The sequence below is a fragment of the Leucopleurus acutus genome (assembly GCF_964270905.1).
Source record: "Leucopleurus acutus genome assembly, chromosome: 1".
Lineage (NCBI taxonomy): Eukaryota > Metazoa > Chordata > Mammalia > Artiodactyla > Delphinidae > Leucopleurus > Leucopleurus acutus.
The window spans coordinates 88,113,800-88,402,157 of NC_139142.1; positions in this window are offsets into that span (position 1 = coordinate 88,113,800).

Genomic DNA, 288,358 nt, shown 5'->3' on the forward strand with positions numbered 1-288,358 from the left:
AAAAACGTCATGGAAAAATGCTCAACGTCACAAATTAATCAAGACGTGCAAATCCAAAGTATAAAAACGTTCACCTCACAACAGTCAGAATGATCATCAGCAAAACAGTCCACAAACAATACATGCTGAAGGGCTTTTAGAGAACGGTGGACCCTCTAGCTGCTGGTGGGATGTCAACTGGTAACAGCCAGTAGTGAGAACAGAGAGGAAGTGCGTTTAAAGGTAAAAATTGAGCTACCGTATGATCCGGTAGGCCCACTACTGGCCCCATCACCTGACAAGACCAGAATCAAAAAGACACAGGCTGACAGTCCTACACTGCAGCAACATTTACCCTAGCCAGGACTTGGAACCACCAACATGTCCATCCACGGATGAGTCCGAAAAGAAGAAGCTGTCCATGTACAGAAAGGAATACTACTCCGATAAAAAACATAAATTAAATATGAAAAACAGACAAAAGTAAGGAGACATATACTTTGGGGGTGTATCCGCCCACAATCCCCTCTAATTTACAAGCAAGGAACACTACTTCCAGGAAGGTAATGTTTCCCTTGTAACCTGAGGGGGAATGTAGAAATGCTGCCGCCCTGGGGCCGTTTGCCGAAACAGCAGCTTTAAAACCTGGGCTAAGGTCGCAACTTCATATTCACAAGGACCGAAGGGCTATAAATGACACCTGCCAACAAAATGTGTTGAGGGAGGTAATGGTGAAAAACATTCAAAATATGGCACATACTCCAAGAAACCATTTTCACCGGTTAGCTGTACTCTTCAAATAACAAACCAAAGTACACGGCTATAAGCTCCATATCAGGAATTACGAGACACACGCAAATCCAACCACAGAATGGGATCAGCTGACAGCGGTCACAATGACCATCAGCAAAAAAATAGAAACAATAAATGCTGAAGATGTTGCGAAGAAATGGATACCCTCAACTTTAAGTGGCTCCTATACTGCTAAGTGCCACTAATGAAAACAAAACGGAGCTCCCTTTAAAAGGGAAACATGGAGATACCATACGATCAAGCAGGCCCACTCCTTGGCCTGTAACCTAGGAAGACAGAAATGGAAACACACAGGCAGGCAAAACTGCACTGCAGCAGTATTACAGTACCCAAGACAAGGAAGCAGCCAAAACGTCCATCAAGAGACGAATGGACAAAGAAGAACTGGTACGTGTCCGGACGGAATACTAGCCACGGAAACAAAAATGAAACAATGCCCTTTGCAGAACCATAGATGACTCTGGAGGTAATCACGCAACCTGAAGTCAGTCAGAAAGCGAAAGACACGTATGCCATGGGATCAATTACAGGTGTTACCTACAAATTGAAACCAATGAAGACATTTCCACAGAGAGAGGCGGTCACAGATTTATTAAACAAACTGATGGTTAGCCAACTGGAAAGTTGTGAAGACTGGATACATTAGGATCTTGCGGTTAAACACAGATATATAAACACAGGTGAAATATGTAACCACCAAAGAGCTATGGAATTCCAAGAGAAGACTACTCAACACTGTGCCATAACCTCCAAGCCAAATGGATCCAAAGATGAATACATATATGTATAGGTGTAAAAGAAACACATCTTGCACACCTAGAACAAGCAAAACATTATAATCAAATTTGTTGTCATAAGAAATTAAAATTATACTAAAAAAATGAACAGGAATTAATGAGGCATAAAATTATGGGGGTTCTTCCTGGCTCATTCCATTCTAACTTACAAGCTTGGAACACAGCTACTAGGAAGGCTCAGTTGAGCTAGTAGCCACATTTGAGAATGGAGAAATCCTGTAGCATTTTGGCCTTCCTGCAAGAGCAATTTTAAACCCAGGGCTAATGGTCAGTTAAAAGTCACCTCCATTGCAGGCTTGTAAGTGACACCTACCCTCAGAAAAACGTTGGGGGTCGAAAAGTGACCAAAAAATTAAAAAGAGGGCAATCTTTCAAGAAGACAATTTCAAGAGGCATATTTTCCACACATTTTTTCTTTTGTTTCTCTTTTTTTTAACCAAAAAAAGGGCATGGAAAAATTCTCAACATCAGAAATTAATAAAAACATGCAAATCCAATCTATAGAAATGGTCACCTCACAACTCTCAGAATGATCATCAGCACAACAGTCCTCAAACAATACATGCTGAAGGGGTTTTAGAGAACTTGGACCCTCTAGCTGCTGTTGGGATGGAAACTGGTAACAGCCAGTAGTGAGAACAGAATGACCGTGCATCTCCAGCTAAAAATTGAGCTGCCATATTATCTGGTAGGCCCACCTCTGGGCCTTGCACCTGAGAAGACCTGAATCGAAAAGACACAGGCTGACAATCCTACATTGCAGTAATATTTACCACAGCCAAGACTTGGAAACAACCAAAACGTGCATCAAGAAATGAATGCACCGAGAAGAACTGGTCCATGTGCACAATGGAATATTAGCCATGTTAAAGCATGACACAGTGCTGTTTGCACCACCATAGAAGGACCTAGAAATAATCACACAACTTGATGTAAGAAAGAAACGGAAAGAAAGATATCCTATGATATCACTTATAGGTGTTACCTAAAAATTGATACCCATGAACTTATGTCCTAGAGAAGGATACTCGTAGATTAAGAAAACAAAATTAAGTTTAACCAAATAGAAAGGTGTGAGGAATGGATAAATTAGGATATGAGGGTGACAGACCTATACTAATACATATGAAACATATAATCACCAAAGACCTATGGAAGAGCAAGAGAGGTCTACTCAACACTGTGTAATAACCTACATGGGAAAGGATCCAAAAATGAATAGATAGATACATAGATATGATGAACCAGATTCTGTACACCCAGAAATAACACAACATTCTATCAAATTTGCTCTGATAAAAAATAAAAATTAAATTAAAAAAACAAACAAGAAGCAAGGAGATATAAGCTGTTGGGGTTTGACTTGGCACATTCCATTCTAATTTGCAGCCTACTAACATGATTTCCAGGAAGGCTCTGTTACCCATGTGCCCAGAGTTGTAAATGTAGAAATGCTGCCAAGTTGTGGCCGTTTCCCGCAAGAGCGGCTTTAAACCCACAGCTAAGGGTTACTTAATATTCCCAAGGACACAGGGCTGTAAAGGACACTTGCCTTCAAAAAATGTCCTGAGGGAGGGAATGGCCAAAAAAACTGAGAACAGTGCAAAATTTTCAAGAAAATCATATGAAAAATTAAGTTTTACTCACTATTTTTAAATTAAAAAAATGGAAAACGGGGCTTCCCTGGTGGCACTGTGGTTGAGAGTCCTCATGCCGATGCAGGGGACATGGGTTAGTGCCCCGGTCTGGGAGGATCCCACATGCCATGGAGCGGCTGGGCTCACGAGCCATGGCCACTGAGGCTGCATGTCCAGAACCTGTGCTCTGCAACAAGAGAGGCCACAGCGGTAAGAGGCCCGCGTACCGCAAAAAAAAAAAAGCAAAAAAAAAAAAAAAAAAGGAAAATGGCTAAAAGCTCAATATCAGGAATTATCAGACTCACGAAAATCTAATCTAGAAAAAGGTTTCAACACACACCAGTCGAATGAACATCAGCAAAAAGTTTATAAAAAAATATGCTGAAGAGGTTTTAGAGAACTGTTTACCTTCTAGCTGCTGGTGAGATGTAAAGTGGTAAGAGCCAAAATGAGAATAGAAAGGAGCTGCGTTTCAAAGTAAAAATTGAATTACCATTCGATCCATCAGGCCCACTGCTGGGCCTATCATCTGAGAACACCAGAATTGACAAGACACAGGCTGGCAAAGTTGCACTGCAGCCATATTCACAAAAGCCAAGAAATGGAAGCAACCAAAATGTCCTTCAACAGATGAATGCACAAGAAGTGATCCATGTACACAATGGAATATTAACCACTGAAAACAGTGAAACACTGCTCTTTGCAGCACCATACATGGGCCTAGAGATAATCCCAGAACATGAGGTAAGTCGGAAAGCAAAAGACACATATCTTATCATATCACTTATAGGTCTTATCTAACAACTGACACAAATGAACTTATTTCCACAGAGAAGACACTCACAGACTTAGAAATAAAACTCCAGTTATCTAAAAGGAAAGGTGGGAGGAATGGATAAATTAAGATTAGGGTTACCATACCTATAGCAATACATATTAAATACATATACCAAAAAGACCAACCATATACCAAGGCAAGGCTACTGAACACTCTGTATTAATTTACGTTAGAAGAGGATTTTTACATGAAGATATATATAATGTACAAATAAACCAGACTGTGTAAAATTAGAACAAATAATATTCTAATCATTACCCTGATTAGAAAAAATACATTAAAACAACGAACAAGAAGTACTGAGACATAAGCTTATGGGGGTTTTTCCTGACACATTCCATTCTAATTTACAACCTACAACATGACTTCCAGGAAAGATCTACTGCTGTAGTAACCAGATTTGGGAATGGAGAAACGCTGCCACCTTGTGGCCGTTTCCCACAACAGCAGCTTTAAACCCAGTGCTAATGCTCACTTAATATTAACAATAATTGCAGACCCCTAAATGACACCTGCCTCAAAAAAAATCCAGAGGTCGAAAGTCAACCAAAAAGTTCAAAAGAGGGAAACCTTTCAGAATTCAGAACAACAATACTGACAATGATCCAGGGCCTTGGAAAAAGAATGAGGGCAAAGATCGAGAAGATACAAGAAATGCTTAACAAACACCTCGAAGAATTAAAAAAGAAACACCTAGAAGATTTAAACAACAAACGAACAGTGAGGAAAAATACAATAACTGAAATGAAATATACACTAGACGGAATCAATAGCAGAATAACTGAGGCAGAAGAACGGATAAGTGACCTGGAGACAGAATGGTGGAATTCACTCCCACGGAACAGAAAGAAGAAAACAGAATGAAAAGAAATGAAGACAGCCTAAGAGACCTCTGGGACAACATTAAATGCAACAACATTCGCATTATAGGGGTCCCAGGAGAAGAGAGAGAGAAAGGACCAGAGAAAACATTTGAAGAGATTACAGTCAAAAAGTTCTCTAAATGGGAAAGGAAATAGCCACCCAAGTCCAGGAAGTGCAGTGAGTCCCATACAGGATAAACCCAAGGAGAAACATGCCGAGACACATAGTAATCAAATTGACAAAAAATAAAGACAATGAAAAATTATCGAAAGCAACAAGGGAAAAACGACAAGTAAAAGACAAGGGAACAGCTGGTTTCTCAGCAGAAACTCTACAGGCCAGAAGGGACTGGCACGATATATTTAAAGTGACGAAAGGGAAGTAACTACACCAAGAGTACTCTACCCAGCAAGGATCTTATTCAGATTCGACAGAGAAATCAAAAGCTTCACAGACAAGCAAAAGCTAAGAGTGTTCAGCACCACCAAACCAGCTCTACAACAAATGCTAAAAGAACTTCTCTAAGTGGGAAGCACAAGAGAGAAAAAGGACATAAAAAAACAAACCCATAACAATTAAGAAAATGGTAATAGGAACATACATACTGATATTACCTTAAATGTGAATGGATTACATGCTCCAACCAAAAGACACAGGCTTGCTGAATGGATACAAAAACAAGACCCATATATATGCTATCTGTAAGAGACTCACTTCAGACGAAGGGACACATACAGACGGAAAGTGAGGGGATGGAAAAAGATATTCTATGCAAATGGAAATCAAAAGAAAGCTGGTGTAGCAATACTCATCAGATTTTAACCCCTGGTGGCGCAGTGGTTAAGAATCTGCCTGCCAATACAGGAGACACAGGTTCGAGCCCTAGTCCAAGAAGATCCCACATGACGCGGAGCAACTAAGCCCGTGTGCCACAACTACTGAGCCCACATGCCCCAACTGCTGAAGCCCGTGAGCCTAGAGCCTGTGCTCCGCAACAAGAGAAGCCACCACAATAAGCATGCACACCGCAACGAAGAGTAGCCCACAATCTCCACAACTAGGGAAGGCCTGCATGCACCAATGAAGACCCAACGCAGCCAAAAATAAATAAATTATTTTAAAAAAATAGACTTAGATTTAAATAGATAGATTTTAATAGATTTAAATAGATTTTAAAATAAAGAATGTTACAATAGACAAGGAAGGACACTAAATAATGATCAAGGGATCAATCCAAGAAGAAGATATAACAATTATAAATATATATGCACCCAACATAGGAGCCCCTCAATACATAAGGCAACTGCTATCATCAATAAACGAAGAAATCGACAATAACACAATAAGAGGGGGAAGTTAACACCTCACTTACACCAATGGATGGACCATTCAAAATGAAAAATAAATAAGGAAACAGAAGCTTTAAAAGACACAACAGACCAGATAGAGTTAATTGATATTTATAGGACATTCCATCCAAAAACAGCAGATTACATTTCTTCTCAAGTGCGCATGGAACATTCTACAGTATAGACCACATCTTGGCTCAAAAATCAAGCCTCAGTAAATTTAAGAAAGTTGACATTATATCAAGCATCTTTTCTGACCACAATGCTAAGAGATTAGAAATTAATTACAGGGAAAAAAATGTAAAAAACACAAACACATGGAGGCTAAACAATACGTTGCTAAATAACCAAGAGGTCACTGAAGAAATCAAAGAGGAAATCAAAAAATAACTAGAGACAAATGACAATGAAAACACAACGATCCAAAACCTATGGGGTGCAGCAAAAGCAGTTCTAAGAGGGAAGTTTATAGCTCTAGAAGCCTACCTCAAGAAAAAATTAAAATCTCAAATAAACAATCTAACCTAACACCTAAAGGAACTAGAGAAAAAAGAACCAAAAAACCCCCAGAGTTAGCAAAAGGAAAGAAATCATGAAAATCAGAGCAAAAATAAATGAAATAGAAACAAAGAAAACAATAGCAAAGGTCAATAAAACTAAAAGCTGCTTCTTTGAGAAGATAAACAATATTGATAAACCATTACTCAGACTCATCAAGGAAAAGAGAGGGAGGATACAAATCAATAAAGTTAAAAATGAAAAAGGAGAGGTTACAACAGGCACTGCAAAAATACAAAGCATCCTAAGAGACTACTACAAGCAACTCTATGCCAATGAAATGGACAACCTGGAAGAAATGGACAAATTCCTAGAAAGGTATAACCTTCCAAGAGTGAACCAGAAAGAAATAGAAAATATGAACAGACCAATCACAAGTAATGAAATGGAAAGTGTGATTAAAAATCTTCCAACAAACAAGAGTCCAGGACCAAAGAGCTTCACAGGTGAATTCTATCAAACATTTAGAGAAAAGCTAAGACCCATTCTTCTCAAACTCTTCCAAAAAATTGCAGAGGAAGGATCACTCCCAAACTCATTCTAAGAGGCCACAATCAACCTGATACCAAAACTAGAAAAACATAAAAAGAAAATTACAGACCAATATCACTGATGAATATAGATGCAAAAATTCTCAACAAAATACTAGCAAACAGAATCCAACAACACATTAAAAGGATCATTCACCATGATCAAGTGATATTTATCCCAGGGATGCAAGGATTCCTCAATATACGCAAATCAAACAATGTGATACACCATATTAACAAATTGAAGAAGAAAAACCATATGATCATCTCAATAGATGCAGAAAAAGCTTCTGACAAAATTCAACAACCATTTATGATAAAAACTCTCCAGAAAGTGAGCACAGAGGGAACCTACCTCAACATCATAAAGGCCATATACGACAAACCCACAGCAAACAACATACTCAAAGGTGAGAAACTGAAAGCATTTCCTCTAAGATCAGGAACAAGACAAGGATGTCCACTCTTACCTCTATATTCAAGATAGTTTTGGAAGTTCTAGCCGAAGCAATCAGAGAATAAAAAGAAATAAAAGGAATACAAACTGGAAAAGAAGAAGTAAAACTATCACTGTTTGCAGATAACTGATACGATACATAGAGAATCCTAAAGATGCTACCGGAAAACTACTAGAGGTAATCAATGAATTTGGTAAAGTTGCAGGATACAAAATTAATGCACAGAAATCTACTGCATTCCTATATACTAATTATGAAAAATCTGAAAGAAAAATTAAGGAAACTCTCCCATTTACCACTGCAACAAAAAGAATAAAATACCTTAAATAAACCTACCTAGGGAGACAAAAGCCCTGTATGCAGAAAACTATAAGACACTGATGAAAGAAATTAAAAATGATACCAACAGGTGGAGAGATACATCATGTTCTTGGATTGGAAGAATAAATATTGTGAAAATGACTGTATTACCCAAAGCAATCTACAGATTCAGTGTAATCCGTATCAAATTAACAATGGCATTTTTTACAGAACTAGAACAAAAAACCTTAAAATTTGTATGGAGACACAAAAGACCCTGAATAGCCAAAGCAGTCTTGGGGGAAAAAAGCTGAGCTGGAGGAATCAGATTCCCTGACTTCAGAGTATACTACAAAGCTATAGTAATCAAGACAATATGGTACTGGCAGAAAAACAGAAGATCAATGGAACAAGATAGAAAGCCCAGATATAAACCCATGCACCTATGGTCAGCTAATCTATGACAAAAGAGGCAAGGATATACAATGGAGAAATGACAGTCTCTCCAATAAGTGGTGCTGGTAAAACTGGACAGCTACATGTTAAAGGATGAAATTAGAACACTCCCTAATACCATACACAAAAATAAACTCAAAATAGATTGGAGACCTAAATGTAACACTGGAGTCTATAAAACTGTTAGAGGAAAACATAGGAAGAACACTCTTTGACATAAATCACAGCAAGATCTTTTTTGATCCACCTCATAGAGTAATGGAAATAAAAACAAAAATAAACAAATGGGACCTAATGAAACATCAAAGCTTCTGCACAGCAAAGGAAAAGTTTAAAAAGATGAAAAGGCAACCCTCAGAATGGGAGAAAATATTTGCAAATGAATCAATGGACAAAGGATTAATATCCAAAATATATAAACAGCTCATGCAGCTCAATATTAAAAAATGAAAAACCCCATACAAAAAAGGGCAGAAAACCTTAAAAGACATATGTCCAAAGAAGACAAACAGATGGCGAAGAAGCACATGAAAAGCTGCTCAACATCACTAATTATTAGAGAAATGCAAATCAAAACTACAATGAGGTATCACCTCACACCAGTTAGAATACGCATCATCAGAAAATCTACAAACAACAAATGCTGGAGAGGGTGTGGAGAAAAGTGAACCCTCTTGCACTGTTGGTGGGAATGTAAATTGATACAGTCACTATGGGGAACAGTATGGAAGGTCCTTAAAAAACTAAAAATAGTATTACGATATGACCCAGCAATCCCACATATAACCAAAAAACACCATAATTCAGAAAGACACATGGACCACAATATTCACTGCAGCACTATTCACAACAGCCAGGTCATGGAAGCAACCTAAACGCCCATCGACGGATGAATGGATAAAGAAGTTGTGAACATATATACAAATTGAATATTACTCAGCCATCAAAAGGAGCAAAATTGGGTCATTTCTAGAGACGTGTATGTATCTAGAGACTGTCATACAGAGTGAAGTAATTCAGGAAGAGAAAAACAAATATCGTATATTAACGCATATATGAAGAACCGAGAAAAAATGGTATAGACGAACCAGTTTGCAAGGCAGAAATAGAGACACACATGTAGAGAACAAACATATGGACACCAAGGGGGGAAAGTGGCTGGGGGTGTGGGATGAATTGGGAGACTGGGATTGACATATATACACTAATATGTATAAAATAGATAACTAATAAGAACCTGCTGTATAAAAAAATAAAGTTCAAAAGTTAAAAAACAATAAAACAGAAAGAAAAAGTTCTTCCCTTCCCATAGACGTATTTATATGAATGAATTATTTCTATGCTTATATCCATACATACAAAAAAAAAGGAATAAAACTACCTTGAACCATAAAAGAAAAAAAAGGAGAAAAAAAAACAGAACCCAGCGGTTGTAAAGATGAAAACCCTATCAGGACACTTGCTCCAGTGGTAAACAATTCTGAAGTTGGTCAGAGGTGGGGAACCTCTCCCATGCAGCCAGCAGCAACCCCAAAGGAGGGTCCTCATTGCAAAGCTGGTGGATGGTGCCAAGGCGTCTCTGAGTAAACGTGAGCTGAACCCCAGGCCAGCTGCTGCTGAACTTTTCCCACCCTCCCCAGGTAAAACACCTGAATATGTGCAAAGACTTTAAAGCCTAGAGGAGGGGGCCTGGAGCCACACCAGCGACAGCACGCAGGCCCGAGTTGGCTCCTGCAGGCCAGCCAGGATGGTCGTGGCCCTGGGCACTCTTCTGGAAGCTTTCCATTTCCCTACCTGAGTTACCGCTCCTGTCCTGGTCTCCACTCCTTTTTTGCTTCCTCACCTCTGCCCGGGGAGAAATTCCAGTGGCAGGTATTGGTGACACATCCTCATCTTTAGCAGGTGGCAGGCTGGCAACACCCACATAAAGTCCAGCAGAGCCCCACTCACACCAGGCCACCCACAGAGCCTAGGCTCCTCACTCCCTCCCACCAGCCCAGCCCCGAGACTGCTGAATGGGGCAGAGAATATGGCGTCAGGCACAGCTGCAGGCACTCTTGCAGCCTGGAGGGGTACACTTGGGGAGGGCTGGCCAGCCGAGTCAGGCTGCGCAGGTCAGCCAATCCCTGCCCATCAGGGGCACAGAGTTGCAGAAAATGGGCCCTGCTGCACTGGCCAGGTCCAAGGAACAGGTGTGGCGTCCTGAGGGTCAGGATAGACAAGGGGCTGCAGCTCTGGCTTGTTTTCTAATCATTTTATCTGGTCCATGAGTGAGAGAAAACTTCAAGAAGACCCTCTCCTAATGAGAAGGCCAGAAGTCAGGGAGAGGAGGGGTGGTGGGTGGAGACAGAGGGCTGGTGCCCCGGCTGCAGTGGAAGCCTCTAGAAGTCCAGGCAGAGTGAGGCTGCACAGAGTGAAGCCCAGTGTCACAGACCTTTCGGAGCTGCTGTTTGTTAGTTCAAGTCCTGCTCTGAGGTGCTCCGGGTCAGCTCTGACCAACAGGTGAGCTGGGGGTGCTCTACGATGAGGGCTACATGCACGGATCCTGTGGGCCCAGGCTGCCGGGGTACCTGCCCATGTGAGCTCCGTATACTGGGAGGGTCCTGCCCATGAGAGCCCCGTGGGCCGCTGGGTGCCAGGCCAGGTGAGCTCCATATCCTGGGAGGGGCATGACCACGAGAGACCCGTGGGCTGCTGGGTACTTGTACAGGTGAGCTCCATATCTGGGGGGGGGTCTGACCACGAGAGCCCTGTGGGCTGGTGGGTACCTGGTAAAGGACGTCAGGACAGTCAGTGAACCCACCGAGGATATACATCCAGTAGTTCCTAATTCCTACACACTGTTCGTCATTCTACTCTCCACCAGCACCCGGTATTCTGTATTAGACTTAAAAGATGACATCTTCTGTATTCCATTAGTCCCAGAGGCACAAGAAAGTTTAGCTTTTCACTGGCAGGACTCAACATACAACAGAAAGAATACTGCTGGGCCGTCCTACCACAAGGGTTCAAAAATTCCCCCACCATCTTTGGGAAAACGTTAGCTAAACAACTAAAAGATCTACCTCTGGAGAAGTGAACCCTCCTTCAATATGCAGACGACATTCTGATCGCCAGCCCTACTAAGGAGGTCTCTGAACTACCCAGGCAATAAAGGATAGAAGGTGTCCAAGCAAAAGGCTCAAATATCACAGACTAAGGTGACTTCCCTGGCCTTCATTCTCACAGAAGGTCGGAGAAGCCCATCCCAGGAAAGGGAAGAAGCCATTTGCAGCCTTACCCTTCCTAAAACGAGAAGACAGCTTAAGGGTTCCTGGGGAGGCCGGGGTTTCCTGCAACTGGATCCCTAACTACAGTCTAATAGCTGGGCCTCAATATGAAACATTGAAAGGAAAAGATGATTCTTTTGAATAGAATCCGGAAGCGGCCTTTCAAGAACTGAAAGAGCAGTTAATTCAGGCCCTTGCCCTGGACCTCCCAAATTTGGCGAAACCCTTTGACCTTTACCTTCCCAGAAGAAAGTGAATCGCCCTTGCAGTATTAGTGCAAAAACTGGGACCACTTGAAATGGAACAACTCAAGAATACCCTCCAGGTAGGAGAAATTACGGTAACCAAGGGGTGGGCACGCTGCCCCATCCAACCAGGATACCGGGGTATCTATAAACCTATAAATCAGCAGCCTGCAAGGCCAGCTGCCTCCTAAGGGAAAAGGACCTCACCTGGTGACCCTAACCACCCACCTTGCCCAGAAGTTGCAGGGATCGCTCCGTGGACACACTGACCTCGAGTGAGGAGGCCCTCAAGCTCCAACCTCCAGTGAGACAACCTGGGGCAACGGGCCCCCATGACGACTCGTGTGACCATCACTTAACCTGGAGCTTCTCTCAGAAAACAACAAGCGTGTGCCCCAAAAGAGCACACTACTGCTTGCAGGAATTACTGCACCCAGAGGGGAGCTAATAAGCTTGGCGGGGGAAGTGTACATAACGCTGTCACCACAGAAAAGCCAACATGAACGGCGGTGACGGCGGCCAATGAGACCAGCTGGACTCCTGGCTACTTCAAAAGTCCGTTGAGTCGGTGGCCGTCATGGTCCTGGATCACCACTGGCCCTGGACTCTCTGGGAGTTGACCAGGCACGGCTCTGACACCTGGTGCTGTTTTTAAGGTAATTCAGTGGCTTAATTGAAGAAAGTGCAGACTACTAGTCAGCGCGTCTTGGCTGGCAGAAACCGTCAGCCTAAGGTAGCCGAACAAATATCGGGCCGGGGTAAAACCGGCCACCCTAGCGTCTCTGGGCATCTCTTTCCTGGACCCTTAAAAGTCAATAGAATCTATAAAACTTCAAATGTTGGTGCTCAGGCACATGAGTAGTGAGGGAGGAGCCCTGGGGACAATCAAACTCACCTGGAGGCTGCTGGGGAGAACTTCTGCCCCTTCGCCCCCCGGGTATGAGGATTCCCAACTCAGCACAAAGCAGTTACAGAAGAGGGGTCTGAACCCTCAGACCCCAAGAATGAGTAACGAAAAAAAGACACAGGAGAGCTTTGTCACCCACAAAGCCCATTAAAAATTCCTGGGAGATAAACAGAATCTGGGCAATAAAGTCTAACCTTTTTTTCCTTCGTGCTTTGTCTAATTTCACTTGCTCGTAGGTTCTGCAGAGAGAAGCCTCACGCCCGGCACTTCAGACCCGATTTCCTAGTGCAAAATGGCTGGGCCGACACCTCAGCTCGCCGGGCCCAGTGCACACTCCCTGACAAACAGCCAGAGCTCCAGCCAACCGGCCCTTGGAGAGCTCCGCCCCCTCCCTCCCGCTGATGCTGATGGGATCCCTACACAGCGCGGGACCCACAGCCCGCGGGGCAGCGCACGCTCTCACCTCTCCATTCTCTCATCAAATTATAAAGTTTTCCTTTGCTTCTCAACCAAACTTAGTCTCGTTCTCTTGGCTCCAGTGACACTGGGCAGGAGGACCCTTGTTGGGGCCCAGTCTGGAGGATCAGCAACAGAATTTGAGAACATTGTAACTTCAATGAACAGATGTGTGAGCCAAACTGTTATTAACATAGAGCAGTGTATAAGGCTTTTGTAAAATAAGATGTTTCTAACACTTCCATTTGATATTTCCATCATTTTATTATAAGCAGTTCAGTGGAGGGGTTGGTCTTATTTTTCAGGTCAACATTAGAGAAATGAAGGGATTTCTTTCCAAGGATGTACATCTAATAATCTTGGCTGAAGCGTCAATCTTGTTTTCAATGCTTTTCCACTGAAAATGATACCTCTCTTTCAGCTCCATTTCTGAGAAGTATAAAATCTTATACCTTATTATTACCAAAGGGGGAATGCAGGAGGAGGCATAAATTAAAGAGTTTGGGATTCACACATACACACTGCTATGTATAAAATAGATCATCAACAAGGAACTACTGTATAGCACAGGGAACTACACTCAATATTTTGTAATAACATATAAGGGGAAATAGTCTGAAAAAGCATACATATCTATAACTACCTCATCAATCAACGACAGATAAAATGTAACCTAAAGGAGAGCGATGGTGAGCGCTTCTGACCCTGAAGAATTCAATCATTTACTGCTCGGACTCTGCCTACTGCCCAAGACCCTAAAAGAACAAACATGTACCCATAGCTTAAAAATATCCCAGTTTAGGGTTTGGGGAGACACTGAGTTGGAAAAATCCCTGGTGTTCCCTTATATGCAGGGGACTCTTCTTACAGCTAAAACATGCCTGTGACACACAGAAGATGGTACAGTTTCAACGAGAAGAGTTAGGAAAAGACACGTCAACTCCACATCTCCCAGTGCTCGGGTTCAGCCTTCCAGCCGTTATACTAACAGGTACACGACTTGGAGAATCACCACCTTTAACCTCCTATTTCGTACAGTTAGCAATTTGTCCGGAGGACGAACGGGAAGAGGGGAAACCAAAGAGAGACTAGCTCTAGGTGTTTGAACAGACAAATGTTACTCTAATTTCTAATCAGGAAGAAGAATTAACCAATGGATCAGCCTGACCCCCGGAACCAGAAATAGGGCCTGAAGCAATCCTGCGGTTTTGCGGCCAGCTCCCAAAAAAGCGAGTTGAAAAATGGAGCTCAGGGGCACTGCAATTCACAAAGCTGCAGGGTTATAAATGGTAACTATCGTCCAAAAATATATTGAGGTTAAGGCACCGAAGAGGATTTGAAAGCAACGCAAAATTTCAGGAAACAGTTTTCAAGAGGTAGATTGGAGACACCTTTAAGGCACATGAAAAGCGGCAGAATTTCGACAATGATGCAGTTGGACAGAAAGGGCGTAGGCGTTTTTTCTTGAATCTATTCAGGAAAAAACCCCTACGCCCTTTCTGGCCAACCAAACAAGCGGGCAATGCAAATCAGCACTACAAAGAAGTCTCACTTCGCATCGGTCAAAAGGGCCATCCTGAAAATGTGTAAAAACAAGAAATGCAGCACAGGCCACGGAGAAAAGAGAGCCTTGTTACGCTGATGGGCGGGATGTAAATAGCCAACGGTCATTCTGCAGAAGTGGATGGTGTTTCCTGAAACATCTGGAAAACAGAGCTACAGAGAATAGGGCACTTCCACACATGGGTGTATATCTTGGGAAAACCAAATATCGACAGGGCACAGGAACACCAAAGTTTAGGGCTGCTCTGTTTACAAGAACCTCGACTTCAGTAAACCATAAATATCTCACGAAAGAGAAAAATGGATAAAGAAATTGTGGTACATATATACAAATGGAATATTACTCAGCCATCAAAAGGAGCAAAAGTGGGTCATTTCTAGAGACGTGTATGTATCTAGAGACTGTCATACAGAGTGAAGTAATTCAGGAAGAGAAAAACAAATATCATATATTAACGCATATATGCGGAACCGAGAAAAAATGGTAGAGACGAACCAGTTTGCAGGGCAGAAATAGAGACACACATGTAGAGAACAAACGTATGGACACCAAGGGGAGAAAGCGGCTGGGGGTGTGGGATGAATTGGGAGACTGGGATTGACATATATACACTAATATGTATAAAGTAGATAACTAATAAGAACCTGCTGTATAAAAAAATAAAATTCAAAAGTTAAAAAACAATAAAACAGAAAGAAAAAGTTCTTCCCTTCCCATAGACGTATTTATATGAATGAATTATTTCTATGCTTATATCCATACATACAAAAAAAAAGGAATAAAACTACCTTGAACCATAAAAGAAAAAAAAGGAGAAAAAAAAACAGAACCCAGCGGTTGTAAAGATGAAAACCCTATCAGGACACTTGCTCCAGTGGTAAACAATTCTGAAGTTGGTCAGAGGTGGGGAACCTCTCCCATGCAGCCAGCAGCAACCCCAAAGGAGGGTCCTCATTGCAAAGCTGGTGGATGGTGCCAAGGCGTCTCTGAGTAAACGTGAGCTGAACCCCAGGCCAGCTGCTGCTGAACTTTTCCCACCCTCCCCAGGTAAAACACCTGAATATGTGCAAGGACTTGAAAGCCTAGAGGAAGGGCCGTGGAGCCACACCAGCGACAGCACGCAGGCCGACTTGGTGCCTACAGGCCAACCAGGATGGTCCTAGCCCCGGGCCCTCTTCTGGAAGCTTTCCATTTCCCTACCTGAGTTACCGCTCCTGTCCTGGTCTCCACTCCTTTTTTGCTTCCTCACCTCTGCCCGGGGAGAAATTCCAATGGCAGGTATTGGTGACACATCCTCTTCTTTAGCAGGTGGCAGGCTGGCAACACCCGCAGAAAGTCCAGCAGAGCCCCCCTCACACCGGGCACCCACAGAGCCGTGGCCCCTCACTCCCTCCCACCAGCCCAGCCCCAGACTGCTGACGGGGCAGAGAATATAGGGTCAGGCACAGTTGCAGGCACTCTTGCTGCCTGGAGGGGTACACCTGGGGAGGGCTATTCAGCCAATCCCTGCCCATCAGGGGCGCAGAGTTGCAGAAAATGGGCCCTGCTGCACTGGCCAGGTCCAAGGAACAGGTGTGGCGTCCTGAGGGTCAGGATAGACAAGGGGCTGCAGCTCTGGCTTGTTTTCTAATCATTTTATCTGGCCCATGAGTGGGAGAAAACTTCAAGAAGACCCTCCCCGAATGTGAAGGCCAGAAGTCAGGGAGAGGAGGGGTGGTGGGTGGAGACAGAGGCCTGGTGCCCCGGCTGCAGTGGAAGCCTCTGGAAGTCCAGGTGGAGTGAGGCTGCAGAGTGAAGCCCAGTGTCACAGACCTGTCGGAGCTGCTGTTTGTTAGTTCAACTCCTGCTCTGAGGTGCTCCAGGTAGCTCTGACCAACAGGTGAGCTGGGGGTGCTCTGCGATGAGGTTTACGTGCACGGTTCCTGTGGGCCCAGGCTGCCGGGGTACCTGCCCATGTGAGCTCCGTATACTGGGAGGTCCCTGCCCATGAGAGCCCCGTGGGCTGCTGGGTGCCAGCCCAGGTGAGCTCCATATCCTGGGAGGGGCCTGACAACGAGAGCCCCGTGGGCTGCTGGGTACTTGTACAGGTGAGCTCCATATCTGGGGGGGTCTGACCACGAGAGCCCCGTGGGCTGCTGGGTACCTGGTAAAGGACGTCAGGACAGTCAGTGAACCCACCGAGGATATACATCCAGTAGTTCCTAATTCCTACACACTGTTCGTCATTCTACCCTCCACCAGCACCCGGTATTCTGTATTAGACTTAAAAGATGACATCTTCTGTATTCCATTAGTCCCAGAGGCACAAGAAAGTTTAGCTTTTCACTGGCAGGACTCAACATACAACAGAAAGAATACTGCTGGGCCGTCCTACCACAAGGGTTCAAAAATTCCCCCACCATCTTTGGGGAAACTTTAGCTAAACACCTAAAAGATCTGCGCCTGGAGAAGTGAACCCTCCTTCAATATGCAGACGACATTCTGATCGCCAGCCCTACTAAGGAGGTCTCTGAACTACCCAGGCAATAAAGGATAAGAAGTGTCCAAGAAAAAGGCTCAAATATCACAGACTAAGGTGACTTGCCTGGCCTTCATTCTCATAGAAGGTCGGAGAAGCCCATCCCAGGAAAGGGAAGAAGCCATTTGCAGCCTTACCCTTCCTAAAACAAGAAGACAACATAAGGGTTCCTGAGGGAGGCCGGGGTTTCCTGCAACTGGATCCCTAACTACAGTCTAATAGCTGGGCCTCTATATGAAACACTGAAAGGAAAAGGTGATTCTTTTGAATAGAATCCGGAACCGGCCTTTCAAGAACTGAAAGAGCAGTTAACAGGCCCTTGCCCTGGACCTCCCAAATTTAGCGAAACCCTTTGACCTTTACCTTCCCAGAAGAAGGTGAATCGCCCTTGGAGTATTAGTGCAAAAACTGGGACCACTTGAAATGGAACAACTCAAGAATACCCTCCAGGTAGGAGAAATTACGGTCACCAAGGGGTGGGCCCGTCGCCCCATCCAACCAGGATACCGGGGTATCTATAAACCTATAAATCAGCAGCCTGCAAGGCCAGCTGCCTCCTAAGGGAAAAGGACCTCACCTGGTGACCCTAACCACCCACCTTGCCCAGAAGTTGCAGGGATCGCTCCGTGGACACACTGACCTCGAGTGAGGAGGCCCTCAAGCTCCAACCTCCAGTGAGACAACCTGGGGCAACGGGCCCCCATGACGACTCGTGTGACCATCACCTAACCTGGAGCTTCTCTCAGAAAACAACAAGAGTGTGCCCCAAAAAAGCACACTACTGCTTGCAGGAATTACTGCACCCAGAGGGGAGCTAATAAGCTTAGCGGGGGAAATGAAGGGATTTCTTTCTAAGAATGTACATGTAATAATCTTGGCTGAAGCGTCAATCTTGTTGTGAATGCTTTTCCAATAAAAATGATACCTCTCTTTCAGCTCCACCGTTTCTGAGAAGTATAAAATCTTAAAACTTATTATTACCAAAGGGGAAACACAAGAGGAGGGATAAATTAAGAGTTTGGGATTAACACATACACACTGTTATGTATAAAACTGATCATCAACAGGGAACTACTGTATAGCACAGGGAACTACACTCAATATTTTGTAATAACATATACGGGGAAATAGTCTGAAAAAGCGTACATATCTATATCTACCTCATCTATCAACGACAGATAAAATGTAACCTAAAGGAGAGCGATGGTGAGCGCTTCAGACCCTGAAGAATTCAATCATCTACTGCTCGGACTCTGCCTACTGCCCAAGGCCCTTAACGAACAGGTACCCGTAGCTTAAAAATTTTCCAGTTTAGGGTTCCGGGACACACTGATTTGTAAAAATCCCTGGTGTTCTCCTTATATGCAGGGGACTCTTCCTGCAGCTAAAACATGCCTGTGACACCCAGAAGATGGAACACAGTTTCAACGAGCAGAGTTAGGAAAAGACACGTCAACTCCACATCTCCCAGTGCTCGGGTTCACCCTTCCAGCCTCTATACTAACAGGCACCCCACTTGGAAAATCACCACCTTTAACCTCCTATTTCGTACAGTTTGCAATTTGTCCGAAGGACGAACAGGAAGAGGGGGAACCAAAGAGAGAATCGCGGGCTTCCCCGGTGGCGCAGTGGTTGAGAGTCCGCCTGCCGATGCAGGGGACACGGGTTCGTGCCCCGATGTAGGAGGATCCCACATGCCGCGGAGCGGCTGAGCCCTTGAGCCATGGCCGCTGAGCCTGCACGTCCGGAGCCTGTGTTCTGCAACGTGAGAGGCCACAACAGTGAGAGGACCGCGTACTGCAAAAAAATAATAATATATAAATAAAAACAAGAGAGACTAATTCTAAGTGTTTGGCGGGCAGATGTTACTCTAATTTCTACTCAGGAAGAACAATTAACCAATGGCTCAGCCTGCCCCCCAGAACCAGAATAGGGCCTGCAGCAATCCTGCGGTTTTGCGGCCAGCTCACAAAAAAGCGAGTTGAAAAATGGAGCTCAGGGGCACTGCAATTCACAGAGCTGCGGGGTTATAAATGATAATCGTCCAAAAATATATTGAGGTTAGGCAACGAAGAGGATTTGAAAGCAAGGCAGAATCACAGGAAACAGTTTTCATCAGGTAGATGGGAGTCACCTTTAAAGCACATGAAAAGTGGCATAACTTCGACAATGATGCAGTTGGCCAGAAAGGGCGTAGGTGTTTTTTCCTGATTATATTCAGGAAGAAAATGCCTACGCCCTTTCTGGCCAACCAAACAAGCAGGCAATGCAAATCAGCACTACAGAGAGGTCTCACTTCGCATCAGTCAAAAGGGCCATCCTGGAAAAGTGTAAAAACCAGAAATGCAGGACAGGCCATGGAGAAAAGGGAGCCTTGTTACACTGAAGGGCAGGATGTAAATGGCCAACGGCCACTCTGCAGAAGTGTATGGTATTTCCTAAAACATCTAAAAAACAGAGCTGTAGACCATAGGGCACTTCCACTCATGGGCGTATATCTCGGGAACACCAAAAATTGACAGGAAACAGGCCCCCAAAGTTTAGGGCTCTCTGTTTACAAGAACCTTGACTTCGGTACACAGTAAATATCCCAGGAAAGGGAAAAATGGATAAAGAAGTTGTGGTACTTGTGTACAATGGAATATCACTCAGCTACAAGTCAATGTCATAAGGCTCCTAGAAGCATAATGAGCGGATTTAGGTATGATAATTCTAAGTGAAATAAGTCACACAGAAAAAGAAACTGATCATAAGATATCACTTATAGAGGGAATGTAAAAATCGCTACACATGAACTGAATTACAAAAGAGAACAGAGACACATATTTAGAAAACACACTTATGGCTAGTTAAGGGGAAAGGTGAGTTGGGGTGCATCAAAAAAGAGTTTGAAATTAGCATAGATACCGTTCCATAAACCAAATATGTAATAGACAAGACCTACTCATTGGTCTGTGAACTGGACTCAAAACACCCTATTCACCGCAGAAGACTTCATCTGACTAGTAAGAATATTAAAAACTATTTACTCATATCTCTCCATAAGTGAATCAAGTGGGTGTAAAGCGGCATAAACACAGCAGTGAAAATCAGCTAAACCCCATTATAAAAATAAATTACAAAACAAAACAAAACAATGACTGTGAAAAGGGAGAAGTTCTTACAGAATTCGTTCAGGGGCCTAGATGCAACCTGGATTGACCACATTTACACCCACAGCTGGATGAGACATAAGGCTGGACACTCTTGGGGCTGAGAGGATTGGTGAGGGTGGGTGAGAAAATGCAGACCCTTTAAAGTAATACTGCGTGGTACCCATTCCATGGGTCCCGAATCTCCAGATTCAAGGGAATCCTCCTACAGTTAAAACATGCATGGGAAACCAGAGGATGGTATTCCTGTGACCGGGAAAGGTTTCTAAAATGCACCTCATTTTTCATCTCCTGGCGCTCGGGTTCGCCATTCCAGCCGCTTCGCTAACAATCTGCCCACTTGGAGAATCAGCACCTTTAACCTCCTGTTTCGTACAGTTTGCAATTTGTCCAGAGGATGAACGGGAAGAGGGGGAATCAATGAGAGACTAGCTCTAGGTGTTTGCACAAGCACATGTCACTCTAATTTCCAATCAGGAAGAAGAATTAACCTAAGGCTCAGCCCGACCCCCGCAACAAGAATAGGGCCTGCAGCAATCCTGCGGTTTTGCGGCCATCTCCCAAAAAAGCGACATGAAAAATGGAGCTCAGGGGCACTGCAATTCACAAACCTGCATATTTATAAATGGTAACTATCGTCCAAAAATATATTGAGGTTAGGCAACAAAGAGGATTTCAAAGCAAGGCAGAATTGCAGGAAACACTTTTCAAGAGGTAGATTGGAGTTGCCTTTAAAGCACAGGAAAAGCGGCAGAACTTCAACAATGATGCAGTTGGCCAAAAAGGGCGTAGGCGTTTATTCCTGAATATATTCAGGAAAAAACCCATACACCCTTTCTGGCCAACCAAACAAGCGGGCAATGCAAATCAGCACTACAAAGAAGTCTCACTTCGCATCGGTCAAAAGGGCCATCCTGAAAAAGTGTAAAATCCAGAAATGCAGGACAGGCCACGGAGAAAAGGGAGGCTTGTTACGCTGATGGGCGGGATGTAAATGGCCAAAGGCCACTCGGGAGAAGTGTATGTTGTTTCCTAAAACATCTAGAAAACAGAGCTACACAGCATAGCGCACTTCCACTTGTGGGTGTATATTTTGAGAAAATCAAAAATCGAAATGACACGGGCAGCCGAACATTTAAGGTGTCTCTGTTTACAGGAACCTCGACTTTGGTACACCTTAAATATCCCGGGAAAGAGAAAAATGGATAAAGAAGTTGTGGTACTTATGTACAATGGAATAACACTCAGCCATGAAATCAATGTCATAAGGCTAGTAGCAGCATAATGAGTGGATTTAGGTACAATGATTCTAAGTGAAATATGTCAGACAGAAAGAGAAACTTGTCATAAGATATCACTTATAGGGGGAATGTAAAAATCGCTACACATGAACTGAATTATAAAACAGAACAGAGGGCTTCCCTGGTGGCACAGTGGTTGAGAGTCCGCCTGCCGATGCAGGTGACGCGGGTTCGTGCCCTGGTCTGGGAAGATCACACATGGCTGCTTAAGGGGAAAGGTGAGGTGGGATGATGCATAAAACAAGAGTCTGACATTAGCACACATACCGTTCCATAAACCAAATATGTAATAGACAAGACCTACTTATTCCTCAATGAACTGGAGTCAACGCACCCTATTCATTGCAGAACAATATATCTGACTAGTAAGAATCTTAAAAAGTATTTATTGATACCTCTCTGTAAGTGAGTCAAGTGGGTGTAAAGTGGCATAAACACAGCATTGAATATCAGCTAAACCGCATTATAAAAATAAATTACAAAAAAAAAAAAACCAAGATAGTGAAATTCTTACAAAATTCCTTCAGGGGCTCTGATGCAACCTGGATTCACCACATCTAGACCCAGGATGGATGACACCTAAGACTGGACACTCGTGGGGCTGAGAGGATTAGTGAGGATGGGTCAGCATATGCAGCCCCCAGAGTAATACTCCCTGGTCTCCATTCCATGGGACTAAAATCTCCACGTGCAGAGGAACCTTCCTACAGCTAAAACATGCATGAGACACCCAGAGGATGGTACAGAATGTGATCGGGAAGAGTCTGGAGAAGGCACCTCATCTCCTCATCTCTTGGTGCTCAGGTTGCCTCCACCAGCCTCTTTCCTAAAAATCTCCCCACGTGGGGAATCATCACCTTCAACATCCTTTTTCGAACAGTGTGGAAATTGTCCAGAGGATGAAGGGGAATGGGTGGAACCAATGAGAGATAAGCCCTAGGTGTTTGGACAGGCACATATCACTCTAATTTCTAATCAGGAAGACAAATTGACCAAAACCTCATCTTCACCCCGGAACCAGAATAGGGCTTGAAGAAATCCTGCTGTTTTGTGGCCAGCTCCCAAGAAAGCAAGTTGAATAATGGAGCTCAGGGGCACGGCAATTCACAAAGTGGCAGGGTTGTTAATGATACCTATCGTCGAAAAATGTCTTGAGGTAAATCATCGAAAAGGACTTGAAAGCAAGGCAGAATTGCAGGAAAGGGATTTCAAGAAGTAGATTGGACTTGGCATTGAATCACATGAAAAGCGGCTGAACTTCGCCAATGATGAATTTGGCCAAAAAGGGCATATGCATTTTTCCTGAATATATTCAGGAAAAATGCATACGCCCTTTTTTTCCCAGCCAAAGAAGCAGACACTTCTAATCAACACCTCAGAGTTATCCATTCACGTGTCAGAAGGGCCATCCTCAAAAAGTGTAAAAACCACATGCAGGAGAGTGCGTGGAGAAAAGTGAGCCCTGTTATGCTGTTGGGGGGAATGTAAATTACAAACGGCTACTCTGGAGAAGTGTACTGTGTTTCCTGAAACATCTAAAAAACAGAGCTACAGAGCATAGGGCACTTCCACTCACTGGCTTATATCTTGGGAAAACCAAAAATCGACAGGACACAGGCACCCCTACGTTTAGCGCTGCTCTGTTTAGAAATGCCTCAACTTGGGTACAACTTACATGTCCTTGGAAGGAAAAAATGGATTAAGAAGATGTGGTACTTATGTACAGTGGAATATTACTCAGCCATTAAATCAATGAAATAAGGCCCATTGCAGCAACTCATGGAGACTTAGGTATGATCATTCTAAGTGACATAAGTCAGACATAAAAAGAGACTTATCATAAGGTATCACTTATAGATGGTATCTAAAAATGGCTACACATGAACTAAATTACAAAACAGAAACAGAGTCACACATTTAGAAAACACACTTATGGCTGCTAAAGGAGAAAGGTGGGGTGGGGTGATGCATAAACCAGGAGGTTGAAATTAGCATAGATACGGTTCCATAAGCAAAATAGGTAATCAACAGGACCTACTGTATAGCTCAAAGAACTGGCAGTACACTGTTGTCACCGGAAAAGAATATATAAGACTGTTGAGAATCTGTAAAAGAATTTATTGATGTGTCTCTTGAAGTGAGTCAAGTGCATAGATGTAGAGCAGCAAGAAACACAGCATTAAAAATCAGCTATACCCCATTATAAAATTAAATAACAGAACAAAAAAAAACAGTGTGAGAGAGAGAAATTCTTACAAAATTTGTTCAGGGGCTGTGATGCAACCTGGACTGACCACATGTAGACACACAGCTGGATGGGACCTAAGGCTCTACACTCGTGGGTCTGAGAGGCTTGGTGAGGATGGGACAGCAAATGTAGCCCTTTTAGAGTAATACTGCGTGGTACCCATTCCATGGGCCCCATATCTCCTGGTGCAGGGGACCCTTCCTACAGCTAAAACATGCATGGGACATCCAGAGGATGGTACACCGTGTGTTCGGGAAGAGTTTGGAAAAGTCACCTCATCTCCACATCTCCTGGTATTCGGGTTCCCCCTTCCAGCTCCTTTCCTTAGAGTCTCCTCACTTTGCGAAGGCAGCACACTCAACAGCCCGTTTTGCACAGCTTGGAATTTTCCGGGTGAAGAGGGGAATTGGGGTTGGAATGAGACACAAGCCCTAGATGTTTGGACAGGTATATGCCACTCTAGTTTCCTAATCTGGAAGAAGAATTTCCCTATCCTTCAGGTGCCCCAGTAACCAGAATGGGTCTGTAGAAATCCTGCCCCTTTGTGGCTGCTTCTTCCCTAAACAACAAGTTGAAAACTGGTGCTCAGGGGCACTGCAATTCAGACATGCAGGGTTGTAAGTGACACCTCTAATGGAGTCATTTCTTTAGCCAAGTATTCGTAAAGGCCTTGTAAGCAAGGCAGAATTGCAGAAAAGGGATTTCAAGAGGTAGTTTGCACTCACCATTAAAGCACATGCAAAGCTGCTGAACATCGCCAATGATACAGTTGGCCAAAAAGGCCATATGCGTTATTCCTTAATATATTCAGGAAAAACCCTTACTCCCTTTTTGGCCAACAACACAGGCGGGCAATGCATATCAATACTACAAGGAGGTATCACTTCTCACCAGTCAGAATGGCCAACCTCAACAAGTGTAAAACCTGAAATGCAGGACAGGGTGTGGAGAAGAGGGAACCTGACAAGCTGATGGTGGGAATGTAAATTGCTAACAGCCACTGTGGAGAAGTGATGGTGATTCCTTAAAAATCTAAAAAACAGAGCTTCAGAGCACATGGCGCTTCCACTCCTGGGCCTGTATCTTGGAAAAAACATAAATCGACAGGACCCAGGCACTCCAACCTTTATGCAGCCCTGTTTACAAGAGCCTCTACTTGGAAGCTACCTAAAAGTCCTTGGAAGGAAGAATGGATAAAGAAATTATGGTGCATATGTACAATGGAATATTACTCAGCCATGAAATGAATGAAATAAGGCCATTTGCAGCCCCTCGGAAGGACCTAGATACATTCATACTAAGTGTCATAAATCAGACAATGATAAATATCATATGGTATTACTTATCGGGTGGAATCTAAAAATTGATACAAAGGTACTACCTGGGCTTCCCTGGTGGCACAGTGGTTGAGAGTCCGCCTGCCGACGCAGGGGACGCAGGTTCGTGCCCCGGTCCGGGAAGATCCCACATGCCGCAGAGCGGCTGGGCCCGTGAGCCATGGCCACTGGGCCTGCGCATCCGGAGCCTGTGCTCCGCAACGGGAGAGGCCACAACAGTGAGAGGCCCACGTACTGCAAAAAAAAAAAAGAAAAAAAAAGAAAAGGTACTATCTTACAACACAGAAAAAGAGTTCCAGACTTAGAACACAAACTTATGGTTACCAAACTGGAAAGGTGTGTTGGAGGCATAAATCATGAGGTTGGAGTTGGTATATACATATTTACAGAGGGAAAACTTGTAATCAACATGGACCTGCTGTAGAGCACTTGGAACTCTTCTCAACACCCTGTAGTAACCTCAATGGGAAAATAATTCTAAAAAGAATATATAGTTATCTCTGTATAAATGATTCATGTTGGTGTATAGCAAAAATGAACACAACATGGTGAATCAACTATATTCCATTATAAATTTAAAATTAAATTATAGAAAAGAAAAATGATCACTAAATTCATTTAGTCATGGTGAACGTGCTGGTGTCACATCCCTGGACACAGATCCCATTTGGTCCCAAGGCTGGACTGTTGTGAGCCTGAGGACCCTGGGAGGATATGTCAGCGACTTCGCCCCCCTTGAACATGTAGTACCTGGTCCCCTGTGCATGGGATCACAATCTCCAGATCAAAGTGTGCCCTTATACTACTAATTCAATCCTCTGACACCCAAAGGATGGTGGACTCTCTGGGCTGGATGACATTTGGAAAATCACCTGGTCTCAACACCCTGGTGTTTGGGTTCCGACCTCCAGACTCCTTCATTAGGGTCATCCCACTCTGCAAGACAGCACCCTCAACAGGTGATTTTGCAGGGGGTTGTATTTGTTCGGGGGATGAAGGGTAAGGGGGAAGAAGGAATGGGACAGAAACCCTTACATGTTTGGTCAGGCACATTCCACTCTAATTTAAAACCCAGGAACAGGACTTTCCCTACATCTAAGGTTGTGTCAGTAACCAGAGAGGGACAGTAGAAATCCTGCCGCCTTCTGTTTCCCATAACAACAATTCTAAAACTGGACCTTATAGGCACTTCATATTCACAATGCCTGGGGAGCTGTAAATGACAACAGCCCTCAAGAAATACCTTGGGGTAGGTAATCGAAATAGACTTCAAAACAAGGCAAACTTTCAATAATCCTTTTTCAAGGGGTAAATTTTACTCACACTGTTCAAAAAAAAAAAAAAGCACATATGAAGATGCTCACCATTGCTTTATGTTAGACAAATGCAAATCAGATGTACAAAGAAGTATCACCTGGAACCACTCAGAATAGCCATCATCACAATGTCTACAGCACGAAATGCTTCAGATGGTGTGGAAAAAAGAGAAACCTACTACTTATTATTATTTTTTTAAATCTGCGTTGGGTCTTCGTTGCTGCGTGCGGCTTTTCTATAGTTGCAGCAAGCGGGGGCTACTCATCGTTGTGGTACGCAGCCTTCTCTTTGCGGTGGCTTCTCTTATAGTGGAGCACAGGCTCTAGGTACACAGGCTTCAGTAGTTGTGGCTCGTGGGCTCTAGAGTGCAAACTCAGTAGTTGTGGCACACGGGCTTAGTTGCTCTGCGGCGTGTGGGATCTTCCCGGGCCAGGGCTCGAACCTGTGTCCCCTGCACTGGCAGGTGGATTCTTAACCACTGTGCCACCAATACTATGCTATTGGTGGCAATGCCAATTGGTAACCGCCACTATGGAGCACAGAATGGAGGTTACCAGAGTAAGGGGAGGCGGGAGGGATAAATTGGAAATTGGGATTGACATATACACACCACTATATATAAAACAGATAAGAAATAAGGGCCTACTGTATAGCACAGGGAACTTTAGTCAATACTCTGTAATGACCTGTATGGGAAAGGAATCCAAAAAGGATTGGATATATGTATAACTGATTCACTCTGCTGTGCAGCAGAAAGTAACACAACATCGTAAATCAACTATACTCCAAAAAAATTGAAATTGAAATGAAATGAAATAAAATAAAATAAAATAGAGCTACCAGATGATCCAGCAAGTTCACTCCTGTGCACATATCTGGAGGAAAGCATAAATCGAAAAGACACATCTTCCCCAATGTTCACTGCAACACTATTTACAATAGTGAAGACATGGAAGCAACCAAAATGTCCATCAACATATGAATATAGGTAAAGAATATGTGGTACATATATATAATGGAACATGACTCAGCCATAAAATAGAAGAAAATAATGCCAATTGCAGTAACATGGATGGACCTAGAGATGACTGTACTAAGTGAAGTAAGTCAGACACAGTAAGACAAATATTGTATGGTATCACTTCTAGGTGGAACCTAAAAATTGATACAAATGAACTAATTTACAAAACAGAGGCTGACTCACAGACTTGGAAAACAAACTTATGGTTACCAAAGGGGAAAGGTGGGGGGTAGGGATAAATCAGGAACTTGGGGTAAACATACGAATACTACTCTATATAACATAGATAAGCAACAAGGACCTACTGTATAGCACAGGGAACTCTACTCAATATTCTGGGAATACCTTTATCAGAAAAGAATCTGAAAAAGAATGAATATATGCATATATGTAACTGAATCACTTGCTGTGCAGCTGAAACGAACACAACATTGTAAATCAACTATACTCCAAGAAAATTTAAATTACAAAATAAAGAAAATCACCTATATTTCAAAAGAAGAAAAGAATTTCCACATATTTTTATGGCTTGATAGCTTACTTTTTTAGTGCTCAATATTATCCCATTCCCAGAATATATTAATACTATATCATTTCATTCACCTATTGGAGAACACCTTAGTTTCATTCACATTAGTTTCATTCACATTTTGGCAATATTGAACTAGGTGCTATAAATATCCATATGTACGTTTTCATCTGGAAGTATGTTTTAAACTACTTTCAGTAAATATCCATGAGAACACTTGCTGGATTGTACAGTAAGGGAATGTTCAATATTATAGCAAGTGTCAATCAGACAACCAAAGTAGCTGTATTATTTTTCATTTCCACCAATAACAAATGACATTTCCTATTGTTCCACATCCCCTACAGAATTTGTTCTTGTCACTGTTCACATTTTAGCCATTCTAATGGCTAAAATCGTATGTAAATGTATTGTTAATTTGCTTTTTGATGGCAGCATGTAATCTGAATTATTCTTCTGTATACTTATATGCATAGTGTCTATTTTCTTTGGTGAGGTGTCCGTAAAGTATATTGGTCCACATTTTATTTAGGCTGCTTTCATTTTTTTCTACCCAATCTGTATTTGTTTTATTTATTTTCGTGCCTTATTGCATTAGCAAGGACTTGGAGTAAAATATGGAAAAGGAGTCATGAAAGGGAACATCCTTGCTTTTACCTGAACTTAGTGGAAAAGCTTCATGTTTTTGACCATTAATCATGATGTAAGATAAACGTTTCCTGTAGATCTTTGTTATCAACTTGAGAACGCTCCAGTCTATTTCTCTAACTGAGAGTTTTTATGAAGAATGGGTGTTAGATTTTTTTCAAAGGTCTTCTGAATCTATTGATATGCTAATGATTGTCTTTAGGGTTTGATATGATGGATATAATTATTTGATTTTAGAATGTTGAACCAGCCTTGCATACCTGGGATTATTCCCTCTCATTCATGATATAAAATTCTTTCAAAATATTGTTGGATTCAATTAGTTAATATTTTGTTGAGGATTTTTGCATTGATGTTCCCGAGAGATATTGGTCAGTTTTCTTTACTATTCATATGTTCCTCTAAGTTTGGATGTGTGGTTTTAGTGTCAGACATTCATTTGGGGAGACTCTCAGTCATTTTAAAAAAATATTTTCTGGGCTTCCCTGGTGGCGCAGTGGTTGACAGTCCGCCTGCCGATGCAGGGGACACGGGTTTGTGCCCCGGTCCGGGAAGATCCCACATGCCGCGGAGCGGCTGGGCCCATGAGCCATGGCCGCTGAGCCTGCATGTCCGGAGCCTGTGCTCTGCAACAGGAGAGGCCACAACAGTGAGAGGCCCGCATACCGCAAAAAAAAAAAAAAAAAAAAAAATTCTGTTCTTTGTTATCTTTATTCTCCTCCTGCTATACCCATTACATATAGGTCACAGCATTTTTCATTGTTCCACAATTATTGATTACTCTGTTCTGTTGATTTCTTTCCTGTCCATTTTCTCTTTTCTTTTGAGATTTAAAGGATTCTCTTGATATGTCTTCAAGCTCACAGATATTTCTCCTCAGCCAGCTCTTTGACTGCTAAAACAAAATACGAGACTTGGTATTTTATAAACAACATAATATTTTTGTTTTCTCATAATTGCTGAGGCTGAAAAGTTCAAGAACAAGTTACCAGGGGCTTCCCTGGTGGCGCAGTGGTTAAGATTCCGCCTACCAATGCAGGGGACACGGGTTCGAGCCCTGGTCCGGGAAGATCCCTCATGCCATGGAACAACTAAGCCCGTGCACCACAAATACTGAGCCTGTGCTCTAGAGCCCACAGACCACAACTACTGAGCCCGTGTGCCACAACTACTGAAACCCACACACCTAGAGCCTATGCTCCGCAACAAGAGAAGCCACCCAATGAGAAGCCTGCGCACCACAACAAAGACCCAATGCAGCCAAAAAATTAATTAATTAATTAATTAATTTAAAAAAAAGAACAAGTTGCCAGCTGACTTAGTGTCTGGTGAGGGACAAATTTCTGGTTCATAATGTGGGTCTTCTGGCTCGGCAATGAAATCATGTAATGGGCATAAGATCTTCTCTGTGTTACATTTATTAGGTCACTAATCCCATGTTTGAGGTCTCTGGCCTCATACCCTAATCACCTCCCAAAAGCCCCACCTCCTAATACCATCAACATGGGAGCTGGGTTTCAAAATTTTAAAATTAGAGGTACAAAATGTTTACACCATGACAGGGACCACAGAGTTAATTGATTTTTCCTATCATGTTAAAGGTTTGCACATTTATATTTATTATATAATCCCCAAACCCTTGGGTTTTTTTAAGATTCTTTTCCCGTATAGGACACTACAGACCACTGAGTAGTGTTCCCTGTGCTATAAAGCAGGTCCTTATCAATACTTAACTATTTTATAGTAGTGTGTATATGTCAGTCCCACTATCCCAATTTATCCCTTCCTCACTTACCCCATGGTAACAATAAGTTTGTTTTCTATATCCATAACTCTATTTCTGTTGTGTAAATAAGTTCATTTGTATCTTTTTTTTTAGATTCCTCACATAAGCAATATCATATGATATCTGTCTCTCTGTGTCTGACTTGCTTCACTCAGTTTAACAATCTCTAGGTCCATCCGTCTTGCTACAAAACCCTTAATTGTTCAGGATAACTCTCAATTTTTTCCAGTATCATCAGCAATTCCTTCTGGCAGACATGTGATAACACTTTTTAAACAGGGATATTGAGACTAAGGCTCCTGACTTGCAAACAAACAAAACATCATTCATATAGTGAAAACTTTGCACATCAAAGGATGAAAGCACTTGGTCTAAATCCCTTTGCACCCACTGCTGACAGAGGGCAGAGGAGTTTGACTCACTAATCTTCCTTACATGCACTTCTTCCTAATGGGGTATTCCATCTAAAACTTATAAGAAGTGGGAATGCATCATGGAACACACCAAACTCTACTACAGATTCTGAGGCAGCAAAAAAAAAACCCACAAAAACATGATGAATCCATCCAAAGGGTTCTGTCCACATTGTTATAGTAGTTTCCTTCGCACTGGGAACCCTTTTCAAACCCTATCACTTGAACCTATTTTTTTTTAACAAAAATAATGTTAATCTGCAGTCACACGCTCCAGTAGTATTACACTATCTGTTGTGCAAGGATGTAGGGATTTGACGAGCTATGGGAGGCTATCATGAGAGGTTGCCTAGAGTAATTAGGACATTTCATTTAATGTTGGCTCTTCTCCCTAAGATGTCTGCTGCCCTCTTCTTTCTGTAGCTACTAGCATTGGGAAAGTGACCAAGATAAGGCCGTTCTCTTTTACTGTCCATGAATGCAGCTGTGATTAACCCCACAGACCTTGGTGCTTCCAGAATCCCCTGAACCTACTGACCCTCCATGCATGGCATCACACAGATAAGGATGGTGACGTGTATACTTGTATAAAGCATGCTATAAAATTTTTGACTTTGGCTTCCCTGGTGGCACAGTGGTTGACAGTCCGCCTGCCAATGCAGGGGACATGGGTTAGTGCCCTGGTCCAGGAAGATCCCACATGCCGCGCAGCGGCTAGGCCCGTGAGCCATGGCCGCTGAGCCTACGCGTCCGGAGCCTGTGTTCTGCAACGGGAGAGGCCACAACAGTGAGAGGCCCGCGTACCAAAAAAAAAAAAAAAAGAATTTCGACTCTTCCCTTCCTCATAATTCCAAAGAATAGATTTCTTTGGATTTCTGCTTAATGCTGCTGGTGTTGGTACATAACGTGAGGGAGGTATCAGGGCACACCAAAAGAGAGGGTAACTGCACAGAAAATACAAGCAGGTACGTTTCTGTGTAGTTTCAAGCAGCTTATTTGCTATATCAACCATGGTGACATGTTGACCCTTCCTCTTTCTACTAGTAGTACAACAAACAAACATAAAGGATATTTAGGCTGCTTGTTTTATCCCCACCTCTCACAATTGATCTGCATTCACATATAGGACAATGAAGGGCCCTTACTACCATCTTAACCAATACTGGAGAACGAGAGAATGTCCAGATTTTTCCAGGGATTATTTTCATATTCCCCAATCAGGCCTATGAAGGAATCTTAGCTACTGTGTTTAATGAAGTCGTATCTCTGATGGCATCCCATCATCACCAAAACTGGAAAGAAATTTGAAGGGTCTTAGATTTTACCATATTTGAAATTCCAGTATTTTAGCCTGACACGTTTTTGGATTTTAGAAAAAAATATTTTAAATGAGACAAAAAATCATTTTTATGACACAAAAAGACAGCAGTAGTTTTATATTATCTGTTCCACTTGCACACCAATGTCTCATGGGGTTATGTAGAGCAGTCCCGTTGGGTGCTGGGCTTGGTGCAAGTATGGATTAAAGCTTAGGAATCTTAAGCTTCAGTCACCTGAAACTTTTAAATTAGGATGCAAGCAATCCTGTCCAACATTTGAACAGAGCAAGACACTGTCTTTATTTTATTTGTCAGGTAATTAATCTGTCTTTTGCCCCAATGAGAGAAACTGGCATCTTCCATCAATGTGTTGTACAAAAATCTTTGAACAGAGAGTGCAAGCAGAGGCTGATACAGGATGTGAAAAAAAAATGAGAGACCCTTGTGGTATTTTCTCCTAACTTATTTCAATCTCCCATTTAAAATGTGAGAATAATCAATCTTCTGAGGAAAAAGGCCCAAGGAAGGTTTTTGCTTTTGTGGAATAATGGGATTGTTAAAGATTTCAGGAGGCAAGAAGAATTAGTGGGAATGATCATGAGACATCAGAGAAAAGTCAGATCCATGGATGAAGTGATATTTACCTCTGTGAATCAATGAGAAGTAGGAGAAAATGAAAAGAAAGCTGAATACAACATTTTCTGAATGAATGTAACCTTTCAGCTGTCATAGAAAAATTAATACTCACTATGATACAACATATTTAGTTTAGAAAGTTAACTTAAATTTAAAGCTTAATAATTAGATTTATTGAAGAAACAAAAACATTTTTGTGGTTTATAATAAATAATGTGTTCTGCTACAGATAAGACTACATAAGTAAATAGAAATAAGACTAAATAAAGAGGAAAATAACAAATTAGATGTTATGAACATTAAAAACTGACACTCATCTAAAGAAAGAGAAGGACAGAAAGAGAGAAGAACTCATATCAAGCATATATAAAAAACTCATAAATAAGAAGTCTTCAGATGTTAAAAAAAGAAGTCTTCAATAAGAAGATAATGTAATAGCAAAAATGGGGAAAATATACCAAAAGATATTTCAAAAAAGAGAGTACAGAATGTTAAGTAAACATGTCAAAAGATGCTTTGCTTCTTAGTCAATTAAATGCAAAAAAGTGATATCTGGAATTATCACTCACCAACCAGAAAGTTCAAATGAAAATGACAGGTATTATCAAGTTTGACAAGAATGTGTATAACCCTTGAATCTCATTCACTGCTGATGAGGATGAAAAATCATACAAATGTTTTGAAAATAGTTAGAAATATCTAAAAAGATAAACACATGAAAGCTATGACTCGAAAATTTTACTACTGCATGTATACTGATTTATACACACCCCACCAAAGCTCAAGTTCTAGAATTTATATACCAGTGCTATTCTCAATAGACACAAACTGAAAATCACTCATATTGTAATACACATTGGAATAAATTAATTAATAGTTAAATATTTACACTATGGAATCCTATGCAACAGTGGCAATGCATGATCACAACAACAGGCAACCATATAGGCATATTCACAAACAACATAAAATAAAAAAGCCCAATCCAAAAGTGATTTTACTATGCCATTACATTTATACAAAATATAAAATACAGGTAAAGTGATCTTTTTGTTATTTACCAGAACAATATTAAACCTTAAGGGGAGCCACTAGAATGGGACCAGGGGGCTTCTGAGTATCTGGCAATTTTCTGTGTCTTTATCTATAAGCTCTGTATGGAGTGTATTCAGATTCTGAATTTTCTGAAATTTGTCATTTCCTTACAAACCATGCATGTTTTTAGTTTTTTATACATAACAAAAAGTAAAAAAGATAGACTAGGGAAGGTAATTATAGTAGCACTTTAATATCCATGCTTTTCAAGGTGGAACTGAAAGGTATTAAATACTTGACATTGTGATTAGTTCTTAAAAGGTGAAAATTTGAGATTAATAAATAAGACATACTTCTTCATATATAATCCTCAAAGAGGAGGGGTAGAAAGGAGAATTTTTTTTTATTTAATACAGAATCGTTAAGATAGAAAATAATGAAAACAGACTAGGTTTAAAAAAGAGCACACTGGACTTCCCTGGTGGCACAGTGGGTAAGAATTTGCCTGCCAATGCGGGGGACAGGGGTTCAATCCCTGGTCTGGGAAGATCCCACATTCCACAGAGCAACTAAGCACGTGTACCACAACTACTGAGCCTGCGCTCTACAGCCTGCAAGCAACAACTATTGAGCCTGCATGACACAACTACTGAAGGCCATGCACCTAGAGCCCATACTCCACAACAAGAGAAATGAAAGCAAGGAGAAGCCCGTGCACCACAACGATGAGTAACCCCTGCTTGACACAACTAGAGAAAACCTGTGCAGCAACAAAGACCCAACACAACCAAAAACAAATAAAATTAAATCTTTTGGCTTCTGAGATGACTTACTCACGTGGCTGTAGGTAAGAGGTCTCAGTTCCTCGCCACATGGATCTCTCCTTAGGGCTGCTTGAGTGTCCTCATGACACGGCAGCTGGCTTACCCCAGGATGAGTGATCTAGGAGAAACCAAAGCAGAAGCTGCAATGACTTTTATACCTTTGGAAGCTGCACTTTGTCATTTCTGCAATGTCTTATTAGTTAAACAGTCAGCCCTTTTCAAATGTGAGGAGCCACATAGGTGCATGCAGACTGGGAGATAATTAGGGGATGATTAGGGCCATCTTAGAGGCTGGCTACCAAACTGGCTGACTCGCCAAAGACTGACTTTTGTTTTCTTCACTTCTGGAGACAAAATGGTCAATGAATCCCATTGGTGCTCTTTGAGATGTAGCAAAGCTACCTCTTGCTCTCATCCCCAGCCATGTGGCTGATAGGGTCTTGGTGCTCCGGCCGGGTGTCAAGCCTGTGCCTCTGAGGTGGGAGAGCTGAGTTCAGGACATTGGTCTACCAGAGACCTCCGGAACCTTGTAATATCAAACGGCAAAAGCTATCCCATAGATATATGTCTCAACACTAAGACCGAGCTCCACTCAAAGACAAGCAAGATCCAGTGCTGGACACCGCATGCCAAACAACTAGCAAGACAGGAATGCAGGCCCGCCCATTAGCAGAGAGGCTGCATAAAATCATAATAAGGTCACACACATCCCAAAACACACCACCGGATGCGGACCTGCACAACAGAAAGACAAGATCCAGACACACCCACCAGAACACAGGCACCAGTGCCCTCCACCAGAAAGCCTACACAACCCACTGAACCAACCTTAGCCACTGGGGGCAGACAGCAAAAACAATGGGAACTATGAATCTGCAGCCTGTGAAAAGGAGAACCCAAACACAGTCCCGAAAGCCAAATAAGACAGAGAAACACACAACAGATGAAGGAGCAAGGTAAGATCCCAGCAGAACAAACAAATGTAGAGGAAATAGGCAGTCTACCTGAAAAAGAATTCAGAGTAATGATAGCAAAGATGATCCCAAATCCTGGAACTGGAATGGAGAATATACAAGAAACATTTAACAAGGACCTAGAAGAACTAAAGAGCAAACAAACAATGATGAGTAACACAATAAATGGAACTAAAAATTCTCTAGAAGGAAACAATAGCAGAATAACTGAGGCAGAAGAATGGATGAATGACCTGGAAGATAAAATAGTGGAAATAACTACTGCAGAGCAGAATAAAAAAAAAAGAATGAAGAGAATTGAGGACAATCTGAGACACCTCTGGGACAACATTAACCACACCAACATTCGAATATAGGGGTCCCAGAAGTAGAAGAGAAAAAGAAAGAGACTGAGAAGATATTTGAAGAGATTATAATTGAAAACTTCCCTAATATGGGAAAGGAAATTGTTAATCAAGTCCAGGAAGCACAGAATCCCATACAAGATAAACCCAAGGAGAAACACGCCAAAACATATATTAATCAAACTATCAAAAATTAAATACAAAGAAAAAATATTAAAAGCAGCAAGGGACAAATAACACACAAGGGAATTGCCATGAGGTTTCAGCTGACCTTTCAGCAGAAACTCTGCAAGGCAGAAGGGACTGGCAGGACATATTTAAAGTGATGAAAGGGAAAAAGCTACAACCAAGATTAATCGACCCAGCAAGGATCTCATTCAGATTCAACAGAGAAGTTAAAACCTTTACAGACAAGCAAAAGCTAAGAGAATTCAGCACCACCAAACCAGCTTTACAACAAATGCTAAAGGAACTTCTCTAGGCAGGAAACACAAGAGAAGGAAAAGACCTACAATAACAAACCCAAAACAATTAAGAAAATGGTAATAAGAACATACATATCAATAATTAGCTTAAATGTAAATGGAGTAAATGCTCCAACCAAAAGACATAGACTGGCTGGATAGATCCGAAAACACAGCTGGTATATATGGGGTCTATAAGAGACCCACTTCAGACCTAGGGACACATACAGACTGAAAGTGAGGGAATGGAATAAGATACTCCATGCAAATGCAAATCAAAAGAAAGCTAGATTAGCATTCTCATATCAGACAAAAAAGACTTTAAAATAAAGACTACTGCAGGAGACAAAGAAGGTCACTACATAATGATCAAGGGATCAACCCAAGAAGAAGATATGCACCAACATAGAAGCACCTCAATACATAAGGCAAATGCTTACAGCCATAAAAGGGAAAATCAACAGTAACAGAATCATAGATGGGGACTTTAGCACCTCTCTTTCACCAATTAGCAGATCATCCAAAATAAAAATAAATAAGGAAACACAAGCTTTAAATGATACATTAAACAAGATGGACTTAATTGATATTTATAGGACATTCCATCCAAAAACAACACAATACACTTTTTCTCAAGTGCCCGTGGAACATTCTCCAGGATAGATCATATCTTGGGTCACAAATCAAGCCTTTGTAAATTTAAGAAAATTGAAATCATATCAAGTATCTTTTCCAACCACAATGCTATCAGACTAGATATCAATTACAGGAAAAAATCTGTAAAAAAAATACAAACACATGGATGCTAAACAATACACTACTTAATAACCAAGAGCTCAATGAAGAAATCAAAGAAGAAATTAAAGAATACCTAGAAACAACTGACAATGAAAACATGACGAACCAATACCTATGGGATGCAGCAAAAGCAGTTCTAAGAGCGAAGGTTATAGAAATACAATCCTACCTCAAGATACAAGAAACATCTCAAATAAACAACCTGGACTTACACCTAAAGCAATTAGAGAAAGAAAAAAAAACCCAAAGTCAGCAGAGGAAACAAATCATAAAGATCAGATCAGAAATAAATGAAAAAGAAATGAAGGAAACAACAGCAAAGATGAAAAAAAACAAAAAGCTGGTTCTTTGAGAAGATAAACAAAATTGATAAACCATTAGCCAGACTCATAAAGAAAAAAAGGCAGAAGACTCAAATCAATAGAATTAGAAATGAAGAAGGAGCAGTAACAACTGACACTGCAGAAATACAAAGGATCATGAGAGATTACTGCAAGCAACTCTATGCCAATAAAATGGACAACCTGGAAGAAATGGACAAATTCTTAGAAAAGCACAACCTTCCAAGACTGAACCAGGAAGAAATAGAAACTATAAACAGACCAATCACAAGCACTGAAATTGAGACTGTGATTTAAAATCTTCCAATAAACAAAAGCCCAGGACCAGATGGCTTCATAGGCAAATTCTATCAAACATTTAGAGAAGAGCTAACACCTATCCTTCTCAAACTCTTACAAAATATAGCAGAGGGAAGAACTCTCCCAAACTTATTCTATGAGACCACCATCTCCCTGACACCAAAACCAGACAAAGATGTCACAAAGAAAGAAAACTACAGGCCAATATCACTGATGAACATAGATGCAAAAATCCTAAACAAAATACTAGCAAACAGAATCCAACAGCACATTAAAAGGATCATACACCATGATCAAGTGGGGTTTATCTCAGGGATGCAAGGTTTCTTCAATACATGCAAATCAATGTGATACACCATATTAAAAAACTGAAGGATAAAAACCATATGATCATCTCAATAGATGCAGAAAATTCTTTCAACAATATTAAACACCCATTTATGACAAAAACCCTCCAGGAAGTAGGCGCAGAGGGAACTTTCCTCAACATAATAACGGCCATATATGACAAACCCAGAGCCAACATCGCTCTCAATGGTGAAAAAGTGAAAACATTTCCACCAAGATCAGGAACAATACAAGGTTGTCCACTCTCACCACTATTATTCAACACACTTTTGGAAGTTTTAGCTACAGCAATCAGAGAAGAAAAAGAAATAAAAGGAATCCAAATCAGAAAATAAGAAGTTAAGCTGTCACTGTTTGCAGATGACATGATACAATACATAGAGAATCCTAAAGATGCTACCAAAAACCTACCAGAGTTAATCAATGAATTTGGTAAGGTTGCAGTATACAAAATTAATGTACAGGTATCTCTTTCATTCCTATATACTAAACATGAAAAATCTGAAACAGAAATTAGGGAAACACTCCCATTTACCACTGCAACAAAAAGAATAAAATACCTAGGAATAAACCTACCTAAGGAGACAAAAGACATTTACTCAGAAAATTATAAGACACTGATGAAAGAAATCAAAGATGACACAAACAGATAGAGAGATATACCATGTTCTTGGGTTGGAAGAATCAACATTGTGAAAATGACTATATAACCCCAAGCAATCTACAGATTCAATGCAATCCCTATCAAACTACCAATGGCATTTTTCAGAGAACTAGAACAAAAAATTTCACAATTTGTATGGAAACAAAAAAACCCAAACAGCCAAAGCAATCTTGAGAAGAAAAACAGAGCTGGAGGAATCAGGCTCCCTGACTCAGACTATACTACAAAGCTACAGTAATCAAAACAGTATGGTACTGGCACAAAAAACAGAAATATAGATTGATGGAACAGGAGAGAAAGCCCAGAGATAAACCCATACACATATGGTCACCTTATTTTTTAATAAAGGAGGCAAGAATATACAATGGAGAAATCACAGCCTCTTCAATAAGTGGTGCTGGGAAAACTGGACAGCTACAGGTAAAAGAATGAAGTTAGAAGACTCCCTAACACCATACACAAAAATAAACTCAAAATGGATTAAAGACCTAAATGTAAGGCCAGACACTGTAAAACTCTTAGAGGAAAACATAGGCAGAACACTCTATGACATCAATCACAGCAAGATCCTTTTTGACCCACCTCCTAGAAAATGGAAATAAAAAGAAAAATAAACAAATGGGACCTAATGCGACTTAAAAGCTTTTACACAGCAAAGGAAAATGTAAACAAGACGAAAAGACAAGCCCCAGAATGGGAGGACATATTTGTCAACGAAGCAACTGACAAAGGATTAATCTCCAAACTTTACAAGCAGCCCAAGCAACTCAATATCAAAAAAAAAAACAACCCAATCCATAAATGGACAGAAGACCTAAAGAGACATTTCTCCAAAGAAGATATACAGATTGCCAACAAACACATGAAAGAATTCTCAACATCACTGATCATTACAGAAATGCAAATCAAAATTACAATGAGGTATCACCACACACAGGTAAGAATGGCCATGATCAAAAAAATCTACAAACAGTAAATTCTGCAGAGGTGTGGAGAAAAGGGAACCCTCTGGAACGGTTGGTGGGAATATACATTGATACAGCCACTATGGAGAACAGTATGGAGGTTCCTTAAAAAACTAAAAATAGAACTACCATAAGACACGGCAATCCCACTACTGGGCATATACCTGGAGAAAACCATAATTCAAAAACAGTCATATTCCACAATGTTCATTGCAGCTCTATTTGCAATAGCCAGGACATGGAAGCAACCTAAGTGTCCATCAACAGACGAATGGATAAAAGAGGAAGTTGCACATCTTCAATATACAATGGAATATTACTCAGCCATAAAAAGAAACGAAATTGAGTTATTTGTAGTGAGGTGGATGGACCTAGAGTCTGTCATACAGAGTGAAGTAAGTCAGAGAGAGAAAAACAAATACTGTATGATAACACATATATAAGGAATCTAAAAAAAAGAAAAACAATGGTTGGGAAGAACCTAGGAGCAGGACAGGAATAAAGATGCAGACAGAGAGAATGGACTTGAGGACATGCGGATGGGGAAGGGTAAGCTGGGATGAAGTGAGAGAGTGGCATGGACTTATATATACTACCAAATGTAAAATAGCTAGTAGGAAACAGCTGCATAGCACAGGGAGATCAGCTCAGTGCTTTGTGATCACTTAGGGGGTGGCAGGGAGACGCAAGAGGAAGGAGATATGGGGATATATGTATATGTATAGCTGATTCACTTTGTTATAAAGCAGAAACTAACACACCATTGTAAAGCAGTTATAGTCCAATAAAGATGTTAAAAATAAATAATTTATGCCCCCCCCAAATTAAAGCTTTTTTAAAAATAAATAAATAAAAGAGCACTCACTAACATGGTAACTCTAAACGTAAGTATTTTCAGTACTATAGTAAATGTAAATGGATTAATATCTCCTATTAAAGTGTAAGTTTTTATATTATGTGCAACTAAATTTTTTCCACAATATACACATAAAATAAAAGAATTACATTAGAAAGGAGAAAACATTCCATGTATTGAAAAACAATAAAACAATATGCATGTTATATGCATCTTAGATAAAGTAGTCTTTAAGTTCAGAACAATTTGTCATTATTGTAATTAGTATTATTATTCCAATTTCTTAAAAATATTTCAATACTTTTTCTATTTGAAATAATATTTTAATATTTTTTTCTTTGCTCTTTTGTGGTCTAATACATGGTAAGTATTTAGGTGCTAACATAACCTAAAAATATATGTTGTTTTTTTTTTACAGCCGAACAAAACTGAATCAAGAAGAAATAGATAACTTGAAAAGACTGATCACTAAAAGCAAAATAGAATCTGTCATTTAAAAAAACTCCCTACCAACAAAAGTCCAGGATCAGATGGTTTCACAGGCAAATTCTACCAAATATACAAAGCAGAACTTACACTGATTCTTCTCAAACTCTTCGAAAAGACTGAAGAGTAAGGAATACTTCCAAAGATATTCTATGAAGCCACCATCACCCTGATATCAAAACCAGATGCTGTAGGGGGGACTTCCCTAGTGGCACAGTGGTTAAGAATCCATCTGCCAATTCAGGGGACATAGGTTCGAGCCCTGGTCCAGGAAGATCCCACATGCCATGGAGCAACTAAGCCTGTGTGCCACAACTACTGAGCCTGCGCTCTACAGCCCACGAACCACAACTACTGAAGCATGGGCACCTAGAGCCCATGCTCTGCAACAATAGAAGCCACCGCAATGAACAGCCTGCACACCACAACTAAGAGTAACCCCCACTCACCACAACAAGAAAGAGCCCGTGCACAGCAACGAAGACCCAATGCATCCAAAAATAAAGAAGGAAATAAATTTACTAAAACAAAAAAAAAAAACAGAAGGGGACTTTTCTGGTGGTCCTGTAGTTAAGATTTCGCCTTCCAGGGCAGGGGGTGTGGAGCTGGTCGTGGAGCTAAGATCCCACATGCCTCACAAACAAGAAACCAAAACATAAAACAGAAGCAATATTGTAACAAATTCAATGAAGACTTAAAACACACACACACACACACACACACACACACACAGAGAAAGACACTGCCAAAAAAGAAAATTGCAGGCCAATATCTTTGATGAATATAGATGCAAAAATTCTCAACTGAATATTAGAAAACCGAATCTGACAACACATAAGAGGATCATACACCATGACGAAATTTGATTCACCCCAGTGTCACAAAGTTGTTTCAACATATGTAAATCAATCAACATGATACACCCCATCAACAAAGGAAAAACACAAAACAAATGATCATCTCAATAGATGCTGAAAAAGCCTTTGAAAAACTTCAACATCCATTCATGATAAAAACGCTTACCAAAGTGGGTATAGAGGAAACATATCTCAACATAATAAAAGCTATTTATGAAAAACCCACAGTCAATATAATACTCAATGTTCACAAGCTGAAAGCCTTCCCGCTAAAATCTGGAACAAGACAAGGATGCCCACTCTCACCTCTTCTCTTCAACATAGTATTGGAAGTCCTAGCCACAACAATCAGACAAGAAAAAGAAATAAAATCTAACCAAATTGAAAAGAGGTAAAGTTGTCATTATATGCAGATAACATGATAATATATATAAAGGAAACCCTAAAAATTCCACAGAAAAACTACTAGAACTGATAAACAAGTTCAACAAAGTAGCAGGATACAAGATTAACATACATAAATTGGTTGTATTTCTTTTTCTTTTTTTAATTTATTTTGGCTGTATTAGGTCTTCATTGCTGTGCACGGGCTTTCTCTAGTTGTGGCCAGTGGGGGTTAGCCTTCGTTGTGGTGCGCAGGGTTCTCATTGCAGTGGCTTCTCTTGTTGCGGAGCACAGGCTCTAGGCATGCGGGCTTAAGTAGTTGTGGCACACGGGCTCAGTAGTTCTGGCTCACGGGCTCTAGAGTGCAGGCTAAGTAGTTGTGGAGCACAGGTTTAGTTGCTCCACGGCATGTGAGATCTTCCTGCACCAGGGCTCAAACCCATGTCCCCTGTATTGGCAGGCGAATTCTCAACCATGGAGCCACCAGGGAAGTCCCTGGTTGCATTTCTTTACACTAACGATGAAATATCAGAAAGGGAATGTAAACAAGCAATACTTTTTAAAATGGCATCAAAAAAATAAAATACTTATGAATAAACCTCACCAAGGAGGTGAAAGACTTATATGCTGAGAACTACAAAACATTAGTAAAGGAAACTGAAGATGATCCAAAGAAATGCAAAGACATCTCATGCTCTTGGACGGGAAGAAGTAATAGTGTTAAAATGGCCATACTACCCAAAGCAATCTACAGATTTAATGTGATCCCTATCAAGTTACCCATGACATTTCGCCCAGAGCTAGAACAAATAATCCTAAAATGTATCTGGAACCATAAAAAGTCAGAACTGTCAACACAATCCTGAGGGAAAAGAACGAAGCAGGAGGCATAACCCTCTTAAACTTCACACAATACTACAAAGTTACAGTAATGAAAACCGCATGGTATTGGCACAGAAAGAGATATACGGATCAATGGAATGGAATAGAGAGCCCAGAAATAAACCCACACACCTATGGTCAATTAACCTTCGACAAAGGAGGCAAGAATATACAATGGGGAAAAGACAGTCTCTTCAGCAAGTGGTGTTTTGAAAGTTGGACAGCCGTATGCAAATCAGTGAAGTCAGAACATACCCTCATACCATACACAAAAATAAACTCAAAACGGCTTGTATGCTTAAATATAAGATATGACACCTTAAAACTCCTAGAAGAGAACATAAGCAAAACATTCTCTGACATAAATCATACCAAAGTTTTCCTAGGTAGTTCTCCCAAGGCAGTACAAATACAGTAAGTCACTTACATATGAACCTTCAAGTTGCAAACTTTCAAAGATGCAAACATCCATTCGCATGTCCAATCATGTAAGTTAGTTCACCTGTCTGGCATACATTGTCACGTGCGTGCATCCTCTATAAGTGGTTGTGCTTTTGTGTTCTTTACAGTACTGTATAGAGTACAGTAGTAGAGTACCTTTATTTCAAGCCCAAGATGTCTGGAAGCAAGCGTAAAGGCAGCGGTGATGTAGCTGGTACTGTTAAGAAGGGCCAAGCGATAATGATGGAAACAAAAGTGAAAGTAATTGAGAGAGTGGAGCGAGGCAAAAAGATGTTAGACATTGCTCATTCTTATAACATGAATCATTCAATCACTGGCACGAATCTAAAGAACCAGGACAAGATCATGGAACATGTGAAGTCTGCTGTGCCAACGATGTTGACAAAATATCGAAGAAGCATGGAAAAGTGATGGAGGAGATGGAGAAACTTCTCAGTGTGCAGATGCAAGATCAACATCAGCGCTGAGTCCTGCTCAGCTTAATGCTGATTCAAGAGAAAGCTAAAAGCCTTTATGAAGACGTGAAGAAGAAACACGGCAAAGAATCAGAGGGCACATCTTTTAATGCCAGCCATGGCTGGTTTCATCGGTTCAAGGCTAGAGCCAACCTTCACAATGTAAAAGTAAGTGGAGAGGCAGCGAGTGCAGATAGGGTAGCTGTCCAGGAACTTCCTGAAACACTTTGAGAAATTATTGATGATGCTGTGTATTTACCCAAGCAGGTTTTTAATGTGGATGAGAAACAACTGTACTGGAAGAGGACACCGGACCGAAGTTAAATCAGTAAGGAGGAAAAGTTGATGCCGGGCTATAAAGCAGCAAGGATAGGCTAACTGTTGTTTGGTGGCAATGCTTCCAGTGATACGAAGCTGAAGCCTCTCTTAGTTTATCATTCAGAGAAGCCAAGAGCCCTTAAAAACATAGCCAAGGGCTCTCTTCCTGTTGTGTGGAAGAGTAACCCCAAAGCCTGGATTACACAGGCCACTTTCCAGGGCTGGTTTTGCCACCACTTTATCCCAGATATAGAGAAATATTGCTTGGAGAATGACGTCCCAGCAAAACACTCTTTTGCTGCTCGACGATGTTCTGGGCCACCCCCCATTCATGGATGACTTTCATCCCAACGTCAAAGTAGTGCATCTGTCACCAAATACTACATTGCTCATCCAACCTGTGGATCAGGGAGTTATAGCAACTTTCAAGAAATATTATTTATGTCACACTTTTTGTCAGGCAGTAAAGGTAAGTGACAAATCAGGAACAACCCAGGAACAATTTTGGAAGGACTATAACATCTACAAGACCTTAAAAAACATTGACTTTTCATGGTGTGAGTGTATGGTGGTCACCACGAATGGGGTTTGGAAGAACATTTACCCACAGTTTGTTCATGACTTTTGTGGATTTGAGAAGGTAGATCAGAAGTGCAAAGAGGTCTTCAGCAACGTAGTGACCCTCAGCGAGAAGCTGGAGCTAGGTCTGCAAGAGGACGATTTCACTGAACTCCTTGCTGTGCAACATGAGGAGCTTACTAATGAAGACCTGATGGAATTGGAGGCCCAGAGAAAGGATGAAGAGGGGCAGGAGGAAGAAGAAGTAAGTGAAGAACTGAAGAGATTCATGACACAGAAAATGGCAAGGGGATCTCCTTTATTTGAGGAAGCACTGTTAGATTTTGAGGCACAGGACCCAAACCTAGAATAGTACCCAAAGGTGGCAGCAGCAGCCATTCAGAATGCAATCCAGGGCTACCTTGTCATCTATGATGAGAAGAAAAGAGCTACTACCCAGACATCAATAGATCATTTTTTCAAGAGGGTAGATAGAATTAAATCCAGCAAGGAACCAGAACCTGTGCCATCAATGTCGGGCATGAGTGAAATTGCATCTTGCCCTCCATCTCCTACTGCTGATAATCCTTCACCTCTACCATCTCCCACCTCCTCTCCCTCCTCCAATCAGTAACTCTTCTTGCCTGTTCACTCGATGCCAGCCTGAGTATACCAGCTGTTGTACTGTACTACTGTACTTTTCAAGTTATTGTACTGTAAGATTAAAATTATTTTCTTTATTTTTGTGTTTGTTTTTTATGTACTGTTTGTGTGAAAAGTATTATAAACCTATTACGGTACAATACCATATAGCCGACTGTGTAAGTTGGGTACCTAGGCTAACTGTGTTGGACTTACAAACAAACTGGACTTACAAACGCACTCTTGGAACAGAACTTGTTCATATGTAGGGGACTTACTGTAAAAGCAAAAAAGAAACAGGAACTAATCAAACTTATAAGCTTTTGCACAGCAAAGGAAACCATAATCAAAATGAAAATACAACCTATGGACTGGGAGAAAATATTAGCAAATGATGAGACTGACAAGGGCTTAATTTCCAAACTATACAAACAGCTCATACAGCTCAATAACAAAATAACAAATAACTCAATGGAAAAATGGGTAGAAGACCTAAATAAACACTTCTCCAAAGAAGACATACAGATAGTCAATAGGCACATGAAAAGATGCTCCTCATCACTAATTATTAGAGAAATGCAAAATCCAAATTACAATGAGGTACCACTTCACACTGATCAGAATGGCCATCATTAAAAAAATCTACAATTAACAAATGCTGGAGGGGGTATGGAGAAAAGGGAACCCTTCTACACTTTTGGTGGCCATGTAAGTTGGTGCAGCCACTATGGAAAACAGTATGGAGGTTCTTCAAAAAAACTATAAAGAGAGTTGCCATATGATCTAGTAATCCCACTTGTGGACATATTTCTAGAAAAAACTATAATTCAAAAAGATACATGCAGAGGTGAACATCTAAGATATGTGCACTTTAAGTTATGTAAATTACTCCTCAGTTAAAAAATAAAAACAATAACAACAATAAAAAAAAAAAAAAAGATACATGCAACCCTATGTTCATAGCAGCACTATTTATAATAGCCAAGACGTGGAAACAACCTAAACGTTCATTGAAAAATGAATGTATAAAGAAGGTGTGGTATACGTATACAATAGATATTACTCAGACATAAAAAAGAATAATGCCATTTGCAGCAACATGGATGGACCTAGAGATGATGATACTAAGTGAAGTAAGTCAGAAAGAGGAAGACAAATACCATATAATATCACTTATAAACAGGACACAAATGAACATGTCAGCGAAAGAGACACAAACACACAGATATAGAAAACAGAGCTATGGTTGCCAAGGAGAGAGTGAAGGAAAGATAGGGAGTTTTGGAACAGCAGAAGCAAACTATTCTACATAGGATGGACAAACCACAAAGACCTACTGTATAGCAGAGGGAACTATATTCAATATCCTGTGATAAACCATATGGAAAAGAATATATATATATATAAAACTGAATCACTTTGCTGCACAGCAGAAATTAATACAACAATGTATAAAGGCTGGAGAGGGTGTGGAGAAAAGGGAACCCTCCTGCACTGTTGGGGGAATGTAAACTGATACAGCCACTATGGAGAACAGTATGGAGGTTCCGTAAAAACTAAAAATAGAACTACCATATGACCCAGCAATCCCACTACTGGGCATATACCCGGAGAAAACCATAATTCAAAAAGAGACATGTACCACAATGTTCACTGTAGCACTATTTACAATAGCCAGGACACAGAAGCAACATAAATGTCCATCAACAGATGAATATATAAAGAAGATGTGGCACATATATACAATGGAGTATTACTCAGCCATAAAAAGAAACAAAATTGAGTTATTTGTAGTGAGGTGGTTGGACGTAGAGTCTGGCATACGGAGTGAGGTAAGTCAGAAAGAGAAAAACAAATACCGTATGCTAACACATATATATGGAATCTAGAAAAATGGTACTGATGAACCTAGTGATAGGGCAGGAATAAAGACACAGATGTAGAGAACAGATTTAAGGACACAGAGGGGAAGGGGAGACAGGGACATAGTGCGAGAGTAGCACTGACATATATACACTACCAAATGTAAAAGAGCTAGTGGTAAGTTGCCGCATAGCACAGGGAGTACAGCTCAGTGCTTTATGTCCCCCAGAGGGGTGGGATAGGGGGTGTGGGAGGGAGGCTCAAGAGGGGGGGATATGAGGAATATATGTATACATATAGCTGATTCACTTTGTTGTAAAGCAGAACCTAATACAATGTTATAAAGCAATTATACTCCAATAAACATGTATTTAAAAAAACCCACAACATTGTAAATCAACTACACTTGAAAATATTTCTTAAGGGCGAAAAATTTTTTGAATGTAAGTTTTATTGTGTGTGTATACCACAGGTTCAATATATATGAATTACGTCAAATTGATTATTGTTTTTCAAAAGAAATAATTTTTGATATTTCACATCAGCTTCATAATATAAAGGCAGAAAAACTATATTATTTTTTTCTAAAGCTCAGAAATAGCCATTTTGCTCATTCAGTATACTATAAACCACTAACTTTATTAAAAAGGGATTCGTGACCTCTCCCTTCCAAAGAACTATTTCTCCACTCACGCAAGTTTAATAGAATGTTCCGCCATGAACTGACTTCCCACCTTAGAGACATGAGATTTGCATCCTGAAATCTCTTTCTTGCAAAAATGTCCAATGAGCATCCTAGCATTACAGAAAAGAAATGCTTTTTTCCAGATCTCAAATTCCATACAACTTTACTCAAGACATCATGTATTTTTTTCACACACACACTGTATTTTATTTTTATAAGAGATAAATAAACTGACACCAAGCATTGTAAATGGATGACCACAACAAAAGCAACAATGATTGCAATTACCAAACATGAAACACACTCATACTGTGTCATAATATTGACTTTCAGTCCAGGAATCCTCCACTGTAACAGCTCCTTTACTTTGCAGTGAAAGACATCATGTATTTTTAAATTATCAACACTCACCTGAGGTATTTAAAGATCAACAGAAACATAATTTTGTGTTCTCTTTCATTTATTCTGGTTCTAAGTGGTCATTTTTAAACGAAAGTATTTAAGTATGTTAATGTCACCTTATAACATCATATTTCAAATGACTACCGTCTCTCCAAAGATGAAATATGAGGAACTATTGAAATATTAGGCTCTCCAAAGTTTTACTCTCTGAATCTGTATTACCCTTCTGCTGAACTCCACACTGTTCATTATTCTCTGAGAATATTCTTTTTCTTGTATGGCCGTCTCACATGCTCTTTCTTTTCATGAAGTTTTTCCTACAATTTTATGCCTAGTTTATTTCTGAGAAAATGCATTATTTCAGATTGATATTTATAGACACAAAGACTTCTCTATAATTCTGAGAGTTTCAAGAACTCCTTCTTTTTTTGTTTAATACCTAGATTCTGAAGCTCTCCACAAAGCATCACTAAAATTGCACTTACATAAGTATCTACACATTAATCACACATTAATGCATTTACAATTGTATCATGATTTATTGCTAATTTTGAAGCATAAACGTAGCTGTCTTATTTACCACCCTCTTGGAAATCACTTTAATATTTGCACTTAGGACTTGAAAGAGAATGGATAAATAAAAACCTGAAGAATATGCAAATACAATTTATATATTTCTCATAAAATTAGGTGATTATCTAACCTTTATCCAGAAAAAAGAAGAGCCCAGGTACTCTGCAGGCATGATACTCGAGAATGTAGGGTCTTCCAGCAGGAAAACAGGCAGTAATCCATGTGGCAGAGTTTACCTGTGACCAGCTGGGGTAAGTGACCTATGCGTTCCTTACATGCAACATATCAGGAGTGGAAAAAGGGAACTTGTCAGTTGTGGCAATAAGTATAATGAAGTTTTGTAGCAGGTCATGCTCATATATTCAACACAGGTACAATCAAAATTTTGCTCAATTCTGGTAAATCTAAGTCTGTATCTGTTACCTTGTCTTTAATGAGGAAATGTCAGAACTGACTTACAAAAAACAAAGTGTTTTGTTTGTTTGTTTGTTTTAATTACAGTCACGGTTAGTAAGACAGCTCAGAACAGCTAATGTGACTTAGTGATTCTCTCATCAGGAAATACAGTTTCTACTTCCTTGTTTATTCTCCACATCCTGTAGTAAGTAAAGTTTCAATGAAAGATAAATCTACAGGGCGAAAAGAAAATTACATGTGTTGATAAGATCATTTTGACAGGTTTTACCACATATGTCAGTGTTTCTGGGGATGGACACAAGCCAGAGCTCCCTACTCTGACATTTTCACTGATGTCATTCCCTTTGATCCTCAATTTGAAAGTGGATAAAAATGTTTTCTATGTTTTCTTCTTTAAGAAATTAAACAAAGAATGCTGTCTAGACATGATCCTCTAATGATGTTCAGTCAGTGGTCATCAGCAGAGGAAAAGCACAGAATCTGAAACCCACAGAAGGATGACATTCAGTCAGATAAGAAAATTCTCCCTGAAATCAGAGCTTCATCTTTAACATGCAATCAAAGGCTTTCACAGGTTCTTCATCACTCTGCACTCAGCCCTATTATATGGGATTGGCTCTGAGAATCTCACCTCAGAGGACTGACAAACATGTCATAGTACACTGATCTGGTACCAGATCCTGCCTCTCTTAATGATCTCCTGCAGGGACATTGGAATATTCTAGGATACTTCCTGGAGCCCTCTACTCCATACAGGTACACTTCCAAGTAGAAACAGAAGCTTTGATTCCCACTGGGAGAAGCTTTGATTCTCACTGGTCCAACCAACCTCTCTAGAAATATGATGTTCTAATCTCTCCTGATTAGAACATTTCAAGGTCTCTCCCTGTGCTAATTTAGTAAAGCTAACAGAGAAACAAGAAAGAGCAAACTATGCAGGGAGCAATATATAAGATTCCTTTACTTAATGTATTTATCTGATATACCCAAATATTGATAAATATAGATTCATTTCATAATGGTCAAGAAAAGAGGAGGAGGAACCTCCATGCCAACAGTATATATAAAATGGAATCAATATTGCATAAGCTCCTGCTTAAGCTTGGCTACAAGGTACTAACTCTTCTCCTAAAGAAGCAGTAACTCTCAATCATTTGAAGCACACTGAGGACTCAGACAGCTGGACACTGAGGGTGTAGTCTCCTCACTCGAATTCTGTAGCTGCATCACAGAACAATGAAATATTCCCAAAGAATTATTAAGGATGAGGTGGGGAACCGAAATAAGAAAGATGAATCCATAGTCTGCCCTACCATCTGTTCTGCTGGATATTACCACCATCTTGGCCCAATATGACCTTCCCACTTTTCTCTGGGCCTCCCTACTTTCCACCTCCATCCTCTCATTATATCTTACCTACACTTGGAAACGATTCTAGTTTTTCCACTGATCTTTATCTACAAGTAATCCAAAGAGCAACTGTGTATATAACTCCTTAGAAACCTCAGGTCTGACTCAGTAATACATGACCTTCGAAGTCCAAAGTTTTCCTAATTCCCTTTATTATTTTTTTTCTAATTTCCATGTACTTAAACTCTCAGGATCTCCACTGTTCTCAGGTTCGTCTTCCCTGCAAAATCTGTCAACCTAGACATAGACTTAAGTACCACCCTCTAATTCTCTCCTAGGGAATCCAGTTTTTAAAAAAGCCTCAACAAACCTTATGGACTTTATTAAAGACTCTTTAAGATAACCCATGGGAGATAGCAGTACACCCATAGATATCTATTTAATACACCCTCAGAGTATTTATTTTTTCTTTTTTATCAAGTCTCTTCTGTCCAATGAAGACTCTCAGCTCTTCTTCTTCAACATATGCAGTGTCTCACCCTTCTGATTACTCTCTGCTCTAGCCCAGGTCCACTCCCTTTCCTGATATTACATTCTTTCCCAATTTTGTATGTTGGTAAAATCAAATAACATAAAATGTAACATGTTAACTATCATAAAGTGCACCGTTCAGTGATATTAAATACATTCATATTATTGGGAAATCAACATCACCATTTATCTAATGCTTTTCTACATTTTAAAACTGTAACTCTATATCCTTTAAACATAACTTTCCTTTTTGTTCCATAACCACCTGAAAAGCATCATTACCCTCCCAATTTCTATGGTTTTGACTACACTAAGTACCCCATATAATTGAAATAAGTAGTTGTTATGACTCACTAAAAGTCACAAAAATGGCATTTTTGGTAGCTAAATTTCCTCAAGATTCATCCATGTTGTAGCATATTCCTAGATCTCTTCCTTCTTAACACTGAATAATATTGTATTATATGGGTATACCACACTTTGCTTATCCAGGAACTAGTGGATGAACACTTAGGTTGCTTTCATATTTTAGCTACTGTGATTATTACTGCTCTAAACACTGGAGTACAAATATTTCTTTAGGACCCTGATTTCAATTCCTTTGGGCATACCTCATAGTGAAATTCCTAGATCATGTAGTAATTCTATTTTTCAATATCTGAAAACTTGCCATACTCTTCTGCAAAGCAGCTGTATCATTCTACATTCCCACTGACACAGCACAATGCTTCCAACTCCCTCACATCCTCACCAATACTTGTTTTCTGCTTGTGTATGTGTCTGTGTGCTTGTGTGTGTATGCATGCACACAAATATATAAACATGCATTTAGTGATATGGAGCATCTATTCAAGTGCTTAGTCATTTGTACATCTTTCTGAAGAACCATCTATTCAAGTCTTTTATCCATTTTTGAATCAGGGTGTTTGCTTTTTGTTGAGTTGTAGGAGTTCTCTGTATATTCTGAATAGAAATCTCTTGTCAGATAGATGGCTTTCAAATATTTTCTCCCATCTGTGGGTTGCCATTTTATTCTGTTTACATTTCTTTGATACACACTTTTTTAAATTATGTACTGCAAATTGTTTATTTTTTTGTCAGCTGTACTTTTGTTGTTCCTTCGTTTCATATTGAGGAAACACTGCCAAATCCAATGTCATGATGCTCTTGTCCGTGTCTTCTTCTAAGACCTTTTATTTTATTAGGTCTTATATTTAGTTTCTTGATACGTTTTCATCAATTTTTGCATATGATGTTAGGTAAGGGTCCATCTTCCTTCTTTTGCATGTTGACAACAAGACTTCTCAGCACCATTTGTTGAAAATACTATACTTTCTACTTTGAAAAATCTTGGCAACTTGTCAAAAACCATTTGGCCATATATCAGGGTTTATTTCTGGGTGTCGTATTCTATTCTGTTGGTCTTGAATAAGGGAGAAAATAGTATAACCTATCCAGGTTGATGAAGAACAGAAAGAAAGACCAGGACTGAGAATTAGGAGGGCAATATAAAACAGCAGGGAGTAAAAGACAGTGTGAGAGAAGATCTTGTATTTCCGAGTTCATGGAAATATGATCATGCTAAAACCAGTAAACGCCTGACTTTGAACAACACAGTAAATGTGCTAACAAGAAACATAACACTTACCCATCTCTGGGAAATACAGTATGGACATAAAGATAAACTACACACAAATATATTAAAAGGGGAAGGGATTTCATGGTGTGAGAATATTGTGGGATTCGAAATACAATTTACTTCTGTTCTACCATTGTCTCTAAAATTTATCAAAGTATATATACAAGCAATTCCAATTCTGGTAATGTGCTTGACAGGTTTATATATGAACTTCAGCAGAGCAGTAAATGTACATTCATAGTAGGACTGTTCCCTAAACCAAAAAACAAAACACAAAAACTGGAAAGACTAGAGTTCACTTTGTCAACACACATACAGATGCAATATGATGGTTAACAGTCCAAAAACAGAAGGTGAGCATTGGTGCAAGAGGTTAATCCCCAGGCCGGGGTGGGGTGCAGAGTTTGAGGGTAACACAGGTAGAAAAGGCTTTTGTCCTATCCTAGATTTCTGAGGTATGGAAATTCACAGGTCACTACCTACATTTCAAAATGAATGAATGCACTATTCAATTTTTTAAAACAGGCGAAGTAAACATGAGTGATAATAAATTTCAAACTGTCGCTAATCAAATAAGATACTAAGAAAAATTAAATAATATGATTTAAGAATGAAGTGGAGAGATTGTCCTAGATGGTAGCATAGAAAGACCCAGAGCTTGATGCCTCTCATGGGCACATCAAAGTCACAAATATTTACAGAACAGCAATTGATGAAAAAGGCCGGGACCTACAATAAAAGATGTTTTACAGCTAAAGACATAAGGAAGGCACCACGACAAGACAGGAAGGAAGGGGAAAATCTCAATATAGTCAAGACCCATACCACCAGGTGGGTGGCCCACAAATGGGAAAATAATTAAAATTTCAGAGGTGCTCCCAGGTAGCAAGGGGTATGAACCCAACATCAGGCTCCCAAACCCAGGGATCCTGTGCTGGAAAGAAGAGTTCCTAGAAAGTTGGGCTCTGAAGACCAGTAGTGCTTATTTTCCAGAGTTCCAGAGGGTTGTGGGAAATAGAGATTCCACTCTTAAAAAATGCTCACAGGGCTTCCCTGGTGGCGCAGTGGTTGAGAGTCCGCCTGCCGATGCAGGGGACGCGGGTTCGTGCCCCGGTCCGGGAAGATCCCACATGCCGCGGAGCAGCTGCGCCCGTGAGCCATGGACGCTGAGCCTGTGCATCTGGAGCCTGGTGCTCCGCAATGGGAGAGGCCACAAGAGTGAGAGGCCCGCGTACCGCAAAAAAAAAAAAAAAAAAAAGGAAAAAGATGCTCACAGGGCTTCCCTGGTGGCGCAGTGGTTGAGAATCTGCCTGCCAATGCAGGGGACATGGGTTCGAGCTCTGGTCTGGGAAGATCCCACATGCCACGGAGCAACTAGGCCCGTGAGTCACAACTACTGAGCCTGCGCGTCTGGAGCCTGTGCTCCGCAACAAGAGAGGCTGCGATGGTGAGAGGCCCGCGCACCGCGATGAAGAGTGGCCCCCGCTCGCCACAACTAGAGAAAGCCCTCGCACAGAAACGAAGACCCAACACAGCCAAAAATAAATTAATTAATTAATTTTAAAAAATAGATGCTCACAAAATCCCACATGATCCGAGAATCAGAACAGAAGCAGTCATGTGAAAGGATCCTGGGTCACACCTACCTCCTGATGTTGGAGAATCTCCCAGAGAGGCAAGGGGCAACTACAGCACAGCCTCAGGGACACAGACACTGGCAGCAGCAGTTTGGGGGAGTTCCTTCTACCTTGTGGCCACTGGTACCAGCAAGCATAATTTCAGAATCCTCCCTCTATCTTTTTAGCCTCAGGACCTAGTCCTACCCATTTCCACCAGACTATAGACACAAGTACTAGGATGCTGCAGGCCAAGCAACTAACTGAGCAGGGGCATAGCCCCATCCACCAGCAAACAGGCTACCTTCAGACCCTCTCAATGCACAGCTGCCCCTGGACATGGGCCCAGCCACCAAAAGCCCCAGGACCAGCCTCCACACCTCAGCGGACAGACACCAGCCCTAGAATCCCTGGCCCCTCTGACAAGTGAGCCTGCTCTGGCCTCGGAATCAGCCTCACCGTTGGCAGGTGTTTACTGCACAGGGACTGGATGGAGCTTGGACTTACCCAACAGCAAACCTGCTCTAGCAGTGCGATCAGCCTCATACACCAACAGGCACGCACCATCTCCAGGAATACCACAGCCCAGCAGCCAGTGTGACCAGAACACTCACTTGCAGGCCAGAAGCAGCCATGGACTCAGCTGGGTCCTGACCCTGCCCATCAGAATGCCAATACAAGATTAGGGATACCGCAGACCCTGCAGATAGTTGTGTCAGGAACAGTGATCCAACACCAACTCTGTGACTCCTGGGTCCTGTAGCCAGAACTCAGGACCTGTGTCTTCCTCCCAGTAGCCAGCATAGCCCCAGGACCAGTGACTGGGCACTAGCCCTGATATCACCTGGACTGCAATTCAACCCATAAATGATCCAGCACTAGATTTGGTGTCCCCCAGAGATGTGCAGCCAGCTGCCTTATGATTTAGCCTCACCAAGCAGCACAGACAGCCTCCATACTAGGCAGAGTCTGGCAAACATGCACTCTGGGGGCAGCCAAGCCTACCAGACCACCCACAGTAGTCAGCCCACCACAACAGAAGAGCCCAAGCAGCCCACATAGGGGGAACACCTAGAACATATAGTTCTAGTGACCAGGGGAGAATGGGCTGCTGGGACACATAGTACATCTCCTACAAAAGGCCACTTCTCCAAGGTCAGGAAATGTAATGAGCCTACTACATACATAGCAATAAAAACAGCAAGTTAAGAAAAATGAGGTGACACAGAAACACGATCCAAATGAAGGAACGAGATAAGAACTCAGAAGAAGATCTAAGTGAAGTGGAGATAGCAAATCTCCTCAACAAAGAGTTCAAGGTAATGACTGTAAAGATGATCAAAGAACTCAGGATAAGAACCGACGACCAGAGCAAGAAGTCAGAATGTTTGAAAAAAGTTAGACCATTAAAGAACAACAAAACAGAGATAAGGAATACAATAACTGAAATGAAAAATACACTAAAAGGAAACTATTGTAGACTAAATGATACAGAGGAATGAATCAGAAAACTGAAGGACAGAGTACTGGCAATCACTGGAGATGAACGGTAAAACAATAGAATAAAATGAAATGAGGAAAGTTGAACAGACCTGTGAACAACATCAAGTATACTAACATTTGCATTATACTGGTCCCAGAAGCAAAAAGGAAAGAGAAAGCAGTGTAGAACATACCTGAAGACATAAGAGCTGAAAACTTCCCTAACCTGGGAAAGAAAAGACAACAAAGTCCAGTACACACAGTAAGGCCAACACAGAATCAACCCAAAGAGGACCACACCAAGACTCATTGTAATTAAAATGGCAAAAAAAAGTAAAGATAAAAAGACACTATTAAACGGACCAAAGGAAAAGCAACAAGTTACAATCATGGGAACTTGCCTAAAGTTATTAGCTGACTTTTCAGGATAACTGCATGCCAGAAGGGAGTGGCATGGTATATTTAAAGTCATGAAAGGGAAAAGCCTATAACCAAAAGTACTCTACCCAGCAAGGCTCTCCTTCAGATTTGATGGTGAGATCTAAAGTTTTACAGAGAAGCAAAAATAAAAGAGCTCAGCATCGCCAAACCAGCTTTATGAGAAATCTTAAAGGGGCTTTTCTAAGTGAAAAAGAAAAGGCCACGACTGAAACATAAAAATTAGGAAAGGAAACTTACTAAAGGAAAAACCTCATTGGTTAAGGCAAATATTAACAAAGGTAGTAAATCAACCATGTACACAGCTAACAGGAAGGATGAAAGAAAACAGTAAAAAAATCATCTATATTCACAACAAGAAGTTAAGGGACACACAAAACAAGTAGATGTAAAACATAAGGTCAAATTCAGTAACTGTGGGGGAGCAGAGTAACAGTGCAGGGTTGTTAGTGTCCATGTGAAATTAAGAGCTCAGCAACTTAAAATAATCACAAACACACACACACACACACACACACACAACTGAAAGAAATCCAAACATAATATTAAAGATAGTCCTCACATCACAGATGAAGGGAATAAAAGGGGAAGAAAGGAACACTGAAGAAATTAAAGAGGGATTCTAAAAATACCCAGAGACAAATGAAAATGAACACACAATGATCCAAAATCTATGGGACACAGCCAATGCAGTTCACAGGGGGGAGTTATAGTGATACAAGCTTATTCTGAGGAAACAAGAAAAATATCAAATAAACAACCTAACATTACACCTGAAGGAATTAGAAAAAGAAGAAAAAGCAAAACTCAAAGCTGCCAGAAAGAAAAGAATTAAGAAAACAATACCATATGCAATCACATCAAAAAGAATAAGATATGTAGGAACAAACACACCTAAGCAGGTAAAAGACACGTACTCAGAAATCTACCAGCCATTGGTGAAAGAAGTTGAAGGCAACAGAAAAAGATGGGAAAATATAGCATGTGCATGGACTGGAAGAATTAATACTGTTAAAATAACCATACTACCAAAGACAATCTAAAGATTTAATGCAATCCCTATCAGAATACCAAAGCATTTTCACAGAACATGAAAAAGTAATTTTAAAATTGGTATAGAAACACAAAGACCCCAAGTAGCCAAACAATCTTGAGAAAGAACAGAGCTGGAGGCATCATGCACCTTGACTTCAGACTATACTGCAAAGTGACAGTAATCAAAGAGAATCGTACCGGAGCAAAAACAGACACAAAGATCACTAGAATAGACTAGAGATCCCAGAAATAAGCCCACACACTTATATTTAATTGATTTATGACAAAGCAGGCAGTATGGAGAAAAAACTGTCTCTTCAATAAGTGGTACTGGGAAAACTGGTCAGCTACATGGAAAAGAATAAAATTAGAGTATTTTAGCACACCATATATAAAATAAACTCAAAAGTGAATAAAGACCTAAATGTAAGACCAGAAACCATGAAGTCCCTAGAGGAAAATATAGAACATTCTTCAACATAAATGACAGCAACAGTTTTACGTTCAGTCTACTAAGGCAAATGAAACAAAAGCAAAAATAAACAAATGGGACTTCACTAAACTTAAAAGATTTTGCACAGCAAAGGAAACCAAAGATGAAAGGAAAAGACAACCTGCTGAAGGAGAGAAAATATTTGCACATAAGAGGTTAACACCAAAAACATGACCAAGCAAGGGTTAATATCTAAAATACAGAAACAGCACATACAACTGAATATCAAAAAAACACCCAAAATCTTTTTTAAAAAAATGAGAAGACCTAAAGAGACATTTTTCCAAGGAAAAAATACAGATAGACAGCCAGAACTCACAAAGATGCTAAACATAGCTAATAGGCAGTAAAATGCAAATCATAACTATGAGATATATCACCTCAGTCTTGTCAGAATGGCTGTCATCAGAAAGTTCACAAATAACAAAGGTTAGTGAGGATGTGGAGAAAGGGAAACTCTTGTACACTCTTGATGTGAATGTGAATTAGTGCAGCTACTGTGGAAAGCAGAATGGAGGTTCCACAAAAAACTAAAAATAGAACTACCATAATATCCTGCAATTTCACTCTTGGGTATATCAGAAGAAAACAAAAACACTATTTCAAAAAAATAACTGCACACCAATGTTCATAACAGTGTTATTTGCCATAGCCAAAATATAGAGTCAAACTAAGTGTTCATCAATAGGTTAGGAGATAAAAAAGATTTTTTATGATGACTTCAACAAAAAATGAAATTTTGCCATTTGCAAGAACATGGATGGACTTGGAGGGTATTATGCTTAGTAAAATAAGCCGCAGAGAAAACAAGCATGGTATGTTATCAATTACACGTGACATCTAAAAAATTGAATAAAACAACAACAAAAAAAAACAGATTCACAGATTAAAGAACAGACTAGTGGTTACCAGCAGGGACAGATAGGGTGGAGGAACAAAAGAGTGGTAGGAGATTTTGAGGTATAATCCACTATGTATAAAATCAATCATCTACAATTATGTAGTGTATAGCATGGGGAATATAGCCACTCTTTTATAATAAGTATAAATAGAGAAGAACCTAAACATGTATGAATCACTATGTTGTACCCCTGAAACTGATATAATAATGTAAATTAACTAAAGATCAATAAGATATAGAGAAACAATAAAGGGGAGACAGATTATTAGATAGAAATTAATTACATAAACACAAGTTTTGGAAATCAAGGAAATAAAAAACAACATGTAAGACATAACATTGGCATTTAAAGTGTACAATCTATTCATTTAAAAGAAATCATTTAAGTGGTAAACAATGTTACCCATTCTCACAATTTTGTATATCTAGGATAAATTATTATGTACAAAAATATGTTACAAATATTCACTCAAAAAGAAAGAGAAAATATGGATTAACCAAGTTTAGTATACAAATTTAATATCAAAGTTTCTATCTAAAACTGATTTGAATAAGTTCTGTTAGACACTTCTAGTTTCTTTGTGATGTAAAACCTTTTAAAGCATAAAAATCAGCCGTTCTACATTATTCCATTAGACATACATAGAAGTTAAAAGAAATGAGAAGACAGAACAATCAACCAGGAAGGTGAATTTACTGAGAAACAGTCATTCATTCTCCCTCCTCCTTTTCTCCTCCTCCTTTCCCAGGTCTCTTTCAGTTCCAATCAAGAGAAGTCTTGAGAATTCTGAAAATATTTCTTGGAGGGCTTCAAATCACCATACCTACATCCTCTGCCACAACTACACACACAGGAACAAAAATAAACCTCTGCTATCTACACGTGTAGGAGGGATTCGTGCAAAATAAACTCCTACATGGAGACCAACAGGTGAGTTTTCTACCTGTTCTTTATAATGTCCTTCCATTATAGTAAATCGCACACATTATGAGGCAGAAATGTTTATGTGGGCTTTTCCTTGAAGTCAGAAAACTTGCATTCATTTCAAGTACCTGGTGATCATAGGGTACAGCCAGGGAAGGTGCCATCCCCCTTGGGGGGAGGGTGGTGAATGGGCTCCCGCAAGCCATGCACCTCCTGATGTACAGATTCTGGAGAAACAAAGGGCGGTCACACCGCAGTCAGCCCGTCAGGCTGTCGGGCCACTGGGCAACCCGACCAGCCTGGAAGTGCTCCGTCAGTTGCTGAAAGCAAAACTTTGTCCCTGCTGTGAAGCCAGGCAATTTGGGCCAGAGAGTCAGAGGAGACCGGTAATCAACTCCTCTCTACTCACCTCCTTGGGGTTACAGCAACCCCATCTCCTAACCCAAATCTGACCCTGGAGTGCCAAACTGGGAGTGGCAGGTGGGCTCTGCCGCTGCTTCAGCGCCCTCTGGAGGTTGTCTGCAATAATGGCAACTCTCAGCCCTTCCTCCTCCTCCTTCCCTAGTCCTGGGGGATGCCTTGGCCTCCTGCAGCTGCTGGCCTGATTTCATTCTTCTTTCTTCTCCAATTACAATTAAGTGTTTTACAGAGGTTTGGAATATTTTGAAGAAGGAAGATCTTTTAGTCAATACACCTTAACCGTGAGAAGTTGGTTTCAAGAATGAACCTGAAATACTGTATTTGTCTCCTGATGATTCCAAGGAGAGACAGCTCAAGTTTTCTAAATCATAAGAAAAACCAAGTTATAAATATGATATTCTGAGCCAGAGATGAAAAAGCAGTTTTTAGCACCCCCTCCTCTTGTCATATGACTGGGATTTAAATCAATCAGCTGCCACTGGGTCTTAAGTCACATGACCCAACTTTAAATCAATCAGCTGCTTCCCTGTTACTCACATGACTTGGTTTTGAAGAGTAAGAAATGCAGAGGTATAAAAATGATGTTCTGAACAATAAATGGAAAAACAACATTTTAGAAAGTTTTTTTCTTTTCGAATGGACCATTCATTGCATACAGAATAAAGGATTCTCTTGTGGATTTCTTGAACTGTAAACACATACAATGTCTCCGTTGGCTTGACTGACTTAGTTTTTTTGGGGTTTTCTTGTTGTTGTTGTTAACATCTTTATTGGAGTATAATTGCTTTACCATGTTGTGTTAGCTTCTGCTGTATAACAAAGTGAATCAGCTATTCTATACATATATCCCCATATCCCCTCCCTCTTGCGTCTCCCTCCCACCCTCCCTATCCCACCCCTCTAGGTGGTCACAAAGCACTGAGCTGATCTCCCTGGGCTATGCGGCTGCTCCCCACTAGCTATCTATTTTACCTTTGCTAGTGTATATACGTCCATGCCACTCTCTCACTTAATCCCAGCTTACCCTTCCCCCTCCCCATGTCCTTAAGTCCATTCTCTACAACTGCACCTTTATTCCTCTGCAGTGACTCCTGCTAGGGATGGATACTACCTTTTATGCTCAGGGGAAATCCCCTAGTTTGAAAATGATTTGAGTTTGGTCCTGTGAAACCACCAGAACTTCCCACCAGAGATAAATGAGGAGATTCTGGCCTTTACTAGTATGCAGGATGAACACGGGTATCCTGGCTGTACTTGCCAACCCTCCTATTTTATCCACCTATTTTTATCCAACTTCCACCCTGTGAGTACTTTTGACCAACCCTGAGCTCAGACTCCTGACCTATTACAGTGACTTTGTCAGTCTTTCTTTTAAAATGGACAGGTAATAAAATGAATTTAACCTAGAAGCAGCAGTTCAGTAAGGGAAATAAAATCACCAGAAGTTATCTAATCACAGCCACAGCCATCCAGGGCTCTGTCTTATCTGCTGGGTCATAAGAATGAGACCTTCCTAAACTTGAAGGTCATCCAATCAAATAAGTAAAGGTGTTGCTCACCTCTGGCTCTTGGAGGGATGGCTAGGCAGTCTACCCAGTGTATACTAATGTCAAAACTCTCATGGTTTTGAAACACTTATGTTCCAGGAAAGCTTTTTGGGGTGCGTGGGGGAAGGTTTTTTTTTTTTGACATCAAGCAAAAAATAAATCACCAAGCTCTTTGAGCACAGGGGTTCTTAAGAGGGCAGTAGAAGGAATTAATGGGCAGAAAAGGCGATCTCCTCCGAAGTGAAGGTCGTTTTTCCAAAAGAGTAGGATTTAATCTCAGTTTAAGGAGAACACTTTTAAATAGCTGGGACAGCTCCAAACTGCAGTTTAGGGAATGAGTGCTTCAAGAGAACAGTGCTTTAAAGGTCCTGGCAAGGCAGCAAGAGGATGAAGAGTTGGTTTTGCGTAGTTTTGAACACAGGAGTAAAGAAACAGAGGCATCTCTGACTAAAAGGCCCTGAGATCCTATGGCATCAATGCGTCAGTTGCAGCGGGCAGGGGATGGGGGTGGGGATATATTCCTCTCAAAGTCTCCCAGGGCCGTCACCCCTCCCTGCCCCACTCCCTACTCCCTTCACCCTTCCTCCCTCCACTGTTGGGTCCCCAGGGACAGCACTTCTTAAGCTGGAGTGCTCAGGCACCATCTCTGCAGTCTGGATTCTGGAGCCTGGCAAGTTCTGGGACAGGAAGGCAGGTCTTCAAGGCCTCTGGGGTGCATTCAGACTGGAGGGCTGGAGGGGAACTGGAGCTCCAAGGCCCCCTCATGTCCTTGAAGCCGAGGGAGGAACACATCCTCCTAACAGTACTTCTCAGGGGTCAGCCTGCTCCCCACCCGACGGTGATCCATACTCACTTGAGGCAGCAAGGACTGCCTCTAACTGGCCCCCTCGATTCCACCTTAAGGGTCCTCACACATGTGTGATAGCGCAGGCCACAGATCTATTCAGTCAGCTGAGCCAAGTGCTGCCGGGGTCCCTCCACTCCCATCCCCCAGCCCCTCCCTCTGGTACTTCATCTAATAGAAGAAAGAGCACAGAAGAATTGGCTGAATCAAGGGACCTGTGAGACTGTGTATGAGTTTGAAGACCGAGAACCTAAGGCACAATTAAATATTATTGGAAACTACTGTAGGGTGTGTGGTGGGAGGTAAGGAGGCTGAGAGGCTGAGTCAATCTGGTGAGTCCAGCCCCAGGACACGACACAGCCCCTGCCCCACCTTCCCTGCCATCAGACAAGGGTTGCTGCAACTCCAGCCAGGACTGTGCATTTCCCCCTCCCTGATTCTCCTCAATAAGAGCAGGTGGCCCCCCTCTGAGGGCAGGGGCAAGACAACGGACCAAGTTCCCGTGGACCAAGGTGCTGCTGGAAGCTCTCCCTGAACAGCAGTGCTGGCTTGGAACGAACCCGTACACCTCCAAAGTTGGTCTCATCCTGCAACTGAGGGACGCAGGCTTCAATTCAGGTGCCCCGGCTTTAAATCAAACAGCCCCCCCTTTAAGTCAGGTGACCCGACTTTAAGTCACTGTGTGCCCCTCAAGCCTGCAACTTCAAAAGTTGGGAACTTCACTTTCATCCCAGCACCTAACATAGCTGAATGCACACTGCAGTCACCCCCAAGCCTGGCTTAGAGGCAGGGTATAAGATAAGGGGATGGGCGTGCACACATAGTGATGAGGATGTACTTCATGTACCAGAAGGGTCTAGGTACTCTGGGGTACAGCAAGCAGTGCACGATACAGCAGCTCCCTGGCAAAGCTGGTGATGCACTGGGAGAGCAGGCACACCCATGCATGCAGAGGGTCCAGGACGGGAGCTGGAGCACAGCCAGCCGGGAGGGTCTGAAAGCGGAGGATCTGAGCCTTCTTGAGAAAGGCAGACACAGAGGATGGATGAGAAACAAAGACCAGATGAAATACAGATTTGAAAAACACACCCTGCTCTTGAAATTGGGGTGGGGGGCACCCCAGATTTGAGTCCTCTTACTCCCCAGTTGCTAGTGCTTTGGCATTTGCCCAATTATTTATAAAATGTGACTGATAATATCTAACCCATAGAATATTGCATTTGTAGTGGTTTTGCGTGTTTATGTTTCTATAGTGGAATAATCTTTTCTACAAGAAAAATGTATACTATCTGAAATAAATCAAAACCCCTTTTTAAAAAGTACTATATCGGACTTCCCTGGTGGCACAGTGGTTAACAATCTGCCAGCCAAGGCAGGGGACATGGGTTCGAGCCCTGGTCCGGGAAGATCCCACATGGCGTGGAGCAGCTAAGCCCATGCACCACAACTACGGAGCCTGCCTGCCAGCTACTGAAGCCCGTGTGCCTAGAGCCGGTGCTCCACAACAAGCGCAGCAAGGGGAAGCCACCACAGTGAGAGGCCCGTGCACTGCAACAAAGAGTAGCCCCCGCTCGCCGCAACTAGAGAAAGCCCGCGCATAGTAACGAAGACCCAACGCAGCCAAAAATAAATAAATAAATTATTTATTTTTTTTTTTTAAAGTACTTCTGTACAACTTCTCTGGGAAGAACAGAGAGATGGTGTGGGAGAGTGAGAAAGACCAATATTTAGTGCACATCTCTGATGCAGGTGCTCTGCTGGCTCAGATAGCTTTATCGCCACTTTACAAAGGAGGAAGTAAGCTCAGAGAGGTTTAGTAATTTTCCCAAAGCCAAACAGCTATTGAGTGGCAGAACCAAGATCTGAATCAAGTCTGTTACCTTCAAAGCCTAAGTCCTCATCACAACAAAACTCAATTAAAAATGACATTTATCGAATTACATTGCAACCTGGTGAGTTCTTGGCAAAATCCTGAATAAGAGTGAGAAAGAAAGAAATAGCATTGTTCCTACAGTCAACCAAAATTTTTGAAGCAGCTGCTAGATGCCTGGCCCTTTTTGGGGTTCAGCAGTGATCAAGACAGGAAGAGTCCTGCTTTCACGAAGTATGTAGTGGGGAAGAGAGACGGGTGCAACTTGGGTGAGGGATTTCACCTTGCTGGGCCTCTGTTTTCTCATCTGGAAAATGGGACAGGTGTTCCTCATTTTCTGGGATTGTCCAGCCCTCACATTATCTGATTCCATGAAAAGCATTTGTTTTCCTATTTCTTTAAAATTCAATCAGGCCATGAGCTGTGATGAATGTTGTTAGCTGCTCCCCAAATCACTCTATTCCACCCTTTTCCTGTGATCAGGTCTTTCCCGAAACATGACTCACAATCAGTCAAGTCCCAGAACCTAAGGGGCACCCAGCAGAAAAATTCCAACCCTGGCTTCTCAGGAGCTCTGTGGTCTACCTGGCCAGGTAAACTTAACTCACTTGGCACAAGGTGGCCATCCCTGGTTTCACATCAACATGATCTCAGGCACAAACCTCCTTGTTTTTCAATTTTGTCTTTAAGTTACTTGTTGAAACAACTGCACAAATATGACAAAGATATAAAATCAGGCATCTTCTGCCCCCAGTGCCTACTAATAAATGATTTTCTGCCACTTTAATGATAAAGATAGAACATTTCAACATTCTGCTGCCCTTATTATCTGTCATTTTTGTTGATATTTCTATTGAATACATCTTTCAATATTTTAACAATGGAACATTATTTAGGTTGATCCAGACCCAGCCTTTAGTGGTAAAGGTTTTGTTGTTATATTTCTATTATGTTTCCTTTAAAAATCATTATCCTATTTAAATGGATTAAGTCGATTCTATAGGCATTTATCTTATGATATTAATGAGATTAATGCATAGAGGGCAGTGGTACAAGTTGATTGGACTTGAGAACCTCTATTAGCACAGTTAAGTATAAACATCATCTATATGTAAGCCAAAGTACATGCTGAGTGAGATTCTCCGACTCTTTTTCACTGTCTGCCCCTCAAGCCTGTGAGAAATGGAATATTTCTTGCCATCTCAGTAAACAAAGGATGTCACAGTCATCAGCACTTGCAGCCCTCCAATGTGAGCCGGTGGGCCCTGAGGAAACTCAGGATATGCAAATACAGAATGCAGGCCCCAGAGAGCTGAGGTGCATATCAAAGGAAGGATTTCAGTGAGCCCAGACTCTCGCATCCTCTCATACAAAGAAAAGCGCTAAATTCCTTAACTGGGCATATCCGGTTTTCCTTAGTTAACAATCATCTTTTGATGTTCCCCATTACCTGCGCCAGTCCCCTGCCCTGTCCCCTCCCCCCTGGTACTTTAATTCTGGGAGGAAGGGGCTCAGAGGAACTTGGTTGAATAAGGGGCCTGCGAGCCTAGGGATGAGTTTTAAGCCGCTTTCCCCGCAGTCAGGAGGAGAGGCGCTGACGCTCCAGCCGGACCCTGCGCCTCCCTTTCCCACATTTCCCCTCAGGACGCTCAGGCCGACCCCCTCCCCACGCCCACCAGGCCCCGCGAGCCAGGCCGACGGCAGGGGCGAGAGGAGGGGCCGAAGTTCCCCAGGACCAGATGCTGGAGGCAGCTCTTTCTAAACAGCAGCGGCGGGTGGCAGCGAACCCCTGCCCCTGAGAAGTTGGTCTTGCTCTGCCGCCCCGGCACCGAACCAGGCAGAGGGTCCGCGTCCACTTACCTGGCGCGCGGTCCCAAGGACTGTCGCGGCTTCGGCTGGTGGGGCCCCTACAGAGCCGGCAGCCTCAGTGAGGCCGCCCTCCTCTCGGGCTCCGGGGCAGTTCAGTGACGGCGGAACGAAGAGACCCCAAGCCAGGAGTTCCAACTCTTCGGAAGCGCGGGCTCCATTCTGGGCGCAGAGGGTGGGACGGCTCTGCCCCGAAGCCTTCCGGGAGGGAGGGGGTGCGGGGGGAGGGAGCCGCCAGGAGCGCGCAGGCTCCTTTGGGGGTCTTGGAGGGGCGGCCCGCACTGGGGGCCCCGCCCACTGTGGCCGCAGCCCAGCCCTTTTTACTGTAATCCTACACAAAAAGTTAGAAAGATACACAGTCTATAGTAAATATTCAAAAATGATTGTTGCTGTTGTGCTTACTATTCTATTAAACGTGTAAAATCCATAAAACACTTTAAGTTCAAAGTTAAATATGAATTTTTACCTTTCCTTATTATCTCTCTGCTATTCACAATTGTGGTTAATGAATTAGAGACTGCAGCATCACTAGTTAAAAGTGAGCTTGTTAAAAAAATGCAATTCAGGCCCACCAGAGCTACTGAATCAGAATCTGCACGTTTACAATCTCCCTAGTGTGCTTGTGTGCCCATGAATAGTTGAAAGGTACATTTCTACCTCGAAATGTCTTTTCTGTCTGAGAAATATACACATTTTATCCAGTTTGACATAAATAAAACACTCAAAAATGCATATGCCTGTGTTGAAACCATCATTTTGTAATTTCTTTTCCAGTTAAGTATAGTCTCTATACTGGTTTTGTGGATCACATGTCATACTCTTTACTTGTAGTTAGAAATAAGGTATAGAATGTTACTTTGTAAATATATATATATATATATTAGTGGATAATTCAAAACACTCTTCTAAATTAAAACCAGTTCTTCTAACTTGTTGTTTTCTTCTTGGGTTACATTATGCACTCTTCCCGTGGCCACATGGCCTGTGTACTTTTAATTTCAGGGACTGCTGACATTCCAGGATGTGGCCATAGATTTCTCTCAAAAGGACTGGGAATGCCTGGACCAAGATCAGTGGGAATTGTACAGGGATGTGATGTTAGAGAACTAGAGGAACCTGCTCTCCTTGGGTGAGGATACCTTCCTTCCAGAATTCCTTATCCAACCACAGGGTTTAGATCTTTCATTTGTAGAATGTCTCCTGGAATTTTCTGCTTCCTACAGTAGGGTTTCAGATTGCAACTTTTCAGGAAAGATTGGGAGTTTGTGGGTATATTTTATTTTATTATTTTAAAATTGCAACCTCCCTTTTAATATACTTTGTAACTGCTTGGCATGTGTCTATATGAACTGTGTACTATATACTTCTGTTATAGTCCTTACAATATTTTATTGTCTTATTTTCTGTAACAATTTTCAATGGATTCTTTGGGTTTAAGGTATATTAAAAGGGAGACTGCGATTCTGGGACTTCCCTGGTGATGCAGTGGTTAAGAATTCGCCTGCCAATGCAGGGGACATGGGTTCGATCCCTGGTCCGGGAAGATCCCACGTGCCACAGAGCAACTAAGCCAGTGGGCTGCAACTACTGAGCCTATGAGCCAGAACTACTGAATCCGGTGCGCTTTGAGCCCGTGCGCCATTTATTTTTTGGAGAATAAAACCACCTCTGAATGATTAAAATTTAGACCAGCTAGTCAAAATGCTTTATCACCTGTTGTTCTAAAACACTGATCAACGGAACAAGTTAGACTAGGGATAACAATGTAATCGTATTCTAGACTTCATATCGACAATATGGTTTATGACCTTCATGCTGGATCAGGACATTTCAATGGTATAACTGCTATTAATGGTCTGTTTGTTCAACGATTAAAGTCCCACGTGATCGGAGTTCAGACTGGGTCATCCTGGTTGGTTTCTGTCTATTATAGACTTCTCCCAGTAGGAAAGGACAAGAGAAATACGGCTTACTTTACAAAATGTCTTCAAACTAAATGATGATATAATCTACATTCAATTAATTTATACATACCCTACTGTAGAACAGGGTTTGATACGGTGGCAGTGCCCGGTAATTATGTAAAACTGAAACCTTTATCTGCAGTGGTTCAAGTCCTCTTCCTAAGAATATGTTTATAATCAACATTTTTTCACAAATTACCCAATTTAATTCACCATAGCATTCCTCATATTAACTAAATAGAGAATCCTAGGCTATATACAAATCCAGAAAGGGCCCAAAATCATCAGCCCCTATGGATTATTACAACCCATTGCTGAGGCTTTCAAATTATTTATTAAAGAACCACCATGACCATCAACATCATCAACTTATATATTATTGCCCCAATGCTAACCTTAACCGTGGCTCTCACAACATTAATTCCTCTTCCCGTATCTTATCCATTAATTAATATAAATGTAGGCATACTATTTATATTAGCCATATCAAGCCTAGCCATTTATTCCATCCTCTGATCTAGATGAGCTTCAGATTCAAAATACTCACTCACTGGAGCTCTACGGACAGTAGCACACACAATCTCATATGAAGTCTTGTTAGCAGGTATTCTATTCTCAGTCCTACTGATAAATGGATCACTTACACTTTCAACAGTATTTATTACACAAGAACACCTATGACTAATTTTCTCCTGACTCCTACCCAGAATTTGATTATCTCTGCAGTAGAAGAAATCCAACAAAGCCCCACTTGATTTAACAGAAGTAGAATCAAAACCTGTATTTGGCTTCAATGAAGAAAATGTAGCAGGCCCATTCACCCCATCCTTCCTAGAGAATATGTCAATTTCCTTATAATAAACATTTCCACAACATTCTATGTTTAGGAGCATTCGACAATCCCTACGTGCCAGAACTATATACAGCCCAAGTCATCATTAAAACACATCTAACAATCTCCTTTCTATGAATTCGAGCATCCTACCCACAATTTTGATATGATCAACATATACATCCCTTATAAAAATATTTTTACTACTCACGTTAGCCCTATGTATATGAGAGTTTTCACTACCTGTCATCATACCAGGCAACCCACCACAAACTTAAGAAATATGTCTGACAAAAGAGTTACTTTGACAGAGTAAATGATAGAGGTTTAAATGCTCTTATTCCTAGAATTGAATTCTTCCTAAGAATTTTACATTCTCCATGCTACCACTTTACACCACATGCTACATAGTAAGGTTCTCTAAGAAAGCTTCAAGGCCCATATCCCAAAAATATTGTTGTATATCCTTCCTGTACTAATAAACTCTCATTGTTTTTACTATCATTCTACTGACCATTATCTCAGGAAATATAATTGTAGTAACAAGCTCACACTGGTTAATGGTATCCCCATTCTAATAAAAAACATGAACCCATAAGCTACAGAAGCATCCAACAAATATTTTCTAAAACAATCCACCACATCAATACTACTTATATGGCTATTATCATTAATCTAATATACTCTGGTCAAAGAACACAATGAATTACAAAAATCTTTAATCTAGCAGCATCCACTATCATAGCAATCGTCCTTGTCACAAAAGTAGGACTTTCCAGGCTTCCCTGGTGGCGCAGTGGTTGAGAGTCCGCCTGCCAATGCAGGAGAAGATCTCACATGCCGCGGAGCGGCTAGGCCCATGAGCCATGGCCACTAAGACTGCGCGTCCGAAGCCTGTGCTCTGCGGTGGGGGAGGCCACAGCAGTGAGAGGCCCGCATAGAGCAAAAAAAAAGTGGGACTTTCCCCATTTCACTTCTTATTGCCCGAAGTAACTCAAGGCATTCCATGAAGAGCAGGCCTGATGCTATCAACATGACAAAATTGCACCCCTATCAGTTTTATACCACGTGTCACCATCCATCAACCGAAACATACTGTTAATCATAGTGATATTATAAATCATAGCTGGAGGCTGAGGCAGACTTAGCCATACTCACCTGCAAAAAATTACACCCTCCTCATCAATTGCCCATATAGGATGAATAACAGCTATTATAATGTATATTCCAATTATAACAATCCTAAACATACTAATTTATATCATAACAACACTATCTTCTTCCTATTTATACCCAGATCATGTACTACAAGAGTATCATTATCACACACATGAGATAAAACACCTCCCATCACAATCCTTATCCTCACCATTATAGTGTCATTAGGAGGTTGCCCACCATTATCAGGATTTGGACCCAAATGAATAATTATCCAAGAGATAACAAAAATGATAACATCATTCTACCAACACTAATGGCCATCACAGTACTCAGAATAGATTTCTACTTGCAGCTAACATACTCCACATCACTAACTATATTCCCTCAATAAACAACACAAAAATACAAACATACAAAACAAATAACCTTCCTATCATTACTAATCATAATAGCTGTAAGGTCGGATCTTAACAAATGAAACAGAGGAGAGCTTCAAGTGAGCTTTATTAGGGAGCGCTCCCGGGCGAGGTTCACTGGTCCGAGAGAAAGGGGCCAGCGAAGTCGCACCGGGGCGGGGGGGGGGGGGGGGGGGGGGGGGGGGGGGGCTGGGCAAGACTTTATAGGGGAAGAAGGGAAAGGGGTGTGGTGAATCTGGGAGGGCGCAGGTTATTCCTTATTTGGTGGTCTTTTCAGGTATCCTGGGGGACCGTTAGTCCCGCCCCTCGAAAGGCGGGAAGGCTGGGCCGGGTGCAAAGTCCCCAGGTCATTTCCTGGAACTGGGTGGTCCGGAAAGTCTCCAGGTCAGTTTCTGGAACTGGGTGGTCCGGAGAGTTTCGATCTGATGCAACCTGTGAATCTGATTGTGTTCCCCTGCCTTGGGCCAGTTGGCCTTACAATAGCCACATGATTACTACCCATAACACCCATTCTAGTGGTGCTGGACTAGGAATTTAGGTTAGTTTAGACCAAGAGCTTTCAAAACCCTAAACGAGTACAATTTGCTTAATTTCTAAAAATAAGGACTGCAGGACTTTATCCTACATCAATTGAATGCAAAGCAAACATTGAATGCATAAGCCAAATCCTTACAAGATTGATGAGTTTTAACCCCAGGAAATTTTAGTTAACAGGCAAATCCTCTAGTCAACTGACTTCAATCCACTTCTCCTGCCTTTGAGAAAGAAAAAAGAAAAAAAAGGCAGGAAAATCACAGGCAGAATTGAAGCTGCTTCTCTGAAGTTACAATTCAATTTGTTGATTCAGCACAGGGTTTGCGAGAAAGAGGGCTCAATCTCTGCCTTTAGATTTACAGTCGAATGCTAGCTCAGTCTTTTTACCTCTGTTCATACACTGCTGATTAGTTTCAACAAATCACAAAGATATCGGCATTTTATATTTACTATTTGGTGCTTGAGCTGGAGTAGCAGGCAGCACCTTAAGTATATTAATCCAGGCTGAGCTATGCTAACCTGGAGCGCTACTTGGAGATGCCCAAATCTGTAAGGCAGTCATAACAGTCCCTGCACATGTAATAATTTTCTTTATAGTTGTACCCATTATGATTGCAGGGTTTGAAAACTGACTTAGGCCACTAATAACTGGGGCACCTGAGGTAGCATTTCCCCAAATAAATCATATAAACTTTTGACTACTTCCCCCATCATTCTTACTCCTACTCATATCACCAATAGTAGAAGCTCGGTCTGGTACAAGTGGAACCATATATTCAGCTCTAGCCAGCAATCTGGCCCACACAGGAGCCTCTGCTGACCTAACCATTTTCTCCTTACATTTAGCAGGTGTCTCTTCAATTCTTGGTGCTATTACTTTTATTATTATAGTCTTTAATACAAAACCAGCAGTCACATCCCAACACCAAACACCAGTATTTGTTTAATCTTCCCCAACTATAGCCATATTACTATAATCACCAGTGTCAGTCCGAGCAGCCAGAATTGCCATACTGTTAAGAGATAGAAGTCTAAACACTACTTTCTTTGACCCTTCAGGAGGAGACCGAATCCTATACCAACACCTATTTTGACTCTTTGGTTACCCTGAAGTCTGCACTCATGGCCTACCAGGGTTTGTTATAAACTCACATATCCTTACATACTATTTAGGACGAAAAGTGCCTTTCAGCTATTTGGGAATAGTATGAGTCATGTCCACTGGCTTTTTAGGATTTCTCTTGTGGGCCCATCATATGTTTACCATAGGGATAGCTGTCGACTCAGGAGCATACTTTGCATCAGCTACCACAATTACTTCTATCCCTGCAGGAGTAAAAGTATCTAGCTGATTAGCAACTCTTTTTTAATTTTTTTTTTTTCTTGGCTGCATTGGGTCTTCGTTGCTGCGCGCAGGCTTTCTCTAGTTCCGGTGAGCGGGGGCTACTCTTCGTTGCGGTGCGCAGCCTTCTCATTGCAGTGGCTTCTCTTGTTGCAGAGCACGGGCTCTGGCACGTGGGCTTCAGTAGTTGAGGCTCTCAGGCACTAGAGAGCAGGTTCAGTAGTTGTGGCGCACGGGCTTTGTTGCTCCGCAGCATGTGGGATCTTCCCAGACGAGGGCTTGAACCCGTGTCCCCTGAATTGGCAGGTGAATTCTTAACCACTGCATCACCAGGGAAGTCCCTGATTAGCAACTCTTCACGGAGGTAATATTATATGACCTCCCACTCTATTATGAGTTTTAGGCTTGATTTTTCTTTTTACAGTAGGTGCTTTGACAGCAATCATCTTAGCCAACTCATCCCCAGACATTGTCCTCCAGGATACACACTATGTAGTAGCACACTTCCATGACGTAATGTCCATGGGAGCAGTCTTCACTATTATAGGAGGCTTCCTACACTGATTCCCACTATTCTCAGGTTATACACTTAACTCAGCATGAGCAAAAATTCACTTCACAAGTATATTTGTAGTAGTAAATATGACGTCCTGCAGCACTTTCTTGGCCTCTCAGGGATGTCACTACGTTATTCTGAGTACCCTGAGGCACACACAACATGAAATATTTTGTCTTTAGACTCATTCATCTCAGTAGCAGCAGTAATGCTGACAACCTTCATACTCTGAAAAGCTTTTGTGTCCAAACGAGAAGTATCAGCAGTGGAAACTGCTACTCCTAACCTAGAATGGTTACACGGGTGCCCTCCACCATATCCTATGTTTGAAGATTCTACCTATGTAAATGTAAAATAAGGAAGTACTCAAGTCCTTTTCAACCAGTTTCAAGCCAACACCAGAAAAATTATGCCTTTCTCAATAAATGAGATAAAAGTAAAAAGTGAGGTCACTTTTTCAAAGTTAAATCATAGGCTAAAATCCTGTATATCTCTAAGGCATATCAACTTCATCTAGGCTCTCAAGATGCAACATCGCCGATTATGGAAGAACGTTTACATTTTCATAATCACACATTAATAGTTATTTTTAAAAGAAGTTCTCTAGTCCTCTATATTATTTCACTAATATTAACAACTAAACTAACTCATATACGTACAATAGATGCACAGGTAGAGAAAATGTGAACAATTTAGCAGCCATTATTTTCATCTTAATTGCCCTATCATCATTGTGAATCCTTCACATAATACATGAAATCAATAACTCTTCCCAAACCATAAAAACTATGGGTCAGTCATGATACTGATGCTACAAATACACAGATTATGAAGATTTAAATGTTGACTCCTCTGTAATCCCCACATCAGAGCTAAAACCAGGAGAATAATGACTAATGGAAGTCAACAACCTAGCAGTATAGAGATAGTCACTGAATATTAGTTTCATCTGAAATTGTTGTACACTCCTGAGCTGTTCCTTCTTAGACCTAAAAAGAGCTGCTATCCCAGGACGGCTAAATTAAAGAATCTTAATACCGACAGGACCAGGCCTATGTTGTGGACAATGATCAGTAGAGGTCATTTTCCTGAGTCCAAAGACAGGACAGAGGGATATGGCTGAGATATGGGGTGAATCTGGAGCCCATGGGGATGCACTGTCCAAGCTCCAGGATAGGAATGGGGCCTCTGGGGTCCCAGGCCACCCACCGCGCCCTCCCGAGCAGGATCTTGGCAACATTCCCTGTCAGTGATGAGGCAGCCCTAGCACTTGTCATACCCCAGTGTTGTGTCCTATGTGGGTCCCATGCTCTTGGGACCACACCCACACTCTGCAGGTCCATGCTGCAGGGTCCTTCGTGCCTCAGGAGTAGAGACCACACAGCAAGCAGTTCCCTCCCCAACCAGCAGGAGGAGGGGAGGAGAGCAGGGGCACCAGGGGAATCTCACTCAGACAACAACACCCCAGGGCTGCCAGCGGGGCCAGTGATGATGCAGATGAGGCCCAGGCCAAGAGATGGAACCAGAGGACCCAAAAGGCAGCTGGTCAGGTCCTGGCTCATCTGCACTCCGGACACCTTTGTCCCTCATACACCCCCTTCCTCATACACCCTCTCCTTAAATGCAGATCCTTCAGATGCAAACAGGCAGAGCTTCAGACTGAAAGTCAGCTCTTCCACAGTGACCCGTCAGCAAACACTGCAGGATTCCACTCCAGTGGGTGCCCTGGAGTCGACAACTCAGGGACTGAAGTGGAGATCGGTGCCAGGGGCAGTGGGAGGGAGTGGGGAGTGAGACTTGCATGGTTGTGGAATTTTGGTTTTGCAAGATGAAAAGTTCTAGGAATGGTGGTGATGGCTCCACGAGAAAGTGAATAGATCTGATGCCTCAGAAACGTGCACTTTAAATGGTAGTGATGGTAAAGGGTATGTGATGTGTGTTTTATTTCACTTAAATTCTTAAAATAATGTCTTGTTAATTGAGATTCCATTTCGACTCCCCTTCATCACAAATGTTGGAGGACCAAACAGTCCCCCACCTAAGGGGACATCATAGTACCCTCACATGGCACACGGGAGGCCATTCTTAGGGGGTGCTAGTCTGTGCTCATCTGACCTCTGTCCAGGGCGACCCAGGCAGTGGTGATCCCCATAGATTAGACATATGATATGCTATGATATTAATATGATACCACCAAGGGTTGTCACTCACCAGAACACAGAGCAGCAATGCAATCAAACATACCTGACCTCATATGAATGTGACGAGATTAAGAGAAGAAAAGGAACCACAGGATAATCAGGGCAACACTCTTCATTCAGATGTTGGAAATCTCAAAAGGGACAAGAAACTCTGCAGGCAAGAGCAGACATGGGGTCTCCCCGTACATGTGATCCCGACCCATGCAGATGTGGTGAGACCCACACAGTCCCCACACCCTATGTGTGTGACCTGGGGTCACATCCACACTCACCACGGTGACCCACCTCCCCAGACCCTGCATCTGAAGTCACACGTTCTCACTCACCAGGGTGACCCCACTTCCCCAGAAACCCCCACACCTGGGTCACATGTCCACAGTCCCAGGGTGACCCCACCTCCCCAGACCCTGCACCTGGGGTCACATGTCCCCTTGGTCAGGACACCATGGCTCTGCTGGGTTGTCCCCTAATGTGGAAAAAAGCTGGGTTCCTGGGACCTCCTGGGATGCGAGAATAAGTGTAAGGTTGCTCTCCTCCCCCAACACTTGTCCCAGAGAAGTCCTCCTCTTCTCACTTTGGTTCTGTGTGATTTTAACTGTTTTTAAAGCTTTCATGCTAGAGTTGAACACACTACCTTGGTTTTGGCAGGCTCAGTCCTTTCTTGTCTCACTTACATGTTGAGAAAACTCACAGGACAGCAGGGCTGAAAGCCGAGGAGCAGCTCTGGACTCTGCTGAGTAGGGACGATTGACTGGAAGGTGAGCTCAGAAGCAGACTCACCTGTTGCCCATCGGCCTTTTGCCCGATCTGCGTGCCCTGCAATCAGTTCACCAGGTAAACCTGCCTCCCTACTCACAATGCAAATTGGAATAATTGGAATAATTTCCCAGTAGCCCTTCTGAGGAGTCTCCATGAGCCTCAAGGAAGGTGAACCTTGTAGGGATAAAGACTAAGGCCCCGACCATAGCACTGACCCTTGGGAGGACCAGGTAACCACACTCAGAAGAGACACTGTTACCTAGACAAGCCCACCTCAGCTCCAGACCCCAGACATCTAAGCACTGACATTCAGAAGCAGACACTGCAGGAGCTTCCCAGTACTGAGGCCAGGCCGTGTCTCTACCCAGGTCCCCATAGTCCTAACGTACACAGAACATGGTCAGGTCTAAATGTTCTTATTATAGACAGCACATGGTCAGCTCTAAACATAATCAGTAGACAGGACATGCAGAGGTCTAAATCTACTGTGTAGACAGAACTTGATCATGTTTAAACTACCTTAGGGCTGATCTCATGGGAGGTACAGGTCACACACATGGGTCTCTCATCTTTGGACACCCACATCAGGAAAGTGAACAAAATCTTTGTCATTAAACACTTCAACAGGCAAAATAAAATGTTACCAATTTCTCTGGCCACCTGATGGTCAGGATCCACGGGTGAGCCAGGAACTTCTTGTAGCGCAGCCCAGTCTCCTGCAAGGACAGACAAGAAGTGGCCTGATTCCAGCCTCCCAGGCTTCCAGAAGGAGGCAGCCACACTGGAAGCCCAGCCAGCACAGTCCTGCATGGTCCGGGGCGGGAGATCCGGTCTGTCCATTCCGCTGGCCGATTCCGGGCGGGACGCTCAGGGCCACTGACAGTCCTGCACTCAGGTCCTGCTTCCCTGCAGCGTGTGTGGGGGGTGGGGGGGATGGAGGGGGGTGGCTGATGGCTCCTATAGCTCCCGGTCAGGTGACCTCACGCCCTGGGGCCGACACCCAGCACGGGCACCGAGCTGTCTTCGATGGGAGACACGGGGAGAGGTTGGGGCACAGAAACCGTTGGAGAGGAGAACCCACCGTGGAAATCCTTGCACACTGGCTCATCCCCACCTGGTGACCCACCTGCCCATCGTGGGCCATGTGCCACCACCCCACCACCCCTGAGTGCAGAGTGCCTGCTCTTTCAAAAGCACAGAGTCTCACATGAAGGAGACCCAGTGGGGACTGTCACCCCTCCCGCCCTCCTGATGCTGTGTTTGGGGAGAATGAGCCCCCTTGACTCGGCAATGGGACCCTGTGAGGAAAGAAGTGACAGCCGCATCCAAGTCGGGACCTGGCTGAGAGACGGGAACACAGGAGCCACGTTCAGGGCCTGGAGGCCATGCCAACAGGAGGGGCACACCCAGCCCCGGCCAGGCTCTTCAACCGTGACATTGTAGCTTACAGGGGACCCGGGGAAGGTGACTGAATGGAATGGGGGCCTAAGGTGGATCCTGAATGGGGCTTAAAGAAGGTGTGAAGGATGTTACTGAGACAGTGACAGTCATTGGAAGACAGACTCTGTGTCAGGACATCCTGCTAAATCCATTTAAATCTCTGAGATCTGTGACCTTTACGTGACTAGGCAGGATTGTTTGAGCAGGTGTGTGCAGACATATCTGGGGCACAGTTCAGTCTGCAACCAACTTGTAAGTGGTTCCAGCAAACACACAGGTGTGGGCACAGGCAGGCACAGCACACACACAAACACATGCATGTGCATAGCACAAATATATTCACACACTAGCATATGAAAACGCATGCATATGCCCATGCACACACTAACGTGTGCAAATACACATACCTAAGCACATGCACAGCACATGTATGCAAACAGGCACATGCACACGCATAGCACACACACAGGGAATAAAGTGAATACCATAAGGCATTAATTCCTGAACACAATTGAAGCTGACATGTGTTCTTCCCTTTTTCTTAGCTTTGATGTTTTTCACAATAAAAAGTTTAAGAAAAAAGTTAATGGCAAATGACTTTTGATTCATAGGACTTTCTGACGTTATTCCACAAATATTATAAGACACGAGAAATGAATGTAGATATTACATGTGTCCATTAACGGATGAATGGAGAAGCAAAACATGGTCCATCCATACAAGGGAATGTTATTCAGCCTAAAAAGAAAGGCAATTCTGACCCAGCCTGCAGCAGGGATGAACCTTGAGGGCATTATGCTCAGTGATGTAAGCCAGACACAAAAAAAACAAATAGTGCTTGATCCACTCATACAAGGCCGCTAGAGCAGTCAGAACCATCGAGACAGAAAGCAGGATGGTGGGTGCAGGGGCTCAGGGAGGGAGAATGGGGAGTGAGTGTTTAATGGGGACTGTTTCAGTTTTGCAAGATGAAAATGTTCTGGAGGAGGATGGCGGTCAGGGTTGTACAACAGTGCGAATTACTTCATGACCCTGAAATGTACACTTAAACATGGTTAAGATAGTAAATTTTATGTTACGTATATTTGATCACAACTTTTAAAACTTTAAAAAAAAACAGCAGGAAATAGTCCATGAATACAACAAGATGCACAACTTCACTAATAACCCAGGGATTAAAACCATAAGAAAAATACTGTGTGTACTCCTACCAGAATGGCAGACGTGAAAGACATAATATCAGCAGGACGTGGAGCAATGGAAAGCCTGGTGCGCAGCAGGGGATGCAGCCACTTCTGAAACAATCGGGCCTCAGAGAGCGAAGTCCGAAGTCCATGCACACAGACTCACAGTGCTCCTCCCAGCTGAACACAAACCCCCTAGCCCTGCACCAGGACACACGGACATGGACTCTGCAGCCACAGGAGCCAAACCTGAAAGAACCTGAAGGCCATCACAAGCGGATGCAGAAATGAACCCTGCACGCTCCTAGGAAGGAATATTCCACAGCAATGGAGTACGTTTTGTTTAAAGGTAGTAAAACTATAAAAATTATTTTAAAAATACTATATTCACAAGATGAAAGAATCTCACGGACACAATGCTGAGCCCTCAAGAGCAATAAAGCAGCATGCACGGTCCACCGACTTACGGACTTTGGAACTAGGCAAAGCTGGGCTGCGTTATTTAGGGATGCGTGCTGGGCGTAAACTATGAGGACAAGTCGCTGATGCAAAATCAAGAGAACAGCGACCTCACGGTGGGGAGGAGGCTGTGACGAGGGAAGGGCACTCCTGGGTGTCCACTCATCAGGTTCTGTTTCTTGATGTTTATGATTATTCTTTACATGTATATAACCTAATCCTTAATATGTACTTACAGCTTATCATTTTCGTTTATTATAAAGGGGGTCTCTCCAACAAAGTAGAAGGAGACCTGCTTCTCCCAGGGAAGAAGAGGAATAGTTTCTACCAGTGAAATCTCGATACCATGAATGCTTCAACCATCAAGCCTGACAGCAGCTCCCGTGAGAGGGGCACCGGGGCCACGACACTCAGAAGGAGGCTCTGGGGCCTCAGTCCTGGGTCACTGCCTCTGAGGAGCCCACGGCACCTGGTCAAAGTTCTCAGTCATTCTGTGCACGACCCTTTTGCCTTGGTTGCTCTGGCACAGCTCGGCCAGCACCATCGCTGGGAGAGAAAGAAGAAACATACAGAAGAGGGAACCAGGCTTCAAGCTGACCCACCTCCTTCTACGGAGACAATGCCACAGTCCCTAAGAGAGGACAGCAAGGCCACAGAATCCAGCCTCTCTGCCTGAGGCCTGGCCACACTAGCGCCCCACGCTTCTGATGCCACAGGGAGAATTTCGCAAGGTGCCCTCAGACCACCTGGTTGGACACAATGGGGCTTTCAGACACGCAGGTCCTGTCCGACCCCGCACCTCTGCTGTCACATTCTGGAGGTGGGCCTGGAAGCCTCCAGGTTTTCGCTTTTGGTAACAGCTTTATTGAGACTGAATTTCTTTACCACACGGTTAGTTAACCCATTTGAAGTATTAAGCTCAGTGGTGTTTTGCACATTCACAGGGTTGTGCACCCACCAGCACAATCCATTTGACAACATTTCCATCATCTCCCCAAACCCCCACTCTTTAGAGGTCACCCCTCATTTCCCACAGCCCCGGCATCCCCGGCCCACGTTCTGTCTCTGTGGACTTGCGTGTTCTGGATGTCTCATGGAAGTGGAATCCACTAATTGTCTTTTTCTGTCTGGCCTCTCTCACTGGGCATCATGTTTTCAAGGTTCATCCACATCATAGCCTGTGTCCGTGCTTCTCTCCTTTTCCATGGCTGAGTCACCCTTACCCTCTCTGCTTTTAACTCTATACTTAATTGTGTCTCCCTGCCCGTGCTGCACAGAGCTGATGAGGATTTCACCTTCCGTCATTCTTTGGGTGTAAGCTGAACTTTGAACCAACACCAAGGGGTCCTGTGAAGAGGCTGAAAGCCCAGCCCCACACGGTGCACAGTTGCCATGTGTGACCAGAGCCCAGGAGGAAGGGTGAGATGGGCCTGCCTGTTTACGGGACCAGCGTCCTACGGTCTCATGGGAAACAAACTCGCTCGTCAGCGTCTCGTGAGAGCTGCTCCCCATCTTGCCAAGTGGGCAAGACAGACTGGTCAGGGATCACGGTGCTGCCTTCAGTTCAGGTCCACTCATACTAACTGTCTAGTTGGAAAGTGCTGAGGCTCCAGGGGAGGGTCCTTCCTGCTTCTTCCAGCTTCTTGAGGCCCCAGGCATCCCTGGGCTTATGGCTGCATCCCTCCCATCTCCACCTTCATCTTCATGGGGCTTCTGCTCTGTGTCTGTGTCTCCACTCATCATATAAGGACGCAGTTACACAGGATTGGGACCACCCTAAGGCCCCTGTCTCACCTAGTTACACGACCAGGCCCTACTTCCAAATGAGGACCTGTCCTGAGCCCCGGGGGTCAGGACATGGATGTCTCTTTCCCTGGGGGGTACACAATCCCCCTTCAGTCTGAGATAACAGATAATGTTGCCCAGGAAACAAGCCAGCCCCTTACCTAAGCCAGCCCCTCGAAGAGGTCTGAGCCTGCCTGGTCTCTTGGAAACTGGCTGGGCAGGAGAGTGTGGCTCAGGACCCCAGTGTGCAGGACACCAGGAAGCACCCGTGTGAGGCTCCCCTTCGCAGTGGCAGCGCTGGACCAGCTGATGAAGCCCAGCAGGGCAACCCCGAGCTCCTTAGAGGACTCGACCCATGTGGACTGGGGGCGACAGGCAGCAGTGAGTGGGTGTGTGATGAAGTGTATGTGACGGGCCTGCAGTGAGCAGGTGAGCACATCTGTGTGTGTGACATCAGGCACATGTGATGGGTCAGCAGTGAGCACACGTGTCTGAGAGATCATGTGCTTGTGACGGGCCAGCAGTACACACACACGTGATCACGTTCACGCGACATCTTAGCGGGTAGGACACCACAGGGCTGCAGTGCTGCCACGGGCTCGAGCCACCGACCCTGCCTGGCGTGGAGCATCCCTCCCCCAACATGTGCCCCAGCAGCTCCCACATCTGCAACTGTGCAGTGGCTGCACCTGTGCAGAGTACTTCCCCTGGGCAAGTACTTCTTGAAGAGGGTCACCTCTGTGGTGACGGCGACCTTCCTCTTCTGCCGCTTCAGCAGGGCCGCCCCCGCCAGTGGCTGCTTGTACCAAGGCATCCGGGCCGCAGAGGGCTGGTCCCTGCACCTGAGACCAAAGACAAGGACTTGAGGGGCTGTGCTTTCTCCCACCAGGAGCCCCATATCCAGGGGGGCCAGCGGGGGCATGTCAGACACACAGGGCCGGACATTCTGGTTCATCTTCCCCCAACACGGTGGGTGAAAGGACAGCCACATGGGACTTCAGACCACATAGGACATGGCGTGTGTCGAGGACCATCTCACCACTGTCGATTGGCCCGTTCAGTTTGCACTCCTGTGAAATGCTGTTCATGACCGCTTTTCTCTACGTGACAGCTGAAAAGAACTCCTTGTGTTTAAAAGGTGACACATTTGTGTGAATTTGACGAAGGGGTGCGTGCAACCAAGCACACAGCTTGCTAGGAGGTTACTGCTATTCAGGAGGGACAGATACCCTAATGGTTTTAGTGCTTTTCTAAATGTGGGCAGAGGCAAGAATCCAGGTTCATAAAAATTCTCTCCTGAAAATATTGATCTCTCTGAGAGTCAGTTCTGCCAGTTTTCCCAGAGTACAAAGTGCCTCATCCTGATCTTCGCCCTGAATTCCTTTCAGTGTGTCCTGTAAGTCAGCGATTGTGGTGGTTGATGACAATTCTTTTTTTTTTTTTTTTGCGGTACGTGGGCCTCTCACTGTTGTGGCCTCTCCCGTTGCGGAGCACAGGCTCCAGACGCGCAGGCTCAGTGGCCATGGCTCATGGGCCCAGCCGCTCCGCGGCACGAGGGATCCTCCCAGACCGGGGCACGAACCCATGTCCCCTGCATCGGCAGGCAGACTCCCAACCACTGCGCCACCAAGGAAGCCCTGATGACAATTCTTGTACAACTGAATGGTGGGCAACACTCTTTATGTTACAATCCCCCCTCTTTTAGTTAAAATTTTGACCAAGATTTAGGAGACCTTTCATGACTGATTTATCCCACGGCACCTGGAGTACTCATTCCCAGTTCAGGCGAGGATTTCCTTGATAGGCCACTCAATGTGTTGTTACTGGACTAGGCCCTGTTAACAGTAGCCCAAAGCCTCTGGGTCGCCTGTCCTACTAGTCTGTCATGGTCCAGGAAATGGTTCCCTCTTGTAGCGTCTTCCCATATCTAGAGTTATACTATTAAGATCACTGATCTTATAGAACTACGTATTTGACAACTGTTTTACACACTGTCCTGTGCCTGCCCGCCCTTCCTGGGAAGGACCTGCTCGTGATTTTCTGAGCTGAGAATCTGACTCTGTTCTACTTTACACACAAGTTATTTCTATATGGCTTTAAGCTAGGCTGAATTTTGCAGGAATAGAACAACGATGTGATTCTAGGAAAGCTTGTTCTCACAGTTATTCAGAACTTTACCAAGAATTCTCTGACATTTTGGAAAGTCAAATCTCCTGGTAAAGTGGCTCAGAGTTTCTGAATCGCCAGTTAATGCACCAGGATTGCTGTCACCACAGTAATTCAAATTATATACAACAATGCCTATTTGTCCTCATTTAAAAACATTAAATATAAAGTTTGAAGCGAGTTGAATGTTACCTGCCTTTTCTTAAATGTAAATTGAAGAAAAATTTAAGCAACCATCTGATTACTTAGTGTAGTTGAAGCCAAGCATTCACCTATTAAATTATGTATTATTTCATTAAAATGTATTTATCTTTAATTCTCCTCTCTATTGTAACTATAGCTGCATACACACATATACGTAATTATACTTAAATTATATGTGTAGAGAGATTATCTTATCTCTGTCTCTGATTTCAGAAAGTGAGGGGAGCGTTACAAAGTACTTGGTATAAAAGGGGTGAGGGTCTGATGGGCTGACAGAACACCCATGACATAGCATTTCATTCCCACTAAGGTACTAGAATCCAAAAGACAGACAATAAAAAGGGGAGAAATTGGAACCTTCAAACAGCGCTAGTGGGAATGTGAAATGGTGCCACTATTTTGGAACAGTCTGGCAGTTCCTCAAAATGTCTAACATGGAGTCACTACAAGACTCAGCAATTCCACTCCTACGTATAAACCCAAGAGAAAGGAAAACACACGTCCACACAAACACTTGTACATGCATGTTCATAACAGCATGAATCACAACAGCCAAAATGTGGAAACCACCCAAATGACCATCAACAGGTAAACAGAGAACAGATACACGCAATGTGCTCCAACCACACAATAGAATATTACTCAGCCATGAAAAGGAGTGAAGCACTGACACTTGCTACAATGCTGACAAAACTCGAGAACACAATGCTCAGTGAGAGAAGCCAGACACAGAAGGACACTGTCTTAGTCAGCTTGGGCTGCCATAGCAAACTACCAGGCTGGGGGCTTCAACAACAGAAATGTATTTCCTACAGTTCTGGAGGACAGAAGTCAGAGATCAGGGTGCCACTACCCTGGTGAGGCTCTCTTCTTGGTTGTATGTGGCATCTTCTCCCTGTGTCCTCACATGGAGAGGATGTGAGGGAGCTGTCTGAGGTCTCTTTTATAAGGACACTAATCCCATAATAGGGGCTCTACCCTCATGACCTAATCACTTCCCAAAGGCACCACCTCCTAATACCATCATCTTGGGGGTAAGGATTTCAACATGTGAATTTTGGAGGGACACAAACCTTCAGCCAAGAACAACCACAAACTGATTCCATTTATATCAAATGTCCAGAACCGGCAAATCCACAGAGACAGGAAGTGGGTTAGTGGTGCCAAGAGCTAGGGGAGGGGGAGGGGGTTCTCCTTTTGGGGGATAAGAAGGTTTCAGAACCAGAGGGAGGTGGTGCTGGCACAACATTGTGAATGTGATAAATACCACTGAGTTGTTCAATTTAATGGTAAATGGTGAATTTTATGTTACATATATTTTAATCACAACTAAAAAAATAATTATTTGTCACGTCAACAACTTGACACTTCAGGGAATTTCCATTTCTGCCAAGAGACACTGTTTTCTTGCCCAGGTGATTCCTGGGACCCCGGATGACCTCGTGGGGGCCGTGGAGTGTAAATGAGGGCATGAACAACCCCTCACAGGGACGATCCAGAGGCAGACCCAGGGCTCGTCCCCAACAGCACAGGACAGAATCCATTTGGATTTATCATCGCACTGTGAACAGCCCCATGGGGCCAGTGGCCGTGTACTGCCTGACTGCAGCCCTGGACACCGGGGCCGTGGCCCGATCCCTCTCGTCCCAAGGCTGGGCCCTTCCGGGTGAAGCAAACGGTGTTGCAGTCAGTCCTCGGGAGCTGCTGGAGCATGGGCACAGCCACAGTAAGGCCAGAGCACTTCCAGCTACCTGAAAACCCGCATATTAGAAACATGATTTTTCCGTAACGCACGGGGAACCAGAAAGTGTGTTTTCTCAGGTAAACTGATAACACCGCCCCCTCCATGTGTGGACGCCGCCCTTACGGCGGCAGAGTTGAACCCTTACCACTCCCCCACCAGAATTGACCTCCAAGGCCTCCTGGGGGTCCTCCCCAAACCCTGAGGATGTGTCCTGCCTGAGGCTCCTGACACAATATACTCCCACTCAGGCCGGCCTGCAGAGGTCACGCAGAGGTCGGGCCCCAAAGCAGCAGGATGTGACCCTGGACACAGGCATGTCCACCCTGCCCAGGTTGGGTCTCTACGAACAAGTGTCAGGTTACTTCTTAGGGCCATGCCCCTGTCCCGCTCCAGGTGCAGGACCCACCCCACTGCCCGGCCCAAGTCCCTTTCTCTGGGGCACCTGCGGGACTCAAGCCCGCACCTTCCCCAGCCCTGCCTCCCCACCATGTAAGGCTGTCAGTATAAATGATGCCATCCTGGACTCGTCCTTCCACTGACCCCACCCAGGACTGTACTGTGTGGTCAATCACTTCTCTGTTCTTAAGACGCTTCTAGTTAATAGAGGCTGTTTAATAATTATCAGGACCAGGTGGCCTCTATGCTTTGTTAGTCCCCAAACAGGGAAGACCTTCGCTGATGTGTTCCCGGCGCCCGTGAGGCCAGTTACCCATTCATGAACCTTGACTTAGGAATGTACGTCCTGTTTCCAAGCACCCCCAGCCCCGTGTCAACCACAAGTTGTCCCGGTGACCCCTTGGCCATGCAGAGCGCGGCGGCACATGCTTCCAATCGCTGTCCACCACATCCTGATCCCACCCTGTGAGTAAACTACCCAATAATAAACTGATCCATTAATTACCTGGAGCTGCCTGCCTCGTTTTTCGGTCTCAGGATGCCCTGTCAGTTCGGTGGGCACTTCTCGTTCCCTCCATCCGCTAACACCTCACCTACTACTGTGGGTTCAATAGTGTCCCCTCCCCCAAATTTATATCCATTCTGACCCCAGAATCAGGCCTTATTTCTGAAACAAGGCGTCTGCAGATGTGGTTAAGATGAGGTCATGCTGGATTAGGGAGAGCCCTAATTCCAACAGCAGGTGTCCGTATAAGAAGAGGGAAATCTGGATACAGACACAGAGGAGAAGCCACGTGACGATAGAGGCAGAGGTGGGGGTGATGCAGCCCCAAGTCCAGGGGTGCCAAGGATTTCTGGAAACCAGAGAAGCCGGGAGAGGCCAGGGCAGATTCCCTGAAGTTCCAGCAGGAACCAACCACACCTTCATTTTGTATTTCCAGCGTCCAGAGCTGCGAGAGAAAAATCTCTGCTGTTGTGACCCCCCCGGCTTGTGGCATGTTGTCACGGTCGCCCCTAGACCCCCACACCTGCCAGATGATGAGACACGAGGCATCGGAGGAAAGAGCCCCTCGGTATCTGGACGAGCATCTCTACACACACGTCTGGGTGCTGAAGATGGAGGACACGCAGCCGCCTCCCCACCCGAGCTGGGCGTTGGGCTGCCTTGCTGTCCCGCTCGCTCCTGTCGTATGTCCAGTGGATGACCAGCCTCTGTTGATGCAGGTGCCCCACCGCTGTCCTGCGACCTCCCCGCGCACCTCCCACCCACAGGCCGTGCTCCGGCCCTGGCCGCTCAGCAGCCTCAGCTTGGCTGCAGTGACGGATCAGGAGACCCGCTGGCCCCGCCCAGCCCAGGGGCGGTGCCCGAAGCAGGAGGCCCTGGGCAGCCGCCCTCCGTCCCTGACCAGGTGAGGCCTGGAGCAGGCACCTCGAGCTCCTCAGGGCCCTGGATGCAGCCCCACGTGCCACCAACTCCACACACTCCCCGGCAGGCTGGAGGCTCTGTGTCCCCAGGCACAAGGCACTTCTCAAAGGCGGCCCTGGGATGTGTCTTCAAACCCCTTCACGTTTGGCCCGACCTGGCTGGGGGCCCACGGCTGGCTGCCTTCATAGGAGCAGACAGAGGGCATCCCTGAGGCCCCCGTGCATCTGCCCCTAAGCGACCCCACCCGTCGCAGACCAGGCCGCCCGCCTCGACCGCCGTGTCCCCCCGCCAGCTCCAGCCCGGCCCTCTAGAGACTCCTCACTCCCCAGAGGGCAGGGCTGACGGCCCCTCGGTCTCCCTCTCACCTCTGCCTGTCCGTCCGTCCTCCCTGAGTTAGGACACCACTTCCTCCATGAGGCTCCTGGATTCTGGCCTGGGGGACCCACACGCCCCCACGAGCTGTGTCGATCACCAGGATTGTCACCTCAAGAGGCCCTGGAAGATGGACTCCCCGGGACATCAGAATGGGACTCTGTGTGCAGATGGGCCACTGCAGAGCTGCCCGGGGTGAGACGAGGTCACTGACCTGTGTGTGGGGAGGTCCTCATGGGGGGAATTTGGACACAGACATACGGGGGAGAAGGCTATGTGACGGCAGAGACAGAGCTGGGGCTGGGAGGGGCCTGGGACAGACTGACCCCAGAACCCGCGGAGGAGCGGGCCCCCAGCACCTTGACCTCGGGCTCCAGGCCTAAGAGGAAGCGTCCCCCGTTCCAATCCCCCCCCTTGGTGTTCTGTGACGGGGCTGCAGGAATCCCACACCCGGCCTGCGGGAGGTGGCGCTGTGCTTGCTGACACCCAGGACTGTCACTGGCCAACCCCCCTCTGGGCATGACCCCCTCTCCTCCTCGGGGAGGGACCCAGGGCCCCGGAACCCTGTCCCACACATCCTTGTCACAGCGACCTCCCCCCCTCACCCAGCCACCCCTGGGGCATCTCAGACCCCAGAAAAGGAGCCAGACCCCAGAAAAAGACCCAGAAAGGAGCCGCAGCGGCGTGGTGACCATGGTGAGTGGCCGCAGGTCACCGCACCCAGCCCGAGACCTGAGTGTGGCCATCTGAGAAGGGACCCACCAGCCCCCCGACCCAGGTGCCCTGTTTCACAGGGCAGGTCCTCTTGCCGAGTCTCTGGAGGGGGCTGTCGAGCAGGGGTGACTGAGGCCTGTGAACATGTGGGCCGGAGAGGTCCTCCCCAGGAGCCCAGGCACAGTGAGCCCAGGACGTGTCCATCCCTCCCCTGCTGTACCCCACGGAGTGAGGATAAAGCCCCAGTGACCCCCAAGAAGAGACATGACACCTGGAGGACTACACCATCCACAGACCGGGGACTGAGTGTCCACGTCATTCCCTCAGAGTGAACAATGTCTTCACCGAGGCTGCCAGACTGGCCCATGTGCCCACAGACACCCAGCTTCAGTGAACCAGACAGACAGAAAACCCCTTTCCAGGGTGCCCTGTGTTAACAGACCCAGCCTTCGGGGGAGGCGGGGCCGGCCTGAGGGAGGATGCACGTGCTCCAGCGCCAGACACTCACCACTGCCCACCCCCCTGCCCATCCCCTGTCCCTCTCCTGCGCCCTGTGGTCTCACCCCCTCAGGAAACCCTCCTCTCCAGGCTCCCAGCACCCACATTTCCAACCTCCACCCCATCACTCTCCACTTCAATTTGCCTGTTTCCCCGCCAGGTGAAGAGGAGGGCAAACGTCCGGCAATGGTGTTTTCAGTAGTGTAGACAGGGCTTCCTTTCTCTTCCTGGCGGGGGTCTGGCTGGACACCAGGTGGCTTCCAGCGGTGCAGGGCTAGGCGCTGCCCTGCAGGGAGCAGCCCTGATCCCCGCGCCTACAGTGCTGCCTGCTGGACACCGGGTGGTTTCCAGCCCTGTGGGGCTTGGGCGCCACCCTGCAGGGAGCAGCCCTGATAACTGCGCCTACAGCGCCACCTGCTGGTCTCTCCGTCCTCCCGTCAGGCACAGTCTTCACCTTTCCCGCTGCCTCGGATGATCCCTCTCCGCACTGTCCGGTGATCAGCCCCTCCTCACCACCGCCATCACCCCCAGCTCCACACCTCTCGCCCAGCCTCAGGGATGACCCAGGAACCTTCCTGGGCTCCCCCGCCTGCCCAGCCTTGGTCGGTGTCCTCAAGCCGCCTGTGCAGACAGGTGAGGATCCCCTCCAGATGCTCCCAAAGGCTTCACCCCAACATCCTCCCCGTGGTCGGCTCCATGACCTGTCAGGATGTTCCACCCTCACCAAGCCCCCAAGTACATGCCAAGGGCAGGCATCAAGCCTGCTGCGTGCACTGCTGTGCGTACTGCTGTATACACAGACATGACCCTGTCCCAGGACGCAGGAAAGGCAGCTCTACCTCTTGATGTGGGGAGATGGACTGACCACAGGGTGCACGTCAGCTCACAGCTTGCCAGGCAAGGGCAGCAGTGTTCTTGCTCCGTGGACCGTTTCTCACCCAGCCTGACCATGACCCGGCTTTGTTCCCACCCCCGTTGTCCCTCCATTGGCCTCGCTCTTGTGAGCAGAGAAGGACAGCGTGGTCAGTGGTCACAGGCTGAAACGCACAGACACTGGCTGACCCGCGTGCACCCATGCTGACCACATGGAATGGGCACTGCACCAGGGCCCGTGCGGTGTGGGTTCACCTGCCCACAGATAGGCCGGGCCTCTGCTCCTGGCCCCAGAGGTCACCTTGAGTCTGATGGGAATGTCCGTGTTCCGTGGACCTCACTCCAGGCTGCCGTGTGCTGACGGCGTTATGCACGGTGGGGCTTCCTGAGTGCCCCCAGGGACTGGAGGCCAAGGTCAGGCACATGGTGGTCCCCATGTTGATGTGACAGACCCCAATAAACCTTGCACTTCAGGACTCAGGTGGGCTTCCCTGGGCTGCCACAGTCGAGGATGCTGGACCCTGCTCGTCCCCTCTGTCCTCACTGATTTTAACTTGCATCCTTCACCATAATATACCCTGAGTATAACAGCTTCAGGGAATTCTGGGAGCCTCCAAGGAAAAAGAAGCCGGGGAGGGGGTCTCTGGGTCCCCGACTCTGCAGTTGGGGTCAGAAGTCGGTGGGGAGGATCTTGGGGCCCTGGAATCTGAAGGGCCCCCTACCAGGGGAGGGGTAGGAGACCCTGGGTGGTTGTTAAGCTGAGTCCAAGGTCCTCCTGGGTGGGAGGCATCTTGGTCCCCATGGATCCCAAAGAAGCCGGCTCCCTCCTTCCCTCAGCCCCCAGGCCTGGTCCCTGCTCTTGAGAAATTCCCTAGGGTGGGGTCCTGGTGCTGGAGACGCGCCGATGCTGTGGCCTCCTGAGCCTCCAGTGGGGATAACGGGAGTGGGGGAAAACTTGTTCACATTAAGGGAGCTTCTGCCAAAACGAAGCTTCGGCCTGCTGCCCCCAACCCCAGGTGCACTGGGGCAGGAACGTGAGAGCGAGGCTCCTTCCCCCCCCCAAGACACACAGGACACATGGGCACTGGTCACTGGACTCCCACACAATATTAAAATCTCCCACGCAGGCCTGTTGGGTGAGAGACACAATTTAAAGACTATTAATGGGGAGTTCCGGGAAGATGGCGGAAGAGTAAGACGTGGAGATCACCTTCCTCTCCACAGATACACCAGAAATACATCTACGCGTGGAACAACTCCTATGGAGCACCTACTGAACGCTGGCAGAAGACCTCAGACCTCCCAAAAGGCAAGGAACCCCCCACGTACCTGGTTAGGGCAAAAGAAAAAACTAAACAGAGACAAAAGAATAGGGACGGGTCCTGCACCAGCGGGAGAGAGCTGTGAAGGAGGAAAAGTGTCCACACACTAGGAGCCCCTTCGCGGGTGGAGACTTCGGGAGGCGGAGTGGGGGAGCTTGGGAGCCGCGGAGGAGAGCACAGCAACAGGGGTGCGGAGGGCAAAGCGGAGAGATTCCAGCGCAGAGGATCGGGCCGACCGGCACTCACCAGCGGAGAGGCTTGTCTGCTCGCCCGCCGGGGCGGGCGGGACTGGGAGCTGAGGCTCCGGCTTTTGTCGGAGCGCCGGGAGAGGACTGAGGTTGGCGGCGTGAACACAGCCTGCAGGGCGTTGGTGCGCCGCGGCTGGCCGGGAGAGAGTCTGGGGAGGGGTCTGGACCTGCCGAAGAGGCAAGAGACTTTTACGTCCCTCTTTGTTTCCTGGTGCACGAGGAGGGGGGATTGGGAACGCTGCTTGGGAGAGCTCCGGAGACGGGCGCGAGCCGCGGCTAAGAGTGCGGAGCCCAGAGACGGACATGGGACGCTAAGGCCGCTGCTGCCGCCGCCAGGAGGCCTGTGTGCGAGCGCAGGTCACTAGCCACACGCCCTTCCGGGGAGCCTGTGCAGCCCGCCGCTGCCGGGGTCCCGGGATCCGGGGACGGCTCCCCCGGGAGAGCGCACGGCACGCCTCAGGCTGCAGCGTCACGCCGGCCTCTGCCGCTGCAGGCCCGCCCTGCACTCCGTGACCCTCCCTACCCCCCGGCCTGGGTGAGCCAGAGCCTCCGAATCAGCGGCTCCTTTAACCCCGTCCTGTCTGAGCAAAGAACAGACGCCCTCCGGGGACCTACACGCACAGGCAGGGCCAAATCCAAAGCTGAGCCCCTGGGAGCTGTGAGAACAAAGAAGAGAAAGGGAAATCTCTTCCAGCAGCCTCAGAAGCAGCGGATTAAAGCTCCACAATCAACTTGATATACCCTGCATCTGTGGAATACCTGAATAGACAACGAATCATCCCAAATTAAGGAGCCCTGTGGATGAAAGGCTCTTGGTGCTGCAGCCAGGACTCAGTGCTGTGCCTCTGAGGTGGGAGAGCCAACTTCAGGACACTGGTCCACAAGAGGCCTCCCAGCTGCACATAATATCAAACAGCAAAAATCTCCGAGAGATCTCCATCTCAACGCCAGCACCCAGCTTCACTCAACGACCAGCAAGCTACAGTGCTGGACATCCTATGCCAAACAACTAGCAAGACAGGAACACAACCCCACCCATTAGCAGAGAGGCTGCCCAAAATCATAATAAGTCTAGAGACACCCCAAAACACACCACCAGACGTGGACCTGCCCACCAGAAAGACAAGATCCAGCCTCATACACCAGAACACAGGCACTAGTACCCTCCACCAGGAAGCCTACACAACCCACTGAACCAACCTTAGCCACTGGGGACAGACACAAAAAACAACAGGAACTACGAACCTTCAGCCTGCAAAAAAAAAAAAGGAGACCCCAAACACAGTAGGATAACCAAAATGAAAAGACAGAAAAACACACAGCAGATGAAGGAGCAAGATAAAAACCCACCAGACCTAACAAATGAAGAGGAAATAGGCAGTCTACCTGAAAAAGAATTCAGAATAATGATAGTAAGGTTGATCCGAAATCTTGGAGATAGAATGGACAATAGAATGGACAAATTGCAAGAATCAGTTAACAAGGACCTAGAAGAACTAAAGATGAAACAAGCAACGATGAACAACACAATAAATGAAATTAAAAGTACTCTAGATGGGATCAATAGCAGAATAACTGAGGCAGAAGAATGGATAAGTGACCTGGAAGATAAAATAGTGGAAATAACTACTGCAGAGCAGAATAAAGAAAAAAGAATGAAAAGAACTGAGGACAGTCTCAGAGACCTCTGGGACAACATTAAACGCACCAACATTCGAATTATAGGGGTTCCAGAAGAAGAAGAGAAAAAGAAAGGGACTGAGAAAATATTTGAAGAGATTATAGTTGAAAACTTCCCTAATATGGGAAAGGAAATAGTTAATCAAGTCCAGGAAGCACAGAGAGTCCCATACAGGATAAATCCAAGGAGAAATACGCCAAGACACATATTAATCAAACTGTCAAAAATTAAATACAAAGAAAGCATATTAAAAGCAGCAAGGGAAAAACAACAAATAACACATAAGGGAATCCCCATAAGGTTAACAGCTGATCTCTCAGCAGAAACCCTACAAGCCAGAAGGGAGTGGCAGGACATACTGAAAGTGATGAAGGAGAAAAACCTGCAGCCAAGACTACTCTACCCAGCAAGGATCTCATTCAGATTTGATGGAGAAATTAAAACCTTTACAGACAAGCAAAAGCTGAGAGAGTTCAGCACCACCAAACCAGCTTTACAACAAATGCTAAAGGATCTTCTCTAGGCAAGAAACACAAGAGAAGGAAAAGACCTATAATAACGAACCCAAAACAATTTAGAAAATGGGAATAGGAACATACATATCGATAATTACCTTAAATGTAAATGGACTAAATGCTCCCACCAAAAGAAACAGATTAGCTGAATGGATACAAAAACAAGACCCTTATATATGCTGTCTACAAGAGACCCACTTCAGACCTAGAGACACATACAGACTGAAAGTAAGGGGATGGAAAAAGATATTCCATGCAAGTGGAAACCAAAAGAAAGCTGGAGTAGCAATTCTCATATCAGACAAAATAGACTTTAAAATAAGGACTATTAAAAGAGACAAAGAAGGACACTACATAATGATCAAGGGATCGATCCAAGAAGAAGATATAACAATTGTAAATATTTATGCACCCAACATAGGTGCACCTCAATACATAAGGCAAATACTAACAGCCATAAAAGGGGAAATCGACAGTAACACATTCATAGTAGGGGACTTTAACACCCCACTTTCACCAATGGACAGATCATCCAAAATGAAAATAAATAAGGAAACACAAGCTTTAAATGATACATTAAACGAGATGGAGTTAATTGATATTTATAGGACATTCCATCCAAAAACAACAGAATACACATTTTTCTCAAGTGCTCATGGAACATTCTCCAGGATAGATCGTATCTTGGGTCACAAATCAAGCCTTGGTAAATTTAAGAAAATTGAAATTGTATCAAGTATCTTTTCTGACCACAACGCCATGAGACTAGATATCAATTACAGGAAAAGATCTGTAAAAAATACAAACACATGGAGGCTAAACAATACACTACTTAATAATGAAGTGATCACTGAAGAAATCAAAGAGGAAATCAAAAAATACCTAGAAACAAATGACAATGGAGACACAACGACCCAAAACCTGTGGGATGCAGCAAAAGCAGTTCTAAGGGGGAAGTTTATAGCAATACAAGCCCACCTTAAGAAGCAGGAAGCATCTCAAATAAACAACCTAACCTTGCACCTCAAGCAATTAGAGAAAGAAGAACAAAAAAACCCCAAAGCTAGCAGAAGGAAAGAAATCATAAAAATCAGATCAGAAATAAATGAAAAAGAAATGAAGGAAACAATAGCAAAGATCAATAAAACTAAAAGCTGGTTCTTTGAGAAGATAAACAAAATAGATAAACCACTAGCCAGACTCATCAAGAAAAAAAGGGAGAAGACCCAAATCAATAGAATTAGAAATGAAAAAGGAGAGGTAACAACTGACACTGCAGAAATAAAAGAGATCATGAGAGATTACTACAAGCAACTCTATGCCAATAAAATGGACAATCTGGAAGAAATGGACAAATTCTTAGAAAGGCACAACCTGCCAAGACTGAATCAGGAAGAAATAGAAAATATGAACAGACCAATCACAAGCACTGAAATTGAAACTGTGATTAAAAATCTTCCAACAAAGAAAAGCCCAGGACCAGATGGCTTCACAGGCGAATTCTATCAAACATTTAGAGAAGAGCTAACACCTATCCTTCTCAAACTCTTCCAAAATATAGCAGAGGGAGGAACACTCCCAAACTCCTTCTACGAGGCCACCATCACCTTGATACCAAAACCAGACAAGGATGTCACAAAGAAAGAAAACTACAGGCCAATATCACTGATGAACATAGATGCAAAAATCCTCAACAAAATACTAGCAAACAGAATCCAACAGCACATTAAAAAGATCATACACCATGATCAAGTGGGGTTTATTCCAGGAATGCAAGGATTCTTCAATATACGCAAATCTATCAATGTGATAAACCATATTAACAAACTGAAGGAGAAAAACCATATGATCATCTCAATAGATGCAGAGAAAGCTTTTGACAAAATTCAACACCCATTTATGATAAAAACCCTGCAGAAAGTAGGCATAGAGGGAACTTTCCTCAACATAATAAAGGCCATATATGACAAGCCCACAGCAAACATCATCCTCAATGGTGAAAAACTGAAAGCATTTCCACTAAGATCAGGAACAAGACAAGGTTGCCCACTCTCACCACTCTTATTCAACATAGTTTTGGAAGTTTTAGCCACAGCAATCAGAGAAGAAAAGGAAATAAAAGGAATCCAAATCGGAAAAGAAGAAGTAAAGCTGTCACTGTTTGCAGATGACATGATCCTATACATAGAGAACCCTAAAGATGCTACCAGAAAACTACTAGAGCTATTCAATGAATTTGGTAAAGTGGCAGGATACAAAATTAATGCACAGAAATCTCTGGCATTCCTATATACTAATGATGAAAAATCTGAAAGTGAAATCAAGAAAACACTCCCATTTAGCATTGCAACAAAAAGAATAAAATATCTAGGAATAAACCTACCTAAGGAGACAAAAGATCTGTATGCAGAAAATTATAAGACACTGATGAAAGAAATTAAAGATGATACAAATAGATGGAGAGATATACCATATTCTTGGATTGGAAGAATCAACATTGTGAAAATGACTCTACTACTGAAAGCAATCTATAGATTCAATGCAATCCCTATCAAACTACCACTGGCATTTTTCACAGAACTAGAACAAAAAATTTTGCAATTTGTATGGAAACACAAAAGACCCCGAATAGCCAAAGCAATCTTGAGAACGAAAGAAGGAACTGGAGGAATCAGGCTCCCTGACTTCAGACTATACTACAAAGCTACAGTTATCAAGACGGTATGGTACTGGCACAAAAACAGAAAGATAGATCAATGGAACAGGATAGAAAGCCCAGAGATAAACCCACGCACATATGGTCACCTTATCTTTGACAAAGGAGGCAGAAATGTACAGTGGAGAAAGGACAGCCTATTCAATAAGTGGTGCTGGGAAAACTGGACAGCTACATGTAAAAGTATGAAATTAGATCACTCCCTAACACCGTACACAAAAATAAGCTCAAAATGGATTAAAGACCTAAATGTAAGGCCAGAAACTATCAAACTCTTAGAGGAAAACATAGGCAGAACACTCTATGACATAAATCACAGCAAGGTCCTTTTTGACCCACCTCCTAGAGAAATGGAAATAAAAATAAGAGTAAACAAATGGGACCTAATGAAACTTCAAAGCTTTTGCACAGCAAAGGAAACCATATACAAGACCAAAAGACAACCCTCAGAATGGGAGAAAATATTTGCAAATGAAGCAACTGACAAAGGATTGATCTCCAAAATTTATAAGCATCTCATGCAGCTTAATAACAAAAAAACAAACAACCCAATCCAAAAATGGGCAGAAGACCTAAATAGACATTTCTCCAAAGAAGATATACAGAGTGCCAACAAACACATGAAAGAATGCTCAACATCACTAATCATGAGAGAAATGCAAATCAAAACTACAATGAGATATCATCTCACACCAGTCAGAATGGCCATCATCAAAAAATCTAGAAACAATAAATGCTGGAGAGGGTGTGGAGAAAAGGGAACCCTCTTACACTGTTGGTGGGAATGTAAATTGATACAGCCACTGTGGAGAACAGTATGGAGGTTCCTTAAAAAGCTACAAATAGAACTACCATATGACCCAGCAATCCCACTACTGGGCATATACCCTGAGAAAACCATAATTCAAAAAGAGTCATGTACCAAAATGTTCATTGCAGCTCTATTTACAATAGCCCAGAGATGGAAACAACCTAAGTGTCCATCATCGGATGAATGGATAAAGAAGATGTGGCACATATATACAATGGAATATTACTCAGCCATAAAAAGAAACGAAATTGAGCTATTTGTAATGAGGTGGATAGACCTAGAGTCTGTCATACAGAGTGAAGTAAGTCAGAAAGAGAGAGACAAATACGTATGCTAACACATATATATGGAATTTAAAAAAAAAAATGTCATGAAAAACCTAGGGGTGAAACAGGAATAAAGACACAGACTTACTAGAGAATGGACTTGAGGCTATGGGGAGGGGGAAGGGTAAACGGTGACAAAGCGATAAAGAGGCATGGACATATATACACTACCAAACGTAAGGTAGATAGCTAGTGGGAAGCAGCCGCATAGCACAGGGAGATCAGCTCGGTGCTTTGTGACCGCCTGGAGGGGTGGGATAGGGAGGGTGGGAGGGAGGGAGACGCAAGCGGGAAGAGATATGGGAATATATGTATATATATAACTGATTCATTTTGTTGTGAAGCTGAAACTAACATACCATTGTAAAGCAATTATACTCCAATAAAGATGTTAAAAAAAAAAAAAGAGTGAATAGAGGGGAGGAATGTGCTCTGACCAGAAGGAATGCAAAAAAAAAAAAAAAAAAAGACTATTAATGGGGCCAGGGGGGCCCAGGGGGTGAAGCTGGGGGTGGGGAGAGTTGGAAAATCACCCAAGGATGTGCTCTCCCTGCAGCGAACCCCCAGGTGAGCCCAGGTGGAGGTGGACCCCTCAAGTCAGAGCCCACATTCTGGGTCTTTGGGGGTCAAATAGCCAAGCACCCCTAGTACTTGCCTTCACCTGCTGCAGTAAGGGCCTGCCCTGTGTTCTTCATGACCAAGTTCTCACCCCTCCCAGAAGGCCTCTTGGGGGTTGAGATGGGGATGTCCATGGCAGAACTTGAGGGTCTGTGGTGGGCTGGAGGCCACGTGGCAGGCAGGAGGGCTCCCACCGATCTTACCGGTCCACACCTCCTGGTTATAGACCTGCACAGAGTCCACCAGACTGTGGATGTGGTAGAAGGTGCCAGGGACCGGTCCAGCCCATGCAGGTGTCTGACCACCGAGCAGTCAGTGCACGGTATTCACAGGGGGCCCTGGCCGTGCTCCCATACTCCCAGGAAGCACACTTCAGCATGGTCCCTGGAATGACCAGGAGGTCTGCCAGCAATGCCCTCGACCCAACCTCACTGTTACCACAAGAAACAAAAGACAACTCCGTGCAGATAGACAGAACATCACCAGCCTGATGCTGTCCTGAGGAAGGTCGGCTGGGAACTGGGTGCTATAGTGGGTTGAATGGGGGGGGTCCCCCCAAAAGTTATGTCCACGTCTTGTCCCCAGAATCTGAGAATGGAACCTTTTTAGGCAGTAGGGTCTTTGCAGGCATAATTAGTTACCGATCTGGAGATGAGGTCATCCGGGATCAGTCTGGCCCTAAATCAGTGACAGTGCCCTTCTAAGAGACCAGAGGAGAGACACAGACACACAGGAGACACCATGTGAAGATGGAGGCAGAGACAGGAGAGACGTGGTCACAAGTCCAGGGACGCCTGCAGGCCCCAGAAGCTGGAAGAGGCAGGCAGGACCCTCCCCTGGAGCCTCCAGAGGGAGCGCAGCCCGGTGACACCTTGACCTCAGACGTCTAGTCTCCAGGACTGAGAGAGGACAGGTTTCTGTTGTTCTGAGCCTCCGTTTGTGGTCGTTTGTCACAGCTGCTCTGGGAAGCTAATGCAGCTGGTGAGCAGCTCCCTGCCCTGATCTAAACCCTCCCGCCTCCCCTTAGGGAGGCTCCCTTAGGGGAGCCCCCTGCGCCTGTGCTGTTGCACAAACCATGTGGTTCATGCTGAACCCCAGCTCCCCTTCTGGGCACTGGCATTTTGGAGGGTGAGGGCAGAGAACATCAAATGACCAGCCCTCAGCCAGGTGCCAAGTCTCTAGTGAGCTTCCCCGGGGGGACGGGGGTGGGGGTAACTGTCATGGTTCTGCCCTTCGTCGCTGGGGGAAGAGACACCCTAGAGACCCTCGAGGGAAGGAGGGGGCATGGAGGGTCATGAGCTGACTGGAACAGGGACCCTCCCTCCCGTGCATCCCTACTGCGTGCTGTGACCCATCTCAGTTGTGAGCACACAAGCCACAAGCATGTGCTGGGTTCTGTGAGCCTCCCAGCCAGTACCTGAAGGTGAGGGCGGCCCTGCAGACCCCACCCCTTTCCTCCACGTCTAATAGGTGGAAGACCCCCTTCTCCTTGCCATTCCAGAAGCGGTTCTGGAGCTGTTCTGGGAGGGGTTCTGGGGTTTTGTGGGCTGACCCCTGTTGCTGTGCCCCCACATCCCCACAAGAACATCCAGAGCAAGCAGTTTGCCCTGTTGCCTGAATGTCCCCCCACAGTTTTCTCAGGAAAGAATCTGGGGTTTCTGTAGCAGCGGCTGCAGGCAGCTGTGCATCTGGACCCACGTTCACATCTTCTGTGTAAACACCGAGAGCCTTCCCTGACACGTGCCCCCTACTGACCACTTCCGCATGCCGACCACAGGCCCCAGTGCGGGCGTCAGACTGACCGCTCATCTCAGCCTCCTTCTCTTGTTGTCAGAGCTGCTCCAGGCCCTTGGTCAAAACCCGTGGACCCACCTTGAACAGGGCTGTCCTCCACCCCACCCTCAGCAGGAGTTCACCTATGTATTCAAGGGTCCAGAGATAAGAAAGGAAGCTACAAACAAAAAAACAGATGGAACCAGCTGGGACCAAGATGGCAACGAATCTGACCTCCAACAGACCCAGCGTCTCATCACAGGTTGAATTTACTATATCAGCATATGAAGTGACACACCTACCTGTGGCCATGACTGGACATGAAGGACCAAAAACGGGTAAAAGGAGGTGGTACCCCACTCCCTTGGAAAAAGCCCTGCCCCTTCCCCGGAAGGCCTCTTCATCCCCATCATTAGCCTCACTCCTCCTCTCTTTAAAATTAAACCACTCTCTCCAGGAGGGCGAGAAGTTGACCTGTGATCTCAGTTACCACTTCTCCATTCTTTGGCCACTGAATGGAGCCTGTGCTGTGGTGGTCTCAGCTTTGGTTTTGTTATTTGCCTACTTGTACGCAAATGGACAAAGGAAACCTTCCCCGCTGAGGCAGAGTGCCTCGCCAGGCTAGGGCCCGAGCAGGGTCCATAGGACTTAGCTTGGTAACAGTCTGTAAGGGGACGGTGCTCTCTGCCCATGGGGTGGGGGGAGGGAACACGTACAGCCACAGCACCGGCTCCGTGGACGGCACGGCCCCTCGTGGGCCTGGACCGTGTGCTCTCGTTCCCCCACGGCAGACACACCCTGACAGTCATGACGTGGTGACACTGGCTGCTGGGCGTCCAGTCAGGAGGGACCAGAGGCAGCACCTGGTGCCAGATCAGATGTGCCTTTTCACGGGCAGGGGACATAGGAGATATTAGGACTTTGTGTGTAGAAAACAAACCAAGCGGCTGGAAGGTGATCTGAGCTGTGGACTTGAAACCCACATGCCAAGTGAGAGCTCCCACTGGACACTGGCTCAGAAGCTTCTGTACAGGTGATGACCACACCAGTGCTTCCCGCCCAGCCCCTCCAGGCCTCCCTGGTGGGCACAGCTGGACCTGCTCCCCTCAGGCTCCCCGACCCAGAGCCTGAAGGTCTGATGCTGCCAGGGCCTAGGGATGAGAGTGGTCCCTCCACAAACGCTGCTCAGCTGCTCCTCCCCAGTGACCAGGACAGGGAAGCCCAGGGGCGTCTGAGGCCCGGCACAGGCAAAGCTTGTTGCAGCCCCTCCTCAGGACTCCCGGCCCCGCCCTGCTTACTCAGGCCCACCATCTGCCCCTCCCAGTGCCTGCGTCCCACCGACCCACATTCCTGGTGTGGACGTCCACATACACAAGCTCCTCCGTGTCCTCTTCCCACATGGGACACCTCCATCCCTGCATCTTCCTAATAACGGCCTGGAGCTCCACCTGTTCTGGGCAGGAAGAGGGCCGAGGAGGACGCCGGCCTGTCCCGTCTGCCTCTTGGGGGCCCAGACACAGGGCTCGGGGCCTGCTGGGCCTTGAGGTGTGGACGGTTCCAGGTGGGATGAACCTGCCACGGCCGACTGGAGCCTGCTCCTTCTGAGATTCCGGAAACAGGGGGACCCATCAAACCGAACCCATCCCCAGGCTCTGCTGCAAGTGAGCTTGGATTTGCTCTCCCGACCCTGAAGCCAGGGAAACAGGGCCTGCGCTTCCCATACTGACGGTGTTCCGTGGAATTTCCACTAGACCCCTTTCTAAGCTGTTCTGAGGAAATTACTAGCCAATCCATGCTACCATCACCCCACAAACAGACCAGGAATCTGAGGCTCTGAGAAGCCCAGTAATCCAGCCAGAAGCACAGATGTGCGGCCACGGAGTGGGGTCTGCACCCACCGCCCGCCCAGTGGGACTGCCCACTCCCAGCAGGTTCCACACCTCTTCCCTTCACCCCCCTCCCAGGGCCAGCTCACAGATCCTCCTCTTGGGGGGATTCACTTACCTTCTTCTAACAGGATCCGTCTCACTATCCTGTTTTGGGATCATCTGGAAGCTTGTCACTCTGAAGCAGGTTCAGCCTCACGTCACCAGGACAGCTTTCCTGGATCACACTCACCACCTGTTCGTCCACTCCCAGCTCAGACCCAGAAAGGCCCCCTTGGCTCGAGCCCCATGGCCCTGCCTGGGCTTCCACGCCCTCCTGCCTGGTCCGTCCCTCTCATGTCCCCTGCAGGGTCACCAGGAGCTTCCACCTGTCCCAGGCAGGCTGTCTGCTCTGTCAGGGGGAGGCCTCCGTGGTGTCAGGTGGAAAAAACAAGAGGTACCTGTGGGGCCTCCCTCACGCAGCACAGTGGCCAGCACCCATCTACTGACCTCATCACTCTGGATGGACAGGGGTTCATGGGGCCCGCGGCATCTCCTGATTCTCATCTTATCCCAGCGCTGCCCACAGAGAAGTCGCTAAGCAACTCTGTGCAGTCTGCAGAGGGAGGACGCCAATACACACACCCCGCTCCCAGCCCACAGGGCTCTCGTAGTCAGGCCCCTCCCAGGATACAGAACTCACCTGGGTAGGCAACCCAGCAGCCCATGGGGCTCTCGTGGTCAGGCCCCTCCCAGGATACAGAACTCACCTGGGTAGGCAACCCAGCAGCCCATGGGGCTCTCGTGGTCAGGCCCCGCCCAGGATACAGAGCTCACCTGTGTAGGCAACCCAGCAGCCCATGGGGCTCTCGTGGTCAGGCCCCTCCCAGGATACAGAGCTCACCTGGGTAGGCAACCCAGCAGCCCATGGGGCTCTCGTGGTCAGGCCCCGCCCAGGATACAGAGCTCCCCTGGGCAGGCACCCAGCAGGGCTGGGCCCACAGGAACCGTGCACGTAGCCCTCGTTACAGAGCACCCCAGCTCACCTGTTGGTCAGAGCTGACCCGGAGCACCTCAGAGCAGGACCTGAACTAACAATCAGCAGCTCCTGGACAGGTCTGTGACCCTGGGTTTCACTCTGTGCGGCCTCCCTCCACCGGGTCTTCCAGAGGCTTGCACTGCAGCTGGAGCACCAGACCTCTGTCTCCACCCACCACCCCTCCCCTCCCTGACTCCTGGGTTCCTCTCATTAGGACAGAGTCTTCTTGAAGTTGTCTCTCACTCGCGGACCAGATAAAATGTTTAGAAAACAAGCCAGGGCTGCAGCCCCTTGTCTATCCTGACCCTCAGGACGCCACACCTGTTCCTTGGACCTGGCCAGTGCATCAGGGCCCATTTTCTGCAACTCTGCGCCCCTGATGGGCAGGGATTGGCTGACCTGCGCAGCCTGACTTGGCCGGCCAGCCCTCCCCAGGTGTACCCCTTCAGGCAGCAAGAGTGCCTGCAGCTGTGCCTGACGCCATATTCTCTGCCCCGTCAGCAGTCTCGGCACTGGGCTGGTGGGAGGGAGCAGGGCCCACGGCTTTGTGGGTGGCCCGGTGTGAGTGGGGCTCTGCTGGACTTTCTGCGGGTGTTGCCAGCCTGCCACCTGCTAAGGAAGACGATGTGTCACCAATACCTGCTGTTGGAATTTCTCCCCGGGCAGAGGTGAGGACGCAGGAAAAAAAGCAGTGGAGACCAGGACAGGAGGGGTAACACAGGTACGGAATCGGAAAACTTCCAGAAGAGCGCCTGGGGCCACGACCATCCTGGCTGGCCTGCAGGCCCCAACTTGGCCCTGCGTGCTGTTGCTGGTGTGGCTCCACGGCCCTTCCTCTAGGCTTTCAAGTCCTTGCACATATTCAGGTGTTTTACCTGGGGAGGGTGGAAAAAGTTCAGCAGCAGCTGACCTGGGGTTCAGCTCACGTTTACTCAGAGACGCCTCGGCACCGTCCACCAGCTTTGCAATGAGGACGCTCCTTGCGGGGAGGGGGGGGGTGCTGCTGGCTGCATGTGCGACAATTCCCCACCTCTGACCAATTTCAAAATTGTTTACCACTGGATCAATTGTCCTGATAGCGTTTTCATCTGTATAACTGGTAGGTTCTGGTTTTTCTTTTCTTTTTTTTTTGGTTCAAGGTAGATTTTATTCCTCTTTTTTGTATTTATAGATATAAGCATGGAAATCATTCATTCATATAAATAAGTGTATGGAAAGGGAAGAGCTTGTCTATTCTGTTTTATTTTTTAAAATTTTATTTAGTTAATTTTTGAATTTTACTTTATGTTTTTATAGAGCAGGTTCTTATTAGTTATCTATTTTATACATATTAGTGTATATATGTCAATCCCAGTCTCCCAATTCATCCCAACTCCCCCCCACTTCCTCTCCCTTGGTGTCCATATGTTTGTTCTCTACATATGTGTCTCTATTTCTGCCTTGCAAGCTGGTTCATCTGTACTATTTCTCTAGGTTCCACATATATGCGTTAATATATGATATTTGTTTTTCTTCTTCTGACTTACTTCACTCTGTATGACAGTCTCTAGATCCATCCACATCTCTAAAAATGACCCAATTTCATTCTTTTTTATGGCTGAGTAATATTCCATTGTATATATGTACCACATCTTCTCTATCCATTCATCTGTCAATGGGCATTAGGTTGCTTCCATGACCTGGCTATTGTAAATAGTGCTGCAGTGAACATTGGGGTGCATCTGTCATTTTGAAGTATGGTTTTCTCTGGGTATATGCCCAGTAGTGGGTTTGCTGGGTGGTATGGTAGTTCTATTTTTAGTTTCTTAAGGAACCTCCATACTGTTCTCCATAGTGGCTGTATCAATTTACATTCCCACCAACGGTTCAAGAGGGTTCCCTTTTCTCCAATTAATGCCTCTCCAGCAATTATTCTTTGTAGATTTTTTGGTGATGGCCATTCTGACTGATGTGAGGTGATACCTCGCTGTAGTCTTGATTTCCATTTCTCTAATGATTAGTGATGTTCAGCATCCTTTCACGTGTTTGTTGGCAATCTGCATGTCTTCTCTGGAGAAATGTCTATGTTGGTCTTCTGCCCATTTTTGGATTGGGTTGTTCGTTTTTTTGATATTGAGCTACATGAGCTGCTTGTAAATCTTGGGGATCAATCCTTTGTCAGTTTCTTCATTTGAAAATGTTTTCTCCCATTCTGAGTGTTGTCTTTTTGTCTTCTTTATGTTTTCCTTTGCTTTTCAAAAGCTTTTAAGTTTCATTAGGTCTCATTTGTTTATTTTTGTTTTTATTTCCATTTCTCTAGGAGGTGGGTCAAAAAGATCTTGCTGTGATTTATGTCATTGAGTGTTCTGCCTATGTTTTCCTCTTAGAGTTTTATAGTGTCTGGTCTTACATTTAGGTCTCTAATCCATTTTGTGTTTATTTTTGTGTATGATGTTAAGGAGTGTTCTAATTTCATTATTTTACATGTAGCTGTCCAGTTTTCCCAGCACCACTTATTGAAGAGACTGTCTTTTCTCCGTTGTATATCCTTGCCTCCTTTGTCATAGATTAGTTGACCATAGATAGGTGGGTTTATCTCTGGGCTTTCTATCCTCTTCCATTGATCAATATTTCTGTTTTTGTGCCAGTACCATATTGTCTTGATTACTGTAGATTTGTAGTATAGTTTCAAGCCTGGGAGTCTGATTCCTCCAGCTCCGTTTTTTTCCCTCAAGACTGCTTTGGTGATTCAGGGTCTTTTGTGTCTCCACACAAATTTTAAGATTTTTTGTTCTAGTTCTGTAAAAAATGCCACTGGTAATTAGATAGGGATTGCGTTGAATCTGTAGATTGCTTTGGGTAGTATGGTCATTTTCACCATATTGATTCTTCTAATCCAAGAACATGGTATATCTCTCCATCTGTTTAAATCATCTTTGATTTCTTTCATCAGTGTCTTATAGTTTTCTGAGTACAGGTCTTTTACCTCCTTAGGTAGGTTTATTCCTAGGTATTTTATTCTTTTTGTTGCAATTGTGAATGGGACTGTTTCCTTCATTTCTCTTTTTTTTTTTTTTTTTTTTTTTGCGGTACGTGGGCCTCTCACTGTTGTGGCCTCTCCCGTTGCAGAACACAGGCTCCGGACGTGCAGGCTCAGTGGCCATGGCTCACGGGTCTAGCCGCTCCGTGGCATGTGGGATCTTCCCGGACCGGGGCATGAACCCGTGTCCCCTGCATCGGCAGGTGGACTCTCAACCACTGTGCCACCAGGGATGCCCCATTTCTCTTTCTGATCTTTCATTGTTAGTGTATAGGAATGAAAGAGATTTCTGTGCATTAATTTTGTATCCTGCAACATTACCAAATTCATTGATTAGCTCTAGTAGTTTTCTGCTGGCATCTTTAGGATTCTCTATGTATGATATCATGTCATCTGCAAACAGTGACAGTTTTACTTCTTCTTTTCCAATTTGTATTCCTTTTATTTCTATTTCTTCTCTGGTTTCTGTGGCTAGGACTTCCAAAACCATGTTGAATAATAGTGGCAAGAGTGGACATCCTTGTCTTATTTCTGATCTTAGATAAAATTCTTTCAGTTTTTCACCATTGAGAATGATGCTTGCTGGGGGTTTGTCATATATGGCCTTTATTATGTTGAGGTAGGTTCCCTCTGTGCCCACTTTCTGGAGAGTTTTTACTATAAATGGGTGTTGAATTTTGTCAAAAGCTTTTCCTGCATCTATTGAGATGATCATATGGTTTCTATTTACAGCTTGTTAATATGGTGTATCACATTGATTGATTCGTGTATTTTGAAGAATACTTGCATGTCTGGGATAAACCCCACTTGATAATGGTGTATGATCCTTTTAATGTGTTGTTGGATTCTCTTTGCTAGTATTTTGTTGAGGATTTTTACATCTATATTCACCAGTGATATTGGTCTGTAATTTTCTTTTTTTGTTATATCTTTGTCTGGTTTTGGTATCAGGGTGATGGGGGCCTCATAGAACAAGTTTGGGCGTGTTCCTTCCCCTGCAATTTTTTGGAAGAGTTTGAGAAGGATAGGTGTTAGCTCTTCTCTAATTGTTTGATAGAATTCGCCTGTGAAGCCATCTGGTCCTGGACTTTTGTTTGTAGTAAGATTTTTAATCACTGTTTCAGTTTCATTACTTGTGATTGGTCTGTTCATATTTTCTATTTCTTCCTGGTTCAGTCTTGGAAGGTTGTACCTTTCTAAGAATTTGTCCATTTCTTACAGTTTGTCCATTTTAATGGCATAGAGCTGCTTGTAATAGTCTCTTAGGATGTTTTGTATTTCTGTGGTGTCCCTTGTAACTTCTATTTCATTTCTAATTTTATTGATTTGAGTCCTCTCCCTCTTTTTCTTTATGAGTCTGGCTAAAGGTTTATCATTTTTGTTTATCTTCTCAAAGAGCCAGATTTTAGTTTTATTGATCTTTCCTATTGTTTTCTTTGTTTCTATTTCATTTATTTCTGCTCTGATCTTTATGATTTATTTCCTTCTACTAACTTTGGGTTTTGTTTGTTCTTCTTTCTCTAGTTCCTTTAGGTGTAAGGTCAGATTGTTTATTTGAGATTTTTTCTTGTTTCTTCAGGTAGGCTTGTATTGTTATAAACTTCCCTCTTAGAACTCCTTTTGCTGCATCCCATAGGTTTGGGATCGTCGTGTCTTTGCTGTTATTTGTCTCTAGGTATTTTTTGATTTCCTCTTAGATTTCTTCAGTGATCTCTTGGTTATTTAGTAACATATTGTTTAGCCTCCATGTGTTTGTGTTTTTTACGTTTTTTTCCCTGTAATTGATATCTATTCTCATAGCGTTGTGGTTGGAAAATATGTTTGATATGATTTCAGTTTTCTTAAGTTTACTGAGGCTTGATTTGACCCAAGATGTGATCTATCCTGGAGAATGTTCCATGTGCACTTGAGAAGAAAGTGTAATGTGCTGTTTTTGGATGGAATGTCCTATAGATATCAATGAAATCTATCTGGTCTATTTTGTCATTTAGAGCTTGTTTTTCCTTATTAATTTTCTGTCTGGATGATTTCCATTGGTGTAAGTGAGTTGTTAAAGTCCCACACTATTATTGTGTTACTGTCAATTTCCTCTTTTATAGCTGTTAGCAGTTGCCTTATGTATTGAGGTGCTCCTATGTTGGGTGCACATATATTTATAATTGTTATATCTTCTTGGATTGATCCCTTGATCATTATGTAGTGTCCTTCCTTGTGTCTTGTAACACTTTTTATTTTAAAGTCTATTTTATCTTATATGAGTATTGATACTCCAGCTTTCTTTCAATTTTCATTTGCATGGAATATTTCTTTCCATTCCCTCACTCTCAGGCTGTATGTGTTCTTTGGTCTGATTTGGGTCTCTTGTAGACAGCATATATATGGCTCTTCTTTTTGTATCCATACAGTGAGCCTGTGTCTTTTGGTTGGAGCATTTAATCCATTCACATTTAAGGTAATTACCGATATGTATGTTCCTATTACCATTTTCTTAATTGTTATGAGGTTTTTTTTGTAGGTCCTTTTCTTCTCTTGTGTTTCCCACTTAGAGTAGTTCCTTTAGCATTTGTTGTAGAGCTGGTTTGGTGGTGCTGAATTCTCTTAGCTTTTGCTTGTCTGCAAAGCTTTTGATTTCTCTGTCGAATCTGAATGAGATCTTTGCCAGTAGAGTACTCTTGGTTGTAGGTTCTTCCCTTTCATCACTTGAAATATATTGTGCCACTCTCTTCTGGCTTGTAGAGTTTTTGCTGAGAAATCAGCTGTTCCCTTGTATGTTATTTGTCATTTTTCCCTTGTTGCTTTCAATAATTTTTCTTTGTCCTTAATTTTTGTCAGTTTGATTACTATGTGTCTCGGCATGTTTCTCCTTGGGTTTATCCTGCCTGGGACTCTCTTCACTTCCTGGACTTGGGTGGCTATTTCCTTTCCTATGTTAGTGAAGTGTTCGACTATAATCCCTTCAAATATTTTCTCGGGTCCTTTCTCTCTCTCTTCTTCTTCTGGGACCCCTATAATGTGAATGTTGTTGTGTTTAATATTGTCCCAGAGGTCTCTTAGGCTATCTTCATTTCTTTTCATTTTTTTTTCTTTATTCTGTTCTGTGGCAGTGAATTCCACCTTTCTGTCTTCCAGGTCACTTATCTGTTCTTCTGCTTCAGTTATTCTGCTATTGATTCCTTCTAGTGTATTTTTCATTTCAGTTATTGTATTGTTCATCTCTGTTTATTCTTTAATTCTTCTAGATGTTTGTTTTTTAATTCTTCTAGGTCTTTGCTAAACATTTCTTGCATCTTCTCCATCTTTGCCCTCATTCTTTTTCCAAGGTCCTGGATCATCTTCACTATCATTATTCTGAATTCTCTTTCTGGAAGGTTGCCTGTCTCCATCTCATTTAGTTGTTTTTCTGGGGTTTTATCTTGTTCCTTCATCTGGTACAAAGTCCTCTGCCTCTTCATGTTGTCTGTCTTTCTGTGAATGTGGTTTCCCTTCCACAGGCTCCATAACTGTAGTTCTTCTTGCTTCTGCTGTCTGCCCTGTGGTGGACGAGGCTATCTAAGGGGATTGTGCAAGCTTCCTGATGGGCGGGACTGGTGGTGGGTAGAGCTGGGTGTTGCTCCAGTGGGCAGAGTTCAGTAAAACTTTAATCTGCTTGTCTGATGATGTGTGGGGCTGGTTTCCCTCCATGTTGGTTGCTTGGCCTGAGGCAACCCAGCACTGGAGCCTACCTGGCCCTTTGGTGGGGCTAATGGCCAATTCTGGGAAGGCTCACGCCAAGGACTATTTCCAGAACTTCTGCTGCCAGTGTCCTTGTTCCCATGGTTCGCCATAGCCACCCCTGCCTCTGCAGGAGACCCTCTAACACTAGCAGGTTGGTCTCGTTCAGTCTCTTATGGGGTCTGTGTTATAAATGTTCTCCAGTTTGTGAGTCAACCACCCAGCAGTTATGGGATTTGATTTGATTGTGATTGCGCCCCTCCTACCATCTCATTGTGGCTTCTCCTTTGTCTTTGGACGTGGAGCATCTTTTTTGGTGAGTTCCAGTGTCTTCTTGTCGATGATTGTTCAGCAGTTAGTTGTTATTCCAGTGTGCTTGCAAGAGGGAGTGAGCGCACATCCTTCTACTCCACCATTTTGAACCAATCTCCACTGGTGGGTTCTTAATTAGCAATGTGAATGGTAATGTTAAAAGTCCTGAATCAGGATTGAAATTCTTACCCCCCACACGTACAGGTGTAAGAACCTGGGGAGGCTGTGTGCACACAGCACCCTTAGGGCTTCCAACTTGACCCGTCAACATTCTGGTGTCCAGCCACTGTTTTAGGATTTCTGGGCACCCAATGCTGACTCTAAGTGTTCCATAATCCAGCCTCTGTCTGCCTTTAGTGAGACCCACATTTCCAGGATCCTACAGAGCAGGGTCTGTGTGACTGTTTTGTGGCTTCTCTAACAAATGACCACAAGCTGGGTGGTTTAAAACAATAGGAATTCATCCTCCCCCAGTCCTGGAGTTTAGACATATGAGATCAAGGTGTTGTAGGACTGAAGTCCCTCCAGAGGCTCCAGGATAGGGTTCTCCCTGCCTTTTCCAGCTTCTGGGGGCTCCAGGCGTCCCCAGGCTTGTGGCGGTATCCCTCCCATCTCTGCCTCTGTCTTCATGTGGCATCTCCTGTGTCTGGGTCTCTCCTCTTTTGTCTTTTACAAAGACACTGTCATTGGATTGGGGGCCACTCTAACCCAAGATGACCTCCCGTGAGACCCTTAACTACATGTAAGGAGACCCTTTTCCCAGATATGGTCCTGCTCACGTGTTCTGGGGAGACACATCTTTTGGGGCCACCATTCAACTCATTATCTCTGTATAAAATAACCCTCATTTTAGGAGTTTACCAAGGTCTCATATAGGTTGGTACAGACAACAGCCATGTGGGTGGGGGTCTGGTGATGATGAGGACCCTAGAGTCACCTGGAAAGGATCAAAGCCTGGCTTCATCAGAAAGTGAGCTCTTCCACCATGGGGCCCGTGGAAACAGCCACTCCACTCTGTCCGTGGAAAGCGACCCAGTGCCAAGTCCTGAAGTGGTTACCTTGCAAAGCTGGCCCTTCTGGGATTTCACAATCAATAGCATGATGTAACCAATAACTATAGGCTTGGAGGAATCACTTTCTGGTATGTGGTGACAGCACTGTCAGTTTAGGCGTAGCAAGCCTAGAATAGGAATGTTTGAAGGAGAAGAGTTTGAGAGATTGTGAAGCTTGGTTTTCAAGGAAACTGAACTGGTTTTTCAAGTTTGTCAAAGAAACTTCTCTCTTAAACTGAAGGCAGGGCTGGGAGAGCTGAACTTCAGGGATCTTTTAAATGGGATGTTCTGAAGCACCATCACCTGAGTAGTGGTCTCAATGTGAGCTGGGGTTTGCGAAAAGTGTGATGAGATTAAGCCTGACTTTCTGTGACAGCTGGGGAGGGGTTTGTAAAGCACCTTGGCTTTTAGAGCCAAGGTTTGTTGCTGGAACAGAGTAGCTCCCAAAAATGGGCCAAAGCTGAAGATGACTCTGTCCCCTTCTTGTTAGAGTCCAGAGCAGGTGGGTGTCAGAGCCCAGGCCCTGTCCCCCTTGTTTCTCCTCCCTGCTTCCAGGTGAGGGCTCTAACCAGCAGCGTGGGGTGATGACAAGGACATCATGCCCTCCATCCTAGGATGCAGGCTGGCCAAGCCCCTCACCACCTCCACCCCTTCCCCTTGGTAACACGAGACACTGGGTCCCAGCTGCAAGGAGTGGGAAGGCGGGGGGTGCAGGGTAGCCGTGAACAGGAAAGAGGGAAATGGGTCCTGATGGGCAGCTGAGCAGCACTCCTGTGAAGGTCGCCCAGACGCTAGCGTACAGACTCTGGGTCCTGTGAAGCTTCGATGTTTTGTGGTTCTGGAAATCCTATAGGAGACGGTCCGCAGCAGGTGAAGCTAACGCTGTCAGTGGAGGTGGTGAAGCAAAAGATCGGCAGTTCAGACTAAAGGTGCCGATGTACATTCAGGACAAAACCATCTCGTGTGAAGGTAGTTCAGGCACGTTTAACATGAATGCAATCATGTTAATGCCTAACATCTTCTATCTTGTGCCTCCCCTCAGGGACCCCCTCCTCAGTTTCTGAGGCTCCTGTAACTCATGTACAGGGGAATGGAGAGTGGGATCTTTCCAGTCTGAGCCCTGAGTTACCCTGTGTGTGAGTCTGCTCGGGACTGCTGTAACAAATACCACAGACAGGGCAGCTTAAACGACAGACATCTCCCAGTCCTGGATGCTGTCTGAGATCAAGGTGTTTCTTCTGAGGCTTCTCTCCTTGGTATGTCGCCAGCCATCTTCTCCCCCGTCCTCACATGGTCTCCCTCTGTGCCTATCTGTGTCCCAATCTCCTCTTGTAGGACATCAGTTCTATTGGATTAGGATCCACCCTAGTGACTACATTTTTACCTTGATCACCTCTTTGAAAACCCCGTGTCCAAATACAGCCACATCCTGGGGTCCTGGGGGTTAGAGATTCAACATGTGAGTTTGTGGGGGACATGGCTGAGCCCACACCATCCTGCTTAGGAACCAATATGTGCCTCGGTCCCTCCTTCCCTCAAGTCCCACGGGGATCATGCGATGGCTCAGGGAGAATGTGTGCAGTGTTTGTGTCCCAGCTGGGGAACCCTTCTCTGCTCTCTTTGATCAGGCAGTGACAGTGTGTTGCTAGTCCCATCCCGAGGTGAGCAGTTCTGGGTTTTTTTGCCATGTTGTCTGGCCTGATGAGATGTTCATTGTCAGGGAACCCAGGAGCCAGCAGCCTAGTGGGGATGCCGGGGAATCTCAGGACCATGATGGACGCCTCTCTCACCAAGCACCCCAGCAAAAGTGGGGAAAACTTTGCGGGGGTGTGCAGGTGGGAGAGAGTCAAAGTCTTGTTTATGCTTCAGAAAGACCACTCTTTGGGGTGGGATGTGAGATGCACTTGGGGACAGGGAGTGTTGTCAGGACCTAATGGAGGGATCGGGCTTGGGCCAGGGCTGTGGGTGTAGAGGTGAAGTAGTGTGGGGACTGGCCACAGACTCTGGAGGAGGAGCTGACAGTCACTGGGGCACAAGGACAGTGAGAGCCTGGGAGGCCCCAGTGTTACCGAACCAAACTTGGGTCCGCTTGCCCAAGTGCGGTAAAGCCAATCTACTGACACCGGTTGTGGTGAATGAAAATAGAGCTTTAAGTGTAAAAGTGGCAATACAAGGAGGACAGGTGGCTTGTGCTCTAAAAGCCCAAACTCCCTGAGGGATTTCAGCAAAGCATGTTAAAGGCCAGTTTAAGGAGGGGGGCGGCCACAGGGTATGTGATCAGCTGGTGCACAATTCTCTGGTTGATGGTGAGGTAACAGGCAGTTAACATTGTAAATTCTTAGGCACCAGAAGCTCTGGGGCTACCTGTTCATGATCATCAAGTAATTAATTTCTTCCACTTGGTGGTGGTTTTAGCATCTGTAAAAGAACTCAGGAAGTGTGCATTAGATACTATTATCCAGGTACTTCAGACAGGAGCTACAGTAGAGGATATGGGGGAGGGGTCTGTCCTGGGAAGGCCCCATAGGGTCCTGCTTGCTTACACCTGGTGCCTGGGCTCAGCAACCTGGGAAGGTGGGGCTGCTCCTGGGTGTGGAGAGCTGCAGGATCACAGTCCTCTGAGGGGCCTGTTAGCCCCCAAGGTGAGATGGGAATGCAATGGATGGACAGAGGCATCTGGCCTGGGAGAGAGGTCCAGGCTGGAAATGTCACTGGAATCATTGCAGGGAGGGAGAGGAAAGGCCAATGGGGGCAGGTAAGTCACAGCAGACTACGTGCAGGTGACTGCGGTCCTGTTGGAAGCAACTCAGAGCCAGAAAGGAGTGGCTATCTGGGTCTCAGCTTCATTCTCTCGTTCCTTTGTAAAACCACTGTGTCAGAGTTTGAGACACCGCCAGGAGACTTCTTGGGCCAGTGCTGCCATGGCTTCATCAAAGGGCCCACGGGGAACACAGAACCACAGCACGCCCCGCCCATGTCCGCACTGGGAATGAATCCCATCGGGTCACCGTGGCTCACAGACTTCAGGGAACCTCTGCCCTCAGGACTGGTCCTCCTCCTTCCTCTCACTTGCTGGTCAGAGGTCCAGGGATCTGCAACCTGGCTCCATCCCCAGAGCCTGGATTCTGGGACAGCTTAGGGGTAAGCAAAACCCTTATGCTCCTTTATCTGCCTAGGGGTGATAATGTCTTAAAATCTGCAATTGACTGATTTTGAAGGACTGAGTGTTTCCAGCAGGTATGGGTGGAAAGATGGGGTGTGAAGTTCCCCTGGCCAGTCAGCATCCTCCCAGGAAGCCCAGATCCAGGATTACGAGGACAGAGGCTCTCCCCTTGATTACTTGTAACTTCCCACTCTCACAGCAAGTAGCCTGGCTCCCAGCATCTGCCATTTATCTATGCATTGCTCGTTTCCAGGTTACATGTGCAGAGGTTTCAGAATTGTTAGCTACTACACCCTGGAAAGAATTTCATAAAATAAAGCCCTCTGTTTATGTACAGTCCATTTTGCCTTTAGTCTACAGATTCCATTCATTTCCAAACGTAACTTAGGTCAGCACCTTTTATCCCATCCCCTACAGTGAGTTTTTTCCCATATATTTCTAATACAGTTAGATTCTGTCACATTATGTATTCCATCCTGCAACACTCCTACATTCTAAATAACTAAATTTGCCTAGATTATATGATTGACCCCTTGGGCTACACACATCTATGGGCTTAGACAAATGCATAGTGACGGGTATCCATCCTAGAGTATCCCATGGAATACTTCAAACGCCCCACCCCATGATCTGCTTATCATCTATGTACCTTTGCCTTTCGTAGAATGTCATCAGTGGGCTCATACTGTGTGCAGCCTCCTTAGACTGGATTCTTTCACTTAGCAGTATATACTGAAGATTTATCCATGTCTTTCCATAGGTTGATGGTGCATTCCTTTCTACTGCTGAGTAGTATTCCATTGCACGTGTATGGGAGGAAAAACAATTTTCCCTCTACTTTTCTACGTTCTTGGTTGAGACCCCCCTGCCCCCAATAATAAAAGACAGGTTACCAGGAGAAAAACAGAAGTTTAATAACATGTATACCCCCTGTATACAAGGGAGATACCAAGGAAAACTGAGTCACTCCCTGAAATGACCAAAGCCATCACCTTAAATACCATCTTCAGCTAAAAACAGAAGAACGATGTTGGGAAGGGGGAAGCCAGTTATGGATCATGCATAGCACAGTAAACAAGGGTATGATTGTTAGCACATTTAAGTCAGGACTTCTTCACTGATAACAGTTACTTGAGATTTCGTTATCCTTCTATTTCTGGTGCAAAGAGGGACATACCCTTATAAATGGAGACTTCTCTATTGTAAATGTCCTTCAGAAAAGGGCAATCTCAGTTTTCTGAGTTTCCTTTCTCTTTTCTTTCTTTTTTCTTTTATTTTTTAAAGCAGACTGAAATAATCCTTATGCCAGAGAGGCATATTTTGGGGTGGCATATTCTACTCACCTTGACATGGATGTACCCCAGTTTGCTTATGCATTCATCTATTGAAAGACATTCTGATTTCCTCAAGTTTTTAGCCATTATGAGTAGAGCTGCTGTGCATAATTGCATCTTTGTTTGCATTTGGACATAGATTTTCAAAGCAGTTGCCTAGAAGCACGATTGTTGGATCCCAAGGTGAGACTTGTTTAGCTTTGGAAAGAAGTGACAAACTGTCTTATGAAGTGGCTGTACATGCAACCCACTAGTAAGCAGGGAGAGTTCCTGTTGTTCCTCACCCTCTAGCAATTGGTCTTGTCATTATTTTCAGTTTGGCTGTCCTGATTTTGGAGAGGCAGCAGTGATTGGTGGTGTGAAGTGAGATCTTAATTCCCTGCCCAGGAATTGAACCTGGGTAGCCTGGATGAAAACTAGGAATGCTAGCCACCACACCCCCTGGCTGTTGCCCCCAGTGAAAAATGCTTTTCATACAGAGACAAAACTGTAAAAACAGGTACAAAGTTTATTATTAGAGACATAGCACAACAACAGGTGGGAGAGCACACAGAGAAACAGTTTGTTTAGTTAAGACAAAAGCAAGGCAGAGGGGCTTCCCTGGTGGCGCAGTGGTTGAGAGTCCGCCTGCCTATGCAGGGGACACGGGTTCGTGCCCCGTTCCGGGAAGATCCCACATGCCACGGAGCGGCTGGGTCCATGAGCCATGGCTGCTGAGCCTGCGCGTCTGGAGCCTGTGCTCCGCAACGGGAGAGGCCACAACAGTGAGAGGCCCTCATACCGCAAAGAAAAAAAAAAAAAAAAAAGCAAGGCAGAGACGCACACCCAGAGAGAAAGGGTGTGGGCATCCCCCCAATGAGGAGGAGCACAGTAAAGAGGTGGTTAAGTCACTTATATAGGGCAGTTCTCCCGGGTCTCTGTTTACCTCTGGCCAAATTATCTGGTTTCTTTTTCCACACCTGCCCTGCCCTAGGACCCTGCCCAACATGCGTGTGCAACTTTTTTCCAAGATGGATTACAGCCCAGAGACCTATGGGACGGCCTTATCATCACCTATTATGGGGTGGTGCTCCTTCCTTTTTGACCTCCAAGGTGCCTTTCTGCACATGTGCAATGTCTCCCTGTCCCCAAGGATGGGAAATGTATGACCTCTTGATCTTTTAACAGGGTTTAGTCCCACTCTGTCCTTAGCATAAAAATGTCCAATGTCCAGTTATTTACCCTGTTTCTGTTGCTGGTTTTTATATCGAGGTGCAGATCGCGAAATATAGACAAAAGTCCAGTCATAAACATGTAGTCCTGGAGCCCGCTTGTCTCTTGCTTCGGGAAATGTAAACAGGGGGCTGGTAATGAATGTCCAGCCTGGAGCCCATCTTCTTCTCACCCCAGGAACTGTGAACAGGAGGCCAGTTTTAAATGTCTAACCTGGAGCCCATCTATCTCCTGCCTCAGTCCTAATAGGTGTGCTGTGATATCTCATGATTTTAATTTTTAATTCCCTAATGGTGTATGATGTTGACCATGTTTTTGTATGACTTTTACTATCTGTATATCTTTTTTGGCTGGCTGTCTGTTCAGATCCTAACCCATTTTTTATGGGGTTGTTTTAGACGTCTTTGTCTATTTTGAGTCCAAATCCTTTATCAGATACAAGTTTTGCAAATATTTTTCTCCCAGTTTGTGGCTTGTCTTTTGATTTTCTGAGTAAGTTCTTTGAGAGTAGAAATTTTTAATTTCATAAAGTCCATAAGATTACTTTTTTCTATGTGGATTGACTTTTTGTGTTGTGTGTTAAAACTCAAAGCTCATGATCTCCAGACCAAACCCAAGGTCATGTAGATTTTCTAGGTTTATCTCTGTAATTTTTACAGTTTCCCATTTTAAATGTCTGTTAATAAATTGGAGTGAGTTTGGCCTAAGTTTTAAAGTTTGTGTCTACAGTCATTTCATTTTATACAGTTTCCAGTTAATTGTTCCTTCACTATTTTGGAGAAGTCATGGGATACTTGACTGTATTTCAGTTTGAATTTCCACGGTTTAGTGGATGCAGCGGAAGCGTCCTCACGGGGTGGGGCATCCACTGAACTGGGAGGTGGCTTGGTCTGCACGTTCCCATTGGCTGGCAGGGAACATGAGCCCGCCTCCCTGACCCTCTGCGGAACACGCATTCAGCCTGCAGACTTGGCTCCGTGCGGAGCTGACAGGAGCCCCATCTAATCAGGACCCGGTGGTGATTTGGCTTCTGGAACACGCGTGGCTGAGTCCATGCTGATGGCCGGGCTCTGGGACAAGCTGGGGTCGAGTCCACAGTAACGGAAGCCGGGTCTCCTCAGGACCTGCTGGCCCTTCAGCTTTGGGACATCGTGGGGTCCATTTCTCTCTGACAGGAGCCTGGTCTCCTCAGGACCTGCCGGGAGGTGATGGCACTGAGGGAAAAGGTGAGGAAAAGTGGGGAGAAGGTTCCTGTGTGTGGCTGACCGCTGAGGGTGTCTGTCTTCAGAGGACCCAGGAGGGGAAGGGCTTGATGTGGAAAACTGGGTTTTTGGCCACTTTTGTGTGTGGTGTAGACAGAGTGCAGTGTTGTTCTTTGGCGTGTGGCGTCTGGTTTTCCCAGCACCATTTATTGAGGGAACTGTCCTTTCTCTGGTGTATGTTCTTGGCTCCCTTCTTGTGAATTAACTGACCACATGCCTATAGGTTTATTCCTGGGCTCTCTGCTCTGTTCCTATGGTCTGTGTGCCTGTTTTTGTGCCAATTCCACACTTTTTTGGGACTGTAGCTTTGTAATGAAGTATGAAGTCGGAGCGAGATGCCTCCAGCCCGTTCTCCTTCCTCACGGTCACTTTGGCTCTTCTGGGTCCTTTGTGGCTCCACACAAATGTTAAGATTGTTTGTTTTGTTTCTATGAAATGTCATGGAAATTTTGGTAGTGGTTGCATGTATGTGTACATTGCTCTGGGTAGCATGGACATTTGCACAATATTTTCACCCATGCGCACGGGATATCTTTCTATTGATTTGTGTCTGTTCAGTTTCTTTCATCAATGTCTTAGTTTTCAGTGTGCAGGTCTTTCAAGTTCTTGGTTAAATTTTTTCCTGGTTTTTGGGGGGATGAAATTATAAATGGAATTGTTTTCTTAATTCCTCTTTCTGATAGTTCATCATTAGTGTATAGAATCACAAATGATCCTGCAGTTTTACTGAGTTCATTTTTTTTAGTTCTGACCATTTCTTTGGTGGTTTTATGTGGAAACCTAGAATTCACAAATCCCACTGTTTTCCACTACATCCAGGACATCCACAGCTCCCAGGACCTAGTGGCTCCTAATATTATCTTCCCACGGTGCCTCTTAATACCATGTGGACAAAGTGATTAGCATCACTGCTTTAGTTGAATTTGCTCTGGGTAAGTCTTGGCCTCTCTAGCAATGTTTGATGTCATCTCTGATTTTCTGGCATGTTACTGACATACTTGTATTGAAAAGTATTCGCTAGTAAATTTCAAATGTTTAAACTTTAAATAGCAGTACAAAGTTTTCTACATTCACACCAAATACTGCAGTGTGTTTTAGCCAAAACAGGGCCAGTCTCCCAGGGAACCAGGACATAACTTCAAAATGAGGGATAATTATGGTTTCCACATTATAATTCTATTCACAGGACCACTTCAGCTTTCACCAGCTGCCCCAACTTTGTGGAAAGGTCTTTTTCCATTCTAATCCAGTTTTCATTTTCTGGAACCATCCCTGGGGCTTTCCCTCATTTTAAAAACCTGCATGGGTTTTAAGTATACAAGATGAGTATGATCTGGGTGGCTTTTCCTGTATGGCTTCTTTCACTTAGGATGTTTTCAGTGTTTATCCATGTTGTAACATGTATCATTTTTTTCATTGTGATTGAAAACACATAACATTTATCACTGAAGTCATTTTAAGTATACACGTCTGTAGCATTAAATACATTTGCATTGTTGTAAAAACATCCTCACCATCCATCTCCTGAACTTTTTCATTCTCCCCAAGTGAAACTGTAACCAGTAAATACTTATTCCCCTCAACCCCTGGCAAACTTATTCTACTTTTTGTCTTTGAATTTGACTTATCTGGGTACCTCATACTAGTGGAATCATAGAATGTTTGTCCTTTTGTGTCTGGCGTGTTTCACTTAGCATAATGACTTCAAGGTTCATCCACATTGCAACCTGTGTGAGAATTACCTTAGTTTTAAAGGTTGAATCATATTCCATTCTGTATATACTACACTGTACTTATGCATTCATCTGTTGAAGGACACTTGTGTTGCTTCCACATTTTGGCTATTGTGAATAATGTTGCTATGAATATGGGGGTACAGATATCTGTTCCAGTCCTTGCTTTCTAATATTTGGGGTGTATACCATGGAGTGGAATTGAGGGATCATACGTTAATTCCATGTTTACGTTTTTGAGGAGCTGCCGTACTGTTTTCCACAGCGGCTGCACAATTTTACTTTATTCCTTTATATGACAGAATAATGCAGCTTATGGATCTACCTTATTTTGCTTATCCATTCACCCACTGGTGGACATTTTAATTGTTTCTACCTTGGGCTATTGTGAACAGTGCTGCTATGAATATTGGTGTACAAGTTTTTATTTGAACACCTGTTATCAGTTCTTTGGGTATATATCTAGGAGTGGAGTTGTTGAAACATACGATAATTACATTTTTATATTTTTGAGAAAATGCCAAAATTTTGTACACATACATTGCACCATTTTACATTTCCATAAGTAAAGTTTAAGGGTCCCCATTTCCCTACATTGTTGCCAACATTTGTTACTTTTATTTATTTTTAATATAACCATTCTAGTGTGTGTGAAGGGGTATCACATTGTGGTTTTAATTTGCATTTCCATCATGACCACTGATGTTTGACATCTTTTCGTGTGCTTTTTGCCCATTTGTATGCCTCGTCTGGAGAACAGTCCATGCAAGTCCTTTGTGCATTTCAAATATTGGGTTGCTCTTTTACTGAGTGGTAAAAGTTCTTGATATATTCTGGATAAAGACTCTTATCAGATATATAATGTGCCTAAATTTTTTTCCATTCTGTGGGCTGTCTTTTTACTTTCTGGATAGCCTCTTTTGATGTACAAAGGTTTGTAATTTTGAGGAACTCCTTATTGTTTTTTTCTTTCATTGCTTGTGCTTTAGTGTCAGATCTAAAAAACTATTGCTAAATGCAAGGTCTGAATCCCTTGGTTTATTCCAGAGTACCGTCATCCCTCGGTATCCACTGGGTGAGGGTTTAGGTCTGGCGTTTGAGTCAGGTCAGGGTTTAAGGGTCAGGGGTCAGGGTTTGAGAGTCAGAGTAGAGGGAAGAGGGGTCTGGGGTTAGGGTGTTAGGGTTAGAGGTTAGGGTTCCTTAGGGTTAGGGTTAGGTTTAAGCATAACTGGCCCGCATTGCCCTTCCTTTCTCCCCTTTGAGGTCTCCAGGGTGGATAGGATTTGCCCAGGGTCACACATGAGTCAGGGAGTTGAGCTGGACCACTGCTTTTCTACCCCCTCCCCCCAGTCCTGGGCTCTGAGAGAAGAATGAAATGTCTGTACTGTCTCTGAGTGTTTCAAATTGAACTCGATGTCAGTCAAGAGTTGTGGAGGGTGTAAGCAGTCATGCATGGTTTCCTCCTGCCCTCCCATATGGGAAAGGTGGTGCTGGCCCTACTCTGCCTGGGCAGCCTCCATTCCAGCATAGTGCCCAGACAGGAGGGCACTCAGTGGACATGTGTGGATAAATGCAGGACTGGGTATAGCAACCTGCCAGCCCCCTGCCTACTTGAGGGCTGGTGGGACCCTCCTGGGACTGCAGGCATCCTTTGTCCCATCTGAGTGTGTGTCAATAGACCATCAAGTCTCAGGCAGGACAGTCCTTGACCTCTGACCATTCAGACAGGCATCTGTGGTCCTCTAGCTCAGTTCAGCCTGGGCCCTGTCAAGACCACATGGACAATTAGTGAGCTGACCATGCTGCTGAGCAATGGAACAGCTACCTGGGCACGGTAGACATTCCTTTGAGATGTTTCAACTACCATCATCCATGTGGTTGAGAAAAGGGCCTCCCCTTCACAGGCTTCACAGCCTCATAGCCTGCCCAGAGAGGTAATAACTCTCTAAATATTTGAGTGTGTCCCTTACACAACAGCCATACAGCAGACCATGGCCCTGCAATCCTTTGTCCTTTTAGTTGTTAGAAATTTTGCCATTCATATTCATTAAGAATCAAAGTTGTGGGAGTAACTGGGCCTCCCAATGGGAGGTTCACACTGAGATTGCATTGTCTTGGAGAGCCATATGCATCCATGTGGCCCCTGGAAAGCCTGCCAATTATGGGTTCCATGGCATGAAATAATGCTTGAGCCTCCCATTACTTCATTGCACAAGAGTTTCCTTACTACCCTAGCATTTGGTTTCTTCCCTTAGTAAAGGAGACAGAGAACCTGGAAAAGGAGCAGTATTGTTTTTCAGGGATGGGTAATTAATATGGCCAGGGAGATGCCATAACTCAAGCGCTCCCACCTCTCAGGGGCAGGAATGAGGGCTGTGTGTCTTCTCAGGGCACATGGGCTGTTCTGGGCCAGCCTCTGAGAGGTGAGGACCTGATGCCCAAGGCAGGAGACTTGAGTTCACCGACAACAATGATCCTGCCTTTTCAGCAAGTGAAAGAACTCTTTGCAGTCTTGGGAGGACAGTAAGAGCACTGGATGAGTAGCTGCAGCCCCTGACCCTAAGTGAACCCCTTTCTGCCTTTTGTGTCAGATTCTGTTCTGTGCAGTAAGCTGTCATTGACATAGAATCTGCTGCTTTCTCCCAGCCAGCATCTGTTCTCATGCCCAAGTCTAGTGCCTCAGTTTTCCTTTGGGAATTACATCTCACCTGCTTCCAGTCCAAATAGTTCCAGAAGGATGAGCCCATGTTCCACCCAGCTCAAAGATGGGTTTACAGCCCACATCTAGCCAGTCCCATTTTCCATCTTCTGGTGATGGGTCAAGGATGAGAATGAAACCCAAGCCAGGCCAAAGGTATTCAAAACCATGACTTTTCTTCCAACCCAAGAAGAGGAGAAACTTTTTCTCGGAAAAGGATGGTGACTGGTTGTCAACCTAGAATTGCTGTTGGCCCAAGGGCAGTGAGAGAGACTGTGCCTGTGAATGGGGTCCCCCACAGACACTGAGCAGGACAAAGGTTTGGAGAGAAACAAGGTCACACTGAGAGAGTGTGAGATACTGGACCTGCCAGGTCCAAACCCATTCTTAAACTTGCCACTTGCAAGTATTACTTTATTTCTACCCTTACAATAAATACTAATTTATTTTACTTCAGTAAGTGTGCCCAGTTGCTTGGAATTTAAAAAGTCCTAGTTGACACATCCGAATCAATAACCCCTGATGCATCCTCAGGTGTCCTCACTGGGTAGGCATGGCTGGCGGAGATGACACTGGCTGGGGTCATATACTAGGGGAGCTGCCAAACAGCTCTTTCCCTGTTCCTTCCCTGTCCTGAGAGACGGAAACCCTGGAACAGTGATAGGATAACCAGTAGGGGAAGAGGGTCCTCAGTGGTTAATTAGTCTTTTTGTATTTTCCTTAATTTAGGGTCCATTTTGGTAATGTGTTTTTACAAAGAAATCACCCATTTCCTCTAGATTTCCAGTTTGTTACAATAGGTTTCTCTTATTTGACTTTTAATTTTTCCAGTCTAATTTTCTACAGAATCATCGCAACTAATGAACAAATATTGATACTTTCTTATTAACTGAAGTCCCTATTCATGTTCCCTTTGTTATACCTTTCCTTGTTCCAGGGTCTCAAAGGACATGGGGTCATCATGTCTGTTTAGTCTCTTCTGGGCATGAACAGTTGCTCAGACTCTCCTTGTTTCCATGACCTTGACAGTGTAGAGGAGGATTGGTCAGGTATTGTGTAAACTGCCCTGCACTGGGATTTGCTTGGTGTTTTTGTTGTAATTAGACTTGGCTTTGGAAGAGCAGATCACAGAGGTAAAGTGCTTCCTCTTCACCATATATCGAGAGAACAGGCTCTTAAGGGAACTTCTCACTTACATTCTTAACTTTGGTCACCAGGCTGAGGTAGTGTTTGTGAAGTTTTCACACAGTGAAGTTAATTTTTTCCCATGTTCATCCTGTGTGTCTTATTTAGGAGGAAGTCATAATGCAGAAGCCACACTTGAGGACAGAGTAGTTAGCTTCACATCCTTGATGGACAGCTGAGTATCTATATGAATCGTTTAGAAGCTTTCTGCATAGGAGATTTCTATTTAACATCATTCATCAAAAACTATGTAACTTATTTTTACCAGTTTGGACACATGAATAATTATTGTAAACTTTTGGGTATAATCCAGCACTACATTATTAGACTGCTTAGTTCATTCTTGCTTTGGCTGTTGAGCGCTTTTTCCATTTGCTCCTGTTTTCATTCTACATAATTTTTCTTTTGTGGGTTTTAAAATTTTTTGGTACTTCTTTACTTTCTGATATTTTAAGATTATGCTGCTTCATATATTTACTGTCTCCGTCCTAGCATCAGCCCTTTCTTCAAAGAGCCCTTGTTCCTTTTATTAGAGGATGGTGTTAAAAACTTACATGTGGGAGCTAAATATGCTCAGCTGACAGTGCATGGAAATATATGCATGTATCCCAGCCTGTGCATATACACACAATTATAAAGATTTCCGTGTGGAACTGTGTGTATCTCTATTAGGCTAAAGATAGTTTATACTGATGTCTCCTACCTGATCTGTTATGACAGATATTGTAACCTTCTCCCTTTGTTTGTCTGTGACTTCCCACTCCAGTGGTAAGAAACCTGGCTTCCACCATTTGTCATTAAATTCAGTGCTTGTTCCATTCGATTACTGATATAGTAGTTTTAGTACTATTAGTTACCACTCTCCATGGGAAAGAACTTACAGAGTCCACTGTGTATGTACAGCATATTTTGCCTTTGGCCTACAGAGTCCACTCATTTCCGAAGTTGACTTAGGTCAGCCCATTTTGTCCCACCACCAACAGTGAGTTTTTTTCATACCTTTCTAAATCAGTCAGATTGTTTGTTACATTCTATATGCCAGTCTTTGACACTCCCATATCCTAAGTAACTAAACTTGAATAGATTATAATTTACTTGTTGGGTTGTAAAAAATCTGTGGGTGTAGACAAATGCATAGTGACAGGTATTCACCACTAAAGTATCATATGGACCTTTTCAACCACATATTCCATAAACTGTTTACCATGTCTGTTTTGCCTTTTCTAGAATGTCATATAAATGAGGTCATACAGTGTGTAGCTCTTCAGACTGGGTTCTTTCACTTAGCAATGTAAGTGTTAGATTCATCTTTTTTTTTTTTTTTTTGCTCGGGTTGATGATTCATTCCTTTGTATCTCTGAATACTATTGCATTGCATGTATACGAGAGGAAAAATAATTTTCCCTCTACCCTTCTATGTTCTTCATTGAGATTCCTGTTGTAATGAAAGGGAGATGAACTGGAGAAAAACAATCAGAAGTTTCATATATACCATGCATACCTCCTGTATACTTGAAAGATACCCAGGAAAACTTAGTCTGGCCCAAGCCATTACCTTAAAGGCTACCTTCAGCTAAGAATAGAAGAATGATGTTAGGGAATGGAGGAAGCCATTTAAGGGAGGTTATTAGGCAAAGCACAGTAAACAAGGGTATGGTTGTTACGCGGATTTACATCCAGACCTATTTCACTGACAAGCTTTTTTTTTTAATATTTTTTATTTGGCTGTGCCGGGTGTTAGTTGCAGCATGTGGGATCTATTTCCCTGACCAGGGATTGAAACCAGGCCCCTGCATTGGGAGTGTGGAGTCTTAACCACTGGACCACCAGGGAAGTCCCGACAAGTTTTTCTTGATATTTAGTCATCATTCAATTCCTGGTCCAGAGAGGGACATACCCTTACTAATGGAGATATCCTTAATAAATGTAAATTTACCTCATAAAAGGGCATTTTCTACTTGGTTTTCACAGATTCTCCTGGGTCTGCTGTTTTTTAAATTAATCAGTCCAAAATAATCCTTTTGTCAAATGGGCATATTTTGGGGTAGTGTATTCTGCTCCCCTTGACATGTATGTGCCCTAATTTGCTTACGAATTCATCTACAGAAGGACATCCTGATATCTTTAAGCTTTTAGCCATTATGTATAGAGCTGCTGTGCATTACTTGATGCTAGTTTTTGTTTGAACACAGGTTTTCAAAGCGGTTGTCTAAATACAAGAGGTACCCTTCTTGGATCCTAAGGTGAGACTATTTAGATTTGGAAAAAACTGCCAAACCGTCTTCCAAAGTTCGTTGTACATGAATTCTACCAGCATCTTGAGTATATTCTTGTATGCTTATTTAGTATCTGTTTATCTTCTTTGGACAGGTGTGTGTTTCATTCTTTATCAAATTTTACTGGCATTGTTTGGTATAATTTGAGTACACACCCTTTATCAGATATGTGTTTTGGAAATACTTTCTTCCAGTTTGTGGTTTGTCTTTTGGTTTTCTGAATAAGTTCTTTCATAGAGTCGAAATTTTTAATTTTATAAGGTCCACATTATCAATTATTTATATTTTGTTGAGAGACTTTTTGTGTTGTGTGTTTAAAATGCATCACCAGACCCAAGGTCATGTAGATTCTCTTCTTCTTTAAAAAAAAATTATTTATTTATTTTATTGTTGGTTGCATTGGGTCTTCGTTGCTGCACGCGGGTTTTCACTAGTTGTGGCAAGCGGGGGCTACTTGTTGCCGTGCGCAGGCTTCTCATTGCGGTTTCTTCTCTAGTTGTGGAGCATGGGCTCTAGCTGCGAGGGCTTCAGTAGCTGTGGCATGTGGGCTCAGTAGTTGTGCGTGGGCTCTAAAGTGCAGGCTCTGTAGTTGTGGTGCGCAGGCTTAGTTGCTCTGCGGCATGTGGGATCTTCCCGAACCAGGGCTCGAACCTATGTCACCTGCATTGGCAGGCAGATTCTTAACCAGTGCACCACCAGGGAAGAGTCCTAGATTTTCTTTTTTCTTCTAGAATTTTTATAGTTTGGTAATTTAAACTTGTCTATGGGTACTTTTGAGTGAGTTTCGGTTTACATTGTAAAGTTTGTGCCTACATTCATTTCATTACATATGGTTTCTAATTAATTGTTCCTTAACCATGTTTTGAGAAGATACAGTGAGATACATGGCTCCATTTCAGTTTGGATTTCCAAACTTAGTATATACAGCAGAACAGCATTCCGGGTGAGGCCTCTGATTTTGTGTGTGGTGCTCCCGGCACTTCTCTGACGTCCCACAGGGGGCGCCTAACCCACCTGTCTGACCCTGGGGACACAGGTGCATCTGGCCCACAGACTTCGCTCTGTGACAAGCAGACAGGAGTTTGTCTCCTGTCAGGGCTTAGGTTTCTGGATCATGGGGCAGTGTCTACACTGACTGGAGCTGGCTTTTCTCAGGACCCACTGGTGAGGAGATGCCATGAGAGGAAGAAATGAGAAAGTGTGGAGAATCTTCCTGTACAGCTGACTGCTGGGTGGGTAGGGTGCATCTTCAGAGACTTAGGAGAGAAAGGGTTTAATGTGGAATACTGTGCACTTTTAATTTTATGTGCAGTGTAGATAGTGACCAGTGTCGTTCCTTGGAGCCTGGTGTCTAGTTTTCCTGGCACTGTTTGTTGATGGTTTTGGGTAGAATAAACATTTTAATAAGTCATTTTTCTGAGGCATGAGCATGGAATGTTGTTTTCTATTGTGTCTTCAATTTCTTTATCAATGCTTTATAGTTTTCTGAGTATAGGTCTTTCATGTCCTTGGTTAGATTTATTCCTAAATGGTTTGTTCTTTTTGATGGAGTTGTAACTGGGATTGTTTTCTTAATTTTTCTTTCTGATGATTCGTTTTAAGTGTATAGAAACAAAACTGAATTGTGCTTATTGATTCCATATTTTGCAACTTTACTGAATTTATTTTTTTAATATTTTTTTGAAGTAATGTGAAAAATTGTAATGCTAAAATCTCATTGTTTCTACTGCATTCCAGGTAATCCGCAGGACCCAAGACATGGTAGTTACTAATATACTCCTCTCACAGTGACTTTTTTAAAAAACTTTTTTTTTCTTTTCTTTTTGCGGTACACGGGCCTTTCACTGTCGTGGCCTCTCCCGTTGCGGAGCACAGGCTCCAGAAGCACAGGCTCAGCGGCCATGGCTCATGGGCCCAGCCACTCCGCGGCATGTGAGATCCTCCCGGACCGGGGCACGACCTCGTGTCCCCTGAATCGGCAGGCGGACTCTCAACCACTACACCACCAGGGAAGCCCTAAAAATCTTTTTTATTTGACTTATTTTTGGCTGTTTTGGGTCTTCGTTGCTGCGCACGGGCTTTCTCTAGTTGTGGGGAGTGGGGGCTACTCTTCATTGCAGTGGCTTCTCTTGTTGTGGAGCACAGGCTCTAGGCGCATGGGCTCAGTAGTTGTGGTGCATGGGTTCTGGAGCGCGGGCTCAGTAGTTGTGGCCCATGGGCTTAGTGCTCCACTGCATGTGGGATCTTCCCAGACCAGGAGTTGAACCCATGTTCCTGCATTGGCAGAGGGATTCTTAACCACTGTGCCACCAGGGAAGTCCCTCTCACTGTGCCTCTTAATACCATGTGGACTCCTACAAAGGAAATAACAATCACAACTTTGGTTGAACTTTGTCTGGGTAAGTCTTGGCCTCTATAACAAAGTTTGATGGCTGTCTTATCTGATTTTCTGGCATGGTACTGGCATGGTTGTTTTGAAAAATAATTTACTTTCCAGTAATTTAAAATGTACAGAAAAGTTTAAATAATGGCGAAAGTACTCACATTTGCCACTTCACACAAAATGCTCAGTGTGTTTTACGCAAAACAGGGATACTGTCCTGAGGAATCAACACATAACCCCTAAATGAGGAAATCATGATGTCTACATTGTAATTTAATACACAGGCCCACTTCAACTTTCACCTGTTGTCCCAACTGTACGAAAATGTCTTTTTCCATCCGGATCCAGTTTTCTTTTTCTGGAACCATTACTGAGTTTTCCCCTCATTTGGACAACCTTGATGGATTTAAAGCAGACAAGATGAGTATGGGATCTGGGTGGCATTTTCTGTATGGCTTGTTTCACTAAGGATTTTATTTTATTTTTTTAAAGATGTTGGGGGTAGGAGTTTATTAATTAATTAGTTAATTTTTGCTGTGTTGGGTCTTCGTTTCTGTGCGAGGGCTTTCTCTAGTTGCGGCGAGCGGGGGCCATTCTTCATCGCGGTGCATGGGCCTCTCAATATCACGGCCTCTCTTGTTGCGGAACACAGGCTCCAGATGCGCAGGCTCGGTAGTTGTGGCTCACGGGCCTAGTTGCTCCACGGCATGTGGGATCCTCCCAGACCAGGGCTCAAACCCATGTCCCCTGCATTAGCAGGCAGATTCTCAACGACTGCACCACCAGGGAATCCCACTAAGGATGTTTTTAATGTACATTTATGTTTTTTTTTTTTTTTCTTAAGTAATTCTTTTTTTTTTTTTAACATCTTTATTGGGGTACAGTTGCTTTACAATGGTGTGTTAGTTTCTGCTTTATAACAAAGTGAGTCAGTTATACATACACATATGTCCCCATATCTCTTCCCTCTTGCGTCTCCCTCCCTCCCACCCTCCCTATCCCACCCCTCCAGGCTGTCACAAAGCACCGAGCCAATATCCCTGTGCCATGCGGCTGCTTCCCACTAGCTATCTACCTTACTACGTTTGTTAGTGTGTATATGTCCATGACTCTCTCTCGCCCTGTCCCGGCTCACCCTTCCCCCTCCCCATAACCTCAAGTCCGTTCTCTAGGAGGTCTGCGTCTTTATTCCTGCCTTACCCCTAGGTTCTTCATGACATTTTTTTTTTCTTAAATTCCATATATATGTGTTAGCATACGGTATTTGTCTTTTTCTTTCTGACTTACTTCACTCTGTATGACAGACTCTAGGTCTATCCACCTCATTACAAATAGCTCAATTTCGTTTCTTTTTATGGCTGAGTAATATTCCATTGTATATATGTGCCACATCTTCTTTATCCATTCATCCAATGATGGGCACTTAGGTTGTTTCCATCTCCGGGCTATTGTAAATAGAGCTGCAATGAACATTTTGGTACATGACTCTTTGTGAATTTCGGTTTTCTCAGGGTATATGCCCAGTAGTGGGATTGCTGGGTCATATGGTAGTTCTATTTGTAGTTTTTTAAGGAACCTCCATACTGTTCTCCATAGTGGCTGAACCAATTCACATTCCCACCAGCAGTGCAAGAGTGTTCCCTTTTCTCCACACCCTCTCCAGCATTTATTGTTTCTAGATTTTTTGATGATGGCCATTCTGACTGGTGTGAGATGATATCTCATTGTAGTTTTGATTTGCATTTCTCTAATGATTAATGATGTTGAGCATTCTTTCATGTGTTTGTTGGCAGTCTGTATATCCTCTTTGGAAAAATGTCTATTTAGGTCTTCTGCCCATTTTTGGATTGGGTTGTTTGTTTTCTTGTTATTGAGCTGCATGAGCTGCTTGTAAATTTTGGAGATTAATCCTTTGTCGGTTGCTTCATTTGCAAATATTTTCTCCCATTCTGAGGGTTGTCTTTTGGTCTTGTTTATGGTTTCCTTTGCTGTGCAAAAGCTTTTAAGTTTCATTAGGTCCCATTTGTTTATTTTTGTTTTTATTTCCATTACTCTAGGAGGTGGGTCAAAAAGGATCTTGCTGTGATTTATGTCATAGAGTGTTCTGCCTATGTTTTCCTCTAAGAGTTTGATAGTTTCTGGCCTTACATGTAGGTCTTTAATCCATTTTGAGCTTATTTTTGTGTATGGTGTTAGGGAGTGATCTAATCTCATACTTTTACATGTATGTGTCCAGTTTTCCCAGCACCACTTATTGAAGAGGCTGTCCTTTCTCCACTGTACATTACTGCTGCCTTTATCAAAGATAAGGTGTCCATATGTGCATGGGTTTATCTCTGGGCTTTCTATCCTGTTCCATTGATCTATATATCTGTTTTTGTGCCAGTTCCATACTGTCTTGATTACTGTAGATTTGTAGTATAGTCTGAAGTCAGGGAGCCTGATTCCTCCAGCTCTGTTTTCTTTCTCAAGATTGCTTTGGCTATTCAGGGTCTTTTGTGTTTCCATACAAATTGTGAAATTTTTTGTTCTAGTTCTGTGAAAAATGCCAGCGGTAGTTTGATAGGGATTGCATTGAATCTGTAGATTGCTTTGGGTAGTAGAGTCATTTTCACAATGTTGATTCTTCCAATCCAAGAACATGGTATATCTCTCCATCTATTTGTATCATCTTTAATTTCTCTCATCAGTGTCTTATAATTTTCTGCATACAGGTGTTTTGTCTCCTTAGGTAGGTTTATTCCTAGATATTTTATTCTTTTTGTTGCAATGCTAAATGGGAGTGTTGTCTTGATTTCACTTTCAGATTTTTCATCATTAGTATATAGGAATGCCAGAGATTTCTGTGCATTAATTTTGTATCCTGCCACTTTACCAAATTCATTGATTAGCTCTAGTAGTTTTCTGGTAGCATCTTTAGGATTCTCTATGTATAGGATCATGTCATCTGCAAACAGTGACAGCTTTACTTCTTCTTTTCCGATTTGGATTCCTTTTATTTCCTTTTCTTCTCTGATTGCTGTGGCTAAAACTTCCAAAACTATGTTGAATAAGAGTGGTGAGAGTGGGCAACCTTGTCTTGTTCCTGATCTTAGTAGAAATGCTTTCAGTTTTTCACCATTGAGGATGATGTTTGCTGTGGGCTTGTCATATATGGCCTTTATTATGTTGAGGAAAGTTCCCTCTATGCCTACTTTCTGCAGGGTTTTTATCATAAATGGGTGTTGAATTTTGTCAAAAGCTTTCTCTGCATCTATTGAGATGATCATATGGTTTTTCTCCTTCAGTTTGTTAACATGGTTTATCACATTGATTGATTTGCGTATATTGAAGAATCCTTGCATTCCTGGAATAAACCCCACTTGATCATAGTGTATGATCCTTTTAATGTGCTGTTGTATTCTGTTTGCTAGTATTTTGTTTAGGATTTTTGCATCTATGTCCATCAGTGATATTGGCCTGTAGTTTTCTTTCTTTGTGACATCCTTGTCTGGTTTTGGTTTCAAGGTGATGGTGGCCTCGTAGAAGGAGTTTGGGAGTGTTCCTCCCTCTGCTATATTTTGGAAGAGTTTGAGAAGGATAGGTGTTAGCTCTTCTCTAAATGTTTGATAGAATTCGCCTGTGAAGCCATCTGGTCCTGGACTTTTGTTTGTAGTAAGATTTTTAATCACAGTTTCAATTTCAGTGCTTGTGATTGGTCTGTTCATATTTTCTATTTCTTCCTGAATCAGTCTTGGCAGGTTGTGCATTTCTAAGAATTTGTCCATTTCTTCCAGATTGTCCATTTTATTGGCATAGAGTTGCTTGTAGTAATCTCTCATGATCTCTTTTATTTCTGCAGTGTCAGTTGTTACCTCTCCTTTTTCATTTCTAATTCTATTGATTTGGGTCTTCTCCCTTTTTTTCTTGATGAGTCTGGCTAGTGGTTTATCTATTTTGTTTATCTTCTCAAAGAACCAGCTTTTAGTTTTATTGATCTTTGCTATTGTTTCCTTCATTTCTTTTTCATTTATTTCTGATCTGATTTTTATGATTTCTTTCCTTCTGCTAGCTTTGGGGTTTTTTTGTTCTTCTTTCTCTAATTGCTTGAGGTGCAAGGTTAGGTTGTTTATTCGAGATGTTTCCTGCTTCTTAAGGTGGGCTTGTATTGCTATAAACTTCCCCCTTAGAACTGCTTTTGCTGCATCCCACAGGTTTTGGGTCGTTGTGTCTCCATTGTCATTTGTTTCTAGGTATTTTTTGATTTCCTCTTTGATTTCTTCAGTGATCACTTCATTATTAAGTAGTGTATTGTTTAGCCTCCATGTGTTTGTATTTTTTACAGATCTTTTCCTGTAATTGATATCTAGTCTCATGGCGTTGTGGTCAGAAAAGATACTTGATACAATTTCAATTTTCTTAAATTTACCAAGGCTTGATTTGTGACCTAAGATATGATCTATCCTGGGGAATGTTCCATGAGCACTTGAGAAAAATGTGTATTCTGTTGTTTTTGGATGGAGTGTCCTATAAATATCAATTAAGTCCGTCTTGTTTAATGTATCATTTAAAGCTTGTGTTTCCTTATTTATTTTCATTTTGGATGATCTGTCCATGGGTGAAAGTGGGGTGTTTAAGTCCCCTACTATGAATGTGTTACTGTCGATTTCCCCTTTTATGGCTGTTAGTATTTGCCTTATGTATTGAGGTGCACCTATGTTGGGTGCATAAATATTTACAATTGTTATATCTTCTTCTTGGATCGATCCCTTGATCATTATGTAGTGTCCTTCTTTGTCTCTTTTAATAGTCCTTATTTTAAAGTCTATTTTGTCTGATATGAGAATTGCTACTCCAGCTTTCTTTTGGTTTCCACTTGCATGGAATATCTTTTTCCATCCCCTTACTTTCAGTCTGTATGTGTCTCTAGGTCTGAAGTGGGTCTCTTGTAGACAGCATATATAAGGGTCTTGTTTTTGTATCCATTCAGCTAATCTGTTTCTTTTGGTGGGAGCATTTAGTCCATTTACATTTGAGGTAATTATCGATATGTATGTTCCTATTCCCATTTTCTAAATTGTTTTGGGTTCGTTATTATAGGTCTTTTCCTTCTCTTGTGTTTCTTGCCTAGAGAAGATCCTTTAGCATTTGTTGTAAAGCTGGTTTGGTGGTGCTGAACTCTCTCAGCTTTTGCTTGTCTGTAAAGGTTTTAATTTCTCCATCAAATCTGAATGAGATCCTTGCTGGGTAGAGTAGTCTTGGCTGCAGGTTTTTCTCCTTCATCACTTTCAGTATGTCCTGCCACTCCCTTCTGGCTTGTAGGGTTTCTGCTGAGAGATCAGCTGTTAACCTTATGGGGATTCCCTTGTGTGTTATTTGTTGTTTTTCCCTTGCTGCTTTTAATATGTTTTCTTTGTATTTAATTTTTGACAGTTTGATTAATATGTGTCTTGGCGTATTTCTCCTTGGATTTATCCTGTATGGGACTCTCTGTGCTTCCTGGACTTGATTAACTATTTCCTTTCCCATATTAGGGAAGTTTTCAACTATAATCTCTTCAAATATTTTCTCAGTCCCTTTCTTTTTCTCTTCTTCTTCTGGAACCCCTATAATTCGAATGTTGGTGCGTTTAATGTTGTCCCAGAGGTCTCTGAGACTGTCCTCAGTTCTTTTCATTCTTTTTTCTTTATTCTGCTCTGCAGTAGTTATTTCCACTATTTTATCTTCCAGGTCACTTATCCGTTCTTCTGCCTCAGTTATTCTGCTATTGATCCCATCTAGAGTACTTTTAATTTCATTTATTGTGTTGTTCATCGTTGCTTGTTTCATCTTTAGTTCTTCTAGGTCCTTGTTAACTGATTCTTGCAATTTGTCCATTCTATTGTCCATTCTATCTCCAAGATTTCGGATCAACCTTACTATCATTATTCTGAATTCTTTTTCAGGCAGACTGCCTATTTCCTCTTCATTTGTTAGGTCTGGTGCATTTTTATCTTGCTCCTTTATCTGCTGTGTGTTTTTCTGTCTTCTCATTTTGGTTATCCTACTGTGTTTGGGGTCTCCTTTTTGCAGGCTGCAGGTTCGTAGTTCCTCCTGTTTTTGATGTCTGTCTCCAGTGGCTAAGGTTGGTTCAGTGGGTTGTGTAGGCTTCCTGGTGGAGGGGACTAGTGCCTGTGTTGTGGTGGATGAGGCTGGATCTTGTCTCTCTAGTGGGCAGGTTCACGTCTGGTGGTGTGTTTTGGGGTGTCTGTGGCCTTATTATGATTTTAGGCAGCCTCTCTGCTAATGGGTGGGGTTGTGCTCCTGTTTTGCTAGTTGTTTGGCATAGGTTGTCCAGCACTGTGGCTTGCTGGTCGTTGAGTGAAGCTGGGTGCTGGTGTTAAGATGGAGGTCTCTGGGAGATTTTCGCCGTTTGATATTATGTGGAGCTGGGAGGTCTCTTGTTGACCAGTGTCCTGAAGTTGGCTCTCCTACCTCAGAGGCAGAGCCCTGCCTCCTGGCTGGAGCACCAAGAGCTTTTCATCCACACGGCTCAGGATAAAAGGGAGAAAAAGTAGAGGGAATTAGTAGAAGTATGAGGAAAGAAAGAAGGAAAGGAGGGTAGGAAGGAAGGAAGGAAGAAAGAAAGAAGCAAAGAAGGAAATAAGGCAAGAAGGAAAGAAAGGAGGGAGGGAGGGAGGGAGGAAGGAAGGAAGGAGGGAAAGAAGGAAAAAGAAAGAAGATACAGTAAAAATAAAATAAAGTATAATAAAGTTATTGAATTAAAAAATTCTTATTTAGAAAAAAAAAAGGGACGGATAGAACCTTAGGACAAATTTTGGAAGCAAAGCTATACTGACAAAATCTTACACAGAAGCATACACATACACCCTCACTAAAAGAGGTAAATGGGGAAAAATCATAAATCTTGCTGTCAGAGACCACCTCCTCAATTTGGGATGATTCGTTGTCTAAAGGAGGGAAGGAAGGAAGGAAAGAAAGAAAGAAAGGAAGAACGAAGGTAAAGTATAATAACGTTATTAAAATTAATTATTAAGAAAAAAAAATTAAAAAAAAACATGGACGGATAGAACCCTAGGACAAATGGTGGAAGCAAGACTGTACAGACAAGATCTCACACAGAAGCACACACATACACATTCACAAAAAGAGGAAAGGGGAAAAAATCATAGATCTTGCTCCTAAAGTCCACTTCCTTAATTTGGGATGATTGGTTGTCTATTCAGGTATTCCACAGATGCAGGGTATATCAAGTTGATTGTGGAGCTTTAATCCGCTGCTTCTGAGGCTGCTGGGAGAGATTTCCCTTTCTCTTCTTTGTTCTCACAGCTCCCAGGGCTCAGCTTTGGATTTGGCCCTGCCACTGCGTGTAGGTTGCTGGAGGGCGTCTGTTTTTTGCTCAGACAGGATGGGGTTAAAAGAGCCGCTGATTCGGGGGCTCTGGCGCACTCAGGCCGGCGGGGAGGGAGGGGCACGGAGTGTGGGGCGGGCCTGCGGTGGCAAAGGCCGACGTGACTTTGCACCAGCCTGAGGCGCGCTGTGCGTTCTCCCGGGGAAGTTGTCCCTGGATCCCGGGAACCAGGCAGTGGCGGGCTGCACAGGCTCCGCGGAAGAGGGGTGTGGAGAGTGACCTGTGCTCGCACACAGGCCCCTTGGTGGCGGCAGCAGCAGCCTTAACGTCTCCCGCCCGCCTCTGGGGTCCGCGCTTTCAGCCGCGGCTCGCGCCCGTCTCTGGATTCTGCGCTTTCAGCCGCGGCTCGCGCCCGTCTCTGGATTCCGCGCTTTCAGCCGCGGCTCGCGCCCGTCTCTGGATTCCGCGCTTTCAGCCGCGGCTCGCGCCCGTCTCTGGGGTCCGCGCTTTCAGCCGCGGCTCGCGCCCGTCTCTGGGGTCCGCGCTTTCAGCCGCGGCTCGCGCCCGTCTCTGGGGTCCGCGCTTTCAGCCGCGGCTCGCGCCCGTCTCTGGGGTTCGCGCTTTTAGCCGCGGCTTGCGCCCGTCTCTGGAGTTCCTTTAAGCAGCGTTCTTAAACCCCTCTCCTCACGCCCCAGGAAACAAAGAGGGAAGGAAAAGTCTCCTGCCTCTTCGGCAGGTGCAGACTTTTCCCCGGACTCCCTCCCGGCTGGCTGTGGCGCACTAACCCCTTCAGGCTATGTTCAAGCTGCCAACCCCAGTCCTCTCCCTGCGCTCCGTCTGAAACCGAAACCCGAGCCTCAGAGCCTCAGCTCGCAGCCCCGCCCGCCCCGGCGGGTGAGCAGACAAGCCTCTTGTGCTGGTGAGTGCCGGTCGGCACCGATCCTCTGTGCGGGAATCTCCCCGCTTTGCCCTCCGCACCCGTTGCTGTGCACTCCTCCGCGGCTTCGAAGCTCCCCCCTCCGTCTCCCGCAGTCTCTGCCCGCGAAGGGGCTTCCTAGTGTGTGGAAACTTTTCCTCCTTCACAGCTCCCTCCCACTGGTGCAGGTGCCGTCACTATTCTTTTGTCTCTGTTTTTTCTTTTTTTTTTTTGCCCTACCCAGGTATGTGGGGAGTTTCTTGCCTTTTGAGAGGTCTGAGGTCTTCTGCCAGCGTTCAGTAGGTGTTCTGTAGGAGCTGTTCCACGTGTAGATGTATTTCTGGTGTATCTGTGGGGAGGAAGGTGATCTCCGCGTCTTACTCTTCCGCCATCTTCCGCCTTCCCACATTTATGTTTTAAGAAATATCAGCACTACACTTTTTTTTTCATTGTCATTAAAAATACAAAACATGACATTTACCATTTAATTCATTTTACATATACACTTTTGTGGTATTGACTACCTTCCTATAGTTGCACAAACAAGTTAACTAACATGTACCTCCTGTGTGCATGGGAGATACCCAGGAAATTGAGTAACACCCTGAAATGGCCCAAGACATCACCTTAAATACCATCTTCATCTCAAAGGAAAAAAAAGGACGGGTATGGTTGTTTCTGTCTACATTCATTTGATTGCATATGGTTTCCAATTGATTGTCCTATAACTAGTTTTGGAGAAGTCATGGGATAGTTGGCTTCCTTTCAGTTTGAATTTCCAAATTTAGTGGATTCTGCGGGCGTGGTACAAGGTTTACAAACTTGATATTGGATCAGGACATCCCATGGTGTAATTGATATTATTGGTTTGTTCAACAATGAAAGTTCTGTGTGATATGAGTTCAGACTGGAGTAATCCTGGTTAGTTTCTACCTGCTATACATTTGTCCCAGGATGAAAGGACAAGAAACACAAGGCCTACTTTATAAAAGTCCCTTCAAACTAATTGATGGTATAATCTCCACCTAATTTTTTAAAAATTTATTTCATTGAAGTATAGTTGACTTACAATGTTGTGTTAATTTCTGCCATACAACAAAGTGATTCGGATATATATATATACACACACACACACACACACACACTGTTTATTACATATATATATATATATGGTTTACTACAGGGTATTGAATATAGTTTCCTGTGCTGTACAGTAAGACCTTGTTGTTTATCCATCCTATATATAATAGTTTGCATCTGCTAATCCCAAACTCCCAATCCATCCCTCCCCCGTCTTCCCCTTGGCAACCACAAGTCTGTTTTCTATATCTGTGAGTCGGTTTCCGTTTTATAGATTCATTTGTATCTCATTTTATATTTCACATATAAGTGATATCATATGGTATTTGTCGTTCTGTCTGACTTCACTTAGTATGATAATTGCTAGGTCCATCCATGTAGATGCAAATGGTATTATTTCACTATGTTTTTTGTTTTTTTCTTTTTTTTTTCGGTATGCGGGCCTCTCACTGTTGTGGCTTCTCCCGTTGCGGAGTACAGGCTCCAGACGCGCAGGCTTAGCGGCCATGGCTCACGGACCCAGCCGCCCTGCGGCATGTGGGATCTTCCCGGACCGGGGCACGAACCCGCGTCCCCTGCATCAGCAGGCGGACTCTCAACCACTGCGCCACCAGGAAAGCCCCTTCACTCTGCTTTATGGCTGAGTAATATACCATTGTATATACTTATCACATCTTCTTTATCCATTCATCTGTTGATGGACATTCAGGTTGCTTTCATGTCTTGGCTATTGTGAATAGTGGTGCTATGAACATAGTGGTGCATGTATCTTTTCGAATTATAGTTTTGTATGGATATGTGCCCAGGAGTGGGATTGCTGGTTAATATGGAAATTCTATTTCTATTTTTATTTTTATAAATTTATTTATTTTATTATTTATTTTTATTTTTGGCTGTGTTGGGTCTTTGTTGCTGTGTGCGGGCTTTCTCTGGTTATGGCGAGCAGGGGCTACTCTTCATTGCGGTGTGTGGGCTTCCCACTGTGGTGGCTTCTCTTGATGGGAGCACGGGCTCTAGGTGCGCGGGCTTCAGTAGTTGTGGCATGCGGGCTCAGTAGTTGTGGCTTGCGGGCTCTATAACAACAACTCAGTAGTTGTTGCGCACGGGCTTAGTTACTCCAAGGCATGTGGGATCTTCCCGGGCCAGGGCTCGAACCCATGTCCCTTGCATTGGCAGGCGGATTCTTAACCACTGCACCACCCGGGAAGCCCCGGCAACTCTATGTTTAGTTTTTTGAGGAACCTCCATACTGTTTTTCATAGTGGCTGCACCAATTTACATTCTGACCAACAGAGTAGGAGGGTTTCCTTTTCTCCACACACCATTCAGCATTTATTTGTAGACTTTTTATTGATGGCCATTCTGACCACTATGAAATGATAGCTCACTGTAGTTTTGAGTTGCATTGTTCTAATAATTAGCGACATGGAGCATCTTTTCATGTGCGTATTGGCCATCTGTATGTCTTCTTTGGCGAAATGTCTATTTAGACCTTCTGCCTACTTTTTGATTTTTTTTTGAGTTTTATGAGCTGTTTGTATATTTTAGAAATTAGGCCCTTGTTGGTCACATCATCTGCAAATATTTTCTCCCAAACAATTAGCACAGGTGCTGGGACAGCTGGATACCCATACACAGAAGAATAAAGTTGGACCCTTACCTCCCCACCATCCCATATACAAAATCAACACAAAATGGATCAAAGGCCTAGATGTAAGAATCAAAATTGTAGAACTCATAAAAGAAAACATGAGAGTAAATCTTCATGACCTTGGATTTGGCTGTGATTCCTTAGATCTGCTACCAAAAGCACAAGCAGCAAAAGATAAAATAGATGAATTGAACTTCCTCAAAATGAAAAACCATTGTGTATAAAAGGATCCTGCGAGGAATAAGATAATCCACCATCCAAAATGGCACAAGATGTTTGCAAACCATGTGTCTGATAAAGGACTGTAGCCCACCAGCCACGCCTCCAGTGGTCCAGTGGAGTGTCTGTGTGGCCCCTCCCATCCTAGGTGATCAGGAGATTTCAGGCCCCACGGCACCCAAGGGCCGGACGCTGGTCATCCTCAGCAGCCTCAAGGAGTGAGTGCTGGATTGTTTTGAGCCCATATTCCCTCCCATTACTGCCCTCAAAGGCTGAAGGCTTCAGCATGCCTCCAGAAGGACACAGAGTATTTACAAGTCTTTGAGAACCAAGAGAAGAGTCTTCACTTTTCTGAAAAGGTAATCTTATTATTTCACAGCATGACCATTTTCAGTCTGGCTCCCTGGGGTGCCCTCTTCTTTATTTCTCTGAAAGTGGACATGGTGGTTTGGCTGTCCCCAATCCCCACACCAGGTGACAAGGCCAGTGAGGCCAGCTCCTGGTTGTCCTTAGCTTCGATGGAGATTAACCCAGACTCTCAGCCTGAGATTGAATGTGGACGCCCTTGCTTCTCCCCATCACCAATTCTCATCTCCTGCCCTGTCTCTTTTCCTCTTGCTTTTCAGAATCAGATTTACCTGAGGGTCACCACTCACAGTTCCCTCAGAATCCAGAGATTTCTCCTCGAAAGAAAGGTTCTGGAAAAATCAGAGGGATAAATAAAGAATGCAGCTGATTCCAGCCTTGTGCTGATGCCCAAGAGGGTGATGAGAGCGAGTGTTTTCATTAGAATTTTAAATCCTCCAAGTAATAGATCATTGGAGGGGCATCCTGTGTCTTCCTGCTCATTATAATAATGTCATTCCTGAATTTTAATGTGGCAAATAATTTATATTATAAATATGCCAAGAGGGAGATCCATTTAAAAAATGTTAGAGGTAACTCCAAGGGTTTTACAACAAAGACACAGAACCCTGTGTCCAGACACTGGCTGAGCGATTCCTACCATGAGCTGCAGTCCCCTGGAGGGCGGAGTGGCCACGACCCTCCTCCTGCAGGTCAGCCTACTTAGGCACATCCCATCGTAGAATCTTAGAGTGGCCAATGACAGGTAGCTGGCTAGAGATGCGGACAAGAGAAAACTGCCCAGCGGCCTGGGACAACCCCGGGGTGAGGCCTTAGTAAGGGCCAGTGTCATGTCATGAGTTAGGGCCAGCATCAGGGCCGAAGTTAAGACCATTGTCAGGGCATTAGTGACGGGTATAATTAGGGTGTTAGGTAAAGAGTCAGGTCATTAGTTATAGACAGTGGCAGGGCCTCAGGTAGAGACTTCGTCAAGGTCTTAGTTAAGAAGAGCATCGGAGCTTCACCGATGTAAGGGACAGCGTCAGGACGTTAGTTAGGGCCAGCCACCAGGCCTTAGTTAGGGGTAGTGTCAGGACCTCAGAGAAAACTTGAGGGGCTTAGTATAAGCCAGTTCAGGCCGTTAGTTAGAGACACATCAGAGACTTTCTTGGGGACATATTCAGGGCCTTAGTAATGGTCAGGATCGGGGCATTATTTATGACAGTAAATGCTATGAGGGACAGCTTCAGGGCCGTAGTTAGAGACAGTGTCAGGGCCTCAGTTAGAGATAACTTAGGGCTTTAGTAAGAGAGAGTTCAGGTTGTTAGTTAGGGACATCGTGAGCGACTTTCTTAATGACATATTCAGGGCCTTAGTTATGGACAGGATCAGGGCGATAGTGTCGGATATCTCAGTCTATTAGGGTCATCATCAGGGACTTAGTTAGAAATAGTTCAGGCTGTTCCTTAGGTATATTCTCATGGACTTAAATAACTCCAGAATCAGAGCTGTAGGTAGGGCCAGTGTCAGGATATTAGTGTGGGATATCTGCAGCCATAAGGGACATTGTCAGGGTATTAGTTAGGGAAAGAGGCAGGCCATTATTGTACAGTGTCAGGGCCTCAAGTAGAGACAGTGTCAAGGCCTTAGTTAGGAAGAGCATCAGGGCCTTAGTTAGGGACAGTGTCAGGACCTCAGAGAAAACTTGAGGGCCTTAGTAAGAGACAGTTCAGGCTGTTAGTTAGAGACACCTCACAGACTTTTTTAGGGACATATTTAGGACCTTAGTAATGGACAGGATCAGGACATTATTTAGTGACCACTTAGGCTCTGAGGGATAGCATTAGGGCCTAAGTTAGGGAGAGCATCAGGGTCTTAGGGACAGGGTTAGGGACTATGTAAGTTATAGTTCAGACCATTAGCTTGAGACAGCGTCAGGGTCTTTGTTAGGGAGAATGTCAAGGCTTCAGTTAGAGATAATCTGCGGGCCTTAATTAGACACAGTTCAGGCTGTTACTTAGGGACATCTTCAGAGCCTCAGTTAGGGAAAGCATCAGGGTGTTAGTTAGGGAAGGAGTCGAGCCAGTATTATAGACAGTGTCAGTGCCTCAGATAGAGAGTGCATCAGGGCCTTAGGGACAGGGTCAGAGACTTACTTAGGGGCATATTCAGGGCCTTAGTTATAGACAGCATCAGGGCATTATTGAGAGAGATATGAGGCTATCAGGGACAGCATCACGGTGTTAGGGAAAGAGTTGGGGCATTATTACAGACAGTGTTAGTGCCTTAGGTAGAGACATCATCAGTGAGGGCATCTAAGGCTATTAGGGACATCATCAAGGCCTTAGACCGGGTCAGCATCAGGGCTGTTCTGTCGACAAGTGTCAGGGCATTAATGAGGGACAAAATTAGGGTGTTAGTTAGGGAATGAATCAGGTCATTAGTTACAGGCAGTTTTAGGGCCTCAGGTAGAACCAGCATCAAGGCCTTAGTTAGGAAGAGCATCAGGGCCTCAATTAGGTTCAGCATCAGGACGTTAGTTAGGGCCAGCAACAGGGCCTTAGTTAGGGACAGTGTTGTCAGAACCTCAGAAATAACTTGAGGGCCTTAGTAAGAGACAGTTCAGGCCGTTAGTTAGGGACACTTCAGAGACTTTCTTAGGGACATATTCAGGGCTTTACTAATGGACAGGATCAGGGTGTTATTTAGTGACAGACTGACCTATGAGGGAAAGCGTCAGGGCCCAAGTTAGGGAGAGTGTCAAGGTCTTAGGGACAGGGTTTGGGTCTTCATAAGTTATAGTTCAGGCCATTAGCTTGGGATGGCATCAGGGGCTTGGCTAGGGAGGATGTCAAGGCTTCAGTTAGAGATAACTTGAGGGACTTAATTAGACACAGTTCAGGCTGTTACTTAGGGACATTTTCAGGGCCTTAGGACTAGTGTCAGGGCGTTAGTTGGGGACAAAGTTAGGTTGTTAGTTAGGGAAAGAGTCAGGTAATTAGTTACAGATAATGTTAGTGCCTTAGGTAGACATTGCATCAAGTCCTTACTTAGGAAGAGCATCAGGGCCTCAGTTAGGGACACTGTCTGGACACTAACAGGACCAGCCTCAGAGTGTTAGGTAGGGCAATTGTCAGGACATTAGTTAGGGGCAGCTTCAGGGCCTTAGTTAGGGACAGCATCAGGGCCTCTGTTAGAGAAAACTTGAGACCCTAGTAAGAGACAATACAGTTGTTAGTTAGGGACATTGTCAGGGCCTTAGTTAGGGACAGTGTCAGGACTTAGTGATAGCATCAGGGCCTTAGTTATTGACAGTTTCAGGGCCTCAGCCATTATGAGAATAAAATATTCTGTTCTTTATAAACTACCAAGTCTCTGGTATTTCATTTTAGCAGCCATAGAGCTGGCTGAGGATAAATAACCCTGAGCTTGAATACCTATCAAGAGAAACCTTCAAATCTCAAAACAAAAGAGAAAATGGGCTGGAAAGAAACCAACAGAACCTAATAATCAATAATTGTGGAACAACTAAAAATGCTGTGACATATACATAATGGGTATGGCAAGAGAAGAATAAAGATAGAAAACAGAAAATATTTTTTAAATGACTGAAAACTTCCTCAAATGAATGTCTGACACCAAAAACACAACGTGGGAACTGAGACAAAAATATGAATAGTAAAGAAAACTACTGACCAATATCTCTCCAGAACATAGATGCAAATATCCCCCCAAAATATTAATGAATTGAATCCAACAATATTTTGACAGACTTGTATACCATGAATGAGAAGGATTTATCCCAGTTATGCAAGGCCTGTTCCACATTCTAAAATCAAATAATTACAGCCATCATATTAACAACCTAAAGAAGAAAACTATATTATCATATCAATAGATGCAGAAGACTTTTTAGAAAAATCCAACACTCATTCTTCATGAAAACTCTCAGTAAAATAGAAATAAATAGGAATTTTCTCAAGTTGATAACAAAAATCTACAAAAACTTTCACCTCACATTGTGCTTAGTGGTAAGAAACATGAAACTTTCCCACTAAATTCAGTTAAAAATCAAGGATGTCCCTTGCTCATGCAATAAGGCAAGAAAAGAAATAAAATACAGATTGTGTAGAAAAATAATAAGAAAAGCAGCTCAGTTAAAAAGTGGACCAACACAATTTACAGCCACCTCACCAGAGAACACAGACACTTTCCATGTAAGTATATGGAAGAATAATCCAGATTACATGCTGTCATTAAAATGCAAATTAAAAATACAATGATATACCACTATGTAACTTAGACTGGCCAAAATGTGGAACAATGACAGCAACAAATGCTGTAGAGGATGTGGAGCAATAGGAACTATCGTTCGTTGCTGGTGGAAATGAAAAATAATAGAGCTACTTTGGAATACAGATTGATACTTTCTACAACATTGGACATACTCTACAATCCAGAAAGTGTTCTCATGGATGTATACTGAAAGTTAAAACCATTTGTCCATACAAAATCTGCATATGGATATTTTTAGCACCTTTATTCAATATTGCCAAAATGTGAATGAAACCAAGGTGTCCTTCAGTAGATGAATGGAAAAATATACTCTAGTGTATTCTGGGAATGGAATAATAGCACTAAAAAAGAAAGCTATCAAGCCATAAAAATATATGGGAAATTCTTTTTTTCTCTTTTTAAGTATAAATGATTTAAGATAATGTTAGTTTCTGTTGTACAGCATACTGATTTTTTTTTTGCAGATTCCATTCCATTACAGGTTATTACAAGATATTGAATAAAATTCCCTGTGCTATACAGTAAATCCTTGTTGCTTATCTATGTTATGTATAATAGTTTGTATATGTTAATTCCATACCCTAATTTGTTCCTCTTCCCCTCACTTTCCCTTTTGTAACCATAAGTTTTTTTCTATGTCTGTGAGTGTGTTTCTCTTTTGTATATAAATTTATGTATCTTTTTAGATTCCACCTATGAGTGATCATATAGCATTTGTCTTTCTCTGTCTTATTTCATTAAGTGTAATGTTCTCTAGGTCCATCCATGTTGCTTTAAGTAGCATTGTTTTATTCTTTTTTATGGCTGAGTAATATTCCATTATACAGGTACATAAACCACATCTTTTTTAAAAAAATAATTAATTTCTGGCTGCGTTGTGTCTTCGTGGCTGCGTGCGGAATTTCCCTAGTTGCGGCAAGTGGGGGCCGCTCTTTGTCGTGGTGTGCGGTCTTCTCCTTGCGATGGCTTCTCTTGTTGTGGAGCAGGGGCTCTAGGTACGTGGGCCTTAGCAGTCGTGGCACGCAGGCCCAGTGGTTGTGGCTCATGGGCCCAGTTGCTCTGCGGCATGTGGGATCTTCTCAGACCAGGGCTCGAACCCGTGTCCCCTGCATTGGCAGGTGGATTCTCAACCACTGTGCCAGCAGGGAAGTCCCTACCACATCTTCTTAAGTCAATAGTCTGTTGATGGTAACCTGGATTTTTTCAGTGTCTTGGCTACTGTAAATAGTGTTGCTATCAACATAGGGGTGTAAGTATCCTTTCAAATTAGTGTTTTTGTTTTTTTCAGATTTATATCAAGTAGTGGAATTGCTGGATCATATGGTAGCTTTTAGTTTTTTAAGGAATCTCCAAACTCTTTCCCATAGTGGCTGGAATTCTTAAATGCATATTACAAGGTGAAAGAAACTAGTATGAAAATGGTACAAGATATATGATTCCAAAGATATAATATTATGTTAAAGACATATGTATAAGACAGTTAAAAGGTCAGGGTTGCCCAGGGTGGCAGAGATGGAGCAATGAATAGCTTAAGTCTAGAGAATTCTCAGGATAATTAAAATAATCTGTATAATACTATTGATATAATGATGGATTCTTGTCATTATGCATTTGTCCAATCCCACAGAATGTACATCACTAAGGAAGAACCATAAGGTAAACTATGGTCTTTGAACAAGTATGGTGTATCAATGTAGATCCATTGACGGTACAAATGTACCACTCTTTTGTGGGGTGTTGAGCATGAGGGGCCTATACCTGTGTGGGAGCAGGAAGCATATGGGAAATCTCCATCATGTTTTCACTTTTGCTATGAACCTAAATGGCTTTTTAAATAATCACTTAAAATTTAAATATTTACATTGGTAAGTGGAGCATGAAACACTTATTGGCATATATTAAAAGATTCCACAACTAAAAATAGAACTACCATATGACCCAGCGATTCCACTCCTGGGTGGATAACAAAAACAACCCCAAAACACTAATTCAAAAAGATACTACACCTCAATGTTCATAGCGGCATTTTTTACAACTGCCAAGATATGGAAGCAAGCTAAGTGTTCATCAACAGATGAATGGATAAAGACGATGTGATATATATACACACAATGCCATCCTACTCAGCCATAAAAAACATAAAATTTTTCCATTTTCAGCAACATGGGTGGAGTTGGAAGGCATTATGCTAAGTGAAATAAGTCAGACAGAGAAAGGCAAGTACTGTGTGACATCACATACATGTGGAATCTAAAAAGTACAACAAATCAGTACATATAACAAAAAAGCAAACTCACAGATATATAGAACAAACTAGTGGTTACCACTGGGGAGCATGGAGGAGCAATATAGGAGTTGGGAAGTGGGAGGTACAAATATTGGCTGTGGGTGGGGATGTATTTTACAAAACAGGGAAAATAGGCAATATTTTATAATGACTAAATGAAAAGGTAAACTTTTTAAATTGTATAAAATTTTATTTATTTTACTTTTTTTTTATTGAGCAGAGTTCCCTGTGCTATACAGTAGGTCCTTGTTGGTTATCCCTTTTAAAAATAGCAGTGTATACATGTCAATCCCAAACTCCCTGACTATCCCTCCCCCCTCTGAATTCTAGTTTTTTATTTCTTTTATTTTTTTTTGCGGTACGTGGGCCTCTCACTGCCGTGGCCTCTCCCGCCGTGGAGCACAGGCTCTGGATGCACAGGCCCAGCAGCCATGGCTCACGGGCCCAGCCGCTCCGTGGCACGTGGGATCCTCCTGGTGGACGAACCCACGTCCCCCGCATTGGCAGGCAGACTCCCAACCACTGTGCCACCAGGGAAGCCCTGAATTCTATTTTTTAAATGTTTATTTATTTATTTCTCATTAGTCATCCATTTTATACACGTGAGTGTATACACGTCAATCCCAATCTCCCAATTCATCCCACCACCACCACCACCACCCCCTGCCAGTTTCCCCCCTTAGTGTCCATACGTTTGTTCTCTACTTCTGTGTCTCAATTTCTGCTCTGCAAACCGGTTCATCCATACCACTTTCAAGGTTCCACATATATGCGTTAATATACGATATTTGTTTTTTTCTCTTTCTGACTTACTTTACTCTGTATGACAGTCTCTAGATCCATCCACGTGTCTACAAATGACACAATTTCGTTCCTTTTTATGGCTGAGTAATATTCCATGGTATATATGTACCACATCTTCTTTATCCATTCGTCTGTCAATGGCCATTAAGGTTGCTTCCATGACCTGGCTAAACTTAAATTGTATAAAAATTTAATTTTTAAAAAATGAATAAAATAAAAATTTTAAATGATTCAGTATTCTCAAAGAATATTTGAAAAAGTAGATATGCTTTTCTCTAATTTTTATTTAATTAATGCACTTTAAAGATGTGAGAAAATATAAAGTGGGGGTTGGGAGAACAAACTGTGACACTACAATTTATAACACACACAATAAACAAATTATTCTGATCTGTTGATTCATTTATAATGTGCTTTATTACTTAATATAGATCACTTTTTTTGTTAATCATCAGATGTACATTCATGGCAGTATTTTCAGAAGTTTCTGTCCATTCCCAACCCAAAATGTTAATCTACCCTCCATCGCTGCCTTCGGTTTATTTTCAAACAAATCTGTGATGTAAACAACTTTGTGCCCTGCATCTTTTGGGGTATGGAGTCTCAGCTCACTTGAGGACAGGTGGTCATGCTCTGCCCCGGGAAGTCCTGTGGGTCAAGTGGGCCCTGAGAGGAGAGGGGGCTAGAAGACCTGAGGACTAAGGGTACCTTTGGGTAGATTTCTAAGGGTGACCCCTCACTCATCCCTAAACCCACCACGTGATTTCCACCAACACAGCAGCATCTACCCTAGGCAACAGCAAGGGCACACCCATTCCCAGAGGAGCTCAGCCCTAGGAATCAGGCCCAGGGAACCTGCACTTCTGGAAGTTCTTACCCCAAACCTTCATGCTATGCAGTGGTCTCAGATGTGCTATGCCTGATTTCTCTAGCTCAGTACTGTTGAATACGGGTCTGAGGGAGTAACATCTGCTCCAACAAAAAACTTGTTAAAGATGCCATTTCATCAGCCCCACAGGAGGATCATAACTTAGAGTGGGACTCTGATTCCCCCCAAAATTTGTATGCACTTTGAAGCTGCAGAAGAAATGTTTGCTACGTCGTTCCCGTGCAGTTTCCCATTAGTACTGCATGATGAGTATTTAGAAATAACATCATCTGTGCCCTCCCCACAGAGTCTGTCTATTGATCTGGGTGGGAGCATCCGTGTTGTTTTAACTCCAGGTGATTCTACGGTGAGACCAAGTTTAAGCCCAAGGGCTGCTGGGTAATTGGTGAGAGTTGCTTCCAGTCTTTGGTCCTTCTTCCTTTGGGGAGGCATTGGTGTCTGCTCTACATGGGCCTGGAAGGGGCAGGGCATTATAGTCCACTTACTCTGTGCTATAGCAGAGTTTTTGGGCATCTACGTGAGGGAAGAGTATGTGTAGATAGGAAAGAAAAAGCTCACAGTTTGGTCTCCATTCAGGGGCTCATCGTTCCTGAATCTCTCTTTTTCAAGAGGTTGGCGTTTCAGCGTTTCAAGGTCCTTTTGTCTGTGGCTGTGGTGGGAACAGGTGAAGGAGCTGTGCTGATTGTGCTGAAGGCATATTTTCAACATGCTGATGTGGTTGCTCAACATAATGTCCATGAGCAAACAACCAGAGCAGGAAGAAGATGAGGAGGGAATGGCAGCTTCTCAGGTGACTGTCCTGTCCTGGGTCAGAGGCTGTGTCTGCTTTTCCTCCTGAAATTTCATGGATTGTGAACCTACAAAACTTAAATTTTCTACTTCTGATGTTCCTGCCTTGCAAAGTTTTTTTCAACTACTTATTTTTTTCCTTCTTATGATAGTCAAAGTCCACTCTTTAGAATACCTCTCCCCTGTGATCCAGAGCCTTTTCCCCGTTGTCTGCATCCAGGCTCCCTACACAGCATGGAGAATTCTGACTATGAATAAATGACATTCAACTATTGAAATGATTCTCTTTGTGAAAGATCAACATGGGAAGGCAGTAATATCCAAAATGCCCTATGGCATAATTTCAGATGCTGGATATTAGTGAAGAAGGGAAAGTGGAATGATTAATGTACATCTGAATACAACAGAAACGTCAGCTTATCACAGCAGGATTAAGAAAATGCTCTTTTAAGTGTGATGGCATTAGTGGCCCAGATAACTCAAGGTCCTGGGAGAAAAAGTAATTAGGAGAGATTTGCTCTGTATATTGATAAGAAAGACTATTTAAATACAGTGTAACAGTCAGGGAACATGGGAGGTATATGTGGACTGAAATTTCCATAAAACTGACATTTTTTTCATGATAGTTTCAGATTATGATTTTCTTACATATTTTCACCCAGAATACCACAGTAGTGATCATGTTTCTTGTGAGCTTCAGTCACCTGATAATCATTTGTCCCATTACACCTGATGTTCACTGGTTCAGGTGCTTTCTGCAAGATTCCTCCACTATGAAGTTCATATATTTTATCTTTAGTCTGGTGTGATTCACTGAGAAAATGTGCATAAACCATCAAGGTAAATCTGGAAAATCCCATTTCTTCTGAGTTTTGTTTTTCTGTTTTTTTTTGCTTGTAGTTTTCTTTGGAAAATGAACATTGTCACCTTTGTTTATTAAAGATATTGGCTTTTCAAGTGGAGGTTGTAATTGGTCAAGCCTTGTTCTTGTAAGTTTCCATTGTACTCCATAGTCAGGTAACAGACATACTCTTCTTTATCACTTCTTTGTATTTTCAAAAAAGTTTACAAGAATCTCATTATTAATGTATGCTCAACTGTGTTTAATTTATGAAATAAAGCTCAACTCAAATAATTTTTCAAAGAAATCAGAGATTAAGAACCAATAGCGCTAACTAATTTTATATAATTGTGTGTATTTCTTCCCTAGTGTATTTATAATATACAAAGTGTATCACCCACAAATAGATTTATATGATTTACCCAATTAAAAATGGTTCGTATTAATTCTTCTTTATAAAGGTTTGTTAGAATTCACCTGTGAATCCATCTAGTCTTAGTATCTTTTTTTTTTTTTTTTTTTTGCGGTATGCGGGCCTCTCATTGTTGTGGCCTCTCCCGTTGCGGAGCACAGGCTCCGGACGCGCAGGCCCAGCGGCCATGGCTCACGGGCCCAGCCGCTCCGTGGCATGCGGGATCCTCCCGGACCGGGGCACGAACCCGCGTCCCCTGCATCGGCAGGCGGACTCCCAACCACTGCATCACCAGGGAAGCCCTAGTCTTAGTATCTTTTTGTTGGAAGGTTTTTAAGAACTGATGCAATCTCTTTAATAGTAATTTGGTCTGTTCAGATTGTTTCATTTCTTCATGATTCAGTCTTTTTATTTTTAAAATAAATTTATTTGTTTTTATTTTTGGCTGTGTTGGGTCATCTTTGCTGTGCGCGGGCTTTCTCTAGTTGCCGTGAGTAGGGGCTATTCTTTGTTGCAGTGTGCAGGCTTCTCATTGTGGTGGCTTCTCTTATTGCAGAGCACGGGCTCTAGGCGCGTGGGCTTCAGTAGTTGTGGCTTGTGGGCTCTTGAGCACAGGCTCAATAGTTTGGCTCTCGGGCTTAGTTGCTCCACGGCATGTGTGATCTTCCCAGGCCAGGGCTGGAACCCGTGTCCCTTGCATTGGCAGGCAGATTCTTAACTACTGCGTTACCACGGAAGCCCCTGGTCTTTTTATTTTTTTTCTTTGGCCCATTGATTATTTAGGATCATGTTGTTTAATTTATATATATTTGTAAATTTTCCAGATTCTGTCCTGTTCATTTCTGGTTTCTTACCATTATGGTTGAAAAAATACTATGATGTCAGTCTTCTTAAATTTATGAAGCCTTGTTTAGTGACCCACCACATGATCTGTCCTGGAGAATGTTCAATGTGTACTTGAGAAGAATATGTATTCTGCTGCTGTTGGATGGACTGTTCTGTTTTTGTCTGTTCAGTCCATTTGGTCTAATATACAGCTCAGGTTTGGTACTTCCATATTGATTTTCTTTTTGGATGACCTATTCATTGTTGAAAGTTGGGTATTAAAGATCTCTACACTTTTTTTTTAGTATTGTCTATTTGTCTCTTCAAATCTGTTAGTGTTTGCTTAAAATATTAAGATCCTCCACTGTTGGGTGCATATTTATTTTTGATTTTTGTCTTGATAAATTGAAAGCATTATCATTATATAATGGCCTTATTTATTTTTCCTTGTTGCAGCTTTAGGCTTAAGTCTATTTTGTCTGGTATAACCCTAGCCACCACTGCTTTCTTTTGGTTTCCACTTGTATGGAATATCTTGTACCAGAGCTTCAATTTGAGCTTATTTGTGTTTTTAACTCTGAAGTGAGTCTCTGATAGCCAGCATATAGTTCGCTCTTGTATTTTTATCTGTCTAGCCACCCTATGACTTTTGACTAAAGAATTTAATACGTTTATGTTTACAGTAATTACTTACAGTTAAGGACTTACCAATGCCATCTTATTCTTTTCTGGATTTTTTACTGTTTCTTGTTCCTTCCACTGTTGCTGCCTTTCTTTGTGAATTAGTGATATTCTGTAGTGCTATGTTATGATTCCATTCTCTTTATATTTTCTGAAACTACTATAAGATTTTTGCTCTGTGGTTCCATGAGGTGTACAGAAAACATCTTACAGATTTAACAGGCTATTTTATGTTGATAATAATATAATTCCATGACACAAACACAAAACTACACTTTTACTCCCCTCCATGAATTTTTGTATATGGTGTTACAACTTACCTCTTTGTATATTGTTTATACATTCAAATTATTATAGCTGCAGTTATTTTAATAATCACGTACTTTAACCTTTATATTAAAGTTAACCAGGTAACACACCACCATATCACATTATTAAAAGTATTCTTACCTTAACTATATACTTATGTTTACAAGTCTTGTGTATTCTCATATGTTTTCAGGGTGCTATTTAGTTTACTTTTATTGTAGCTTGAGGAACTCTTTTAGAATTGTTTTAACACAGATATAGTGATTATGAACTCTCTCAGCTTTTTGGGAGAGTTTTTAATCTCTTTATTTAAGGACAATTATGGCAGAGAGGATATTCTTTGTTGGCAGTTTTTTTTTTCATTGAGTAATTTGAATGTATTATCCCCCTCTCTCCTGGCCTGTGAGGTTTCTGCTGAGAAATCAACTGATAACCTTATGAGGTTTCTCCTGTAAGTTATAAGCTTCTCTCCTGTTGCTGCTTTTCAGATTCTTTGTTTTTGATTGTTGACAGTTTTACTATAATGTGCTTTGGGGAATGTTTTTCTTTTTTTCTTTCTTTTTTTTGTTTTTAGTTTGGTGTCCTATGAGCTTCATGAACTTGGATATCCAAATCTCTCCCCTGATTACAAAAGTTCTCAGCAATTATTTCTTTAATTAAGCCTTCTCTCTATATCTTTTCCTTTTAAGACTCCATAATTCACAGAAAGTTTCTTCTGATGGTATCCTATAGATCACAAAATCCTTCTTCATTATTTTTTTCTTTGTTCTTCTCTGAGTGGATATATTCAACTTACTGTCTTCTGACTTACAGAAAATTTATTTTGCTTGATCTGTTTGTGTATTGATTATGCTTATTGCATTTCTTTTTTTCTTATATTTAACATAAAATATTACTTGAATTTAATGGTGCTTTGCTACGTTTAAATGTTATGCTTTGCCATTGTAGCAGTAGCTATCACCTCTATCATGTCACATAATTATTATTTCTTTATTATGGTTAGAAAAATTAAGATCTAGTCTCTTAGCAAGTTTGATGATTATAATACAATACCATGGTCTATATTGACTATCATCAGATCTTTAGGAATTATTTACTATTAGTTAAAAGTTTGTATCCTTAAACAACGTCTCTCCTATTCCCCATACCCCAGCCCCTCGTGACCAACATTCTACTCTTTATTTTTATAAGTGTGGCTTCTTTTTATTTCCATATATAAAGGATATCACATAGTATTTGTCTTTCTCTTTTTGACTTATATCAGCATAATTTACCCAAGGTACATCAATGTGAAAAATGGTAGAATTTCCTTCTTTCTAATGGCTAAATAATATCCATTGTGTGTATGTGAATATAGATAAGTATATAGATATCATATCTTTCTTATCCATTCATCTTTTTTTTTTTTTTTTTTTTGCGGTACGCGGGCCTCTCACTGTTGTGGCCTCTCCCGTTGCGGAGCACAGGCTCCGGACGCGCAGGCCGAGCGGCCATGGCTCACGGGCCTAGCTGCTCTGCGGCATGTGGGATCTTCCCAGACCGGGGCATGAACCCGCGTCCCCTGCATCGGCAGGCGGACTTTCAACCACTGCGCCACCAGGGAAGCCCTCCATTCATCTTTTGATAGGAACTTAGGTTGATTCCATATATTGGCTATTGTGGATAATGCTGCAAGAAATATGGGGTGCGTATTTGTTTTCAAGTAAGTGCTTTTTTTTTTTTGGATAAATACCCAGAAATGGAATTGCTGGATAATGTAACAGATCTATTTTTAACTTTTCTGAGCAACCTTCATATTGTTTTCCATAGTTGTGAAATTATACCCCCACTAACAATTCACAAGTGTTCTCTTTTGTCAACATCATCACCAACGCTTATTTTCTTGTCTTTTTCATGATAGCCATTCTAACAGATGTGAGATAATATCTCATTGTGGTTTTTATGTGCATTGTACTGATGATTAGTCATGTTGAGGTCATTTTTGTATACTTATTGGCCATCTGTATGTTTTTTTTGGAAAAATAATGTTTCCTTTGCCCATTCATACATTGGATTGTTTGATTTCTTGTGGCGTTTTATGAGTTTTTTAAAAAATGTATTTTGATTACAGGCCCCTTATCCAGCCTATGGTTTGCATTTTTTTCCCGTTTGGTAGGTTTACTTTTCATTTTGTTGATTGTCTATATTGTTGTACAGTAGCTTTTTTTTTAAGGCTTTATTATTTATTCATGCATTTTATTTATTTTTTTTGGCTGCGTTGGGTCTTAGTTGCAGCATGCGGGCTGTTCATTGTGGTGTGCAGGCTTCTCTCTAGCTGTGGTGTGTGGGTTTTTCTTTTTTTCTCTCTCTGTAGTTGTGGTGCGCAGGATCCACGGTGCGTGGGCTCTGTAGTTTGTGGCACGCAGGCTCTCTAATTGAGGCGGGCGAGCTGAGTAGTTGTGACGCACAGGATTAGTTTCCCTGTTGCATGTGGGATCTTAGTTCCCCTACCAGAGGTCAAACCCACGTCACCTGCATTGTAAGGCAGATTTTCTACCACTGGACCACCAGGGAAGGTCCTAGAAGTTTTAAGTTTGATTTCTTCTTGGTTGTGGATTTCTCCTTTTGTTGTTTGTGCTTTTAGCATCATATTAAAAGAATAATCATCAAAACCAATGTGGAAGAGTTTTTTGTGCTTTCTTTTAAGACTTTCATGGTATCAGTTCTTAGGTTCAAGTCTTTGATCCATCTTGAGTTAATTCTTGTGACTGACATAAGATAGGGGTTCAAATTTCTGTTTTGCTTGTGCCTATCCAGGTTTTCTAACACCATTTATTGAAGACACTATTAATTCTCTATGGTTGTTCTTGCCTACCTTGTCAAAAATTAGTTAACCTTATATCTAGGGGTTTAATTCTGGGCTCTCTGTTCTGTTGCATTCGTCTAGATGTCTATTTTGATGCCATCACTGTACTGTTTTAATTAATATAGATTGTAGTATAGTTTAAAATTAGGAACTGTGATGCCTCAGGTTTTGTTCTTCTTTCTCAGGACTGTATTGGCTATTCAGATTTTCTCTGGTTCCATATAAAGTTTAGAATTGATTTTTTATTTCTGTGGAGAATGTCACTGGATTTTTGAGAGATATTGTTAGAATCTACAGATGGTGTTAAGGACTTTTGATCTTAGAAATCCCTCCAATCTATGAACATAGGAGACCTTTTCATTTTTTAGTGACTTCAATTTATTTTATCAATGTCTTACAGTGTTCAATGTAGAGACTTTTCAACAACTTTGTCAAATTTATTTCTAAATATTTTAGTATTTTTGATGCTATCGTCAATTAGATTGTTTTCTTTTTTCAGATGCTTTACTATCTGTGTATAGAAATACAACTGATGATGTATGTTAATTTTATATACTGCAATTTTACATACTTTGTTGATCAGTTACAACTTTTTGGTGAATTCCTTGGGATTTTTTATATACAAAATCATACCCTCTTCAAATAATGATAATTTTAGTTCTCCCTTTCCTATTTGGACACTTTTCTTTGTCCTGCCTAATTGCTCCAGCTAACACTGCCAGTACTATATTGAATAAGAGTGATTAAGTGTGCATCACTATTTTGTTCTTGACCTTAGAAAAATAGCTTTTACCTTTTTACCAACGACTATGATGTTAGCTATGGGCTTGTTACATATGGCCTTAATTATGTTGAGGTACATTCCCCCCATACTCAATCTATTCAGAGTTTTTAATCATAAAATGATAGCATTTTGTCCATTGCTTTTTCTGCATGTATTGAAATGATCATGTGTTTTTTATTTTTACTCTTTTAATGTGATGTATCTCACATATTCATTTGTGTATGTTGAAACATTCTTACATCCCAGCGATAAATCCCACTTGGTCACAGTGTATGATCCTCTTAATGTATTGTTGAAGTTGATTTGTTAATATTTTGTTCAGAATTTTTGCATCTATGTTAATCGGTTTTATTGACCTGTAGTTTTCTTTTCTTACAGAGTCTTTATTTGACTTTGGTGTTTTGGAAATGCTGGCCTCATAGAACAAGTTTAGAAGTATTCATTTCTCTTCAATTTTTTAGAAGAGTTATTACTGGTGTTAATTTTTCTTCATTGGCTTGGTAGAATTTACCATAAAGTCATCTGGTCCTTCCGTTTTCTGTGTTGGGAGTTTTTTTTATTACTGATTCAATCCCTTGTTATTGGTCTGTTTAGATTTTCTATTTCTTCCTGATTCAGTCTTGGTAGGTAGTGTGTTTCTAGGAGTTACCGGTTTCTTCTAGGATATCTAATTTGTTGGCATATATTTGTTCATAGTAGTCTCTTATGATCCTGTATTTCTGTCGTATCAGTGGTAATGTCTCCTCTTTCATTTCTGATTTTGTCTTCTCTCTTTTTGCCTAACCTAGCTGAAAGTTTGTGAATTTTATGGTTTTGAAAATCCAGCTTTTATTTCATTGATCCTTTCTATTGATTTTCTTTTATCTATTTTATTTATTTCCATTCTAGTCTTTTTTTTTTAAGATGTTGGGGTAGGAGTTAATTAATTAATTTATTTATTTTTGCTGTGTTGCATCTTTGTTTCTGTGCAAGGGCTTTCTCTAGTTGTGGCAAGCGGGGCCCACACTTCATTGCGGTACGTGGGCCTTTCACTATAGTAGCCTGTCTTGTTGCGGAGCACAGGCTCCAGATGCGCAGGCTCAGTAGTTGTGGCTCACGGGCCTAGTTGCTCCGTGGCATGTGGGATCCTCCCAGACCTGGGCGCGAACCCGTGTCCCCTGCATTAGCAGGCAGATTCTCAACCACTGCGCCACCAGGGAAGCCCCTCCACTCTAGTCTTTATTGCATTCCTCCCTCTGCTAACTTTGGGATACATTTCTTCTATTTCTAGTTCCTTGAAGTGTAGAGTTAGATTATTTAGGTGCTTTCTAATATCTTGTCATATGCACTTATGGCTGTAAACTTTCCTCTCTGAACTGCTTTTGCAGCATCCCATAGTTTTCAGTAGATTGTGTTTCCATTTTCATTTGTTTCGAGGGTTTTTTTAAATTCACTTTTTAAAAAAATTATTTATTTTATTTATTTAATTTTGGCTGTGTTTGGTCTTTGTTGCTGCATACAGGCTTTCTCTAGTTGTCGTGAGCAGGGGCTACTCTTCGCTGTGGTGTGCAGGCACTACTCTTCATTGTGGTGCGTGGGCTTCTCATTGCAGTGGCTTTTCTTGTTGTGGAGCATGGGCTCTAGGTGCGTGGGCTTCAGTAGTTGTGGCGCATGGGCTTAGCTGCTCCATATCATGTGGGATCTTCCCGGACCAGGGCTCGAACCCGTGTCTGCAGCCTTGGCAGGCGGATTCTTAAGCAACGCGCCACCACAGAAGTCCTTTTAATTCACTTTTTTTTTCTTTTTTTTTTTTTTTTGTGGTACACGGGCCTCTCACTGTTGTGGCCTCTCCCGTTGCAGAGCACAGGCTCCGGACGCGCAGGCTCAGCGGCCATGGCTCACAGGCCCAGCCGCTCTGCGGCATGTGGGATCTTCCCGGACTGGGGCACGAACCCGTGTCCCCTGCATTGGCAGGCGGACTCTCAACCACTGCGCCACCAGGGAAGCCCTTAATTCTTTTTTTTTTTTTTTTGGCGGTACGCGGGCCTCTCACTGCCGCGGCCTCTCCCGTTGCGGAGCACAGGCTCTGGACGCGCAGGCCCAGCGGCCATGGCTCACGGTCCCAGCCGCTCCTAGGCATGTGGGATCCTCCCGGACCGGGACACGAACCCGCGTCCCCTGCATCGGCAGGCGGACTCTCAACCACTGTGCCACCAGGGAAGCCCCTTAATTCATTTTTTATTTCTTTTTTGACCCATTGATTTTTCGGAAGTGTACTGTTTAGTATCCACATTTTTGTAGATTTTCCAGATAGACTCTTGTTGATTTCTAGTTCTATATCATTGTGTCCAGACAGTTGATATGATTTTGATCTTCTTAAATTTACTAAGACATATTTATGTTTTATGATATGACCTATCCTGGAGTATGTTCCATGAGAACAGGTTGTTGGGTGAAATGTTCTATGTATGCCTGTTAAGTCCACTTGGTGTAACGTATAGACCAGAATCTCGATTGTCAGGAATTTTCAGTGGGGGATACGGGGGATGCTGTTCAAATGGTATAAAACTTTGGTTATGAAAGATGAATGAATTCTCGAGCGATGCGTACAGCCTGGTGAAACAGTCAATTATGGAGTGTATTACACTTAAAAAAATTTAGATTTAATTAACAAATTATCAATAACATTCTGAAACATGGTGCATTACAACAGAGATCACCAGTTAAAATATAATTGTTAAAGCAAATCTTCTGCAGTGAAAAATTACTCCTTTTCCAAGCTATCCTTGCACTCATATAACTTTTTTAACGCAATTTATTTTTTATATTTTTTATTGAAGTATAGTTAGTATACTATATTCCTCCCCCCCACCTTTCCCCATTGATAACCATAACTTTGTTTTCTTATCTGTGAGTTGGTTTCTATTTTGTAAATAAGTTCATGTGTATCATTTTTTTTAGGTTCAACATACCAGTGATATCATATGGTATTTGTCATTCTCTGTCTGACTTACTTTAGATAGTATGTTTATCTCTGGGTCAATCCATGATGCTGCAAGTGGCATTATTTCAGTTTCTTATGTCTGAGTAGTGTACCACATCTTCTTTGTCCATTTTTCTGTCAGTGGACATTCACGTTGCTTTGATGTCTTGGCTATTGTAAACAGTGCTGCAGTGAATATTGGGGTGCATGTATCCTTTGTTTCTTTTTTTAAATTAATTAATTTTTAACATCTTTATTGGACCATAATTGCTTTACAATGTTGTGTTAGTTTCTGCTGTATAATGAGGTGAATCAGCTATACTTATACATATATCCCCATATCACCTCCCTCGTGCGTCCCCCTCCCACCCTCCCTATCCCACCCATCTAGGTGGTCACAAAGCGCCAAGCTGATCTCCTGTGCTATGCGGCTGCTTCCCACTAGCTATTTTACATTTGCTAGTGTATACATGTCAGTGCTACTCTCTCACTTCGTCTCAGGTTACCCTTCCCCCGCCCCGTGTGCTCAAGTCCATTCTGTATGTCTGTGTCTTTATTCCTGTCTTGCCCCTAGGTTCATCAGAACCTTTTTTTTTTTTTTAGATTCCGTATATATGTCTTACAATTCAGTATTGGTTTTTCTCTTTCTGACTTACTTCACTCTGTAGGACAGACGCTAGGTCCATCCACCTCACTACAAATAACTCAATTTCGCTTCTTTCTATGGCTGAGTAATAGTTCATTGTATATATGTGCCACATCTTCTTTATCCATTCATCTGTCAATGGGTACTTAGGTTGCTTCCATGTCCTTGCTATTGTAAATAGTGCTGCAATGAACATGGTGGTACATGACTCTTTTTGAATTATGGTTTTCTCAGGGTATATACCCAGTAGTGGGATTGCTGGGTCCTATGGTAGTTCTATTTTTAGTTTTCTAAGGAACCTCCTTACTGTTCTCCATAGAGGCTGTATCAATTTACATTCCCACCAACAGTGCAGAAGGGTTGCCTTTTCTCCACACCCTTTCCAGCATTTATTGTTTGTAGATTTTTTAATGATGGCCATTCTGACCGGTGTGAGGTGATACCTCATTGTAGTTTTGATTTGCATTTCTCTAATGATTAGTGATGTTGAGCATCCTTTTATGTGTTTGTTGGCGATCTGTATATCCTCTTTGGAGAAATGTCTATCCAGGTCTTCTGTCCATTTTTGTATTGCGTTGTGTGTGATTTGAGCTGCATGAGCTGCTTTTATATTTTGGAGATTAATCCTTTGTCAGTTGCTTCGTTTGCAAATGTATTCTCCCATTCTGAGAGCTGCCTTTTTGTTTTGTTTATGGTTTCCTTTGCTGTGCCAAAGGTTTTAAGTTTCATTAGGTCCCATTTGTATTTTTGTTTTTATTTCCATTTCTCTAGGAGGTGGGTCAAAAAGGATCTTGCTGTGATTTATGTCATAGAGTGTTCTGCCTATGTTTTCCTCTAAGAGTTTTATAATGTCTGGCTTTACGGTTAGGTCTTTAATCCATTTTGAGTTTATTTTTGTGTATGGTGTTAGGGAGTGTTCTAATTTCGTTCTTTTACATGCAGCTCTCCATTTTTCCCAGCACCACTTATTGAAGAGGCTGTCTTTTCTCCATTGTATATTCTTGCCTCTGTTGTGATAGATTAATTGACCATAGGCGACTGGGCTTACTTCTGGGCTTTCTTTCCTGCTCATTGATCTATATTTCTGCTTGTGCCAGTACGCTGTTGTCTTCAGGACTGTAACTTTGTTATGCCTAGAAGGCAGGAAGTCTGATACCTCCAGCTCCATTTTCCTTTCTTAAGGTTAGTGTGGCTACTAGGGGTCTTTGTGTTTTCATACAAACTTAAATTTTTTTTGTTCTAGTTCTGTGAAATATGCCATTGGTCATTTGATAGGGATTGCATTTAATCTGTGGACTGTCTTCAGTTACATGATCATTTTAACAACATTGATTCTTTCAGTCCAAGAATATAGTGTATCATTCCACCTGTTTGTGTCATTTTTAATTTCTTTAATCAGCATCTTACAGTGTTTGGAGTACGGTTCTTTTGTCTCCTCAGGTAGGTTTGTTCCTAGGTATTTATTTCTTTTGATGTGATGGTAGATAGGATTGTTTCCTTCATTTTTCTTTCTCATCATTCGTTGTGCTTTAATGCTCCAGTTCTCCCCTGCACTCCTGGTCCAGCCGCACACCCGGGGGCCTTGCCACCTGGCTTCCAGTCGAGACTTTGTAAAGATCCATGAAAAATCTGGACTGCTGAGGTGGTCCCTGGGGGCTCCAGCTTAAGAAGTGTTGCCCCAGGGGTTCCAGAAATTGAGAAAGGAAAAGTGAATGTAGTAGTGGGGTGGCATAGGGAAGGGTGAGTGCCCTGGGAGATTTTGAGAGAAATACCCTCCACCCAAAACCCCTGCCCCTGCAGCTGATCCACTGGTGCCATGGGATTTCAGTGCCTTTTGGGAGGTGATGTCTCTGCTTCTTTACTCCTGCACTCAACATGTGCCGAACCAAATCCTCACCTCTCACTGATTTCCAAGGATTTTAAAGCACTGTTCATGGCTGACTTGGTTTTCATTTCCCTAAACAGCAGTTTTGAGCTGTCTATGCTATTTTAAAGTATTCTGCTTAACTAAGACAAAACTATTCTTTTGATAAACTAACATGAATTGAGAGCAAATATGCTTTTCACCCCTTTCCATCAATCTGCTGCGCACTTGGTGGATACAGGATTAGATGCACCAGACACCTCTGACTCTCTGGCCCAAACTGGGTCCCTTCACAGAGCAGACATAGGTCTGCCATCAATATCTGATTGTGAACTTACAGCCTGGTCGGGTGGCAGAGTGGCCAGACACTGTGGAATGCTCTCTGCACTATGACTGCCTTTGTTTTCACCAGAGGTAGGATTCTGAACCCAGAAATACCTTGTTTGAATCTTGGGCTGACAGGTTACTTGCTACAGGCCTGTGTGAATGTTTGAACTGGAAAACAGGGCAGGCGGTTGTGAATGTGGAGCATATAAAACCAGTGATATTTTTGATGGTTGCCTGTACTCCACCCTGTGCCCAAGCTCTCCAGAGTTCTCCCCAAACTTCTTTCTTCCCTTTAGATCTGAGCCTCTTCCTTCTGTCTACACACCCCTGACCTCAGCAGAAGGGTCTCACTTACTTATCTGTTGCACCATCAGTGATCACAGCCTGTATGCCCAGAGCTATGTTCAGTGCTGGGATCAACGTGAAGCTCCTGACTTTTGAAGGTGCAGGTTTCAGGGACAGATTCTGAGTTCATACAGGGTCAGGTAAATTAAAGGGTGTGGAGCTGATTTAAAGCTGTTCAGTGAGGTACAAGGGTCAGCTGGTTGATTTAAAGCCCGATCACGTGACTTGCAGGGTGGTGGTGTAGAGAAGCCCCAAAATGTTGATTTTCTATCTCTTGCTCCAAACGTCATATTTATAACTTTTTTTTATGACTTAGAAAACTAGAGCTGTTTCTCCCTGGACACAAAAGGAGAAAAATACAGTATTTCAGGTTCATTTTAGAAAAAAAAAAAAACTTCTCAGGGTAAGGTGATGGTGACATGGTCCAGATCAAATGTCTTGGTGGCAAACTAGGGAAAACCATAGGAGAAGATCCGAGGCCTGTAGTCTGTCAGTTTGGCAATGACGTTTGAGCAGTGACCAATGTGCTTGAGTGCAGCAGGTGAGGGAATAATGATATCCTCATCCTGTCCTTTATCTGGTCCACAAGTTGAGAGCAAAGAGCTCAGTACAGAGCTCTTGATGTAAGGCTGTGCACAGCAGATGGCCCTCATATCAAGTGTCTTGAGTGGTGGATGACCTGTGACAACAAGTTCTTGACAAATTTTTTAGTGACTCTGTGGACAGTAATTGGTTTGGAAGGATGCTGTGAGAGAAGACATCACAAATATACAGTATATTCAAATTACCTCTCAGTAAAGAGAAAAAATAGAAGCGACCAAATAAAAATATTTGGAACCTATGAAATTAAATTTCACTGAAAAAGAAACAAAAATAATCAGTTTACATATGAAGAGGCACCCAACCTCAATGATGGTCGGGGAAAATAAATTACAATGCCAATGTAATCGGTTTATTTTCCATTATATTGAAAACTTAAAGAAACGTTGTAGCATCTCTTGTCATCATCTGTGGAAACAAGCCCTTTGATGTACACTTGCAGGGAGTATACATGACTACTGTCCCTTTTGAGGCAGTTTATCTCCTCTTTTGCTTCTTCAGGATCTGGGCTTTAGGGGTCTGTGGGGCTGATGTTTGTGTAATGACCTTGATATTTCCTGTGTCCTTGGGCCTCTGGTCAGTCTCCTTCAGGCACTGATAATTTGATTTCCCGAAGTAGAAGAAAAAAAGGCAAACAAATTACATAGAAGTTGAGTCAAGATGGCAGAACAGAAGTATGTGGAATTCACCTCCTCTCACAAATACATCAAAAATACATACATGTGGAACAATCCTCACAGAATACCTACTGAATGCCAGCACAATATCTCAGACACCCAGACGTGCAAGAAAGATCTCCACGTAATGAGATTGGATGAAAGAAAAAAGAAGAAGAAGAAGAAGCTCCCTCCTGGGGGGGGAGCTGTGTAAGAGGACAGTTTCTCTCACCCTGGGAACCCCCTTCACCAGTGGGGACGTGAGCTGGGACAGAAACGGAGCTGCAGAGGTTTTGAGGAGAGCACAGCAGTCAGTTTGCAGCAGACAAGACAGAGACACGCACAGAGGATCTGTACTAGCTCGCTGCAGTCCTCAGCCCAAGACTTGTGCCTGCTGGTATGTGTGGGTTTTGGGTGCTGAAACTTGGGCTTCAGAGGACAGACCAGGGGATTGGACTGGGTTTGGCTGCATGCAGACAGCCCGAAGAGGCTGGAGTGTGGTAAGTGCCCAACCTGGGGTGTATGCAGAAGAAGACCAGGCTGGCCATAGAAGCAAAACATCATTTTTGAGGGGCAGCTGAAGGGAGGGGAGGGCCACCATAGCAGCCTCTTTCTTGGTGCCACCTCTACAATGACCTCTGGGAGCACACAAGCACCAGCAAGTTGCTCACACGTGGAGGTGGGGTTGAAATCAGAGTGGATCCCAACGTACTGCCTGACGTAGGAAGCAAGGCTGATACCGGAGCCCTCTCCCCATGGCTGTGCAATCTGCAGATTTATGGCACTGCCACTGGCTTTATAAACTCAGTGCCTGTGGGACATCCGAGTGGACAGTGGGCACTCCCGTGTCTGGGACGGTTCCAGCATTAGCAGCTGTGGGCTTCGTGGGCACAGGCACAAGGAGGCTGGGCCAGGCTGGGGTTTAGTCTGCTTCCATAGCTCCCACAGTGGGTCCATGTGTCGGACACTGTGGTCCTGGCACCTGACATCAGTGGATTAGCAACTACGGATTTGCGCTGGTGGCTTTGTGAACACTGTGCCTAAGGGACACCAGGGCTGATTGCCTGCATTCCCACAGTTGAGGTGAGAGCAGTGCCAACAACAGAGTACTTTGTGAGCCCGCACCATGGGTGACAGGTGACACCACAGAGCACACTTCCTGGTGGACAGCTCTGGCAGAGGAATGCTCAGTGACTCCCCTCCCATTGGGAGTGCCCCAATCCAGCCTACCTAATTATGTTCTTTAATCCAGCATAGAAACAGACCTGGGGGCTTCTATTCCAACAACTAGGGAGGAGACCCTGCCCCCGACAGGGCTGTGTCAACCACAGAGCAACGAGGAGACCCTATTCAACATCCAGTGCAAGCTGTGGTCACCACATACTCCTTATGATAGTCTTCCAAAAGATCGAAGAGAAAGGAAGCCTCCCAAAGACATGCTATGAAGCCACTATCACCCTGAGACCTAAACCAGACAAAGACACCACCAAAAAAGAAAATGACAGGCCAATACCTTTGATGAATATAGAACCTAAAATTCTCAACAAAATGGTGGCAAACCGAACCAAACAACGCATAAAAAAGATCATACACCATGAACGTGCTGAATTATCCTAGGGTCACAAGGATCTTTCAACATATGCACATCAATCCATGTGTGATACACCACATAAACAACAAAAAAGACAGAAATGACATGATCATCTCAATAGATTCCGAAAAACCATTTGATAAATTTCAACACCAATTCATGATAAAAACTCTTATGAAACTGAATATAGAGGGAACATATCTCAACATACTAAAAGCTATTTATGACAAACCCACAGCCAATATGATACTTAATGGTGAAAAGCACTTAGCCTTCTCACTAAAATCTGGAACAAGACAAGGATGCCCAGTCTCACCACTTCTATTCAACATAATACTGGAAGTCTAGCCATGGCAATCAGACAAGAAAAAGAAAGAAAATATATCCAAATTGGAAGGGAAGAGGTAAAATTTTCATTATGGGCAGATGACATGATACGATATATAGAACCTAAAGACTCCATACACAAACTACTAGAACTGATAAACAGATTCAGCAAGGTAGTAGGATACAAGATTAAAATACAGAAATCCGTTGCATATCTTTATATTAACAATGAAATAGCAGAAAGGGAATGGAAAAAATCCCTTTTAAAATTGCATCCAAAAAAATAAAATACTTGTGAATAAACCTGACCAAGGTTGTGAGAGACTTATAAGCTGAGAACTATAAAGCATTAATAAAGGAAAGTGAAGAGGATTCAAAGAAATGGAAAGATATCCTATGCCCTTGGATTGGAAGAAATATTATTAAAATGGCCATTGGACCCAAAGCAATCTACAGATTTAATGACATCCCTATCAAATTACTCATGATATTTTTCACAGAACTAGAACAAAGAATCCTAAAATTTATATGGAACCATAAACAACCCAGAATTGCTAAAGCAATCGTGAGGAAAAAGAACAAAGCAGGAGACATAATGCTTCCAGACTTCAGAGAATATTACAAAGTGACAGTAATCAAAACAGCATGGTATTGGCACAAAAACAGACGTATGGGTTGATGAAACAGACTAGAGAGCCCAGAAAAAACCCCACACACCAATGGTCAATTAATCTTCGACAAAGCAGGCAAGAATATACAATGGGATAAAAGACAGTCTCTTCACGTTGTGTTGGGAATGTTGGACAGCCACAGGTAAACCATTGAAGTTAGAACACACCCTCACACCATGCACAAAAATAAACTCAAAATGGCTGAAACAATTAAATATAACACACGACACCATAAAACTTTTAGAAGAGAACATAGGCAAAACATTCTCTGACATAAGTTGTACCAGTGTTTCTGTAGATCATTCTCCCAAGGCACTGAAAATAAAAGCAAAAATAAACAGATGGGACCTATACAAACTTACAAGCTTTTCCACAGCTAAGGAAACTGTAAAGAAAATGGAAAGACAACCTGTGGAATGGGAGCAACTATTTGCAAATGATGCAACCTACAAGGGCTTAATTTCCAAAATATACAAACAGCTCATACACCTGAATCACAAAAACACCAACCCAATCAAAATATGGGCAGACGACTGAAATAGACATTTCTCCAAAGAAGACATACAGATGGCCAATAAGCACATGAAAAGATACTCACCATTGCTAATTATTAGAGAAATGCAAATCAAAACTACAGTGAGGTATCACCTTAAACCAGTCAGACTGGCCATTATTTAAAATTCTACAAATAAATTATGGAGAGGGGTTGGAGAAAAGGGAGCGCTTCTACACTGTTGGTGGGAATGTAAATTGGTGCAGCCATTATAGAAAACAGTATGGAGGTTCCTCAAAAAAATGAAAACAGAGTGGCCATAGGATCCAGCAACCCCTCTCCTGGGCTTATATCCAGACAAAAGTATAATTCAAAAAGATGGACCTCTTGGGGGGAGGGCTACATAGTCTGATGGGACAGTCCTTCACCCCACCATCAGTGCCTGCAACCTTTGCTCCTTCATCTACTCCTGCTGTGGTCAGCAGCGGTCTGAATGACCAACTTGAACTCTCTATGGGGATAGTCATGGAACCCAGTGGATATAGGGCTCCTAAAGCTGTCTGGCTGCCTGAAGTAAAGGCTAAAGTCTTGGAGATTTCAGGAACATTTACTTACCTCCAAGGGCACATCTATATGGAAATGAACTTCATGAAGAAAGCTCTGTAGCACATGACAGACTTGGCAATTCAGTTTAATAAGAATAGCTTTGGTGTCATCCACAGCACTCCTCTGGCCATTCCTACACCACTGATGCCAAACCAGAGCATTGATGTCTCCCTGCGTCTCCACACCTTGGACCCAGTCATGAAGATAGAACCTCTGAACAACCTGCAGGTGGCTGTGAAAAACAATCGTGATATCTTCTACTTCAGCTGCTTCATCCCACTCAATGTACTTTTTGTAGAAGATGGCAAAATGAAGCGCCAGGTCTTCCTTGCAACATGGAAGGATATTCCCAACGAAATGAACTTCAGTTTCAGATTAAGGAAAGTCATTTAAATGCTGACACTGTTTCCAGCAAGTTGCAAAACAACAACGTTTATACTATTGCCAAGAGGAGTGTGGAAGGGCAGGGTATTCTGTACCAATCCCTGACTCACTAATGGCATTTGGGTTTTGGCCAAGCTCCATAGCCAGCCAGAAAACCCCAATTACACACTGTCGCCAAAGTGTAGAGCTAGCTCCTGAAGCCTCCACGTACATCTATCAGGTCTATGACAGCGTTTTGAAAAACTAATAGACTGGTCCGGTGCCCTCAGGCCATCCTGTGATTGGTGCAATCCAAGAACTCTTAACTGGAAGAAATTGTATTGCCGTGTGGAATCTGAACCCAAACACACCAAGGCCACCTGGCATGGTAGTAACGGGTCTGATCTGTGCTAATATTAGGGCACAACCTTTTGGATAGTTTTAGCTATCCAACACTTGAGCATTTGTAACCACAACTTCAATCACTTCCCGCCTCTTGCCACCTGCTGCTGTCTGTCCTTACTTGTGGGCTTCTCCATCCTGTGCCAGTGGCTGGCGTTTTTTAGTGTAGTTTGATATTTTGTAATTGAGAGCTCGCTTCAAAAGCAGCAAAAGACAAAATATATTAAAGCAAGGAAAAGTGTCCCTGAAAGAAAAATGTTATTTGTTGGGTTTTTTCTACTCAGTTGTTTGAGCATATTATACATATGAGTGGTTTTTCAAATATTTTTCACATTTTGTAGGTACACTCTGCTCTCTGTAAATTGTTTCCTTTGCTGTTCAAAGCTTTATAGTTTAATGCAATCTATTTTCAATTCTTTTTTTCATTTATTTTTTGCTTTTGCTGCCTGTGCTTTTGTGGTCACATCTAAAAATACATTGCCCATAGCACGTCAAGAAGTCCCCCACCATATCTTCTTCTAGTAACTTTACAGTTTCCGATCTTTTATTTAATTCTCTAAACCAGTTTGAATTAATTTTTGTATACAGTGTGAGATACAAATCTAATTTCTTCCTTATGCTTATGAATATTCAGTTTTCTACGAATTTACTGAAGAGAAGATCCTTTTCTCATTATATATTCCTGTCACTTTTGTCAAAGATCAATTGATTGTAAATATGTGGATTTATTTCTGAGGTCTGTATTTCTTTCCATTGTTCTATATGTCTGTTTTTGTACTGTGACCATACTGCTTTGATTACTGTGCTTTGTAGTATAGTTTAAAATTATGAAGAGTGATGCCTTCAGCTTTGCTCTTTGTGCTCAAGATTGCTTTGGACATTTGGGGCCTTTTATGGTTCCATATGAATTTTAATATTTCTTTTTCTGTTTTCTGGGGAAACTGCCTTCGGATTTTGACATGGATTGCATGGACTCTATAGATTGCTTTGGATAGTATGGACATTTTTAGCAATGTTCATTTATTCAATCTAGTAATATGGGCAATCGTTCCATTTATTTGTGTCTTCTTCAAATTCTTTCATCAGTATTTTATAGTTTGCAGTGTATGGCTCTTTTACATTCTTGGTTAACTTTATTCCTAAATATTTTATTCTTTTGTGTGCTTTTGTAAATGGGACGTTTTTTAACCTTTTCTGATAGTTTCTGTTGTTAGCAAACAGAACCACAGGTAATTTTTATATGTTGATTTTGTGTCATGCTTCTTACTCCATTTATTTATTAGTTTGAACAGTTTTTTCAAAGTGGCATTTTTAGGTTTTTGTAGATATAAAAACATGTCATCTGCAAACAGAAAATTTAGGTTTACCTTTATGATTGGGATTTATTTTATTTATTTTTCTTGCCTACTTGCTCTGGTTAGGAATTCCCGTACTATGTTGAAAAGAAGGGGCAAGAATTGTAACCTTGTCTTGGCTGAAACTTAGGAGAAACACTTTTGGGACTGTTAGCTTTGGACCTGTCATATGACTTTTAATGTGTTGAGGTATATTCCTTCTATAGCTAATTTCTTGACAATCTTTATCATGAAAGGAAGTTGGATTTTGTCAAATAATTTTATGTATCTATTAATATGATATTTTCCCCTTATTCTCATAATGTAATCTATCACATTTATTGATTTGCATACATTGTGCCATCCTTGCATCCAGGTATAAATCCCACTTAATCATGGTGAATGAATCCCTTCAATGTGCTGCTGAATTTAGTTTGCCAGTATTTTGAGTGTATTTCATTTATGTTATTCAGGAATGTTGATATGTACTTTTCTCATTGTGCCCTTGTCTTTTTTTAAAATTAATTAATTAATTATTTATTTATTTTTAGTTGTGTTGGGTCTTTGTTGCTGCACGCAGGCTTTTCTCCACTTGCGGCGAGTGGGGGCTGTTCTTCATTGTGGTGCGTGGGCTCCTCATCGTGGTGGCTTCTCTTGTTGCAGAGCACAGGCTCTAGGTGCGAGGGCTTAGTAGTTGTGGTGCACAGGCATAGTTGCACCACGGCATGTGGGATCTTCCCGGACCAGGGATCGAACCCGTGTCGCCTGCATTGGCAGGAGGATTCTTAACCACTGCGCCACCAGGGAAGACCCCTTGTCTGGTTTTGGCATTACCCTTGTCTGGGGTAATGCCTCATAAGATGGGTTGAAAGCATTCCCTCCTCTTTAAATTTTTGGAAGTATTTGAGTAGCCTTGGCTTTAATTTCTCTCTAAATATTTGGCATAATTCATGAGAAAAACTATCTGGTCCTGGGATTTTATTTATTGAGAGGTTTCTCAATACTGTTTCATTCTCTTTACTCATTACTGGTCTGTTCAGGTGTTCTGTTTCTTGGTAGGTTGTATGTTTCTATGAGTTTGTCCTTTTTTGTCTAAGTAATCCAAGTTGTTTGCATATGATTGTCAATAGTAGTCTGATTGTCATTTGTATTTCTGTGGCATCATTGTAATGCCTTTATATGCATGTATGTGTGTGTTTATTTATTCATTCATTCATCATTCATTCAACCTCTCTTTTTCTTAGTCTTGCTAACAGTTTGTCAATTTTGTTTATCTTTTCAAAAAAAAACCTCCAATATTATTTATCCTTCTACTGTTTTCGTAGTCTCTATTACTTTATTTTTAATTTTTATTGGAGTATAGTTGATGTACAATGTTGTGTTCAGTAAAGTGAATCAGTTATACATATATCCACTCTTTTTTAGATTCTTTTCCCAATAGATCACTACAGAGTATTGAGTAGAGTTCCCTGTGCTAGACAGTATGTCCTTCCATTACATTTATAACTGCTCTAATCCTTATTATTTATTTCATTCTGCTAATATTGGGCTTAGTTTGTTCTTTTCCTAGTTCCTTTAGTTGTAAAGTTAGGTTATTTAATTGAGTGGTTTTTCAGAAACAAAAGGTTTTATTACTTATGGTACAGCAAGCATGAGCATAATATTGTATTGGTTCTCCTTCCCCACACCCAGGTTCCCAGTGGGATGACAGAGAGGGATCCAGTTGAGTGCTATGCATGTAATCGGCTGTGTTACACTGAGGAACACTGAGTTTGAGGACTCCACTGCTTTTAAAATGAGAGGTTAGCAGGTTCCTGTTTGTCTGAGGGAGAGACATTAGCTCATTCCTCAAGGCTGTTCATTACAAACACACTCCCAAGAAATGGCTCAGGTGAAATGCTGTCAGGGCATACATTCTTTTTCTTTCTTTCTTTTGCTTTTTTTTGATTGAAGAATAGTTGGCTTATAATATCACATTAGTTTCAGATGTACAACATAATGATTCAGCATTTAAGTATATTACAAAATGATCACCTTGATGAGTCTAGTAAACATCTGTCCCCATCCACAGTTACTGCAGTATCATGAACCATATTCTTTATTCTGTATATTAAATTCTTGTCAATTTTTATCATATAACTGGAATTTTGTACTTCTTATACCCTTTCACCTGTCTTGTCCAAGACCCACTCCCCTTCCCTTTTGCAACCACCAATTTGTTCACTGTGCCTGTAAGATTTGTTTTGTTGTGTCTGTTTTGTTTTTAGATTACACATATAAGTGAGATCACGTAGAATTTGTTTTTGTCTATGTGACTTCACTGAGTATAATACTCTCTAGGTCCATCCATGTTGTAAAAAATGGCAAGATTTTATCTTTTTATGGCTGAGTAATATATAACTGTATATGTACATTTGTATACACATATATACATATATATGTATCTGTATATGAATATATCTACATATATGTATAGATACATGTATACATATGTGTATATGTATATATGGATGTGTGTATGTGCGTTGTGTATATTCATATGTAGGTATGTGTATACGTGTGTGTGTGTATATATATATATATATCACTTATCCATTTGTCTCTCTTTGAACATTTAGGTTTCTACCATATATTGCCTATTGTAAGTTATGTTTCAATTAACACAGGGGTGCATGTATCTCTTTAAATTAGTTTTTTGCTTTTTTTCTTTGGATAAATAACCAAACGTGGAATTGCTAACTCATATGGTAGTTTTATTTTTTAATGTTTTCAGAACCCTCTGTAATGTTTTCAGTAGTTGGCTGCATTGACTTACATTCTTAGCAGTAGTGCAGGTGAGTGCTCTTTTCTCCACATCCTCAGCAACACTCATTAATGTCAATTTGATGATAGCCATTCTGACACCTGTAAGGTGATCTCCTTCTTGTGGTTTTGATTTGCATTTCCCTCCTGATGATTAGGGATGTTGAGCATGTTTCCATGTGTTTTTTAGCATCTTTTTGTTTTGGCAAAATGTGTATTCAGATCCTCTACCCAATTGTTTTTATTTTATTTTATTTTTTAAATTATAATTTATTGACAATATTATATCAGTTTCAGGTGATCTGGGACTTTTTACAGATTACACTTGATTAAATGATTTTACAAGAGAATGGCTATAATTCCCTGTCCTATACAATATATCTTTGTTGCTTATCTATTTTATACATAGTAGTTTGTACCTCTTAAGCCCATACCCCTAATTTGCCCCTCCCCCATACCTGTCCCCAATGTTAACCACTAGTTTGTTTATAGATCTGTGAGACTGTTTTACATATACATTCATTTGTATTATTTTTAGATTCCACATATAAATGATATCACACAGTATTTGTCTTTCTCTGACTTACTTCATTAAGCATAATATTCTCAAGGTCCATCCACGATGCTGCAAATGGCAGAATTTCATCCTTTTTATGGCTGTGTAATATTCCACTGTACATATATATTGTATCTTTTTATCCATTGTCTGTTCATGGGCATTTAAGTTGCTTTCATATCTTGGCCATTGTCAGTAGTGCTGTTATGCACATTGGGGTTTATGTATCTTTTTGAATTAGTGTTTTCATTTTTTTCCTAGATAGGTACCCAGGAGAGTTATTGATGTATCATATGGTAGTTCTACTTTTACTATTTTGAGAAACCTCCATCCTATTTTCCATAGTACCTGCAACAATTTACAATCTTACCCACAGTGTACAAGGGTACACTTTTCTCCACATGCTCTCCAAAATTTGGTATTTGTAGACATTTTGATGAGAGCTATTTTGACAGGTGGAGGTTGATATCTCACTGTTGCTTTGAATTGAACTTCTCTAATAATTAGTGATGTTGAGCATCTTTTCATCTGCCTTTTAGCCATCTGTATCTTCTTTGGAAAGATGTCTATTCATGTCTCCTGACCATTATTGATTATGTTGTTTGTTCATTTTTTGTGTGTGTGATATTGAGTTGTATGAACCATTTATATATTTTGGATATTAACCTTTTGTCAGTCATATCATTTGCAAATGTTTTCTTACACTTTGCACTTCGAATTTTGATTTTGTTGATGGTTTTCATGGCTGTGCAAAAGCTCTTAAACTCTATTTAGCTTCCACTTGTTTATTTTTGCTTTTATTTCTTTTGCCTTAGAGGCCAGATCCCCCAAAATATTGCTACAATTTATGTCAAAGAATGTTCTGCCTATTTTATCTCCTAGGAGTTTTATGGTTTAGTGTATTACCTTTAGGTCTTTAATCCATTTTGAATTTTGTGTCTGGTGTGAGGAAATGTTCTAAATTCCTTATTTTACATGTAGCCCTCCACTTTTCCCAACACCACTTACTGAAGAAACTCTCTTTTCTCCATTGTATATTCTTGCCTCCTTGGTGGTAGACTTATTCACCATAAGTGTGTGAGATCCATAAGTGTGTGAGATCCTTATTCACCATAAGTGTGTGAGATCCTTCATGCTATTCAGCTTGGGTGATTTTCTATTTCTATTCCATTGATCTATGTGTCTGTTTTTGTGATTATTGTAGCTTTGTAGTCAGGGAGCATGTTATCTCCAGCTTTGGTCTTTTTTTTCTCAGGATTGCTTTGGCAGTGTGGGTATTTTGTGGTTCTGTATTTATTTGGGGATTATTTGTTCTGTGTGTGAACAAGGTCATGGGTATTTTGATAGGGATTGCTTTAAATCTGTAGGTTGCTTTGAGTAATAGGGCTATTTTAAAAAGATTAATTCTTCTGATCCAAGAGCATGGGATATCTTTTCATTTGTTTGCATCATCTTCAACTTCCTTCATCAATGTCTTATAATTTTTAATATATAAATCTTTCACCTCTGTGGTTAAATTTATTCCCAGGTATTTTATTATTTTTGGTACATTTGTAATTTTTTTTCTTAATTGCTCTGACAGTTTGTTATTAGGGCCGAGAAAAATAACAGATTTCTGTATATTAATTGCATATATTTCAATGAAAATAATAACAAAAATTAACAAATGGGATCTAATTAAACTTAAAAGTTTTGCACAGAAAAGGAAACCATAAACAAGATGAAAAGACAACACTCACAATGGGAGAAAATATTTGCAAGTGAAGCAATTGACAAAGGATTAATCTCCAAAATATAGAAACAGCTCATATAGTTCAATATTAAAAAACCAGACAACCCAATCAAAAAATGGGTGGAAGACCTAAATAGGCATTCCAAAGAAGACATACAGATGGCCAACAGGCACATGAAAAGCTGCTCAACACCATTAATTATTAGGGAAATGCAAATCAAAACTACAGTGAGGTATCGCATCACACCGTTCAGAATGGCCATCATCAAAAAATCTACAGGGGCTTCCCTGGTGGCTCAGTGGTTGAGAGTCCACCTGCCGATGCAGGGGACACGGGTTCGTGCCCCGGTCCAGGAAGATCCCACATGCCGCGGAGCGGCTGGGCGCGTGAGCCATGGCCTCTGAGCCTGTGCATCTGGAGCCTGTGCTCCGCAATGGGAGAGGCCACAACAGTGAGAGGCCTGCGTAACGCAAAAAAAAAAAAAAAAAACTACAAACAATAAATGCTGGAGAGGGTGTGCAGAAAAGGGAATGCTCTTGCACTGTTGGTGGGAATGTAAATTGATACAGCCACTATGGAGGACAGTATGGAGGTTCCTTAAAAAACTAAGAATAGAGCTACGTTATGATACAGCAATCCCACTACTGGACATATACCCAGAGAAAACCGTAATTCCAAGAGACACGTGCACCCCAGTATTCACTATGACACTATTTACAGTAGCCAGGATATGGAAGCAACCTAAATGTCCATCAACAGAGTAATGGATAAAGAAGATGTGGTACATATGTACAATGGAGTATTACCCAACTATAAAAAGGAATGAAATTGGGTTATTTGTAGAGATGTGGATGGACCTAGAGAGAGTCATACAGAGTGAAGTAAGTCAGAAAGAGAAAAACAAATATCATATATCAACACATATATGTGGAATCTAGAAAAATGGTATAGATGATCTAATTTGCAAAACAGAAATAGAGACACAGATGTAGAGAACAAACGTATGGACACCAAGGGGGGAAAGGGGGATGGGAGAAATTGGGAGATTGGTATTGACAGATAAACACTATTGATACTATGTATAAAATAGATAACTAATGAGAACCTACTGTATAGCACAGGGAACTCTACTCAGTGCTCTGTGGTGACCTAAATGGGAAGGAAATCCAAAAAAAGGGGATATATGTATACGTATAGGTGCTTCACTTTGCAGCATAGTAGAAACTAACACAACATTGTAAAGCCACTATACTACAAAAAAGTTAATTAAAAATAAAAGAAAAAAATTGTGTATACTTCAAATTTACTGAGTTTATTTATGCTAATAATTTGTTGGTGAGATCTTTAGGGTTTTCTCTACATATTATCATGTCATCTGCAAAGAGTGACAGTTTTACTTCCTTTACAAGTTAGATCCTATTTTGTATTTTTATTTTTGTCTTCGGCTGTGGCTAGAACTATTAATCCTGTGTTGAATAAAAGTGGTGAGAGTAGGCATCCTTGTCTTATTCCTGTTCTTAGAGGAGATGCTTTCAGCTTTTCAGCATTAAGTATGATGTTAGGTCTGCTTTTGTCATATATGCCCTTTATATTTATTTATTCATTCATTCATTCAGGCTGCACCGCACAGCATGGGGGACCCTAGTTCCCTGACTAGGGATTGAACCCACACCACCTGCAGTGGAATCGCAAATTCCCAACCACTGGACTGCCACGGAAGTCCCTGTCCTTTATTATAAAAAGGTATGTTGCCTCTATACCCACCTTGTTGAGAGTTTTTATCATAATTCAAATGTTGAATTTTGTCGAATTTTGCCAAATCCTTTGCTGGAGATATGAAGATGATCATATGATTTTATCCTTTGTTCTGGTAATCTGGTGTGTCACTTAATTGATCTGCATAGACTGAGTCATTCCTGCATTGCTAAGGTGATCCATTTGATCATGGTGTATGGTTCTTTTAGTGTATTGTTGAAGTCAGTTTACCAGTATTTTGTTGAGGTTTTTTGCATCTATGTTCACCAGGGATATTGGCCTGTAATTTACCTTTTTTGGTAGTGTGTTTATCTGGTTTTCAGATATGGGTGATGCTAGCCTCAGAAAATAAGTTTGGAAGCACTCCTTCATCAGTTGTTTGAAATAGCTTGAGAAGGATAGATGTTAACTATCCTTTAAATGTTTGGTAGAATTTATTAGTAAAGCCACCTGGCCCTGGACATTTATTTATGGGGAGTTTTTTGATTATTGATTGATTTCACTGCCAGTAATTGATCTGTTTAGATTTTTTATTTATTGCTAACTCAATCTTGGAAGATTTATATTTTTAGGAATTTATCCACTTCTTTCAGGTTGTCCCATTTGTTGGTGTATAATTGTTTCTTAATCTCTTAGGATACTTTGTATTTCTGTGGTGTCTGCTGTAACTTCATCCTTTCATTTCTGATTTATTTGGTCCCTCTCTGTTTAAAAAAACATACTACTATTGTCTTTTATTCTTTACAGAAGCTTAATAAGTGTTTGATCTACTACCCTTACTCTATGCATACTTTTTGCAGTGAGATTTTTACTTTTGTTTGTTTTCAGGTTACTATCAATAATTAGTGAGACTTCTTTTAAGCTTTAGTAAATTCTTGCAACATTGCTTATAAGCCTGCTTTCTTAGTGATGAACTCTTCTAGCTTTTGCTAGTCTGGGAAACTCTTGATCTCTCCTTCAATTCTTTTCTTTTTTCATAAATTTATTTATTTATTTATTTTTGGCTGTGTTGGGTCTTTGTTGCTGTGTGTGGGCTCCTCATTGCGGTGGCTCCTCTTGTTGCAGAGCACGGGCTCTAGGTGCGCAGGCTTCAGTAGTTGTGGCTCACGGGCTCAGTAGTTGTGGCTCATGGGCTCTAGAGCACAGGCTAAGTAGTTGTGGCTCACGGGCGTAGTTGTTCCATGGCATGTGGGATATTTCCAGACCAGGGCTCGAACCTGTGTCCCCTGCATTGGCAGGCGGATTCTCAACCACTGTGCCACCAGGGAGGCCCTCTCCTTCAATTCTGAATCATAATCTTGCTGGTAGAGTATTCTTGTTGAAGCCTTTTTCCTTTTAGCCCATTGAATATATCCTGTCATTCCTTCCTAGTCTGCAAAGTCTGCTGAAAAGTCAGCTGACAGTCTTATGGGAATACCTTGAACATAACTAGATGCTTTTATTTCACTGCTTCTATGATCCCTCTTTACCTTAAATTTTTGGCACTTTATAATATGTCTTGGTGTGGACCTGTTTGTCTTCATCTTGTTTGGGACTCTGTGTTTCCTGGACCTGGATGTGTGTTTCCTTCCCCAGGTTAGGAAAGTTATCAGTTACTATATCCTCTAATAAGTTCTCTGACACTTTCTCTCATCTCCTCTTTCTGGGACCCCTGTAATGCTCATGTGAATATTCTTGATGTTATCTCAGAGATCCCTTTACCTATAGTCTTAATTCTTTTTCTTCATGCTATTCAGCTTGGGTGATTTTCACTACTCTGTTTCCCATTTCACTGATCTGTTCTTCTGTATCATATAATGTTGCTCCCCTCATGTGTGTGTGTGTGTGTGTGTGTGTGTGTGTTTTAATATCATTTATTGTATTTTTCAGCTGTTTGGTTCTTTCTGACATTTTATTACTCTTGGTTCAAATTCTCACTATGTCCCTCTATTCTTCTCGTGACGTGGGTGAGCATCTTTATAATCATTAGTGTCAACACTTTTTTTTGTGGGTAGAATGCTTATCCCTGTTTTATTTAGTTCTTTTTCTGATGTTGTGTCTTGTTACTTCATTTGTAACATATTCCTCTATTTCCTTATGTTTCCTAATTCTCTGTGTATTTCTATTCGTTAGGTTCAGGTTGCTACATTCCCGGGTCTCAGAGAAGTGGCCTTATATAGGAGATGACTGATAGGGCCCAGCAGCACATTGTCCTCTGGCCAGCAGAGCCACATGCTCCAGGGGTGTCCCCTGTGTGGGCTTCACACACCTTTCTCTTACGGCAAGGCCAGCTACTGTGGATAAGCTGGTAGGTGGTGTTGGACCCTGGCCTAAATGGCTATGAGGCCCTGCAGTATGTGATTACCATGGGGGTGCTGGTAGCTAGTGCAGCCCTCTGTTATGGGTGGCTGTGTGGTGCTCCAGGTGCAGAGGCAGACAGGGTAAGCCCCCAGTGTGTCTGGTTGTGAGGCCTTGGGTTTCAGGAGTGCTATGGGCATGGTGGTAGATGGGGCAGGCCCCTGATTCTAATCAGTTCCAGGGAAGACTCTAAAATGTTGCTTACCAATGTCTCAGTGCCTAGCAGGAGTCCCAGCTGCCTCTTGCCTTTCCAAGAAGCTCTCCAAGTTAGCAAGTGGGTCTGACCCAGGTGTCTTTCACACTACTGGCTCTGCACAGGGACTGAGAATGTGTGAGATTTGTGTGTGCCCAATGAGAGCAAAATCTCGGTTTTCTTTAGCCTCCAGCTTTCCTGAAAGTAAGGCCTGCAGGTTTTCAAAGCCAGACCTGCTGTGTTCTTTTCTTCCCAGTGCAGGATCCCCCGGCTGAGCAGTCTGATGCAGGGCTCACCCCTTCCCTCCCTGTGGAGGACCTATGCAATTGTGATATCTTCCAGCTGTGGGTCACTGTGCTCCATGTGTAGGTTCCAATTAGACTGTGTTTCCAGTCCTCCTACCTGCCTTGTGGTTTCTCCTTCCTTATATCTTTAGTTGTGGAAAACTTTCCCTGCTAGTCACCAGGTCATTCTCTGAGATAATTTCCCTGTAAGTTGTTGTAATTTGGGTGTGTCCATGGCAGGAGGGGAGCTCAATATCTTCCTATTCCATCATCTTGATCCTCTCTCAAGAATTTTTTAAAAAATACATCCCTTTATTACTGTAAACATAACTCTTTGAATTGCATTGTTTTCCCTGTATTACATAAATTTAACACTTTGTGTTTCCAATTATGTTTGCTTTAAGATTTCTTTTAAATTTCCCTTTTGATTTATTCCTGTATGCATTGGCTATTCAGGAGCTTATTGTTCAATTTCTAAGTGTTCTTGAATTTTCAATTATTCTTTTTAATACTGAATTTCAGTTTCATACCATTGTGGTTGGAAATGATACTTGATATGATTTCAATATTCTTGGATTTTGAAGATTTGTTTTGTGGCTTAACATAGGATCTACCCTAGGAAATGTCCTATGTGTACTTAAGAAGAATGGAAATTTTGCTGCTGTTGAGTGGAATGTACTGTATATGTCTGTTAGGTTCATTTGATATTAAGTGTGTGTTCAGGTTCAATGTTTCCGGATGGATATTCTGTCCAGATGATCTATACAGTGTTGAAAGTTGGGTATTGATGTTTCTTACCATTATTTTATTTCTGCACATTTTCCTCTTCATGTGTGTTAATAATTTCTTTATATGTTGAGAGGCTCCAATGCTGGACAAATACATATTTATAATTGTCATAATTTCTTGAGGAATTAATCCCTTTATCATTATACTATAACCTTCTTTCCTTTGAGAGGTTTGACTTCAAGTCTTTTTTGCCTGATAATAGACTAGTCAGGCAAGTATCATTTTCATGGAGTATCTTTTTTCCAATCATTCAATTTTATGCTATATATGGATTTGAAGTTAACATGAATCTCTTGTACACAGTATATAATTGAACTTCCTTTAATCCATTCAGCCACCCTAGGGATTATTTAAATTGAAGTATAGTTGATTTACAATATTACATTAGTCTCAGTGGTACAACCTATGGATTTAATTTTTTATAGATCATGCTCCATTTAAATTTATTAAAAAATAATGGCTATATTTCCCTGGGTTGTACTATATATCCTTGTTTGTTTATTTCATACATAGGGGTATTGGATTTAGAGAAACAAACTACTGTCTTTCCCTCCCCCCTTCGCTTGCCCCACCAGTAGCCACTAATTTGTTCTCTGTGAGTTTATTTCTATTTTGTTATATATATTCCTTTCTTGCATTTTTTAGATTCCACAGAGAAGTGAGAACATAGAGTATTTGCCTTTCTCTAACTTATTTAAGTAGGTATAAATATTCTAGGTTGATCCACGTTGTTGCAAGTGGCAGAATTTGATCCTTTTTAATGGCTGGGTAATAGTCCATTGTGTATACATACCACATCTTCTTTATCCACTCATCTGTTGATGAACATTTAGTTTGCTTCTGTATGTTGGCAATTGTAAATAATGCTGCTATGAACATTGGGATGCATGTATCTTGTCAAATTGGTGTCTTCATTTTCTTTGGACATATACCAAGCCATGGAATTGTTGGCTAATATGATAGTTCTACTTTTAGCTTTTTTCAGGGCCTCCATATTGTTTTCATAGTGGGTGTACCAATTTACAATCCCATCAACCGTGTACTAGGATTCCCTTCTCTCCATGTCATGAGCGACATTTCATATTTGTAGACTTTGGAATAATAGCCATGTTGAGAGGTGTGATGTGATGTCTCGTTGTGGATTTTTTTGTGGGTTATTCATTAAATTTAATTTACAGAAGAAGGTGATAGGCTGGATGTGATCTCCAGGTTTAGTTTGCTAATGCCTGGTATAGGTTAATTTGAGGAGAATTAATACCTTTACAATGTTATTTATTGATTAATTTTTTCAGGGTGACATTTAATGATTGGTAACAGATTTAAAACATTTTCTCCCTAAAGGATATCTGAAGTCTGTCAGTTTATTTCTGTTTTATAAATTAGTTCATTTCTATCATTTTTTAGACTCCACTATAAGTGATAGCATATGATATTTGTCTTTTTCTATCTGAATTACTTCACTTAGAGTGAAATAATGCCATTTGCAGTAACAGGGATGGACCTAGAGATGATCATGCTTTTTCATTTCTGAGTAATAATTGATTGTCTACCAGTACCACTTCTTGATCCATTCATCTGTTGATGGACATTTTGGTTGCTTCCACGTCTTGGCTAATGTAAATTGTGCTGCAGTGCATGTTTGGGTTTGGGGGCATATGTCTTTTTGAATTCTGGTTTTCTGCAGATGTACGCCCAGAAGCAGGACTGCTGGATGATATAGTAGCTCTATTTTTACATTTTAAAGGCATCCCCATACTGTGCTTTTATAGTGGCTTTTACCAGCTTACATCCCACCAACAGCATAGGAGGGTTCCCTTTTCTCCATGTCCTCTTCAGCATTTATGGTTTGTAGACTTTTTGATGATGGCCATTCTGACTGTGCGAGGTGACACCTTGTTGTAGTTTTGATTTGCATGTTTCTAATAATTCGAGATGTTGAGCATGTTTGCATGTGTTTTTTTTAAACACTGTGAGAAAAAGTTACAGTTGATATTGGCTTTTTGAAAGTCTATTTTGATTTCTTTTTTGATAACTACCACAGGACATTTCTTAAGCACATGTGCCATTTACACCCTGGCAGTCGTTGTGAATATTAAGTGCCCATAGCACATGTTTTAAAGTTGCTGTTGTGGAAATGGGCACAAGAGGTAGGATTTCCTTCATGCCCCTCTCTGGTTACTTGGGTAAGCAGAGCCACTGTGGAAGACACGCTCCTGGATTGTAAATTAGCGTGGACTGTGCCAGAACAAACACCCCAAATCTTGTATTTTGTTACTTCTTGTTTTTTTAAATTTAATTTTTCTTTTTTATTGGAGTAAAGTTGATTTAAAATACAGTGTTTCTGGTAAGCGTACAGAATCTTGTTCAGTTATGTATATTCATGGGTCTATTCATCTTCAGATTCTTTTCCCATATATGTTATTAGAGAGTGTTGAGTAGACTTCCCTTTGTTATACAGTAGGTCCTTGTTAATTACTTATTTTATATGTATTAGTGTGTAAATGTTTTTCCCAACCTCCTGATTTATTCCTTCCCCCCACCTTTCTCATTGGGTAACCATAAGTTTGTTTTCTAAGTCTGTGAGTCTGTTTCTCTCTCTTTTATTTTATTTTTTTGGCTGCACTGCAAGGCATGCAGGATATTAGTTCTTCCAATACCAGGGATCAAACCCATGCCCCCTGCAGTGGAAGCTCAGATTCTTAACCATTGCACCACCAGGAAAGTTCCTGTTTTTCTCTTGTAAATTAGTTCATTGGTATCAATTTTTAAATTTCACCTATAAGTGGTATCAAATGATATTTGACTTTCTCTTTCTGACTTACTTCACTTAATATGATTATCTCTAGGTCCATCCATGATGCTGCAAATGGCATTCTTTCATTCCTTTTCATTTCTGAGTAATGTTTCACTGTGAACATGTACCAATTCTTTATCCATACATCTGCCGATGGTATTTTGGTAGCTTCCCTGTCTTAGACATTGTGAATTGTGCTGCGGTGCACATATGGGCGCATGTGGGTTTTCCAATTCTGCTTTTCTCTTGATATATGCCTGGGAGTGGGACTGCTGGGTCATATGGTAGCTCTAATTTTACCTTGTAAAGGCACCTCCATGCTGTTCTCTATAGTGGCTGTTACCACTTTAAGTCCCAACAGCAGCATAGGAGGGTTCCCTTTTTCCTACAACCTCTCAAGCATTTACTGTTCGTAGACTTTTCGATGATGGCTATTCTGACTCACATGAAGGGCTCCCTCATTGTAGTTTTGATTTCCAAGCCGCTAATAATACACGAATTACAGCATCTTTTCAAGGGCTTTTCTTTTAAACAGTGTGAGTAAAATTTACCTATTGAAATAAGGTCTTGAAAGTCTGTTTCTTTTGAATTCTTTTTGGCCTACCTATCCCTGGACATTTCCTGATTGCAGGTGTCATTTACAGCCCTACAGTCCTTGTGAATATTAAGTACTCATAAGCCTTGGTTTTAACGTTGCAGTTGCAGAAAAGGGCAACAAGGCAGTGGAATTTATTCATACTCAACTTGATTGCTAGGGCAAACAGAGCCTTAGAGGAACTCCTGTTCCTAGGTTGAAAATTAGAGTGGAACGTGCCAGGACAAATACCCAAAAGCTTATGTCACATTATTATTATTTTTAAACATCTTTATTGGAGTATAATTGCTTTACAATGGTGTGTGAGTTTCTGCTTTATAACAAAGTGAATCAGTTATACATATACATATGTCCCCATATCTCTTCCCTCTTGCATCTCCCTCTCTCCCACCCTCCCTATCCCACCCCTCTAGGTGGTCACAAAGCACTGAGCAGATCTCCCTGTGCTATGCGGCTGCTTCCCACTAGCTATCTATTTTACGTTGGGTAGTGTATATATGTCCGTGCCACTCTCTCACTTTGTTCCAGCTTACCCTTCCCCCCCTCCCCGTATCCTCAAGTCCATTCTCTAGTAGGTCTGCATCTTTACTCCCGTCTTGCCCCTAGGTTCTTCTGATCTTATTTTTTTAAGATTCCATATGTGTTAGCATACGGTATTTGTTTTTCTCTTTGACTTACTTCACTCTGTATGACAGTCTCTAGGTCCATCCACCTCACTATAAATAACTCAGTTTTGTTCCTTTATATGGCTGATTAATATTCCATTGTATATATGTGCCACATCTTCTTTATCCATTCATCTGTCGATGGGCACTTAGGTTGCTTCCATGTCCTGGCTATTGTAAATAGAGCTGCAATGAACATTTTGGCACATGACTCTTTGAATTATGGTTTTGTCAGGGTATATGCCCAGTCGTGGGATTGCTGGGTCGTATGGTAGTTCTATTTGTAGTTTTTTAAGGAAACTCCACACTGTTCTCCATAGTGTCTGTATCAATTTACATTCCCACCAACAGTAAAAGAGGGTTGCCTTTTCTCCACACCCTCTCCAGCATTTATTGTTTCTAGATTTTTTTTTTAACATCTTTATTGGGGTATAATTGCTTTACAATGGTGTGTTAGTTTCTGCTTTATAACAAAGTGAATCAGTTATACATATACATACGTTCCCATATCTCTTCCCTCTTGCGTCTCCCTCCCTCCCACCCTCCCTATCCCACCCCTCCAGGCTGTCACAAAGCACCGAGCCAATATTCCTGTGCCATGCGGCTGCTTCCCACTAGCTATCTACCTTACTACGTTTGTTAGTGTGTATATGTCCATGACTCTCTCTCGCCCCGTCACAGCTCACCCTTCCCCCTCCCCATAACCTCAAGTCCGTTCTCTAGGAGGTCTGCGTCTTTATTCCTGCCTTACCCCTAGGTTCTTCATGACATTTTTTTTTTCTTAAATTCCATATATATGTGTTAGCATACGGTATTTGTCTTTTTCTTTCTGACTTACTTCACTCTGTATGACAGACTCTAGATCTATCCACCTCATTACAAATAGCTCAATTTCATTTCTTTTTATGGCTGAGTAATATTCCATTGTATATATGTGCCACATCTTCTTTATCTATTCATCCGATGATGGGCACTTAGGTTGTTTCCATCTCCGAGCTATTGTAAATAGAGCTGCAATGAACATTTTGGTACATGACTCTTTTTGAATTTCGGTTTTCTCAGGGTATATGCCCAGTAGTGGGATTGCTGGGTCATATGGTAGTTCTATTTGTAGTTTTTTAAGGAACCTCCATACTGTTCTCCATAGTGGCTGAACCAATTCACATTCCCACCAGCAGTGCAAGAGTGTTCCCTTTTCTCCACACCCTCTCCAGCATTTATTGTTTCTAGATTTTTTGATGATGGCCATTCTGACTGGTGTGAGATGATATCTCATTGTAGTTTTGATTTGCATTTCTCTAATGATTACTGATGTTGAGCATTTTTCCATGTGTTTGTTGGCAACCTGTATATCTTCTTTGGAGAAATGGGAATTTAGGTCTGCCCATTTTTGGATTGGGTTGTTTGTTTTTTGTTATTGAGCTGCATGAGCTGCTTGTAAATTTTGGAGATTAATCCTTTGTCGGTTGCTTCATTTGCAAATATTTTCTCCCATTCTGAGGGTTGTCTTTTGGTCTTGTTTATGGTTTCCTTTGCTGTGCAAAAGCTTTTAAGTTTCATTAGGTCCCATTTGTTTACTTTTGTTTTTATTTCCATTTCTCTAGGAGGTGGGTCAGAAAGGATCTTGCTGTGATTTATGTCATAGAGTGTTCTGCCTATGTTTTCCTCTAAGAGTTTGATGGTGTCTGGCCTTACATTTAGGTCTTTAATCCATTTTGAGTTTATTTTTGTATATGGTGTTAGGGAGTGTTCTTTTTTTTTTTTTTGCGGTAGGCGGGCCTCTCACTGTTGTGGCCTCTCCCATTGCAGAGCACAGGCTTTGGACGTGCAGGCTCAGCGGCCATGGCTCACGGGCCCAGCCACTCCACGGTGTGTAGGATCTTCCCGGACTGGGGCACGAACCCGTGTCCCCTACATCGGCAGGCGGACTCTCAACCACCGTGCCACCAGGGAAGCCCCAGGGAGTGTTCTAATTTCATTCTTTTACATGTAGCTGTCCAGTTTTCCCAGCACCACTTATTGAAGAGACTGTTTTTTCTCCGCTGTATCTTCTTGCCTTCTTTATCAAAGATAAGGTGACCATATGTGTGTGGGTTTATCTCTGGGCTTTCTATCCTGTTCCATTGATCTATATATCTGTTTTTGTGCCAGTTCCATACTGTCTTGATTACTGTAGATTTGTAGTATAGTCTGAAGTCAGGGAGCCTGATTCCTCCAGCTCTGTTTTCTTTCTCAAGATTGCTTTGGCTATTCAGGGTCTTTTGTGTTTCCATACAAATTGTGAAATTTTTTGTTCTAGTTCTGTGAAAAATGCCAGCGGTAGTTTGATAGGGATTGCATTGAATCTGTAGATTGCTTTGGGTAGTAGAGTCATTTTCACAATGTTGATTCTTCCAATCCAAGAACATGGTATATCTCTCCATCTATTTGTGTCATCTTTAATTTCTTTCATCAATGTCTTATAATTTTCTGCATACAGGTCTTTTGTCTCTTTAGGTAGGTTTATTCCTAGATATTTTATTCTTTTGGTTGCAGTGGTAAATGGGAGTGTTTTCTGAATTTCACTTTCAGATTTTTCATCATTAGTGTAGAGGAATATCAGAGATTTCTGTGCCTTAATTTTGTATCCTGCTACTTTACCAAATTCATTGATTAGCTCTAGTAGTTTTCTGGTAGCATCTTTAGGATTCTTTATGTATAGTATCACATCATCTGCAAACAGTGACAGCTTTACTTCTTTTTTTTCCGATTTGGATTCCTTTTATTTCCTTTCCTTCTCTGATTGCTGTGGCTGAAACTTCCAAAACTATAATTAAATAAGAGTGGTGAGAGTGGGCGACCTTGTCTTGTTCCTGATCTTAGTGGATATGGTTTCAGTTTTTCCTAATTGAGGACGATGTTGGCTGTGGGTTTGTCATATATGGCCTTTATTATGTTGAGGAAAGTTCCCTCTATTCCTACTTTCTGCAGGTTTTTATCATAAATGGGTGTTGAATTTTGTCGAAAGCTTTCTCTGCATCTACTGAGATGAGGATATGGTTTTTCTCCTTCAATTTGTTAATATGGTGTATCACATTGATTGATTTGCGTATATTGAAGAATCCTTGCATTCCTGGGATAAACCCCACTTGATCATGGTGTATGATCCTTTTAATGTGCTGTTGGATTCTGTTTGCTAGTATTTTGTTAAGGATTTTTGCATCTATGTCCATCAGTGATACTGGCCTGTAGTTTTCTTTCTTTGTGACATCTTTATCTGGTTTTGGTATCAGAGTGATGGTGGCCTCGTAGAATGAGTTTGGGAGTGTTCCTCCCTCTGCTATATTTTGGAAGAGTTTGAGAAGGATAGGTGTTAGCTCTTCTCTAAATGTTTGATAGAATTCGCCTGTGAAGCCATCTGGTCCTGGGCTTTTGTTTGTTGGAAGATTTTTAATCACAGTTTCAATTTCAGTGCTTGTGATTGGTCTACTTATATTTTCTATTTCTTCCTGGTTCAGTCTCAGAAGGTTGTGCATTTCTAAGAATTTGTCCATTTTTTCCAGGTGTCCATTTTATTGTCATAGAGTTGTTTGTAGTAATCACTCATGATCCTTTGTATTTCTGCAGTGTCAGTTGTTACTTCTTTTTCATTTCTAATTCTGTTGATTTGAGTCTTCTCCCTTTTTTTCTTGCTGAGTCTGGCTAATGGTTTATCTATTTTGTTTATCTTCTCAAAGAACCAGCTTTTAGTTTTATTGATCTTTGCTATTGTTTCCTTCATTTCTTTTTCATTTATTTCTGATCTGATCTTTATGATTTCTTTCCTTCTGCTAACTTTGTGGTTTTTCTGTTCTTCTTTCTCTAATTGTTTTAGGTGTAAGGTTAGGTTGTTTATTTGAGACGTTTCTTGTTTCTTAAGGTAAGCTTGTATAGCTATAAACTTCCTTCTTAGAACTGCTTTTGCTGCATCCCATAGGTTTTGGGTCGTTGTGTTTTCATTGTCATTTGTTTCTGTGTATTTTTTGATTTCCTCTTTGATTTCTTCAGTGATCTCTTGGTTATTAAGTAGTGTGTTGTTTAGCCTCCATGTGTTTGTATTTCTTATAGGTTTTTGCCTGTAATTGATATCTAGTCTCATAGTGTTGTGGTCGGAAAAGATACTTGATATGATTTCAATTTTCTTAAATTTACCAATGCTTGATTTGTGACCCAAGATATGATCCATCCTGGAGAATGTGCCATGAGCACTTGAGAAGAATGTGTATTGTGTTGGTTTTGGATGGAATGTCCTATAACTATCAATTAAGTCCATCTTGTTTAATGTATCATTTAAAGCTTGTGTTTCCTTATTTATTTTCATTTTGGATGATCTGTCCATTGGTGAAAGTGGGGTGTTAAAGTATCCTACTATGATTGTGTTACTGTCAGTTTCCCCTTTTATGGCTGTTAGTATTTGCCTTATGTATTGAGGTGCTCCTATGTTGGGTGCATAAATATTTACAATTGTATCTTCTTCCTGGATTGATCCCTTGATCATTATATAGTGTCCTTCTTTGTGTCTTGTAAGAGTCTTTGTTTTAAAGTCTATTTTGTCTGATATGAGAATTGCTACTCCAGCTTTCTTTTGATTTCCATTTGCATGGAATATCATTTTCCATACCCTCACTTTCAGTCTGTATGTGTCCCTAGGTGTGAAGTGGGTCTCTTGTAGACAGCATATACACGGGTCTTGTTTTTGTATCCATTCAGCCAGTCTATGTCTTTTGGTTGGAGCATTGAATCCATTTACATTTAAGGTAATTATTGATACGTATGTTCCTATTTCCATTTTCTTAATTGTTTTGGGTTTATTATTGTAGGTGTTTCCCTTCTCTTGTGTTTCCTGCCTAGAGAAGGTCCTTTAGCATTTGTTGTAGAGCTGGTTTGGTGGTATTGTAGAGCTGGTTTGGTGGTGCTGAATTCTCTTAGCTTTTGCTTGTCTGTAAAGCTTTTAATTTCTCCATCGAATCTGAATGTGATCCTTGCTGGGTAGAGTAATCTTGGTTGTAGGTTTTTCTCTTTCATCACTTTAAATATGTCCTGCCACTCCCTTCTGGCTTGCAGAGTTTCTACTGAAAGCTCAGCTGTTAACCTTATGGGGATTCCCTTATGTGTTACTTGTTGTTTTTCCCTTGATGCTTTTAGTATTTGTTCTTTGTATTTAATTTTTGATAGTTTGATTAATATGTGTCTTGGTGTGTTTCTCCTTGGATTTATCCTGTATGGCATCTCTGTGCTTCGTGGACTTGATTATCTATTTCTTTTCCCATATTAGTGAAGTTTTCATCTATAATCACTTCAAATATTTTCTCAGTCCCTTTCTTTTTCTCTTCTTCTTCTGGGACCCCTATAATTCGAATGTTGGTGCATTTAATGTTGTCCCAGAGGTCTCTGAGACTGTGCTGTATTCTTTTCATTCTTTATTCTGCTCTGCAGTAGTTATTTCCAGTATTTTATCTTCCAGGTCACTTATCCCTTCTTCTGCCTCAGTTATTCTGCTATCGATCCCTTCTAGAGAATTTTTAGTTTCATTTATTGTGTTGTTCATCTTTGTTTGTTTGCTCTTTAGTTCTTCTGGGTCCTTGTCCTTGTTTTTTCTCCATTCTATTTCCAAGATTTTGGATCATCTTTACTATCATTATTCTGATTCTTTTTCAGGTAGACTGCCTATTTCATCTTCATTTGTTCAGTTTGTTCATTTGCCTTGCTCCTTCATCTGCTGTGTGTTTCTCTGTCTTCTCATTTTGCTTATCTTACTGTGTTTGGGGTCTCCTTTTTGCAGGCTGCAGGTTCATAGTTCCCATTGTTTTTGGTGTCTGTCCCCAGTGGCTAAGGTTGGTTCAGTGGGTTGTGTAGGCTTCCTGGTGGAGGGGACTAGTGCCTGTGTTCTGGTGGATGAGACTGGATCTTGTCTTTCTGGTGGGCAGGTCCACGTCTGGTGGTGTGTTTTGGGGTGTCTGTGGCCTTATTATGATTTTAGGCAGCCTCTCTGCTAATGGATTGGGGTTGTGTTTCTGTCTTGCTAGTTGTTTGGCATAGGGTGTCCTGCACTGTAGCTTGCTGGTCATTGAGTGCAGCTGGGTCTTAGCGTTGAGATAGAGATCTCTGGGAGTTTTCACCGTTTGATATTACATGGAGGGGGAGGTCTCTTGTGGACCAGTGTCCTGAACTTGGCTCTCCCACCTCAGTGGCACAGCCTTGATGCCTGGCTGGAACACTAATAACTTGTCCTCCACACAGCTCAGAATAAAAAGGAGAAAAGAAAGAAAGAAAGAAGATAAAATAAGGTAAAATTTAAAAAAATAAGAAAAAAAAATTTTAAGTAATAAAAAGAAATGGACAGACAGAACCCTAGGACAAATGGCAAAAGCAAAGCTATACAGACAGAATCACACACAGAAGTATAATGTATACACTCACAAAAAGAGAGAAAGGGAAAAAATTATATATATATCTAGATATCTATATCTATATATATATATCTATATATATCTAGATATATATATATATATATCTAGATATATATATATCTCGTTGCTCCCAAATTCCACCTCCTCTTTCGGATGATTCGCTGTCTATTCAGGTATTCCACAGATGCAGGGTACATCAAGTTGATTGTGGAGCTTTAATCCTGCTGCTTCTGAGGCTGCTGGGAGAGATTTCCCTTTCTCTTCTTTGTTCGCACAGCTCCAGGTGTTCAGCTTTGGATTTGGCCCCGCCTCTGCATGTAGGTAGCCTGAGGGCGTCTGTTTCCGCTCAGACAGGACGGGGTTAAAGGAGCAGCTGATTCGGGGGCTCTGGTTCACTCAGGCCGGGAGGAGGGAGGGGTTTGGATGCCGGACGATCCTGCGGCGGCAGAGGCCGGCGTGATGTTGCACCAGCCTGAGGCGCGCCGTGCGTTCCCCCCGGGGAAGTTGTCCCTGGATCACGGGACCCTGGCAGTGGCGGGCTGCACAGGCTCCCGGGAGGGGAGGTGGGGATAGTGACCTGTGCTCGAACACAGGCTTCTTGGTGGCGGCAGCAGCAGCCTTAGCATCTCACGCCCTTCGCTGGGGTCTGTGCTGATAGCCGCGGCTCGCGCCCGTCTCTGGAGCTCCTTTAAGCTGTGCTCTTAATCCCCTCTCCTTGCGCACCAGGAAACAAAAGAGGCTAGAAGAAGTCTCTTGCCTCTTTGGCAGGTCCAGACTTTTCCCCGGACTCCCTCCCGGCTAGCTGTGGTGCACTAACCCCCTGCAGGCTGTGTTCACGCCGCCAACCCCAGTCCTCTCTCGGTGCTCTGACCGAAACCCCGAGCCTCAGCTCCCAGCCCCGCCCGCCCCGGCGGGTGAGAAGACAAGCCTCTCAGACTGGTGAGTGCTGCTCTGCACCAATCCTCTGTGCGGGAATCCCTCCACTTTACCCTCCCGCACCCCTGTCGCTGCGCTCTCCTCCGTGGCTCCGAAGCTCACCCCCGTCTGCCACTTGCAGTCTCCACCCGCGAAGGGGCTTCCTAGTGTGTGGAAACGTTTCCTCCTTCACAGCTCCCTCCCACTGGTGCAGGTCCCATCCCTATTCTTTGTCTCTGTTTTTTCTTTTTTTTTTGCCCTACCCAAGTACATGGGGAGTTTCTTGCCTTTTGGGAGGTCTGAGGTCTTCTACCAGCATTCAGTAGGTGTTCTGTAGGAGTTGTTCCGCATGTAGATGTATTGCTGATGTATTTGTGGGGAGGAAGGAGATCTCCGTGTCTTACTCTTCTACCATCTTGAAGCTCCTCCCCCACATTACTTCTTGTTTAATTCTTATTTCTTATCGGAGTAAATTTGATTACAATGTTGTGTTTGTTCTAGGTGTACAGAATCTGGTTCATTCATACATATACATATATCTAATCAGGTTTAGATTCTTTCCCATGTTGGTCATTACAGAGCGTTGAGTAGACCTCCCTTGGCATCCAGTAGGTCCTTCCTGATTATACATTTTATATGTATTATTAACTGTATGTTAACCCCAACATACTAATTTTTACATTCCTTTCACCTTTTTATAAGTCTGTACGGGTCTTTCTCCGTGGAAATATGCTCATGGGTCAATTTTTAGATAACACCAGTAAATGATATCATCGGATATTTGTCTTTCTCTTTCTGACTTACTTTACGTAGTAAGATTATCTCTAGTCTCATCTGTGGTGCTGCAAAAGGCATTGTTTCATCTTTTCCATGGCTAATATTCCATTGTGTACATGTACCACTTCTTCTTTGTCCATTCATCTGTAGTTGGACATTTTGGTTGCATCCATGTCTGGCTATTATAAATATCGCTACAGTGCACGTTTGGGAGCCTGTGTCTTTCGGAATTCTGGTTTTCTCGGGTTATAGGCCCATTAGTGCTTCAGCAGGATCATGTGGTAGTTCAATTGTTACCTTTTAAAGGCACCTTGACTCTCTTCTGATTAGTGGCTGTTACCAGTTTACATCCCATCAACAGCATAGGAGGGTACCCATTCTCGGAACCCATTCAGCATTTATTGTTTGCAGACATTTTTTTTGTTGGCCATTCAGACTACTGTGAGGTGATACCTTTTTGTAGTTTAAATTTGCATGTCTCTAATAATTCTTTATTTTGAACGTTTTTTCATGTCCTTTAAAAAAAAGAAAAACAGTGTGAGCAAATTTACCTCTTGAAATTGTCTTCTCGAGAGTTTGCCCTCTTTTGAATATTTTTGAGGGCAGGTGTCATTTAAAGCCCTGCAGTTCTTGTGAATATTAAGTGACTGGGATTAAAGCTGCTGTTGTGGGAAATGGCAACAAGGCGGCAGATTACTATATTCTCAGCTTTGGTTAAAAGAGCTGCAGAGCCTTCATGGAAGTCATGCTCCTAGGTTGCAAATTAGAGTGGAATGTTCCAGGACAAACCCCCCAAAACTTATGTCTCCTTAGTTATGTTTGATTTTTAAATTTAATTTATATATTTTATCAGAGTAAATTTGAGTGTTGTGATTGTCTGGGTGTACAGAATCTGGTCAATTATACATACATATATCTCTTCATCTTTGGATCCTGTTCCCATGTAAGTAACTACAGGGTGTTGAGTAGACCTCCCTTGGTATTTGGTAAGTGTTTGGTGATTATATATTTTGTATGTAATAGTCATTAAATGATTTATATATTTTGTTATATGTTTATAAACATATACATGAGTATGTGTATGTTAAGACCATAATCCTAATTGATCCATTCCACATACCTTTCATGTGGTTAAACATTAGTTTGTTTTATAAGTCTCTGAGTGTCTTTTTCTGTGGAAATATGTTCCTTGCTAGCAATTTTAGGATAATATGTATAAATGATATCATAGATTGTCATTCCCTTTTGACTTACTTAACGTAATATGATTATTTCTAGGCTCATCTGTAGTCATGAAAATGGCATTGTTCATTTTTTTCCGAGGTTAATATTCCATTGTGTACATGTACCACTTCTTCTTTGTCCATTGTCGATGGACATTTTGTTTGCTTCCATGTCTTGGCTATTGTAAATATTGCTGCAGTGCATGTTTGTCTGCCTGTGTCTTTCCGATTATGATCTTCTTAGGTTATAGGCCCATTAGTGGATTGGCCGGATCATATGGTAGCTCAATTTTTACCTTTTAAAAGCAGCTCTATTCTGTTCTCATTTACCAGTTTACATCCAACCAGCAGCATAGTGGGTATGCATTCTCCACAACCCCTTCAGCATTCATTGTTTGTCGACTTTTTACTGATGGCATTCTGAATGTTGGGTGGTCACACCTTTTTGTAGATTGGATTGGTATGCGAGCAATAATTCGTGATGTTGAGCTTTTATCCATGTCCTTTTTTTAAAATAAAAGAGTAAAACTCACATCTTCAAATTGTTTTCTTGAAAAATTTTCCGTTTTTTAAATTTTTTTGGCCATTACCTACCCCAGGACATTGTTTTGAGGGCAGGTGTCATTTACAGCCCTGTGATTATATTAAGTGACCATTAGCACTGGGTTCAAAGCTGCTGTTGTGGAAAACGGCCAAAAGGCGGCAGCATTTCTCCATTCACAAATCTGGTTACTGGGACAGCAGAGCCTTCCTGGAAGTCGTGTTAATAGGTTGTAAATTAGAACGGAATGTGCCAGGAAAACCCCCCATAAGTTTATGTCGCATTACTTCTTCTTCAATGTTTTAATTCTTTAAATCGGGGTAATGATTAGAATACTGTTTGTCATAGGTGTACACAGTCTGGTTCATTTGTACATTATATATATCTATTCATGTACAGATCCTCTTCCCATGTAAATTAATACAGAGCGTTCAGTAGACCTCTCTTGGTATATGGTCGGTTTTTTGATATATGTATTTGATAGGTATTTGTATACATTTGGTAATCTTAATTTTTCCATTCCTCCCACCATTCCTTTTAGATAGCCACAGTTCGTTTTCTGACTCTGTGAGTGTCTTTCTCTGTGGAAATAAGTTCATTTGTGTCAGTTGTTAGAAAACACCTAGAAGTGATATCATAGGATATATGTCTTTTGCTTTCCGACTTACCTCATATTCTCTGATTACTTCGAGGCTCATCTGTGGTGCTACAAAGAGCAGTGTTTCATTGTTTTCAAAGGCTAATATTCCATTGTGTACATGGACTCCCTGTTCTTTGTACATTCATCTATTGATGGGTATTTTCATTTTTTCCAAGTCTTGGCTACTGTAAATATTGCTGCAGTGCAGGATTACCAGCCCTTGTCTTTTGGATTCTGGTCTTCTCTGGTGACAGGCCAAGCTGTGGGCCTACCAGATCATATGGTAGCTGAGTGTTTACCTTTAAATGCACCTCCATTCTGTTTTCACCTTCAGTTGTTACCAGTTTACATCACCCCAGCAGCTAGAGGGTACACAGTTCTCTAAAACCCCTTCAGCATTTGTTGTTTGTAGAATTTCTTGCTGGTGATCATTCTAATAAAAGCTCAACATCAGGAATTATTAGGCTCATGCAAATCTCATCTACAAAGAGGTTTCAAAACACAGCAGTTGAATGCCCATCAGCAATAAGTCTACAAACACTAAATGCTGAAGGGGGTTTAGAGAACTCTGTACTCTCTAGCTGCGGGTGAGATGTAAAGTGGTAACAGCCAATAATGAGAACACAAAGAAGCTGCATTTAAAAGTAAAAATTGAGCTATAATTCGATCCAGCAGGCCCACTGCTGGGCCTATCACGTGAGAAGACCAGAATCGAGAAGATGCAGGCTGGCAAAGGGGCACTGCAGCAATACTCACAATAGCCAAGACATGGAAGCAACCAAAATGTCCATCAACAGATGAATGGACAAGGAAAAAAAAAAAAAAGAATGCCATTTGCAGCACCATAGTTGATTTTAATCACACAACTTGAAATAAGTCGGAAAGCAAAAGACACATATGGTATTATATCACTTATAGGTGTTACCTAAAAACTGATACCACTGAAGATATTTGCAGAGAAAGGCAATCACAGATTCATTAAACAATCTCAAGGATAACCAAATGGAAATGTGTGAGGATTGGAAAAAAAAGGATATTGGGATTAACAGAGATATACAAGCACATGTGACATATATAATCGCCAAAGACCTACGGTATACCAAGAGATTACTCAACAATGTGTCATAACCTACATTGGGTAGGGATCCGAAGATGAATAGATATATGTATATGTGTAAAAGAACCACATCTTGCACACCTAGAACAAACAAAACATTGTAATCAAATTTGCTGTGATAACAAATAAAAATTAAATTAAAAAAACAGACAAGGCATAATGAGACAAACTTATGGGGGTTTTTCCTGGCACATTCCATTCTAATTTACAACCTAGGAACTGGACTTCCAGGAAGGCTTGGTTGCCCTAGTAACCAGATTTGGGCATGGAGAAATGCTGCAGCCTTGTGACCATATCCCGGAACAGCAGCTGTAAACCCAGGGATGATGGTCACTGAATATTACAATAATTGCAGACCTGTAAATGACACCAGCCACCAGAAAAGATCCTAGGATCAAAAATCGACCAAGAAATTGAAAAAAGGGCAACACAAAAGGTATATTTTACTCACACCTCTTTTTCTTTTGTTTTTAAACAACAACAAAAAGGCATGGCAAAATGCTCAATATTAGGAATTATTAAAGACATGCAATTCCAGTCTACAAAAACGTATCCGAATGACCATCAGCAAAAATTCTGCAAACAATAAATGCTGAAGGGGTTGCGGAGAATTACGTACCCTCAGCTCTAAGTGGAATGTAAACTGGTAAGAGCCATTAAAGAAAACAGAATGGAGGAGGCTTTACAAGGTAAACATTGAGCTACGATTCAATCCAGCAGGCCCACTGCTGGGCCTATCACCTGAGAAGATCAGAATCAAAAAGACACAGGCTGGCAATCCTGCATTGCGGCAATATTTACCACAGCCAAGACTTGGAAGCAACCAAAATGTCCATCAACAGATGAAGCCACAAAAAAGAAGTGGTCCATATACACAATGGACTATTACTCCTAGAAAAAATATAAATTAAATTAAAAAAACAAACATAAGTAAGGAGACGTAAGCTTTGGGGGTGTATCCGGGCACATTCCACTCTAATGTAACACTGAGGAACACAAGTATCAGGAAGATTCTGTTTCCCTAGTAACCAGGGTGTGTAATGTAGAAATGCTACCTCCCTGTGGCTGTTACCCACAACAGCAGCTTTAAAAGCTGTAATGCTCACTTCATATTCACAAGGACTGCAGGCTGGTAAATGACACCTGCCGTCTAAATATCTTGAGAGAGGTAATCGCAAAAAAAATTCAAAATGTGGCACATACTACACGAAAACAATTTAAGTTTTACTCATTCTTTAAAAAAAAAGAAAAAAGCATATGGCTAATATCTCAATATAAGGAATTATTAGATGCATGCAAATTAAACCACAAAAAGGTATCAGCTCACTCCAGTGAGAATGACCATCAGCAAAAATACTACAAACAGTAAGTGCCGAAGTGGTTGTGGAGAAATGCATACTCTCAACTTTAAGTGGGATGTAACTGGTAACAGCCACTAATGAAAAGAGAAAAAAGTGCCTTTAAAAGGTAAACTTTGAGCTACCATATGATTCAGCGGGCCCAGTCCTGGGCCTATGATCTAGGAAGACAGAATTGAATGACACTGGCAGGCAACAGTGCACTATAGCAGTATTACAATAGACAACACATGAAAACAACCAAAAATTCCTTCAAAAGATGAATGGCCAAAGAAGAACTGGTATATGTACAGGTGGAAGACAAGGAAAAAACTAAAACAACATCGTTTGCAGCACCATAGATGAGTCTACAGGTAATCACACAACTTGAAGTAACTCAGAAAGCGAAAGACGCATATCCTATGGTATCACTAATAGGTGTTACCTAAAAATTGATACCTGTGAAGATATTTCCACAAAAAAAGGCAACCACAGATTCAAAAGAAACTTATGGTTAACCAAATGGAAAGGTGTGAGGATTGGATACATTAGAATATTGGGGTAAACAGAGATATACCAACACACGTGAAATATCGCAAAGACCTACGGAATTCCAAGAGAAGAGTACTCAACATTGTGTCATAACTCACAGGGGAAATGGATCCGAAGATGAAAAGATATATGTATATGTATAAAAGAACCACATCTTTCACACCTACAACAAATGAAAAATTGTAATCAGATTTGCTGTTATAAAAAATTAAAATTAGATTAAAAAAATGAACAAGTAATGAGACATAAACTTATGGAGGTCTTTCCTGTCACATTCCATTCTAATTTACAAGTTGGAACAGTACACCCAGGAAGGCTCTTTTGCCCTAGTAACCAGATTTGGGAATGGAGAACTGCCACAGCCTTGTGACCGTCTCCTGCAATAGCAGCTTTAAACACCGTGCTAAGGGTCACTTAATATTCACAAGAACTGCGGATCTGTAAAAGACACCTGCCCTCAAAAAATATCCTGGGTTCGAATATCGATGAAAAAATTCAAAAGTGGGCAACCTTTCAAGAAGACAATTTCAAGAGGCATATTTAACTTACATTTCTTCTTTTCTATTTTTTTTTCTGGTCTAACAATAAAGGCCACGGAAAAAGCTCAACGTCAGGAATTTAAAAAGACATGCAAATCCAATCTACAAAAACTTTTACATGACAACACTCAGAATGATCATAAACAAAAATCTCTAAACAATAAATGCTCAGGGGGTTTTAGAGCACTGTGTACCCTCTAGCTGCTGGGGAGATGTCCACTGGTAACAGCCAGTAGTGAGAATAGAAAGGAGGTGCGTTTAAAGGTAAAATTTGAGCTGCCAATATGATCTGGTAGGCCCACTACTGGCCCTATCACCTGAGAAGATCAGAATCAAACGACACAGGCTGACATTCCTACACTGCAGCACTACTGACCCTAGCCAAGACTTGGAACAACCAAAATGTCCATCAACAGATGAATCCACAAAGAAGAAGTGGTCCATGTACACAAAGGAATATTACTCCGATAAAAAATATAAATTAAATACAAAAAACAAACATAAGTAAGGAGACGTAAGCTTTGGGGGTGTATCCGTGCACAATCCAATCTAATTTACAACTAAGGAACACTACTTCCAGGGAGGTACTGTTTCCCTAGTAACCAGAGTGGGCAATATAGAAATGCTGCTGCCCTGTGGCCGTTTGCCCCAACAGCAGCTTAAAAACCTGTGCTAAAGGTCACTTGATATTCAGAAGGACTGGAGGGCTATAAATGACACCTGCCAACAAAATGGGTTCAGGGAGGTAATGGCCAAAAATGTTCAAAATATGGCACGTACTTCAAAAAGCCATTTGAGTAGGTAAGCTGTACTCTCTCTTTTAAAAAAGAAAGGGGGGACATGGCTATAAGCTCAATATAAGGAATTATTAGACATATGCAAATCCAAGCACAAAAATGTCTCAGATCACAGTGGTCAGAATGAGCATCAGCAAAAAAATACAAACAATAAATCCTGAAGGGGTTGTGGAGAAATGCATACCCTCAAGTGAAAGTGGCTCGTAAAGTGGTAAGTGCCACAAATGAAAACAGAATGGAGCTGCCTTTACAAGGTAAACACTGAGATACCATATGATCCCGCAGGCCCACTCCATGGCCTATAACCTAAGAAGACAGAAATACAAAGACACAGGCAGGCAAAACTGCACTGCAGCAGTATTACAATAGCGAAGACACGGAAAGAACCAAAAAGTCCATCAAGAGACGAATGGACAGACAAGAACTGGTACGGGTACACGTGGAATATTAGCCACGGAAAGAAAATGAAACAATGCAGTTTGCGGAACCATACATGAATCTAGAGGTAATCACACAACTTGAAGTAAGTCAGAAGGAGAAAGACACATATCATGTGATATCAATTACAGGTGTTACCTAAAAATTGATACCCCTGAAGATACTTCGACTGAGAAAGGCAATCACAGATTTATCAAACAAACTTATGGTTAACCAATTAGAAAGTTGTGAAGATTGGATATATTAGGATACTGGGGTTAACAGAGATATGGAAACACATGTGAAATATATAATCACCAAAGACTTATGGAATTCCAAGAGAAGACTACTCAACACTGTGTCATAACCTACGTGGCAAATGGATCCCAAGAAGAATACACATATTTATAGGTGTAAAACAAACACACATTGCACGCCTAGAACAAACAAAACATAATCAAATTTGCTGTGATGAAAAATAAAAATTATATTAAAAAAACAAACAAGAAGTAACCGAGGCATAAAATAACGGGGGTTCTTCCTGGCTCATTCCATTCTAACTTACTTCCTCGGAACACGGCTTCCAGAAAGGCTCTGTTGACCTAGCAACGAGATTTGAGAATGGAGAAATTCTGCAACATTTTGGGCTTCCTGCCACAGCAGTTTTAAACCCAGTGCTAATGGTCAGTTAAAATTCACCTTAATTGCCGGCCTGTAAATGACACCTGCCCTCAAAAAAAATTCTGGGGTCGGAAAGCCACCAAAAAAGGGACACCTTTCAAAAACACAATTTCAAGAGGCATATTTTACACACATATTTTCTTTCCTTTTTTCTTTATCCAAGGAAACAGCATGGAAAAATGCTCAACATCAGAAATTAATAAACACATGCAAATCCAATCTATATAAACGTTCACCTCACAACAGTCATTATGATCATCAGCAAAACAGTCCACAAACAATACATGCTGAAGGGGTTTTAGAGAACTGTGGACCCTCTAGCTGCTGGTGGGATGGAAACCGGTAACAGCCAGTAGTGAGAACAGAATGAACGTGCGTTTCCAGGTAAAAATTGAGCAACCATATGATCTGGTAGGCCCACCTCTGGACCTATCACCTGAGAAGACCAGAATCAAAAAGACACAGGCTGGCCATCCTACACTGCGGTAATATTTTCCACAGCCAAGAGATGGAGGAACCAAAATGTCAATCAACAGATGAATGCACCAAGAACAACTGGGCCATGTACACAATGGAATATTAGCCATGTTAAAGCATGACACAGTGCTCTATGCACCACCATAGAAGGACCTAGATACAATCACACAACTTGAAGTAAGAAAGTAACCGAAAGCAAGATATCCTATGATATCACGTATAGGTGTTACCTAAAAAATGATACCCATGAACTTATTTCCAAGAAAAGGCCACTCCTGGATTAAGAAACCAAAATTACGTTTAACCAAATGGAAAGGTGTGAGGAATGGATAAATTAGGATATGGGGGTGACAGACCTATACTAATACATATGAAACATATAATCACCAAGACCTATGGAATACCAAGGGAGGTCTACTCAACACTGTGTAATAACGTACATGGGAAAGGATCCAAAGATGGGCAGATACGTAGTTATAATGAACCAGATTCTGTACACCTAGAACATACACAATATTTTTATCAAATTTTCTCTGATTAAAAAATAAAAATCAAATTTAAAAACAAACAAGAAGTAAGGGGACATAAGCCGTTGGGGGTTTGCCTTGGTACATTCCATTCTAATTTACAGCCTACTAACACGATTTCCAGGGAGGCTCTGTTGCCCAAGAGCCCTGAGTTGTAAATGTAGAAATTTTGCCGCCTTGTGGCCGTTTCCCGCAATAGCGGCTTTAAACCACGGCTAATGGTCACTTAATATTCACAAGGACTCAGGGGTAAAGGACACCTGCCCTCAAAAAAAATGTTCTGAGGTAAGGAATGGCCAAAAAAACTCAAAACAGAGCAAAATTTTCAAGAAGATCGTATGGATCGTATGAGAGGTAAGTTTTACACACTGTTTAAAAAAATGGATAAAAGATCAACATCAGGAATTATTAGACTCATGCAAATCTAATCTACGAAAAGTTTTCAACACACACCAGTCGAATGACCATCAGCAAAGTGTCTACAAACAATAAATGCTGAAGAGGATTTAGAGACGTGTGTACCCTCTAGCTGCTGGTGAGATGTAAAGTGGTAAGAGCCAATATTGAGAAGAGAAAGGAACTGCGTTTCAAAGTAAAAATTGAGGTACCATTCAATCCAGCAGGCCCACCGCTGGGCCTTTCATCTGAGAAGACCAGAGTCGAGAAGACACAGGCTGGCAAAGGGGCACTGCAGCAATATTCACAAAAGCCAAGCCATGGAAGCAACCAAATGTCCATCAACAGATGAATGGACGATGAAGAGGTGGTTCGTGTACACAATGGAATATTAGCCGTGGAAAACAATGAAACACTGCTCTTTGCAGCACCATAGATGATCCTAAAGATAATCACAGAACATGAGGTAAGTCCGAAAGCAAAAGACAGATGTCTTATGATATCACTTCTAGGTGTTATCTAACAAACGACACAAATGGACTTATTTCCACAAAGAAAGACACAGACGTAGAAAACAAACTATGGTTATCTAAAAGGAAAGGTGGGAGCAATGGACAAATTAAGATTAGGGTTGCCATACGTATACCAATACATATTAAATCCATATATCAAAAAGACCGACCATATACCAAGGGAGGTCTACGGAATACTCTGTATTAATTTACATGGGAAGGGGATCTGTACATGAATAGATATATATAATGTACAAATGAACCAGATTGTGTACACCTAGAACAAGCAATATTCTAATCATTACCCTGATTAAAAACATTAAATTATAACAGTGAAGAAGATGTACTGAGACATAAACTTATGGGGGTTTTTCCTGGCACATTTTATTCTAATTTACGATCTAGGAACACGACTTCCAGGAAAGCTCTCCTGCCCTAGTCACCAGATTTGGGAATGGAGAAACGCTGCCGCCGTGTGGCCTTTTCCCACAACAGCAGCTTTCAACCCAGTGCTAATGGTCACTAAATATTAACAACAATCGCAACCCTGTAAGTGACACACGCCCTCAAACAAAATAACGGGATCAATAATCGAGGAAAAAATTCAAAAGAGGGCGAAGAGAATTTCAAGAGGTATATTTTACACGCACATTTTTTTCTTTTTAACAACAACAAAAAAAGGGCGTGGAAAAATGCTCATCTTTAGGAATTATTAACGACATGCAAATCCAACCTACAACAACACATGAGCTCACACCAGTGAGAATGACCAACATCAAAAATTCTGCAAACAATAAATGCTGAAGGGGCTGTGGAGAAATGTGTACCCTCACCTCTAAGTGGGACTAAACTGGTAAGAGCCACTAATGTGAACGGAATGGAGGTGCCTTTAACAGGTACACATTGAGGTACCATAGGATTCAGCAGGCACACTCCTGGGCATATTACCTAACAAGACAGAATTAGAAAGACACAGGCATGCAAAACTGCAGTGCAGGATTATTGCAATAGCCAAGACATGGAAGCTACCAAAAAGTCCATCAACAGATGAAAAGAAGAACTGGTCCATGTACAGGTGGAATATTAGCCGAGGAATAAAATGGAACAATGCCATTTGCAGCGCGATAGATGAGTCTAGAGGTAATCACAACTTGAAGTAAGTCAGAAAGCGAAGGACATATATCCTATGATATCACTTATTGGTGTTACCTGAAAATGGATACCAACGAAGATTTTTCACAGAGAAAGGCAATCAAAGATTCAATCAAGAAATGTATGGTTAACCAAATGGAAAGGTGTGAGGATGGGATACATTAGAATACTGGGGTAACAGAGATATACCAACACATGTGAAATATATAGGCACCAAAGACCTATGGAATACCAAGAGAAGACTACTCAACATTGTGTCATAACCCACATGGGAAATGGATCCAAAGATGAATAGATATATGTATATGTGAAAAAGAACCACATCTTGCACACCTAGAACAGGCAAAACATTGTAATCTAATTTGCTGTGATAACAAATAAAAATTAAGAAAACCAACAAGAAGTAATGAGACATAAACTTATGGAGGTTTTTCCTGTCACATTCCATTCTAATTTACAAGTTGGAACAATACAGCCAGGAAGGCTCTTTTGCCCTAGTAACCAGATTTGGGAATGGAGAACTGCCACAGCCTTGTGACCGTCTCCTGCAATAGCAGCTTTAAACACCGTGCTAAGGGTCACTTAATATTCACAAGAACTGCGGATCTGTAAAAGACACCTGCCCTCAAAAAATATCCTGGGTTCGAATATCGATGAAAAAATTCAAAAGTGGGCAACCTTTCAAGAAGACAATTTCAAGAGGCATATTTAACTTACATTTCTTCTTTTCTATTTTTTTTTCTGGTCTAACAATAAAGGCCACGGAAAAAGCTCAACGTCAGGAATTAAAAAAGACATGCAAATCCAATCTACAAAAACTTTTACATGACAACACTCAGAATGATCATAAACAAAAATCTCTAAACAATAAATGCTCAGGGGGTTTTAGAGCACTGTGTACCCTCTAGCTGCTGGGGGGGATGTCCACCGGTAACAGCCAATAGTGAGAACAGTGAGGAAGTGCATTTAAAGGTAAAAATTGAGCTGCCAATATGATCTGGTAGGCCCACTACTGGCCCTATCACCTGAGAAGATCAGAATCAAAAGACACAGGCTGACAGTCCTACACTGCAGCACTACTGACCCTAGCCAAGACTTGGAACAACCAAAATGTCCATCAACAGATGAATCCACAAAGAAGAAGTGGTCCATGTACACAAAGGAATATTACTCCGATAAAAAATATAAATTAAATACAAAAAACAAACATAAGTAAGGAGACGTAAGCTTTGGGGGTGTATCCGTGCACAATCCAATCTAATTTACAACCAAGGAACACTACTTCCAGGGAGGTACTGTTTCCCTAGTAACCAGGGTGGGGAATATAGAAATGCTGCTGCACTGTGGCTGTTTGCCCCAACAGCAGCTTAAAAACCTGCGCTAAAAGGTCACTTGATATTCACAAGGATGGGAGGGCTATAAATGACACCTGCCAACAAAATAGGTTCAGGGAGGTAATGGCCAAAAATGTTCAAAATATGGCACGTACTTCAAGAAGCCATTTGAGGGGCTTCCCTGGTGGCGCGGTGGTTGATAGTTCGCCTGCTGATGCAGGGGACGCGGGTTCGTGCCGCGGTCTGGAAAGATCCCACATGCCGCGGAGCGGCCGGGCCCGTGAGCCATGGCCGCTGAGCCTGCGCGTCCGGAGCCTGTGCTCTGTGACGGGAGAGGCCACAACAGTGAGAGGCCCGCGTAGCGCAAAGAAAAAAAAAAAAATCCATTTGAGTAGGTAAGCTGTACTCTCTCTTTAAAAAAAAAGGGGGACATGGCTATAAGCTCAATATAAGGAATTATTAGACATATGCAAATCCAAGCACAAAAATGTCTCAGATCACAGCGGTCAGAATGAGCATCAGCAAAAAAATACAAACAATAAATCCTGAAGGGGTTGTGGAGAAATGCATACCCTCAAGTGAAAGTGGCTCGTAAAGTGGTAAGTGCCACAAATGAAAACAGAATGGAGCTGCCTTTACAAGGTAAACACTGAGATACCATATGATCCCGCAGGCCCACTCCATGGCCTATAACCTAAGAAGACAGAAATATAAAGACACAGGCAGGCAAAACTGCACTGCAGCAGTATTACAATAGCGAAGACACGGAAAGAACCAAAAAGTCCATCAAGAGACGAATGGACAGACAAGAACTGGTACGGGTACACGTGGACTATTAGCCACGGAAAGAAAATGAAACAATGCAGTTGCGGAAACATAGATGAGTCTGGAGGTAATCACACAACTTGAAGTAAGTCTGAAGGTGAAAGACACATATCATGTGATATCAATTACAGGTGTTACCTAAAAATTGATACCCATGGAGATATTTCCACTGAGAAAGGCAATCAAAGATTAATAGACAAACTTATGGTTAACCAGTTAGAAAGTTGTGAAGATTGGATACATTAGGATATTGGGGTTAACAGAGATATGGAAACACATGTGAAATATATAATCACCAAAGACCTATGGAATTCCAAGAGAAGACTACTCAACACTGTGTCATAACCTACGTGGCAAATGGATCCCAAGAAGAATACACATATTTATAGGTGTAAAACAAACACACATTGCACGCGTAGAACAAACAAAACATTATAATCAAATTTGCTGTGATGAAAAATAAAAATTATATTAAAAAAACAAACAAGAAGTAAACGAGGCATAAAATAACGGGGGTTCTTCCTGGCTCATTCCATTCTAACTTACATCCTTGTAACACAGCTTCCAGGAAGGCTCTGTTGACCTAGTAACGGGATTTGAGAATGGAGAAATCCTGCAGCATTTTGGGCTTCCTGCAACAGCAGTTTTAAACCCAGTGCTAATGGTCAGTTAAAATTCACCTTAATTGCCGGCCTGTAAATGACACCTGCCCTCAAAAAAAATTCTGGGGTCAGAAAGCCACCAGAAAAGGGCAACCTTTCAAGAACACAATTTCAAGAGGCATATTTTACACACATATTTTCTTTCTTTTTTTCTTTAACCAAGGAAACAGCATGGAAAAATGCTCAACATCAGAAATTAATAAAGACATGCAAATCCAATCTATATAAACGTTCAACTCACAACAGTCATTATGATCATCAGCAAAACAGTCCACAAACAATACATGCTGAAGGGGTTTTAGAGAACTGTGGACCCTCTAGCTGCTGGTGGGATGGAAACCGGTAACAGCCAGTAGTGAGAACAGAATGAACGTGCATTTCTAGGTAAAAATTGAGCAACCATATGATCTGGTAGGCCCACCTCTGGACCTATCACCTGAGAAGACCAAAATCAAAAAGACACAGGCTGGTCATCCTACAGTGCGGTAATATTTTCCACAGCCAAGAGATGGAGGAACCAAAATGTCAATCAACAGATGAATGCACCAAGAAGAACTGGACCATGTACACAATGGAATATTAGCCATGTTAAAGCATGACACAGTGCTCTATGCACCACCATAGAAGGAACTAGATATAATCACAACTTGAAGAAAGAAACCGAAAGAAAGATATCCTATGATATCACTTAGAGGTGTTACCTAAAAAATGATACCCTTGAACTTATTTCCAAGAAAAGGCCACTCCTGGATTAAGAAACCAAAATTACATTTAACCAAATGGAAAAGTGTGAGGAATGGATAAATTAGGATATGGGGGTGACAGAACTATATTAATACATATGAAACATGTAATCACCAAGACCTATGGAATACCAAGAGAGGTCTACTCCACACTGTGTAATAATGTTCATGGGAAAGGATCCAAAGATGGATAGATACATAGATATAATGAACCATATTCTGTACACCTAGAACATACACAACATTTTAATCAAATTTTCTGATTAAAAATCAAATTTAAAAGCAAACAAGCAGTAAGGAGATATAAGCTGTTGGGGGTTTGCCTTGGTACATTCCACTCTAACTTACAGCCTACTAACAGGATTTCCAGGAAGGCTCTGTTGTCCAAGAACCCTGAGTTGTAAATGTAGAAATGTTGCCGCCTTGTGGCCGTTTCCCGCAAGAGCAGCTTTAAACCACGGCTAATGGTCACTTAATATTCACAAGGACTCAGGGCTGTAAAGGACACCTGCCCTCAAAAAAAATGTTCTCAGGTAAGGAATGGCCAAGGAAACTCAAAACAGAGCAAAATTTTCAAGAAAGTCGTATGAGAGGTAAGTTTTACACACTGTTTAAAAAAAAACAGTAAAATGGATAAAAGGTCAACATCAGGAATCATTAGACTCATGCAAATCTAATATACGAAAAGTTTTCAACACACACCAGTCGAATGACCATCAGCAAAGTGTCTACAAACAATAAATGCTGAAGAGGATTTAGAGACGTGTGTACCCTCTAGCTGCTGGTGAGATGTAAAGTGGTAAGAGCCAATAATGAGAACAGAAAGGAACTGTGTTTCAAAGTAAAAATTGAGGTACCATTCAATCCAGCAGGCCCACCGCTGGGCCTTTCACCTGAGGAGACCGGAGTCGAGAAGACCCAGGCTCGCAAAGGTGCACTGCAGGAATATTCACAAAAGCCAAGACATGGAAGCAACCAAAATGTCCATCAACAGATGAATGGACGATGAAGAGGTGGTCCATGTACACAATGGAAATATTAGCCGTGGAAAACAATGAAACACTGCCCTTTGCAGCACCATAGATGATCGTAGAGAGAATCACAGAACATGAGGGAAGTCCGAAAGCAAAAGACAGATATCTTATGATATCACTTCTAGGTGTTATCTAACAAACGACACAAATGGACTTATTTCCACAAAGAAAGACACTTACAGACATAGAAAACAAACTATGGTTATCTAAAAGGAAAGGTGGGAGCAATGGACAAATTAAGATTAGGGTTGCCATATGTATACCAATACATATTAAATCCATATATCAAAAAGACCGACCATATACCAAGGGAGGTCTACGGAACACTGTACTAATTTACATGGGAAGGGGATCTGTACGTGAATAGATATATATATAATGTATAAATGAACCAGATTGTGTACACCTAGAATAAACAATATTCTAATGATTACCCTGATTAAACTAATTAAATTAAAACAACGAAGAAGATGTACTGAGACATGAAGTTATGGTTTTTTTTCCTGGCACATTCCATTCTAATTTACAACCTAGGAACACGACTTCCACGAAAGCTCTGCTGCCCTAGAAAAGAGATTTAGGAATGCAGAAACGCTGCCGCCGTGTGGCCGTTTCCCACAACAGCAGCTTTCCAGCCATTGCTAATGTTCACTAAATATTAACAACAAAATGAGCCTGTAAGTGACACATGCACTCAAAAAAAATCCTGGGATCGAAAATCAACCAAACAATTCTAAAGAGGGCAAGGTTTTAAGAAGACAATTTCAAGAGGTATATTTTACTTGCACTTTGTTTTTTTTAACAACAAGAAAAATGCATGGAAAAATGCTCATCATGAGGAATTATTAAAGACATGCAAATCCAATCTACCTAAATGTATCAGCTCACACCGGTGAAAATGACCATCTGCAAAAAATAAATGCTGAAGGGGCTGTGAAGAAATGCGTGCCCACACCTCTAATTGGGACAAAACTTGTAAGAGCCACTACTGAAAACAGGATGGAGGTGCCTTTAAGAGGTACACATTGAGCTACCATGTGCTTCAGCAGGCTCACTCCAGGGTCTATGACCTAGGAAGACAGAATTGGAGACACAGGCAGGCAAAACTTCACTGCAGCAGTTTTACAGTAGCCAAGACAGGGAAGCTACCAAAAAGTCCATCAAGTGATGAATGGAAAAGAAGAACTGGTACATGTACAGGAGGAATATTAGCTGAGGAAAAGCAGGGAACAATGCCGTTTGCAGCACCATAGATGAGTCTAGAGGTTATCACAACCTGAAGTCAGAAAGCGAAGGACACATATCCTATTATATCACTTATTGGTGTTACCTAAAAATGGATACCAATGAAGATTTTTCACAAGAAAGGCAATCAAAGAGTCAATCAACAAACGTATGGTTAACCAAAAGGAAACGCTTGAGGATGGGATAAATTAGGATACTGGGATAAGCAGAGATATACCAACACATGTGAAATATATAAGCACCAAAGACCTACAGAATACCAAGAGAAGACTACTCAACATTGTGTCATAACCCACATGGGAAATGGATCCAAAGATGAATAGATATATGTATATGTGTAAAAGAACCACATCTTGCACACCTAAAACAAACAAAACATTGTAATCAAATTTGCTGTGATAAGAAATAAAAATTAAATTAAGAAAACCAAAAAGAAGTAATGAGACATAATCTAATGGGGATTTTCCTGGCACATTCCATTCTAATTTACAAGATGGAACAGTACACCCAGGAAGGATCTTTTGCCCTAGTAACCAGAATTGGGAATGGAGAAATGCCACAGCCTTGTGACCGTTTCCTGCAAAAGCAGCTTTAAACACAGTGCTAAGTGTCACTTAATATTCACAAGAATTGCAGCACAGTAAATGACACATGCCCTCAAAAAAAATCCTGGGTTCGAATATTGATGAAAAAATTCAAAAGAGGGCAACCTTTCAAGAAGACAGTTTCAAGAAACATATTTGACTCACATTTTTTCTTTCTTTTTTTTTTTAAACAAACAAGGCCATGGAAAAAGCTCAACATCAGGAATTAATAAAGACATGCAAGTCCAATCTACAAACTTTTACCTGACAACAGTCAGAATGATCATCAGTAAAAAAGCTCTAAGCAATAAATGCTCAAGGGGTTTTAGAGAACTCTGTACCCTCTAGCTGCTGGTGGGATGTCAACTGGTAACAGCCAGTAGTGAGAACAGAATGAACGTGCGTTTAAAGGTAAAAATTGAACTACCATATGATCTGGTAGGCCCACTACTGGCCCTATCACCTGAGAAGACCAGAATGAAAAAGACACAGGCTGGCAATCCTACACTGCAGCAACATTTACCCTAGCCAAGACTTGGAACAAACAAAATGTCCATCAACCGATGAATCCACAAAGAAGTGGTCCATGTACACAAAGGAATATTACTACTATAAAAAATATAAATTAAATATAAAAAACAAACATAAGTCATGAGACATAAGCTTTGGGGGTGTATCCGTGCACAATCCAATCTAATTTACAACCAAGGAACACTACTTCCAGGGAGGTACTGTTTCCCTAGTAACCAGAGTGGGGAATGTAGAAATGCTGCCGCCCTGTGGCCGTTTGCCACAACAGCAACCTTAAAACCTGTGCTAAAGGTCACTTCATATTCACAAGGACTGGAGGGCTATAAATGACACCTGCCAACAAAATGTGTTGAGGGAGGTAATGGCAAAAAAATTCAAAGTATGGCAGATACTTCAAGAAATCATTTGAATAGGTAAGCTGTACTCACTCTTTAAAAAAAAGAAGGGACATGGCTATAAGCTCAATATAAGGAATTATTAGACATATGCAAATCCAACCACAAAACGGTATCAGCTGACAGCGGTCAGAATGAACATGAGCAAAAAAATACAAACAATATAAATCCTGAAGAGGTTGTGGAGAAATGCATACCCTCAACTTTAAGTGGCTCATAAATTGGTAAGTGCCACTAATGAAAACAGAATGTTGCTGCCTTTATAAGGTAAACACTGAGATATCATATGATCCCGCAGGCCCACTCCTTGGCCTATAACCTAAGAAGACAGAAATATAAAGACACAGGCAGGCAAAATTGCACTGCAGCAGTATTACAATAACCAAGACATGGAAGCAACCAAAAACTCCATCAACAGGTGAATGGACAAAGAAGCAGTACAGGTACAGATGGAATATTTGCCATGGAAAAAAAATGAAACAATGCAGTTTGCATAGATGAGTCTGGAGGTAATCACACAACTTGAAGTAAGTCAGAAAGCGAAAGACACATATCCTATGATATCACTTATAGCTGTTACATAAAAATTGATAGCAATGAAGATATTTCCACAGAAAAAGGTAATCATAGATTCAATAAATAAACGTATGGTTAACCAAATGGAAAGGTGTGAGGACTGGATAAATTAGGATATTGAGGGTAACAGTGATATACAAATACATGTGAAATATATAAGCACAAAACACCTATGGAATACCAAGAGAAGACTACTGAATATTGTCTCATGACCTACATGGGAAATGGATCTGAAGATGAATGGATATATGTGTAAAAGAACCACTTTTTGCACACCTAGAACACATAATCAAATTTGTTGTGATAACAAAAATTAAAATAAAAAAACAAACAAGAAGTAATGAGACATATACTTATGGGGTTTCTTCCTGGAATATTCCATTCTAATTACAAGCTAGGAACAGGACTCCCAGGAAGGCCCTTTTCTGTAGTAACCAGATTTGGAAATGGAGAAATGCTGCAGCCTTGTGACCGTTTCCTGTAACAGCATCTTTAAACACAGTGCTAAGGGTCACTTAATATTCACAAGAATTGCAGGTCTGTAAATGACACCTTCCCTCAAAAAAAATCCTGGTGTCGAAAATCGACCAAAAAACTCAAAAAGGGTAACCTTAAAAAAGGCAATTTCAAGAAGCATATTTTACTCATATTTTTTCTTTTTTTTTTTTAACAAGGGCATAGAAAAAGATCAACGTCAGGAATTAATAAAGACATGCAAATCCAATCTACAAAAGCTTTCAACTCACAACAGTCACAATGATCATCAGTAAAAAGGCTACAAACAATAAATGCTGAAGGGGATTTAGAGAACTGTGTACCATCTAGCTGCTGGTGGGATGTCAACTGGTAACAGCCAGTGGTGAGAACAGATTGGAGGTGCAATTAAAGGGAAAAATTGAGCTACCATATGATATGGTGGGCACATTGCTGGGCTTATCATTTGTGAAGAACAGGATCAAAAAGACAGAGGCTGGCAATCCTGCACTGCAGGAATATTTACCATAGCCAACAGCTGGAAGCAAACAAAATGTCCATCAACAGATGAATGCACAAAGAAGAAGTGGTCCATGTACATAATGGAATATTACTCCAATAAAAAATATAAATTAAATATAAAAAACAAACATAAGTAAGGAGACATAAGCTTTGAGGGTTTATCTGGACACATTCCACTCTAATTTACAACCAAGGAACACTACTTCCAGGAAGGGTCTGTTTCCCTAGTCACCAGAGTGGGGAATGTGGAAATGCTGACGCCCTGTGGCCGTTACCCGCAACAACAGCTTTAAAAACTGTGCTAATGGTCACTTCATATTCACAATTACTGCAGGGCTATAAATGACACCTGCCCTCAAAATGTCTTGAGGGAGGTAATGGCCCCAAAAAATCAAAATATGGCACATACTTCAAAAAAACAATTTGAGTAGGTAAGTTGTACTCACTCTTAAAAAAAAAGGACATGGCAAGAAGCTCAATATAAGGAATTATTAGACATATGCAAATCCAACCACAAAAAGGTATCAGCTCACAGCGGTCAGAATGACCATCAGCAAAAAAATAAAAACAATAAATGCTGAAGGTGTTGTGGAGAAATGCATACCCTCAAATTTAAGTGGGTCACAAACTGGTAAGAGCCACTAAGGAAAACAGAATGGGGGTGCCTTTAAAAGGTAAACATTGAGTTACCATATGATCCAGCAGTACCCCTCCTGGGCCTATAACCTAAGAGGACAGAACTGGAAAGACACAGGCAACAATACTGCACTGCAGCAGAATTACAAAAGCCAAGACGTTGAACCGACCAAAAAGTTCATCAACCGATCAATGGACAAAAAACAAGTTGTACATGTACAGAGGTAATGTTAGCCAAGGAAGAAAACAAAACAGTGCTGTTTGCAGCACCACAGATGAGTCTAAAGGTAATCACACAACTAGAAGTAAGTCAGAAAGCAAAGGACACATATCCGATGATATCAATTATAGGCGTTACCTAAAAATTGATACCAATGAAGATATTTCCACACAGAAAGGCAATTACAGATTCAATAAGTAAACGTATGGTTAACCAAATGGAAAGATGTGAGGATTGGATACATTAGGATATTTGGGTTAACAAAGATATACAAGCACATGCGAAATATATAATCATCAAAGACCTACAGACCACCAAGAGAAGGCTACTCAACACTGTTTCATAACCTACATGGCAAATGGATCCGAAGATGAATAGATATATGTATATGTGTAAAAGAACCACATCTTGCACACCTAGAACAAACAAAACATTGTAATCATATTTGCTGTGATAACAAATAAAAATTAAATTAGGGCTTCCCTGGTGGTGCAGTGGTTGAGAGTCCGCCTGCCGATGCAGGGGACACAGGTTCGTGCCCCGGTCTGGGAAGATCCCACATGCCACGGAGCGGCTGGGCCCGTGAGCCATGGCCGTTAAGCCTGCGCGTCCGGAGCCTGTGCTCCGCAACGGGAGAGGCCACAGCAGTGAGAGGCCCACGTACCGGAAAAATAAATAAATAAATAAAAAACCATTAAATTTAAAAAAGAACAAGAAGTAATGAAACATAAACTTATGGGGGGTTTTCCTGGCACATTCCATTCAAATTTAAAGCTAGGAACAGGACTTCCAGGAACTCTCTATTGCCCTAGTAACCAGAGTTGGGATTGGAGAAATGCTGCAGCGTTGTGATCGTTTCCTGCAAAAGCAGCTTTAAACACAGTGCTAATGGTCACTTAATATTCACAATAATTGCAGGTCTGTAAATGACACCTGCCCTAAAAAAAACTTGGGGTCCAAAATCGACCAAAAAATTCAAAAGAGGGCAATCTTTCAATAACACAATTTCAAGAGACATGTCACTCACATTATTACTTTTCCTTTTTTTTTTCTTTAACCAATCAAAGGGCATGGACAAATGCTCAACATCAGAAATTAATAAAGACACGCAAATCCAATCTACAAAAACGTTCATGGCACAACCGTCAGAATGTTCATCAGCAAAGAAGTCTACAAACAATAAATGCTGAGAGGGTTTTAGAGAACTGTGTACCGTCTAGCTGCTGGTGGGATGTAAACTGGTAACAGCCAGTAGTGAGAACAGAATGGACGTGCACTTAAAGGTACAAATTGAGCTACCAAATGATCTGGTAGGCCCACTGCTGGGCCTATCACCTGAGAAGACCAGGTTCAAAAAGACACAGGCTGGCAATCCTACACTGCAGCAATATTTACCCTAGCCAAGACTTGGAAGCAACCAAAATGTCCATCAACAGATGAATGCATAAAGAAGAAGTGGTTTATGTACACAATGGAATATTAGCTGTGGAAAAGCATGAAACAGTGCCATTTGCACCACCATTGAAGGACCTAGAGATAATCACAACTTGAAGTAAGAAAGAAACTGAAAGATATCCGATGATATCACTTATAGGTGTTACCTAAAAAATGATACCCATGAACTTATTTCCTAGAGATGGACACTCGAAGATTAAGAAAACAAAATCACGTTTAACCTAATGGAAAGGTGTGAGGAATGGATAAATTAGGATATGGGGGTGACAGACCTATACTAATACATATGAAACATATAATCACCAAAGACCTATGGAAGAGCAAGAGAAGTCTACTCAACACTGTGTATTGTACATGGGAAAGGATCCAAAGATGAATAGATAGATACATAGATATAATGAACCACATTCTGTACACACAGAAAAAACACAACATTTTTATCAAATCTGCTCTGACAAAAAATAAAAATTAAATTTAAAAAAGAAACAAGAAGTATGGAGATATAAGCTGTTGGGGGTTTGACTTGGCACATTCCACTCTAATTTGCAGCCTACTAACACGATTTCCAGGAAGGCTCTCTTTCCCATGTACCCAGAGTTGTAAATGTAGAAATTTTGCCGCCTTTTGGCCGTTTCCCACAAGAGCGGCTTTAAACTACGGCTAAGGATCACTTAACATTCACAAGGACTCAGGTCTGTAAAGGACACTTGCCCTCAAAAAATGTCCTGAGGTAGGGAATGGCCAAAAAAATCAAAACAGTGCAAATTTTTCAAGAAAATCGTATGAAAAATTAAGTTTTCCTCACTATTTTAAAATAAGAAAAGGAAAAAGGCTAAAAGCTCAACATCAGGAATTATTAGACTCACGCAAATCTAATCTACAGAAAGGTTTCAACACACATCAGTCGAATGACCGTCAGCAAAGTGTCTACAAAAAATATGCTGAAGAGGTTTTAGAGAACTGTGTACCTTCTAGCTGCTGGTGAGATGTAAAGTGGTAAGAGCCAATAATGAGAACAGAAAGGAGCTGCGTATCAAAGTAAAAATTGAGCTACCATTCGATCCATCAGGCCCACTGCTGGGCCTATCACCTGAGAAGACCAGGTTCAAAAAGACACAGGCTGGCAATCCTACACTGCAGCAATATTTACTATAGCCAAGGCTTGGAAGCAACCAAAATGTCCATCAACAGATGAATGCACAAAGAAGAAGTGGTTTATGTACACAATGGAATATTAGCTATGGAAAAGCATGAAACAGTGCCATTTGCACCACCACTGATGGACCTAGAGATAATCACAACTTGAAGAAAGAAAGAAACTGAAAGACAGATATCCTTTGATATCACTTATAGGTGTTACCTAAAAATTGATAGCCATGAACTTATTTTCAAGAGAAGGACACTCATGGATTAAAAAAACAAAATTATGTTTAACCAAATGGAAAGGTGTGAGGAATGCTTAAAATAGGATATGGGGGTGGTCAGACAGATATTAATACATATGAAATATATAATCACTCAAGACCTATGGAAAACCCAGAGAAGTCTGTTCAACAGTCTGTAATAACCTAAACGGGAAAGATCCATAGATGAATACATGTAACATAGATATACTGAACCAGATTCTGTACATGTAGAACAAACACACCATTTTTATCAAACTTGCTCTGATTAAAAAAAATTATTTTTAAAAAAGAAGAAGTAAGGAGATATAAGCTCTTGGGGGTTTGCCCTGGCACATTCCATTACTAATTGGCACACTACTAACAGAATTTCCAGGCTCTGTTGCTCAAGGACCCAGAGTTGGAGATGTAGAAATGCTGCCTTTTGTGACCGTTTCCCAGAAGAGTGGTTTTAAACCAACAGATAATGGTCACTTAATATTCACAAGGATTCACGGCTGTAAAGACACCTGTCTTCAAAAACAACTCCTGAGGTACGAAACGGCCAAAAAAATTCAAAACAGAGCAAATTTTTCAAGAAGATAGTATGAAAAGGTAAATTTTACACACTCTTTTAAAAAACAAAAAGGAAAATGGATAAAAGCTCAACATCAGGAATTATTAGACTCATGCAAATTTAATCTACACAAAGGCTTCAACTCACACCAGTTAAATGACCATCAGCGAGATGTCTACAAACAATTCTGAAGGGGATTTAGAGAAGTGCGTACACTCTAGCTGCTGGTGAGATGTAAAGTGGTAAGAGCCAATAATGAGAACAGAAAGGAACTGCATTTCAAAGTAAAAATTGAGCTACCATTCAAACTGGCGGGCCCACCGCTGGGCCAATTACCTTACAATACCAGAATCGACAATACACAGGCTGGCAAAGCTGCACTGCAGCCATATTCACAGTACCCAAGACATAGATGCAACCAAAATGTCCATCAATAGATGATGAATGGACAAAGAAGAAGTGGTCCATGTACACAATGGAATATTACTCCGATAAAAAATATAAATTAAATATAAAAAACAAACATAAGTAAGGAAACATAAGCTTTGGAGGTTTATCGGGTCACATTCCACTCGAATTTACAACCTAAGAACACGACATCCACGAAGGTTCTGTTTCCCTAGTAACCAGAGAGGGGAGTGTAGAAATGCTGAGGCCCTGTGGCCATTACCCGCAACAGCAGCTTTAAAACCTGTGCTACTGGTCACTTCATATTCAAAAGGACTGCAGGGCTGTAAATGACACCTGGCCTCAAAATGTCTTGAGGGAAGCAATGGCCAAAGAAAGTCAAAATGTGGCCCATACTTCAAGAATACAATTTGAACAGGTAAGTTGTACTGACTCTTTAAAAAAAAAAAAAAGGACATGTCTAAAACCTCAATATAAGGAATGATTAGACGCATGTAAATCTACCACAAAGAGGTATCAGCTCACACCAGTAAGAATGACCATCAGCAAAAAAAATCTAAAAAGAATAAATGCTGAAAGGGTTGTGGAGAAAAGCATACCCTCAACTTTAAGTGGGACGTAAACTGCTAAGAGCCACTTATGAAAACCCAATAGAGGTGCCCTTTAAAGGTAAAGACTGAGCTACCATATGATCCAGCAGGCATACTTCTGGGCCTATAACCAAACAAGGCACAATTTGAAAGACACAGGAAGGCAAAATCGCACTGCAGCAGTATTACAATAACCAAGACATTGAAGCAACCAAAAACTCCATCAACAGGTGAAAGGAAAGAGAAGCAGCAGTACATGTACAGATGGAATATTTGCCACGGAAAAGAAATGAAACAATGCGGTTTGCAGAACCATAGATGAGTCTGGATGTAATCACACAACTTGAAGTAAGTTAGAAGGCGGAAGACACATATCATATGATATCAATTACAGGTGTTACCTAAAAATTGATACCCATGAAGGTATTTCCACTGAGAAAGACAATCACAGATTTATTAAACAAACTTATGGTTAACCAATTAGAAAGTTGTGAAGACTGGATACATTAGGATATTGGGGTTAACAGACATACAGAATCACATGTGAAATATATAATCACCAAAGACCTATGGAATTCCAAGAGAAGACTACTCAACACTGTGTCATAACCTACATGGCAAATGGATCCCAAGAAGAATACACATATTTATAGGTGTAAAATAAACACATCTTGCACACCTAGGATAAACAAAACATTATAATCAAATTTGCTGTGATAAAAAATAAAAATTATATTAAAAAACGAACAAGAAGTAAACAAGGCGTAAAATTATGGGGGTTCTTCCTGGCTCATTCCATTCTAACTTACATCCTTGGAACACGGCTTCCAGGAAGGCTCTGTTGACCTAGTAACAAGATTTGAGAATGGAGAAATCCTGCAACATTTTGGGCTTCCTGCCACAGCAGTTTTAAACCCAGTGCTAACGGTCAGTTAAAATTCACCTTAATTGCTGGCCTGTAAATGAAACCTGCCCTCAAAAAAAATTCTGGGGTCGGAAAGCCACCAGAAAAGGGCAACCTTTCAAGAACACAATTTCAAGAGGTATATTTTACACACATATTTTCTTTCTTTTTTTCTTTAACCAAAGAAACGGCATGGAAAAATGGTCAACATCAGAGATTAATAAAGACGTGCAAATCCAATCTATATAAACGTTCAACTCACAACAGTCAGAATGATCATCACCAAAACAGTCCACAAACAATACAAGGGGTTTTAGAGAACTGTGGACCCTCTAACTGCTGGTGGGATGGAAACTGGTAACAGCCAGTAGTGGGAACAGAATGAATGTGCATTTCCAGGTAAAAATTGAGCTTCCATATGATCTGGTGGGCCCACCTTTGGGCATGTCACCTGAAAAGACCAGAATCAAAAGACATAGGCTGGCAATCCTACACTGCAGTAATATTTACCACAGCCAAGAGTTGGAGCAACCAAAATGTCATTCAACAGATGAATGCACTAAGAAGAACTGGTCCATGTACACAATGGAATATTAGCCATGGAAAAGCATGACACAGTGCTCTTTGCACCACCATAGAAGGACCCAGATATAATCACACAACTTGAAGTAACAAAGAAACCGAAAGATATCCGATGATATCACTTATAGGTGTTACCTAAAAAATGATACCCATGAACTTATTTCCTAGAGATGGACACTCGAAGATTAAGAAAACAAAATCACGTTTAACCTAATGGAAAGGTGTGAGGAATGGATAAATTAGGATATGGGGGTGACAGACCTATACTAATACATATGAAACATATAATCACCAAAGACCTATGGAAGAGCAAGAGAAGTCTACTCAACACTGTGTATTGTACATGGGAAAGGATCCAAAGATGAATAGATAGATACATAGATATAATGAACCACATTCTGTACACACAGAAAAAACACAACATTTTTATCAAATCTGCTCTGATAAAAAATAAAAATTAAATTTAAAAAAGAAACAAGAAGTAAGGAGATATAAGCTGTTGGGGGTTTGACTTGGCACATTCCACTCTAATTTGCAGCCTACTAACACGATTTCCAGGAAGGCTCTCTTTCCCATGTACCCAGAGTTGTAAATGTAGAAATTTTGCCACCTTTTGGCCGTTTCCCACAAGAGCGGCTTTATACCACGGCTAAGGATCACTTAATATTCACAAGGACTCAGGTCTGTAAAGGACACTTGCCCTCAAAAAATGTCCTGAGGTAGGGAATGGCCAAAAAAATCAAAACAGTGCAAATTTTTCAAGAAAATCGTATGAAAAATTAAGTTTTCCTCACTATTTTAAAATAAGAAAAGGAAAAAGGCTAAAAGCTCAACATCAGGAATTATTACACTAACGCAAATCTAATCTACAGAAAGGTTTCAACACACACCAGTCGAATGACCGTCAGCAAAGTGTCTACAAAAAATATGCTGAAGAGGTTTTAGAGAACTGTGTACCCTCTAGCTGCTGGTGAGATGTAAAGTGGTAAGAGCCAATAATGAGAACAGAAAGGAGCTGCGTATCAAAGTAAAAATTGAGCTACATTCGATCCATCAGGCCCACTGCTGGGCCTATCACCTGAGAAGACCAGAATTGACAAGACACAGGCTGGCAAAGCTGCACTGCAGCCATATTCACAATAGCCAAGAAATGGAAGCAACCAAAATGTTCCTCAACAGATGAATGGACGATGAAGAGGTGGTCCATGTACACAATGGAATATTAACCATTGAAAACAGTGAAACACTGCTCTTTGCAGCACCATAAATGGGCCTAGAGATAAGCAGAGAACATTTGGTAAGTAGGAAAGCAAAAGACAAATATCATATCACTTATAGGTGTTATCTAACAACTGACACAAATGAACTTATTTCCACAGAGAAGACACTCACAGACTTAGAAAAGAAACTCTGGTTATCTAAAAGAAAGGTGGGAGGAATGGATAAATTAAGACTAGGGTTACCATACGTATACCAATACATATTAAATACATATATCAAAGAGACCTACCATATACCAAGGAAGGGCTACTGAACACTGTATTAATTTACATGAGAAGAGGATCTGTACATGAATAGATATATATAATGTAAAAATGAACCAGATTGTGTACACCTAGAACGAATAGTATTCTAATCACTACCCTGATTAGAAAAAATACATTAAAACAACGCACAAGAAGAGTACTGAGACATAAACTTATGGGGGTTTTTCCTGACACATTCCATTCTCATTTACAAACTAGAAACATGACTTCCAGGAAAGATCTACTGCTCTAGTAACCAGATTTGAGAATGGAGAAACGCTGCCACCTTGTGGCCATTTCCCACAACAGCAGCTTTCAACCCAGTGCTAATTGTCACTTAATATTAACAATAATTGCAGCCCCCTAAATGACACCTGCCCTCAAAAATAATCCAGAGGTCTAAAATCAACCAAAAAATTCAAAAGAGGGAAACCTTTCAGAATTCAGAACAATAATAGTGACAGTGATCCAGGGCCTTGGAAAAAGAATGAGGGCAAAGATCGAGAAGATGCAAGAAATGTTTAACAAACACCTAGAAAAATTAAAAAAGAAACACCTAGAAGATTTAAAGAACAAACAAACAGATGAACAATACAATAACTGAAATGTAAAATACATTAGACGGAATCAATAGCAGAATAACTGAAGCAGAAGAATGGATAAGTTCTTCTGCTTGAGTGAATGGAGGAATGCACTCGCACGGAACAGAAAAAAGAAAATAGAATGAAAAGAAATGAAGACAGCCTAAGAGACCTCTGGGACTACATTAAACGCAACAACATTCACCTTATAGGGGTCCCAGGAAGAGAAGAGAGAGAGAAAGGACCTGAGAAAATATTTGAAGAGATTATTTTCGAAAACTTCCCTAACATGGGAAAGGAAATAGCCACCAGAGTCCAGGAAGCGCAGAGAGTCCTAGGCAGGATAAGCCCAAGGAGAAACATGCCGAGACACATGATAATCAAATTGACAAAAATTAAAGACAATGAAAAATTATTGAAAGCAACAAGGGAAAAACAACAAATAAAACACAAGGGAACAGCTGATTTCTCAGCAGAAACTCTACAAGTCAGAGGGAGTGGCACGATATATTTAAAATGATGAAAGGGAAGAACCTACACCAAGAGTACTCTACCCGGCAAGGATCTCATTCAGATTTGATGGAGAAATCAAAATCTTCACAGATAAGCAAAAGCTAAGAGAGTTTAGCACCACCAAACCAGGTCTACAACAAATACTAAAATAATTTCTCTAAGTGGGAAACACAAGAGAGGAAAAGGACCTACAAAAACAAACCCATAACAATTAAGAAAATGTTAGTAGGTACATACATATCGATATTACCTTAAACGTGAACGGATTACATGCTCCAACCAAAAGACACAGGCTTGCTGAATGTATACAAAAACAAGATCCATATGTATGCAGTTTACAAGAGACCCACTTCAGACCTAGGGACACATACAGACTGAAAGTGAGGGAATGGAAAAAGATATTCCATGGAAATGGAAATCAAAAGAAAGCTGGTGTAGCAATACTCATCAGATTTTAACCCCTGGTGGCGCAGTGGTTAAGAATCTGCCTGCCAATGCAGGAGACATGGGTTTGAGCCCTGGTCCGGGAAGATCCCACATGACATGGAACAGCTAAGCCCGTGTGCCACAACTACTAAGCCCACGTGCCACAACTACTGAAGCCCGTGAGCCTAGAGCCTGTGCTCTGCAACAAGAGAAGCCACCACAATAAGCATGCGCACCGCAATGGAAGAGTAGCCCACACTCTCCATGACTAGAGAAGGCCCGCACGCACCAACGAAGACCCAATGCAGCCAAAAATAAATAAAATAAGTATTAAAAAAATACACTTAGATTTAAATAGATTTAAAAGGACGTTAAAATAAAGAATGTTACAATAGACAAGGAAGGACACTAAATAATGATTAAGGGATCAATCCAAGAAGATGATATAACAATTACAAATATATTTGCACCCAACATAGGAGCACTTCAATACATAAGGCAACTGTTAATATCTATAAATGAAGAAATCGACAGTAACACAATAAAAGAAGGGGAATTTAACATCTCACTTACACCAATGGACGGATCATCCAAAATGGAAAATAAATAAGGAAACAGAAGCTTTAAAAGACACAATAGACCAGATAGAGTTAATTGATATTTATAGGACATTCCATCCAAAAACAGCAGATTACATTTCTTCTCAAGTGTGCATGGAACATTCTCCAGTATAGATCACATCTTGACTCACAAATCAATCCTCAGTAAATTTTAAAAAGTTGACATCTTATCAAGCATCTTTTCTGACCACAACACTATGATATTAGAAATTAATTTCAGGGAAAAACCATAAAAAACACAAACACATGGAGGCTAAACAATACGTTACTAAATAACCAAGAGATAACTGAAGAAATCAAAGAGGAAATCAAAAAATACCTAGAGACAAATGACAATGAAAATATGACAATCCAAAACCTATGGGATGCAGCAAAAGCAGTTATAAGAGGGAAGTTTATAGCTCTACAAGCCTACCCCCAAGAAAAAAGAAAAATCTCAAATAAACAATCTAACCTTACACCTAAAGCAACTAGAGAAAAAAGAACAAGCCCCCCCCCCCCAAAGTTAGCAAATGGATAGAAATCAGAGCAGAAATAAATGAAATGGAAGCAAAGAAAAAAATAGCAGAGGTCAATAAAACTAAAAGCTGCTTCCTTGAGAAGATAAACAATATTGATAAACCATTAGCCAGACTCATCAAGAAGAAGAGAGGACTCAAATCAATAAAGTTAAAAATGAAAAAGGAGACGTTACAACAGACACCACAGAAATACAAACCATCCTAAGAGACTACTACAAGCAACTCTATGCCAATGAAATGGACAACCTGGAAGAAATGGACAAATTCCTAGAAAGGTATAACCTTTGGTTCAAGACTGAACCAGAAAGAAATAGAATGAAAAGACCAATCACAAGTAATGAAATTGAAACTGTGATTTAAAATATTCCAACAAAAAAAAAGTCCTGGACCAGATGGCTTCACAGGTGAATTCCATCAAACATTTAGAGGAGAGCTAACACCCATCCTTCTCAAACTCTTCCAAAAAATTGCAGAGGAAGGAACACTCCAAAACTCATTCTATGAGGCCACCATCACCCTGACACCAAAAGCAGACAAAGATACTACAAAAAAAGAAAATTACAGACCAGTATCACTGATGAATATAGATGCAAAAATTTTCAACAAAATACTAGCAAACAGAATTCAACAGCACATTAAAAGGATCATACACCATAATCAAGTGGGATTTATCCCAGGGATGCAAAGATTCTTCAATATACGCAAATTATTCAGGGTGATACACCATATTAACAAACTGAAGAAGAAAAACCATATGATCATCTCAATAGATGCAGAAAAAGCTTTTGAAAAAATTCAAAACCCATTTATGATGAAAACTCTCCAGAAAGTGGGCATAGAGGGAACTTACCTCAAAATAATAGATGACATATATGACAACCCACAGCAAACATCATTCTCAATAGTGAGAAGCTGAAAGCATTTCCTCTAAGATCAGGAACAAAACAAGGATGTCCACTCTTACCTCTATTATTCAAGATAGTTTTGTAAGTTCTAGCCACAGCAATCAGAGAAGAAAGAGAAATAAAAGGAATACAAATTGGAAAAGAAGAAGTAAAACTGTCACTGTTTGCAGATGACATGATACTATACATAGAGAATCCTAAAGATGCTACCAGAAAACTACTACAGCTAATCAATGAATTTGGTAAAGTTGCAGGATATAAAATTAATGTACAGAAACCTATTGCATTCCTATATACTAAGGATGAAAAATCTGAAAGAGAAAATAAGGCAACACTCCCACTTACCATTGCAAGAAAAAGAATAAAATACCTTGGAATAAACCTATTTAGGGAGACAAAAGACCTGTATGCAGAAAACTATAAGACACTGATGAAAGAAATTAAAAATGATACCAACAGGTGGAGAGATATACCATGTTCTTGGATTGGAAGAATAAATATTGTGAAAATGACTGTACTACCCAAAGCAATCTACAGATTCAGTGTAATCCCTATCAAATTAACAATGGCATTTTTTACAGAACTAGAACAAGAAATCTTAAAATTTGTATGGAGACACAAAAGACCCTGTGTAGCCAAAGCAGTCTTGGGGGAAAAAAGCGTTGCTGGAGGAATCAGACTCCCTGACTTCAGAGTATACTACAAAGCTACAGTAATCAAGACAATATGGTACTGGCACAAAAACAGAATATAGATCAATGGAACACGATATAAAGCCCAGAGATAAACCCATGCACCTATGGTCAGCTAATCTATGACAAAAGAGGCAAGGATATACAATGGAGAAAAGACAGTCTCTTCAATAAGTAGTGCTGGTAAAACTAGACAGCTACATGTAAAATGATGAAATTAGAACACGCCCAAACACCATACACAAAAATAAACTCAAAATGGATTAGAGACCTAAATGTACCACCAGACACTATAAAACTGTTAGAAGAAAACATAGGAAGAACACTCTTTGACATCAATCACAGCAAGATATTTTTTGTTCCACCTCCTAGAGTAATGGAAATAAAAACAAAAATAAACAAATGGGACCTAATGACTTCAAAGCTCTTGCACAACAAAGGAAAAGGTGATAAAGACAAAAAGGCAACCCTCAGAATGGGAGAAAATATTTTCAAACGAATCAACGGACAAAGGATTAATCTCCAAAATATATAAACAGCTCATGCAGCTCAATATTAAAAAAACAAACCCAATCCAAAAATGGGCAGAAGACCTAAATAGATATTTCTCCAAAGAGGACATACAGATGGCCAAGAAGCACATGAAAAGCTGCTCAACATCACTACTTATTAGAGAAACGCAAATCAAAACTACAATGAGGTATCACCTCACACCAGTTACAATGGGCATCATCAGAAAATCTACAAACAACAAATGCTAGAGAGGGTGTGGAGAAAAGGGAGCCCTCTTGCACTGTTGGTGGGAATGTAAATTGATACAGTCACTATGGAGAACAGTATGGAGGTTCCTTAAAAAACTAAAAATAGAACTACCATATGACCCAGCAATCCCGCATATACCCAGAGAACACCATAATTCAAAAAGACACATTCAACACAATTTTCATTGTGGCATTATTCACAATAGCCAGGTCATGGAAGCAACCTAAATGCCCATCAACAGATGTATGGACAAAGAAGACGTGGTACATATATACAAATGGAATATTACTCAGCCATAAAAAGAAGCAAAACTGGGTCATTTGTAGAGACGTGTATGTATGTAGAGACTATCATACAGAGTGAAGTAATTCAGGAAGAGAAAAACAAATATCGTATATTAACGCATATATGTGGAACCGAGAAAAATGGTATAGACGAACCAGTTTGCAGGGCAGAAATAGAGACACACATGTAGAGAACAAACATATGGACACCAAGGGGGGAAAGTGGCTGGGGGTGTGGGATGAATTGGGAGACTGGGATTGACATATATACACTAATATGTATAAAATAGATAACTACTAAGAACCTGCTGTATAAAAAAATAAAACTTCAAAAATTAAAAAACAATAAAACAGAAAAAGTTCTACCCTTCCCATAAACGTATTTATATGAATGAATTATTTCTATGCTTATATCTATAAATACAAAAAAAAAGGAATAAAACCTACCTTGAACCAAAAAAAGAAAAAAACAGGAAACAAAAAAACAGAACCCACCAGTTATAAAGATGAAAACGCTATCAGGACACTTGCTCCAGTGGTAAACAATTCTGAAGTTGGTCAGAGGTGGGGAACCTCTCCCATGCAACCAGCAGCACCCCCGCAAGGAGCGTCCTCTTGCAAAGCTGGTGGACGGTGCCGAGGCGTCTCTGAGTAAACGTGAGCTGAACCCCAGGCCAGCTGCTGCTGAACTTTTCCCACCCTCCCAGGGAAAACACCTGAATATGTGCAAGGACTTGAAAGCCTAGAGGAAGGGGCGTGGAGCCACACCAGCGACAGCACGCAGGCCCGATTTGGTTCCTGCAGGCCAGCCAGGATGGTCGTGGCCCTGGGCGTTCTTCTGGAAACTTTCCATTTCCCTACCTGAGTTACCGCTCCTGTCCTGGTCTCCACTGCTTTTTTCCTTCTTCACCTCTGCCCGGGGAGAAATTCCAACGGCAGTTATTGGTGACACATCCTCTTCTTTAGCAGGTGGCAGACTGGCAACACCTGCAGAAAGTCCAGCAGAGCCCCACTCACACCAGGCCACCCACAGATCTGTGGCCCCTCACTCCCTCCCACCAGCCCAGCGCCGAGACTGCTGACGGGGCAGAGAATATGGCGTCAGGCACAGCTGCAGGCACTCTTGCTGCCTGGAAAGGTACATCTGGGGAGGGCTGGCCGGCTGAGTCAGGCTGCGCAGGTCAGCCAATCCTTGCCCATCAGGGGCGCAGAGTTGCAGAAAATGGGCCCTGCTGCACTGGCCAGGTCCAAGGAACAGGCGTGGCGTCCTGAGGGTCAGGATAGACAAGGGGCTGCAGCTCTGGCTTGTTTTCTAAACATTTTATCTGGTCCATGAGTGGGAGACAACTTCAAGAAGGCCCTCTCCTAATGAGAAGGCCAGGAGTCAGGGAAAGGAGAGGTGGTGGGTGCAGACAGAGGCCTGGTGCCCCGGCTGCAGTGGAAGCCTCTGGAAGTCCAGGCGGAGTGAGGCTGCACAGAGTGAAGCCCAGTGTCACAGACCCGTCGGAGCTGCTGTTTGTTAGTTCAAGTCCTGCTCTGAGGTGCTCTGGGTCAGCTCTGAGCAACAGGTGAGCTGGGGGTGCTCTGCGATGAGGGCTACATGCACGGTTCCTTTGTGCCCAGCTGTGCCGGGGTACCTGCCCATGTGAGCTCCGTATCCTGGGAGGGCCCTGCCCATGAGAGCCCCGTGGGCTGCTTGGTGCCAGCCCAGGTGAGCTCCATATCCTGGGAGGGGCCTGACCACGAGAGCCCCGTGGGCTGCAGGGTACTTGTACAGGTGAGCTCCATATCCTGGGAGGGCCCTGACCACGAGAGACCCATGGCTGCTGGGTACCTGGTAAAGGACGTCAGGACAGTCAGTGAAGCCACCGAGGATATACATCCAGTAGTTCCTAATTCCTACACACTGCTCGTCATTCTACTCTCCACCAGCACCTGGTATTCTGTATTAGACCTAAAAGATGACGACTTCTGTATTCCATGAGTCACAAGAAAGTTTAGCTTTTCACTGGCAGGACTCAACATACAACAGAAAGAATACTACTGGGCCGTCCCACCACAAGGGTTCAAAAATTCCCCCACCATCTTTGGGGAAACTTTAGCTAAAGACCTAAAAGATCTACCTCTGTAGAAGTGAACCCTCCTTCAATATGCAGACGACATTCTGATCGCCAGCCCTACTAAGGAGGTCTCTGAACTACCCAGGCAATAAAGGATAGAAGGTGTCCAAGAAAAAGGCTCACATATCACAGACTAAGGTGACTGGCCTGGCCTTCATTCTCACAGAAGGTCGGAGAAGCCCGTCCCAGGAAAGCGAAGAAGCCATTTGTAGCCTTATCGTTCCTAAAACAAGAAGACAACATAAGGGTTCCTGAGGGAGGCCGGGGTTTGCTGCAACTGGGTCCCTAACTACAGTCTAATAGCTGGGCCTCTATATGAAACATTGAAAGGAAAAGATGATTCTTTTGAATAGAATCCGGAAGCGGCCTTTCAAGGATTGAAAGAGCAGTTAATTCAGGACCTTGCCCTGGACCTCCCTAATTTAGCTAAACCCTTTGACCTTTACCTTCCCAGCAGAAGGTGAATCGCCCTTGGAGTATTAGTGCAAAAACTGGGACCACCTGAAATGGAACAACTCAAGAATGCCCTCCAGGTAGGAGAAATTACGGTCACCAAGGGCTGGGCCCGTCGCCCCATCCAGCCAGGATACTGGGGTATCTAAAAACCTATAAATCAGCAGCCTGCAAGGCCAGCTGCCTCCTAAGGGAAAAGGACCCCACTTGGTGATCCTAACCACCCACCTTGCCCAGAAGTTGCAGGGATCGCTCCGTGGACACACTGACCTCGAGTGAGGAGGCCCTCAGGCTCCAACCTCCAGTGAGACAACCTGGGGCAACGGGCCCCCATGACGACTCGTGTGACCATCACTTAACCTGGAGCTTCTCTCAGAAAACAAGCTCACTCAGAGGGGAGCTAATAAGCTTGGCGGGGAAACCGTATATCACGCTGTCACCATAGAAAAGCCTACAGACACCGCGGTGACGGCGGCCAATAAGACCGGCTGAACTCCGGGCTACTTCAAAAGTCCGTTGAGTCAGGGGCCGTCATGGTCCTGGATCACCACTGGCCCTGGACTCTCTGGGAGTTGACCAGGCACGGCTCTGACACCTGGTGCTGTTTTTAAGGTAATTCAGTGGCCTAACTGAAGAAAGTGCAGACTACTAGTCAGCGCATCTCGGCTGGCAGAAACCGTCAGCCTAAGGTAGCCGAACAAATGTGGGGCCGGGGTAAAACCGGTCACCCTAGCGTCTCTGGGCATCTCTTTCCTGGACCCTTAAAAGTCATTAGAATCTATAAAACTTCAAATGTTGGTGCTCATGCACATGAGCAGTGAGGGAGGAGCCCTGGGGACAACCAAACTCACCTGGAGGCTGCCGGGGAGAAGTTCTGCCCCTCCCCCCCGGGTACGAGGACTCCCAACTCAGCACGAAGCAGTTACAGAAGAGGGGTCTGAACCCTCAGCCCCCCAAGAATGAGTAACGAAAAAAAGACACAGGAGAGCTTTGTCACCCGCAAAGCCCATTAAAAATTCCTGGGAGATAAACAGAATCTGGGCAATAAAATAAAGTCTAACCTTTTTTTCCTTCGTGCTTTGTCTAATTTCACTTGCTCGTAGGGTTCCGCAGACAGAGGCCTCACACCCGGCTCTTCAGACCTGATTTCCTAGTGCAAAATGGCTGGGCCGACACCTCAGCTCGCGGGGCCCAGTGCAGACTCCCTGACAAACAGCCAGAGCTCCAGCCAACCCGGCCCTGGAGAGCTCCGCCCACTCCCTCCCGCTGACACTGACGGGATCCCTACACAGCGCCCGGCCCACAGCCCGTGGGGGAGCGCACGCTCTCACCTCTCCATTCTGTGATCAAATTATAAAGTTTTCCTTTGGTTCTCAACCAAACTTAGTCTCGTTCTCTTGGCTCCAGTGACACTGGGCAGGAGACCCTTGTTGGGGCACAGTCTGGAGGATCAGTAACAGAATTTGAGAACATTGTAACTTCAGTGAACGGATGTGTGAGCCAAACTGTTATTAACATAGAGCAGTGTATAAGGCTTTTGTAAAATAAGATGTCTCTAACACTTCCATTTGATATTTCCATCATTTTCTTATAAGCAAGTTCAGTGGAGGGGTTTGTCTTATTTTTCAGTGAAGGGATTTCTTTCCAAGGATGTACATCTAATAATCTTTGCTGAAGCGGCAATCTTGTTTTGAATGTTTTCCATTGAAAATGATACCTCTCTTTCAGCTCCACTATTTCTGAGAAGTATAAAATCTTATAACTTATTATTACCAAAGGGGAAACACGAGAGGAGGGATAAATTAAGAGGTTGGGATTAACACATACGCACTGCTATGTATAAAATAGATCATCAACAGGGAACTACTGTATAGCACAGGGAACTACACTCAATATTTTATCATAACATATAAGGGGAAATAATCTGAAAAAGAAGAGATATCTATATCTACATCATCTATCAACGACAGATAAAATGTAACCTAAAGGAGAGCGATGGTGAGCGCTTCTGACCCTGAAGAATTCAATCATCTAAAGCTCAGACCTGCCTACTGCCCAAGGCCCTTAACGAACAAACATGTACCCGTAGCTTAAAAATTTTCCAGTTTAGGGTTCGAGGAGACACTGATTTGGAAAAATCCCTGGTGTTCTCCTTATATGCAGGGGACTCTTCCTACAGCTAAAACATGCCTGTGACACCCGGAAGATGGTACACAGTTTCAACGAGAAGAGTTAGGATAAGACACGTCAACTCCACATCTCCCCGTGCTTGGGTTCACCCCTCCAGCCGCTATACTAACAAGCACCCCACTTGGGGAATCACCACCTTTAACCTCCTATTTTGTACAGTTAGCAATTTGTCCGGAGGACGAACAGGAAGAGGGGGAACCAAAGAGAGACTAGCTCTAGGTGTTTGAACAGGCAGATGTTACTCTAATTTCTAATCAGGAAGAAGAATTAACCAATGGATCAGCCTGACCCCCGGAACCAGAATAGGGCCTGAAGCAATCCTGTGGTTTTGCGGCCAGCTCCCAAAGAGGCGAGTTGAAAAATGGAGCTCAGGGGCACTGCAATTCACAAAGCTGCAGGGTTATAAATGGTAACTATCGTCCAAAAATATATTGAGGTAAGGCACCGAAGAGGATTTGAAAGCAAGGCAGAATTGCAGGAAACAGTTTTCAAGAGGTAGATTGGAGTCACCTTTAAAGCACAAGAAAAGCGGCAGAACTTCGACAATGATGCAGTTGGCCAGATAGGGCTTAGGCCTTTTTTCCTGAATATATTCAGGAAAAAAGGCCTAAGCCCTTTCTGGCCAACCAAACAAGCGGGCAATGCAAATCAGCACTACAAAGAAGTCTCACTTCCCACCGGTCAAAAGGGCCATCCTGGAAAAGTGTAAAAACCAGAAATGCAGGACAGGCCATGGGGAAAAGGGAGCCTTGTTACGCTGATGGGCGGGATGTAAATGGCCAACGGCCACTCTTCAGAAGTGTATGGTGTTTCCTGAAACATCTGAAAAACAGAGCTACAGAGAATAGGGCACTTCCACTCATGGGCGTATATCTTGGGAAAACCAAATACCTACAGGGCACAGGAACACCAAATTTTAGGGCTGCTCTGTTTACAAGAACCTCGACTTCGATACACCATAAATATCTCAGGAAAGAGAAAAATGGATAAAGAAGTTGTGGTACAAATGGAATATGGAATACAAATGGAATATTACCAATGGAATATTACTCAGCCATCCAAAGGAGCAAAATTGGGTCATTTCTAGAGACGTGTATGTATCCAGAGACTGTCATACAGAGGGAAGTAATTCAGGAAGAGAAAAACAAATATCGTATATTAACGCATATATGTAGAACCGAGAAAAAATGGTAGAGACGAACCAGTTTGCAGGGCAGAAATAGAGACACACATGTAGAGAACAAATGTATGGACACCAAGGGGAGAAAGTGGCTGGGGGTGTGGGATGAATTGGGAGACTGGGATTGACATATATACACTAATATGTATAAAATAGATAACTAGTAAGAACCTGCTGTATAAAAAAATAAAATAAAATTCAAAAGTTAAAAAATAAAACAGAAAGAAAAAGTTTTTCCCTTCCCATAGACGTATTTGTATGAATGAATTATTTCTATGCTTATATCTATAAATACAAAAAGAAGGAATAAAACTACCTTGAACCAAAAAAAGAAAAAAAAGGAGAAAAAAAAATAGAGAACCCAGCAGTTATAAAGATGAAAATCCTATCAGGACACTTGCTCCAGTGGTAAGCAATTCTGAAGTTGGTCAGAGGTGGGGACTCATTTCCCATGCAGGCAGAAGCGCCCCCGCAAGGAGCGTCCTCATTGCAAAGCTGGAGGACGGTGCCGAGGCGTCTCTGAGTAAACGTGAGCTGAACCCCAGGCCAGCTGCTGCTGAACTTTTTCCACCCTCCCCAGGGAAAACTCCTGAATATGTGCAAAGACTTTAAAGCCTAGAGGAAGGGGCATGGAGTCACACCAGCGACAGCAGCAGGCCCGAGTTGGTGCCTGCAGGCCAGCCAGGATGGTCGTGGCCCTGGGCACTCTTCTGGAAGCTTTCCATTTCCCTACCTGAGTTACCGCTCCTGTACTGGTCTCCACTGCTTTTTTCCTTCCTCACCTCTGCCCGGGGAGAAATTCCAGCGGTAGGTATTGGTGACACATCCTCTTCTTTAGCAGGTGGCAGACTGGCAACACCTGCAGAAAGTCCAGCAGAGCCCCACTCACACCAGGCCACCCACAGAGCCGTGGCCCCTCACTCCCTCCCACCAGCCCAGCCCCGAGACTGCTGACGGGGCAGAGAATATGGCGTCAGGCACAGCTGCAGGCACTCTTGCTGCCTGGAGAGGTACACCTGGGGAGGGCTAGCCAGCCGAGTCAGGCTGTGCAGGTCAGCCAATCCCTGCCCATCAGGGGCGCAGAGTTGCAGAAAATGGGCCCTGCTGCACTGGCCAGGTCCAAGGAACAGGCGTGGCATCCTGAGGGTCAGGATAGACAAGGGGCTGCAGCTCTGGCTTGTTTTCTAAACATTTTATCTGGTCCATGAGTGGGAGACAACTTCAAGAAGGCCCTCTCCTAATGAGAAGAAGCCAGGAGTCAGGGAAAGGAGAGGTGGTGGGTGGAGACAGAGGCCTGGTGCCCCGCCTGCAGTGGAAGCCTCTGGAAGTCCAGGCGGAGTGAGGCTGCACAGAGTGAAGCCCAGGGTCACAGACCTGTCGGAGCTGCTGTTTGTCAGTTCAAGTCCTGCTCTGAGGTGCTCTGGGTCAGCTCTGAGCAACAGGTGAGCTGGGGGTGCTCTGCGATGAGGGCTACATGCACGGTTCCTGTGGGCCCAGGCTGCCGGCGTACCTGCCCATGTGGGCTCCGTTACTGGGAGGGCCCTGCCCATGAGAGCCACGTGGGCTGCTGGGTGCCAGCCCAGGTGAGCTCCATATCCAGGGAGGGGCCTGACCGCGAGAGCCCCGTGGGCTGCAGGGTACTTGTACAGGTGAGCTCCATATCCTGGTGGGGGGGGGGGCCCTGACCATGAGAGCCCCATGGACTCCTGGGTACCTGGTAAAGGACGTCAGGACAGTCAGTGAAGCCACCGAGGATATACATCCAGTAGTTCCTAATTCCTACACACTGCTCGTCATTCTACTCTCCACCAGCACCTCGTATTCTGTATTAGACTTAAAAGATGCCTTCTTCTGTATTCCGTTAGTCCCAGAGTCACAAGAAAGTTTAGCTTTTTACTGGCAGGACTCAACATACAACAGAAAGAATACTGCTGGGCCGTCCTACCACAAGGGTTCAAAAATTCCCCCACCATCTTTGGGGAAACTTTAGCTAAAGACCTAAAAGATCTACCTCTGTAGAAGTGAACCCTCCTTCAATATGCAGACGACATTCTGATCGCCAGCCCTACTAAGGAGGTCTCTGAACTACCCAGGCAATAAAGGATAAGAAGTGTCCAAGAAAAAGGCTCAAATATCACAGACTAAGGTGACTTGCCTGGCCTTCATTCTCATAGAAGGTCGGAGAAGCTCATCCCAGGAAAGGGAAGAAGCCATTTGCAGCCTTACCCTTCCTAAAACGAGAAGACAGCTTAAGGGTTCCTGGGGAGGCCGGGGTTTGCTGCAACTGGGTCCCTAACTACAGTCTAATAGCTGGGCCTCTATATGAAACATTGAAAGGAAAAGATGATTCTTTTGAATAGAATCCGGAAGCGGCCTTTCAAGAACTGAAAGAGCAGTTAATTCAGGCCCTTGCCCTGGACCTCCCTAATTTAGCGAAACCCTTTGACCTTTACCTTCCCAGAAGAAGGTGAATCGCCCTTGGAGTATTAGTGCAAAAGCTGGGACCACTTGAAATGGAACAACTCAAGAATACCCTCCAGGTAGGAGAAACTACGGTCACCAAGGGGTGGGCCCGTCGCCCCATCCAGCCAGGATACTGGGGTATCTAAAAACCTATAAATCAGCAGCCTGCAAGGCCAGCTGCCTCCTAAGGGAAAAGGACCCCACTTGGTGATCCTAACCACCCACCTTGCCCAGAAGTTGCAGGGATCACTCCGTGGACACACTGACCTCGAGTGAGGAGGCCCTCAAGCTCCAACCTCCAGTGAGACAACCTGGGGCAACGGGCCCCCATGACGACTCATGTGACCATCACTTAACCTGGAGCTTCTCTCAGAAAACAACAAGCGTGTGCCCCAAAAGAGCACACTACTGCTTGCAGGAATTACTGCACCCAGAGGGAAGCTAATAAGCTTGGCGGGGGAACCGTATATCACGCTGTCATCATAGAAAAGCCAACACGCACGGCGGTGACGGCGGCCAATGAGACCAGCTGGACTCCTGGCTACTTCAAAAGTCCGTTGAGTCAGTGGCCGTCATGGTCCTGGATCACCACTGGCCCTGGACTCTCTGGGAGTTGACCAGGCACGGCTCTGACACCTGGTGCTGATTTTAAGGTAATTCAGTGGCTTAATTGAAGAAAGTGCAGACTACTAGTCAGCGCGTCTTGGCTGGCAGAAACCGTCAGCCTAAGGCAGCCGAACTAACGTGGGGCCGGGGTAAAACCGGCCACCCTAGCGTCTCTGGGCATCTCTTTCCTGGACCCTTAACAGTCATTAGAATCTATTAAACTTCAAATGTTGGTACTCAGGCACATGAGCAGTGAGGGAGGAGCCCTGGGGACAATGAAACTCACCTGGAGGCTGCTGGGGAGAAGTTCTGCTCCTCCCCCCGCCCCCCCCCCCCCCCCCCCGGGTATGAGGACTCCCAACTCAGCACGAAGAAGTTACAGAAGAGGGGTCTGCACCCTCAGCCTCCCTAGAATGAGGAACGAAAAAAAGGCAGAGGAGGGCTTTGTCACCGGCAAAGCCCATTAAAAATTCCTGGGAGATAAACAGAATCTGGGCAATAAAATAAAGTCTAACCTTTTTTCCCTTTGTGCTTTGTCTAATTTCACTTGCTCGTAGGGTTCCTTAGAGGCCTCTCGCCCGGCACTTCAGACCCGATTTCCTAGTGCAAAATGGCTGGGCCGACACCTCAGCTCGCCGGGCCCAGTGCAGACTCCCTGACAAACAGTCAGAGCTCCGCCCCCTCCCTCCTGCTGACGCTGACGGGATCCCTACACAGCGCCCGGCCCACAGCCCGCAGGGGAGCGCACGCTCTCACCTCTCAATTCTCTGATCAAAATATAAACTTTTCCTTTGCTTCTGAACCAAACTTAGTCTCGTTGTCTTGGCTCCAGTGACACTGGGCAGGGGGACCCTTGTTGGGGCCCAGTCTGGAGGATCAGTAACAGAATTTGAGCACATTGTAACTTCAATGAACAGGTGTGTGAGCCAAACTGTTATTAACATAGAGCAGTGTATAAGGCTCGGGTAAAATAAGATGTTTCTAACACTTCCGTTTGATATTTCTATCATTTTCTTTTAAGCAAGTTCAGTGGAGGGGTTGGTCTTATTTTTCAGGTCAACATTAGAGAAATGAAGGGATTTCTTTCCAAGGATGTACATCTAATAATCTTGGCTGAAGCGTCAATCTTGTTTTGAATGCTTTTCCATTGAAAATGATACCTCTCTTTCAGCTCCCCCATTTCTGAGAAGTATAAAATCTTATAACTTATTATTACCAAAGGGGAAATGTGGGAAGAGGGATAAATTAAGTGTTTGGGATTAACACATACGCACTGCTATGTATAAAATAGATCATCAACAAGGAGCTACTGTATAGCACAGGGAACTACGCTCAATATTTTATCATAACATATAAGGGGAAATAATCTGAAAAAGAAGAGATATCTATATCTACATCATCTATCAACGACAGATAAAATGTAACCTACAGGAGAGCGATGGTGAGCGCTTCTGACCCTGAAGAATTCAATCATCTAAAGCTCGGACTCTGCCTACTGCCCAAGACCCTTAATGAACATACATGTACCTGTAGTTTAAAATTTCCCAGTTTGGGATACAGGGAGAAACTGATTTGGAAAACTCCCTGCTGTTCTCCTTCCATGCAGGGGACTCTTCCTACAGCTAAAACATGCCTATGACACCAGAAGATGGTACACCATTTGAACGGGAAGAATTTGGAAAAGACACGTCATCTCTTCATCTACTGGTAGTCGGGTTTACCCCTCCACCCACTTTAGTAACAAGCTTCCACTGGGAGAATCAGCACTTTTAACCTCCTGTTTCATACAGTTTGCAATTTGTCTGGAGGATGAACAGGAAGAGGGGGAAACAGTGAGAGACTAGCTCTAGGTGTTTGGAAAGGCACATGTCACTCTAATTTCCAATAAGAAAGAAGAATTAACCAAAGCCTCAACCTGCCCCCCGGAACCAGAATAGGGCCCAGAGCAATCCTGCAGTTTTGTGGCCAGTTCCCAAAAAAGCGAGTTGAAAAATGTAGCTCAGGGGCACTGCAATTCACAAACCTGCAGGGGCATAAATGATAACTATCGTCCAAAAATATATTGAGGTAAGGCAACAAGGAGGATTTGAAAGCAAGGCAGAACTGCAGGAAACAGTTTTCAAGAGGTAGATTGGACTCGCCTTGAAAGCACATGAAAAGAGGCAGAACTTCGCCAATGATGCAGTGGCCAAACAAGCGGGCGATGCAAATCAGAACTACAAAGAAGTCTCACTTTGCATCGGTCAAAAGGGCCATCCTGCAAAAGTGTAAAAACCAGAAACGCAGGAGAGGCCATGGAGAAATGGGACACTTGTTATTCTGATGGGGGGATGCAAATTGCCAACGACCACTCTGGAGAAGTGTATGATGTTTTGTAAAACATCTAAAAAACAGAGCTACAGAGCATAGGGCACTTCCATTCATGGGTGTATAGCTTGGGAAAACCAAACATCCACAGGACACAGGCACCCCAAAGTTTAGTGCTGCTCTGTTTACAAGAACCTTGACTTGGGTACACCATAAATATCCCAGGAAAGAGAAAAATGGATAAAGTTGTGGTACTTATGTACAATGGAATATCACTGAGTCATGAAATCAATGTCATAAGGCTAGTAGCAGCATAATGAGTGGATTTAGATACGATGATGCTAAGTGAAATAAGTCAGACAGAAAAAGAAACTTATAAGATATCACTTATAGGGGGAATGTAAAAATCGCTATACATGAGCTGAATTACAAAACAGAACAGAGTCACACATTTAGAAAACACACTTATGGCTGCTTAAGGGGAAAGGTGAGGTGGGGTGATGCATAAAAAAAGAGTTTGAAATTAGCACAGATACCATTCCATAAACCAAATAAGTAATAGACAAGACCTACTCATTGCTCAATGAACTGGACTCAACACACCCTATTCACCACAGAAGATTATATCTGACTAGTAAGAATCTTAAAAAGTAGTTATTGATATCTCTTTGTAAGTGAATCAAGTGGGTGTAAAGCCGCATAAACACTGCATTGAATATCAGCTAAACCCCATTATAAAAATAAATTACAAAGAGTAAAAAAAACAAAAGACAGTGAGAGATTGAGAAATTCTTACAAAATTCGTTCAGGGGCTGTGATGCAACCTGGATTGACCATATCTAGACCCACATCTGGAAGAGACAAGGCTGAACACTCTTGGGGCAGAGAGGATTGGTGAGCTTGGGTGAGCAAATGCAGACCCTTTAAAGTAATACTGTGTGGTACCCATTCCATGGTTCCCAAATCTCCAGGTTCAGGGGATTCTTGCAACAGCAAAATCATGCATGGGAAACCCAGAGGATGGTACACCTTGTGATCAGGAAAGGTTTCTAAAACGCACATCATCTGTTCATCTCCTAGTGCTCTGGTTCGCCATTCCATCAGCTTTAATAGCAATCTCCCCACTTGGAGAATCAGCACCTTTAACCTCCTGTTTCGTACAGTTTGCAATTTGTCCGCAGGATGAACGGGAAGAAGAGACTAGCTCTAGGTGTTTGGACAGGCAGATGTTACTCTAATTTCCCATCAGGAAGAAGAATTAATCAAAGGCTCAGCTTGCTCCCCGTAACCAGAATAGGGCCTGAAGCAATCCTGCGGTTTTGTGGCCAGCTCCCAGAAAAATGGAGCTCAGGGGCAGTGCAATTCACAAAGCTGCAGGGTTATAAATGATAACTCTCATCCAAAAATATATTGAGGTAAGGCAACGAAAAGGATTTGAAAGCAAGGCACAATTGCAGGAAACAGTTTTCAAGAGGCAGATTGGACTCACCTTTAAAGCACATGAAAAGCGGCAGAATTTCACCAATGATGAAGTTGGCCACAAAGGGCCGATGCGTTTCTCCTGAATATATTCAGGAAAAAACACATCCACCCTTTTTGGCCAACCAAACAAGTGGGCAATGCAAATCAGCACTACACGGAAGTCTCACTTCGCATCCGTCAAAAGGGCCATCCTGGAAAGGTGTAAAAACCAGAAAGGCAGGAAAGGCCATGGAGAAGAGGGAGCCTTGTTATGCTGATGGGCGGGGGGATGTAAATTGCCAACGGCCACTCTGGAGAAGTCTATGGTGTTTCCTAACACATCTGAATAACAGAGCTACAGAGCATAGGGCACTTCCATTCATGGGTGTATATCTTGGGAAAACCAAAAATCAACAGGACACAGGCACCTCAAATCTTAGTGCTGCTCTGTTTACAAGAACCTCCACTTGGGTACACCTTAAATATCCCATGAAAGATAAAAATGGATAAAGAAGTTGTGGTACTTATGTACAATGGAATATCACAGAGTCATGAAATCAATGTTATAAGGCTACTAGCAGCATAATGAGTGGATTTAGGTACAATGATTCTAAGTGAAATAGGTCACACATAAAAAGAAGCTTATCATAAGATATCACTTCTAGGGGGGATGTAAAAATCGCTACACATGAACTGAATTACAAAACAGAACAGAGTCACACATTTAGAAAACACACATGGCTGCTTAAGGGGAAAGTTGAGGAGGGGTGATGCATAAAACAAGAGTTTGAAATTAGCACAGATAGCGTTTCATAAACCAAATAAGTAATAGACAAGACCTGCTCATTGCTCAATGAACTGGACTCAGCACACCCTACTCACCACAGAAGAATATATCTGAGTAGTAAGAATCTTAAAAAGCATTTATTGATCTCTCTCTGTAAGTGAATCAAGTGGGTGTAAAGCAGCATAAATACTGCATTGAAAATCAGCTAAACCCGATTATAAAAATAAATTACAAAAAACCCCCCAAAACCAGGGCTTCCCTGGTGGTGCAGCGGTTGAGAGTCCGCCTGCCGATTCAGGGGACACGGGTTCGTGCCCCGGTCCGGGAAGATCCCACATGCTGCGGAGCGGCTGGGCCCGTCAGCCATGGCCGCTGAGCCTGCGCATCCAGAGCCTGTGCTCCGCAACAGGAGAGGCCACAACAGTGAGAGGTCCGCGTACCGCAAAAAAACCCACAAAAAAACCCCCCAAAAACCCCACAAAGATAGTGAAAGAGAGAGAAATTCTTACAAAATTCGTTCAGGGGCTGTGATGCAACCTGGATTGACCACATCTAGACCCACAGCTGGATGAGACATAAGGCTGGACAGTCTTGGGGTTGAGAGGATTGGTGAGGTTGGGTGAGCAAATGCAAACCCTTTAAAGTAATACTGCACGGTACCCATTCCACGGGTCCCAAATCTCCAGGTTCAAGGGAATCCTCCTACAGCTAAAACATGCATGGGAAACCAGAGGATGGTACACCGTGTGATCGGGAAAGGTTTCTAAAACGCACCTCATTTTTCATCTCCGTGTGCTCGGGTTTGCCATTCCAGCCGGTTTACTAACAATCTTCCCAGTTGGAGAATCAGCACCTTTAACCTCCTGTTTCGTACAGTTTTCAATTTGTCCGGAGGATGAACGGGAAGAGGGGGAACCAATGAGAGACTACCTTTAGGTCTTTGCACAGGCTCATGTCACTCTAGTTTCCAATCAGGAAGAAGAATTAACCAAAGGCTCAGCTTGCTCCCCGGAACCAGAATAGGGCCTGAAGCAATCCTGCAGTTTGGGGGCCAGCTCCCAAAAAAGCGAGTTGAAAAATGGAGCTCAGGGGCACTGCAAATCACAAAGCTATAGGGTTCTAAATGATAACTATCGTCCAAAAATATATTGAAGTAAGGCAACGAAAAGGATTGAAAGCAAGCCAGAATTGCAAGAAACAATTTATAAGAAGTAGACTGGACTTGCCTTGAAAGCACATGAAAAGCAGCAGAATTTATAGTGGTGCATGTGTCTTTTTGACTTATGGTGTTCTCAGGGTATATGCCTATAGTGGATTGCTGGGTCATATGGTAGTTCTATTTTTAGTTTTTTAAGGAACCTCCATACTGTTCTCCATAGTGGCTGTATCAATTTACATTCCCACGAACAGTGCAAGAGGGTTCCCATTTCTCCACACCCTCTCCAGAATTTATTGTTTGTACATTTTTTCATGATCTTCATTCTGACTGGTGTGAGGAGATACCTCATAGTTTTGATTTGCATTTCTCTAATGGTTAGTGGTGTTGAGTATCCATTCATGTGTTTGTTGGCAAGGTGTATATCTTCTTTGGAAAAATGTCTATTTAGCTCTTCTGCCCATTTTTGGATTGGGTTGTTTGTTTGTTTGATATTGAGTTGCATGAGCTGCTTGTAAATTCTGGAGATTAATCCTTTGTCAGTTACTTCATTTGCAAATATTTTCTCCCATTCTGAGGGTTGTCTTTTTGTCTTGTTTATGGTTTCCTTTGCTGTGCAAAAGCTTTTAAGTTTCATTAGGTCCCAAGTGTCTCTTTTTGTTTTTATTTCCATTTCTCTAGGAGGTGGGTCAAAAAGGATCTTGATGTGATTTATGTCATAGAGTGTTCTATGTTTTCCTCTAAGACTTTTATAGTGTCTGGCTTTACATTTGGGTCTTTAATCCATTTTGAGTTTACTTTTGTGTATGGTTTTAGGGAGTATTCTAATTTCATTCTTTTACATGTAGCTCTGCATTTTCCCCAGCACCACTTATTGAAGAGGCTGTCTTTTCTCCATTGTATATTCTTGCCTCCTTTATCAAAAATAAGGTGACCATATGTGCGTGGGTTTATGTCTGGGTTTTCTATCCTCTTTTATTGATCTATATTTCTGTTCTTTGGCCAGTACCATACTGTCTTGATTACTGTAGCTTTGTAGTATAGTCTGACATCTGGGAGCCTGATTCTTCCCGCTTCATTTTTCTTTCTCAAGACTGCTTTGCCTATTTGGGCTCTTTTGTGTTTCCATACAAATTGTGAAATTTTTTGTTCTAGTTCTGTGAAAAATGACATTGGTAGTTTGATAGGGATTGCATTGAATCTGTAGATTGCTTTGGGTAGTATAGTCATTTTCACCATGTTGATTCTTCCAATCCAAGAACATGGTATATCTTACCATCTGTTTGTGTCATCTTTGATTTCTTTCATCAGTGTCTTATAGTTCTCTGAGTACAGCTCTTTTACCTCCTTAGGTAGGTTTATTCCTAGGTATTTTATTCTTTTTGTTGCAATGGTGAATGAGAGTTTCCTTAATTTCTATTTCTGATCTTTCATTATTAGTGTATAGAAATACAAGAGATTTCTGTGCATAAATTTTGTATCCTGCAACATTACCAAATTAATTGATTATTTCTAGTAGTTTTCTGGTGGTATCTTTAGGATTCTATATGTACAGTATCATGTCATCTGCAAACAGTGACAGTTTTACTTCTTCTTTTCCAATTTGTATTCCTTTTCTTTTTCTTCTCTGATTGCTGTGGCTAGGACTTCCACAACTATGTTGAATAATAGTGGCACCAGTGGACATCCTTGTCTTTTTCCTGATCTTAGAGGAAATGCTTTCAGTTTTTCACCATTGAGAAGATGTTTCTTGTGGGTTTGTCATATATGGTCTTTATTATGTTTATGATTGCTTTCCTTCTGCTAACTTTGGGCTTTGTTTGTTCTTTCTCTAGTTGCTTTAGGTGTAAGGTTAGATTGTTTATTTGAGATTTTTCTTCTTTCTTGCGGTATGATTGTTTTGCTATAAACTTCCCCTTTAGAAGTGCTTTTGCTGCATCTCATAGGTTTTGGATTGTCATGTTTTCATTGTCATTTGTCTCTAGGTATTTTCTGATTTCCTCTTTGATTTCTCCAGTGATCTCTCAGTTATTTAGTAACGTGTTGTTTAGCCTACATGTGTTTGTGATTTTTATGTTTTTTTAATTATGTTTGTAATTAATTTCTTATCTCATAACATTGTAGTCAAAAAGAGTGTGTGATATGCTTTCAATTCTCTTAAATTTACCAAGGCTTGATTTGTGACCCAAGATGTGATCTATGCTGGGGAATATTCTGTGTGCACTTGAGAAGAAAGTGTAATCTGCTGTTTTCAGATGGAATGTCCTATAATCAATTAAATCCATCTGGTCTTTTATGTCATTTCAAGCTTGTGTTTCCGATTAATTTTTTGTTTTGATGATCTGTCCATTGGTGTAAGTGAGGTGTTAAATTCCCCCACTATTACTGTGTTACTGTTCATTTACTCTTTTAAAGTGGTTAGCCTTTGCCTTATGTATTGAGGTGCCCCTATGTTGGGTGAATATATATTTATAATTGTTATATCTTCTTGCATTGATCCCTTGATCATTACATAGTGTCTTTCCTTGTCTCTTGTAACATTCTTTATTTTAAAGTCTATTTTATCTGATATGAGTATTGCTACTCCAGCTTTCTTTTGATTTCCATTTGCATGGAATATCTTTCTCCATCCCCTCACTTTCAGTCTGTATGTGTCCCTAGGTCTGAAGTGGGTCTCTTGTAGACAGCATATATATGGGTCTTGTTTTTGTATCCATTCAGAGAGCCTGTGTCTTTTGGTTGGAGCATTTAATCCATTCACATTTAAGGTAATTATCAATAAGTATGTTCCTATGACCATTTTCTTAATTGTTTTGGGTTTGTTTTTGTAGGTCCTTTTCTTCTCTTGTGTTTCCCACTAACAGAAGTTCCTTTAGCATTTGTTGTAGAGCTGGTTTGGTGGTGATGAATTCTCTTAGCTTTTGCTTGTCTGCAAAGCTTTTGATTTCTCCATGGCATCTGAATGAGATCCTTGCTGGGTAGAGTAATCTTGGTTGTAGGTTCTTCCTTTTCATCACTTTAAGTATAACATGACACTCCCTTCTGGCTTGTAGAGTTTCTGCTGAGAAATCAGCTCTTAACCTTATGGGAGTTCCTTTGTATGTTATTTGTCATTTTCCCCTTGCTGCTTTCAATAATTTTTCTTTGTCTTTAATTTTTGCCAGTTTGATTACTATGTGTCTCAGCATGTTTCTCCTTTGGGTTATCCTATATGGGATTCTCTGTGCTTCCTGGACTTGGGTGGCTATTTCCTTTCCCATGTTAGGGAAGTTTTTGACTATAATCTCTTCAGATATTTTCTTAGGTCTTTTCTCTCTCTCTTCTCCTTCTGGGACCCCTATAGTGCGAATGTTGTTGCCTTTTATGTTGTCCCAGAGGTCTCTTCGGCTGTCTTCATTTCTTTTCATTCTTTTTACTTTATTCTGTTTCACAGCAGTGAATTCCACCATTCTGTCTTCCAGGTCACTTATCTGCTCTTCTGCCACAGTTATTCTGCTATTGATTCTTCTAGTGTATTTTTCATTTCAGTTATTGCATTGTTCATCTTTGTTTGTTCTTTAATTTTTCTAGGTGTTTATTCTTTAATTCTTGTAGGTCTTTGTTAAACATTTCTTGAATCTTCTCAATCTTTGCCTCCATTCTTTTTCCGAGATCCTGGATCATCTTCACTATCATTATTCTGAATTCTTTTTCTGGAAGGTTTCCTATCTCCACTTCATTTAGTTGTTTTTCTGGGGTTTTATCTTGTTCCTTCATCTGGTACCTAGCCCTCTGCCTTTTCATCTTGTCTGTCTTTCTATGAATGTGGGTTTTGTTCCACAGGCTGCAGGATTGTAGTTCTTCTTGCTTCTGCTGTCTGCCCTGTGGTGGATGAGGCTGTCTAAGAGGCTTGTGCAAGTTTCCTGATGGGAGGGACTTGTGGTGGGTAGAGCTGGGTGTTGATCTGATGGGCAGAGCTCAGTAAGACTTTAACCTCTTGTCTGATGATGGGTGGGGCTGGGTTCCCTCCCTGTTGGTTGTTTGGCCTAGGTGTCCCAATCCTGGCACTTACCCGGGCTCTTCGGTGGGGCTAATGACAGACTCTGGGAGGGCTCATGCCAAGGAGTACTTCCCAGAACTTCTGCTGCCAGTGTCCTTTTCCTCACAGTGAGACACAGCCACCCCTCTCCTCTGCAGGAGACCCTCCAGCACTAGCAGATCGGTCTGGTTCAGTCTCCTATGGGGTGACTTGTCCTTTCCCTGGGTCCCAATGTGCACACTACTTTGTGTGTGCCTTCCAAGAGTGGAGTCTCTTTTTCCCCCATCCTGTCAAAGTCCAATCAAATCCTGCTAGCCTTCGAAGTCTGATTCTCTGGGAATTCCTCCTCCTGTTGCCAGACCCCCTGGCTGGGAAGCCTGATGTGGGGCTCAAAACCTTCACTCCAATGGGTGGACTTCTGTGGTATAAGTGTTCTCCAGTTTGTGAGTCACCCACCCAGCAGTTATGGGATTTGATTTTATTGGGATTGTGCCCCTCCTAACATCTCATTTTGGCTTCTCCATTGTCTTTGGATGTGGGGTATCTTTTTCATTGAGTTCCAGTGTCTTCCTGTCGATGATTGTTCAGCAGTTAGTTGTGATTCCGATACTGTTGCAAGAGGGAGTGAGAGCATGTCCTTCTACTCTGCTATCTTGAACCCTGTCTTTTCTTTTTATCGATGGTTTCCTTTGCTGTGTAAAGGCTTTTAAGTTTAATTAAGGTCCATTTTTAATTTTTGCTTTTGTTTCCTTAGACATGTCTGAAAGATACCACTATGATTTATGTCAAACAGTGTTCTGCTTATGTTCTCCTGTAGGAATTTTATGGTTTCAGGTCTTACATTCATATCTTTAATCCATTTTGAGTTTATTTTTATATATGGTGTGAGAAAATGTTCTAATTTCGTTCTTTTATGTGTAGCCATCCAGTTTTCCCAGTACCACTTAATGAAGAGCATGTCTTTTCTCCATTGTATATACTTGCCTCCTTTGTCATAGATTAGTTGTCCATAATTGCATGGGTTTACTTTTGGATTTTATATTCTGTTCCATTGATCTATGTGTCTGTTTTTGTGTCAGTACTGTACTGTCTTTATTACTATAGCTTTGTAGTATATTCTGAAGTCAGGGAGTGCGATACCTCCAGTTTTGTTCTTTTTGCTCAAGATTGTGGGCTAATTTGTGTCTTTTGTAGTTCCATACAAGTTTTAGGATTAGTTGTTCTAGTTCTCTGAAAAATGTCATGGGTACTTTGATAGGATCGCATTATATCTACAGATTGCTTTGGGTAATATGGATATTTTAACAATATTAATTCTGCCATTCCAAGAACATGGTATATCCATGTTAAAGAGAAGTGGCAAGAGTGGGCATCCTTGTCCCTGAATTTAGAGGGAAGGCTTTCAGCTTTTCTTTCTTTTTTTTTTTTTTTTTTTGCGGTATGTGGGCTTCTCATTGTTGTGGCCTCCCCCATTGCAGAGCACAGGCTCTGGACACACAGGGTCAGCGGCCATGGCTCATGGGCCCAGCCGCTCTGTGGCATGTGGGATCTTCCTGTACTGGGGCACGAACCCATGTCTCCTGCATCGGCAGGCGGACTCTCAACCACTGTGCCACCAGGGAAGCCCATCAGCTTTTCACCTTTGAGTATGATGTTAGCTGTGGGTATGATGTTAGCTGTGGGTTTGTCATAAATGAACTTTATTATGTTGAGATATGTTCCCTCTATACAAGTTTGAGAATTTTTAACGTGAATGGGCGTTGAATTTTGTCAAATGCTTTTTCTGTGTTTATTGAGATGACCATGTGATTTTTATCTTTTTTGATAATGTATATCACATTGACTTATTTCTGAATATTGAACCATCCTTGAATCCCTAGAATAAATCCAACTTGATCATGGTGTGTGATCCTTTTTATGTATTGTCGAGTTTGGTAATATTTTTATTGAGGATTTTTGCATGTATATTCATCACAGATATTGGCCTGCAGTTTTCTTTTTTTTATAGTGTCTTTGTCTGGTTTTGTGGCCTCATAGAATGAATTCTGGAGTGTTCCTTCCTCTTCACATTTTTTGAATTGTTTGAGGAAGACAGGTATTAGCACTTCTTTATATGTGCTAATATATAATTATGCGTCTGGTCCTGGACTTATGTTTGCTTGGAGTTTTTAAATTACAAATTCAATTTACTACTAATCATTGGTCTGTCCCAATTGTCTGTTTCTTCCTGATTCAATCTTGTGAGCTTTTACGTTTCTAGAAATTTTTGCTTTTGTTCTTCTAGGTTTTCCAATTTGTTGGCATATAACTATTCATAGTATTCTCATGATTTTTTGGATCTCTGTGCTATCAGTTGTTATTTTTCTTTTATTTCTCACTTTGTTTATTTGGTCTTCTCTCTTAATAAGCTGGCTAAATATCTGTCAATTTTGTTTATCTTTTCAAAAAACTGCTCTTGGTTTTATTGCTGTTTTCTATTTTGGGGGAAGGCATCTCTATTTTATTTATTTTCTCCCGATCTTTACTATTTTTTTCCTTCTGCTGACTTTGGGCTTTGTTTGTTCCTCTTTTTCTAATTCCTTTAGGTGGTAGGTTAGGTTGTTTTAGATTTTTCCTGTTATTGAGGTGGGCCTGTATCTCTATAAACTTCCTTCTTAGAACTGCTTTTGCCATATCCCATGGATTTTGAAAAGTTGTGTTTCCATTTTCATTTGAGTCAAGGTATTTTCTGGTTGCCTCTTTGATTTCCTCACTGACCCACTGGTTTTTTAGTAGCATGTTGTTTAATCTCCACGTATTTGTGCTTTTTTCCATTTTTCCTCCTGTAATTGATTTCTAGTGTCATAACACTGTGGTTGGAAAAAAGCCTGACATAGTTTATATCTGCTTAATTTGCTGAGGTTTTTTTGTGGCCTAACATGTGATCTATTCTGGAAAATGTTCCACGTGCACTTGAAAAGAATATGTATTCTGCTGTTAGGATGGAAGTCCTGTAGATATATATTAAGTCCAACTGGTCTAATGTGTCATTTAAGACCACTGTCTTCTTATTGATTTTCTGCTAGATGATCTGTCCGTTGATATAAGTGGTGTGTTAAAGTCCTCAACTATTATTGTATTATTGTTCATTTCTCTCTCTATGTCTGTTAATATTTGCTTTATATATTTAGGTGTTCCTGTATTAGGTCCATATATGTTAGTGAATGTTATATCCTCTTCTTGTATTTATTATAATATAATGTGCTTCTTTTTTCTATTGTTATAGACTTTCTTTTAAAGTCTATTTTGTCTGAACCCATTTCTGGTCATTTCTGTTTGCATGAAATATCTTTGTCCATCCCTTCACTTTCAGTCTGAGTGTCTTTAGCTCTGAAGTGAGTCTCTTGTAAGCAACATATAGATAGGTCTTGTTTTTTATTTCAGTTATCTACCCTATGCCTTTTGATTGGAGCATTTAGTCCACTGACATTTAAAGTGATTACTGATAGGAATGTACTTATTGTCCTTTTGTTATTTCTGTTGTTTTTTGGTTTCTTTTGTTTTTGTAGTTCTTCTCTTTCCTTGTCTTCTTCTTTTAGTTTCTTCCCTTGTGGTTTGATGATTTTCTTTAGTGATATGCTTGGGTTCCTTTCTCTCTAGTTTTTGTGTATCTATTGGAGTTGTTTGATTTGTGGTTACCATGGGGTTTATATATGTTGACCCATATCTGTATCTCCATGTTATAAATTTCTAGTCATTTAAGTTAAAATACATTCTAAATGATTTACATTTTTTACTCCCTTCCCCCACATTGTGTTTTTGATGTCATGTTTTGTATCTTCAAGTTTATCCCTTTACCAGTTTAAAGTTTATTTTACAGTTTTTTGTCTTTTAATCATCTTACTAGCTTATTTAAGTGGTTGATCCTCAGCTTTTACTATGTATTTGCCTTTACTAGTGGAATTTTTCCTTTCCTATAGATATTTCCTTCTTGTTATAGCCTTTTCTTTTCCACTTAGACAAGAGCCTTTAACATTGCTTTTAGCATAGGTTTAGTATTGATGAACTCTTTTAGTTTTTGCTTGTGTGAGAAGTTCTTTATCTCTCCTATTCTAAATGATAATCTTGCTGGGTAGAGTATCCAGGTTGGCAGTTTTTTCCTTTTAGCACTTTGAATATATCATGCTACTCCTTTCTAGCTTGCAAAGTCTCTGCAGAAAAATCAGCTGATAGCCTTATGAGGGTTCCCTTGTATATGACTGTTTTTCTCTTGCTCCCTTTAAGATTATATATTGATCTTTAACTTTTGCCATTTAATTATATCTTTGTATGGGTCTGTTTGGTTTCATATTGTTTGGGACCATCTGTGTTTCCTGAACATGGATATCTGTTTCCTTCTTCAGGTGTGGGAAGTTTCCAGCTATAATTTATTCAAATACATTTTCAACCCCTTTCTCTTCTCTATCTGGGACCCCTATAACGTATTAGTATACCTGATATTCCAGAGGTCCTTTAAACAGTTTTCATTTTTTAAAATTTGTTTTTCTTTTTGCTGTTATGATTGGATAATTTTCATTATTCAATTTTCCAGGTTACTTATGCATTCTTCTCTATCACCTAGATGGCTGTTCATTTCTTCTAGAGCTTTTCATTTCAGTTATTGTATTCTTCAATTCTTGCAGGTTCTTTTTTATATTTTCTAGTTTCTTGTCAAAATTATCACTGTGTTCATCTATTTTTTTCCCTAATTCAATTAGCATTCTTATTACTAATGCTTTGAACTCTATCTGGTAAATTATTTATTTCTGTTGTATTAGTTGTTTTTTCAGGAGTTTTCGCTTGTCTTTTCATTTGAAATAAATTCCTCTGTCTTCTCATTTTGCTTAACTTTCTCTGTCTCTGTGATGTTAGGTGGAACAGTTACCTATCTTGGTCTTGAAGGGGTGTCCTTGTGTGTGAGTGTCTCTATACAGTCTGCATGTGCCCAGCAGCTATCGTGGGAGAGCTGGATCTGATGTGAACACGAATCATGTCTTTCCCCAGGATGTGCTGGCAGCTATCATCTTGTAAGGAGGTGGGGATGGAGATGGAGGGGCTAGGGCCAGTGCCTGGCGTGAGCTGGGGATTCTCCACTGGTCATCTGCCAGAACGTCTCTATTGGGGGTGTGGTTGGGGTCCAAGTTGCTGAAGTAGAAGCCCAGAGGGTTGAGTCTGAGCTGGCTGTGTTCCCTTTAAGTGTGTGTACTTCCCCCTCCCAGCTCTGTTTCCCCTGTCCCACAGGGGAGCAGTGCTGGAGCAAGAGGGGCTGATGTAGGTGCTTGGCATGGGTCTGGGTGTGGGCTGTGACAGTCAAGGGTTCCAGATGGCTTCTGATGCACTGCCTCTGTAAGAACCAGTAATGGTTTGCCCCTCCCCACTTAGATACCACTCTGGTCTGAGCCACCTTTGTCCCTCACAACTGAGCTCTCCCTTCAGCCATTACAGCGCTTGCACTAGTGTGGAGCTGTGCTGTAGAGGAGGTGGGGCTGGGTGTGGGTGCTAGGACGGGTCTGGGCATGCACTGTGGCAGCCACAGCTGCATTCAAAGCCTGGGGCCACTTTGTGCCAGTGACGGCTGCTCATGTCCTCTTCAGGAACTGGGTCTGGGCCAGTTCCATCCTTCACAACTGAGCTCTCCCCTTGGCCATAGCAGCCCTCGCCCCAGCATGGAGCTGCATTGTGAAGCTGGGCTAGAGCAGGCACTTGTCCCAGGTTGGGGTGGTCATGAGAAACCAGCCAACATCCCATACAGTTTCATTCTTCCCTCTCTGCCTGGCTTCTGGAGTAAGCAAGTGTGTGCATGCTCCTCATGGGTGGAGTCCAGGCTTCCCACAGGTCTCCTTTTAGTCCCATGAGCCCTCCAACCAGCCAAGGGGACTTGTCTTCTCAGTGTTGAACCCCAGAGCTGGGGCACCCAATGTGTGGCTTGCACTGCTCACTCCCCAGGGAGGATCTCCCAGACCTTGTAATCCCCCTCCTCTTCTGAGTCCTCTCCCAGGGGCACAGGTCCTAACTTGATCACGTCTGTCTCTTCCTTTCCTACTCAATCCCGTGTGTATCTTTCTTACAGCCTTGGTTGTACAAGAGCCTTTCTGTCAGTCTCCAGTTAGTTTTCAGTGAGAATTGCTTTACGTGTAGATGTATTTTTGATGTGTTCATTGTGGGGAGGTGAGTTTTCTGTCCTCCTACTCCACCATCTTATCTCTCCTTTCTTGGTTTGGTTTTTAAAGTCGCATTCAAACTGACTGGAAATGGTAGGGGACCAGTATTCTAGCACATTCAATTTTGGGTTCCCAAAGATCAATTATTTGTTCTGAGGTGGCATAAGACTCTGTTTAGTCTTCAGGAAGTTTCTTGAGGAAATAGTCTTCGAAATTTCATTACTATGAATATGTATGGACTAAACTATACAGTGCTTCATGAAATCCATGTATATTGATAATGTTTAATACATCTGTATTAGGTGTAACATAACTGACCCTTTTACTTTCAGAAAATATTTTTCCATGTTATAAGGAATTATAGAAATACAAGAAGTAGACACTCAGGTCTTTCTTTTCTGCCAATCCTTTGTCAAGGGGGTGATGGGGAACAAATGAAAACTTCTGCCTAATAGTCTATGGTAGAAAATCATGTATATCAAGCTATAGCTCTGTAGAAATATGCCAAGAAAGTCAAATAAGCTAATGACATTTGAAAAGATTGTGTGGACTGTGCTAGTACCATAGTCTACGTCACAGTAAAGAATATAATTCTTTATATTCTAATATAAAGAATATAATTCATAGATTCTCTATGAATATGAATCTATGAATATAATTATATATAAAATAAAATTATATATAATTATATAATATATATAATATAATCTATGAATATAATTCATAGATTCTCTTAGTTCAGATCCTAAGGGATTACACAGGGATAAAGAAGATTGATATTTCCTCATAGGTCATTGTATCTGCCCCTTTTATTCTCATTGATGCTAATGTGGCCATTGTCTCATAGCTGGACATTATATAACTTCTCATTAGTCTGTTTCATTCCCACAGTATATTGAATTTGCCTTCATAAGAAACTGCTTTTACCAAGTGAGTCTCCTCTTTAAACTTTTGGTATCATTTTGTCCTGGGGATAGAGGAGTTGATTATCTGGTCCCAGCCTCTTCCTGTTTCTACTCCACAAGTAGTTACAGCCAGGCAGATATATTTATTTCCCAGTATCCTCTGAGCATTTTGAGCTGTGCCTTTGCTCATAGTATTACCTTACCTGTCTCCCAATGGATTCTGTCCATCTCCCACAGGCTTGTCAAGAGCCTCACCTCTGAAGCCTTTCATCAAATGGTCTATAGTGATTTCTCTTTATTCTAAAACTAAATAGAAGTAGCCTCTACTACTTATTCTAGACTGCAATACTGCGAATAGCTAGGCATTTCCATATTGACCTTTCATCCCCACTACTCCACACTAGTTAGAAAGGCAATATCCAACTGCATTACCACGACAATTCATTGGGAAGCAGTGTCTCTCTTTACTAGCTCTCCTCCAATTATGTGTAGACTTAAGGAGGTCATGCCTAACGACTGGTAAGTTCCTTAGAAGATGACTATTTTAAAGCTTCCCTTAATTATTTTCCCTTTTGAATAGACAGGTATGGATAATAATGAATATTCTTTGCTTAAGAGTATATATGACTATAAAAGAATTACAGGCCCAATCAGGATTAAGAGAGAATTTCCTTTTGGTCAACAGTATTCACAAATATTCCAGCTTTTATATGGACATTATGTACTTGTCTCAGACTACAAGCTGTAAACTTTGGAAACTTGGAAATAAACTTTTCCACAGGTACACATCAGGCAATGGGATGGCTGCCGTGATATGTTGCTCAGATCCTTGTTCAGGAATGGACTGAGTCGGCAAGCTGCTGAGAGTGCTGCAGGCATACAGCCCTCAGCTGTCAGCCACTTTCAGGGGTTTCTCAGTGGCAGAGAACAACCTTGTCCAAAGCCATACGTCTTTCCTGGATGGACTGCATCTAATAAATGATTGTCCCAGGAGTATAAAGGCCTGGCCCCTTGTCCCAAATATGGGCAGCCCTGAAGGATAATTTTACCTTTAGAGCTCCCTACAGGTATTCCACCCAGACAGGACTGCAGCTTGACTTGTCCCTCTGCTCAGTTCTACTTGCTTCCCTTCCATTTCACAGTTGAGGATCCCAAAAGCACTCTCTAAAAACGCTTCTGCCTGCTAATCTCCATCTCAGAGGCGGTCTATCACAGATCGAGTTTTTCAGAAAGCAGGGAAAGAAACAAACACAGTGAACACCATGATGTCTCCCTTTTGCTTATTACCATCTCTTTAAAAACTAAACCGTTTTAGCCAATGGAGTAGGATGTGGCGGGGAATTAAAAAAAAAAAAAGGGGAGGCACAAGCTGAATCTGAACCTTGGAATGCAGTGTGACATAGAAGACACTAGTGTAAAGCCTGAAAGATCCCCGTGGGACGTTAGTGCTCACTATGCAACTGTTATCATAGCAGTAACATCCATGTTTCACCACCTCCCCTGTTTAACAATTCTTATGGAAGAACTATCCCCATTTTACATTTAACCTAACCATTTGTAAATATCTGGATTCTTTTTTAGAGAATTTGTATGCCAAGGGTTACAGGTATGCCTGTTTGGAGGAAGTCTGAATGGCAGAGAAAAATAGGTCAATCATGCTCCCAGAAATTGATTGCACCAGTAGGCTGCGTGCTTGCAGAGTGAGGGCAGTGCAGTAATGTTTGAAAGCATGCCCGCAGAGTGGGGGCCATGAGTGTAGATGGGGTTAAGTGCATTCTCTTCTTCCCTAACTGTACCATTATGGGTGGTAAAGAGGAGAACTGATTTTTGTACTTTTATACGGATGAATGGCTGAATTTGCTCAAACCTCTTTAAAAGGTCCCAGCAGGCACGTATAAAACAGAAGAAAAGGAACATGTCAAACTGAACCTGACCTGTACATTCATCCCAAACTAGCCTTCCAAGGCTCTTGGGGAAGATGAGCTCAGGGGTGAAACTCTTCCTCATCCCTAACAAAAACCTCACTTAAGTTACTAGAGATGAAAATAAGGAAAGTCCTGTAATAGCACTAGAAGGTAAAGAAGAATACCATTCCATCTGGTGCATTTCTTTAAGTTATTGGTAGTATGTAAGCACTGGAATGAGTTTGAAGTCAAGAGTGGCCACTACCTCACTATTGTGGATTAATAGCAGTTGCTACTTAGGGAAAGGGGAGCTCAATCTTTTAAGTCTAAACGAGCAATGCTTTTTCCTGGTGTGGGTGGGTATAAGAAGTAGGCAAACTGTGGATGCCATCTTAAAGGTTAAAAATTTTGATGAGGAAAGCCAGTCACCCCCAGCACAGCAACTTCAGTCACAGCTAGTTTTTATACTCACTCCCTCAGGATGAAGTAATAGTTGAAACAATAACAGAAGAATGTTGAAAAGATCTAAAATTCTGGAATGTATAAGGGTTTAGTTCTATTTCATCCAAAAAGACTCAAGTCACCTATTTATTATGCAAAATTAGAAGAGTTTTCCAAGGTTTCAATCTTATGTCTCCTTTAACTCTTTTTATAAGGGCTATTGTTAACAAATAGTTTATCATTTCTCATTTATTTGGGATTTAGCAGTTAAAAGTTAAAAATGAGATTCATTGACAGTAAGGGTATAGGGAAACAGGAATTTCCCTAAAAGATGCAAAATCAGTTTGTTTTGTCTAAGTGACAAATTAAAATTGATTATGAAACCCATAGAGAGCTCAGATATTAGGTTTCTAATGACATAGACTATTGTGGGAAAAAAATCTATCTTTACATCTTTATGAAGAAAGTCTTTTTCTTTCCTAATTCATTAAGTGTTGAATGATTTTTTTCATAAAAAGAATGTGCTAGTTTGACAGTAAGGTACCCAAAGTCATTCAGGAGGCCTCAACTTAACGAAGCCTTCCCAGGGAAGCTGTTGACAGTGTGTAACCAATGACTCCCTAGACTAGATTAAATCCCCTCTATGTGCTCCCATAGCATTCCAAACATCCTTTAATATCACTCCTATTTCTCATTCTTGTAATTAGTAATTGTTTCTCATTTTTCCTGCTCGGCACTAAAAACCATTAAGTCAGGGAATAAATAATATCTAGAACACAAATGGGCATATACATTGTGTCACTTTAAGTATCTGAAACATTTCCTATGGCTCTCTTTATTCAAGATAAGACTTTTGAGAAAATATGAACTTCATAGGACAGTAAGAAGAAAGATGGTATATAAAATGGCTACATTTATGAGAAAAAGAAATGAAGCTGTAAAATTTTAAAAATCATTAGAAGTAATAAAGAGTAGAATAAACACTGAAGGCAATTCTGAAGCTCAGATCGCAGATGACAGGAGCCCACCTTAAGCTGGAGACTAATGTAGCTCACATGTTAAGACAGTGACAGGTTACAGAGACACAAGTCTAAATCCAAAAGTAATGAGAAGGAATTCCATCCTTTATAATTACTCTACTCTTGAAAGACCTTAAATGGAAAGCCATGGACCACAGCAACATTTACTGAAATCTGCTGCCCTCACACTACCCATCTCTCTGACACCTTCCACACCTCCACTGGATATACTCTTCTAGTCACTGCCAAGGGCTTTTTGCCTCCTCCCTTTATTTGTCTTTGATTCTTTCCTCTTGGGGAAATGGCTCAGTTCATCCCAATACAAAAATAATAAACCTGTCTATAAACTTCCCCTTTCTTTTCCCCTTAGGCAAGAGCATTTACAGGATTCTTTTTGGTGGGTCGGCAAAAGTAAAAAGGAAGAAGTCTTTTTCCCAGGCGGTTAATTTTTATACTGTCATAGATTGAAGTATGTCTGTTTGCTTATTACTTCTCTCCCCTTGTTATAGTGTCTTCCTGAACATCTGTTTTGTCCCCCATGTCTATATTTCATCCAGATAATGTCTCCTCTCTGATCATTTATCTATCATGTATCTAAGAAGTAGGTAGTTAAGAATCAGGCAAGGATGTTCTGTCATTCTACAAATCCTTTCAATATTCTCGCCCCCGAAGTGCTCTCTCTTGGATTTCTACAGCACTGGAACATGGCTTAAAGCTAGGCATGGACTGCAGCAGCTTTTATATCCAATTCCAGCAGAGAATGATCAGGCCCTTGAGATGAGATGGTATGGATTCCTAAGCAGGCAATCTGGCTAAGCTGAGAGGAAAATTCATGTGTGTATAGTTACAATCCAAAGAACTAATGCATCTGAGAGAAAGCTGGGTCCCATCGCCCCATAGCATTGGGAAAGCAGTTGACCATGAGGATAGTTTATGCTGCTTCAGAATTTGGTACCAGAAACACCTCTGGATTCATGCAGAATAAGGCCATGGTAGATTGCAGAAATCTAAATTACTAGGCCTTGTAATTTTCATACACACTTTGTGGGCAGCACCGATGTGGTCTGTTGTATATGGTCAGTGGGTCTCTCCAGGAGGCCACAGAGTTTATTGCTTTACATATGGGCTGTTCATGTTATGTAGCCTTTGGAATAGTGATTGGAAAGAATACAGAGGGTTAAACTGGAATGTTGGCCTTATGCTGGTAGTCTTGGATAAACAGTTATCCAGCATTGGAATTAAAACATGGTTCATCTGCCCTGTAACAGCATCTCCTATTCAACTGGCTTTAACAAATCAGGAATTCATGACTGTTGTTATTGTTGTCATAAGGCAAGCACCAGTCTGAGATCTGTCCCTACTCCCTCTCATCCTGCCCGCAGGGTCAGTTTCAAGGCGTCTAGGTTTTTTTTAGAAGTTGGATTTTCAGTGAACTCACCTCACTTGGACCTCTGAATATTAAGCCATGTTCTTTGTGTATTTCAATGTTGTATTGGATACTGGCTTCAGCAATGCTCCCAGAATGTCATAACACAATGAACTGACTTTTCAAATGTTGCTTGGAAGGCAGTTTTTCCTTAAACACTGGGCAACCTAATATAGCAAAAAGTTCATAGGCCTTAGAGTCAAGCCAGGCCCAGGTTCTGACCTTGTTCTCTACAACATTCCTAGTATCTCTAATGATAAGTGAAAAATTAGAGATGCCAAAAATAAAAGGTGATAGGAATATAAAGCACCTGAGGTATCACCATGTATTAGTAATGGTGCTAAGCCAGTGTTTCTCCCTTCTTAGTTCTTGTCTTATGAATTCTCAAATTCAAACTGTTATTCAAAGAGCACAGGAAGTACCTTCCATTGGCCAAACAGTTGACTGGTCAATGTCCGGTTACCTAAACCTAGTACAAATCATTTCTTGGTGTGTTTTTCTCAGTGAGATGCTATCTCAAAATTCTATACAATGGTATCACAGATTACAGGATTGCATTGGTTCAGATCAATTCTCCTTATTTCTGAATGCCACTCCAGGTATTAAATACACCTTCCTATTACTTTAAAAGGGCTATATGTGCTATTTGTACCCAACAAGATAGCCAAAACTAGGGCATTTACTTCAAGATATCTGAAACCTTCCATTCCATAGAGGAATTGGCATCTATCTTTACACATACCTTACCATTCTATTATATTGCTTTCTAAATTGTCAAAGAAAACCCAATATGGCAAGACTGAGGCCTGTACCCTCTGTCCTGAACAGAGTGGGCCAGTTGTGTGCTGGGAACTCTGCTGTCACCAGTTCTTGATTATCTCTCTGGGTGGGTTCCTGGCAGTAGAAATGACCCCATACTGCTTGTGGCAGGAGAAACAGCTGGGCCGTAACTTGTTCCCTTGCTCTCTCTGCTTCTGTATATATTCTCACTAGGAGACAGGAGTGATTTGTAAAGTACTATAGAAGGCTTTAGCATGCCAAGGAGAGGTATTTTGACAGCCTGGCATGGTGTGCCAGAGTGAATGAGATGGCCTCATTTCACTGTTTCATTGCTGATTATTCATCTTGTTTCATTACTGATTATTTACCTAGTCTTCACGAGTCTTATAAGAACAGCACCCAAGCATGGTGATGACCTTCGAATTTGGTCAGTCTGGTATCAGTAGAGCTCAGAAAAAGCCTTTCCTGGCATGTTGCCACCACTTCCGGAATTTCTGCTATGTTAAAAAAAATTAACAGCTATATTAAAGTATAATTGATATAAAATAATCACTTACTAAATTATGTACATTAGATATGTTAAGTTTTGACGTATGTGTATACCTATGAAACTATCACCACAGTGAAGGAACATGCATCATTGCCAAAACTTTCCTTTTGCTGCTTTGTAACCCCTCCCTCTCACTGACTTAGTTTGCCACCGTTTATTAGTTGTTCCACATCCTTAACAACAATGGGTCAGGACTAGAGGGCCAAAGTAAGCTGCACTGACACCCCTCCTGCTTGGGCTTAATTCTGAATGTACCATTTCCATCTTCTAAGGTTGGACAAGCCCTGCAACAATCCACTGTGACTTAATGGACCAGATATTTCCCAGCTTATAACAGATGAGACAAATGGTCACTTACTGTTCCATGGTCAAGTGTTCCATCTCTACGAGGCCCTAATAACATACCAGGAACTGTTTCTCAAAAGCATATAATTTTCTGTTTTAGATGACATGGCCTTGCTTCAGAACCCCAGGGACTTCCAATAAACTCTACAGTGAAACATTTCTCACCATTGACAACATCAGAACTGCTGAATCATCTGACTGAAGATGTAAAGCTGCTTGCATCATAGTCTGGACTTGCCAGAGAGCACATTTCTGCTCCCAGCCCACTTAAAACTGGCAGCCTTTTGTATCAGCTAGTTTATAGGCTAGACCAATGTCTTAGATGAGGAATTTGTTGTCCCCAGAATGCAAAGAGCTGACCAAGCACTATGCTTTCTTCTTCTTGGCAAAGTATGTAAGATGCAGCAATTTGTGCTTTCCCTTGGAGACATCCAGGCACATTCCTGGTCACTAGATATCTAGAAAATTTATTAAAATTAGATTCCTGAGTCTTGTAAGGTTCCTCCCTTGCCTCCCAGAAAACATGGTTCTTATCAAAGCTTTCAGTATACTAGCCAACTCTGACACATTCTGCCTACTCAGTATGTTTTCATGGACGTAATGGATCAATGTGATGTTCTTTACATATTCACACGGTCCCAATCTCTTCTGACTATATTATGATAGCAAGGAAGAGTTATCATGGTTTATAAATGCACTTCCTTGTCTATTCCATGTGAATGTTTTCCCCAGGGCTCTCTCTTCTGTTCCATTAATGTATATGTGTTTTGTATGTCTAAAACATACTGTTTTAATTACTATAGCTTTGTAATATAGTTTGAAATCAGGAAGCATGATGCCTCTAGCTTAATTCTTTTTCATGATTACTTGATCTTTGGGTCTTTTGTGGTTTTGTACTAATTTTAGGATTGTTCCGTTTCTGTGAAAAATGCCATTGTGATTTTGATAGGGATTGAATTGAATCTGTAGATAGCTTTGGGTACTATGGAAATTATAACAGTATTAATTTTTCCAATCCATGAGCATGGAATATATTTCCATTTATTTGTATTTTCTTCAAATATCTTATCAATGTCTTGTTTTCCAAATATAGGTCTTTCACCTCCTTGGTCAAATTTAATCCTGTGTATTTTATTCTATTTGATGCAGTTGAAATTAAGAAAACCATCTCATTCACTTTTTCTGATAGTTTGTTATTAGCGTATAAACACACAACTGACTTTTGAATATTGCTTTTGTACCCTGCAACTTTACTAAATTCATGTATTTGAACTAAATTTTTTGATGGAATCTTGTGTGTGTGTGTGTGTGTGTGTGTGTGTGTGTGTGTGTGTGTGTGTGTGTGTGTTTTCATTGGGGTATAGTTGTTTTACAATGTTGTGTTAGTTTCTACTGTACAGCAAAGTGGAATTCCCTGTGCTATACATCAGGTTCTTATTAGTTATCTATTTTATACATATTAGTGTATATATGTCAGTCCCAATCTCCCAGTTCATCCCCCTGCCCACTTTCCCCGCTTGGTGTCCATACGTTTGTTCTCTACATCTGTGTCTCTATTTCTGCCTTGCAAACCAGTTCATCTGTACCATTTTTCTAGATTCCACATACATGCGTTAATATACGATATTTGTTTTTCTCTTTCTGACTTACTTCACTCTGTATAACAGTCTCTAGATCCATCCACGTCTCTACAAATGACCCAATTTCATTCCTTTTTATGGCTGTGTAATATTCCATTGTATATATGTACCACATCTTCTTTATCTATTCATCTGTTGATGGACATTTAGGTTGCTTCCATGACCTGGCTATTGTAAATAGTGCTGCAATGAACATTGGGGTTCATGTGTCTTTTTGAATTATGGTTTTCTCTGGGTATATGCCCAGTAGTGGGATTGCTGGGTCATATGGTTGATGGAGTCTTTAGTATTTTCTATATATAATATGCCAACTGCAAAGAGAATTTTACTTCTTTTCTGATTTGGATGCCTAGTATTTCTTTTTCTCATTTATTTGGATGGCCAAAAAGTTCACTTGAGTTTTTCTGTAAGATGGTATGGAAAAACCCAAACAAACTTTTTGGCCAATCCAATAATTGTTCTGGCTAAGACTTTCAGTACTACGTTGAAAGAGTGGAGTGGTAAGAGTGAGCATCCTTGTCTTATTCATAATCTTAGAGGAAACAGTTTCAGCTTTTCACCATTGAGTATGATGTTAGCTGTGGTCTTGTCATATATGGCCTTTATTAAGTTACATTCTCTCTATACCCACTTTGTTGAGAGTTTTTATCATGAATGGATGGTAAATTTTGCCAAGTGATTTTTCTGCATCTATTGAAAGGATTTTTATCCTTTATTTTATTAATGTGCTGTATCACATTGATTAATTTGATAATGTTGAACTACCCTTGCTCTCTGTAATAAACCCCATTGATCATGGTGTATGATCCTATTAATATACTTTTGAATTCAGTTTGCTAATATTTTATTGAGGATATTTTTATCCATGTTCACCACAGATAATGACCTGTATTTTTCTTTTCTGGTAGTGTCTTTGTCTGACTAGGGTATCAAGGTGATGCTGGCTACAATAAAATGTGTTTGGACATAAGAGTTTGAAGATTGGTAGGAATTATTTTTCAATGATTAGTAGAATTCATTAGTGAAGACATCTGCTCCTGGACTTCTTTTTTGGGAGATACTTGACTACTAATTCAATTTCCTTACTAATAATCAGTCTGTTCAGATTTTCTATTTCTTCATGATTTGGTTTTGGTAAATTGTGTTTCCAGGAATTTATCCATTTCTTTTAGGATGTTTACTTTGTTGGCTTATAATTGTTCAAAGTGGTCTCTTATGATCCTTTGTATTTCTGTTGTATTTGTTGTAATATCCCTTTTTTCCTGTCTAATTTTACTTATTTGAGTCTTTTTTCTTGGTGTGTCTAGCTAAAGGTTAGTCTCGTCAAGAAACCAACTCTTAAAAAAAAAAAAAGAATAAAAAACAGTTCTTAGTTTCATAGATCTTTTCTATTATCTTTTTAGTCTCTATTTCATATATTTTGCTCTAATCTTATTTCCTTACTTCTATTAGTGTATTCTTATTTTTCTAGTTCCTTGAGATGTAAAGTTAGGTTGTTTGAGATCTCTTATTGTTCCTTATATAGATGTTTATTGCTGTGAACATCCCTCTTAGAATTGCTTTTGCTGCACTCCATAGTTTTGGTATATTGTGTATATATTATCTTTTGTATCAAAAAATTTATTTCTTTTGACCCATTGTTTGTTCATTAGCATGTTGTTTAATCTCCCCATATAAGTGAATTTTCCAGTTTTCTTCTTGTAACTGGTTTCTAGTTTCATACCCTTGTGTCGGAAAAGATGCTGAATATAATTTCAATTTTCTTGAATTTATTAAGACTTTTTTGTGGCTTAATGTATGTTCTATCATCTTGGAGAGTGTTTCATGTGTGTTTGAGAACTACATGTATTCTCTTGCTTTTGGATGGACTGTTCTGTGAATGTTTAAGTCTGTCTGGTCCAACATGTCATTTGAGGTCAGCGTTCCCTTACTTTCTGTCTCACTGATCTATCCATTGATGAAAGTGAGGTATTTAACTGCCCTAGTATTATTGTATTGCTATTTCTCTTTAGAATTTGCTTTGTATATTTATGTGATCCTATGTTATGTGAATAAATATTTATAAATGTATGTCTTCTTGTTGGACTGACCCCTTTATTATTAAGATGTGACTTCCTTGGTCTTGAAGTCTATTTTGTCTGACATAAGTATAGCTTCTTTGGTTTAGATTTTCATGGAATATCTCTATCATCCCTTCATTTTCAGTCTTGAAATTTGTGCCCATAAAGCAGAATACAGTTGGTTATTTTTTGTTTTTTTTAATCCACCAGCCACTCTGTCTTTTGTTTGGAGAATTTAGTCCATTTACATTTAAATTAATTATTGATAAGAGTGAACTTAACTGTTTTCTGACTGTTTTTTGTAATTCCTTCATTCCTTTCTTCTTCTCTTTCTCTCTTATATGTGATTTGAAGATTTTCTGTAGTGTAATACTTTCATTTGTGTACCTACTATAGATTTTTATTTGTGCTTAACATAAATACAAAATATTTTATGCAAATCTCATAACAGTCAATTATAAGTTGATAACAACTTAAGTTTCAATGCATTCTAAAGCCCTGCAATTTTACTCTCCCAACATGTTTCATGTTTTGACTGTCAAAATTTATATCCTTTTATCTTGTGCATCCATTAACAAATTATTGTAGTTTTGTTATTTTTACTGTTTTTGTCATTAGCCTTCATACTAAATTTATAAGGAATTTATAAGTTATAACTTATAAATTAAGTAATTAATTATAATTTAAGTAATAAAACTTATAAATTATTTATTACTTATAAATTTAATTACTTAATTTATAAGTAATTAACCTACCACCAACATTAGTTTAATATTAATTTTAATATATATTTAGCTTCACTAGTGAAATGTATACTTCCTTATGTTTTTCTTTTCCTAATTAGAGCTCTTTTGTTTCAGCTGAAAGTCGTCCCCTTAACGTTGATTGTAAGGCCAGTCTATCGGTGGTAAACTCCTCCTTTTTTTTTTGTCTGGAAATCTCTATATCTCTCCCTACAATTCTGAGGGCCAACTTTGATGGATAGAGTGTTCTTGGTTGGTATCTTTTTTCCTTTTAGCACTTTGAATATATTATGCATTTCCCTTCTGGACTTCAAAATTCCTGCTGAAAAATCTGTGGACGATCTTCTGCTATGTACAGAAGAGTGCTGCCTTTCAATCCTTTGTAACTGCCCAAACAATTTTTTTTTTGTTCTCGGTGGCTCCCAATACTTGAGGGTGTGCCAAGAACTGTCAGTGTCCCAGAGGGAAGGATCTAAGTCAGCAGATTTTAAAGTATGAAACTATATCTCTTTCAGGGGAAGACTGTGAGATGAACAGTGCTGTGCACTCCCTCTGCACTGAGCCCTGAAGGGATAACCAGTTAAAAACTGTTTCTTTGTTTGCTCATTGTCCTGTTGAACATATGAACACAAGTCACCGGCCACCAGAGCCAGGCTATTAAGGGATATATCCTCTGGGCAGCAGCCTCCAAATCTGAGAAAATATACCTATACACAAACTCCTTTTCTGAGATACTGGGGACCTGCAACAGGGGAGAGTGTGAAGATGGCACTTGATGGCCTCACTCATCTCTGGAAAGGATTGCAGTCAGTTCCCAGTGTGCATTAAATTAGAATCCTGCCTCTGAGACCGTAGCTTTTAAGATAAGAAATAAGCCTCTTTCATGGGAAGGCTGGGCATTTCTGCCTGCTGCTTCTGCACTGTGTGTTAGATTCCTAGCTGATTAAGAACGATTTCTTTGTTCATTACTCTCCTAGGGGACCCACAAACAAGCATTGCTGGCCATCAGAGCCAGGCTAAGAAGGCACATCTTCTGAGTGACAGACACAAAACCAGGGCTGCTGACATGTATGTAAGTTTCTTTTCAGGAGATACTGGAGACCTGGAGCAAGGGAGACTACAAAGATGGTGCCTGCTAGCCTCCCCAATCTCTGGATCACTGCAGTTGGCCCCTAGTTGTATGTAAAATTAGAAGCCTGTTTCTCAGACTGAAGCTTTTAAGGTAAGCAAATAGGTCTGTTTCACAGAAAGACTGGGAACACTTCAGGCTCTTAGAGTGATGTCAGCATCATGGCAGTGTGAGATGTTGCCTTTGTCTCTCTCCTTCAATCAAAAACCATTAAAACACTAACTCAACAAAGTTTCCTCCGCCCAAAAGAGCAGGACACTAGAGATCTACACATATATACATCTATAGGTTGGTGGACTGGAGCACATAGAAGAAGAGGCAGAACCAGGTGAACAGTGAATGCTGTGCTTGCAATCACAGCTTTCAGGCCATGGCAGCTGAGCCCAGTAACATCAGGGGAGGTAGGCAACTGAGCCCAGTAACAGAAGGGGAGGTAGTGGGGCATGAAACACTGGCCTTCCAGCCACAGAGGCACCTATGACTCCAGCCCTCCCACCTGCAGTGGTGGAGCCCACAAACCTGATAACACTAGACATGGCAGAGATGCCCAATGTCCTGGTGCCCCAGGTGGCAGCACCAGTAATGAAGGGACTGGGGAAAACCTCAGGAAGAGGGAATGGAGGGTGGAAAAATGCCTATTCTCAAAACTTGTGCTACAGTGCCACTTACTGAAAAAGGCCCCTAATTACTAACCTGTTGAATTGTTAGAATCCAGTAAAAAGTGCTTTACCTAAAGAAGAAAGGTGTTCACTACTTCAGATGTGCCAGCAGAGGAAAAACTCAACTACCATGAAAAACTTTGGAAACACGGTATCACAAAAAGAAAGTGACAATTCTCCAAAAACCAAACTTAAAGTCACAGAATATTGCAATTTAACTGATAGAGAATTCAAAATAATTGTCATAAAGAAACAAACAAATTCTGAAACTGAGGAACTTAGTAAAAAAGATGAAGAATGCATTAGAAAGCATTGGATATAGAGCAGACCATATGGAAGAGAAATTTAGAAATGATATAGGTAGAAGAGGAGAGAGAACTAAAAACAATGAAAACATTCTACAAGAACTACCCAACTACATTAGGAAGGGTGACATAAAGATAATGGGTATCCCAGAAGAAGAGAGGGATCAGAGAACTAATTTAAAGAAGAAAAAAAAAAGAGCTGAGAACTTCCCAAACCTGGGGGGAGGCAATGAAGCTAAGAAAACACCTAATTACCTCAATGCAAAAAAACCTTCTACAAAATACATAAAAGTCAATATGAAGAATTTTTTTTTTTTTTTTTTTTGCGGTATGTGGGCCTCTCACTGTTGTGGCCTCTCCCGCTGTGGAGCACAGGCTCTGGACGCGCAGGCTCAGCGGCCATGGCTCATGGGCCCAGCCGCTCCGCAGCATGTGGGATCTTCCCGGACCGGGGCACGAACCTGTGCCCCCTGCATTGGCAGGCAGACTCTCAACCACTGCACCACCAGGGAAGCCCAATATGAAGAATTTTAAAGGCAGCCAGGTAAAAAAAAGTAACATACAAATGAACTCCCATTAGCCTATCAGCAGATTTCTCAGCAGAAACTCTATAGGCCAGGAGAGAGTGAAATGATATTCTCAAAATACTGAAAAATAAAAACAGTCACCCAAGAATACTCTCTAACAAATTATCATTCAGATATAAAGGAGAAATAGACTTTCTCAGACAAACAAAAGCTAAGGAAGTTCATCACCACTAGACTTGCCTTACAAAAAAGGTTGAAAGAAGCTCTTCTATCTGAAACAAAAAGGCAAAAGTACACAAAACTCTGATTAAGGTTTTAAATAGAATCAGAAAATTGCAACTCATGAAGGTTAAAGAGAAAAAAGCAGTAAAAATAACTATATCTACTTTAATTTCGTAACAAACTCACAACAGCAAAAGGGATAATTTGAGAAAATGAAAACGTAAAAGGAAGAAGAAAAGGATGGAACCATATACGAATAAACATAAGATATTTTGGACAGAAAAAGTACTATTTCACCTATGAGATGTTTTATACAAACCTCATGGTAACTACAAAACTAGAGCAGAGACAGAAAACATTTTAAAAAAGGAAACTGAAAAAAAATCATAGAAAAGCACCAAACTAATAGAACAACCAGAAAACAAAAGATAAAATGGTAGTGCTAGGTCCTCATTTATCAATAATCACCCTAAATATAAATGGATTGAATTCACCAATCAAAACATAGAGTAGCTGCATAAATTAAAAAACAAGACCCAACTATATGCTACCTCCAGGAGACTCATCTCATCTCTAAACACAAACATAGGCTTAAGTGAAGGAATGGAAGATGATACTCCAAGAAAATGGCAACCAAAAGAAAGTGGCTGTAGCAATAGTTATATCAGACAAATTAGAATTCAAGCCAAAAAAGATAACAAATGAAAAAGATGTATATTATATTATGATAAAGTGGACAATTCAAGAAGGCTAAACAGACATAAATGGAGAAATTAACAGCAACACAATAATAGTAGGGAATTTAAACACTCTACTTACATCAATGGCTGGATTATCCAGACAGAAAGTCATCATCAACAACAAAAAATCACCCTTAAACATTAGGACCAGTTGAACTTAATAGATTTATACAAAACATTCTATCCAAATGCAGCAGAATGCACATTCCTTTCAAACACACATGGAACATTCTCAAGGATAGACCATATATTGGAAAATACAAGCTTCAGTTAATTTAAGAAGATTGAAATTATTCTAGAAATGAAGTACAAGAAAGAAAGCTGGAAAATCAGAACTATGTGGAGACTAAACAACATGCTACTGAATAATATTTGGGGTACTAAGAAATCAAAGGAGAACTAAAACTTGCACAAAGAAAAATAATGTAAAGGATGCAGCAAATACCAATATCGGCCTACCTCAATAAACAAGAAAAGTCTCAAATAACTGATCTAAACTTACAACTAAAGGAACTAGAAAAGGAACAAGTGAAGCCCAAAGTCAGTAGAAGGAAAGAAATAATAAAGATCATAGCAGAAAATAAATGAAACAGACTAAGAAAACAGTAGAAATGATCAGTGAACTAATAGTTGGTTCTTTAAAAAGATAAAATTGGCAAGCCTTTAGCTAGACTCACTAAGGAAAAAAAGAGATAGAAGGCTCAGATAAATAAAAGCAAAAATGAAAGAGGAGAAATTAAAATGGATGTTCTAGAAATGCAAAGAATTAGAATACTATGAATAGCTGTATGCCAACAAATTTGACAACCTAGAAGAAATGGATAAATTCTTAGAATCATACAACCTTTCAAGATTGAATTAGAAGAGGATCCCCCCAACCCACAAGGCCCCCTCGGCCACATGGGTCCTGGGTCTGAGCCCCTCCTCTGCCAAAGTGTCCTTTGGCTGCATGGGTCCAGGTGAGCCAAGCGCTGCCCCGCTCTAAGGCTCCTCCAGCTGTGCAGGCCCCTGCAGGCATGCTTGTGAAGGCCTGTGCCCCAGCTGGCCTGCACAGGCACATGTGCTCCAGGCCAGCTTCAGGAGCAGTCAATAGGGACACACGCAGAGGTGGGGGGCTGACACAGCAGGTCCAGAGACCTACCTAGAGGTCTTAGAGGGCCTAGGTTCTTGGGGGAGGCAGGGATTGGCTGTAGGTCACCGTGGAGGCAAGGACACTGATAGTGGAGGCATCAGGAAACTTTTTATTATTATCTTTATTCTCTTTTTAAAATTTTTTTATTCTTTCAATTATTTTTTTCTTGTTTTGATTTTATTTTCCTAATTCTATTTTTTATTCTTTGTTATTGTTATGCTCTATTCTGGTGTTGTCTTTTTTTTTTGTCTTTTTCTTTTTTTTTTTTAGCTGCACTTCATGGCTTTCACAGTCTTGGTTCCCAGGCTGGGGTTGGGCCTGAGCTCCTATGGTGGGAGCACCAAGTCCAAGCCACTGGATTAACAGAGAACTTCAGGCCCCAAGGAATAGTAATTGGTGTCAGCTCTCCCAGAGGTCCTCATCTTGGCACCAAGACCTGGCTCCACCTCACTGCCTGCCAACTCCAGTGCCGGGTGCCTCAGGCAAACAACCAGCAAGACAGGAACACAGACCCACCCATCAAAAAAATGAGACAACAAAAATCTATGTTACAAAGGAGCAAGGTAAAAATCTACAAGACCAAAGAAATGAAGAGGAAATAGGGAACCTACCTGAAAAAGAATTCAAAATAATGATAGTAAAGATGATCCCAAATCTTGGAAACAGAATGGAGGCACAGATAGAGAAAATATAGCAAATGTTTAACAAGGACCTAGAAGAACTAAAAAAACAAACAGAGGTGAACAACACAATAACTGAAATGAAAAATACACTAGAAGAAATCAATAACAGAATAACTGAGGAAGAAGAACATATCAGTGAGCTAGAAGATAGAATGGTGGAAATAACTGCCAAGAAGAAATAAGAAAAAAGAATGAAAAGAAATGAAGCAGTATCAGAGACCTCTGGGACAACATTAAATGCACCAACATTCGAATTATGAGGGTCCCAGAAGAAGAAGAGAAAGGGTCTGAGAAAATATTTGAAGAGATTATAGTTGAAAACTTTCCTAACATGGGAAAGGAAATAGCCACCCAAGTCCAGGAACTGGAGAGGCCCACACAGGAAAAACCCAAGGAGAAACACACTGAAACACATACTATTGAAATTAACAAAAATTAAATTCAAAGAAAACATATTAAAAGCAGCAAGGGAAAATCAACATGTAACATGCAAGGGAATCCCCATAAGGTTATCAGCTGATTTTTCAGCAGAAAGTCTGAAGGACAGAAAGGAGTGGCAGGATATATTTAAGTGATGAAAGGGAAAAACCTACAGCAAGATTACTCTACCCAGCAAGGATCTCATTCAGATTCAATGGACAAATCAAAAGCTTTACAGGCAAGCAAAAGCTAAGAAAATTCAGCACCACCAAACCAGCTTTACAACAAATGCTAAACAAATGCTAAAGGAACTTCTCTAGGCAGGACACACAAGACAAGGAAAAGACCCACAATAACAAACCCAAAACAATTAAGAAAATCGTAATAGAAATATACATATAGATAATTACCTTAAATGTAAATGGATTAAATGCTCCAACCAAAAGACGCAGACTGGCTGAATGGATACAAAAACAAGACCCATATATATGCCATCTACAAGAGACCCACTTCAGACTTAGGGACACATACAGGCTGAAAGTGATGGGACAGAAAAGGATAATCCATGCAAATGGAATATCAAAAGAAAGCTGGAGTAGCAACACTCGTATCAGATAAAATAGACTTTAAAATAAAGACTGTTACAAGAGACAAGGAATGACACTACATAGTGATCAAGGTATCACTCCAAGAAGAAGATATACAATTGTAAATATTTATGCACCGAACATAGGAGCACTGCAATACATAAGGCAAATGCTAACATCTATAAAAGAGGAAACCAACAGTAACACAATAATAATGGGGGACTTTAACACCTCACTTACACCAATGGACAGATCATCCAGACAGAAAATTAATAAGGAAACTCAAGCTTTAAATGACACAATAGACCAGATAGACTTAATTGTTATTTATAGGACATTCCATCCAAAAGCAGCAGAATACGTTTTCTTCTCAAGTGCACACAGAACATTCTCCAGGATAGATCACATCTTGGGTCACAAATCAAACCTTGGTTAATTTAAGAAAATTGAAATCATATCAAACATCTTTTCTGACCACAACACTATGAGATTAGAGATTAGAAATCAATTAAGGGAAAAAAAAACTGTAAGACACACAAACACATGGAGGCTAAACAATACACTACTAAATATCCAAGAGATCACTGAAGAAATCAAAGAAGAAATAAAAAAATACACAGAAACAAATGATAATGAAAACACACAGACCCAAAACCTATGGGATTCAGCAAAAGCAGTTATAAGAGGGAAGCTTATAGCAATACAATCTTACCTCAAGAAACAAGAAAAGTCTCGAATGAACAACCTAACCTTACACCTAAAGCAACTAGAGAAAGAAGAACAAAGAAAACCCAAAGTTAGTAGAAGGAAAGAAGTCATAAAGATCAGAGCAGAAATAAATGAAATAGAAGTGAAGAAAACAAAAGCAAAAATCAATGAAACTAAAAGCTGGTTCTTTGAGAAGATAAACAAAACTTTAGCCAGACTCATCAAGAAAAAAAGGAAGAGGATTCAAATCAGTAAAATTAGAAATGAAAAAGGAGAAATTACAAGAGACACTGCAGAAATACAAAGGACCATAAGAGACTACTACAAGCAACTATATGACAATAGAATGGAGAACATGGAAGAAGTGGACGAATTCTTAGAAAAGAACAACCTTCCAAGAATGGACCAGGAAGAAATAGAAAATATAAACAGACCAATCACAAGAACTGAAATTGAAACTGTGATTAAAAATCTTCCAACAAACAAAAGTCCAGGACCAGATGGCTTCACAGGTGAATTCTATCAAATGTTTAGAGAAGAGCTAACAACAGTCCTTCTCAATTGCACAGGAAGGAACACTCCCAAGCTCCTTCCAGGAGGCCACAATCACCCTGATACCAAAAGAAGACAAAGATATCACAAAAAAAGATTACAGATCAATGTCACTGATGAAAATAGATGCAAAAGTCCTCAACAAAATACTAACAAACAGAATCCAACAACATATGAAAAGGATCAAACACCATGATCAAATGAGATTTATCCCAGAGATGCAAGGATTCTTCAATTATTCAAATCAATCAATGTGATACACCACATTAAAAAATTGAATACAAACCATATGATCATCTTAGTAGGTGCAGAAAAGGCTTTTGGCAAAGTTCAACACCATTTATGATAAAAACTCTCCGGAAAGTGTGCATAGAGGGAATCTACCTCAACATAATAAAGGCCATATATGACGAACCCACAGCAAACATCATTCTCAATGGTGAAAAACTGAAAGCATTTCCTCTAAGATCAGGAACGAGACAAGGATGTACACTCTCACCACTATTATTCAACATAGTTTTGGAAATCCTAGCCATGGCAGTAAGAGAAGAAAAAGAAATAAAATGAATCCAAATTGGAAAGGAAGTAAAACTGTCACTGTTTGCAGATGACATGATACTCTACATAGAAGATCCTAAAGATGCCATCAGAAAACTACTAGAACTAATCAATGAATTAGGTAAAGTAGCAGGATATAAAATTCATGCACAGAAATCTCTTGCATTCCTATACACTAAAAACAAAAGATCAGAAAGAGAATAAAAAACCTAGGAATAAACCTACTTAAGGAGGCAAAAGACCTGTACTCAGAAAACTATAAGATACTAATGAAAGAAATCAAAGATGACACAAACAGATGGAGAGATATACCATGTTCTTTGATTGGAAGAATCAATATTGTGAAAATGATTACACTACCCAATGCAATCCCTATCAAATTATCAATGGCATTTTTCATAGAACTAGAACAAAAATTTTTTACAATTTGTGTGGAAACACAAAAGACCCTGAATAGCCAAAGCAATCTTGAGGAACAACAACAAAAAAAAAACAGAGCTGGAGGAATCAGGCTCCCAGACTTCAGCCTATACTACAAAGCTACAGTAATCAAGTTAGTTTGGTACTGGCACAAAAACAGAAATACAGATCAATGGAACAGGATAGAAAGCCCAGAGATATACCCATGCACCTATGGTCAACTAAGCTATGACAAAGGAGGCAAGAATATACAATGGAGAAAAGACAGTCTCTTCAATAAGTGGTGCTGGGACAACTGGACAGCTACATGTAAAAGAATGAAATTAGAACACTCCCTAACACCATCCACAAAAATAAACTCAAAATGGATTAGAGACCTAAATGTAAGACCGGACACTATAAAACTCTTAGAGGAAAACATAGGAAGAACACTCTTTGACATAAGTCACAGCAAGATCTTTTTTGACCCACCTCCTAGAGGAATGAAAATAAAAACAAAAATAAACAAATGGGACCTAATTAAACTTAAGTGCTTTTGCACAGGAAAGGAAACCATAAGCAAGATGAAAAGACAACCCTCAGAATGGGAGAAGATATTTGCAAATGAAGCAACTGACAAGGAATTAATCTCCAAAATATACAAACAGCTCATGCAGCTCATTATAAAAAAAACAAACAACTCGGACTTCCCTGGTGGCACAGTGGTTAAGCCTCGATGCTCCCAATGCAGGGGGCCTAGGTCCACTCCCTGACCAGGGAACTAGATCTCACATGCATGCTGCATCTAAGAGTTCACATGCCACAACTAAGGAGCCTGCCTGCCACAACTAAGACCCAGTGTAACCAAATAAATATTAAAAAAAACCCAGCAATCCAATTCAAAAAATGGGCAGAAGACCTAAATAGACATTTCTCCAAAGAAGTCATACAGATGGCCAAGAGGCACATGAAAAGATGCTCAACATCACTAATTATCACAGAAATGCAAATCAAAACTACAATGAGGTATCACCTCACACGGGTCACAATGGCCATCATCAAAAAATCTACAAACAATAATGTGGAAAGCGTGTGGAGAAAAGGGAAGCCTCCTCATAGGTTGTTGTTGGGAATGTAAATTGATACAGCCACTATGGAGAACAGGTATGGAGTTTCCTTAAAAAACTAAAAATAGAACTACCATATGACCCAGCAATCCCACTACTGGGCATATATCCAGAGAAAACCATAATTCAAAATGACACATGCACCCCAATGTTCATTGCAGCACTATTTACAATAGCCTGCACATGGTAGTAACCTAAATGTCCGTTGACAGAAAAATTGATAAAGAATATATGGTACGTACATACAATGGAACATTATTCAGCCATAAAAAGGAACAAAACTGGGTCATTTGTAGAGATGTGGGTGGACCCAGAGACAGTCATACAGAGTGAAGTAAGTCAGAGAAAAACAAATATCATATATTAATGCATATATATGGATCTAGAAAAATGGTACAGATGAACCTATTTGGAAAGCAGAAATAGAGACACAGATGTAGAGAACATACGTATGGACACCAAGGGTGTAGGAGGGTGGGATGAATTGGGAGACTGGGATTGACATATATACACTACTATGTATAAAATAGACAACTAATGGACCTGCTGTATAGCACAGGGAACTCTACTCAGTGCTCTGTGGTGACCTAAATGAGAAGGAAATCCAAAAAAGAAGGGATATATGTATACTTATAGCTGATTCACTCTGCTGTACAGCAGAAACTAACAGAACACTATAAAGCAACTATACCCCAATAACAAAAAGAAGATTGAATTAGAAGAGATAGAATATCTGAGCAGACTGATCACTTGTAGGATTAAAACAGTAATTAAAAATGTCCCCCCAAATGAAATTGCAGGACCAGACAGCTTCACAGATAAATTTTATCAAACATTTAAAGAAGATTTAATATCTATCCTTCTCAAATTCTTCCAAAAAAAATGAAGAGGACAGAATGCTTCCTAACTTATTTGGCAAGTCCAACATTACCCTGACACCAAAACCCAACAAGAAGAACCCAAAAAATAAAATTATGGTCCAATATCTCTGATGGACATCAATGCAAAAATCCTCAACACTATATTGGCAAACCAAATACAAAAATATATAAAAAGGATCATACCATGATCAAGTGGATTCATTCCAGGGAGCAAGATGATTCAAGAGCTGCAAATCAATCAATGTTATACACCAAACTAACAAAATGGAAGTTAAAAATCATATGATCATGTCAATAGATGCAGAAAAAGTATATGACACGATTCAACAACAATTTACATTAAAAAAAAACTCTCAGTAAAATGGGTACAGAAGGAACATTCCTCAAAATAATAGAGGCCATGTATAACAAGCCATAGCTAACATCATACTCAATGATGAAGAACTGAAAGGTATCTCTGTAAGATCAGATACATGATAAGGATGCCCACTATTGCCACTCGTATTCAACATAGTATTGGATGTACTAGCCAGAGCAATTATATATACAAGCAAAAGAAGTAAAAGGCATTCAAACTGGAAAGGGAGAAGTAAAACTGTCACTAATTGTGAGTGACATGATTTTATATAGCAAAAACCCTAAAAACTCCACTAAAAACTTGTTAGAAATAATGAAAAAATACAGTAGAATTGCAGGGTACAAAATCAAAGTATAAAACTCTGTTGCATTACTATACATTAACAACAATCTTGCAGAAAGTAAAATTAAAACAATCCCATTTATAACTGCAACAACAACCACAAAAATACCTAGAAATAAGCTTAAACAAGGAGGTTAAAAACCTATACACTGAAAGCTATAAGACATTGCTTGAAGAAGACACAAAGAAATGGAACGATATGTGCTCACGGAATGGAAGAATTAAAATGGTTAAAATGTCCATATTACCTAAAGCAATCTACAGATTCAATGCAATCCCTATCAAAATCTGAAGAGCAGCTTTCACAGAAATATTTTAAAAATCCTATAATTTATATGGAACCACAAAAGACCTCAAATAGCCAAAAGAAAGAAAAAAAGAACAAATCAGAGGTGAAATATAACACTCCCTGATTTCAAATTATACTATAACACTGTAGTAATAAAACCAACATGGTATTGGCAGAAAAACACACACAGATCAGTGGAACAGAACTGAGACCCCAGAAATAAACCCACACCTATTTGGAGAATTAATTTATGACAAAAGAGAAAAGTACATACAATAGAGAAAGAATAGTTTCCTCAATAAATGGGGCTAAAGAACTGGACAGCCACATGCCAAAAAAACAAACAAATGAAAAACAAACCTAGACTGCTATCTTATACCATACACAAAAATCAACTCAAAATGTATTAAGGACTTGAATATAAGACCCCAAACTATAAAACTCCTAGAAACCATGTTCTTTGTCATCAGTCTTAGAAATTTTTTTTTTTTTTTTTGGTGTATGTCTCCTCAGGCAAGGAAGTAAAAAGCAAAAATTAACAAATGGGACTATATCAAACTAAAAACCTTCTGCACGCCAAAGGAAACCATCAACAAAATGAAAAGAGCCTACCGAATAAAAGAAGATATTTACAAACCTCATATCCAGTAAGGGGTTAATATCCAAAATATTAATATATAAAGAACCCATACAAATCAACAACAAAACAAGCAACATGATTTTAAAAATGGGCAGAGGACCTGAATAGACAGTCTTCCAAAGAAGCCATGCAGATGGCCAACAGGCACATAAAAAGATTTTCACCATCACTCATTTTAAAGGCAATGAAAATAAAAACCACAATGAGATATCACCTCCTTCCCATTAGAATGGCTAACATCAAAAAGCCAAGAAATAACAAGTGTGGATAAAAGGGAACCCTCATACACTGCTGGTAGGAATGTAAATTCGTGCAACCATTGTAGAAAACAATGTAGTGTGGAAATTGCTCAAAAAATTAAGACTATAACTATGATATGATCCAGCTATTCTACTTTTGTATATTTATCCAAAGAATATGAAAACACTAATTCAAGAGGATATATATTACCCCTATGTTCACTGCACCATTATTTACAATAGCCAAGATACAGAAACAACGTAAGTGCCCATCAACAGATGAATGGATATACATATATCTCACACACACACACATACATATATACACATAATGGAATACTACTCAGCCATAAAAAGATGAAATCTTGCCATTACAACAACATAGATGAAACTTTAGAGTAGTATGTTAAATGAAATAAGTCAGATGGAGAATTACTGTATGATTTCATTCAAATGTGCAATATTAAGTAAGTAAATACATAAAGGAACAAACCAAACCATACAGAAACAAACACATAGATACAGAGAACAGAGTAGTAGTTACCAGAGGGAAAGGGCAATGGGAGGGCAAAACAGGTAAAAGGGGTCAACTGTATGGTGACTAACAGAAACCAAACTTTTGGTGGTGATCATGCTGTAGCATACACAAAAGTCAAAATATATTGTATACATGAAACTTATATAATGTTATAAGTCAAAGTTACCTCAATTTTTAAAAAAACAAACTCTCTTAGATTGCTATAGCCTTGTGGGTCTTATGGACACAAGCCTTGTTGGCTCTGAGAATTAGATGTTTGGGAGGCCAATCTCTCAGGTGATAGTTTTAAAAGTTGGGGCACCAGATGCAGGGTCCAAATTCTTCACTCCTCAAGGAGAAGCTGGAAGTTGTGAGTTCCCTCTTGGTTGTGTGTCACCAGGCTGGAGGTGGAGTTTATGGTGAGACTGTGAATCAGCCTCTCCTACCCATTTTTATGTGCGTTATTTTTTCTTCTCACTGAGGGAATTTTTCTGTATGTTGCTATAGATTCAGTGTGTCCATGGGAGGAGGTAGGTTCAGGAGCCTTCTACATTGCCATCTTGAACTGGAACCTTAGAAATTATCAGATTTATTGTTGTCTTTGAATTTAATTGTAGCAGAATTGTTATTGCATCTGTGATCTATTGACTCATGTGACTTTGGAAGCTACCATAGACATTGACCCTGTCTCAAAATCATTTAGACATATTCCATTGGAAAACACCCTTTGCCCCTAGGGGCCTGGGACAAGGGTGCATCCAACTTATATTCCTCTTGTAACTTCATGAAAGTACAAAAATATCATTTTGCTGCAGAAGAACACAAAGGGCACACAGATATGGTGGCCACTGGTGTACAAACAGAAGGTAAAACTTTATGCAACCGTATTAGCCCTTTAGCATGAATGTGATGTGTCTGTAAGTAAATGATCTCCCGTTCAGGGCTGACCTAGATATTAGAGGCAGTCACGGAGGAGTACCAGTAACGTCTTTAAGAACTGTATATCAAAGCTTACACAGTATATCAGACTAATTTTTGGAAGAAGATAGTGCTACATGAAAGTGTCAGGTTGGCCAAAAAGTTCGTTCGGTTTCGAGGAGTTTTCATTTTCACAAAGATCTTTATTGAACAATGTATTCACTAACCAAACGGACATTTTGGCCAAACCAATATTTCATCAGATAACTCCTGTAATTACAGCTTAAGGTCTCTTCTGCAGTGGAGTCAAGCTACATTTATTTAGCAGACAAGGGAAAACGTGAGTAAATAGGAGTATACAATGAACTAAACTGGAAAATCTGATGTAGTGATTATAAAGCAGTCATTTACTAGAGACTATCAAAGAGTAAGCAAATTACAGTCTCATAAGAATAGTTTTCAGACATTTTTCTTCCTGTGGTGCTCCGCTCAGGATTTTCATCTTTTCTGGCTTGGGAAGATACTGTAAGACTCTAGGGGAAGGTGCACAAATGGCTTTCGGGGACAAAATAATCCTCTAGGTGTGATGTACTAAGCTGAAAACTATAGGAGCATGTGAACAAAAATAAATAAGGTGGACTGGTCAAAAACAGATACAAAAGGTCCATCTTGAAAAAGCACTGTCTGAATGTACTGTAGTTATAATAAGGACTGGATCAGTTGTGGTAATTCCCAGTTAATTGTCACTTTACATAGTGTTAGAAGATCTAGAAAGTGCAACATATGAGATTGATATTGAAAAAGGAGACTTCTAAGCCACAGATCATAACTTGTAAGAGATTATACAAGCATGATGCTGGTTCCAATACAGCCACAAGGCAGGCGGGGGTCTTCAAGTACCTACAAATCCCTAACTGTTATACCCTGGTGGGACATATCACTCCCTGCTGCAAGAAGGTCTGTGGAGCATGAACCACACAGTGCCTACAGTAATCCAACAGTCAAAGGAGAAGCTGCACTTACAGATGGGAATCACTGATAAGCGAAATCTTTTGCCTTGTGAGAAGACAAATGTAATCTAATTAGAGGGCAGTGTATAAGCAAAAGCAGTTGTGTTTTTATTAAATATATAGGGCATACAACTTGGTTTTAATTTCTTATTTATAAAAAAGCATGCCACAACAAAATCCATGGGACCAAATTTCCAATCCAGCAGTTAGTGTGAATAATTTATCTACGTGTTCTTTCCATAGCCCATGTAACTCCCTTTCACATAACTACAGTTGACCCTTGAACACAGAAGGTGTTAGAGGCACCCACCCTCTACACAGTCAAAAATATGCATATAACTTTACAGTCAGCCCTCTGTATCTGCAGTTCTGCATCTACGGATTCAACCAACTGCTGATCGTGTAGTACTATATAGTATATATTTATTGAAAAAACATCCGTGTATAAGTGGACCCATGCAGTTCAAACCTGTGTTGTTCAAGGGTCAACTGTACATCATGAACTTTATTATTCCTTTAAGTTTGAAGTAAATCCTTTAAAATACATTTACATTTAGATATCTTTGTTCACTATATCATTCACATTTAGTCTTAAAAATTGAACATAATAAAGGTCATTTTATTCTGTGCTATATAAAGTTTTAGTGCATTTATTTTAGTTTCTTATGACAGTCCACAGCTGATTATTTGTCTTGTGTTAAGTTTCCCAAATTTCTCTTCTCACTACATTCTAATATCTGAGGGCGTATGTTTTACTTTCACTCACAAATGCAAAGCATATATTGCTCATCAGTGTTGCCCTAATCTTTGACCTGCATTATGCATGTGTGTATATACAACAGATATATTAAAATATATTTGAAAGTACGTAACATTTTTCTCTCATAGATACCTATTTTCTATGTGGATAGTTGAGTTTACAGAATGTTTGAATCTCACTTAGGAAGTATATACTTTCAATTCCACACTATACTTTTGATAGTACTAGAGACTGAAATTGATCTTGCCATATTCAGTTTGTTCTAAGGAAATGTAGTAGAGATAATATGAATTAGCCAGCTTCCTATTTGCAACCAGGATCCCAGGGGGATGGCCATGGGATTAATTCATATATTTTTGCTGAATATTTTGCAGAGCCAGAGAATGTGGTTCTGGTATTCATAACTGGCCACTGCAGTCTCCCACACACACACCCGCCCTCCCCCTCCCAGCACCTTTGATCTTGACAATAAGCTCAGGGACAGAACTTTAGCTTCCTTTACAATGAAATACAGATGATGCTACCTGCTATGAAGAGACTAGTTCCAAATTGCTTGGAGAAACAGGTAGACTCTAGAGATGTGGGAATGATCAGCTTGCAGAATGGAGCCAATACAGAAGAGCAGAGGATATTACAATTTACCTGCTCTGATACTTGGACTGTTCATGGACGTGAGAACCAGCCTAAGAATCTGAAAGAACACACCATGGCATAGTTAATGCTGTATCCTTAATGTTCCAAATATTGATAAAATAGGTATCTCTGCTTTCAGATTTGTGGCCCTAAGGCATGCAACTCTATTACCCGGATGTTCTGCCAAGGTGGTATTAGCCTTGATATTTCACTGAGGTAACTGGATGGAGGGGCAAATGTGATTCAAATTGATCTACCATGAGGCTTGGAAAAGTCATACTTCTTTAGAGTCAGTCAGGCTCTGGAGCCTACACACAGCCTAGACTTTCTTACAGAAAAGTCTTATCCATACAAAGAATCACAGTTCACTTCTAAAGATTCATTCCTAATCTGCTTATGCATCTTACTGAGGATGTTCATCAATATCCAGGCATACAAGAAATATGCAAAAAGATGATTCCAAATTCTGAGTCTTATTTTAAAATTTAAGCATGTGGACATGACTAACATGGCAACATAGGTCATTCCCAACTTTATTCCCCCTCACAAGAACAACAACTAACAACTATTCGTGGGCAAGATACCATTGAGAATAACCTAGAACACAGCAGGGGTGAGAATGATGCAGCCTCCCAACACACTGCACAGAGACCAAGATTGACCACATTAGAAGGGTAAGAGGAACAGCTACACATTGACTACATTGCCCTTCATACAGGCCAGCACAGTGCCACACTGAGAGGTCTCCCCTAAGCCTATGGTTCCTCCAGTGGGAAAAGAGCCCAAGTGGACATCTACCTCCCCCAGCACCGAGTCACTTCTTGAAAGTCTCATTCCAGTCTCACCTCATGGAGACCATAAGTAAATCTGTGGACCTTGACCATTGGAGACTGGATTGTGACAGAGATGGGGGAGGGGTGTGCAACAACCAGTGCTTGGATCTTGGCACACTCTCAGCACCGAAGTAGCAGTCTGAACCAGCAGCTTTGCTCTTCAGCAGATCCAAGATAGTTGTGCAATCTGACCAGGAAGGGACCTCAAAGAGCATTGATGGCCCTGGAGCCTGGTCTGACCCTCCATCCACCCAGAGAGCAGAGCTAAGTCACTACCCACTGCTGAGGGTAGCTACTGGCTCCACTCTACAGGAAAGCCTAGCCAGAACACCTGGGAAGCTGCTCAGCCAAGCATCACTCAAGTGGTGAGCCCAGCCCATAGCACTGCCCATCAGCAGAGCAAAGCAGGCAAAACCATTTGGCCATAGAATTTGGGGCACAGTTCTACTTGAGTCAAGACCTTAAAGATAGCTAGTGGGAAGCAGCCGCATAGCACAGGGAGATCAGCTCGGTGCTTTGTGACCACCTAGAGTGGTGGGATAGGGAAGGTAGGAGGGAGACGAAAGAGGGAGGAGATATGGGGATATATTTATATGTATAGCTGATTCACTTTGTTATACAGCAGCAACTAACACAACAATGTAAAGCAATTATACCTCAATAAAGATGTTTTAAAAAAAAAAGACCTTAAAAAGACTTTCTGGCCCTGGAACTGGTTCTGCTGCCCTACCTGGGCAGGGGAGCTAATTCATAGCCTCCTCCACTACTGAGGGTAGCTTCTGGCCCTGAATGCACAGGAAACCTTACCTGAACACCTGGGAAACTGCTTGGCCCAGCAGCTCTTGAACAGAAAGCCCAGCCAGTGGCTCTGCCTGTGTGCAGAGACAAGCTGGGAAGCCCATCTGGCCAGAGAGTTTGGTGAACAAGTCTGCCTAATTAAGTCCCCAGACAAGAGTCTTACCAGCTTTGTGGTTTTTCTGTGCAACCCTCTTACTCTGCCCCCTCCCACCTCATCAGGAAAGCTAATCCATAATCTGCCCATAGCTGAATACAGCCTCCAACCCTCCTAACCAGGCAACTGAACCAGAGCTCCTGGCATCTCAGTAGCCTATGTTGCAACTTTAATTACAGGGCACCTAAGCAGAGAACCCAGCCAGCAGCCCTATCCATCTGCAGAGCTAGGACACTGGCCCATCAGGTCACAGAACACATAGTTCTGTCTAGTCTGATCCCCAAATAAGAGCATTGCCAGCCTTGGGACCTACATGGAGCCCTGCCTGGGCAGGGAAACTCATTAATATCCCTGCTCACTATAGAATATAGACTTCAGCCCACACAGCCAGGGGACCTAACCAGAGCACCTGGGAAGCTGCCTATCTTATCCTACGGTCCTGCTTTCAGTGGCACTCGAATAGAGAACATAGCCTGGCACATTTCCCATCTGCAGAGTAAAACCGGTAGCCTCATCTGTCCAGGGAATTCAGTGCAGTCTTGTCTGATTTAGGTCCCCGAACAATGAGCTGTATAGGTTTTGGGATTCATTCTGCTGTTCCACCAGGGCAGGGAAGCTAATTCATAGCCCCACTCACAACTGAGTATAGTACCCAATTCTGCCATCTAGGACGCCTGACCAGAGAACTGAGGCAACTATGGAGCCCAAACTACAGGCTCACTTCAGCAAGGAAACAAAGCAACAGTCTAACTGTTCTCAGCCAGAAGCACCCACTTCCTGACTTCGGAGCATGATCAGTGGCCTTGTCCCAAGACAGAGCCTGATAAAAAGCCCTACTGGCCCAAGGATGTTGCCAACTGACACATCCAGACCTCCAAGCAAGCAGACTAGTAAAGAACTCTCTCCCCCAAAGTAACCAGTGAAGTCTAGAAAAGGAAACTGCTTACTCAAATGTTCAGATACCAACACAAGGAATCTAGGATCACAAAAAATCAGGTAAATATTACACCACCAAAGAAATCTAATAAATCTCCAATAACTGGCCCTAAAGAAAGAGAGATCTATAAACTGACAACAGAATTCAGAATAATTCTCTGAAAAAAAGTTTAGTGAAGGGCTTCCCTGGTGGTGCAGTGGTTAAGAATCTGCCTGCCAATGCAGGGGACACGGGTTTGAGCCCTGGTCTGGGAAGATCCCACATGGCACGGAGCAACTAAGCCAGTGCACCACAACTACTGAGCCTGCGCTCTACAGCCTGTGAGCCACAACTACTGAGCCCGTGTGCCACAACTACTGAAGCCCGCATGCCTAGAGCCTGTGCTCTGCAACAAAAGAAGCCACCACAATGAAGCCTGTGCACTGCAATGAAGAGTAGCCCCCGCTCGCCGCAACTAGAGAAAATCTGCGCACAGCAATGAAGACCCAACACAGCCAAAAATAAGCAAAAATAAAATAAATTAATTTAAAAAAAGTTTAGTGAACTACAAGAACACACCAACATAATTATATAAAATTAGGAAAACAAGGCCGGAACAAAGCAAGAAGTTCAACAAAAAGCGAATCATTAAAAAAAAATCTTACAGTTGAAAAACACAAGGACTGAACTGAAGATTTCAGTAGAGAGCTTCAAGAGAAGATTATGCCACACAGCAGAAAGAATAAGTGACCTAGAAGACATTTGAAATTATTCATGCAGATGAACAAAAAGATAAAAGAATGAAAAAAGTGATGAAAGCCACTGGTACTTACTGGACACAATCAACAATAAGGTTTATCTCCTACAGAAGACTAGTCCTTCAAGACTGGGAGAGGTGGCTGTTTTGTCTAATGAAGAGAAAAAAAGTGATTCATAGAAAATGAAGAAACAGAGGAATATGTTCTAAACTAAAGAACAAGATTAAACGCCAGAAGAAGATCATCATGAAACACAGATAAGTGATTTACCTGATAAGAGAGTTCAAAATTACAATCATAATGATGCTCACCAAGGGCAGGAGAACAATGCATGAACAAAGTGAGAATTTCAACAAAGAGGAAATATAAGAAAGCACCAAGTAGAAATCATAGAGCTGAAAAATACAATAATTGATTAGAAAAATACAGTAAAGGGGTTCAGAAGAAGACCGGATGAAGCAGAAGAAAGGATAGCAAAGTTGAAATGCATGGAATGCATCCATCAGAGGAGCAAAAATAAAAAAGAATGAAAAGGAGTGAAGAAAGCTTAAGGGAATTAGAACAACCCCAAGATGACCAATACTTGGCACAAAAACAGACATATGGATCAACGGAAAAGAGAGAGCCCAGAAATAAATCCACATACTTACAGTCAATTAATCTTCGACACAGAAGGCAAGAATATACAATGCAGAAAAGACAGTTTCTTCAGCAAGTGGTGTTGGGAATATTGGACAGCCGCATGTAAATCAATGAAGTTAGAACACACCCTCACACCATGCACAAAAATAAACTCAGAATAGCTTAAAGAATTAAATATAAGACATGACACCATAAAACTCCCAGAAGAGAACATCGGCAAAGTATTCTCTGACATAAATCATACTAATGTTTTCTTAGGTCAGTCTCCCAAGGAAATAGAAATAAAAGAAGAAATAAGCAAATGGGACCTAATCAAACTTACAAGCTTTGGTATATCAATGGAAACCATAAACAAAACAAAAAGATAACCTACAGAATGGGAGAAAATATTTGCAAATTATGTGACTGAAAAGGGCTTAATTTCCAAAACATACAAACAGCTCATACAACTCAATTACAGAAACAAACCCAATTGAAAAATGGGCAGAAGCCCTAAATAGACATTTCTCCAAAGAAGACATACAGATGGCCAACAAGCACATGAAAAGATGCTTAATATCACTAATTATTAGAGAAATGCAAATCAAAACTACAATGAGGTACAACCTCACACTGGTTAGAATGGCCATCATTAAAAAGTCTACAAATAACAAATGCTGGAGAGGGTGTGGAGGAAAGGGAACCCTTCTACACTGTTGGTGGGAATGTAAATTGGTGCAGCCACTCTAGAAAACAGTATGGAGGTTCTTCAAAAAACTAAAAATAGAGTTGCCATATGATCCAGCAATCCCATTCCTGGACATATATAGAGACAAAACTATAATTCAAAAAGATATATGCATCCCTATGTTCACAGCAGCACTATTCATAATAGCCAAGACATGAAAACAACTTAAATGTCCATTAGCAGATGAATGAATAAAGAAGATGTGGTACATATATACAATGGAATACTTCTCAAATAATGCTGTTTGCAGCAATATGGATGGACCTAGAGATTATCATACTAAGTGAAGTAAGTCAGAAAGAGAAAAACAGATACCATATGATATCACTTTTTTTTTTTTTTTTTGCATCACGTGGGCCTCTCACTGTTGTGGCCTCTCCCGTTGCGGAGCACAGGCACAGGCTCCGGACTCACAGGCTCAGCGGCCATGGGCCCAGCTGCTCCACATTCTTTTCCATTACGGTTTATCACAGGATATTGAATATAGTTCCCTGTGCTATACAATAAGACCTTTTTGTTTATCCATTCTATATATAATAGTTTGCATCTGCTAATCCCAAACTCCCAATCCATCCCTCCCTCACCTTCCCACCTTGACAGCCACAAGTCTTTTCTGTCTGTGAGTCAGTTTTATAGATAAGTTCATTTGTGTCATAGTTTAGATTCCACATATAAGTGATATCATATGGGGGCTTCCCTGATGGTGCAGTGGTTGACAGTCCCCCTGCCATGCAGGAAACACGGGTTCATGCCCCAGTCCGGGAAGATCCCACATGCCGCAGAGCGACTAGGCCCGTGAGCCATGGCCGCTGAGCCTGCGCGTCCGGAGCCTGTGCTCCGCAATGGGAGAGGCCACAACAGTGAGAGGCCCGTGTACCGCAATAAAATAAAATAAAATAAAGGAAGAGGAGGAAAAACTTAGAAACTTATTTTCTGAGGCCAGCATTACTCTTATATCAAAACCAGATAAAGACATTACAAGAAAAGAAAATTATAGGCCAATATCTCTGATGAACAGAGATGCAAAAATCCTAAACAAAATATTAGTGAAATAACTCAACAGTACATTAAAAAGATTATACATTATGATCAAGTGGATTTTTTCCCAGACATGCAAGGATGGTTCAACATCTGCAAAGCAATAAATGCAGTATACTGCATTAACAAAATAAAGGATTAACATCATTTGAAACATTTTAAGAGATGCACAAAAAAGCATTTGACAAAACGCAAATTAATTTATGATAAAAACTCCACAACATGGGTATAAAGGGAAACTACCTCAACATGATAAAAGCCATATACAACAAGCCCAGAGCTAACATCATACTCAAAATTGAAAAAGTGAAAGATTTTCCTCTGAGATCAGGAACAAGACAAGAATGCCCACTCACTTCACTTATACACAACATGGTACTAAAAGTTCTAGCCAAAGGAATTAGGCAAGTAAAAGAAATAAAAGGCATCCAAGTCAGAAAGTCTTTATTTGCAGATGACCTGATATATATAGAAAACCCTAAAAGCTCCACCAAAAAGAAGTTAGAACTTATCAAGAAATTTAGCAATGTTGAAAGATGAAAAATTAGTATAAAAAAATCAGTTGTGTTTTGATACACTAATACCAAACTGTCACAAAGAGGTACTAAGAAAACAATACCATTTACAGTTGCATCAAAAAGAATAAAATACCTAGGAATAAATTTAACCAAGGAGGTGAAAGATATTTACACTGAAACTATAAGAAACTGATGAAAGAAACTGAAGACACAAATAAATGGTTAGATATTCTGTGATCATGAATTGGAAGAATTAATACTGTTAAAATGCCCATATTTTCCAAAGCCATGTACAGATTCAATGTAATCCCTATCAAAATTCCAATGGTAATTTTCAAAGAAATAAAAAAACAATTCTAAAATTGTATGGAACCACAAAAGACCCTGAATACCCAAAGCAATCTTGAAAAGAAAGGACAATTTGGAGGCACAATGATTCCTGATTTCAAACTATATTATAAACTTAGAGTACCCAAAACAGTACAGTATGGGCATAAAAACATACATATATTGACTGAACAGAATAGAGAACTCAGAAATAAACCCATGCATGTATGGTCAATTAATTCATGTCAAAGGAGCTAAGAATATACAATGGGAAAAGATAGTCTCTTCAAAAAATGGTGTTGGGAAAACTGGACAACTACATGCAAAAGAATGAAGCTGGACAACTATTTTACCTCACACAAAAATCAATTCACAGTGGATTAAATATTTGAATGTAAGGTATTAAACCACAAAACACCCAGGGGAAAATGCAGGCAATAAGCTTCTTAATATTGGTCTTGACAATGATCTTTTAAAAATCTGACACCATAAGCAAAGTCACAAAAGCAAAAATAAACAAGTGGAACTACATCAAACTAAAAAGCTTCTGCACAGCAAAGCAAACCATTAAAAAAATGAAAAGGAAACATACAGGATAGGAGAAAATATTTTCAAATCATATATCTGATAAGGGATTAATATCCAAAATCTATAAGGAACCCATAAAATTCAAAAGCAACAAACCAATCCAATTACAAAATGGGCAGGGAAGCCAAATAGACATCTTTCCAAAGATGACATACAAAGGGCCAGCAGATACATGAAAACATGCTTAATATCACTAATCATCAGGGAAATACAAATCCAAACCACAATGAGATATTACCTCATGCCCGTTAGAATGGCTTTCATCAAAAAGACAAGAGAAAATAAATGCTGGAGAGAATGTGGAGGAAAGGGAACTCATACACTGTTGGTAGGAATGTAAATCAGTGCAGTCACTATGGAAAACAGTATGGTGCTTTGTGACCGCCTGGAGGGGTGGGATAGGGAGGGTGGGAAGGAGGGAGACGCAAGAGGGAAGAGATATGGGAACATATGTATATGTATAACTGATTCACTTTGTTATAAAGCAGAAACTAACACACCATTGTAAAGCAATTATACCCCAATAAAGATGTTTAAAAAAACACACAAAATATTAAAAATAAAACTACCATATGATCCAGCATACCCAATTTTGGGTATTTATCTGAAGGAAATGAAAACACTAACTTGAAAAATACCTGCACCTCTATGCTCACTGCAGCATTATTTATGAGAGCCAAGACATGGAAATACCTAATTGTCCGTCAATGGATGAATAAAGAAAATATGGTTGTATATACATATATAATGAAATATTATTCTGCCTTAAGAAAGAAGAAAATTCTGACATTTGCAACAACATGGATGGACCTTGAGGGAATTATGCTCAGCAAAATAAATCAAAGAAAGACAAATACTGTTTGATCTCATATATGTGGAATCAAAAATAAAAATCAAACTCATACTGGGAAGAGAGCTGTAAGTGCCAGAAGGGAGGGGGTGAGGGAACTGGGTGTAGGTGTTCAAAAGGCATATTTCCCACTACAGGATAAGTAAGTCCTGGTGATATAAAGTAAAGCATGATGACTGTAATTAATAATACTACTGTGCATTTTAAAGTTGCTATCTTAAAAGTTCTCATCACACAAAAAAAATTGTAACTAGGTGTGGTGACTGATGTTGACTAGGCTTACTGTGGTGGTCATTAGTATATATATATATATATATATATATATATATATATATATATATAAATATATAAATATAATGTAGTACATCTGAAACTAATGTTAAATGTTAAATGTCAATGATATGTCTAAAAAATAAAATGTTAAGCATGGAATAAAAATAAAAATTAAAAGAAGAACAAAAAGAAAAAATAAAGCTCGTAAAGAACTCAGTGGCTGCACACTGTGAAGTACAAAATCTACAAAATTATTCCAAAAAGTCTCTAAACAAATAAGCAGCAACAAGAAAAACAATCAAACCCTAAGAATGGAGGAGGGATCTGATATGAGATATATTACAACACATCATCTAAAATATTAACATTTCAACAAAATTGTGACACGCAAACAACAGGTAACTGTGCCATATACATAGCAGAGTAAAAAAAGCAGCCAGGAGAAAATGCTGTTAAATGAGCTCAGGTTTTAGATTTAGTAGACAAAGGCATTAAATTGGCTATTTAAATAAGTTTAAGACTAAAGTAAACTAAGGCTAAAGAATTAAAAGAAAATATGACAAAAATGTCTTACCAAGTAGAGGACATCAATGAGACAGAAATTATTTTTAAAATAAAATGTATATTTAAAAAGCATAATAACTAAAATGAAAACTTCACTGTGAGGGTTCTATAACAGATTTGACCTAGAAGAAAGAATCAATAACTTGAAGATGGGTCAATCTGAGGATCAGAGGAGAAAAGTAGAAGGAAAATTAACAGACCCTAAGAGATGTATGGGACACAATCAAATATACAACATATGCAAATGAAAGTCCCAAATGAGACGGGAAAGAGAAGGAGACATAAAAATATTTTAAGAAATAATGACTATAAACTTATTAATGTACATACCTAAAAAGCTCAGTCAACCCCCTTGAAAATACCCAAAGATTGCCATACCTAGACTCATAGTCAAACTGACAAAAGTCAAAGACAAAGGTAATCTTAAATGTAAATGGATTAAATGCTCCCACCAAAAGACACAGACTGGCTGAATGGATACAAAAACAAGACCAATATATATGCTGTCTGTCTACAGGAGACCCACTTCAGACCTAGGGACACATACAGATTGAAAGTGGGATGGAAAAAGATATTCCATGCAAATGGAAATCAAAAGAAAGCTGAAGTAGCAATTCTCATATCAGACAAAATAGACTTTAAAATAAAGACTATTACAAGAGACAAAGAAGGCCACTACATAATGATCAACGGATCAATCCAAGAAGAAGATATAACAAGTGTAAATATATACGCACCCAACATAGGAGCACCTCAACACATAAGGCAAATGCTAACAGCCATAAAAGGGGAAATCAACAGTAACACAATAATATTAGGGGACTTTAATACTCCATTTTGACCAATGGACAGATCAACCAAAATGAAAATAAATAAGGAAACACAAGCTTTAAAAGACATATTAGACCAGATATACATAATTGATATTTATAGGACATTCCATCGAAAAACAACAGAATACACTTTCTCCTCAAGTGCTCATGGAACATTCTCCAGGATAGATCATATCTTGGGTCGCAAATCAAGCCTTGGTAAATTTAAGAAAACTGAAATCGGATCAAGTATCTATTCTGACCACAACGCTATGAGACTAGATATCAATTACAGGAAAAAAATCTGTAAAAATTACAAACACATGGACGATAAATAATACACTACTTAACAACTGAGAGATCGCTGAAGAAATCAAAGAGGAAATCAAAAACTACCTAGAAACAAATGGCAATGGAGACACGACGACCCAAAACCTATGGGATGCAGCAAAAGCAGTTCTAAGAGGGAAGTTTATAGCAATACAATCCTACCTTAGGAAACAGGAAACATCTCAAATAAACAACCTAACCTTGCACCTAAAGCAGTTAGAGAAAGAAGAACAGAAAAACCCCAAAGTTAGCA